This window comes from Xiphophorus hellerii, chromosome 1, assembly GCF_003331165.1.
Source record: "Xiphophorus hellerii strain 12219 chromosome 1, Xiphophorus_hellerii-4.1, whole genome shotgun sequence".
In the NCBI taxonomy this organism is placed as follows: Eukaryota; Metazoa; Chordata; class Actinopteri; order Cyprinodontiformes; family Poeciliidae; genus Xiphophorus; species Xiphophorus hellerii.
In genome coordinates, this window is record NC_045672.1 from 27,964,260 (window position 1) to 28,203,364 (window position 239,105).

The window sequence follows — 239,105 nt, forward strand, 5'->3', positions numbered from 1 at the left end:
ATGACCTTGTGTGAAAAAGTCATACCACATGAAAAACGTAGATTAATTTTGGCCCAGTCTTGTTTGTAGGACTGATTGAATTTAATCACACTGGAGGCATTTTGAGCACACACAAACCTTTAAAGGAAAGGTGATTGCATATTACCAGGACTTAAAAACGGACTTTAACTAGACCTTCGAAAGTGTTTGGGTTTTTTGGCTGACGCTTTTTTCTTTACACTACAAAAACACAACATTTTACAAAGTATTTTTGGTCTATTTACTACTGCAAATATCTGAGTACACTTGAACTTAGACAAAACTGACTTAGAGGGGGCTTTTCAGCAAGAAATATTTTTGCTATGACATAACAGACATAATGAAGTAATTCGAAACGCTTTTGCATAATTTCATTTAGAACAGTTTCTGGTCACAGATTTGTTTTTCTTTATCAACGGTTTTTTACTGACCTCTGCTGGCTAACAGCAGAATTGCAACTATTCAACTGTGCAGAACTGGTCAAAAGCTACTCCTGTCAACGAAGGTGAACAAAGGTTCGGACTTTCTGTTATCCATTAAGTCATTATGAACTTTATTAATACTGCGTAAACCGTTTTCTCCTTTGTAGTCCAAACATAGTTAGCAAACTGCTATGTTTTATGTCAGCAAGTTTGCTTAGGTAGAAAAGTGTTAGCTAGTTTGTTTGCTAATAATGGTTACCAATAGCCAGTTATGTTCAAATTGCTAATAACTGTTAAAAACTGACAGGGATTTGAGGCTACAGACTAAATAGCATTAATTAAATAGACTAAAGTTGCTGCAGTAGTTCGATTGACAATAATGAATCTCTGTGCTAACCGAAGCTAACTTCCTGTTTTGAAGGTGATATTGACTGGCTTAGTTTTGAATGTGATAGAGTAGTCGTTGGTGACATTTTATTTACACATATTTTTGAAAATTTAAAATACAGAAGTATAAATTTCAAATATGTGTCCATTCTTACAATTAATATGAAAAGCTCTGACATTTGGCTAAACGTTTTCTTCCTGTTTGTTTGTAGTATTCCTGAATATTCGCTAATGTTTATATTGTCATAGGAAAAATACATGATTTCCATAAAAAAAAAGCCCATGACTTTTTATCAACTGCATTGTTAAAACAAGATCTAAGTTGTTTTTCAACAATATAAGAGAAAAGTGGTTCTAAATGCCATTAAATCCAATTTTCACAAAGAACATTTTTGTTTAATACGTAATGACAGATTTTTATTTGTTGTTTGTTGTTGTACACTTGGATAATTTTAGGTTAGATTTAAATATATTAAGAACCTTGTTAATACCAGATAAATTAAATTATTTCCTGATGTGTAAACACTGAGTTTGGAAAAGAAAATGCTTTCTTTTTCCAGTGATTATATATGACTGCAAACTAAAAACTCTTGTTTGACTGGTATAGCAAAGGGTTGGTAGTTCATTCCCAGTAAACGTGGGTTTTGCTTAATTATTGAGTGTTTAAATGTTTATCTTTAAGCATATTTTCACATTTCGTCACATTATAAAGACAGGAAGGAGAATTTAGCTACTATATTTTTCTGAAATGTTGGAGAGTTAAACTGCAACATAAAAGTAAAAGGAACTACTTCAAAATAGAAATTAATTGAATAATTTTTGTCCCCATCTTTCTCCCAAAGTGGTCCTAAATGACTCAAATCCCAGGATGGAGTCGAATGGAAAACCTTCAGTGGCGGAGATGGTGGTTTTAGCCACCAGCTCTGCACTGACTGCCGTGTTTTATTCCATTTACAGAAGCAGAGCTAAAACAGCTACCCGTTTAAAGGTCAGACATGTTTTCTAGGCACAAAATGGGAAATATATTAATTTACTGCATGCAAGATTTGATCAATTTTTGTATTGTTTGTTTTTCTTAATGCAGGAAGCTAAAAAAGTCTCCATTGATCAGAATTTAAAAGCCATCCTGTCTGAAACCCCTGGGAGATGCGTCCCTTATGCCGTCATAGAAGGTTTGCAAAGCATTCTTTAAAGCCTGAAAACGATAAATAAGTCTCACCTCCCTGCTTTACTAAGAGTGGTTATGTGCCACAGGTTTGGTGAGATCAGTGAAGGACACTCTGAACAGCCAGTTTGTTGACGACTGCAAAGGAGTCATCGAGAGGCTGACACTGAAAGAGGAGAAGATGGTATGGAATCGCACCACTCACTTATGGTGAGTCGTTTGAAGATCATATCTACATTTTGCTTGTTTCCTGCTTTTCTGGCTTTTCCAGTCCAAGCACCATCATCAGAATTTGACATGCGAGCAGATGGAGAGAATGACTTCATACAACTATTCAAATCTTGCATAAGGTGGTAACGTCAGTGTAGTATCGTAATTAGAACAGATGGTGACACTGACGCAGATAGCAGCTTACCCCACAAGATTTACAGAGTCCACATTTTTGTGATGTACCTCATCAGACATTCATCGGGGAGAAGGGAAAAGGCACTCCTGGCATCAGTTTGTCGCTGGATTGCTTATTAGCTGCAACACATTGAACGGCATGTAAACAAATCTGCAAATGCCGCCATCCAAATGTCACAGATTGCTTCCTGTCTTATTTCTACTGGGGCCAGGGGGAAAAGAATGTTGTTTTTTTAAAATCTTTGATAAATTCATGTGGAAATAAACAAAACTGACCCAAAAAAATACAATTGAAAAATCAACTAACAAGAAGCTACTAAGCTACTTCTCTTTGTATAAAAATACTTATTCAGATGTGACATCATAATGGTGCTAGCAGCAGTTTTCCACTACTGTCGGCTTAGATTTAGTGTCTAATTAGTCAATGTTCAGCATCAGATATCAATAACAGCTGCTTTACCTGCACTGGTACTACTTATAAGTAAAATAATCTGCCAGTGGAAAGAGACATTTTAACATATAATATGGGACTAATGTCCTGTTCCACTGGCCAATTATTTCACTTGTAACTCATACTTTTTCCATCAATATTTAGGAATTATTTACTTTAAACAAGCTTTTTTCTTGCTGAAAAAAATTCTTTTTATGTAGTTTTGTCTTATTTCAAGGGTACTAACATATTGCTTATATATACTACTACTATAAAAATACTTGGGTTTTTTTTGCAGCGTAAACAATTAAGTTGACTTAATTTAAATCAAGTTGAAATGTTTAATGTTACAACCCCCAACAAGACCAATAAGGGTCAGGTCTGGCACTGGGTGTAACACAAAAAGAAGGCAACCTAAACAGTTGGTGTCAGTACCAAAAATATAGTTTAATTTACAGTTTAAGTAAAATGTCACTCACAGTAGACAAACACAGGGAAGCTTTAAACTTCAGGGTCTCCAAGGCTAAAACAACAAACATAACATCCCACTCTTAATTGTAAAATAGAAACACTTTCTAGAAAAGAACTGAAAAAGAAAGTACAATACCTGAACTCCCTGACTATGACATTTTACTTAAACTGTAAATTAAACTATATTTTTGGTACTGACACCAACTGTTTAGGTTGCCTTCTTTTTGTGTTACACCCATTGCCAGACCTGACCCTTATTGGTCTTGTTGGGGGTTGTAACATTTAACTATATTTCCAAACAGGAATAGCACAGAGAAAGTCATCCACCAGCGCACCAACACCGTCCCGTTCGTGCTCGGGTCTTACGACGAAAACATCTCCACCGCTGTGCGGGTTGTGCGCCCCTTAGACGCGGCAGAGCTGGACCTGGAGACCACCTACGAGAACTTTCACCCCACGAACCAGTCCCTGTTCAACTTCATCAGCCAATTCATCAGTGGAGAGCAGCCCAAAGGGATCCACGAAATGGAAGAAATGCTGCGCGTGGGCGACAGCTTGACGGGCGTGGGCGAGCTGGTCCTGGACAACGACCTGATTAAGCTGCAGCCGCCCAAGCAGGGCTTTTGTTACTTCCTCACCCGGCAGAACTACGAGTTCCTGCTGAGGAAACAGGTGAACGCCGGGAGGGTGTGGAGGATCCTGTCCTTTGTGTTCGGGCTCGCCGCCTGTTCCACGCTCCTCTACATGCTGTGGAAGTGGTACGTTCACTACCGGGGGAGTAGGAAGCGGCGGCGCGACATGGAGGAGTTCAAGGAGCAGCAGAAGAGGCTCGTGCATGAGCTCCAGATACAGGAGAGCAGCGTCCGCGCCACCAGCTGCGTCGTGTGTCTGAGCCGGGAACGCTCTTTCGTGTTTTTGGAGTGCGGTCACGTGTGTGCCTGCGCCCCCTGCTATAAGGCACTGCCAGAGCCAAAGAAATGCCCCATCTGCAGGGTGACTATCGACAGAGTGGTGCCTCTTTACAACAGCTAAATTTGCAGTTAGTTGGAATTTCTCAGGCTTGAAAAGGGCGCTTTACACGAGCAACGATGGTGACAAGTCACCTACGCTGAACTGGAGTCGAATGTTGAAATCAAATTTGTAAGCTAATTCATATTGATTAAAAAATTGTGTCATCTGGAGAGAGAAAATTGAATCACTTTGTGCTCCGGCTTACAAATATTGATCCGATTCTTGGCCCCACTTCCACAACAATCTGTTAAAAGCAGCATAGAGGACTTTACACTGGAGGGACTTCACTCTTGTAGTCATTAAAGCCTTACATTTGGTCAGCACCTCTCACTCTTTTACTCTCGTTAAAATTACTGTGATACTGACTATTTTGGCTGTCATCTTCATACATACAGGTGATCTAAAATGTGCACTAAACTCTTTTTAAGCTAGGAAAAAATACAGTTTGCGGGAAATGCAAAAATTAAAGTTGTAGGAACATGGTTCCTTCAACTAGTCCTGGTTGAAGTGCTTTAGTCTGGTAGGAGCCAATTAATTATTCTCAAATTTACCTACTCAATTGTGCAAATGTGTAACTATATATAACTAGTTACACGTTCAAACTGTAACTAGTTATGTATTGTTTATTTAAATGTCATTGTGCTTTATTTGTGCACAACGACATTAAAAGGAATTCTGATTCTGATAAAGCTGCAAATTTCCTGTCAAGTTCTGGGCTCAGTCTAACGCAGTGCTTCTCAATTCCAGTCCTCAGGCCCCCCTGCTCTGCATGTTTTAGATGTGCCTCTATTCCAGAACAGCTGATTCAAATGATTGCATGACCATCAAGTGCTGCAGAAACCTGTTGATCACCCATAGATTCAATCCAGGTGTGTAGCAGAAGGGAAACACCTAAAACATGCAGGGCAGGGGGGCCTGAGGACCGGAATTGAGAAACGCTGGTCTAACGTAATTCCAAAACTTGAATTTTTTTCCCAGTGATTAATTATTTTGATATCTGCTTGAACTCCAATCCTGGAGCTGTTTATAATTCTAACCACTTGGATTTAAAATCTACAGTTTTATCTGAAGAAAAATCACTCCCCAGCATAAGGCTGCCACCTCCATGTTTTACTGTGGGTATAGTGTAATGGTTAGCTTAATTAGACCGTAGCACATTCAGGGCTCCTACTCCTTTATCATGACAGAGAGAAAACATGGACATTTGATTTGACATGTTGAACAAAACTCTTCTTGCCCAGTTTCACTTTTACGATTTTAATAAAAAATTTTTTGCTTGCTTTCAATCGGAACTATTTTAGTCGTCCCTTATGCGAGCTGTGCAATGGAGTATTAGGGTCAGAATACAAGAATCTTTGTTTAATCATGAAAATATAGTCATGTTAGCAGAATAAAGACACAAGGATGTTTTAATGAGAAAAAAAGCTTGGAAAATTAATTTTATGTTATTCTTTGTGTTTGAGGTCTCAAAAATGACTACCTCATTTCCTAATATTCCAAATTTAGTTTGGCAATATTAAGGCATTAAACAACATAAAAATTAGAGTAGAGTAGAGATGACCTGAATTCAAAATCCAAATATATAAAAGCTATAAATAAATAAAAAAGTTTGTTAAACAAGATGGTGGCCTTGGGCGAGCTGACTTCACTATGAACTATGGAAACCCAAGGAGTTCATTGTTGAAAAGAAAAATCCAGATTTTCCGTAAACCAAAAATGTCTTTAATCGATAAGATTGATTTAACACCCAGCCCTAGTCACAGCTGTCTCATATTTTCTTCAAATACTATACCATACCACTTTTATTTATAGAGCACTTTAAATGTCTGTAAGACCAAAGTGCTGTACACAATTTGATCTACAACAGCCTCATTGTGCAATGATAAGCAATAAAATCAGAAAACAGTCTTTTTAAAAAATAAATACAACAGTTATACTATCAGCCAAGATAAAAACTAAATTAAATAATAAAAAAATAAAAGTAAAAGTCAACATCTCAGATGGTCTCAAACGCCAGGGAGAAGAGATTGGTTTTAAGGATTTAAAAACAGACAGCCTGTCCAAAAGGTCATTCCTTTATTTAGGAGATGCTGTATCAAAACCACGGCCTTCTCTAAGTTTACACGTCGTCTTGAGCACACTCAGACAGAACGGGAGGGTGTGTATTGATGTAGCAGCTCTGGCAGGTAGATTAGGTCAAGGTCATAGACAGTTTTAAAAGCACAAACATGTTTTAAAATTATGTAAAGAGGGTTTTAACAAGGCAGTAGTTGAACAGTTTGCCTTTTTGGGCAACCAGGTTGTTGCAGCTTTTTTATTGCCCCTGCCAATACATTTGTAAGTTGGACTTCTAAGGCTGGAAAGGACCATGTTAAGAAAAAAAAAAGAATTACAATAAATTCGTAATATTACAAATAACGTCATGATATGAGAATAAAGTTGCAATAATATGAGAATAAAATCATAATGTTGAGGATAAAATCATAGTATTTCAAGTACAAATTCAATATTCTTAATATTATGAGAATAAAGTGAAATTATTACTAAAATGTGATATTATGACTTATGTTATTTGATTTTATTTTCATACAACTTTATTCTTGCAATATTTTGACTTTATTCTTGTAATCTTTTATTTTCTTACCGTGGCCTTAATACCCCATCATGTTAAAGGTTAAAAAGAAATTGTGAAATTATTTATCATAGTGTACGTTTTATATTGTTTTATATCCACTCCATGTCACATCAATGACATCTATAACAAAGAAAATATGCTACATGGTTGGGTTAGTTTTGTCTATGGACAAAACTATGCAAATAAAAACGGCTTTATAACCAATCTTTGATATTCTCTTTTTTTGTTAATCTTTCAACAAATAAAACACAATGTTTCACAACTGAAACATCATTCCTACAGAAGTAGGAAATCTGACAGTTCCTCCTGCAGCATTATTGCTATTTTTCAGGATTCTATGATAATTTTACTGTTGAATGTTTTTGCTCTTATTTGCTTTTGAGAGAGAAGAGCCTCTTGACATTTGGTTTGGAAGTGCGACGGCTCAGGCCTTTCTGACCGACCAGCATTCACCTAACTTGCGCTCTTCCACTCATACTTGAGGTCGCGTTTTCTCCATCGCAGTGCAGAGGATGAAGAAATGAGATAGCGGTCATACCATGAAGATTTTTTGGAGGGGATAATTGTGAGTTACAATCTACAACTACTACAAAGATCTACAAAATCCACAAATCCTGACTATCATTCATCGACTTCAATTACAGGTTGTAAAAAAAACACATAAAAGCCTGAAATTAAACTGCATTGGCAACTGAAACATCATTAAAAGCAAGTCTGGTTTTTACTAGTGTTTGTCAAATGAGGAGACACTCGATTTTTACCAGGAGAGGGGGATGTTGGGCTTTAGTGAGAATTAATATTGAAGTTTTGGAGCATAAATGAACATAAAAATGCATTATTTAGGCAGCGGTTTTATCCCTAAACCAAAGATTTGTGATTTATCTTCATGTTTTTGTTCTAGTAGATAACTGAATTTTAAAGAGGCAGAAGAAAGACGATTTCAGTACAGAGTCAGACTTAAACCGACAGGGACTGCATTTTCTGCCTCATACTAGAGCATTTTCATTTATCTGACTTAAACAAATCAAGGTTTTCTTTTTGAAATCAGCATATTCACTCAAAAACGTAATTTTTTCAGCCCACGTCATGCTCTGAGACCTCCAGTGTATTATTTAAGCATTAAGTCAACCTTGCCATTAACACTTCATTAGTATTCAGCAGCTAGCCCCTCGGATATCTCTTTTACAGGAGCAAGTTGATGCCAGCTGGTCTCTAAAAGAACCTGAGCTAAAGGTCAGACATTTAGTGTAATCGAGCAGGAAGAAAAGGATTAGCTACAAGTTGGGTCCAACAAAAGCCCACTCTGGCTTTTGTTGCCAGTCAACATTAAGCTGACTTGTCTCAGCTTAATGTTTCTTCTTTTTTCCTTCAGTTTCCAATAAAAAATCTATTAGCTCAACTAAAATTTGTTCAAAACTTCCACTGAGGAGTCCTATTCAAACTGAAATAGTAAGTTTGTCCTGAAATTTGACTCAAACCTCCTTTAACTATTATCGTAATGCTTGAAAGTTAGTCTGTTGTGTTTGTATTCATGGATTATTTTTCTAATTATGAATTAATGAACTTTAATATGACACCAGTAAAGTGTGAGATGAGCATTTACTTAGGATGACCACACGACTCAGGGGCCCTCAAGCTACCATGATAAAATATATATTTTAAATAATATATACTAAATGCAATTACACATGAAAAAGCAATTTCTATACTATTTTAGTTGTTACACAAATAATAGATTAAATTAATATCTTCCTGCTGTTAGCTGCTGTCCTGTTGGAGAAATATAACTTAACTTGTTTACCATAAATTTACTGCTGACATTACTTACAAATAGTAAAAACAATATGGCACAGTTAAATACCACTCTACTTTTCAAAATCCAATTATTTTTTTATTTGCTACTCCTGCATGGTTAACATCAAGAGCCACAATAACACTAGTTTGATGGGAGCTAATTACAAGTGATGCTAATAATAGTAGATATGTTACATACTGTGATGGAGACCACGGGTTCCATCCCATGTTGATTATTGATATTATGTTGTTTTCAGTTCAAATGTGTTTGTATTAGTTCTTTGTTTAGTTATATTGTGACATTTGGTGAACATTCTTTGTGGGTGGGGAGACTGGCCATCTTTCCTGTTCGGAGAATGTGGGGGGGAGGAAATGTCAGTTTGTTTTGATTTAGATTAGTTCAATTTGAGTTAATTGAGTATTTGCCTTTCTGGGTGTGTCTCAGCAAGGTGGATCAGAGAGGGAGACGAATGCTCCTGGAGCATACCAACTTCCATTAAGAGGGGGAATACTCTGAGGATTTATATTTAGTTATATTTACTTTTGATTGACTTTAGATTAGTTTAATTTTAATAATTTGCATGCATGTAAATATTTGTTGGATCATTTATTGTTAGGTTTGTGTAAGTAGTGTTTGTTTGTCTTTTCTTTTTGGATCACCCCTTTACCTGGTGTAAGTGTTGGAACTTACCTCAGGTATAAATGTCAGCTTCTTTGTTTCACTAAAATAAAGGGTGCTGGTGTAATGAAGACTTGGAGCTCCCAAATAAATCCACCTCAAAGACATTTGTTGCCTCACTTCCTTCTTTAAACGCAGAGCCTCCGCCGGTCAAAGTGACACATACATAGAGTAGGTTAGGAGTGATAAATCATCTGGTTTTGACATGTTGATATGGGAGAGAGGACCCAAATGAAAATCTACTAGGGCCGGCCCTGCAGCAGAAACATTTATAGCGAGGGTTGGTGTTCTGCAACTTTTGGATTAATTCCTGGTGCAACACACCTGAATCAAATGGCCTGTTTACCAGATCCTGAAGAAGCCAGCAAGTTCTCCTGACTCCTGCTAATTACCTAATTATATGACTCGGGTGTGCCCTGCTGTAAAGACTGGGAAGGAGATCTTGTGTTTTCTGGAATTTCATCGCATTAAGTTTTGCTTGAGGAGAGTTTTCGGCAGGTCCTCTCCACTCTTATTAAGATTGGCAACTATTTTAAATGTTTCCTGTATTTGAATAATCATTTTTCACATAAATATAAGAACTTCAAATAGTTTAAGAATTGATTTACAACCTTTGATTGATCGATGGATGACGACAATTGGCTCTTTAGCATCATTGCCATTGTCTTTTTGCTGTGACTTGTGAGTCTTGCATATTTAGCTAAATTTGATGTCAAATTTTGAAATATTAGTCCCTCCCAATTTGAGGATAAAGTACAATGCAAAAGCACAATGTTTCAGAGTATTTTTGGTCTAATTTCCTATGTAAGTATCTCAGTACACTTGAAATAAGACAAAACTAACTTGCAATAACTCTTGTAAGTTAGTTTTTTCTTACTTCACTTGCACTAAGATAAATGTACTAGAAACTGGACAGCAAATGCCAGGTAGGATTTTGTGTTTTTCAATGTAGCATAGTGTTATTGAGGAACATATCACAAATTTTGTCAGTAGGGCTACCGGTTGTGTACCAAACATTTGACTCCAACTGTGGCCGCAAATCAGGCAATGAAATCCCATGACAGCACTTATTCGGTCAATAGAGGCGTGTTAACGAACCTATTTAGTGTACAGCAAACATGAAAGCAGCGGCGCAGATCCAACACCATGGAAACCCCCGCTGGTTTATTCCTGCAGTGCTTTTAGCAGAAGAAGCTGTCACCATTGTGAATGAGCCATAAAAGACATTCCTCCTTGTGTTCCTCTCTTTAGAGTTTAAAATCTGAATGCAGAGTGAATCTTTGGACAATTATTGTCCAGGAAGACGCACATTTAAAGATTTAGGTGAGATCCATACATGTGTCAGTTTCTCTGTAAATATAACGTTTTATTTCATATGTTGAAATTAATGAGCAGTTGTAAATTAAACGTATAGCTACTTTAATGCTTTACTGGAACAGCTTAGTAGTAGCTTCTTATATTGAGCCAGATTCTCAGTAATTCTCTCCGGTCAGGCACCATTTATTTAGTCTTAGTAGAGATCCATTCTGTTATTCATTTCTTTTATTTGAAAGAGGTACAAGTCAATATAGAGGATAATCTTTCTTTTATGCTGCCTGAAATGATACTACGGGTCCTTTGTAAACCACGTATTCAAGTGCTGCTGTTTTGAAAAAAATTGCTGCTAAAATTTTGAAGATTTTCTAACAGCTAATTACACCTCAACTCAAGTGAGACTTAATGATTATTTCCCACTGGGATGATATTCATTTCAGATCCTGTTTGTTCGGCTGAATTACACTTAACAGGAAACAAGGACTTTCTGTATGTTTGAATTGAATTTAACTAAATATCAAAATATTCCAAAATTAGTCACAATTGTTAATTTCTCAAATAATGCCATTGTTTTGTGATCCTAACACGTTTTTCTAATAATATATTACAATAAAGCAGATTAGACAAAATTTGCATCTCAGTGTTCAACAATACATCTCCAAAGCTTTAAAATATAGCAAATATTTAAATAAAGGTTAAAACTTTTACACAGACCGTTTTGTGAAAAACACAAGAGGTTGTCACAGCAACCAGTAATCATCTTCTTATAACTGTAGTCATTTATTGATGCCCACAACCCACTGCAGGCCTACCTTTCAGCCAGACAGTAAAATTACTCATGTTTTTTTCTTTCTTTTCTCCGTGTGCTATTTATGTGCAAATTTAACCTCCATAATATACTTGCCTTCGATTAAATTAGACATCGGCCTCCATTATGCAGGCAGAGGGCTGAAATGTAAACAGAATAATTGTCGTTGAGGTTTCACCGACCTCTCCAGATCCGGAGCCGTGTGGTAAAGCACATGATGACGGACATTAGTGAGCACAACTGAATTACCTGAATCTAAATGGATGTATTACTGCCCTCAGTGAAAAATCAGCTTTCAGTCAAGTCGATTTCAAATGCAGCTTCTTCTTGCCTCCGTGTAATAAAACAATTCTCTATATATGGCATTAAAAAAGAAAAGCTTGCTTTACATTGGTTCACACAACGCAATTTTAAATTTACAGTCAGTAGCTTAGCAACCGTAAAGTTGATGTAAGAAACTTTTTTTTGACCACTGCACGTCCTAATAAGCATCAGGTGGATTTTTCATGTGGGCACTGTTGACAGCAGCGCACTGTCAGGAGGTGTTCGAGCCCTGTTTGATCTCTGAAGCAGGGGTGAAGATGGTTATTTGCACCGCAGTAATGAGCTGTCGTTTTTCTTACTGTTCTAACGATTGTGACTCTTCCTGCTCTGCCTTTGTTCACCCAGGTCTCTCTCTTGCCGGACAAGCTGCTTCACCTTTTTAAAAAATGGAAGGAGCACATCTGAGTTAACGCCCCCACTCTGTTTTATTCTGAGGTGCCGTATTTATAGTAGCCTTTGTTGTTTAAGAGGTTCTGGTGTGTCGCTGAGTGAAAAAAAAAAGCAACTGATGTCAGCAGGGTAGTTTATCAAGCTGAAAAACCTACAGGTCACATAAATATTCACAGGAAGGAGAATGGTGTTTTCAAAGATGATAATCAAATAGACTTGATTCGATTGGCAACCAAACTTTGCAGCATTTGTTACATTTTCAGCTGATTTGGTGTGCGTTCACACTGCACTGTCAAACAAACCATAAACACTTCAAAATCCTGTTCACCCCTTAAGAAGTTTGCCCATTTTCCTTGTGTTTTTATTTCTAAAGTATTGCTAGATTAGTTCATACTTTAATTATGTTTAGTTTCTTAGTTTGTTTGGTTCTGTTTCCTGTATGTTTGTAATTATTTCCTTGAGATTATAGTCAGGTTTTGTACTTTTCAGCTTCTTCATGTTAGTCTCCTCCCTCAGATTTTTCTCTTTGCCTCAACTGTCACATGTTTCTCCCGATTAGTCCATCTGGTTCTCATGTTACTTTACCACTCTTCCTCAGTATTTAAGTTATATTTGTTCCTCTTTAAGGTAAAGAAGTGGATTCTTCCATTTATTTTCTGTTTCATGCCATTTTGTGTCTTTGTTTATTGTCCTTGTTCTGCACCTGGTTCAAAGTTTTATAAGATGTTTGTTAATATCTTCCTATTGTTATTTTGTTTCAAAAATTTGTCAATGCCATATCTCTAAATTTATATGAGACATTTAGGCTGTAATCTACAATTAGAATAAAAATTATTTCACCATGAACAAACCATGTCCAGGTGATCCTCGCAAAATTTCCAACAGAGTCAAAAGAGGAATCAGAAGAATTATCCAAGAGACAAAAAGCAGAAAGTTAAGATTTAGTAGGTTCAGTTTTTCCATGAAAATGATATCGTTTTCATATTACTTATGAAACTTTAATATCGTTTCATAACGATGTGACAGTGGATCTGTAATCCACTGTACAGATTTGCACTGCTTCAGACAAAGGATGTTAAGATTTGTTTCGGAACATTTGGATAAGCCAGTGAAATATCGGGAGAATAATGCTAGATGAGACAAAAGTTTGACTTCGGGTGTCTTTGCAGTTTTTGTCATGATTTGAGGTGGTGATGAGGAAACGCAGCGGACCCAGGTTATGGTTTAAGAGTGATGGATGATGAATTTAATGATAAACACTACAATCCAGAGTCCAGGCAGCACAGAGAGAGCGGAAGGCTAAGAGCTCATAGCTGGTAGCAACTGGTAGTACAATAGACATCTGACGACAGACTGACAGCAGACAAGACACAAAAACGAGACGAGGACCCGACAAACAACAAGGAACACAGGTGGGTTTAAATACACAGGGAGACAATCAGGGGAAAAAAAACGGGTGTAACTAATCAAAGGGTAGATGGGGCAAAACAGAGAATCCACAGAACACAGATCTAAATAAACACACAGAAACCCAAATCCCTACAGTTTTCATTCATCATGTTTGGAGGAAAAATGCAATTATATACCATCTCAAAATAACTTATTAGAGTGATGTTTGTAGGTGGGAAAAATATGGTCTGAATAATATTTTTAGCATGCAGTACTGTCAAATGTCATATTAATGAATGACAGATAAACTGGGAAAAATAGTTTTTTTTAAAAGATTGTGCAGATAAAACGAGGATCAGTTTTGTTTTTAAGAAGAAATTACCTCATAATAGACCCATGGAAGGAGATTTGGAAAATGCTAAAACTAAAGTTCCAGACTTTTAAGGTCTGACTACTGCAAGACAAAATCTTTTTACAAAAGCAGTTAGATTTTCACAAAGCAAACCTGCAGTAGGAAACATATTTATTGAAAATGTCAGCATTTTACTCTAGACCAGTGCTTCTCAATGCCAATTGAGAAGCATCTGCATGTTTTAGATGTGCCTCTATTTCAGAACAGGTGATCCAGATGATTGCATTACCTGTTCTGCAGGCATCATTTACTGCAGAAGCCTGTTAATCACCCATAGATTCAAGCCAGGTGTGTGGCAGCAGGGAAACACCTAAAACATGCAGTGCAGGGGGGCCTGAGGACCGGAATTGAGAAGCACTGCAGTCTAAACCCAACCTGAGTTTACCTTCCCAGTTCAATCCATTCTCTGAGAGTTCTTGCAACTGTGTGACCCAAAACTGTCATATTGCATACATACATGCATACATTTTGTTTGTAGTAATATTTATTTCATGCACCTGTAGAGTTTAATATAACATCAACAATCTGAAAGACACTACAGAAGCTTTCAATCGCCTCAAATGGTCAACAATCATTTATAAAGGCACAAACAGCAATTTGAAAGATAATACACTATACAATTGACCCAGTACATGAAAAATACAATTTATAACAGTTACAGCTGCACTTACTGTCGCAATTACAGCACAGATATATTACTTTATAATATCAAAATCATATTTTAAATTTCAGAAAGGAAAACGCCGCACCACTGGCTTCAATATGTAGGAATGATCAAAATTTGTGTTAAATGCTTATGTTCATGTAGGACTCATGCAACTCGGCCTGAGTAGAAATAAACATACCTGAGTAATGAAATACTATATGAATACCAAAAAAAAAAAAAAGTGTAATTATAAAAGAAGAATGCTGTTACTGCAGAGACAACTCTTTAAAAAGTTGTCTCGTTTTTTATTTTCTAAGTTCAGGAAAATGATTTGTCTGAAGTAATATTGGCGATTCCAACGTAAAAACAGCAAAGATTTGATATGGTAGCTAAAATTAACAAGCTGAGATGCACCAGGTGGGTTCTACTGGTTGCACAGAATCACTCATCTAATTCAGAAATCATTACTACTTCAAGTGATGCAAATTTTATTACCACTGACTAAAACATACTTTGGTCTATTTCACAAACAGAACAAAAAAAAGATTGTTTTTCAATATAAGTATCAGCAGAACTTAATGGTTGGTAACAAGCGTTTCATATGGCATTGTTGTCGATTTCAGTGTAAAATCCCATTAACTGGAATTAATAATAACTGCAAACAGATTCGGCTGTGCTGAAAAAATGGAACATGTATAAGTTAAGAGATATTTTCTGCTGACTTTGAACTCAGTTCAGGCACTTGTGGTGAATGAGTTTTGACATTGATAACTAATGTTGTCTTTCTCCTTTTGATTTCTATGAAAAGAGTCTTGATTGTTGCACGTGTTCTGGAGGATTGGACAGTACCTGCTGCTAATTAATGTCCATGTAATTGGGTTAGAAGTTCAAAAATTAGTTCCTATTCTTGCCTGATTCAGTGGTCTACAAAGACAGAATATGTAAGAAAACTGTTTCCTACTTAAATTGATCTTCAGCTAAGAAAAGATCAAAGATCTGATCATTTTTCAGACATTAAAAAATTCAGTATCATGAGCATCACATCTTTGGGATGCAATACATGCCATCTACAGGCATCACTTCTATAAACTTTGCAAAAATGCTGAACAGATTTCATAATAATGAACTAGTGGCATTTACCTCGGCATAGTAAATGCTTAAAATGACCGACATGGCAGGATAGTTGGGCTTATTTTCCTGTTGATCCAGCTAATAATTATTTCGATCACTAAGGGGCATTCATAGATTGTATAGACCATTGAACATTCAGCCCTAGATGGTTGATGTTGATTACTATGTACTGAAAAATGTGATGCATCAAAAACAACCTGGCCTATCGACATGCTTATAACACAAAATTTGGAACAGTTTGGCGCTACATATATATGTTGCAGAACAAAATGTGCTTAACATTTTGTGTATGTGAATCAGATCTATTTAATTAAATGTTTTATTTTTTTAACCGACTAATTAAATTGGTATTGAATAAAGCTGAATTGCTACCAGCCTGAAGAAAAGTTGTAGTTATTATGGACATTTCCAACACAACTTTTCTAAGCTACCACCAGGCTGACAAAGTGAAACCACAGAAAACACTAGGCTAATTAGAGTGAGTGGGAGTTCACCTCCTATCATAAAAAATGCCTCGCTCACCTCATCTGATCCATTCAATGGGATCAGAAGGAACATTACAGAATAGAAGAAATATTCTGCCTTGTGTACTACCGTTTATTTTGATTGTTTTGAATTCATCAAAGAGCTCCAACAATAATCTGTGTTCAAGTTAACATCGTAGGTCAATTAAGCATTTACCTTCTAGTCTTGAACATCATTTGATTGAGCTGCTCCATGAATTATTTTTTCTGTGTGCTATGAGAACTTCCTTTTCATGTTAAATGAGAGTGTAGAGTCTGTAGAGAATTTCAAATGAATGCTCACAATTTCCAGGTAATTGGAGAGCTACAGCAGAGAGTCAGAGTTTGTAACCTATACCTACCCACACATTTGACCCTTCCATCTGTGGAGGTGTGTAGCTGGTGGTGTGATGAGCAGAGCCTTTCCTTACATGCACTGGAAAGTCTCACATATAAATAACTACATTCCTCTCTGATGTTGGTGCTTTGATGTTTTGAGCCTGCTAAGCTCACTAACCAGAATCAGGACACTTACTCTGACAAGATTAACCCACGCAGCAGCAGCAGCATCATTTCGGGCTGCCCTAGATTATACCTGCATGGGCAGCTGCCAAGGTTTGTTGTTGATTACACTTTTAAACATTTTCTTTAGAAAAGTTTTTTCTTTCAGTTCATTTTAGAGCTCAAGACTCCCCATTATGCACATGACATGCAATGTCCGCAGGGGTTAGGAACCACAATTAAAATCCACAAATACTTAAAGGTGACCTAATATGCTTCCTTGAACAGGTTAGGATAGGTCTATGAGCTTTATTTTGAAAAAATTAAGCTTTTCACTTTAAATCCAAACAATCTACTGCTGGTCAGAACCCCCAACTCAAAGTTTACTATAATTCGTACATCTATAAAAAGCAGAAGAGACTCCTGCAGAACCAACAAGGATGCAGCAAGTGGTTTCTGGATGATAAGTCAACAACAAAACTCTTGTCTTTTCCAGCAGCCATTGTACAGCGCACACAGCAGTAAAACCAGCTGAGCAAATATGCTGGAGCTCAGCTTGGGTTGCTAGGTGACAAGCTGGGCTTCACTGGAGTTGCTAGGTGACAGCGCAGTGCATGCTGATTTGAGACGTTACATTTGGAAGGTTTTTGAAATGGCTCATTTTCCAGACACCATAAAACATTAACTTATTGCCAAAAGATGGCTGGGTGGTTTTTTTAAGTGCTTGGGCTGCTTTTAGAAGCAGTTGTTACCCAAATGGAAGTATTCAAACATGCAAAATGTGAATTTTGCATAGGTCTCCTTTAAGACTCCCTTTAAAAAGCCTTTTAACTGCCAATTTTAATAGTTCAAACACAAAATATGCCTTAATATTCATTAATATGCACAGAGAAAATAATCTTGGCATCATGGTGGAAGCTGACATCCATGGGCTTCCATATCTGTGCTGTCTTGAGGGATCAGATTTCCAAAATCAACCAATAGCAAGTGAAGCAGCTAGACATTTCAGCTTCAAAAACCGTATTTTCTTTTGAATACTTCATATATCATCCACTAAAAAAAAAAATCAGTGAAGGGATAAACAGAAGGCAAAGGTTGCCAAATGTTAATGGTATCGTGTCAAACATGCAGGCCTAGAGACACAGATAATGCAATAAAGAGTCCTCTGTCAGCAGCAAGTTATAACACCATTACAAGGAGATTTTTTTTGACAGACAGTAATAGGGGCACACACTTGTTAGCACACAGTGTTCAGCAGCTAGACATTTATGAGACAGATATGAGAAGATGAGCCGTTAACTTCTGTGTTTCAAAAATCCTGAAATCAACTTGATGGTTCAAAAAGCCATGTATTAATGGTGCATGTTCATGTTAATGTTAATTGGTTCAAGTATCTTCTGGTTCAGTTAGTAAAAGTGACAGTAAATTTGAATATACTAATAAGTAAAAATGTATTTGAAAAATTGCATTAAATTTTTTAAACTCAATTCCTAAAGTATCAGCTGTGACTAAACTTTCAATTCCTTAAACTGGACTAACCTTGAACTCACAGCCACACTACTCTTTTGAGCCAACACCAAAAATTATGTTTTCTTATAAAAAAAAGCACATGTGAATTAAAATCATTCAAATGAAAATAACCACAGTATTCACCTAAATAAGGCAACAAAAACATGCACATTCTTCCATTTATACCAGATCCATATATATATTTAGATGTCAACATACAGATTTAATATTTTCTTTAGCTGTTTGCATATTTTTCAGTCTCTGCTACACTTTAAACAAAAAACATAAGTAGTAATAACACTGTAATAGTAACAGACACAAGATAAAAGAGGAACAGTACCACTAGTGAGAACCCAAATGCTTCTTAGTAAAATAATCTCTGCTTTTACGACACAGCTAAGTCCAAAAATGCAGCAAATATGTATCAATAAATTAAATAATTTTTTTTCTCTTATTACTGTTTTGCAGCATTCCAGCCAGAACATCCATATGATGACAACAGTAGTGTTGCTCACATGTTGATGGGAGACCGGTCCAACATGCTAAAACGTTAACACTGATTCTCCACAAACTCATAAACACGGCTCTCGCTTACGGAGATCCAGTGGGTGAGCCTGGCACCGGCGAGGTTACATCTTAGAAAAAGTGTCTCTGACGAGCCTGTGATATGTCAGGAGGAACAGCACATACAAACAGAGCAAAACACACATTGTTCACCACTGCAACAGGAAAAGAAAAATCTGACTCCAGAGCACAAACTGCTCTGTAGACAGTGCTTTGCATCAATACCCCTTGGATTGTTTTTTTTTCTTTAACATTCGGACACATTACATCCACCAAGGTCAATATATATCTATAGGATTTCATGGAACAGACCGACACAAAGTAGCGTAATAGGAAAGAAAGTACATGATTAAAATATTTTTAGGAGCAAAAATCTGAAAGGCATGCCATACACTTCAATTCTGTTCCCTTAAATACAATTCATTACCATTGGAAGGCACCTGATTGGGGGATAAACAGCATTTGTCTTTAGTAGCCCTGAGTTAATACTTTTAAGAACCAGATTATAATACTGTTACTGCTGGAAAACCTTTGCAGGATAGCTCAGTTCAGTCAGATTGAACAGAGATCTACTGAACAACAATTTTCAACTTTTGGAACCGATTCTCAGTTTGATTTAGGTCTAGAAAAGGGTTCTGCATCACCCTTAAAAACTAGATATAGTTTATTTCATGGAACAATTTCATTTAGTTTCCAAAAACAAAATTACTTTTAAAACATTTTTTCTTGTCATTAAGTTGGTAAATATGTGGCTTTATTTACATACTTTCTGCAAACCTCAACATCCCATAGAAGACAATGAAATGTGTGCATCCTCTTTCTTGCAAAAGTGTTATGTTTTCTTTATTTGAAATTAATAAAATAAAGCAGATATTAAAAAAAATAACACTTTTCTTATAGTAGATATATACCAGAAATTATAGATTGCCTTTTTCATTTTTAATTACGTTTTATCTTGACTGAGGATAAAAACGGTTCTTTGGATTGTAGAGGTTGCAGAACCCTGGTCTGAACTTTGACTAGGCCATTCTGATCCATCCATTTGCTTTTATCTGAACATATCCATTGCAGTTTTGGGGATTATTAAGCATATTGTGGGTTGACTTTCAGCACACAGTATGCTGAAAGTCAGCCATAACTTTCAATTTTGGGCTCCTATTCTTTGTTTGCTGTGTTTAAATATTAATTATAGCTTTCTTTCAGAATTTACAACCTTCTTGCTATGTTTCCATAAAGGCCAGATTTGTGTAAGTCCTATCAGATGTTTCCCCCACCTGGATCTCTGCAACTCCTCCAGAGTTACCTCTGAGTAATTTTCCTCTTGCTACTCTCGTGACACCTGTGACATATTTTGGATTTTTACTGAAATTACACAAAGTTGGGCTGTATTTACTAATACTGTGTAATTTGTTGGATTGAATTTTACTTGGAAGTATCAGAGTAAGGGGGGCTGAACACTAACACATATTTGCCTTTTCAGATTTTTTTTGGTAACAAATTTGAAAATCATGTAATATTTTCCTTCCTCTTCAGAACAAAACAGTATTTTGTGTTGGTCTATCACGCAAGATGGCAAGATAAAACACTGAGGCTGTTGTGAAATGGAAAAAAAAAAAGTTTAAGGGATATGAATACTTTCGCAACGTCACTGTGATGGTACAGCCTTGGTTAGCATAGTATCATCTGGTATGGAGTCTGTTTAAGGCCTCAGACAGAGCTGGGGTTGTAGCAGAGCATGTTCAGCTGCAGGTTTTCATCCCAGTGTCTGAGGATGATGAAGAGCTGATTGGCAGCAGCCTTGATGGAGGCTAAATCTTTCCCCTCTGGGATGTCCTGCGCATTCAGCCACATGCTGGCTTTGGCCGCCACCAGCTCCCATTCTGTGAAATAACTGGCAGAGCTGTGCTCCAGCCAGGCCAGGGCGACGGCCGTTGCCCACACCATGTTCTCCGGATCCGGCATCCTCTTCATCGCGCTGCCAGGTGACGCCGTTTCTGAGCCCTCTGAGAAAAACTGGGGTTCAAATGCGGCGGACTGGCCCGCGTCCGGCCAGGCATTTCTGGATGGATAAGAGGGGCTGTTGATGCCAGCAGAGTGATCTGCTGCCGGCTGATAAGGGTCTGGCTCAAACGGCAATCTGGACCCGTCGTCGGTGCTGTCAGTGCGCCGGCTGCCGGAGTGAGACAGGTGTCCTAGGCTGGAGCGGTGGCTGGCGAAAGGCGACGTCCACTTCAGCTTGTCCATCGGCACGTTAATGGCTTCACAGAGAGCTGAGTCCAGGGGAAATGCGCCGCTCGCCAACTGCAACAACACCTGCACAGAGGGGAGTGGAAATTATTCTCTATTGTTAGTCCTTCTAGAGGGAAATTTCAAGTGGAGTATCGTATTTACACTACAAATCATCTCCCAATTATATTTGCTTTCAAACGTAGCTTCAATAACACAAGAGGAGAGGGTGCACCTGAGCTCCTGATTTGCATGCATGCTCCTCATCTGCACGGTTTTATACATTCCAATAACAATGGTCTGTTACAGCTCGAATCAGCCCCTTAAAGGCTTCGGGTTGTTAAGGAGGAAAAAGTTCTTTCTGCATATTTTTATTCCACGTATTTACTCTCAAAATGTGTTTTTTCTTTCCATTAAATTTGTATAGCAATGAATTGACTAGCAATAGCTAGGTCTCTGAGGGGTGCATGTAGAATGCATATAATATTAACAATGCCCACAATGCAACACTAAAAGCTAAATAATTTATATTTTCCGCAATGATTTAAATAAAGTCAAAAGGAAATTTATCAACAGTTGGAAACCAAACTCTAACCCCTACACCCTCTGTGCTGAGTCCCTCCAGGAAGTAGTGATGTTGCGATTGCAACTATTAGTCCAGCTTTTCCTCAAATCTGACCAATCACTTTAACGTTTTCTGTATGTCTTTCTTTTCTGACCAATCACTGCAACTTGTTGAATTTTGACCAATTCTCTGAGCCCCCTTCTAATTTAACTTCCTTTTTTTTACACATGATTTTAATTGATGGCTGATTAACAGGGTCTTTGTTGAATTGCAATCATCTGACTGGGGTGTGTTGAAGCAGGGGAACATCCAAAACATGCAGGTCAATGTGCGTTGAGGACCACAGTTGGGAAACAACTGTGAATTTTTTTTGTTTTTCAGATTGGCCATTCGGCCCATGTCAGAGTCTACATCAATAAGAAAGAGTAATTGTCGAAATTTAATAATGTTTCCTTTTACAGTTGATGCACATTGCAAACCAAAGACTGAATAGATTTGGAGAGATGCTGTCCACCTTATCATTCAACAACTGGTGTTTCTTGTTCACATTTTCTGCCATTAATTCATATCAGTGACATACAAACATGCATGTTGAAATAAACGGAATAGCTCTGGGGCTCACCAGGGGAATGTAGTCTTTGTTCTCATTTTCACTTTCTCCTATTGAATCACCAGACTTGCTGTGCGTTCGACACATGAATCCTTTTGCAGCTCGGGTCAGGAGGCGAGTCCTGCTGAGGGCCAGCCTGACGGAGGAGAGGTAAAGCGCAGCAAACACTGTGCGTGCATACAGATGCTTGCTCTGAATATTTCTCTGAGTTATCTATCTTTTTCATATAAGGACCAAGAGGAGAGGTAAACAAAAAAAATACAAAGATTGAACATATTTGTACAATAATAATGCAAGATATTTTTTAATATTTTTTTTTAAGAATTTATCTTTTATCATTCAAAGTTTCGCATTTAATTTTCTGCTGTATTTTTACTTGTACATAAATCATTCCTGCATAAAAAAAAGGAAAAATAAGTGTTTTAAAATAATTGGTATGCTCTTTGTTGTCATAGAAACTTGTCATAAAGTCACAATATTTCTTGCTATTTTTCTTCCTGAATCTACATTTGAGGAAAATAAGAAACCTGTACCATAACTCCACAGATCTTAACAGTATTTTATGCTAAATGGATGCATTTTATGTTTTTAACAAACAAGTACTGAACTTTCAGCTGATCAGACACCAGCTCTTTGGGAGCTGTTTCTCTCTGCAAACTGTTATATTTTTTGAAATCTCACAATAAATGCAACCAAATTGTGTTTTCTTTTTCTAACATTTTAAGGTATGTTTTATGTGTGGCTGAAAAAATCTGAAGAACTTTGAAGGAAATAGAGGACAGTACCACAGCTAGTGGTTTCATTATAGACTTGTTTTCTCCTTACCTGGAGAGCTGCACATCAAGTTTACTTTAAAAGATTAAAAAAATGTTTTTGTCTTGTCAGAAGTAAAATCTTGCAATGCAAAACTTTGTACCTCACTATCAAAGTGGCATTTCTTGCAGATAATCATGTTTTCTGAAATGTCTGAAAAAGCATTGCTGGAAGCAACAAAATGTCATATTTGTTGAATGATCGTAATAATTTTCTATTACATAGAACAACTGGTGATGGATAAAATATTTCCTGGATACTTTGAGAGCATATCTTACATGTCCGAATACCTATTTAGAGCATTTTCTGGTCTGTCCGTAGCTCCATTTCATCATAAATATGCTCAAAACTTTATCAATATTCCACAAATGTTGATAAAACACAATTTGAGACACTCCCATTAAATAAAAAACAACTAAAATCACAAGTGAATAAGTTTGTTCATGTGATAAGACATTAAAAAAAACATGCCGTGCCATTATCCTCCAACTACTTCCTGTCTTTGTGGTTTGCGCCTGTGGCAACATCTGGTTGTTGATCATGTGACTTGTGTGATGCAAAAAAATAAACCAATTTTGATACTGCCAGAAAACCACCTCATTCTTGCACCAAACCATTTTATCAAAATGTTAGTTTTTTTCAAAATTAATTAATTAATTTTTTTAAATGTCAAACTGCAGTTATATAATCACTGGTGTTCTTTGCTGAATGCAGCTACCATACATTTAAACACCAGCTGAACTCTAATCACATACCTGGCAGAAAAAAGACTCTCCACCGATTTCTGTGATTGGTCTGAGGTAACAGATGGACTCCTTTGTGGGGCGACTTGGAGACAAAGAGGCAGATGGAAAAGAAAAGAAGCAGAGGTCTACTTATCATCTTTCACCATCTGGTAATTAACAAAATATGGCACAGTGAGATGTAACAGTGAAAACAGAAAACATTCAACACACTCCAGCATCTCTGTCCTGTCCAGGTGAAACATGCCTTGTTTATATTTGTGCCTTCAGTGGATTCTCATGTTACAAATCGTCAGTTTGAGCCAAGATAAAAATTGCCGACCTCTGTTAACCTCTCCAAGAGTAGGAACTGTAATGTCAGTGATTTACAGTTTCACATTTGGTAGAAAATGTTGCTGTGTGAGGCTGGAAAAGGCAACATCCACTCAGACGTTGCATTTCAAAGGTCTTAGTGGGGGGAAATTGAGGAATTGCAACAAATTTGCTGATGTGCTTACCCTCTGTGAAGCTGCATTTGTCCCAGCCGGCGGAGGAAGGGGTGCTGCATGGAGAGACGCCGTCCTCTGCATCTGAAACAAGGATTAAAATCATTTTCTAAAGAACCATTACAGAAGAATACATTTTTTCTGTTGGTTTATTTACAAAAACTCCAGCATCAAATAAGCCCGTCACTTTGCTTGATATGGCCTTGGTTTGAAACCATTCACTCAGTTTGCTTGCTACTTAAACGAAAAATTGGAATTTCAAAGACAGGCAAGACAAAAAAATCTCATAAATGTCATGTCTTATTTAATTGTCAGCTTTCCAACATTTTGGTTTGAGTCATTAAAACCTTAAAGCTCCTCCATATCCAAGCCATCTGTACTATTTTTTTTTTAAACCAGCATATGCTTGAACATCTCTTGCCCACATTAGCTCGTGCTGTTGCTATGCCATCACTGAGGATCCTTTTAAAAATGTTGTGTCCTGCTGCTGAAGTTGTTATTTATAAAACAGCTCACAAAGTTCTCTGAGAAATCCACATATCTCACAGCTCTTTCCAGTTTTACATGAAAGCAGGTTTAAACTGACAAAAACAAATACAGTTGCTTTCAAACATATTCACATATACGTTACATTTTTACATGAAGGATGAAGAAAAATAGTCTATAATTCTGAAGTGGAAAGAAAATGATGCATGGTTTTAAAATTGTCACCATCCTAAGATAGTGGCCTAAATTATTTTTGTCAAAAGGGATTTTTTTTTTTTTACCAAAATCACTTTAGGCAAAAAATAAAATAAATCACTTATTAGGCATGCAATCCACCAATTTATTGTTAAAGCCATATGAAGTCATATTTCCATTTTACATGAGGCATGCAAGGACAGGAAGTTGCTCTTGTCAGATGAGCACAAAGGTGAAATTTTTGGCCTTCATACCAAATTCATAACAATAACATTAATAATAACATCACCAATGAAAATGTTCACTTGTATGCTGATGTTACAGTTATGTATAGATCGAGCCCTTACTCAGTTGAAACAGGTTTTTAATACTGCAGAGGCTAATTTTAGTGCTTTAAAATCCGTTTTAACTCAGAAAACAAAATGTTTGTTACACTCAAATTGGAAATTAATCAATCACTCCTTCTCAGGTATTTTATTGACAACTCCCTCTCCATCAAGTCTCACATTCAATTATTAGCCAAAAGACTACCTTTAAAATTGGTGTTATTTTTAGAATCTTGTCCTGCTTGACATTTCATACTAAAAAGGATTTGTTGAGGCCACTTTCATGCCTGTGCTTGATTATGGTGATGTGCATGCTTCATCACAAAGCCTTGAAAAATAAATAAAGCCACATACTGTAAGGCAGGAGGACATCTTCGGCTTCCTCTGACATGCCGCCGGACTGAGAACGACCGAGCCCGATGGAGTATCCTCTGTTCTTCCTGCTTCCTGAACAAGACCTGGAGCCCCTCTTCAGGCTTGCACCTTCAAGAAAAATGGAAGTCATTACAATCTTGCTTGGCTCTGCAGAGTGCAATCAACACAGCAGATCTATGTTTTTTTTCAAACTGATTTTCTCAGTTAAAACTCAGGAAAATATACAACTTAACCTCGATCAATCCCATATTTACAAAATCAAACTAATTTGGTGTAGATTGACTGTTCTGGAGCCGGGTTGATCTCTGGAAACCTTAAAATTATAGCGACACTAACGAAACTTTTGCTGCACAAACGCAGCACAAATGTTTGACACCAGCTTCATTTAATTTGAAGAAAGTGGGAGGGGGTGACTTCAGTCAGGAGAATTAGAGTCATGTAACTTACCCACATTAATGCATTCAACACTTGTTGGCAAATACTCATTGGTGTCCAGGTCAATGGGAACAAATGCTGTGTATTTGCTCAGTATATTGCAGGCTTTGCTAGTGTGAATAACGTAAACCTGGTACTTCCTGCCAGAACCTGGAAATAAAAAAAAGCATACAATAACTACAAAAACCGTGATATATCGAGTAATTTTATATTTCATGACGTTTTACTTCTTTAATGAATTGTACAAAATATACGTATCAAATTACAATATTAAATATGGTTAATAGAATTTGAAAACCTCATCCTTTGACATTTGAAATTGTTTTCCAGTTATGTCAGACAAGTTTCTAAGCTCACCTTGTTCTATCTCAGACTCTTTATCGGCCATGTGCTCAAAGTCGTGTATGATGGAGCTCCCGGCCAGGTGGTGAAACGTCTCGTTCCACAGCTCCTCGTGAACCTTTTCCTCACGTTCCCGGCCGCTTAAAAACGGCTCGATGTCAAAAACCACCTCCCACTTCATGGGTTTCCCACACAGCAATCCCGACACCACTGCTTTGCAGTCTCCTTTGTGATGGCTGGAGGTCCCCAGATGTGACATGTGGGTCTCTTGAGGGGTTTCTGCTTGACACATCTGGTGGCCATATCCATCTGAAATATCAGAGAAGTAACATTTTAATGCATGAAAGTGGATTTAGGGATAAACTACCTAAAATACTATATATATATACGTCACAAGAAATCCTGTGGTTTTGAAAGACGGCAAAAAAAATAAAAAATAAAAAACCAGTGGCCCAATGATAGAGCCCTGTGGTACACCTCATAGCAAAAGGGCAACAGAAGATGAAGTGGAACTCATTTTTATGCAACCATTTCAGTCAGAATAAATATAATTTTAATCACTGAAGAGACAATCCAGTGATTCTCACTCATTGTTGTAGTTCAGAGGTCAAAACTGCAATGGAAACATTGTTTTGCGTCACAAAGATCATATGATCAACAACCAAATGTTGCCACTGGCGCAAACCACAGAGAAGAAGACAACAGGAAGTAAGTGGAGGATCATGGGACAGCATGTTTTTAATAACTTATCGCATGACCAAAGTTATTTATGTGTGATTTTAATTGCGTTTCTTATTTACTGGAAATAACACAATTGCAAAATTCATTTTTTTCTATGCAAGTGGAATATTGACAAAGTTTACTCAACGTAGCTTTATTCAGGCATTGACGCAACAAGCCCCCTATTCTTGAGGCTATGTATATATGTCCCATTTATGGGAAATTTTAATCTGCAATTTTACAGAAGAGCTTTGGATTCAACACTTTTAAATAACTCAACTTTTGGTGAACTGTGAAAAATTCTTTTTTTTTTTTTCTTTCATCCTCTTCACATTCAAAGTTTCTTAAAGTTTTGTATAGCAACAACTGATACGTCTAGAGTACTAAATTTTGGGCTTTTAATAGAAATAAGTATAAATTCTGCCCTAAAATGACAGACTTAACAAGTGAACATGTTTTTGACACATTATCTGACATAAAGAAAACATTTCCCATTAAACCAGAAAGGCTGTCTTTGTGTTCTCACCTGTGTCTCCAATGCTGCCAACAGAGGGGCTGTCTGTGGACGATCTGGACCCATCATCCCCAGCAAGGTTGCGAGTCACAGGCACCCCGGTGCTGTCGCTTGGCTGAGGGCCACCCTGTAGCTGGGGTTGGGGATGAAGCTCAGAGTCATCCTCCTGCTGTGGAGGCGGCTTGTGACCGGTGCCAGGTCGCCCTCTGAAGGACGGGGCGCACAGACCAGCCAGCTGTGGCTAAAACCAAAAAACCCAGGTGGCATTAAAGCGAGATACAACATCAGCCCATTATTATTCTGATCATTTCTGTGAGCTCAAACAATCTCTTTTTTGATAGTGTCAAGGGATGTTTGAGAGGGAGACTCTGCTGGTAATTTTTAATTAAAGAAAAACAAATGCCCATAGCCTGAAGCCCAAGATTGGAAATTCACAGAGACTTGCTTAAGCATTCATATAATTTGAATTTTTCCAGTTTTTGTCCTGTTACAACCACAAACTTTAGTTTATAAAAACAATAAAAACTTATTTAAAATATAAATAATAAGATCTTAAGAACAAGACTATTTTCAGTACCTCGAAAATATGCACCAATTATTTTATTGTTTATCATATAAAGTCCAATAAAATACACCAAACGATGTGATTGCAACATGACAAAATGCAGAACGTGAATACTTTAGCACAGTATTTTCTTGATTTATCCGATTATCAAAAGACACACAGAGCAGAAGCTCGCTGTGTGCCAAAACACAAATTAGTCAGATAAATGGAGGCAGTCTGACAGACGGACTGTTTATCCTCTTGAGAAGTTCAAATGCCCCAAGGTTTCCATGTCTCATGACCTCCTTTAATTCAAATAAAGATTTACTATATCTATTCATTAAGTCCGATTAAGCAAGGATTCTTCAATGGGATTTACCTGGAGCAGACACGGCATCCTCCTGTTAATTCTGTTTAGTCATGGCAACTTGATTCCTGAGTTATTCTAACCTAATTGTGATTCATTAATTTTGCCCTTAATTACTGAGAAGGACACATTAGTCTCTTCTTGATTATACTCCAATCCAGACAGGGGTCAGGCAGCTCCCTTAGCTGCCAACTCTTTCTGAATCCAAATATCATTTTCTACTTGACAGTATGACGACTCTATCATTAGATAAAACCACAATCTGCTGCTTTCATTACATGCTAGTGCTTTATTTTGTGTGTAGGGACTTTAAGCAAGCAGCACACACTAATCAGATGTAGGGGAAATGGTTGACCTGATTTAGTGGTAACTTTCAACCAGGTCATACCTGGCAGTCGTTCTTCCAGTGCATTTCTTGCTCAGGGCTCATCTGGCCTGTCAGGTCCTGGACTTTGCTCCTCCGCAGGGGATTCTTGGGCACCACAGAGTTGGGGTCACTGGGAGTAAAGGATTTCTTTGCTGGGTTGTAGTCCATGAGCTGGTTTGTGCTGTATGCACGTCTCCTTGGTGATGTGTCATCTAAACGTTGTGTTCAAAAATTTACAGTCACTACATTAGAAACCAATGTTACACTTATGTACCAATAATAATTTAGTCCTCAGGGTATTAACGCAAATTTCAGCACATTAGTATATAGTCCCATACATAAGCAGGTATAAATTTATGCATGGTAGGGTCCCAAAGAAATTGACTATAAGTTCATACTTGAATATTATTTATAGTCATAAAAATATAAATATTTTTATCCTGTTGAGATATGAAGCAGGTAACTCATCCCGTTGAGTGGTTTTTGGCTTATTTGATTGATATTATATATATCAATACAACTCACTTAATTTGGATTTTATCAGAGTTGTATATAAAGAGTACATGTCTCATGTCTACTCAGTACTTTAGACATTTTACCAAATACTTTTTCGCTCTTGAGTAATTTCTTGGATGGCTACTTTTAACTTTTGGAGTAAAAATATGTTGAAGTAGTGCTACTTTTACTTGAGTGTGATTTTTGGGTACTCTGTCTACCTCTGACTACGAGTAGACTATTGATTAAAGTAAAAATTTCTGCACTTTGTGATAAAAACACACAGATTTAACAAACGAAAGGAAAACCGCTAGTGCAGTTCTTACCTGTGAGGTCTGGCTCTGTGATGACCAGGCCACTCTCTGTCATGGCGTCCTGGTAGGAGTCATGCAGCGTGCCGCAGGGTGCTTCCCAGTGGGACCCCTGACTGTCCGCTCCCGTCTTCCCCGCCTCCTCCTCTTGTGAGTGGTAAAACACCGAGCTGGCTGACTCAATGGAGCGCATCATGCTGTATCGCCTCCTTTTATCCTGTTGAGATGTGAAGCAGGTGACTCATCCTGTTGAGTGGTTTTTAGCTTATTTGATCAAGCAATTCACAAGGCTTTATTTATTTATTTTTCCATTCAGAAAATATTTGTCAAGGACTTCCACTCGGGATTTACCTTCAAACTGTTTTTGTACTAGTAGCAATTTTACAAGGCAGTTTGTAAAACAGAAAAGGTTGCTTTTCTGACCCACTGATAAATTAACCTAATTGTTACCCTTCAACAGGTGTCTTACAGATTTGGGGTTGTCGTGGTAACGGGTAGTGTCGCACACCACACTGTAGCCAATCAGACTGTCTCCTGGAAAGAGGAAGGTGTTGCCAACAGGGGAGAGCAGCACCTCTTTGGTTTCAGGAAAGAGCCATTCGATGGAAATGTCACTGAGTACCGGGGACATGGTTTTCTTCAGCGACTTTATCATCTGTGGAGTAAAGCCATAGAAATAACACAGCTTCCTTCTGATAGTTTCACAGAGGGGGTGGTGTCTCACATATGATGTCTTAATGGGTATCAGTAGCAGGCACTCGGTGTATTGAAATGGCTGCATAATGGCTCTCCGGTGGCCTTCAGAATAACTATAGATGTCATTATGAGTGACACTCCAGGCTGGAAATGAGTACCTTGGGCTGCAGCCTCTCTCCATCAGCCAGGAATTCAGCTGTTCCTTTGGAAACAGCCGCCAACCCCTGCACCAGCCTCCGGCATGCATTTTGTCCAATGCCGAATGTGAAACATCTGCACAGAAACATTAAAGGCAGCACCTTCAAGGACAGATCAGGAGATTTTTCAGCATAGCAACAGATGTGCTCACAGGATGGGTGCACATTTCCATCAAAAATCAAAGACACAATGCACACAGAGTCTTGGAAAAATAGCTCAGCTCTTGAAGTTTTTTAGATTTTGCCACATTACAACCAAAAACCTTGATGTTATATATGCAGTGGACCATAAAGGACAAAATACATAGTTCCCAAACTTCTCAACAAATAAAATTCCAAAATAGTCTCTACAAATACAGGTGGAAATTAGCCTGGTAAAAACCAGCCCCTTCTTCTGTTTATTTTGTACAGATTTTCAAGACTCTCGGAAATTGAGAAGTCATTGTTTCCTGGAGGCATGGACTCTGTTGAAGTTTTAAACTTTACCCTGACGCTAACATTTGTCTGTGACCAGGGGCGGAGCTTCAGGGGGGGCCAGAGGGAGTTAGGAAAATATGACTTCAGGTATCCAACCCTTTATCACGTCTGATGAGAGCTGGTGAAAGTGGGCGAGTATGTTGTATGTAGAATTATATAGAATGGTACCCCAGTAAATTATATGGTAGGCTGGCCCCAGTTGTTAATATTAATTCAGTATTTGGAAGCGACACAGACTGAACAAATTCGTTCACTTCCTCCATTGCCATTGCTAAAACTACAAACCAATTGCAATCATAAAACAACGCCGAAAAGTGATGTTCTCGATCACAACTTCTTCTTTTTGCAGATTAGTCTGGTAGAAAATCAATGCAGGCCAATGTGAGAAATTCCTTACAGACCAGTGAAGGGAGATGAGAATTGTCAGAGTAGATGTAAATGAATGCAAACTCCACTTTTTTTTTATTTATTAAAAAAGGAAAATAAATTATGTATTATTCTCACTTCCACTTGTGAATATGCCTAAGGAGTATGAATGCTCCTGCAAAGGTTTGGAGTTCAAAGCATAATTTCATCTTTCATGAGGACTAAAGTTCCTCCCAGTTCTTACAGTTGAGTGAAATATGTTTTTAGTTGCATAATACAGCCAGTATCTCAAAAATGGATGGGTCAGATAATTGTATTGCACCAATACTCTCTTGAATTTTTAATGACATAAAGCATTGATGATTAGAATGAGTGTGTCGCTTTCCATGCAGTTTAGATCCTGACTTTAGTCTTTTGGAGATTCATCCTTGTTTGATCTGGTCTCTGAGTGGCTGTGCTGATTTGTAAGCATAGAGTGATAATGACCCGGGAAGTGTTGATGAGTTGGCCGAGCTTTCCGCACATAATGCAATTATCCCGGGGCAGTCATCCATTAAAAGGGGAAGACAAAAGTCAATTATTTCCAGAAAACGACTCTGGACGGGGATTTCACAGCGTGAGTCTTAAATGCAAGCGGCAAAATAAAACGACTTCCTGGAACGCTGCAGATTTGTTGTGTCATGAGCGCTCCCTGCAAGTTGACAGATGGAGCTCACATGCTGGTTTCTTATTCTTTCATTCTAGCATTCGCGTAGCTTTGTTGTGGCTGAAAGCTGCACAGATGTTTCCTCCAGGACAGATTTGTGATGTTGGATGCTTAAAAGAGGTAAGACAGGCTCCATGTTCCCACATTTCATTTTAAAAGGATTACAGCTTTGTGGCCTGGTTTTCATTTCAACACCTAGATAAACCCACACTAGTGATTTTATTTTGTGAATAAGCTGTTGATTTGTCTTGTGGAGCATTAGAAGATGATGTCTTAATTAATTTAAATCTGCCTTAGCTCTACGTTTTTAAATAGCATTACAAAATCGAGGAGCTAATGTCTTGCAAAACTATTCACACCCCTTTAACTTATTCAGATTTTTATATTGATGTCTTACAACTAAGACGTCAATATAATTTATGTTGATATTAAGTAATAACACATAATGTTAAAGTATAAAGTAAACAACACATGGTTTTTGAAATGTTTTGACAATTAAAAAATTGGAAAAGTGTGTTTTTGTACTTTGCCCCATTTATCCTGAAACCTCTAAATAAAATCCCCTGCAATCAATTGCCTTCAGAAAGACTAAACAGGGCTTAATTTTTTAGTGCAAGTATTATTCTCGCTGACCTCAAAGGTTTTTCAGAGAACATTAGTGAACAAACTGCATTATAAAGAGTAAATAACAGCAAATGGAGATGTTTTAGTTTTAAAATTGTAATCCACGTTTTCACCATCTCAGAGAGTACTGTCCAATCCATCGTCTGAAAATTTAAAATGTATCATGTAAACAGAAACCCAACAAGACATTAAATGTTTGCATTCACAGTTTACTATTAGTCAGAAGGTGATAGAGCAAATATGTGGAAGAAAATCCTTTGATTAGATGTAAGCAAAACCCTGTGTGTGGCCAACAATTTAACTACAGTACTCAAAACTTGTACTCAAGTAAGAGTAGCACAATTTCTAATATTTTTACTCAAGTAAAAGTAAAAAGTATCTGTCCAAAATATCACTTAAGTAAGAGTAGAAAGGTATTTGGTAAAAAGGCTACTCAAGTACTGAGTACCTGATAAAAAAAAAATCAATCATTTAACATAAAAAAATTACATAATCAGACAGACCAAAATATAAAGCTATGTCAAAATGTTATTTTAAAGACCAAAATGAAAATTATTCATATACAAAACATAATTACAAAATAACAAAATCAGGCATAAGGAATATTTTTCCAAATCAGTTTCTTAAAAAAAAAATTATGAAACTAACAAAAACCACTGATATGTAGTTTTTGTTAAAGTGTCTGGGTATGCATCTGGTGTGAAGTTTTGATCAAAATAAGTTGTGATGTTTTATAGTCCATCTTTTATAGGACTGTTCTTCGTTCAGTCAAGTTACAGTGGGTAGAGAATCCAGAAATTTTCCTCAAGTAAGAGTACCAATACTTCATAATACAATAACCCAACTAAAAGTAAAAAGTACAGCTTAGTGAAAGTAGTCCTAAAAGTAATTTTTTTTTAAAGTTACTCAGATAAATTTAACTAGTTACTCCCCAATTCTGCAGCTAACAGCATTTCAAAAAAGTTAAACAAGGTAGTGGCAGCATCATGCTGTGGGTACCCTTAGATTTTGACATTTATCATTTTTCATTTTTCTTTCTTCTAATTATACAACTGCCCACTGCCTTGTGTTTTGTGCAAGATCCCAAAGGAAGGTTGAAGTTTGTAACTGTAATGTGAGAAAATGTGTGAAAGTACAAAGATGTGTGAAGGTGTGAAGCACATTTTTGATCAAACATCAAGGTTTTTACAGCCCAAGACAGCTTTAACAAGAAAGCCTGATGTTATACAATATTGATAACATTTCCAACAGCATAACGTATTGATCTGAGTCATACAAGAAGATGTGTTGACGGTGATACTTGCCTGATATAGCGTGCATGGCTGCGGACCAGCTCAATAACCTTGCCTGTGTTGCTGACGGCTCCGTCTGTGAGCAGAAAGAGCAGCCTGGGGTGACCGCTGAACGTGGGCTGCCTCACAATCCAGGTGAGCGGCGCCAGCATGTTGGTGCCCCCCATGTCAGCTCTCATCTTCCTGATGTAATCACAAGCCTGCGCCAGGGCCTCCTGGATCATGAGGATGAGTAGGAGTTAGTGAAACATAGAATCCTATTCTCACAAAGAAGACGAAACAGAAACACCTCTATTCCCTTAGATACAACCGAATGCACTTTTTCAATTAACTGAATTAAAAACACCAAATCATTAATGATTAAAAGTTATGAGCGTAAAACACATTAAAGTAGAACAGAGAAACTGATGTCATGAAGAAATAAACATGTTCATCTTTTATGTAACAGACCTGGCCCAGCTCCTGATGTTTTATACATTTTTTCCTCCTTTATTGTGAGGTAAACAAAACTAACAAGAATAGATAAACAGACGAAAAGAGATACAAAAATATTACATATTAACTATGCACAGTACGGTATGTGTGTTGCTTGATATAGTAATTAAAATAATGCAATCATCAGGAATAAATTAGAAATAAAATAAGTTGAAAAATGCTAAATAAAATAAAATAATGCTCTTAGATGCAGTAATAATAATGATTGTTATTGCTATCATTATGTTTGTTATTACTATCATTATTATCATTAAATTATTATTAATTGTAGCAGTAAAAGTAGTATAATTAATAAAATTTGATAAACCAAAATGTGGAATTGTACAGTGGTGCCCCCAAGAGGGGGGCAGGAGGTGCCATGCCCCCCTCTTGCAAAATGTTGGCCACAGTCTTTGCTTGGGTCACACAGGAGTACCAGTCATCCATCTTTTATAGGTAACAAGATTTTGAACACTGACAACAGTCCAGGAATGTCAGCATGTCAGTTTGCAAAAATAAATAGGCTGATTCATGGTTGCTATTACTAAAATAAAAACCAAGAGACTTAACTTGCTAACATAAATTTATCAACCTCTCAACACACATTTTATCAGAGAAATAAGCCATCAGCGCTACAACTCTAATTAAAAGGTGTTTATTTTGTATGAAAGAGTGCAAAATCACTTCTACATAAACTGCTGTCTCATTTGAGCTTCAGACCTGAGTCTAGCATTTCACCCATTGTAACAAAAACTATGCTAGCATACAGTCTTCCAAGCTAAAAGTTTGCACTTGTTGATTTAGATCTTAGCACTGATGTTAATGCCATTGATCTGCTCTCTTCTCTGCAGACTGGATTTGTGTCACTGGGATTAAAGAAACAAAAGTCTCCTCATTAAATTCATGTCGATAAAACAGATTGGAAGCAACTGACTCCAACTGTGTGCAAGACTTCTATTGAGAATGTACATCATGAAAATGTTTAACCTTCTTCTAAGTTATTTAATTTAGCCCCAAACTGTACTCTTCTTTAAATTCTCAGAAAAGACCGGTTGTCATTACGAAGGTTTTTATCTTTTAGGATTCATATCTCCTCTGTTATCATCCTGAATACATTTTAAAATATTCTAGCAAACTGTTTACACCTGAATTGTTGAACCACGACTTTGTTTCAGATAATTGAAGTACATGCCTGCATTGTATACTCTTACCTCCTCGTAGTTCTGGCTGGTTGTGAAGAGTGATTTGAACATGGATCCAAATCCAACGATGTTAAAAAGGCAGCCAGGCATCAAACTCTTCAGGATAACCACCATGGCGTCCTGGAAAAGAAAATCGAGAGCCAATTTGGATTTTAAAACCAAAAACTGTCACCACTCATCTGCGAATGTTGCACTGATAAGTGAGCAGCATCACACCTTGTCATTTCACCAATCACTGCCTCTTCACCAGCTCAAGGGCAGTTTCTGAAATAATACCACTTACCTCCACTTTCATTCAGGTGAGCAGCGTCAAGGCTGCATTGATTCAAACATGAATACGACTCAGAATTCAATTGCATTTAGAAAAGGAAAGAAAAAGAGCTTCAAAGAGGAAGGTTCCACTTTTTTATAAGTATCTTTTAAAAGATTTGTGGAAAATTGTCATTATATCTCTGTCAAACCCACTCAGACTGACCGTGAGCCCAGACAGTGTGATGTCTGACAGATCCAATAAAAGATCAAATGTGAGTTTGTTTAAAAAAAAAAGAAAGAAAAAAAACGGCTGCTGGCATCACCAGTCAAATAACATAAATGTTTAAAGAAAGCCACATAAATAAATAAAAGTTGCAGAATTCCTCGAGTCTGGTTGAGAATATTCATTAAACATGATGAAACCTAACAGAACCTGCTAACAAACTGGAGGGATGGAGGGAGGGATGGAAGGACGGACAGTATAATATCCATAGACCACAGTTTTACACACCTAAAATCCCCCCTTTAAGCCTAAAATTGGCCTTCAGTTAAGCTGCTTTTAAAAATAAATGAGGTGTTGATAACATAATTATATAAAATCAACCTTGATAAATCAGAGTCAGAGACACAGGAAGTATTTGTATGTAAATAACAGGAGCTAATAAAACAAGATGACATGTCAAGCTGAGGTAATAACACCTTCACACGGTGGATGTTGAGTCCGCTCATGCTGCCGCTTCTGTCAATAAGGAAGATGAATTCGCCGTGAACTTTCCTCAGGTCTGAGCAGATGGATTTGAGGTTGGGACAAAAGTTCAACATGACCACGGGGTTGTGGAGGATGTCCTTATGCAGCCGTCTGTGAATGACGTCTACCTGGATGAAGAAGAGGAGCAGAATGATAAATAAATTACTGGGGAGATAATGAACTTGAGAGGATTTGCAGAGAATTCAATACAAAATGCACAAGTGATCAGATTGACAAAACACATCAATTATTGAAAATGTGCAGGAAAAAAAATCAGGCAGAATGAGCCTCGCCTTTGGAGTGTTTCCATAGAAACCCATTTTTATGGCTAAGTGCTCTTCCCCTCCAGTTTAAGTCTGCTGGTCACTTAATAGTCTCATCATCAAAGCTTGATGTGAATGGCACCATGCAGAGATAATCGCAGAACTCAACCTAGACCCAGAGCAACAAGACTGTCTTTTATGATCAAAGAGCCTAGATGTACACAATACAGCAGAGATGTCAAAAGATTTCTTCACATTGACCAGAATTGTCAGGTCAGAATTATTACCAAAGAAAATTATGATTTCCAAACCAATTTACAATCCTAAATAAATTCTATTGTCTTTTTTTTTTACCTGCTTAGCAACAAACTAAGCACACAATTATTTAAATACACAAAGTAGTTAGATTTTTTTGCCAAAAAATAAATGGAGTGTATAAACCGTGTCACAAAATTTAAAAAGAAATTTGCATGTATGCTTTATTAAAAAGAAATTCAAGTTGCTAATTTTTGGAGGCTCAAAGTTAGCTATAAAACAAAATCACATTTTAGATTAAAATTTTGGTGTATTTAGGCACATTTAATAAATAAATTAAAAGCGGATTCTGGTTAAATCAGAGTATAGGTTGCAGAGTAGTTGTGTTCCTGTTTAGGGTAAAGGAAATTCAAAAAATTATTATCAATCAATCAATCATTTATTTATGTAGTGCTTTACATAACCAGACCAAAGTGCCTTACAGGATCCAAAAGAATATACAAGACATAGCAACAGGTAAATACAAAATACACAGCAAAGTGATGCAGAATGAGCAAAACAAAACCAGAAGTGTGACCACACATTTAAGTAGTCAAAAAAAACCCAGATTTATACTTTGTATTGCATCAAACATTTTCCATTATAAGAATATTTTAACTTGTTTGTAATAATTTTGTCCTAATTAAAAAGAAAACATCTGCAGTACAGTATGTTGATTAGCAGATGTGTAAGAGTTGGATATATGTATAGTAATAAATCGATGTAATGCCTGAAGAAATTAATAGCTTCTTATGTTACTGTAAATTAGAGCCACTCTTCTTGTCTGATTAACACTGGTTTCTGATTAACACCCTTCTTTAAAGGTCCTGTGTCTTTAAGGCTTCTTCCCTAAAGAGCCTTTCCCTCTGATTGAAGGAGCCTTGACAGCAACTAAGGCACTTCAGGAAGTGGAGGAGCGCTTTCCTGTGTGTTCTCCATCGATGGCACTGAGGTATACAAAGCTGTCAAAAAGGAATATCCCCATTACAGGGATTCTCCAGGTTTTGCTTTTTTGTTTTGTAAAATCTAAATGCTTCAGATCACCAAAAAATTTTATTTTTTCAGACAAAGATAACCTGACTAAACACAGAAAGCAGTTTTCAGATGATCATTTCACTTGCCAAGAAACTGGGTTTAACTACAACTAATCCCAGATACAACTTGAAAGGCAAACTTCGTGTTTCAAAATGGCTACTACTCCTATCAACAGTAGTATACAACAATGTAATAGGGCCAATGTAGATAGAAAAAAAAGAGTAAATTTCCACTAAACAAATTTGGAAATTTTCTACAAAAAACAAGGAAACTTCTGAGTTTGAAAAGTTGAACATTTACTAGAAAAAACTTTCTGAGTTCACAGAAACTATTTAAAAAAATTAATAAAGTCTAATTTCTTGACAAAATAAGTTATAACAGTTTAATTTGCATTTGCAGAGACATTTAAAGTTTAACAGTGAAGGGGAAAATTAATTATTGATAAAACATTTTTAAAGGCTCATTTGTATTCGACCTTTTGAATATGGAGGTCTCAGCAAATGTAAAATCAGTCAAATATTTTTAAGGCTCAGATCTAATTTGACAAAGACCTGAGATTATATAGACCAAGTCATAATTTGATTACCTCAGAAAAATATCATATTAACTTCAGGAAGGAGAAATGCAAAATCTTAACGGGAACTTTACGTAGATGATGAGGAGGATTACATTTATGAGACACTGAATGAACTGAATTATCTATATCGTTTTATTACAAACTTATAAAAATGTCTGCAGTTTTAGAAATATTCAGCTATACAAGCAACTCCCAGATGTTTCATGATTATATCAGAATTACAGTCTGCTGCAGACTATAATTAAAATAACATAAATGCATCTTTTAAAAAACATCTGTTGCAGTTCTTGGCTTTTATGTTGACGCCTTCTGAAAAGAAATGGGTATAATATTGTTGTCATCAGTTCAAGCAGAGAAAGCTAATGTTGGCGACACACTCACTTTCCTCTGATTGCTGGAGTCCTTCTTGGTTGCTTTGATGAAATCACTCCGACTGTGAAGAAACTCGTCGTACTCCTCCTGCGTCATGTCTCCATTCTCGACGAGAACGTGCGGCACATGGGGCTCTGATGTAGCACAGCGATGGAGAACATAGACATCAAGATGAAAACTGTCAGTTTCTGTGACTGAAAGCTTCACAGGGGAGTAAAAGAGGTAATCCAAAAGCACAGAATTACACCCACACTGATTGTAGAATTAATTGTATCACAGTGGGGCTAAAGAAAAGAAAACTAAATGAGAAAAAGGATTAAGTTTCTCTCTTTCTTGTTAAGGGAAAGGATGAAGATTTAGTGAGCGCTGCAGTCGACACACTCTTCCAAGTATAGGGTTTTACAAATCAGGATAAAATAAAATTTGGATCATTGCCAGGTTTTAAAATAATAACAATTTCACACTGTCACTCAGTTGAAGTTTAAACCAAAATAGAAAATTCACCAGCTTAAAGCAGACACTTTTCTGTAACTTTTTGTTTTTATTCTGTGTGACTTTATAAAGCTCCCGCATCATTTTGAATGAATTTTGGCCTACTATTTCCTTCAGTTCATTAAAGCCCAGCACCTCAATGGACAGTGGACCCCCTTTGACTGGTCCACGTAATATGAGACCTACACATCCTTTCTGGCTTTCTATCATAAAGACAATTAGGTCATTCAGTTGGGAGGAACATGTTTATGCATCCCAGTGCACCTTATGTTTCTGATTTTATGGTCAGAAACATAAAATCTTACCAAGTATTTTAATATTTTCTTGTGCAAAAAATCTTAGCACACTTGAAACAAGGCATAACTAATTTACAAGTAACTTTTCAGGAAGATATATAAGCTTGTTTTAAGTCAATAATTTCTTAATATTGTTGAAAACGTATAAGCTATTACTTATACTTTTTCACCAATATTGAGGAAGTATTAACTTAAAAGTAGCTCCTATTTCTTGCTGAAAAGTTACTTGTAAGTTAGATTTTTTATTTCAAGTCTACTAAGATAATGGCACAAGAAACTAGACTTAAAATACTTGGTAAGATTTTGTGGTTTTTCACTGTGTCGGTTTCCTAGACATTCACGCTTATATAATTTTTCTTCTGATTTGCTCCTTCTTTAACTATTTAAATCCTCTGTTCATCAACTCAAATATTAACGTTGATGCATTTAATTTAGCCTTGGTAAACATTGTGTTATGCATAGATGCCAGAATTTCTTGTGGAAGTAATTTTGCCACTCCTTTTCCATTTTTTCTTAATTTTAGGCTATTGAAAATTTAAATAAGTATCATGAGATTTACTAGAAATATGTGTAAACAGTAATGCCTTTTAAGGTCTTACTTTTCACATTGTATTGTTGGTAATCGAAACACAATGCTGTTGCTAAAAGCTATGTGTGAATGTTTGAAGCACAGCTCTGTCTCCTTCATCCTTTGGCTGAAGCTGAGCCTCCATGTTGTGGCAGAAGCAGCAGCACAAGTCTGCTGTGAATTAGATTGTTCCAGACTGACCGCAGGTCTGCTTGTGAACAAAGTGCTCATAAGATGCCCATCAGCTCAGTTTGTCCACGGCTCATTCTTGCCTCAGGGAGACAACCAGCCCACACATCCTGGAGATCAAGACGGCATTGAGGGACAAAAAAAGAGCAACACAGGAGGAAAAACCTTGGCAATGTACTCTTACATCATGGAGAGAAACTCTGCTGGCATGCAATTTTTTCTTTTTTCCTGGACAGGTACTCTAAGAAAGGTAGTGAGTCACCTCGCTGCTGATCTGATAACAGGCAACATATTGTGTAAAAGAAAAAAAAGCTAAGAGCCAATTTCAGAATGTTTTACTTGTAAATGAATAAAAGCCTAAGTGCAGAGCTGAGTTTTAATTTATAAACCTACCGCTGGGGTAGATGAGTATTTCGACAGGGCAGTCGTAAGTGTACTTGTCAGCCAGTGTGATGACGACGCTGGTTGCCGAGCGGGCCAGAGGGTCTGCATCAGCTCGAATGGCGTGAGAAGGGCTCTCCACTCCTACACAGAGCAAACAACAAGTGGCTCTAAAACACCGGCAATTACTCCAGTCGCTAACAGCATCCTGGGCACACATTTCCAGAGGATTCACAGCGATAACAATCAACAACTCAACAACTCAACAAACTTACCTGTGCAGTTTAAATAAAAAGCTGCAAATAAAGATTATTTTAGTAATTGATTAATCCATCGATTATTCTGACAATTAGCCAATTAAATCAGATAAAAATATTGGAAAATTCTGGTGATTTTAACTAAGCCTTTTCAGTATTAAAAATACATTAAAAGATACAAATAAATAATTCAGTTCCTTTTTAAAATAAGAAAATAAATGTTTTATTTTCTGAAATGCAATACAATGTTGCATTCCTTGATCATTTGTATCAAAGGAAAAAAAGAAAAGATAAAAAAATAATCCTAATAACATGCGAAAAGCTCAACCTTTTCTGTTCAATTTAATATCAGTACAGTGTTGGACTGATCTGTTTACTATTATTTTAATTAATTGATTAATAATCGATTAGCAAAATATGCCAAATTTTTTTCCACCATTTGAACTGGCGGAGCTAAAAGTATGCCACTTGGGGTGTTTGGAGCAAAAATGTTCCACTAGCAACATTTTTTTGCATCTTAACTGCAACATTTTGTACGATTTTAGCTTAATTAATGCTCTGAACAATATGTTGTTCTTTCAGCAAATGACCTCCTTTGAGTCTACATACTCCAGTTAATGATTAATTGATTACTGAAATAGTTTATTATTATCTCAATAACCGATTCAACACATTTAATAGTTTCAGCCTTAGATATAATCTAGCCCACTTTTGTATTAGAAGGGAGATGCATTGAAGCTCACAGACATTAAATAGGGTCACAAATTATGATATAAGATAATATGAGTGGCTGTGTGTGAGATTCATCCAGAAGCAAACACCATGAAAAATTGCAAATTTAATCTGGTTGGTGGGAGACTGAGAGAAGTTGTGACTTTTTCAGTTTGCAAGTCAGAGACTCAGTGATCAGCGCAGAAAAAACAACCTTGATTTTTGACTTTGCATGATTGTCTCTGACTACAGAAAAAGCATGTTTGGTTGTGAGCTGTATTTGTGCAGCTTCCCCTACATTTTCTTATGATTCAGATCAGCATATGAAATCACTGATGTCTTTTTCTCCAAATAAACTGATGGTGCAGAAACCTCCCAAGTATGTTGAGAAATTCAGGAAATATCGAGAAAAAATCCTGATACTCTCAACAGCGTATTTGTATTAGGATAGGTGCATGTATTTTATTTTATTTTATTTTTTGTGTTTTTATTATTGCATGACTGTTGGTGTTACTGGATATATGAATGTCTCTCTTTGGGGATAAAGTCTGTCTGTCTGAAGCAGAAAAGTGGCAAAAAACTGAAATCTTTTAAGTTACTGAGGATTCTTCTAAAATAAAATTGATCACTTTAGACAAAATATACAAGCATAGACATATGCAACACGGAAAGTGTCATTATGATGGAGGAGTTTTTATATTACAGATGTTAAGAGTCTCCAATAATTGCATGTAAAAAATAGAGATCAAACCTGCAAGAAGGTACGGAGCTCGAATCTCCAGCTGGAAGTTAAATTCATAGTCCATAGAGTTTATGGCCTCATCCTCCAGCAGCGTTGCCAGCCACAGCGGAGAGGAGTTTGGATTCTGATCGTGAGGACTTGAGGCACAAGTGGGTCTTTCACGACTAAAAATGTAGATATTATTTTTCAAGAACTTTAACATTCCACAACAGTCATGTTCAATATCTTACTTAAAATGTATGTATTTCAGTAAATTTATGCATTTCAGTAACTCAATCCACTAAGTGCATACACTGCAAAAACACAAAAGTATTTTTGGCCTAGTTTCTGGTGCTAACATATTAGCATGTGAAATAAGACTAAATTAACTTACAAGTAATTTTTTAGCAAGAAATATGAGCTTGTTTTAATTAAACAATTTTATAATTTTGGTTTTTTTTAAAGTACTGGTTCCACTAGCACATTATTTCACCTATAACAAGACATTTTTCCCACATTAGAAGTAAAATAATCTGCAGTCAGTGGAACTAACACATCAATATTAAGGAATTTTTTATTTAAAATAAGCTTCTATATTTTTGCTTGAATGTTACTTGTAAATCAGCTTAGTCAAATTTCAAGTGTTCTAAGAAATTTGGACTAGAAATTAGACAAAAAAAATGCTTGGTAAGATTTTGCATTTTTGTAGTGTGTTGCAATTAGTTGTACATATACTGATGTTTTTCTAGTTGTCAATGTGATATATTTCTTGCTTACAGTGAATGAAAACACAACATTCAAGATTAGAATATTAAGTGTTCATAAAACCAAAATGATTTAATGAAAAATAGGTTTAATGTCAGCTTAAAGATTGCTATTATCTAAAAGTACTTTTAATCTGAGTCTCACTATAATCAGACTTATTGAAAATAACTGTTAAAGCTACAGTTAAAACAGTATAGAATGTAATCTTAACACACATCGGTTTTTCATCTGGTTTTCGATCTCTTACGTTCGGGAGAAGTTTGGCGACAATCCCTGCTCCTCGTTGATGGTCCTTTGTACCCGAGGAGTACAAACTGGTGGGGATGAGACCCTGATACCTCCACTGGGCAAAGTGGTGAGCTCAGACGATGTGCTGACCAGGATATGTACCGTCTCCATTGGGGGGATAATTCCAAGGTTAACCACTAGCACAGTCCTCTCAAAGTCCTCATCCACCAGTATGTTCCCTGTAGCTCCAGTTTAGAAAAGATAAAATATTATTTAGTGTCAAAGAACAATGTAAATGTATTTTAAAGTAAACTTTAATAATATCTACATTTTAATAGTGGATTCTTTGGTTAATTGTTTTATTTTTGCTTTCAAACAACTTCCTTGTTACAGCACAGTTTTTTTGCAGACAGAAAAACTAATTGGTCTGCAAATGGATCTTTAAAGATATGTCTAATGATGGATTTAAAATAGTAGCTGGGTGAATTTTTAGAAACCCTTTTGGGCTGAATTATTAATGGTGCTTGCAGTCTCTGAAAATTAATCCAATATTTGCCATTTTTATTCTCTTTGAGTATGAAATGACAGAGCATATTAATATAATTACAGGCAGAAAAATAAGTATTGAGCATTTTTACATTTTCTCAGTAAACATATTTAGGACACTTATTCAGCAGATGTTGGTAACGTCCAAAAATATCCTCACATACAAGAAAATCATTGTCCATACATAAAGTATTTTATGTTATTGGCAATAAAGTGAGGGGCCAAAGGGAAAACCTATTGTATTTAAATAGTAGAAGACCCTATTTTGATGTTGATATTATATTATGTAGAAAATCCAAGCTGCTTTATTTTCTTTCTCTGAAACCAATTGAGCAGTTCCTTGGCTTTGCTTGAGGCAGTCTGTCACTCAGTAACAGACTGCTGCATCCTAAGAGCACAAAGGAGCATCATCATAGATTCCTCCTTCCAGCAGCTGTCAGACTCTATCCATCACTGCTCTCAATTATTTGCACAGTTATTTGGACATTTTTAGTCATTTTAAATAAAATTTCTCCTCACATTCTCACATCTCTGTTGTTGCACTGTTTTCATTGTCAGTTACTGTCATTGGTCTGTTTTTTTAATGCTCAAATACACATGCACATTTTTTTGCACATTCCTTTGGAACAAAGTAGGTTATTTTTAATAACTGCACAATGTTTATTTAGTAATTTTGTCCTTATTGCACAATATGGTATTCTATATTCTGTTTATATATATTCCTTGTTTCATCCTCGGAATTATGGTAGATTGTAACAGATTCACATTATTAATAATATCTCAGTAAATTCACTGTGACATGATTTTCACACCACCAAATGTTAGTGTTGCTCCAGCAAACTTTAAATGAGTGTGTGTTTTCTCTTCAGCAGTGGAGTCTGGTGCAGAAAGGTGACATTGAAGCTGAGTGTGTTACTTAACAGGATTTTTTTCTCGATATTTGCTGAATTTCTCAACATACGTGGGAGGTTTCTGCAACATCAGTTTATTTGGAGAAAAAGACATCAGTGATTTCATATGCTGATCTGAATCATAAGAAAATGTAGGGGAAGGTGTTTGCAGACAATCATGCAAAGTCCAAAATCAAGGGGTTTTTTTCTGAGCTGATCACTGAGTCTCTGACTTGCAAACTGAACAACAGTACAAATTAAGTGCAGGTTCTTCTACAACTCTCTACAATAGGTCCTTGGCTCCTTACCAACTCTTATTATTATTCTCTTGACTCCACTGCTGCTAATATTGTGAAAATAATTTTTTGGCCCACTTCTGGAATATTCAGAAGTTTATAAATATATATTTGACAAATGTCATCAGTATTTTTAGCAAAACTGAGGTTGTGAAGGTCTTGGGAGAGCTTTTTTCCTCATGTCACCATGAAATACATCTGTGTTACCATGTAAAAGAGGAATGTCTTTACAGGCTATTAATGAAAAATAAAGCACCTGACATTAATTTCTGCTCAAACAGGTAGAATTGCTTTCTAAATACTCATTGGTTTGCCTTTCTTCATTTCTTTTTATGTAATTTCCCCCAACTTTTCTTCATGTTTCTAAATCTTCTCATTATATTGTACATGTGGATGACTAATCTGTTGTAAATGTCATGTCAAAAGCCTCAACAGAAATATATTTACCGAGAAGGATTTTGAAGTGCAAAATTCATTTTCCTGCATATGCCTAATGCATTCATTAGGAATACAGCATGAGTATGAATAATACCCATGTCTCTCAGTAGCTTCATTGATTATGACTTGCCTGCTGCAAAAACACTGAACCAGACAGTACAGAGGAGGATCTAGGATCAACATTAACACTTTACAGAGCTGCAAAAGATCCTCAGACTTTGATTGTGCTGTTCTGCGCTTTCATCACAGCAAACCCCCTATACGCCGCACAAATAGAGGCCTTTGGACTGAGCTCAAATAGCAATATTGATCTGAGTCACTTCAGCCTTACCAGTGCCGCTCTGGAGAGCCCCGTTAGCGGTGTGGCAGGTGTCCTGATAACAATCATCAAGTTTTGCCTTGCCTTTTATTTGCAGGGTTATAATTTGACTGGATATCATAGCCTCAAACCCAACAACAATGGAATTTTCTTCCAGTGGATATATGAAGATACCTTCAGGGAAGAAAGAAGAAAAGACTGATGCTCAGAGGTTTGAATTGCCTCAATATGGCTGTGGAATGCAGTCGTCTCGCTTACCCTCAATTGCATGATCCTCAATATTCTCGTAGGTCATAGAGGCCGTCAGAGCCAGAGTATAACCCCTGACGCAGCAGGTGATGTCAGACACACTGAGGGGCAGAGCACACTGGCTCTCCTTGTTAATGAGTCCAGGCATCCTGCTGGCTTTAGGATTCTGCTTTGAAAAGCAAACAGAACCAAATCAGTACATTTGATTAAATAAAATAGAAAAATTGTTGGATTTTTAAAAGATTATTTTTACTTCACACAGTGAGAACAAAAGAAAGGTTCTCCTTTACTCTTTACATAGGATTTGTGATGGAAAGCAGTAGTCAGGTGCTTTTAATCCCCAGTTAAAATTCCATGCTAAATCTTCCAAAACCTTGTGAGAAAATTGTTGTATTTTTCTGATAGAGCCAAACATTGACTAAAACAAGAGCTACATTTTTCAGATGAAGCTGAGGTTTTTGTCAAAGTTGATCAAATTATAACCAGTTCCAAATACCAGCCAGCTTAGAGCTAAAACACTCAAATAAATTAATATATTTCATTTTCATCATCACACTGACACCAAGCACACAACCAAATCAACAAAAAAATTAATTTATCAAGTTAAAACTGAAAATGCCAGCACATTCTTTCCAACAGAAAATCTGCAAGGCCACATAAGGAGAGCTGTGCACATGATATGTTCTCACCTCCTGGTAAATTTAGAAAACTTTTCCAAGGCAACGTGGGCAAATAAAACAAAGTGGAGATGTGGGAAGCTGACAGGTGCCTGACAAAGAAGACTGGCTGCCGAAATCACAAGATGCTTCAACAAAACACCAGCTGAAGGCTGTGTACACTTACACTTTTTTTATTTATTTAATGTAACAGATTTTTATGTCATTATGTCGTGTTTGCATATTAAAAGTGAAGTTATATGTGGAAGAAGTTCTAAAAAAATTGTTGTGATCTCATTTTACATAACCAAAACTTGGCATTTTAACAGTCAGGCTGATTGTTTGATTAACCGATCAACTTCTACAAAAGCAGGGATTTTTAAATAATGTGCCAGTGTATGTGTGTCAACACAATGCCAAGATAGAAAGACATCAGCATCGAATTTAACTGAAAAAAAAATCAGCCTGTTGCCAACTTTTTCCAAGAATAACATCCATGTGTAACAGCAATGCTCACATATGACAAAATACATATTTTTCCATCATCTACCTGTCATCCTCTCTCTCAGGTTAAATATTAAAGTTTGCAAAGCTGCAACTGAATGATGAGGCTGCTGCATAATGCACAGTTACATGTTATGGAGTTTTTCCTGAATGTCGCAACTAATCGCATAACAACTTCAAGTATTTTTTTTATAACCAATAATTAGTTGTGCCAGTTAGAATTTACTGCAATTTTTGTCTAATCTATACTTGAAGTTTGCCAACATCTAATAACTTCTGGTTCTTATGAGTCAAATACAAGTGTTAGCATCACTCGTATTTGCAATACGCCACATAGTAGGAAAGTAAAATTTAAAAAAAAACACTATATGCAAGTATATACAATTCTGATTAGGACAAATGTGGATAAAGGAAAATCTATAAAAATCCAAACTTGTGCACCCAATTCTTTTTCTTAAAAAAAATCTCCAAGCATGTTGAATATATTCACTCAGTTTGGCAGTGAAAGCAGGAAAGTATTTTTTTTTTTTTTTAGAAAAAAAGGATGCAGATATTTGCTCTTCTCAGGTTCACAACTTTTTGTATCTTTCTGCATAACATGGGGCCTTCGCAGATGAGCAAGATGATCATTTCACAAGCACAATTTGAAGTTCTAATAATGAAAACAGATGCTAGCTTTCAAACTGTGCTTCAATAACAAGCTGAACAACATCTCTTTCTTTGTTCAGAGAACACGTTTCATTTCAAAGGGAATTTGACAATTTATTCTGTTCACCACTGAAGTTTGTTTTCGTCAGCCTTGATATTTCTGATAGGCTCTTCTTTTACATTAACCTGTTTCAAACTAAGGTAGTGAGCAGTGAAAACTTCCATTCATTGTGCTTCTACTGTCTTTTTCTGTAAAAATATGTTTTTCTTTATGTTTTGCACACTTTCACCTCCAATAATTCAAAACTCTACCTCAATATCTTCCCAATATTATTTATGAGCTCCAAATTTCCATTCAAATTGAGCACTCTGCACAGAAAGTGATCTTATTTCTTGTTTTTATTACTTTTGATGGCCAGCATCAATAAGATTAAACACACACCAGGGACACATTACAGATTCAAACACTACAGCTAAAGCTGTCAGTGGAGCATTCTTTATTGGTTCTCTAGCCTCAGTAATCCTCCTCAGTGTGATGTAAAACTAAGAGGTCTGGGGTAAGGTGACACCCGTGTTAAAATCATTCAAGATAAAAGTCGTGGCAATAAAAACAAAGATTTTAAGGTGACATTGCCATTGCTGTCCAGAAAGAAATTTGCAGGTAAAATACAGATCTCAGAGATCTATTGATAAAACTAACATGTTCAGATACATTAAAGAGATAAGAAGCGCAATTATTCTGTTTAATAAATGCAGTATTCTTCTTACTTCTTGGAATCCTTGGTAATGATTTGTGATAATCCTTATAATATGTTTTTATTAATTTTTGCAACAGCATAAGCTCAAAAAAATTTGGGGAAAATACAACCTTTAATTTGAGTACATTTATTCACGAGGGGAAAATACTCAGGCAATTTTTTATTTACTGGTAGAGTGGGTAATATGCCTAAGAAGTAAAATATCTGATTTTTTTTCATACCATAGCCAATATTTTTTTTTTTAATCTATTTTTAGCTTTTTTTCCCTCCTTTTCTTTAAAAGAAATGTTACGTAAGAACAAATACGTTCAAAAACCTTTATTTCAATAATCTGTTCTGGGAGTGAGCATGAATTCAAAATGAAATACAATCTGTAAAACAAGATGGTCACTGAAATACAGACGCCCAAGCATTGCACAATCCAGATTTTTCCAAAAATGTAATCTTTCTTAACTGCCAATTTGATTAATCGATAAAATCAATCAATTGCCCAACGCTACCAAACAGAATCTTAAACTGCAATGTCCAACATGCAGCCCAGCAAGTTCCCAGGGACTCACAATAACGCCACAATACTCTGTCATATTTAATACTTGGCAAGAGATTATTTTCCATATTAATCCTTTGCTTTATGCCATACCCAAAAGATCAGCTTTTGCCTCATCTGGTCAAAGAAAAATCCTACAAATTTTAACAAACTTCAAAGATGTATGCATTGTGATGGCATAAAAGACTTTTTCATGGCATGTCTCTCAAATCTGGTCTTAATGGTTTTTAAATGTTTGAACTTGAGATGTAACACTTTGCAGCTGAAGTAAAAGATTTTGTTTTGATCTTCCTTATCATGGAGCTCATTGTTTTAGCAAGACAAGGTTGTCACTCAGGCTTGTTCGTCTCATTTTCAGTTATTTAAATTATTTAAATCTGATTTGAACAGATTTAGGTGAGCAAGTATTTTTGTGCAGCAATTTGATAAATTTTAATAATGTTCAACATGTTGTGATTGCCTTGAGTGCAATGTTCTCTTATCTTTCCTGTTTTGAAGAACCGCAAGCTAAAATGATCCTGTCTGTCAGATTGTATAAGTAAGGGTTTTAAAAAAATACAAAATAAATATGCGAGTAAGATTTTTCTTACTTGAATTGTTAACAGTGTCAACAATAGTGTAAAAATCAATTATTTCTTTAAACGGAATTTCAATTGGTTTTGTTTTTCTATTGTTTTTTGTAGTCTGAGATTACGCTACTGTAATAAAAGATTAATTCATTTTAAGGTTCTCCAATTTTGCTAAAACAAAATTAGTTGCTGCAATACGGCTCCGGTTTATTGTTTGTGCCTTCTCCTGCACAAGTAATCTTGCTGTCATGGGGTCTGCATCTGCTGCACAACCAGAGTCCCTCTGCACGAGCTAGATGGGAAGTGTAATGACGAAAGCAATATCCATAGAGACAGCTCTGCTCGCCTGCTTACCTGCATACTGACCAGCAGCATCACCAAACTGCATTTAATCTGACAGTGAGACTAATCACACTTTATCTCACACCACAGGTGATTTCCTCTCACAAAAAAAGAAAAAACACTTAAAAAATAAAAAAAACTTCAGGCTGTAATGTCAGGTCTCATATTCACAGACATAGACAATAGCAATAAACTCATTAATTTTATGATAATATCATTCTCAAGTGCTTTTTCACTGTGAGGAACATACATTTTAATGCACTTACAGATTTCTGTCATCTCAATACTGCCATCATGTGTCCAATCAGCCACATACTGAGAACCAGACAAGGAAAGCTTTATCTGGACATAATCAAGTCTTGTATAAATTAAGCAAACAAGCACAACTGGACTTGATTATATCCACACATGTGCAAAGGGTGTTTTATTTTTTGCAAAAGTTTTGTTTTGAACTGCTTTAAATCAGTGATATTAGTTCTTTTATATCTTCCAGTTTTAGTTTAGTCAAAAGTGGGCTCTCTCCTGATGGGCTCACCCTACCAACCTCTGGATTTTACTAAAAACACAGTGAAGGCATCAACCCTGAACTCAGACAACATCCTTCATTTGGGTCAGAACAGACAGCTGCATGCTGTGTCACCACCTGTTGAGGCACAGTGTACCTGTTTACATCCGCTGACAGATTCAACCATTGACCCTTTTCCTCCTTCAGTTAAAACTACTGACAGTGATGTCTAAAGCAGGAATCGCCAGACGGAAGCAAACCAGCATTAAAATGCATTAGTGTTTCCCATTGTCTTACCTTTCATTTGTGTCAAGTGCACCGTGGATCTCTCTCTATCAGAAGTCCACTTATCATGAAAGATATCCTCTCCTCGTCCAGACTCTCCTTTGCTCTCCTCTCCAATTGCTGTTTTTTTTTTGTTCGCTTTTGGTGGCGTAGAGGGAATAGGAGTGCTGCCACAGGTGGCAGGAACTACACATGCAGACGCACAATGCAAGGAGGGGAGAGGGTAGATGCTGCTGCAGCAGCCAGTCCTGGTTTAGTCAAACCCAGCAACATGTGGTTGCAGAAACTGTTTCATTTATTTCTTCCTCTGCCTCCTCCTCTTCATCCTCCTCCTCCTTGAGAGGAGGATGCAGGAGTTTGAGGTTCAAAGAGAGAGAGAGAATCCAAAGCAACCTCCCCACCTAACCCTATTCAAAGCACCATCCCCACCCACTCGTTGTAAGCTCTTGTTGACACTATCATCAATTCAGATATCCTTTTTAATAACATGCATGTCATGCAGTGTAACAGCAGCGGCAGATGGGTGGAAGACAGCGCACGTCGTCTGTCATGCAACCTCAACAGGCAGGCGGTTGCACAGGAGCGTTTTAAATCTAAAGTGGGCGTTTGTCTGTCTCAGGGTTTCGTGATCACTTTGTTTGATACATCTGGGGGGAGGGGCTTTGCTCTGCAACCGTTTCCATGACAATTAATGTGTGTTTGAAAAATCATTTTGGTGCTGTTGTAAATGTGGAGATGGTCTCTCTGCATGTGTGTGTGTGTGTGTGTGTGCGTGCGTGTGGAGGGGGGCGGGTACGCGTGTAGGCGTGTGTGTTGGTGGGTAGCTGGGACTCAACATCCGCCTCTAAATTGGATTAACCTGCAGCCAATGGAACTCACCCCTTTGTCCTCCCCCTCTTTCTTCCCTCAGTACCGCTCTCGTTTCCTCGCTGTCTCTTTTTTTCACAACCTAAGGAACAACAGAGGGGAATATAGTCAATTTGTTGCCAGTATCTCTAAAGTTATTCACATAATGTATAAGATGTGAATATAACAAAAGTGAAATCATCATCTGTAGGAGCCAAAATAAAGAAAGTGCAAGTTTTGGCTTGAAAGAATTTATGGCACTCCATAAATTGTAAGCTTTTCTTACTTCCTTTAGAGCCTTGCCATGCTGCACAGTCTTTATTTTGAAATGTTGCCCTTACTGTACGGTATTGTTGTCTTTATACTGTTTTTATATGTTTTACATTCTATCTTTGTGTGAACCTGTTGTTTTGATTTCCTATCTCTTCATTTGCTGTTGTTGCACTGGAATTTCCGCATTGTTGGAAAATGTAAGAATTTAGATTAAATTCTATTTTACAATTTAATAAAATTGTAAAATGTTATTAAATTGTAACATTTAATAATTTTACAATTATTATTTGTAAAATTATTGATAATTATTTTATTATTTTATTATTAAAATATTAATAACAATCTTGATTTGAAAAAGTCGAGATTCAGCTTCAACTGTACTATTCCATTTTGTTTAGTTTATTGACAAAGATGCTCAGGAATGGAGGAGCTTGGTGGAAAATAAAAAAGAAAACTGAATAAATTATGTCTAATTGCAACTGGCATTGTTATTATTGTTGGAACATACAGTACAGCCAAGAAGGCAACGTCCAAACTTTTGGTCTGTACTGAATACAGACCAAAAGTTTGGACACACAGTTGTGTCCAAACTTTTGGTCTGTACTGTATATTTACAGTTATTGACAGGGAAATATACTTAATGTGGAATGTACCAACTTAATTCATGAAAAATATATTTTGCCTAAATGCAAATTCAGTATTAATTTGATGCAGACTTTTCTACTGATGTCAGGAATGGGAAATTTCCTAATCAATGCCAGTCTTGATAGGAATTTTTAATTACGAGGAAAATTGTTATGTCCTCCAGGCACCACTAGGGGGAGACTGCATCTTTCTCAGCCTAATTTTCCCCGTCGTAATAATTCGCTGAGCAAAACTTGGAAACAAAAAATGTTGTGATGCCTTCAGGTTATTCCAAGTAAAGTGAGTAAATATGTCTTTATACAACCATTTCGGGCGTTCCAATCTTAATCTAAAAAAAGCAAATGAATTAGAAGTATTTTTTTAATGAATACAAAAATGTTGAAAAGATATTTAAATCAAGTCATTCAGAGGAAAAGTAGAAAATAACTGAACGAGTTAAACAATTTATATAAAAAAAAACTTTTCTCAGAAAGATATATATTAATTTCACCTCTGTATAATCTCGTAAATAATTGTTATTTGTAAATAATTTATTTGGAGTCTATTTAACACTTTTATTGAACGTCCATTTTTATCGGAGCTTAAAATTACTATAATGATAATGGTTGTGAAGGCAACAGTAACCGTTGAGTCTATTCAAAAGAAGGCAACGTGAACACAAACTTTTGTGAAAGGTTCGGTTCGCTTCTTAAAATGGCTGAAGACTCTTGGGCGTTAGCAGTGGACGTTCAAGAGGCGACAACGCCATCATTTCAGGTTAGTTAAATGTCTCATTATATAACACCTGTTCGTTGCTCGTTAGCAGATTAGCATACGGTGTTAGCTATCTGATGCTAATTGCCTTGGGTCATGTCTGACAGTTTCAGTTCTCCAAAAAGATCAACAGAATACGAGGTCCATTAAACGTGAAGGAAGACGTAAATGGTAATTTAATATTTTTGTCTTCATTAAATTCTAGCTATTTAAGAGAGCTAAATTTCCGCGGTGGTCTCTGTTTCCACCTGCAGCCAACGTGGTGCAGAACAAGATCCAAAATGAAGGGGGTGAAGGAGATGGCGACAAAGTTGACCTGGCCGAACAGTCTTTGCTTAATAAATTGATCCGCCACTCTCTGGTGAAGAACCGGAACCAAGTTGAGGTCCAGCAGGCGGATCCCAGCTCTCCTCTGTTCTCCGTGAAGAGTTTTCAGGAGCTCAGACTGTGAGCTCTTTGGCGAAAGCCATTTTTTCATACGGTTTACTGCTTATTTAATTATTTTTGTGAAACCTAACCCCGAGGGCCTTCAATGTTAGGAAACCTGAATTGTTGCAAGGTGTCTTCAGCATGGGATTCAACAGACCGTCCAGGATCCAGGAGAATGCCTTGCCTCTGATGATGGCGGAACCGTGAGTTGATATTTGTACTTAGGAAGTATTGGGGGGGGGGGGAATTAGTTTTTTTTAATATGTACTATCTCCAGTTGAAGTCCAATTTGGTTGACTTAACAAAAATGACATCTACTGTTTTGTAAAGGAATTATATGTTGTCAAGGTTCACCAAAGCTTTTCTGACATTCCCATTCATCATAGAAAGGAATGCCTTTCTATGGCTTGTCCCTACTATGGTACGCTCAGTCAATCCGTAATGTTATGAACATCAACCCCTGAATATTTAAATCTGGATTTCCTAAGTCCAGTATTCGAGAGGTACCATCCTGCAACTTTTAGATGGGTTTCTTCTCCAACACACCTGGATCAAATGAATGGCTTGTTATGCCTCTGCAGAGCTGAGTTACTGCTAGAGAGGGTAGTCAGCCTTTTCACTCTGGTGTGTTGAGTCAGAGATGTATGTAAAAGTTGCACGTTGGTAGGGTTGGGGACCATTGGGTTAAGGTATCTTTGTTTCTGTTAAAATGTTGACGTTTTTGTGTAAATGTATTTAGTTCTGCCTCACCTGGTCTCAGTGCTGCCCTCCTTAGGTTGAACAGTGGCTAGTTGAACAGTTGAATTTTCCTATTGATTAAAACTGTACAACTTAGGACAACCATGTCAGGGAGACCTGTGTTCAGGTATAAAACTATCTCACTCAGACACAGTTTTGAGTCGGTTGTGAGCATTATAGTCGTTTTATTTACTTGCCTGTAAATTGGTACTATTTGTTTATGGGGACCAAATGGTAAAATGTGGAAGCAGACAGATGAATTGACCAGAGCCAGTGGGTAAGCAAAAGGTCTGAGTGCCCTGGCTTTTTTTTTTTCTTTTTTTTTTTTTTTTACCCCTCCAGGGGTCTTTTGTGGGCTCTAGTGTCCCTTATATGATAGTAGGCTGACAGGAAACGGGGAAGGAGAGGGGGGAAGACATGCAGCAAATGTCGTCGGGTCCGGGAGTCGAACCTGCGACGGCCGCGTCGAGGACTCAAGGCCTCCAAATACGGGTCGCGCTAACCCCTACGCCACCACGGCACGCCCTTTTTTAACTTATTTTTTGTCATTTTAGTTAAATGCATATATTGACAAAGCATTAAGGAGCTCTGTTCATTAATCCAGGCTATTAAGTTTGGTGTAACATCAGCTTGGCTTTAAGTGAATACTTGTTCTGTTATTGGTGTTTCTCATTAAAAATGTAAAACATTTCTTCTTCCCATGCATGTTCTCGTTCTGTCTAGACATCAGAACCTGATTGCTCAGTCGCAGTCTGGCACTGGTAAGACTGCAGCTTTCTCTCTGGCCATGCTGAGTCATGTGAACCCTGACAATACCTGGACTCAGGTGAGCAGAACACCTTCAGAGCATCCAACGCCTCCAGTGCCAGGCGTCTTTAACGAAGACTGAAAATCTCTCTTTTAGTGTCTTTGCGTTGCGCCAACGTACGAGCTCGCGTTGCAGATCGGCCAAGTGATCGAACAAATGGGCAAATTTTGTCCAAATGTGAAACTGGCCTACGCCATTCGAGGAAACAGAAGTAAGATCCTGAAATGGCCTTTTTGTTTTTGGTTGATAGGATAGTCTGTGTTTACCTACTATATTTACATAAGTATCACAAAACTTTCAAGAAATCAATTACATCTGTCTAAGGAATTAAATCCTTTATCTAAACAGGGAGGAGCTGCTTTATCACATCATTTATAGCAGAAAAGAGGAAATTTTGCTTATCGTCACTTTCCAAAAATAAAGTCATTTTTTGGCAAAAGAAAAAAAATCTTTCCAACACCCACTACCCCTGCCCTCCAACTTTTGGCTAAAAAAATTATTTGGGCCATTAATTTAGGAAGGTGATGATATATAGAATAACATTTGTATACATTCTTAATTACATTTAAGTAGGGACTGAATTACAAACTAATTACTTAGGCCTGCTAAAATGAAAACTATTTGAAGAGAAACATGTATTGTTAAAGGGTGAAGGAAGTTGAGTATGTTAGGTTTCTAATGCACTCAAGTTTGCTGTTCTTTATCATCACCACTGATGTTTTATCAGTGGTGATATAAAACATCAATGGTAATGTTTTATATCTGCATGACACTTTGTGTTTTCCAGTGGAGCGACATGTCAAGTTGCAAGAGCAGATTGTCATTGGAACCCCAGGCACCATCCTTGACTGGTGCACCAAGTACAAGCTTATTGACCCACAGAAGATCACAATGTTTGTGTTGGATGAAGCTGATGTGATGATCGCCATGCAGGGTCATCGGGACCAGAGCATCCGGATCCACAGGTGGTTTTCTTCCTGAAAAACCCAATGTTGAATTAAAAAAAAAAAAAGCATATCTGATAACTGCGTTCCGTTTTAAGGCTGCTCAACAAAGACTGTCAGATGCTGCTGTTCTCTGCAACGTTTGAGGACTCTGTAATGAAGTTTGCCGAGCGAGTGATTCCCGATCCTAATATAATCCGACTGAAACGAGAAGAGGAGACGCTGGACACAATCAAGCAGTTCTATGTGCTCTGCAGGGAGAAGGAGGACAAGTTCACAGCGCTCTGTAACCTGTATGGGTGTCTGACTATTGCACAGGCAATGATCTTCTGCCACGTAAGTTGAAAGTTATTTTTCAAATAAGCTTTAGAAATTATTTTTTAGTATGTGAAATAAGTTTGTTTTGTTTTTTTTGCGAAGGAATGCTACCTGTTCCAGTTTTTTTTCATTATTATTATTCTAGTTTGTTTGCCTAAAAAGTTCAGTTTGGGAAGATGTGAATGCGCAATCGAACTGTTACGTGGACCAAAAAAACAACAAACTCTGGTCCTTTCAACTGCTAAAATATTGATGCTGCTCAATTTTTATTAACATTTTATGAGAAAGGTAGTTGTGCACAGTGTCTTCAGAGGTTTTCATGCCGTTTTCTTCAGTACTTCATGGTGTAGCTCCACCACGGGTGAAGGGGGGGGGACTGAGTTTTTATTTATTTTTATTTTTTTAAAGGGTTTGGTTTGTTTAATACTGCAGTGTGAAACCAAACTGCACAAACTTAAAATGTAATAAATATTGAAATGTTAACTCCCTCTTAACAATATCTGGAAAACTATCACTAATGAGAATCTATCTACTTAATAGATTCTCATTAGTGAATCTATTAACAAAGTGACACCACTTTGTTTCAAAGTGTTGGGAGTTTCCTTGATCATGCTCAATTTGCTTGTCAGACTCGGAAGATGGCTGCCTGGCTGGCCTCTAGCCTGATAAAGGAGGGCCACCAGGTGGCGCTGCTGAGCGGGGAAATGGCAGTGGAACAGAGAGCCGCTGTCATCGAACGCTTCAAAAACGGCAAAGAGAAAGTGCTTGTGACCACCAATGTGTGTTCCAGAGGCAAGTAGATCTGCAATTAAAACTTAATGATGCTAAGGGTGTTTATAATATCCCTCACACATATTTCTATCTGTTTGCAGGTATTGATGTGGAGCAGGTGTCCCTTGTGGTGAATTTTGACCTCCCGGTGGATTTGGAAGGGAACGCCGACAACGAGACCTACCTGCACAGGATCGGCCGCACAGGACGCTTTGGCAGAAGAGGCTTTGCTGTCAACATGGTGGACAGCATAAACAGCATGGAAATCATTAAGCAAATTGAAATGCATTTCAGTGAGATTTCTTTGTTTTGATAAATTTTTCTGATAATGACATCATCAGATCCTAATTTGTTTTTCCTTTTGTCCCAGACAGGAAAATTACAAAACTCGACACCAGCAACCTTGAGGAAATGGAGAAGATGACAATTTAATGTTCTGCTGCTTTCCAGTAGTTGACACTGTTTACATTGTGTCACATAGTTTGTTTTCTGCTAGTTTGCTATAAGACACTGTTTCTGGTACTTTTGTTTGTTTTTTGTTCAGATTTTTTGAGCTTCTTCAACACTGAGGTTGTACAGTCACCATAGGCTGCTAAAAGATGTGTGTTTGCAGTGTTATTGTTAAGTGAAATATCAGTGTTATATTATGTGACATGTATGTAGTGTATATATTTTTGCATGACATGTTTGCGGTTGTTTGAAAAATCTGTTGCAGCCCAGTGGGGACTTCAGTGTCAGTTTCATAATGCATTTCTGTGCAATATTGTTTTAAAAAAACAAACGTACAAAAAATCTTCTCTGCTGTTTCTGGCTTCCTGTGTTCAGTCGTGTTGAGCCTGTATTAAATACAAGAATCCATCTCTTTTTTTTTTTTTGCAATTTGTTTGAATAAATTTGTCAGAGTGACCAGCAATCATCCGAAGTTCAAATAGAACGAGTTTTATTTTCTCTCGTGGATGCAAAGCTTTTAAAGTTTCAATCATGTATGGCTCATTTTGTGCATCTTTTTAGTGAGATTAAATGTAAACACTTGATTTAACGCATGTTTGGTAGATAAAGTCAACCCACTTTGAGCTGATTGCTTTCTTTAATGATTTAATGCTTCATCAGCTCAATGTTTAAAAGCTTGGGTCTGATGAAATGATGGCATGCAGCATTCTGAAAAGACTAATTTCATAGTTAATTAGACATGGCATTGTTAAAAAAAACATTAGCTGATATGAAAAAATTAAAGAGTTGGAGAGAAACTTTCAAATCGAAAGAGGGTGTTGGTTTGTCAAAAATAAATGCTTAACTTTAAAATGCCTTGACATTTTAGATGTAGTAAAACTTATTTCAAGGATGATGCATTGTCATGTACAGTTGAAACCAAAAGTTTACGTGCACTGATGAGGACTATTTTTTTTTCTTTCCTGTCTGAATTGAAATCTGACCAAACGTCTCTCATTTTAGATCAGTCAGAATTACCAAAATTATTTTTTACAAACTGTTTTCAAAACAGTTGTAAAAAAACGTTTCGAAAACAGTTTTTTCAAAAAACTGATTTGATTAAAATCTTCACATTTTAATTCTTCAAATTAAAATTTGAAGAATTTTAATTTCTTCAAATTAAAATATGTACATATATTTGGTCAGTGTATCAAGACTGACTTACCATGACTTAGGTCAAACCTTTCTGGCTCTAACCCTTCCAAAAACCTCAGATTAATTAACACATTTTGTTGGTATAGCAAAATATACAAGATTGAATTAGAAAAGTCAATTGAGCCCAAAATAATTGTCACTTTATTTTAAGGCAAATCTGCAAAATGCTTTCAGTTTTTCTACAATATTTGACTGTTTAAAACACAGGTGTCATTATCCAGTCCTCAAGGGCTGGTATCCTGCAGTTTTTAGATGTGCCACAGGTACAAAACACTGGAATGAAATGGTTTAATTACCTCCTCCTTGTGTACATCAGTTCTCCAGAGCCTTGCTAATGACCTAATTATTCTATTCAGGTGGTGCAGCAGAGGCACATCTAAAAGTTGCAGGACACCGGCACTTGAGGACTGGAGTTTTACACCCCTTGTTTAAAATATTACATGCTTAATTTATTAAGCAGGTAAAAATCACAATATAATCTTTGTGACTTTAGTTTTATTTGGCCCACAAGTACTTTTGATTTATGATTTTGGCCAAAACAGCGGAAAATTTGGACACCTTGGCCTCTAGGTTGCGTGTTATGCAACTGGCGATCTGTTCAGAATTTACCTCCAGGAATAAGCAGGTATAGTTGATATTCTAATTTGAGGTGCAACAGTGTATTACTAAATTTTATTTAATTCTGTTATTGAACGTTGTTAAAGTTTATACCAAAAATGGTTGGCAGTTTAAAAAAGAAAAGTATTTGACCTGCTGGTCACCACACAATGAACAAAATCGACCTATTTATATTTCTGATTGGTGCGTTGTTTGTTGCTCAGAAACGTGGCTCATCCACCAGGTTAATTCAAATCCAAAACTACTTTATTGATTTGGCTCAATAAAGTGTGGTATTTCTGCATCAGCGGTTTGTTTAATAGTGCTGGAAATGGTAAGAGATGCACAGCACTGATCTGTTCAGGATGCCACACCGCTCCAGGGTCATGTCCATGTCTGTAAAGGTTCTGCGTGGCACATCCATGGTCTCGATGAAAGCCTTTCTGTAGGTGGCAGCAAACCGGGCCTCTGCGCTGGCTCTCACCGTCCGCAGGGTGTCTGTGGGGTCAAAGTACTGCTCAAACCTCCGACCGCACGGCGCTCTTATAGCCAGAAGCAAACTGCCTGAATTAGGTGTTCGTGCTGTTTCTGAGGGTTCACACCGGGCTCCCATACTGAGCTGTCCATCTTTTCTTTTGGTCACTTCTCCAGACAGATTGAGCTGTACCATCATTTCATCCAAGTTCTTCGGCGACCTCTCCTCGGACTGCCTGGTCGGTATGGATGGAAGGACTTGGTACTTGTTTAGAGATGCTTTAGGAAAAGCATCATGCTCCTGCGGTAGCAAGTGCAGAAGTTCCTCCCTGTTCCACCGCCGGGACTGCCGAAGCTCAGGCTCGGACAGGGAGCGGACGGTTCCGTCCGGCTTGCCCCTGAGATGATAGTTTGGGGCCTTCGGGTCGATGTGTGAACCACCTGGATGTAGCAAGCTGTCAACGGCGGGTCTGCTCCTCCCTTTCGAAGACTTTGGTCTCGCTAAATGCATTGATAACCTCCCTCAGCTGCTCCACTTGATGATTTACAAAGTGTCAAGAAAACGCTGTTAGTTTACACGACGACTCACACTGAGAGGCCTTTTAAGAATTAAAACCTACTGTAAACACAAGTAAATGTACTCACAAATGTATATGAAGCGTAACTGGGTCGTTTACCTTTCACGCAGTTGAAGGAGTTCCTTTCACTTTTTATCGGCGTCGGCAGGCGATCTGGTAACCATGGTAACCGGCTAAGCTCGATTGACACCTGGCGTTGGAAATGTGCAACTGCAGCTAACATTTCATCTCAAACTAATTTTGAAGGACTCTGTGCTGGTTCGGTAAAATCTCCCCGGACGAGCTTAGAAACATTAAGAACTAAATACACGGAGGACACTTTGTTTCTGCAAACAAAATAAAATGTCGTTGTGTTTTTAAAGCATTGCTCTCAAGGTTGAATAAATATTTAAGGTCTGAGCAGTCTAAATGTGTAAGATTTTATAGCAAAATATAGTACTAAATGCTATCCTTAAAAACCTGGTAGAGGTTACAAAATATTCGTCTTTCAGCAGGACACTGACAAAACATACAGTCAGCCAGAGCTACAAAGGATTGGTTCAAATCAAAGCATATTCATGTGTTAAAATTCATTAGTCAAAGTCCAGACCGAAATCCAATTAAAAATCCGTGTCAACACTTCAATTTTCTGACTGAGCCATTTACAAAAACAAAGATCTCCAGCTTTATGTACCAAGCAAATTGCAGCAAAAAGTGTTGAAACAACACTTTTTGTTTCAACAATTTGTTGAAACAAAATGTTGACCCAGTTACGATGAATGCAGAGGCGCCAGTCAGATAAAACATTATTCTGCACTGTTTATTTAAAAAAAAAAAAAAAAAAAAGGGTTACAGACAATGTAGTTTAAAATAACAATTTACATTCAATAAGTAACCCATCAGCGCTTTTGTGGATGTAAATTTCTATCAGCCCTAGGACAAATGTATTAACTCTTGATATGGGCTGGATATATAGCAATACAGTTTTTACCAATCAACAAAATGTTCAAGTATACAGACATTATTCAACAATGCCATTTGTATTATGCATTTTATTTACGAGATAAACTTCTGAAATATTTATACTACTTTTGCTGAAATTGATTTTAAATGGGAGTAGATTTTTTTGTTCAATTCTTTTCTGTTTTTACAATATGATTACATATAAAAGGAACATAAAGCAATTAAATTACTGGCATTGTTTTTCGCTTATATATGGTATCAAACTAGATTTAAATAGAACAACTGATAGGCTATCTACTGGTATTAGGTAATTTATCATTTTTAAGACTAATTATTTGGTTCATGAGTAATGTGTCCACAGTTATCAAATACCTCCTGCTTTTTAATTTAAAGAACACCTAAGAAACAGTAAAATGATCAATTTAAGTTACATGACAATGAGTCCAAGATAAACATGCACTATTTTACCTAAAATTGTAATGCACATAGGTACAATCAGTGTGAAGAATTACTCTTAGACATAGCACACATGCTGGGATAATCATACAGCAGCAGCAGTTTCCACAGCACTCCAGCAGGAATAATTTACAGACAGATAAAATCTAGCACTTGTTCCCTTTCTATGGTAAATCGTGCAGGCTGTGTTTCTGGTAAAGTTCCTCTGTGATCTGGTACACCTCACAAAGGAGAGGCACGGCCTTCCCCAGGACGTCCACGACCTGCTCAGGTGTGCCGACGTTCATCACTTCAAAGAAAGCCGGTCTTACAGGGAGGCTGTAGAAAGCCATGCCAGCTGACTTACGGATCAGCCACGGGTGGTGCTGGGCCAGGGACTCGTTGTAGGCGTCCCTGCACATGACTGAAGTCTTGTCGTCTTCCTTGCTGGTCCGCAGGCGTTCCAGGAAGAGCTGAAGCCACCTCAATGCACGGTGGAGCCTCAGCAGAGTGCGGCAACCCGACTCAGGATAGATGCCCTTCTTGTCCACATCCACCAGTTCATTGTCCAGCTCAAACTTGACCATGGACTGCACTGTGGCGTAGTGAGGGCCGTTCTCACTCTTCAGGTAGTTCATCAGGATCTGGGTCTTGCTGACAGCATCCTTAGAGATGAAACCGAAGAGGCTCCCCAAGCTGTTCAGAAGCCTATCGACAAGACAAACAGACACACCGTGTGAGCACTTTTATATTTTCTTACTGCAGTCAGTGTGCTTACAGGAGTCTAGCTCCGAAACATAATCAGATAAGAGTTGTAAGAATCTACCAGGCTTAACCTCCAGTGTTTCCTTTTCAAGGCCCATGTACATATGAATAATAAAATTAATCAGTGACAACTGATTGGGTCATAATCAGAACGCTAACATAAATATTGAAAAGCACTGTTAAGACTCAGATATTCCCTTATGCGAGACATATACTGTATATTTATTCTACACAAAGTTGTGTGCTTCATGCGCTTGTTTGCTAATTCTAATGAATATGGCATATAACTTATTAAAACCAAAGTTTTAGTTCCACAATCAAAATATTACATAACACTGCTAAAAAAATCAGAGATATGACATCTTTGCCATCCTCTGAAGGCTACAGTTATCCTTGCTACTTGTGCACCTTGTTTTACCACAGTTTTTCCTCCCACTTAACTTTCTTCTACAATGAGTGGATACAGCTTGTTGACAGGTTTTTTTGTAACTTTTTGTGTGTTACCCTCATAGTTAAGAACAACTTTCCAGTAAACACTTTTCCCTATGACAGTGTAGACCATAACATTTCTACGTTAAAAACCCTTTTAAGTTTACACCATTATATTTTACTGATCATAAACCAATATTATCAAAATGAATATCAGAAATATTACTTTGCTTGTGGAATGATATATTTTATGTATGAGATTCACATTTTTGATAAAATTAGAACAAAATAAATTAACTTTTCAATGCAGCGCTGGAAAGCTCCATCAGTAAAAGAAGTGGTGTCGTCAGCCATTACTCCTAGCATCTGTTAGGCAATTTCAATATGTTTTTACATTCCTGCTATTATTTGTACATCCCTGTTGTTTGCACTGTTATTTCAACTTCTCGTAGATTGTCTGCTGTTATTTTATGCACAAATATGCATACGGCCAAAAAAAAATCCAACTCAGTTGCACATTTCTCAAATCAGAGTATGCTGTTTTTTCTTATGCTGTAAATTACTCACTGTATGGTTCTGATTTTGGTTTCTTAGTTCTGATATTATATGTTTATTACTATGTTTATCTACATGCTTTGCCTTATCTACCTCTTTGCTGCTGGTACACCTGAATTTTCCCACTGAGGGGAAATAAAGGTTATTTCTGTTCTAAATTAATTTACTGAGATGCCCCTGTATTGTGCAGCTCTACTTCAAGCAGGGGTTCTAGTTTATTTTTCAAATAAGGAACTCAAATTACAAAGTACAAATGGATTAACTAGAAGTGACGTCGTCCTTGAAACAAATTCTCCTTGTGAAAAGCAGATAAACAGGAAACAAAGTACAAAACTTATGTGAAGAATATGGCTTCAAGCTCACCAGCAGTGAGTTTGAAGCTACAGTGTCTAAAGAAGCAGAAGGAGGCTGGCAGTGTCATGGCCACACGTTAGTGATCCAACCTGAACAACACGTTACCTCGAAAACCCAAGACCTGAAAGGTTGGTTTGGTCAGCTTTCAGGAATCCAGTCATTGTACTTTACCTAACCTGCTTTTTAATTTAGAATTTAATTAGCACAAGCCTTACTAAAAATGCATTTTCTTTAAAAAATATCCAGCTATTTTCAATTACTTTAATCTAACCCATTACTATGGAGGATTAAAACACGACAAAAATATTTAACAATCACTTACTTCACAAGACCTTTCCATCCAGAAACGTAGTGTTCAATGTAGATTTCTTTTTCTGGCGATAGACACGATTTAAAACTGTCCAGGACCTCCTGCAGACAGAATTTCTGGTTCTCCGAATCTGCCATTATGGGTTTTTCCACTATCAGGAAGCGAACTAAATAAATAAAATATAGCTGTTTAACAGCGACCGACTCTTGAAAGAGGAGTCAGGTGTAAAAGGAGAGAGTCAAATGTCGAACACATTACTGGTGAGAAAAGCTCAAAGGGATGGTAATAAAATTCGTCATTGCAGTTTTTCTGCAAGTTATTCCTGTTTTTAAGTCCATACCTACTGCGCAGACTCGAACCGGAAAAGTCCCGGAAATTAAAGAAATGCCTTCAAGATAAAAGTACGCGGAATGTTAAGTCAGACTGATTTACTTTTATAATTAAAAATTCGTCGACAAGCCAAACAACGCACATGTTCTAAATGTTATTTACACATTTATGTGCAAGGAATATGCAAGAATAATCACAATTACATTAATTTTGGTTTAACATTATCAATCAAAACTAAAAGTAAATTGTGCCATACTAACTTACAACGTTTTGCAGGAAGCCTCTTTTGTGGTATAAAGTTTTAAAGTATTCCTCGAATTGCGATTTTGGAGGATGCTGTGAGAAAAAGCTAGACTTTATTTTTGAAAGCCTTTATTTTGGAAGCGCTTACCGGAAGTTCAGTTGTAGCCCCCTAGCTTAATGCCTCTGTATGAAGCGCATGCACAAGTTTCAACAGCCATTTCTTTCTCATTTACTGTGTTTAGATAAATTATTACTAGAACTTTAGACGCATTACTCATTAGTCTACAGAATCCAGCAGCGGGCCGATGATATAAAATGCCTGAAATAAAAGTAACACCTTTAGGTGAGTAATGTTGCCTTATATCCCGAGGCTAAGCTAGTTCCGTCAACATTACATCTTTAACTTCAATTTAACAACTTTCAACCTGCGCGTGGCGTTTCACTCTCTTCCAGCAAAGCTTCGGGGTTTTTTGTGCATGTGTATCGATAATAAAATAATTGTTTTCAACATTTTCACTCACTTTTGTTAAGCAGAATTGTGTTTGTAGATTCTCAATTTCTGTATTCCCTATCCAAGGTGCTGGACAGGATGTCGGTCGCAGCTGCATCCTCGTGTCCATCGGAGGCAAAAACATCATGCTGGACTGTGGGATGCACATGGGATACAACGACGATGTAAGTGAATCAAAAAATATAAATACATGTGTGTATCTATTAAAAGTTCAGGCCTGTGCCGACACAAGGTCAACTTCATATGTTGATTTAAAACTTTCAAAACACTTATTGGTACGGTACCATTGTTAAAGGTGTGTAAAAATTTTTTGAACAAATTCATATTTTACTTTTATTCATAAAAGGTGCGTTGTGTAGCTTTTATAAATAGTTTTTGATGGTCAGTGATGTAAATAAAGTCATTTTGTATGTCAAAAGTTTTCCTTTTATCTTCTTTGAAGGGTGTTGTTTAGTCAAGTTAAATGTCCACATAGACATGAAGTACATGGTATATGGACAATGACTGTTTTTTTTTATTCCAGAGGCGTTTTCCAGACTTTTCCTACATAACACAGAACGGCCGTCTGACAGACTTCTTAGACTGCGTGATCATCAGGTTTGTTGTGTTTTTCTTCAATGCTCCATTCCTGAAACGTTCATACAACCAATCTTTGTGCTCACCTTGTTCCACCTGTTCTGATGCTCAGCCACTTTCACCTGGACCACTGCGGCGCCCTGCCTTACATGAGCGAGATGGTAGGCTACGACGGACCCATCTACATGACCCATCCCACCAAGGCTATTTGTCCCATTTTACTTGAAGATTTCCGGAAGATCACCGTTGACAAGAAGGGAGAAACCAACTTCTTCACCTCGCAAATGATCAAGGACTGTATGAAGAAAGTGATTCCTTTGAACCTCCACCAAACTGTCCAGGTGCCGTGCTGATGTCACACTTTCGGATGACTTTGTCTAATCCCATCTTGTTCTGTGCCAGATGCTCGCCCCGTTTGATGGCAAATCAAGCTGTTTCTGTTGTGCTCCTGGCAGGTGGATGATGAGCTGGAGATCAAGGCGTACTATGCAGGCCACGTTCTGGGAGCTGCTATGGTGCACATCAAAGTGGGATCAGAGTCTGTGGTCTACACTGTGAGTGTAAACAAGTTTGCACTATGTCACAGCAGGTGATTGTAATGACTGCAGCCTGAGATAAATTTCTCTATCTGTTTTAGGGAGACTATAACATGACGCCAGACAGGCATTTAGGGTAAGTTGCCTTTGCCATTTTTCACCGGTGGTTGTAAAATGTTGCTTTACTGCAATTCAGCGCAATTCTGCAGAAATAAAGCATGAAGCAGATATGAAGAGAGAGGTGAATGCCTTACTCGTGTCAAAGGGAGCTTTGCAAGCTTATTTTTAATTAAATTGTCTTATTTAGATGTAATTTTCTTATGTTTAAAAGAAATGTACCGTACTAATTTTACCCATTTGGATGCAAAATTCCTGGTTCAAATTGTAAAACTTCACATAGATTTAAAAGAACTGTTTTTGCAGAGAGACATCACCCTATTAAACACATAAAAAAACAAAATAAATGATGAAAACATTGGTTTCAGTCCATTTCTACCAACAATTTTACCTGTGTCTTTAATGACAACTCATTGTCTATTGCCCACATTTAATTCAAGCAAATTTAAGTGTTAATTTTCAGAAGCATTCTATGAACATTTCTTTCAGCTGAGATGTGAATTGGCCAAAGATCTGAACCACACAATTTTCCATAAAACAATTCTGAAAAAACTGTTAATTAAAATCATCAAAGTTGAGAACTCTCACTATTTCTTTTTCTCAAAAAGACATCTGCCAAATTCTGTTGACAGATGTCTTTGTATTTTATTTTAGTTTATTACTATCATAGAAAAATTAAACAATATTCTATGTTGCATGAATAGGCATATATTGTTACCTATTTTATTTTAAGGATTTTTTCGATACAATTTTTTTAAAATCAAAAGAGTCTAATTTTGTCAATCACGATTGACTTCGGCCCACATTAGTTACATTTGGGGTTAATACCCAGCCTCTGTTTATGACATCCCAAAGATGTGGCTTATCCTTATTAGATAGCTATGTTGAAATAGGGGGATATTTAAAATAAAATAAACTGTACTGCAGAGTCTTTAGTGTTAACATCGTATTTTTAGTTGAATGTGTGGATTTTTAAAGGTCACATTTTTTTCAAGCTGGTGTTCTCTTCACTGTTTTAAAACTGAACTTTAGGGCTATTCTGTGCAGATGTTTCTCTACCCCAGGAAAGTAATGTACTGGAACAAAATACTCTGCACTAACATTAGTCCCCATCTTTGTTTATCAGGGCATACTGTTCTTCATATTTTTTATGTATCATACTCCAACACACCGGATCCAAGTTCTTTAAGAAACCTATTATTGACCCATTTATTTAAATCTGGTGAAGGACAAAAATGGAACATCTGAAACAGGAGAGTGAGTCCTGAAACCTAAGGTTGGGTCCACTGCCTTTTTGGATAAAGTTTTTTTTGAGAGCCAGTTTTTCCTGTCAAACAGGTCAGAGAATCTCGTCAGACTCAACAAATGAAGGGCTTTTTTGTTGAGCATCAGACTGTCGCAATCAATGCAAAGGGAAACAAAAACTGAAGAGAAGAGAACTACTAGTGCAAGAAGAGTTTTAAAGTATTAAAATAAGCCTTAAATGATATCAACATTTCGTATATCAGTGTAAAAACATAAAGAAGGGAAAAAAATAAAAGTTGAATTTCTGTGAGAATTTATGACCCTCAAATTTTATTGGATTTTATGAGAAGTTATGATCAAAATTCACAAAGTATTGCTTAAGTTTAGCCTTTTTGGTGGTGGGAATAAATATCTTCCAAATTGACTTTATTCTGCCAAAAGGTCAAATTTGTTACTGCAGAATATGTTTTTACTGTTAAGAACTCAGACAGAATATTTTTCCTCTTGGTAATAAGGCAGAATATTATCTTTCTGATTACATATTTCTTATATGCTGGATTTTAGGCAAGTCCTGAAATGAACCATTTACAGTCTAAATATACTGAATTCATTTTTTTATAAAACAATTCATTGTGTTTTTAGCTATCAAACAGATGGTATACAAGTGGTAGATATTTGCCATTATGAAGTTGGGTACTTTGTATGCAAAATTAAGCATAATTTGCATAACCCACCGCTAGATGGCGGTGTGTTTTATATACAGTGTTTCCAGTGCATTCCTTGATTGATGCAGAATAGTCTATAAAGGGTCAAAATGTTGATTATTTCTCATTTTGTTAATGGAAAACATCAGCTAACAGACTGTAATTAAAAATAACATATTCTTCCTCAGAGAAAACCTTGTGCAATAACTAAAAACTGCTACATTGTTAACATGACTAAAAAAAATGTAATTCTGGGTATGTTTACATTATAAAGGTTGGATATTTGTAAAACTTTGACCCAGTTTACCACATACAAAACTGTATCAGCAGTGTAATCACCAATCAAATGACTGGAGCACAAATGGCAGCTGCAGGCTTGTTGATAGTAGCACGGCTAGACGCAGGGAAGGTAAATGAGGTTTTTATTCCTGGAAGAGAAACTGTTGTGATGCAAAATATGCAATCTGAAATTATGCATCTACACATTATCAGATCTGATATGTAGCTCAGGAAATACTTTTTAAAACGAAAGAAGAGGCTGCAGTTACAGTCAGATGCTAACAGTAAAAAGAAATAACGGATGTTGAAATTTATTATTAAAAATAACTTTGTTCTGTATTGAAAGTAGAAATAAAACATGCTAAAGCCTAGAGTGATTGTGCAGCCGCTACATTTTCAACATTGTTTGTGTTTTCTAGCGCTGCTTGGATTGATAAATGTCGTCCTGACATCCTAATCTCGGAATCAACGTACGCCACAACTATCCGTGATTCAAAAAGATGCAGAGAAAGAGACTTCCTGAAGAAAGTTCATGAAAGCATAGAAAGAGGAGGAAAGGTAAAAATTAAATCTATTCTAATTTAGTATTTTGTTACTGAATTAGAATGTTGTTTGATATTTCTGCTTTAAAATTCCCCAGGTCCTTATTCCAGTTTTTGCTCTGGGACGTGCACAAGAGCTCTGCATCCTGCTGGAAACATTTTGGTAAAGTTTACTTTCAAACGAAACATCAGAATCAAAGCTTGAAGCATTTTTACACATTTATGTCAAAGGGAGAAAATAAGAAAGCAAAGGCAGTGATGTGTGGAGATAATTGCAACCTGTTCCCTGATATCAGATGCAAAGCTTTTTTCTGTCAAATGATTGTTGACATTCCAGTTAAATAAAATAAAACCTCTCAGCATGAAGCAATTACTTCCTGACTGCAACACAAAAAGCAAGGCTTCTATCTCGACAGCTCATTATATAAGATGCATTCATTTTATTAGGCCTGAAAGAATAATTGCATGATATTAACATTTTTTGTTCAATAACTGGGCTGTCTTTAATTCCCTCTTTGCACACAGGGAGAGAATGAACCTAAAAGCCCCAATCTACTTTTCCACTGGGCTAACAGAGAAAGCCAATCATTACTACAAGCTTTTCATAACATGGACCAACCAGAAGATCCGAAAAACCTTTGTACAGAGAAACATGTTTGAATTTAAACACATCAAGGCCTTCGATCGCTCCTATGCAGATAATCCTGGGCCAATGGTGAGCTGGCTTTTCTACCTAGATGTTAAAGTTTCAAACTGCTGCAAAGTTTTTAAGATAAGCCTGTTCTTTCAGGTGGTGTTCGCCACACCGGGTATGCTGCATGCTGGCCAGTCTTTGCAGATATTCAAGAAATGGGCTGGCAATGACAAGAACATGGTGAGTCTTTTATGCAAAGGAAATCTTTTTATATTCCTAAAGTCCTTATTCCAAATTTTGTACAAAGTTTACTTCATTCACACATTTTATGAACCCTTGTTTGGAAACTTTCTCCTTAAGAAGAAAAAGTAGCAAACAACAAGCACACCTCTCTCATCCAACGTCACACAGGACACAAATAATACATTTTCTGCAGTTAAATTATTTTTTTTAATGTAGCATTCATGTAATTAATTTACAGTTTAAAATTAACTTGTCATTTATTGATATATATACAAAGGTTTAGCATGAAGAGAAGTGGTTTGGAAGAAAAAATCTTTGAAATGATACAGCACTCTACTTCATTATACTTTGACAGCTTATATTTTATTACAAAATTGAGCTATTGCCTTTCGTTTCTTCAGACAGGATTTGTTCTGTAAACAGAAAATGTTCCATTTGTTTTGTTCTGATTTTTGGTGTTTATAAACTGTTTGATCATCTCAAATTATAAATGCTATTTCTTTACGTATTTTGAATATAACTTGCAGAATCTAGTAGTCCACCAAATCATGAAATTGCATACATTTTATGTTGTAAAACACTAAGATTGGTTAAAAGCACATTTTAAGCACATCGATTTATGTAATGATGTTCTAAAACAGGACAGCAGTACGGTCGTCTGTTTCCTAATCACACCAAAAAATGAACATTTTCCCATTGTTTTGATCATGGTGGGAGCGACCTGTTCTCAGTCCATCAGTTTGAAATGATCTGTTTTGAAAAAAATGAAAAGACCTTATTTTTATTTGTATATGGTAGCACTGGGAAGTTTTCTATCCTCCTTAACTGACACTACTGAATGATAATTAAAGAAAAAAATTCTCTTTTAAGGTGATCATGCCCGGGTATTGTGTGCAAGGGACTATTGGTCATAAGATCCTTAATGGGCAACGAAAACTGGAGATGGAAGGAAGATCAACGGTAAGATTTTTCTTTTCTTTTCAGATAACTAACATATTGGGTCAGATTATTATAATGCATCTTTCTTACAACTCATCTTTCCTAATAGCAACACTTTTTAGGCTTAAAGTGGAGCATAAGATCCTTCTCAAAGCAAAAGCAAATTTTAAAAAAGGACACAAACTTGATTATTTTGAGTAGCATAAAGGATTTTATTTTAAGAAGAGCTAAAGAACGATTTGTAGTTTTTGCTTCACGTAATTCAAATTCAGTTAAAAAAATAAATAAATAAATAAAATAAGCACATTTTAATACCAATTATTATTTGGTTAATAAAAAAAATAAGTTAAATGATCAAACATACACTAAAGGAATGCTATAGTATTGCATTTTAGGCAATAAATAGATTTTCTTTTTCTTATTTAAAAAGAAACTGAATTATTTGATTTACTTTTTTATGTATTTCTAATATTTCAGCAAGTAGGTGTAAGTGGTTAAATGAAAAATATGCAGAATATTTTTTTATCCGATTAATCGCTCAATTGTCAGAATAATTTATTACTAAATTAATCATAAGATGCAGCCCTAAATAAATAAGCTTGTTAATTTTTTTGTCCGTTTTTCCTGCATCCACATCTGTCTGCGATCGCTGCAGTTGGATGTGAAGCTCCAGGTGGAGTACATGTCCTTCAGTGCACACGCTGATGCAAAGGGCATCATGCAGCTGATTCGCATGGCAGAGCCTCGCAACATGCTGCTGGTGCATGGTGAGGCTGCAAAAATGGAGTTTCTCAAGGGGAAGATTGAACAGGAGTTCAGTAAGTGCTGCTGAAGACACAGCCTCAAACATCTGCAGTTGATTTATTGTTTTGTTGTTTTGGAAGATGTTTTGCATCTGGGGGCAGAAGGGATTTCCAGCCTGGTTATTTCTGAACTCTTTAAATGGCAGGTATAGACTGCTACATGCCAGCCAACGGGGAGACGACGGCCGTGACGACAAACCCCAGCGTTCCTGTGGACATATCGCTCAACCTGCTCAAGAGGGAGATGGTTCTTGGAGGTTAAGTGTTATCTAGTGGTTTTTGTTCATCCGGCTTTTTGTCATACTTTACGCTTCTTGCCGCCTTCGTACAGTAACTTGACCCAGATCAGTTGGAATGATAAGGTCGACTAAGTAAATCCAAAACGGCTTAATTACTGAATGCATAAATGGTTTTCCTGATGTCATTTTATTATTGTGGTTGGGTAATTCTTTGATTAGAAATTTTAATAAAGCCAAAAATTTGCTTAATTATTTACATGATATATATGATCAAATCAAATCAATATGTGTCCTCCATTTATTCATAATCATCACCCTTATTAAAGACACTAGTAGGTCCATAAAAAATAGAAGTTATTAATTAAAAATTATCAATAGTATTAGTGAGGATTGTTATGTAATAAATACTTATCTTATACAGCAGTAGCATATTTTCACTCTGAAAATGTAGAAAATGCATTAATTTAAGTATTTTTCAGTGTGTTATACCCCGCAATAAGAAACTATAGTTTTTCTTTTAGGTATGAGAATTTTGAAAGCTATGGAATAATGTTCTGTTTTGTTTGGTGTAGAGCTGCAGCCAACGAGTATACTTTAAAAAATGTTTTCTAGTTTATTTGTTAAACTGTATTGTATATTTATATACATATATATATATTTCTTTTTTTAAAGGCCCTCTACCTGATCCTAAAAAACCCCGCACCATGCATGGAACCCTCATCATGAAAGAAAATGTAAGTTTTCATAGTTTTGGGTCACATGGTTTGTCAGGAATATCTTACCACTAAAACACACCAGAACTGCAGTAAAACCTGCTTTCTTATGAGTTACTAAAGACATTCAGTTTGCACTTTAATGCTTTTCTAAAATGTATTTATTTTAATTGTCAAACACAGTGATATTAGCCTAAATAAAATCTCTGTTGTTGAGTGTCTTGGAGAAGAGAGATGATATTGTATTAAGACATACAATAGTGATGGATTTCAAAAAATGTAATAATAGACCACCTTGTGTTGTTTTTGTAGTATTACAGTTTTTAATGAAATATACAAAGTATAAAAGGTTCAGGTGAGTGTGTTCTCTCAGTTTAGCGACATTTTATTGTCGCTAAAATGAATTTTTTCAGTTTCCTTGAAAGTTGGAATTTTTCAGAAAGATTTAAAGTCACAGCCTGTCCTCCAGAGTTTTTTTTCCCATAAATTTGCTTAAGCTTTGTATCTTAATGATTTCAGCTGTGTTTACATTTAAAATGTCAGCTGTCATCAGGATGCAGATGCAAATTGTATCCAGCTGTAATTAAAAGACTGTCAGTTTCTCTTGCCTATTAAACCGACATCTGAGTGCATCTGTTGTTGCTCTCCTTATGACATTCTGTTGCATTCATCTCATTACTGTGTTTTTTTTGTAAATTTTGTTTTCTGGTGTCTTTTTGCTGCAGAGCTTGAAGCTGGTGTCATCAGAGCAGGCCCTGAAAGAGCTGGGCCTCAACGAACATCAGTTACGCTTCACCTGCCGCGTGCAACTCCAGGACCCGCACAGTGACTCTGACACGCTCCACAGAATCTACACACACCTCAAGAGGTCAGAGCAGTCCTCACCTTACTACCTCCAACTCATTCTGCTTTATGTTGCATTTCATCCTCATCTTGAATGTTTTGTTTTTGGTGTTAGTGTGCTAAAAGATTACACCATCCAGCACCTTCCTGATGGAACAGTCATGGTGGAATCTATCGTTATAAAAGTCTCCTCTTCGGCCGAAGATGCCAACGCCAAAGTCCTGCTGCTGTCTTGGAGTTATCAGGTACAGCTGCGCCATTTTAATTGTCATTCCTATATCAGACCAATTAAAAGCTATTGTTAATATACAGAAATGGAGAGTTAATGAAAAATCTGTCTAATAACTGCTTAAAGAAAAGGTTTTAATCCGACCAATGAAGCTCATCAAAATTCATATTCTAATTTATTGAATATGACTGTACAAGAGAGCAGGGTTTGTTTGGATGTTTGACATTCTTGAAAATCTTTGAATTTCAATTAGGTGGTCTCAAGGTTGGGCAGTGCTTAATTTCAGTACAAATTCCTTGAAAGTGCTTGATATTCAAACTGTGCAGTTTTCAAAATGTAATTTTTGATTAAAAGCCTAAATTCATCAAATTTAGGCTTTTAATTTATTTACAATTTACAATTAAAACCAGATATTTAATATTAATATATACTGTATGTTAATATTATCATATATTAACATATATATTTTTTATTCCCACGCTCTGAAGTTAAATCAGACCAGATTCTTTTGTTTAAGGTTAGTTAGAATTATCAAAATGTTTTATATTTGCTAGCTGCCAGAAAACTTAAGAAAATTCTTGAAAAGTGCTTGAATTTTACTGTGGAGAAAAGTGTATGAACCCTGAGAGAAATCTTTTGCAGTCTCCCCTCCAGCAGTTGGCACCCTGGGCCATCACCTATACGGCCAATGCCAACAGAGCCCTAATATAGCAACAGTGCATGGATCATTGAAGTGCACAACAAAGACAAAGTTGCAAGGGTACACAGTCAGCAGGCAATCGCTCTGATTTGCATGTGCCTTAACCTTCCTACACAATTTATAATTGGGACAGTCATAGAAAAAACTATATTCAGATGACTTTGGTGTTTCACTTTGCGGTTTTATTTTTCCAAAATGTTGCAGTTCTCAAGAGAAAATATGGTTTTTTTGCAAGAATAACGACCTTGTTGTTGGTGTTTGAGAAGTATACAGAACAAATACAAAATGATCAAATTGAAGCCCTCACTGTCATTTTGGTTTAAAGAAGAAATCAAGGTCCTCTTTTCAGTTCTTCAAGGTTAGTTCCTGTTATTGTCATGAATCAAATGTATATAGTGATGAATTCGCCTTGCTAATCAAAACTGAGGCACATATAGCTCAGAGGAATGAAATGTTAGCTTTAGGAAGGAGAGGCTGAGATTTGCCCAAGACTCTGAACATTCAAAGAAAGCAATATAGTCATGAAAGCAGCAGCAGTAGGCAGACAATCTTATTAGTCTTTTCAGAGCTTAAGATTAAGAGTCAAACACATGAACAGAGTTTCTTTTTTGCCATGTGCAGTCTTGAGTTTACTCTGTGACCATAATGCAGAAAGAGAATGACAGTCTTGTGGAAACATGGTACTGGCGATGATGGGTTTAACTGTATGGAGTGAAAGTAGCTGTGTGGGTGGACAGAATGAGACAGGGGGCTTTGTGAGTAACAAAAAATAAACAATGAAACCAGAAGGTGGAGTTTCCGTGGTCTCCTGCGTTCCGCGCACAATGCAAATAAATGGCAAGGGGAAAAAAGAGAAACCTGATGTTTTCTACCTTATGTATGTAGGTATCGGCTATGAAGATGGTTCCTTGAATATTTTTTATTAAATGTGAAAAGTACATCAGGAAAAAGTTTACTTCTTGGATTTTTTATTTGTGCTTCAAATAAAAGTTTGTCTTATTTTAGTTTTAAAAGTTAGTCATATATGAATGATTTAGATACACTAACAAATATTTCCAGCGTATTTCTGTAAATTTAGATATTTAAGGCTTACAGACTATGACTGCTAACAAACTGAATACTAATAGAAATTGAGATTAACCTTTATGATGTCCATTTTAAGAGACTATACATTCTTAAAGGTGTATAACATTAAAATCTCTTTTTGTTGTTTGCCTGTTTTGTTTCCAGGATGAAGACCTGGGGAGCTACCTATCATCTTTGCTCAAGAAGGGCCTTCCAACTTGACTGTTTTCATCTTGATTACTTTTTTAGTTGTTTTTGTTTTTGTTTGTTTTAGAGCAATGTAACTTGGGAAGATTTGACTCTTAATGGAAAGTTTTCATCACCTGCTCTTCAGTGCGGAAAATGTCAGTTCGTTGTCTTGTCAACGTAAATACTGAAGCTAGAGCTGCTTCCTTTTTGTTAGCAGAGACACTTAACAACTACAAAGGCTCCATTCCCGTTGATCAAATGACTGACGCTTCCAGAGAAATTCAGATTTTGATTATTTTATTTTGAAATTTGCCACCATTATATACAGTTTTACAGAAAGAGCTTCATCTCTTAATATTGTACCTATTTATCCAGTGTTTGAGTTGTGTATTTACATCGACACTAGTTGTAAAATGTGTGCACACCCCTGTTTAAAAGAGACCTTAATGCATTTACATACTTTCACTTTCAATGTGATATGTTGTATGCTATACAACATATCACAATTCCTGTACAATTCAGCTGAAAAACAAACCCATTAGTTGTAAAATATAAAAAAATAAAGCTGAAGTTCTGCGTTTCATAAGTTTGCACATTTGTGTTGAATTTATTTCAGCTGTCAGGTTGAATAAATTTACACTTGCCTTCAATGTTAAGCAATCTCTTTAACCTTGTAGAAGGGATAATGAATAAATGCAAAAATACATTACAAGAATTGGATGTCTTTCTAAAATTGACCAAAAGAGAAAATAGAAGCAGGTCAGGGAGGTAGACAAACATCTGTAGCATATAGCAACAAAGAAGGAGTTGCAGAATTTTTAGCAACTACTTGTTGTTTTACTTGTGACAGAAAACATCTAGGCTCAAGATGAAGAAGGGTAGAACTGAACCTGAAAGGAAATCTGTGGATAAGAGATCTCTTCACAATCTGACTGATTTGCAGAATTTATTATGCAATAGGTTACTGTTGACTGTTTTTCAGTTCAAAGAATTCATTAAAGTTAAAAGGCTTTAGAATGTATTCACACCAGCCATGTTTATTTAGTCCTATTTAATGATACTCTAGTTCTTTGCCTCAAAGGCTTGGTTCATCAGATGTGTGAATGCACAATCGAACTCTGATGCGGGCAAATAAAGCAAACTCTGGTCTGTCTATAAACCTAGGTTTGGGTTTGGTTGAAAGTGAACTGTGGTGCTGCTGAAATGTGAATGCTAAGTGGACCGGAGACCACTCCAAAAATAGTGCTAGAATATTGCATGTGTCTAGAAATGGCTCATGGTTTATTACCAAAGACAAAATAGAAAGCCCGATAGCCTAAAATCTATTCCATTTTTGTTTGCATTTTACAAATAAGGGAGTTGCAGTCGTGTCTTCAGAGGTTTTTGTGTTATTACCTTCAGTGGTTCTTGGTGCAGCAACACCACAGACGAGGAGCTAAACAGGTTTTTCCTAATAGTTTGGTTCATTTCTCAGTGCAGGATGAAAGTAAACCGCACCAGCTGAAAATGTAACAATTGTTGCTACTTTGGTCTCCAATCGAACTAAGTCTACTAATCTATTAGGTGTGAAAACCTTTCAATTTTTATATCACAAAGTCTTTGCATTTTACAGGGTTCTCTGTACAGGCGTTATTATCTCCTTCAGGTCACTTGAGATGGTGTAAACGCCCCTTCTCCTGCTCACTATGCCCCAAAGCCACGACCTTTTTAGGTGCTCCCATCTGAAATGGCTGGTGGTTATGTAGTAGAGCACAGGGTCCAGGCATGTATTGAGGGTGATGAGCGCCATGGTAACTCGTCTGGCGTTGTAGATGGAAGTCCGGACGGAGCAGTTCTGGATGACCTCCAGGCGCTGAAGAAGGTGCAGGAGGTAAACCACATGGTGTGGCAGGAAGCAGAACAGTGTGATGGCCAGGATGGTGTAGATGACCCTCACAGCCTTCTGAGCAGTTTTGGTGCCGATCGTGGAAATGCGTTTGGCTGCCAGCGGGTAGCACACCAGGATGATAACAGAGGGCATCAGGGAGCCAAAAATCAGACTGACTATACTGTAAGTCCTCAATCGGTCGTTCCACTCTCTGGTAGCGAAGTTTTCAAAACAGCTGTGGTCATCCCCTCTCTCCAGTGGACCCATGAGGATGAAGACCAGTATAGCCACTCCACCAAAACACCACAGAGCCACACTTACCAGCAGAGACCATTTTGGGTTCCGCATTCTCAGGTAGGCATGTGGATGCACCGTGGCCATGTAGCGGTCCACGCAGATGCAGGTCATGAAGCAGATGCTCATGTAGATGTTGGCATAGTACAGAATCCCAGTGAGTTGACAGGCGAAGTCTCCAAACTCCCATTCGTTCTCATGGAGGTGGTAGTGGATCCGCAAGGGCAGCATGCAGAGGATGATGATGTCCGCCGCGGCCAGGTTGCTGATGTAGACACTGAAAGCCGTTCGAGGGCTGATCCGGATGGTGAAGACATACAGCGCCACCAGATTTCCCGGAAGGCCTATAATTAAAGCCAGGATGTAGACCGTTGGGAAGAGATAGTACTGGAATTCTGCTTTAGGGTCGGTGCAGTTTGTGTGGTTCATCATGGGAGATTGTGATGGATGCCTTTGTTTATGTTCAGATCAGTTTTTTAAAGAAAAAATACTGTAGGTTGATTTTCAGAAACCAACGTCACCTGTAAGTGAAACGAGAGATTTATTTCCATTCAGTTTTTCCATTATTGCTTTCACACAACTAAACCAACCCATTGAAAAAATATAAACTACTGATTATTTACTCTTAGGTCATCTTACATGGACTCCACATATACAGTCAAGGTTAAATTTATTCAAACAAAAACAAGGATGTGATTGTATTTTCAGGTCCATTTGAGGACTTGTAGTAGCGGCAAAGAATGAAGCGAAACGAGGCTGGAAAGCACCAGCCACAGGTGTAAAAGACAGAATGTTATTCCTAAATAACGCTAATTATTTTAGATATATGTTGAAATACTTTTAAAGTTTTGCACAAACTTTAACCCAAAGTTAATTGACTTTATCTGATTCATCACGTTGTCACGTATTTAGCAAACATCTCTATTTGTTTGAGGTGACATTTAAAACATCAAAAAAATGGAGTCATAAAGTTACTTACTCAGATTTTTAAGGCTGCCAGATCCATAAAGCTCGACCGTACCTTTAAAAAACGTGATAAGACCTGCTGCTTCTCTAAGCGCAGTGTGAAAATAAGCTGCTGCTTTCTTTTTTGGTGCAGCTTCCTGTTTCAATGTGTAGATGTACTGTGATGAGTGGGAAATTATAGTGCCTGAAGAGGCGGTCAGCCACCCACAGCAACTTAACGTCATGTGTTTTGTTTCTAATTTTATTTATAGCATTACTGTGTTCTAAAAGTGACCAGAGGACATCTCAGTTCATATTTAATGAGAATCCAAGATAATTTTGAGAGAAAACATTGATAGGAAAATTATTGTCTATATTGTTTTGTAACCTCTATATTTTATCTTATAAAATGTATATTCTTCTTTTGCTCGCGGGTAAAGGAAAATATTCATTTTTAATACTTTGTGGTTAAATTAAACATGGTAAAGCAATTATGAAGTTATTTAATTCAGAAGTTCATGGTAAAAAAAAAAACAAATGCACCATCTTCACAGCATCTCACAGGGACAAATCATACAATTGGAGAGCTCTGTTATTTTCACATCATAAAAAAATAAATGATTTCCATTTTACTACACAAAGTAAGTATTTAATGCAATTAAAAAACAGAACTTAATATTTGGTACAGAAACCTTGTTTAAACAGATCTTCTCCGACAGGTCTCTGAGCTGTCATTGGGTAACTTTGAGTTTCAGCCCTTTCCAAAGTTTTTCTATTCGGTTCAAGTTTGAAAACTTGCCACTCCAGGACCTTAAAATGCTTCTTATTAGGCCACTCTTTAGTTGGCCTGGCAGTGTGGTCATTGTCATTCTGGTAAGCCCAGCATCTTCAATGGTTTTACTGGTGGAAGGGGCTTGTGTGGCCCAGTGTTTTTTCTCTCTTCAATATGGTGCAGTCATCTGGTCCCCTATGCAGAAAAGAACCTCCCAAAGCATAATGTTTCCACCTTTTTTTTTTTTTTTAAATGAAACAACTTTGCTTTAAAACTTGCATTCTTTCTTTTGGGTATCTCTTATTTTCATTCATCATTAGTGTGGAGATATTTATGCATCTTTTGAAAGTATATTGATTTTTTAAATAGGATTGCCAGGAACTTTAACATTTTGACTGGAGGGATCTGAGGTATAACATACAACTTTTTTTTCCTTTTTTTTCTGCAGTTTCACTAACTTCACTAAGAGTTTGGCTTTGGGATGAATTTGTAGACAGATGTTTTGCCTTTTTCTTTTTACTAATTTAAATAAAAATAATCTCATAAAGATCTCTGTTCAATTGAAAATATTTGGGAAGGAAAAACAAAAGTCTAGATATTCAAAGTGGGCACAGACAACACTCCAAAACATTTGCAGTTTTAACAGCAATCATACCAAGTACTTTCTCAGGTTGGACTATTTTTTCATTTTTATTTTAAGTTGGAAATATTTATCCTTTTCCTTTTACTCCCACAAAATTTGCAGACTTTTAATTGTTGGTAACATAGAGAAAGCTAATGGATGCATGTGTTTATGTTTTGGTGCTAGTTTATGTTTTATTTTAGAACCATATATCCTTTATTATTCCACTTGCACAATTTTTTTATTCTTTTTGGGATTTAAAATATCCTTTATGCATTTATTTGTATTTTGATACTATTTTATGTTATTTTGTTTTAGAATTCAAAACCCATGTATTCTTTTGATCTGCCACTTTCAGAAGTTTGGCTACTTTTTTTTTTTTTTAGATTTGACATGTACTAATTTTATGGTACTATTTTATTCTATTATTTTATCTTTGTTTTATTGAATTTTATTTTGAAAATTCTCTTACTCTGAAAATCAAAATCAACAATGAAACCGGAAGTTTTCAACAGTGCAGCGGCAGATGCTTTATTTACATCGTCTCGTTCTCGTGTTGGTTATAGTTGGTCAGTTTTTCCGTTATTATAAAATCGTCAACTATATATAAGTGGATTATATTTAAAATGTGCTCTATGAGTACAATAACATTAAGATAAAAGTTGAAAACATCTTATGATTTTATTGCATTACCTAACTTTATAGCTACACACTAGTGCTACTTTGCCATTAGCATCATAACAAAACACAAAATCGTATTTTGTTGTAATTCTCGAACACTCCTACTAATTTATTGAAGTCATGTATTAAGGACTTAATACCTTGAGTAAAATATAACTTCTGTTTCGTCACCAGTTACTTCGTTTGAAGTAACTATTATGGATAAACTCGTCGCTTTAATCTCAGCTGATGGAGACGCAATAGCGGATAAATGCTACATCTGCCTTTGTCCATTTGAGAAGCAAACGGTGGGCTCATTGGATCAATGCCCTCACTTTTTTTGTTTTCAGTGCATCCACCAGTGGTCTCAGGTAAATACTAATAATCATTGTTCACAGATTTCTATGTGTTTATACGCTTGTCTAGATTTGTCCAGCTGGTATTTGCAACACTGTTGTGTTTTTGTATACGAGTGTCCATCTCGCTGTAACAACTTCTTTAAAACAATCGTTGGCGACATCTGGATTTCCAGCACGAGAGAACACCATGTCAAAATGAATAACAACCTGGTAAAGAGGTCATTAAAGCTATGGACCAAAGAAACACCACAGTTCTAGACTCTGTGTTTTAAAAATCTCATCAAATTGTCCAGTCACTAAGGACGATTCACATTTGATGTCTTTGAGAATGAAAGCTATTTGAAACTTAAAAATATAGCTCTGTCACGTGTAGCCGAGGTGCTGAACATTAGGTAAAATAATTATTTGCTGTTTTGTTTTTCCATTTAAGACAGCCAACACATGCCCTGTAGATCGGAGCAGCTTTGCTTTTATCCACCAGAGACGGTGTCCTGGAGGGGACATTCAGAAAAAGGTGCGTTTAAGAAAGTATTTCTTTTAATAAGCTTAGAAGTCTCAAAAGGGTTAAAAAATAACACTTTTGTGTTAATAAAGAAATTTATTGAGAAAGTAAATAAAAATATGTACAGAATGGTCTCAGTGACCATTCTGTACATGGTCACTGTCACAATAAATGCAAATTACATTTATTTGCTACTTTTGCAATAATTTCAACATTTTATTTTTGAAATATTTTAATTACTTTGCCAATTTCTTTTTCAGTCTATGTATTTACAATTGTGTTTGAATTTGAAGTCTAAATCTTTATTGAACAAATTTTATTTTTGGATTTTGACTTTTTTTTCTCCCTTTGTATGCGTACAGTTAAAAGTGACGCCACGCAGAAATGAGTCTGAAGAGGACTGGAGAAACATAGTAATCTGCGAGGAATGTGGGCGCAGCGGCCGCACTGACCGACTGCTGGTTTGCAGACTCTGTGACTCTGGGTAACTCTTTACATTAATTACCTCCATAGTTTTTTCTTATCTTTGTATTTGCATAAATAAAAAGCTAATTTGCCATGATAATACAGGTATCACAAGGACTGCTTAACGCCGCCTCTAGATAGGGTCCCTGAAGGAGACTGGATGTGCCCCGAGTGTGTGATCACTTCTAAGAACACAGGTATTTATTTGATGAGTAAGATGATCGGCAGTTTACTATTGTTGCTTTTATTTACTCATATTACATTTCATAATGTGTGTTATAATGGAATAATAGGAGGTTAAAGTGATTCAGTTGGGACCAATTGTGCTTTCGCTATTAAAGCATTTTGATATGCTTCAATAGTGGTAATAAATTGATAATAAAACACACGATTAGTCTGCATATTATTTTGGTAGATGTTACATCCATAAATATAAACAATATCAAGGTTTCAAAGGCAATTTTACGTTGTCAGCAGCAGCTATCCAAGTACACAAACCTAAAAAAAAAAACTGATTTGGTGAAATGTCTCTGTTCAGAGAGCTTTTTGGCAGAGGAGGAAGACATCAGTGACGGAGAAGTCACAGACCTCCTTGCTGACATGGACCAATCTCCGTCTACAAGTAGTCGCCTCCGGGCATCAACTGTGAATCGTCCTAGCAACGTCACAGAAAGACGGTGGAGTGTGAGGCTCCAGAGCAGAGGAGAAAGCACCAGTCTATATCGACGCCCCGAAACCTCATGGGTGAGTTTAACATTAAAATGTAGAGTATCTGATTCTTTTTTAAAAAGGAGAGTTGTGTGGCATCTTTTTACATCATAGGGAATTACTACACTCCTCTAAACCAGGGCAGATGTGGATACATGGGATTACGTGTTTGATTGCAGTAGCATAAATCTCTTGCCTACACCAACTGGATGGAACAATGTACTTGCTTTGGCTTTTTCATGCACCATGCTTCCAAGATAAATTTCTCCTATGGGAGACTAATAAAAGGATCTTATCTTAAAATAAGTACTGAGAACTTATATTAGTAAATATATTTAAAACATTTTTAAAGATATAATCCAAATTATCCACACAAACAAAGACATAAAAAATGTGGTCTGTTAAGCTCTGTTTAATGAAGTGGACAAATGCATAGAAAAGTAGAATAGAAGGTGCAAAAAGACATCTAAAGCCAAGAAACCAGCTGAAATCTGTCAGTATTTTAAAAACAATCGTGGTCCCAACAGTGTGAATTATTGTCAGCTGGTTAGTTTTAACTAACAAAGTAAAGTTTTGTATGGAGAAAGGAAAAGACTTAGAACTCTAAGGCTTAGAGTTTTATAATCCTTATTTTTCTAAAACACACTTCATACATTAGTTACAGATGAATTCCTACATTTCTGAGTGTTCTAGTTGTTGGGACCATAATATAGATTCCAAACAACTAGAAAAATTAAAGGTATCTATATACGATGGTGGAAAGTATTAATGTCTTGGTTACTCTGTCATGGCTTTTTACTCGAGCGCTAAAAACATGAATGACTACAGTAAAAGTGTTGGTGGGCTTTTGCTGTTCGTCGCCGACGCATCAGTGACGCATTACTTTATTACTATCAGTGTTCATCAATAACTACCCATCATACTGTGTGGCATTCTGTGGTTTCCTTAAATACAGAATATTGATGGGGAAATTTCTAAGAGGTGGTTCAGACTCAGATCTAAACTTCATTTAAGCAGCTAATCAGCATCTTGTTCGTGCAGCTGTCAAGAGACTCAAGTCCAGCATCACATGACAGTTGATGCTGGAAAAATCTTTATATGGAATTTTTAATACACACACATATCTTTCTAGAGTTTTTTCTCTATAAGTTGCAAAAGTTCTTCTTCCAGATGTGCACATCTGTCATATTTGCTTGCCTATTAGCTTTGTTAAACGTCTTGGAGCAACGGGAGTCAAACCAGTCAGACAGAAACACAGAGAGGTCGTCCTCTGTGCTCATCCACTTTATGCACAGCTTATCTGCGACTGTAAAAGCAGCTGCATGGTGCTTACCCACACTTCCTGTGAAGCTTCATGTGTCGCACAGTTACCCATGGTTGTGGTAAATTTTGTGGAAATAACTTCTTGTTTTTCTGCTGCAGCTTCCCTGAGACTCATTTCTGCTCACAGTATCTTTCAAAAGTACTTATACCTCTTGAACTTTTCCACATTTTTTACACTATCACCACCAATTTTTCATGTATTTTGTTTTGTTGAGGGAGAGTGCCTCATTGTGAAAAGGAACAAAAAAATTGCAAGATTTTTTAAATTTTATATAATATATATTTTTTTTACAAATAAATTTTTTTAAAATTTTTACCATTTGTTTAGTATTCAACCCAGTTCATTCTGATACCTATAAATAAAATGTAAATGCAAAATAAAGTGAAAACTGTTGTGACAAAATGAAAATATTAAGTTTTATTTAGCAAACAAAATTAAAAAGTAATGCATACATATATTGACAGAGAAAAGCAAAACAAAAACATTGCGGGCTGTTCAAGGGTAGTAAGATTAAGTAAATATTCCTATTCCGCTAGGAGCCATGCTTAATACACCAAATTTGACTATATTTTATTGAAATATATGTGTTGCATTAAAATGTGTATATTATTCAACTGCATATTTTGTTAGCTATATTGGATTTTAAGTTTCTTTTTCATTGATGTAATGTATTGGCTTTAATTTCCTCATTTAGGTTATTCCTTAAGTTAACGCCACACGTTGTAATACAAATTTGTTTCATTGATCTGTTAACTTTTATCTCACTATTCATGTTCTTTATTATTGCTAGAACATAGATAACACATGACTATAGAAAGAAATTACTAAACTGGGTTGCTCATTGAGTTAAAAAAAGATTAAACTTTTAAGACAAAAATGTGAGCAAATTTATCAACAAATTTAAATCTGATTTATTGCACATTTCTGATGAATCTTAGTGTTGTGGTTAAAACTAAATGTGCTGTTAAATAGGGATGTCAATTTGTGGATTGTTTATAAAATTGTTAAAACATGCCATCTTTTCCTAAAATATATAACTGTAAAACTGCTTTAAAAATGTTTTTATTTTTCAGCATGTTCCTAAATACCTGATACGTGCATCAAAACCTCCAGTAACAACTGAAAGATCCGAAAATCTTCAAGGTGTCAATACGACTTCAGACAGTAAGTAATCCACCAAACTAACTAACTCCCTCCTGTGGCAAGATACTCACTTACATGAAATGAAGGTAATAAAATACTTTGTCTTTGGTTCATAGAAAAGAAAAAGAAAAGAAGGAAGACTGTAGCTTGAAGAACCAACAAGCAGAGGAGGTTTTTCAACATTTAGTGCCTGGAAAGACTTACCTTGTACCCAGAAATGGTACCAGCATATGTGGCCACAAGATGGGAGCATTGTGTCAAGATGTTAAAAAGTCTGAACCTGAATGAGCCTTTTTGTTTAGTTTTAATACATTTGTTAAATCTGTTGCTTGACATTTTAATTTTTTTTACTTTTCCCTCTTGTTTTTTGTGCAGTTTAATACTATTAATAGACTCATCAACACTCATCCTAGTATGGTCTAGGATGAGTGTTTACACCTCAATTAGTGCCTTTTTTGCTTTTGCTCTAAAGTCAAAAAAAATATTTTGACAAAACAAAACATCATCAGACTATTCAGATCCAATTTAAATATTTGTGTTTTAAGCTTTGTGCTCTGTGACTTTTAAAACTACAAAAGAGAAGAGGACTAGTACACTATTCGTGTTTCTATAAGCCGGCAAAATGCAAAGTTTATGAATTTAAGGAGGATGCCAGTTCCTGCCATCAGGAAAGGGATATCCCTTTACAAATACTTTGAATACATAACAGAGAACCTCAGAAATTATGCTAAGAGCTAAATATCTGGGCAGCAGAGATGATATTCCACAATAACATGTCCTGGATGATACCATCAGTTGTTGGCAACCACTGCTAATCTGCTTCATTTGCTTTTATCGCTCAGTTTTAAAACTCTGTCTGGCCATATGGTTAGAAAACTGGACCGAAAGATGTTGGAGTAGGGGATATAATCTTTGTCAATTATGATTGATGGAAGAGATGGTTTGATCTTCCTCCTTAGCCCTCTACTACTGGATCCACAATCATGAATCCTTGTTTTCAGCTTCTGTGGAAGTTTTTAGCCAATTACCCCCAGAGCCCACGTGTTAGTTAATAGAGTCCATTTGTGTACAGTTTGATCTAAAAAATTTGGCAAGACATTGAATGAACAGTGAAGGGCCTGATATTCAGCCACATGAATTTTAAGGTGCAGTAAAGCCACTGTGGCATAGATATCAGATCCCTAAGGTTGTGGGGAGTCATCAGACTCCAATACCAAGCAAGCCCTGTGATCTTCCTTCATCTCATTGCCTAGCAACGCTAGCCTCTGTGCTCGCCCATAATCTCCTCGAGACATGCTCACATCTCCTTTGATCTTAAATCCGACCCATGAAGTCCTCAAAGTATCATTTGATGAATAAATCAACTGCACATCAAGTGGTTAGCAAGGAAAATGTCTTGTGAGGTAAATAAAAATTACAGAAAACCTTGTGATGATAATATGGTGAAATCATTGAAGCTCTGATGTAGTTGTGTTCACGTGGGTGGCGTGTGTGTGTCTGTTTTGTTTTAGGAGATGGGAACTCAACGAGCCTGTAGCTCTTCCTGCTCTACTTTCTCTCAAAATAACATCTGCTGAAAAAACAACTGCGGTTAACTTTCTTTGGCCAGTTTAGCAGAACTGAATGAATAAGATGTACTGGACAAATCATAAAGCAAGATGTTCCGTCATCTGAACTGATACATAAAATTTCCCTCTTATCTTAGTATTTTGTACACTGTAATATATAAAACAGACAGGAACTCCTCAAGCTGTCGTGAGACTGTAATTTGTTCTTTTAACACCACAGAAACATTTGAAAAAACAACTACAAATTTTTAATTTGTAATATGTTAGAAGAACCACTATCAAACTGGTCAAGCTGTGTGAATTCATTCATTCATCCAGGTGCCTGTGCATTAATAAAACAAAAGCAGTAAGTTGGCCTTAAATACATTAATTATAGCTCATTATTGGCAGGACTATCCCGTATATTCTATATATATATGTTTTTCTAACAGGATTTTTTGTCAGATAAAAGTTTGAGTTGGACTCAGACATTTTCATTGCGTTCTGTAACTCTAGTTGGTTGAAGCTATTGCTAACTAGCTGCTAATATACCCTTGATAGCTAGCAAGGTAGCTAGCTAACGTTTTTGTGTCTATCATGGGTAATTTATCGTCAGTTGACTTCACCAATTTCTTATCTCCACATTTCAGTGGAGATACAGGCCTTAAGTTCTATTCATAAACATCTTAAACCCTTCAATTGGGTTTCTGCAGTTGCCTGTTTTATACAGTAAAAAATAATAAAAAATTTAAATATGTATTGTGGATATTGTGCCCCGCTACTGAGTAGTTCAATAAGTTATTTTAGCAGCTTATTGTCTGAATAAATTGTAGTAAAGTATAATTTACTTGACTTGGTGTGTTTTCTATTTTTCAAATAATTTAGAGCGTTGTTAATAGTAGAAAGTGTTGTGTTCTGGTCATTTATAAACAATCCTTTCTTCTTTAGAGCATTTTATGTTACTGGAGAGGTCAGCCTTCCTGCTGGTAGGATTTTGACTCTGAGTCGACCTTCATGACTGGATGACCTGCTTTCTGGGGCCGGTTTGGTTTTATTGTGCTGATGAAGCATAAGAGGCTTCCTGAGGAATATTTTCTTTTGTTTATTCTTCCATGTCGTCCTTTTTGACATCCTGACAAAATCTCGGATTACCAACAGATAAAGTCAAATGCAGAGCATTAGGAGGTTTGAATTGATTTGTATTGTAAAGTCTCAGACTGTTTTAACAAGTTAGTTTTTGATTTGTTTTTTTATAGTTAATAACATACTAACTTCTTAGCCTTTAATTTTTCATGATAGAGTAACACAAACCTCTTCTTTAACCTATTCTGCAAGCTACTTCTTTTTCTGCTAATGTGTGGAGATTTTTCTGTTTCCTTCAAATGACCTTCACTGTAAATGCTCACTTTGATGTGAACCATGTTAAGAAAGTGAGCTTAATTCAAGTTGAGGCTTATAAATGTTGAATGACAATTACTTTCCTGAAGTACTTCTGCTTAGAGAAAAGGGGCAATGTCAGAGGAGATTAATTTGAGTGCTTTGAATGTACTGACGCTAATAGATCTAAAAGGAAAAGGTTTGAAGCATTTACTATGAAGGATAAAGCTATATTCTTTTATATAGATGAAATGTAAACATGTCAAAATTATATAGCATGTTAACAAGCGAATACAATTTAAGGTGATAAATTTAAACAAAAAAGCCTATGGCACTGCAGAGGAAGAGCTGTAGAGGTGAATGGTAATAGCTCTGTTGTGTTGCATCTGGAATGTCTTGGGCTGTAGTTTATAGCTGAACTTAATTAAAAAATGAGAGACTGGTTTTAAAAAGGAGCTACTCTTGCTAATGCACTTGGGCAGGAATGCTAAATAAGTCAGTAGTGATCTTACATTGAGTGCAAACAGCTTTGGGCAATGTCAGTCTCAGACTCAGAAAAGGTCATGTGTCAACTGCCTTCGGGGTGTGACCCAGTATGCAGAATGTATCTTATTTAAATAAGTAATATCAAGACATTAGACCGGAGTTGTTGTGCTCGTTTAGTGGTTAATGAGGTCTCTTGCCTTAAAAGGGTACTTCATTCATTCTTCATGGGTTTGGTGCATTTTTTTCAGATGTAAAATGAAAAATCCCCCTGTTATACAAGACCAGAGGAATTACGGAAAGTGTGGAGATGTTTTCTATTTGTCTTCAAAGTCAAAAAATGGGATCTGGAAAAGTTTGTTAAATCTAAATTAACAGAGCTCCAGTTGCAAGTCAGACAACATGTGGGTTGTTCATTAAAAGAGGCTGTATAGAACAATGTGTGACCGATTTAAAGTGTAAAAACATGTATTACTGTTACTTTGTCAGTAAGGTTTCAAAAATAAACTTTATATGCAGTTATGAAATCAGTCAAAAGCAGAACTGCACAACTTGTAACTACATTCCCTTCATATCGGAATGCTTGAAAAACAGAGCTGTATTTTTTTTTCTTATAGTAATTAGCCTGCCTGCAGATCATAGGGAAATGACTGAATCAAGACCAGACAGTCACATATTTGCTATGCGACTGTTTTTATATTTACTGTTTGATTTACACACAAGACAACTGCGATCGTTTTTCCTTCCTGTCCAACTGATTAGTCTTTCCAACCAGCATCACACAAAAGCTGATGGGAACACCATGGCGAGAGATCAACATAAATTTTTAAGACTATTTCAGGTATGTTGTTTTAAAAGGGAGAGGGAATGCATGCATAATGCATACTACTTATCTGTCGCTTGTACAAGCTTAATTTGTGGCTTGTACTGTCTTGCACCTTCAGTCAGAAGGGATAACATTACATGCTGCACACCCAGCAGCTTGACTTGCAGCTCTCTCCAGCAGACTAAAGAAGGGAACAAAAGTAGGTCACCATCCAAGAGCCCATGTTTTTCTCAGTGATTCAGTGCTGCAGTGGTGCTTGGGATGGCTATAGGAGGCAGGATTCTGATGGAAGCATATTTGACATCCAAAGGCTTTCTTCTTCATGCACTAAGGCACACGGCACATTTCCAATAGTGGTGGACACCAATAGTACCACAGATATAATCTTAGGGGTTTTTCACACCTGATAGTCCATAGACTCGGTTTGATTGGGGACCATAGTTGCAACATTTGTTACATTTTCAATTAGTGCGATTCGCTTTCACACTGCATTGTCAACCAATACAAACTAATAAGAAAACCTGTTTCTCCCCTCGGCTGTGGAGGCGCTGCACCAAGAACCACAGAAGGATACGATAAGAAAACCTCAGAAGAAGACATTAGTGAAGGTTCCTTCTTCACAAAATGTAAACAAAAATGTATAGTAGCATCACATTTTAGTGGTTATAGGAGTTCTCTTTTGTCTTTGGTAAAAGACAATGAGCAATATCTCAAGCTAGCGCTAGACTTGCATTTATTGTACTTACCCAGAATGCCCTGCACTGTAGTCCGCTTTTTGCTATTGGAGAGCTGTCCGGTCCGCTCTGCATTCACATATGCGTTCTAACTGTGCCAGAGTTCACTTCAACCAAATGGAGACCTGATGTTTAGATGGACCAGAGTTCTATTACACATTCACACCTCCTCAAACAAACTATTAAAGTGGTGAAAGATCGAATTTGTACAACCCACTGGACTCATCCAGTTACTTAAAATGGATCTGAAATTAGATAAATATTTACTTTGACGCCAAAATCACTTGAGCACATCCTCAAAACATGTCCTATATTTTGGGACAAAGGAAAACTTTTAAAGGAAAACTGTTCCTTTTGTTGTCAGTAGTTTGAATCGTGGCAATTTATACATAGACTCTGTTGCAATACTTTTCTGTAACATCACAGAGTTCCTGTGTGTTACATCCATAGATCATGTACTGTGTTAATAAAATCCATAACAGAATTGATTAAATGCTTACAACCAACTTTGCCACTAAGTTTATTTTTTCTGCTGCAGCTTGCACTTTAGCGTCAGCCAACTGCTGACTCAACAGATTTCTAAAGAGGCTTTGATCTCAGATTTGTAAAAGTAGCTGAGGGTAGTTAAAAGGAAGTATAACGGTTTAACAGTTGAATTAACTAAAGAACTACAAACATAATATATGTGACAAAATAGATTTGTAGTAAAGGAAATATTATAAGTATTTTAAAAATTATTTTATGATTGAAATATACCAGTTTTCTGAGCTCTTTTTTTTATCTTTTCAAAATGAAAAAATACAATATGGATAGCTTAGATTCTTATTTTGTTTATTTAGTTCTGGATGGATTCATTTGACTAATTTGTAATTAGTGTACAAATAATCTCAGGAAGGTTTTTGCAAAAAGAAACCCAACTGTTCTTCTTCTTTTGTCTTTTAAGAAACTAGCACAGGCCACTAATGTCTAAGAAGACATCTATTGTGATGTTTGGCACAGAAGGGAAATCCTTGTACATGACTGTATGACAAGTGGGTCACTTAAAATAGCTTAAATAACTGTGGAGACAATATACAATAGTTTCATGTACAATTTCAAACACCAAAAAAGAATCTGAGAATTGCAATACTGTATTCCTTTCCAAGAGAACAAAAAAAAAATCCTGTTTTTTTTTTTATTAATGCCAAAAGATTTGTTTCAGGATCCATCAAAAGGTTTAAGCAATATAATTGAATTCATAATAATAATTTGTAGTTTGAACAAAACATCATTGCCTATGAAAGTCATGTTATTTGTCATAAACATGGTTGTGCAAGTGGAGACATTGGTCATGATAAATCTGTCTGAAAGTCAATGAAATCTTTTCCCTTCATGACCTCCAAACAGGCGCAGGAAGGAAAAATGACGCCAGCGACCCATTCCGTAAAATCCCAAGCTCCTGCACTTCCTCTTGGCTGTCCTCCTTCCTGTTAAATAAAGGTAATCTTTCCAGGGAAAATGATTCACTGTAACAGGTCTGCACAGCTGCATGGGAAAGTACAGAGGGAAAGAAAGTTCATATGAAGTGCTCTTTGACCTGCCAGTGAGTGAAAGAAAAGATTTCTCAGGCAGTAAAAAAGGACATGAGCCCAAATTCTTTGTTTATTGGAGATGTTGAACTGCCAAAGCATAAATTTACTGTCTGATTTAAAAAAAATATAATAATAATAACAAAAAGAAGAAGAAGAGGTGTGGAAAATCAAAACTGTTATTATTCAAATGAGTTTGACGTCAGTGTTCTAAAATGTTGCTTTCAAATGCAATCCGAAACCTTATTTCTAACATAATATGTTAGAACATTGCAATTTTACTAAATCAGTTTTATTTTAAGACAAAACTAGAGCAAGATTTTGAAAATCTCATAGTCTACGTATATGCAACCTTGAATTTAGTCAAATCGGATATCTGTATACCGACAGTCTGATAATTTATATTTATTTTATTTATTATTTCATATTTTACTTTTATTTGTAATATTTTTAAATAAGTTGGTATTTGTATCAACTGACATTATTTCCTCTACAACTTTAATTTAGCAATATATATACAGAAAAAATATATTGCCAATATATATATATATATATATATATATATATATATATATATATATATATATATATATATATATATATATATATATATATATATATATATATATATATATATATGTCGTGGTTTAAGATTGGAGTTATAAAATACGAGTTTATCATGAACGCAGCAGAGTGTCCTGTACTGAGTGGAGTCGCTTCGGATCATCAGAGTGGCGCTCAGTGAGTAAACCGCCGCTGCAGGGGTAGGAGGATCGCTCTCTGTCGGATACTTACCATCTGTGTACTTCAACCCACTCGGGAGATGCAATCCGTGTTTTAAATCGTGTGGAAACTCCTCACCAAATCCAAGATGACGGTTGATTTTGAAGACTGCATCAAGGATTCTCCCCGATTTAGGTAAGAATGGAGGGGTAAAACCCGCGCCAGACCGATTGTGTTTTGTGGTTTGAACTGTTGAACGCCTCAGTCTGCTTGGTCTGGATGACATTATTCTCCTCGGAGCTGTGAGCGACCGGAACTGGGACACATGGCTCGATCGGGGATCGGGAACACAATGTGAATTTAGTGGAGCAGGAAAGTTTGGATTGGAGGATCATCAGTCACATTTTAGTCGCGGCTCTTGTCTCCTAACAGTTCACTCTGCGTTATTGATGAGCAGTCACATGGACAAAACACATGACACTAATTCATCCAAACCTGTATGAGTTCAGTTATTTATGCAGATAATGACTTCATCTCTTTAAACTCTCTGATTTCTGTTTTATTTCTGATCAAACCCATTGAAAATATAAGCTTTCAAGCTGCTAAAGCTTTCACAAATAGAAGAGAAATTTTCTACACCCATTCATCCCATTATGAACCTGTTTGTACAGGATCTTTTAATTCTGTACAGTTTGCTTGAAGGAGGAGGGAAAATCTGTCAAATCTGCAATTTTACTGCAGGGGTGTCCAGACTTTCTTCTTTTTATACCAGATCTGATTTCCAATTTTTCTAAAAAAAAAAAAAAAAAATCATATAAAGATGCAGATAAAGATGCAATTTTACCAGAAAAAAACATATTAAAATTAAAAGAAAAACATTGTTTTAATGAGGGGAAAAAGAACTTCTGTAGTTATATAGTTATATAGTGATCGTTTTTGGAATAGACTCAGTTGTTTCAAAGTCCTACTACTGAAAATAATTTGATGCTGATGTGTTGAAATATTAAGTATTTCTATTAAGTATTAAGTAATCTGTCAAAGTTATACCAAAGCTTAACTTGACAAGATGGTCAGCATTCCTCATTTTATTTTTTCATTTTTTGTGTTAGAGATCTCATAAAATTACTACTTATTTCTCCAAATATTGCGACAGTATTCCTGTAATATTATCACTTATAACTTCTATTTAAAAAAATAAAAAATTAATAATCTGGCCCAAATATTCAATCTTAGAGTTGACTTAACATTAAAGTTTACAGTAACAGAGGCTGTAAAATATGCCTGTCAAACAAAATGTTAATCCTTGGGTGTGGTGACATCACTCTGAACTTTGGAAAGCAAAGGTGAAAAATAATCCAGATTTTCCAAAAATGAAATCTTTAAAAATGACCGATTATTAAATTTAGACACGTGTTATTCCTACGACTAAACTTGTTCTCGCTAAATAAATAAAAAATAAAAGCATAAAAAATATAAACAAAATGAATCCCCAGTTTTGATGAAAAACTGAGGATTCAACATCAAACGAACAAGTTCAATTAGTCTTATGTACAAGAATTAAGATTTTAGTTCAATTTTTTGAAGGTGATCAATGATCCACTGGTTCATCTATGTTTCGGCCCTCACCTACAGTCATGAGATGTGGATCGAGACCAAAAGCATGTGAACCTTGATATGAGAGGCCAAAATAACCTAATTATGTTGGGTGATTGGGTTAATCTACAGAGATAAGCTGAAGAGTTTGGAGCATCTTATCAGGATGCTTCCTCTGCGCCTCATGTTTTTCTGGGCATATCGTTCTACAAGGAAGACCTGTGACCCGCTCATTTCATCTCAAAAAGACTTAAGATGATAGATTGATAGATGGATTGCCTCGATTTAAAAAGTCAGGCTATTAGGTACTCTTTGAAACGTTTTTTGAAAGAAAAAATAGAAATATGTTAGCACAGATTTTCCTCTTGATCTCTCAGGTGATCATCATGAAGGTAGAGAAAATTAACAGTATGAATTCATCCACTGTTAACGTGATTAAAGACGATATTAATGAAGGTTTCCACTTAGAGCCAATAGAAAAGTATAGGCAAATAAAAGTAAGCTTTCAGAATAAAATTAAGATCTTATTAATTAATTGAATTAAATTAAATTCTTTGATTAATTTGTTATAATTCAGCAACAAGGGTCAAATACCGGTGTGGGGTTGTTTTTCACTTTTTCACTGTTCTTTCTGGGCACTCTTGGTTAATTTCTCTCTTTAAGTTGTAGGGCTGCAACTAACAATTAATTTAGTAATCAATTAATCTATCAGTCATTCAGACGATTAATTGAATTAAAAAATTGGTACATTTGGCAGATTTTTCATTTAACCAATTAAGCCTTTTTTATATACACTATTAGAAACACGATAAAAGATGCAAGTAAACACATTTTTAATAAGACAATGAACATTTTATTACCTAAAATGCAATAAAAAGCATTTCTATAGTGAAGACTTTATCATTTGTTGCAAAGGATGGATATACAGTTAAAAAACACTGTATATTCATGTCAGCCCTTCATATGTCAAGGCTGACATAAAGTTCAGCCCTTTTTGCTTGACTTAATTTCAATACAGTGTAAGGCTGATTTATTGACTTTTTAAAAAATTAAATCAATTAATAATTGGATAGCAAAACAAGCTAGATAGAAGTTTTTTTTTAAAACACAATCTTAACCAGGTGAAACTAAAACTCTGCCACATGATGAGTTGCAGCTCAACATTTTCTAACCAAAAAGATTTGTTTTTCATCTTGATGAAAAATGTATATGTTTTTGCACAGTTTTGGCTTAATTACTGTCGTAAGTGTGTTGTTCATTCAGCAAATAGCCTTTTTTGAGTCCGAATACTTAACTATTAATCGATTACTAAATTACCTAATAATTATTTCAACAATCAATTCAACATGATTAATCATTTCAGCCCTATGCAAAATGGAAACCTTTAAATCTCAGCAACTGCAGTGACTAAAAATGTAACATTTGTGAAACAATGAGGTTCTGAAAGTTCAGAGTTGTGGATCATTTCTTTGCTTTCCAACGGAGCACATGTTTCCTCCTGCAGATAAAGTCTGCTTGAAAATCAAAGACTTCCACACTTGGCAGCAGCACCTTAATCACAGCCATCTGCAGTTGGAGAGAGGCTCATAACCCCAACCGACTCTTTCATTGTCTCACATGTTCAGCAGAGCAGCAAAGGGCGTTCATGCTCAGGAGACGCCTAACTCATTATTTAAAGCGCTGAGATCCTTCTTCGTGTCATCAGAGAATGGATGGCGTTGTCTTATCTTTCTCCTTAGATGTTGCATACGTTTTTCATAATACCCCGCCTGTCAGAGAGATATGCTGTCATGCTTGAACTTTATCCTTCTGCTAATACAAAGTTGAGAGGTTTTTTTTATCTAAGAGAAGCTGAAAGAGACGGCTGCAACTAATGATTATTGTAACATCAGAAATACATTAAAAGATGCAAACAACTAAATAATTTGATTGCTTTTACAAGTAAGAAAATAAAAATGTTATTGGAAAAATGTTAAGTGCAATTACATAGCATTCCTTTAGTGAACACATGATCATTTGTAGCAAAGGATGCATCGGGAGCTAAAAAATACTGTCTAGTAATCTTTTGATTATTTTTTGGAATAATTAATTATTAATTACATAAATGGATAACAAAAGGTGCTCAAGAGGTTCTTTTTTTTTTTTTTTTTTTTTACAGAATTTGAACCAGTTGAAGCTAAAAATAAATGCCCAGGAGTTCTGGGTACAATATATTTACAGACTATTAATGTTTTTTCGTCTTAAATGCGAAATGTGTATATTTTTTGTACAGTTTTGACTTATTTACTTCTCTAAGTATGTTGTTTTTTCAGCAAATTGCCATTTTCAGAGTCTGTATACTCCAGGTAATGATTAATTGAGTCCTAGATTAGTTAGTAATTATTTCTATAATCAATTAGTTACTATTAATCCGATAAAATAAACAGGCATCCAAGCCTGTAACACGGCTTCTTATGGAGCTAAATGCACTCCTGCAGCAGGCTGTGTAAGGAGGTGGAAGGCTAGAAGGAAGCAGGTTGAAAAAAAAAATCTGGTTTATTTAGCCGTTGGGATTGACACACCACCATTTCCCACGCATGTTGGGAATCAGGTCTGAGCAGTTGTGTCTGGTGCTATTTAGTTTCCAGCTGGAGCATAAAGCACTTAATGCTGGAGCAGAACAGCAGGGTTTTGTTTTCTTTAGCTGCTCCTGATTATATTGATTATATTTTAACAGGTAGCATGTCAGGTAAACCTGCAAAGGGACAAGTTTCATAAAAGACTGTATCTGGAATTATTATAGTTCAAATATAAAAATGTTTCCAACATTGCATTGTGTATTGGTCATGATGCACAACCAATAACTACTACTTTGATGTGTTTTTAAGAGGGCATTTTTATGTGATAGACCAACACTATGGAGTGCATATTTATTATGAGGCTCTGAACCCTCTTTCTCTGGGATTACACCAATATTGAAGCTAATTCTGGTTTAAAAAATAGTTCAAGCTCAATCAGGTTGGATGGAAAGTCTATGAACATAGATTTCCAAGTCTTGTGACAAATTCCTAATTGGATTTAGGTCTGGACTTTGACTGGGGACATTTGCAACACACGTTTTACAAACGGCTCAGATTTGATCTGAACAAGTGGTTTGCAATCTTTACAATTCAAAGAGCCAATTTTACCTTCAGTCCAGCTGAATAAAACCAGTTTAGAGCCTCAAATGTTACATGATCTTTTTGACAAAAAGATCAGGCATAATTTTTGATAAGTATCTACTCTAGGAAATGTGTTTTATTTTGAAAGAACTACTGTTTTATTGATATTTAAGGTTATTTTTCATTTGCGTGTTGTGAAAAATGTAAAAAAAAAATCTAAAAAACATTCTTTTTTTTTTTCATCCATGTGTGGAAATTTTCCAGCCCATTGTCAAAAAAATAGATCTAAAAATATATTACTGGTACTTTTAGCATTATTCTGTTTAAATTTAAGGACATTATCTCATGAAAAGACTAAAAAAGCAATGAGCAGAAAAATTAAACATATATTACACTTCTGAATATTTTGCATTCTTTTATTTCATTGTTGAGATTATTCCACTTCTGACACACATCCTACTTTAACATTTCTCCTCACTGGAAGCTTTTTGAATATAATTTGTCCTGAAAGGTTGTACATATTCTCTCTTATTTATTTATTTTTGTAAAGTAAATATTACATTAAAGTTCTTTTACGCCCTCACAGAACAGCAGGATATTGGATTAAATCACATGAAAGTGGACTCTTTGTACTGATTAGGTGATTTCTGAGGGTATTTGTTTGAGTAAAAGCTGAACACAAACATTTATCACACTTCTCTAGTTTTATCTGTTAAAAAAACTTGAAATCCATTTCTCCCACTCCTTTAATTTCATGTGGGGATTATTAAATCCCAATAAAATACACTGATGTTTTTCTGGTTCTGTGAAAAAATGTATAAAGGTTCAATAGATATGTTTACAACTCTCCAGTATCTGTTCCATGTACGTGTTTCTTTTTGCAACCGTTTTGGTTCTCAGCCAGCTTCAACAGAGTTTCTTTAAGTCATTTTTACTTTCACTTTTGGCTCAGGACTAGTTGGACATGTGTCAGCCGTGTTTCTGCTTGATGTTACCTCAGGAAAGTTTCTCCACCGTTTGTCTCTCTGTGTTTTTATTTTATTTGGAAAAAGATATTTGTTGTCGTTTTGGGGATTAGACAGAACATATTTTCTTACTTAACCTGCTTTCTAGAAGAGCTGTTGGTTTACAGTAAAACCGACAGAAGTGTTACCTGCGTGACGAGTGAGCTTCACCGAGTTCCCCAGGCAGGAAAGTGAAAGAAGTTCGATTGTGAAACTGCTGAACACGAGTTTTCAAATGATGAGGTAGTTTTATGAGATTTGATTGTATCCCCCTTGTTTTGTGAAGGCGATTCTCATTGCCTACTTCTGTTTCTGTTGATTAGATCTTAGAAACTTACACACAATCACATAAACACTACAGAAACTTCAACCTACTGATCGACAGTGGACCACAACTTCCCACTAAAAGCTGAGACCTCCTCTAAAAATGCGTACAAATGCCTATTTTAATAGTCCAAACACAAAATATAGCAGCTTGAACGATCAACTGATATGTTTTATTGAGAAAACAGTTTCCTTGTAAATGGCGTCTTCTAATTTTAATTTTGAACGCTGCGGATGATAAAAATGTCTGATTTGAGTCAACTTCCTTCAGTAACACCATCACACACACTGCCTTTGATTAGTGTTAAGGCAGTAATCAGATACTGAAATATCTGAATCGAAGCTGTATTTTATGACTTTCATTGTTCAGTGTGGCACATTGACCCAACTCATCAAAGCCAGATGTGTCACTGGAACCAATAGGGCTCATCTGTGCTGAACAGACTCCTGGGTTTGTGTTTAATGTGGCACAACACTGAGAACAGGCAGTTGTTTTCTCTGTGCAAACATGCTAATTAGAGGTCACACTCTGAGGAAGATAAAAACAAAGAGACATAAACAACATTAGGTTATGTTCACATGTTCTGCTTCTTCTAATCAGAACTTCTCCCAATTTCTCCATATGGTGAGCTACTTCATTCTGGCGGGAGTTTCAGCTCCATTCCCACTGAGCTTCCCAGCCTCCAGCTGAATATAAGTATTGTCCGGTGAGTTTGTAACTTCCGCTGGGAGACACTCCAGTCTCTGTGTGAATAGCCCAGGGCAGGGAGTCCTCCCATGTGGGGGCAGCAGAGATGATGCCGTCATGACGAAGGGCCACACAATGAGTCACGGAGCAGAGCCGAATCCGAGGCCAGTGACCTGTGGCGCTTACTGCCTTTGATTTCTCATTCTCTGAGAGAAAAACGGCTGGACACATAAATTCTTGACCCAAATTCAGATTAAAGGCTGAAGGAAGGTTGCATATTTTAGATGGTTGGACTAATGAGCATGCTTAGTAATTGATCCATTGTTCAAGGAGAAATGAGATTGAGGCCAAATATGTAATCTGGGCTTTTCACTTATCAGAATTAAATAATGAAAAAGGAAATCTGGGCTCTACCAGGTTCAAACATGATTTAACTCTAAACAGAGTCATCTCTGTCTTCCCTAGTTGTTCTGGGCTTAACTAGGACACCCCAATAAAGTGAACCCCCATCTTTTCATGGCTCAGTGTTTGTGGTGTGAATTCACCTATTCACACATTTTTCTGTGGAACATCAAAATTATTTGCAGAAAATCTGCATATTTGTGGATTTTTTCTTAGAGCATTTCTTAAACATCTGAAAGAAAAGCTGTAATACCTGAACGAAACGCCACACACTATTGACTGGTGTTTGAGAAGCAGCCAATCCAGTAGCGCCATTAATTTTCTTTGGGGCTGATTGGATGTAAGACGATAAGGTAGACTGTCGATATTAACGTCTGCGGCAGTGCGAAGACAGTTTCCAGTTTGTATATTAATGCATATTAAAGTATTTTTGGTCTTTCGCGGAGGATCTGCCTCTCCAGCTGCAGGAGGCTGGAAGGGATTTTAACTATGAGATCTTGTTGTTTCTGCTCTAGTTCAGACTGACCTCCTTCTAACTTGAATCTGTGTCAGTGGGCCTTCTGTTCGGTCAAGGGTGCTTTACCCACGACTGTGACTCCATCACTATCATTATTCATCATTATTACATCTGATAAAATAAGTTGCCTCTGACGCTTTTATTCACAAATCAGTATAATGCTTCACATTGAGATGTTTACCATTAATCTAGATGAACAATAAATACCCGAGTAATTATCTTGGCTTTCCTTCTGCAGCAGAGAAAACAATTTATTCTGTTGTCACAAATCAGATTTTATCCAGCACACTTGCATCTGTCTCCTTGGAAATTTGGTTAAAAAAAAAAGAAAAAAGCAGCCAAGTCCAAAGCTTTTGAGGAGAAAGATAAAACTCGCCATCTGGAACTGATTAGTGATCACTGAGCTATTCTTTGGTTTTGCTTTGTTCAGTAAGGATCAGAGGAGCTTTTTAATGACGGAATGGAGATCAAGAGTGACAACTTTCACTTTTAATCTTTTCCTGCTTAAACAGGGTTTTTGTGAGGGACTTAAAAAGTTTTAGGGCTAATGGTAATAGCTTATTCTATTGATTATTTTGATGATTAATCCGATTTAAAAAAAAAGACACATTCTACAGAGACTTCATTTAACCACTTAAGCCTTTTTATACAATATTAGCAATACATTGAAATATGCAAATAAACAATTCAACTCCTCTTTTAAATAAGAAAATAAATGCTATGCGATAACATAGCATTCCTTTACTAAATCTTGACCGAGTGAAGCTAAAACTATGCCTCTCAAGAAGTTCTAAGTAGAACATATTTACAGTCAAAGCTGTTTTTATGTTAGAAACAACATGTATATATATGTTGTACAGATTTGGCTTAATTGCTGCTCTGAATATGCTTTTCTTTTTTCAGCAAAGGGCCTTTTTTGAAACTTTATACTCCAATTAACAATTAATCGATAACTAAATTAGTTGATTATTTTAAGCGATTAAGCCAATGAATTGCTTCAGGTATAATTTAGTTACATCTCTAAGTGTTATGTTTATGCAAAAGAGTAAAAAGAGTGATGCAGTAAAACTACTCCCAGAAGTGCATGTATTTCCAAAAGTTACTCATGTAAATGTAATTAAATGCCACTTACCTCTGGGTGTAGAACTGCCAGAGAAATGTGAGTGTTACAAAGTGACAAAGCACATGATGGAAGCTAATAACCCCGTCCAAAGAACTTTATTACAGAACATTCTGCCTTTCAGTGAAGAGTTCAGCTGGCAAAGACTATTTTAATAGTTGTTTTTAACCAGTTGGGCTCATAGCAGACATGACTCTGACAGCTTACCAATTGTGGCATTAAATTCAGTTGCTTTATTTTATCCAAATGTAAATAAAATGTTGTCATAACTCATAATATTCAAGTTTCTCCTGTATTAAATGAGATTTACTGAAGTTTTAATACCCAGTACTGTAGAGCCTAAAGTTAAAATCATAGTGGTCATGAAATAGGATCTTAAAAAATGTTTTAATGGCCTGTAATTTGCACCTCTAGTGGGTGTCATTGTTGTGTTCAGGTTAAATGTTCACTAAGAGTGAAAGAACATTCTGCTCTTTTAGCTTTTTCCTGCTTGGTTGATTTAATGTCGGTGGAAGCTCAGTGAACTTATTGTTGAGCTTTTCCAGAATGTCTTTTTTTTAAAGGACTTGGGTGAACTCATTGAACTGCAGGTAATGAAAGTGACGGTATTAAGCACAGTGCATGTGAGCGGCGACGTGTTTTAATCAGGGATTGGCCTACATTAGCTCTCTCAGTCCTGTGCACGATAAAGTGCACCACCTGGAGGGTGAACATCTCGTTGTCATACTAATCTATTGATCCCCAAAACAATGGCTTCTTGATTACAGTGTTTCTGCTCTATTGGCATGCAACAAATACAAGATCAGTAACTTAATACCAGCTTAGATGAAGGGCTTTTTCCTATTCGCAGCATATGAGCTCAGTATAGGCTGCAAAGCAATTGGGCTCAACTCTAATACAATCTGTGATTTTTCCAAAATTACGTACAACGCAACATTTCATCTGCTTGAAACACAGAACACAACTCTTTTCCTTAACTCAAGATGTACTTCTTTGATCTTATGAGTCATAACATTTTATTTAGGAAGTTACCAAACATGGCAGCAGATCTTTTTTCTTCTTAAAGAAAAAAGTTTTAAAGTCCCTACACTGGCTTCCTGTGGCTCAAAGAATATACTTTAAAATACTGTTGTTAGTTTATAAATCACTGAATGGCTTATCACCACAATACATTAAAGATCTGCTGTTGTTGTATCAACCTTCCAGACCCCTCAGGTCTTCTGGTTCTGGTCTGCTCTGCATCCCCAGAACCAGAACCAAACGTGGAGAAGCAGCATTCAGCTTCTATGCACCACAAATCTGGAAGAAACTTCCAGAAAACTGTAAAACAGCTGAAACACTGACATTCTTTTAATCTTGAATAAAAATCCCACCTGTTTAGAGTTCTATTTGAAACTTAATCAATTCCGAATTTAATGATGGCACTTGACTTAATGTAATGTTTTGATTGTTGATTCTATGTTGCATGACTTTGTGTTTTTGTGTTTGTTATGATGTAAAGCACTTTGAAATGCCTTGATGCTGAAATGTGCTATACAAATAAAATTTAATTGATTGATTAAAGGTAATGAAAGAAAACAAAAAATATCTCAATTATTCACCTCTGATTGGGAAGTAATGCCTTATAGAACAGGTGCTGTAAGATTGGATTTTATTGCTGAAGAAGATATATATCTTCTTTATAAAACCGGTAATAGCTGCTTAATCATTTTTAGAAATTTAAACATTCACAAAAAATGCTCTATTACATAGTAAGTTTTATTTACTCTATAAAACAGCAGTTTTGTAAATCAAAAGGATTAATTACATTACACAACAGAATAATGAGCAAAATGGGCATGAATTATAATGATCAAAATAAATGTAAAAACTTTATATGATTAAAATGTAGCATAAACATTAGATTTGTAACAAAATTAAAAAAAAATAAAATAACATTATATAAAACATGAAACAATAGAAAAGCAGAGTTTATGTCAAGCAGATTATAAAAGTAAATTAAAAGAATAAAATTTATAGTTAGAGTTAATAAAAATAAATATAAGTATAAAAAGTTGAAAAATACAGAATAATTACAGTATAGATTTTTTAAGCCAGCCTTGTCACAGATGGTGGAATATAAAGTTATATACTTGAATTTTAGATCATTAGAATATTGTTTATGCTGAATAGTCAGTGCGTCTGTAATCATACTTTTCTAAACTGTTCAAAAAATTACTGATCAGGAATTAGACCCACATAACTTTATATAGTTTTTTTGTTATTTTTTAGCCTTTATTTATTTGCAGTATTCAGTTGGCAGTGAGAAAAGGGGTTAAGAGATGCAGAGGAGATCCAATTTGGAAATCGATCCCCGGACGCCCCATAATTTTATGTAGAGTTTTTAAACTTCTCCAGTTGTTCAGGTAAATTTGTGACCCTAAGGTGACCACATCGCTATTTAACTTATCTGTACTGTGTAAAAATAAAGTAGGTCTATTTATTCATCCTGTCTGCTGCTAAGTCTGCTGCTAAAAAAACTTTGGGTTCAGAGATGATGTCACCCTTTTGTGTTGTTTTTGTGTAAAAGGAGGCGATTCCCTGCTGGGGCTCTGGCTGTCCCGATCCTTTCACATTCACAAATAGGAAGACGTTTTCCAGACGGGATACACAAAGATCCATGAAAAAACTTGGCTCTACAGTCTTGGACCTCTTAAGGGGTTGGAGCTGCTTTCAGTGCGATGTTCAGAATATTGAATATATTAGTTTCTGTTAGCAAAACTTTACAGTTTCTATTCATTCAAGTGTCTTTCTGTCGATTGCTATTACCGGAGTTTGAGTTTGCAGATCTGAATCAGCTCTGTAGCAACATCTTAATGCCTAAATGATGAAAATGTTGGAGCAAATTTAAATTAGTATTCCTTCCAATGGCCATTGTGAAAGAAAACGGCAGTGACTTTTGTGAGGAGCGCACACGTTCTTTGAGTTCCTTTCTCTTTTTCCAACCTTTGGTCTCTTTTCAAAGAAAATTCCTCCCAGCTTGGTTTTAGTTTTTCCTTCCAGATTAAATTACGGTAATGGAAGCTGAACATATGATTTCAATTTTTTCCCCTAGAAATCAAATGTCTTACGCTGTTCAAAGATGGAAATCAACTTTTCTTGTAATGCGTGGCAGGATGCTCGCAATTAGCTCAGGACATGTTGCATTATGTGTTTGTCAAAAAGAGCAACAAGTGCAGGTTTTTGTAAGTATAAAGAAGCTGCTAAATCTCCTTTTTATAAATCCAGAATGTAATTTTTTTATTGATTGCATCCTCAAAACATAGAAATAAACAGAAAATAAAATAATCAACCTTTAATTTAGTAAACTTCGATTATGGCCAACACAATATTTAACTTTTTTTGTATTTGCATGGATATACGGCTTGATTGTTTGTTGATTTTATTGTAAAATGTTCCTTTTTATATGTTCAAATGTGATTTTGGTTAGGTTTCTGTTTCCAATCTCTGATTTTGTGAAGGTTTGATTTGCCAATTCTGGTTTCTTTTTTTAGGATCCACAGTGGAGTCCCACCAATTCGTGGTTTAGTATTTGTGCATAATCTATTCACAGATATTTTTAAACTTGTACTATGAATAGCCAGCATTGAACATATTTTCTTTTGTAAAAACAGAAGATTGTTTTCTGTTAGCCCTGTAGGACATCTCCTTCAGTTTCCAACTGGCCTGTCAACAGTATCTAATTTTTATTTCAGTTTTCTCACATCTTTTTCACTACATCACATCTGAATTGTGACTCATCTTTTAGTAATATCTTTCAACCAAACTGTATTATTTTTCAAATGCTATCCCTCGTGTGTAAAACAGCATACATGTGAGGTGTCGTTTTCTTGGCTTGGCTCTGTGTCATTTGTCTTCAGAGTCACGTTAACCTGTGTTTGCACTCACACTTTGAATAAGCTTTGCAGCATACAGTATCTGACTAATAGTAAGTTATGACTACCAGATTTCTTTGTTTAGCGTCATATCTGGGAAATGACTTCTCTGAAGAACGAGCTGCCTGGAAAGCCTCTGCCTTTAAGGGAATATGGTTGGGTATTCCACTGCTGTGGCACTTTGGATCAAGAAATGGGGTAAAAAGTTGTGGATCGGCGTTGAGATTTCATCTCCTCAGCTGTGGCCCTTTGTGGCCACCTGGGGAATAAAGAATGACTTTAAGTCCAGCCACCGAGTCTCCTTCTCTGCTGAGATTTGAAATGCTGAATCACACGTGGTTGAGCATCTGTTTTTGATTACTTCCATCCCTCTCTCCCCAGCCTCACACTCTCTCTGTCTCTTCTCCTTTTTCCCTTTCCTTACGTTCCTCTGGATGTGCGGGGGCAGATTTCTGGTCGTGGTTCCGCTAGAAACGAGTCTAGGGATGGGCCAGGAAATGCGTCACTTTGCTCCAGTATTGAAAGCAGATTCAGACTAAAGAGCTCACATGTCGCTGGGAGACGACGGAAGTGGCTGACTCTCCTGTTGTAACACCCAGCTCTGAGTCACAAGATCAATCCTGGTGACCTCTTCAAGCACTGATAACATTTAGACAACAGACCACCTCTACACACAATCTACGTTTCATTAGTTGTTTTTTTCCCAATTAGTTCATTTTTGTGTGTTTTTTTTTTAACTTGTTGAGCCATTTTTAACCTTCTGTTGATCCATGCATCCATCATCTTCCTTACAGTCTGATGTTTCTGCAGTTTCCATGTTCTTCACAGACTAATTACTTTAGAAATAATGTGAATATAAAATGTCTATACACACATCAATTAAAATGCAAGGTGTTTGTGATGTCAAAAATCAGATAAATCATGTCAGAACTGTTTTCACCTTTAATTAGACCTACGCATATCCTGCACATGTCAAATACACACTGAAATACTTTAGGGACAAAAAGCTCCCAAATATAAACTAATAAGTTGTTGAAGCACCTGTTGTTTTCATATCTGCTCTCAGTGCTTACCTTTGTAAAAACACCTTCTTCACATCACATTTCAGAGTTTTAGTCATATTCAGGTACGGGCTCTGACTGGGCAACTCCCAAACCTGGTGAAACAGTTCTTTATCTGTAGTGTATCAGAAAAAGGTTTGGTGCCAAGAAGTCCATCAAATACTTTAGGCAGACATCAAATCTGTTTTTGCAAAAACAGATTTCCACCTGGAAGATTGAGGTCTTTGACCAAAACCTGGTTCACCTCCTGTTGTTTTCCTTGTGAAACCAGATTTTTTTGCTTTCTTCTGAGGCTGTAATTCTCTAGACGACCATTTTCCTGCTCTGGTGACTGACACCAAGCAGTTATCTCACGGCATGCTTGACCCCACTTTGCCAGTTTAAGCATCTAAAGCTGCAGGCTGTGTTTGGAACACTTTTTTGTTGTGCTTTCCTGCTGGTTGTGTCGCGATACGGTCAGGCCTTTGCTGGTTCACGGTATGAAGGGAGAGGATTAGAGGTCATGGAGAGGAATCGGAAGTGATATGACAACCACGGGGAATGCTGCGAACCTCAGATCAGAGGAAACACTTGGAGGAAGTGACCACACCTCCATTGTCTGTTACTGAGTTGATCAGACATGATGACACTCATGTGATGGCCTACTGTTTAACACAATTTGGGACCTTTGGGCTAAAAAACAAACGATGCGATACCATCCAGTTAAGGTTATCTAAAAGTTGCGTAAAAGCTGCACATTGCTTACACTTCTGTTTCTGAAGCTCTTGTTTTTCCAAAGCTGCGAGACAGGAAGGAGCTGAATGCTTCACAGGTCTGGTATGTCTTTTTAGTGCAAGCCAAGCTGCATGTTTAACCCACAAAAATGCCGGGAAGACTCCCAGCTCTCGCCGCTGCAACACATCATGCCTGCTCAGGGATTTTCAGTGGGGGGAATTCAACTACTTCACCAAAATGTCAGTATTTCACCGTAGGATTGGCTTACTTTAGCTATTCTGTGCTGCTTTCTTCCACAGTCAGCCCTGGTGTTGTTCCCAGAAATAAGGCAATAAGACGCTCCATGTCTGTGCGCTTTATTGTCTTGCTCCCTTCAATGGAACATTGTGCAGGCTGGTTCTCACAGTCCAGGCCTCCTCTTGTGTGTTCTTTCTTTCGTCTCCATCGCACCGGGCGTCTTCTTCGGCATTTTTGTGCATTGCAGTCATCTCAGAGTTGGACCACCCTGTCTTAATATAAACCGTCACCGCCAGCAAAGACCCCTAATACTCTGACCTGTCGTTGCCCTGTCAGCCTGGTGATCAACAGTGGGGCCTCCTCCGCACCCAAGCCTACAGTGGCTGTTGAGACGTCGCCTACATCCTATGCAATAACAAACACACGGACTGACGCTGTAGTTCAGTCTGCTTCCTTTGCAAAGGAAACTCTAACCCATCTCATGGTATAAATAATACACGTCAGTTGTGTTGAAAGGGTTAATCTATGTCACACTTCCTCTATATGACCCTTTTGTTATTGTTCACCCACTGCCTGTGGTGACCTAATTGTGCAAGCAACCCCCCTCTTGAATTACTGGAACTGTAACTGCCATTTGTAATGTGTTAAACTCATTACAGACACGATTTAAAGGGAACCTATTGTGCAAAATTCACATTTTACTATTTTTTTTTTTTTACTTCCACTTGGGTCTCGACTGCTTCTAAAAACAATACAAGCACTTAAGAAAGCCGCCCATCTGTGGCCGCCCATCTGTTTTGTCAATAATGTGTTGACTTACCATTCAGAAATCACTTGCTGAATTGTGCAGGAGGCTCTGCTTCTGCTTTTCAAAGATGTATGGTTGTATAATTGCGCATCTATTTGCAGCCATTTTCATGTGTGGGTGTAAACGTTGAATTGGGGGGCGTGGTATGTTCACTGATTGGAAAAATATAACATTTTTTAGTTTTGTTCGGGCCAAAGTCAGATTACTTACAAGTAGATTTTTAAGCCCTTCATTGTCATATGTTCTACTGGAAACCTTATGCTGAATTGATCTGACATGTATTTAGAATTATTTAGCTTAGTAAAATTTTGTTGGTTTAATCTATGTTAGATGTTTTCATATTGCATTGTTGACACTGTGTATATATACTGCTCAAAAAAATAAAGGGAACACTTTAAGTGTTAAACACCTGTGTAAGTGTTCCCTTTATTTTTTTGAGCAGTGTATATCAATAAATTATATCATCACATACTTTATAAACAAAAAAAAAATATTCCTGATGTCTCATGTTTTACCCTAAAGAATTTAATTGCACTACTGTATGTTTAGTAGCTGTCAGCTTGCTTTTTTTGCTTATGTCTGGTATTACCAAACCGCTGCTCACCACAGAAGACAGTAGTGTGGTTAGAACAATATTTACAGCATGAAATTTGTCCAAATGTAGTTACAGGCTGTTGCATCAGTGGTTCTGCTCTCCTTGTTAATCGCTTTGCTCCACTGGCTTGCACACTGATCTTTCATCAAGCAAACGGTGATGAGACTTAGAGTGAGAGCTGGATGTTTGTGTCCTGCTGTTTTCGAGATGCCCTAAAGGACTTCACCGCTGACCCACAACATCTCAAGGTCTCTCAGGACTTGCTGACCAAGTTCCCTTTCATTGTCTTTTTGCATTTGTTTCTCCAAAGTGCAGCAGTGTCAGCAGGAAGTTTAGGCATGTCTTTCACTAAATTCAGTCCAGACACTAAATCCTGAAAATGTAATTTATGAACTGGTCTCATGGGATCCTTTTGAGTCTGTCTTCTATGTTAAAGCAAATTGAGCTGTTCTGTTATCTGTGCTGTTATTCGTCGTGCTCTTGCAAGAGAAAAAATTGTCTTCTTAATACTCTGAGTATGGAAAAATGTAAGAAGGAACACATAAGAAGACTAATGTCCAATGGGAGCGTCGGGCTGTTTATACAATTTAATTTAATCTCCATCGCAGCTCTTTTGGAAAAAGGGCATTTTACATATTTTTATTTAACTATAATTAAATTTACAAAGAACAAACCAAGACTGTTTTACAGCTCTAAAATAGTTTTAGCAGAACATATATTTGATATGTGCAGTCAACTCCCGCCTTTTAGTTCAGTATTCGCAGATTTTTCAGTGAAACATACAGAGCTCCAAAATATTCATGTTTGTATTTCCATAGAGCATATTTAAGAAAGAAATTACAGCTTGGAAAGCTGAATACCTGCTCAGAATGTTACCTGACATGCTTTTTGCTTGTGTTTGCAAAGCAGCCAATACAGGAGCGACGCTCATTTTGCTTGACACTGATTGGCTGTACTCCCCAAGAGTTTAGATAAGGACTTCTGTGATGGTGCTAAGATGCTTTCTGCTGTGCGTATTAATGTTATGCTTGCTGACTCTTTGAACTATTAAAATAGACTGTTAGAAGCTTTCTTTAGAGGAGGAAAATAGCGGCAGGCTTGCTATTTCAAGCGATTGTGGTAGTCCCGTATTGTTTTTTTGAAGCTGGGAAGTTAAAGCTCTTGTTTTTACCCATATCCATGTGGCATCCAAATAAAGGTTAGCTGCCATATTTGCCAAATTTGCATACCATATATTTAAAAGAGCTGCTTTATCCTCTTGTGATTATTCTTCTGACCCTGCTTGACACATGTGTAGCTAATTATTTTCTGTAGTCCACATGATTTGAATGATGTCTGTGTAAGCAATGCTTTGAATTTGAATTGACTTTGAGAATTACATTAGAGCTGACAATTTCACTATAACATATGTTAAATTAAGTCAAATGAAGTCAACATTCTTCAAGTAACATCACTATCAAAGTATGTACAGAAAACAGCTTTCGGTTATTAAGACTTAATGAGTAGGCTAATATCTAAATATATAAAAATGTCTCCTCCTCCCCCTCCAGTGTGATGATTAGCTCCTATTTTAAATGAGAAGTAAAGACAAAGATCTAGACCAATTAGTTTTATTCATAAGTGTGATTGTTTTCCACTATGTGAGCACTATGGAAAGAAAAATGTGAGCAGTCGTGTGTTTTCTTCATCAATACTGAAGGACATATGTCAAACCTATGCCAAAAAGGACATTTTCTTTATCGAAAATGACATATTTTGGACATATTCTGTCAGTTTTGGACGCAAGCTCCAAAACTGACAGATTTCCCTCAGTTTCCTCGCATATATCAGAGAAAGTTCTTGGCAGGAACAACTGTTGGACTAAACTTGGCTGTAAGGTTTTGGTTTGATTTACAATGTTTCTGCTTGAAAATGTCTCTGTTCCAGTTTGCTTTGTTTGCATGTTGAGTGAATTGGACTCATCTTCTCATTCTAAGTGGGAATGTTATCCTCAGCTCGGGGACTGACTGACTGACTGGCTGCCCGCTGGCCGGTATGCTTACTTTACCACATGTGAAACGCTTGTATGATGGACAGCAGCACAACTAATGTCTCGCAGAGGGAAATTCAGAAAATATGTGCACATGTTGCTCAAGGCCCGGCATGATACAGCCTGATCCTGCAGTGGGAGAAAGCATAAAATTCCAATTTTGGCACACTTAGTGTGGGAAGTTGTTGAACTTTTTCTCCAGGGAAGTTTTGAAAACAACCATAAGTGTTTCTTTTCATTTTTCTCCCTCTCAGTTGGGAAAATCAAATGTTTTTTTGAACTATAACATCTCAGGATTGCAGTTTGTGTTTGTACTTAAAGGATACTTCAAAATTACTTTAGCATTCGTGCAGGTAGCTTAGAAACACGTCTTCACTTTAAATCTGAAGTTTCCAGGAAGTTGCCCAACATTTCCAAATCCAGCATGTTTCATAACAAACAGAAGTTGAGAACAGAAAGGATAAAACTGAGAAACTTACCTGCTCCCTGTTCTCTCTCATTTTGTTGCAGCTTGAATGAACTGCAGACATGCCTCAACATGTTAGATATCTATTTTTTCTTTTTTAAATAGTATATTTCATCTCAATTTTGAAAATAAGAGACACTGACTTTTCTTCCCTCAGTAACGGTGTCCGTTAAAGATGGTGTTGACATGGCATGGTTACATTTAGAATGATGCATTCTTCTACAAAAATAATGTTTTTGAGTTTCAGTACTAGCCAAACATAAATTGTCAAGTATTTGTGTTGAAAGATCAACTGGATTTCCCATTTGATTTACTAATTTCATTTTAAAATGAAATCCGTAGTATTTTCATCCAAGTTATTGCCACAAAATTATTACATTTTTCTATTTTTATGTAGTAACTTGTAACAATCACTGAAGTTTGTTTTTCAGCCTATATTTGGTTAATTTGTTTTTGTTCTTGATAATAATATAGGGTGCTGAGCCATCTGTTCTTCTGGTAAAAATATAAATCATCTAATCCCGACCAAATTTAAACCAGATTTTAAGCTGAAACTCAATGAAACATATTTGTTTCTTAATTATTAGGTTTTTTTTGCTTAATTAAACTGTAATTTACTAAGTTTAGAGTAAATAATTCTCAGAGAGCTTGAACTTTTAAAGATGACACACATCCTGATGTTAATCAATCTCTTACAGTCGGCATTTAAGCAATTCATATGTTCTATAACTTTTAATGTTAATTTGAGGTTTTAAATTCTGCTACAAGATTATTGATGCACTTCCTAAAATATTATTTAGATGCCCAGGCTCCTTCTTTCCTTTGTGGTTTATGAGCTGTGGTCTGTGGCTTTTTAAGAGATTCACCACACAGCTAACATATAAGATAATTAAAGGGATAAGTGGCAGGGGTGTGGCAGCATGTGAGAAGGAAGAAGTGATAGCGGTGTAGAGAGCAGACGGGCAAAAGTTCATCCTCAGCAGGCAGGCAGGCCATCCGAGGCACAGCACTTAACACGCTGACAAACCAGATATGCACTTCATACTTCCAAAAAAAAAAAAATCCAGTGTTGATTTTGGAAAAGCTCTGTGGAATCACAAGAGACGAATATTTACTGTCAGCCAACTCCGGTTTACCTTTCTCCTCTACTTTCCCGTTTCCCGCAGAAGAACAGAGGTTGTTTTCAGGATGGATGGCAGACGGAGTGATTGAGCAACTTTTTCTTTTTGGCTCGTTAGTTTCCTGTTCTGCTCTGACAGTGAAGAAGTTGGAAATCACAAGCAGCTCAGTTCACTAGTCGCTGACATGATGAAATTTGGTTATTGGAACAGCAAGAAGTGTTTAACACTGATGTACATAATCACAAAATTAAAAAAAGACACACCTGAATATGAAGTATATCGTCATTGTATATTGTCATGAATAGAAATGCATCCATGACTGTTTTTTCTGACAGTGGAGGCTTCTTGTAGAAAATCCTGTGGTGGTCTCTGTATTTAACCCACTGGAAGAGTGTGTGGGCTTGTAGAAACGAAACTTGCCAGTCAGCTGTTCGGCCACACACACAGCAAACTGGCAGAGCAGACTTCCATTGGCGGGCTTTTTATCTAACCCAGGGATCTGCAACCTTTCCATTTTTGCACTTAGTTCAGCTAAATAAAACAGGTTTAGAAGCCACAAATACTACTTGACATTTTGAAAAAAAATCCATCTTATAATTTTTGATAAATATCTTTTACAGGAAATCTCTTATCTTTAAAGAACAACAATTGTACCCCTATTTTTAGGGGGGGAAATAGTTTAACAAAAAATCAAGATTTTTTTTTTTAAATGGCTGGTATGTTTATATTTGCACATAGTTTCCAGGCTTACAACAAGAAAAATAGATCTAAATAAAAAAAGATTGAATGATTTCCTACTTTGTTTTTTTTCTCTCACTTTTTTATTTTTAAAAAAGCGAGTTTATAGGAAATTACAAATGACAGAGAATACTTGTAAAGTCCAAATGAATATTAGCTATAAAACACGTTTCTCAAACGAGAAAGTAGACTTTGGGCGTGCTGACGTCAATCTGCACTATGATGAATGGATTGGTGAAAAACTAAATCTTCAAAAACATAACATTTAATTCATGAAAAAAATGTATTTATTGCCCATCCTTAATTGGCAATGCCATTCTGTTGTGGGGAAAAATGCAATTGTTTAACAAAAAAATTAAGATAAGTATAGTCTGCCTTTGTATATATCTATTTTTAAAACTTCAACTGTTTATAATTTGTAGTCAAAGTTTTTACGAGCCATTGTGGAAGGTCCCAAGAGGTGCAGGTTGCAGATCCCTGGTCTATCATCTTCTCCTCTAGAAAAGCTTATCTGAATAAAGTTATTTTGTTTTACATGGACTTAGACATGCCCTGCGACAGACTGGCGACCTGTCCAGGGTGTACCCCACCTCTCGCCTGGAACGTAGCTAGAGATAGGCACCAGCAACCCTCCCGACCCCATTAGGGACAAAAGGGTGAACAGAAAATGGATGGATGGATGGATGGATGGACTTAGACATGTGTGATAACACAGTGATGCTTTTCTGCAATTTTCCAAACAAAGAATGCATATTTTTGTCTTCAAGATGAATTTTTATCATTTTGCAAAGCTATTAATAATGCAGATGTTGCTTCATGTTGGACTTAGTCGGAACCAGAAATATGAGATTTCCATTCCCAGACAGAAATCCAAAGCAGTTTTATTATGAAGGGCATGTTTGAGCTTTCGAGCTGAAATAAAAGCTCAGGAACAATAGTAAGAGGGTGTCGAGGAAATTTAAAACCCATCCATCTTAAATGTATTATGATTGGGTTAGTTCAAAGTAGAGTGCAGGGTGAGTGCACAGTATTACAAGGTGAGGTAATGTGACGCCAACTGCTTGAGTGCATAGATTTCTTTTAAGGTCATTAGTTTAAGGCTAGCAATATTATTTGGTAATAATAATGTGGTAGTAATGTATAAGATTCAAGAAAACCAGGGGGAATTGCAATGGCAGCATGAAGTAAAATACACCTACTGCTTGATTTGCCAAGAAGTTACTGATGGAATAACTTTCACAAATGACCTGAAGGAAAATATTTAGTGCAGAGTTAGTCCTCTATGTAGTCCTGTTTAATCTCTGTCTGTCTAGTGCTCTACATGGAGAAAACGAGCATGAAGAGGGTCAGAAGTCATTAGCAAACAGCAGACTAAGAATAACTCAAGCCTCAAGGTGAATATTGAGTTCTTCCACCCACCTGCTCCAGTGAGCCATCCAGCTCTCTATTCCACTCTCATTTAAGGTACAAAAACATCAGATATCCCTCTCAACATTCTCCAGCCCCTAATGGATCCCAAAGTGTTTATATTTGGTCCCTCATGGAGGTTGTTGGTCCTCCCTGGGGTCTAACTCCTATAGATAAGAGTGCCACCTATATGCCAAGCTTTATTATACCCTAATGGCTGAAAAGCCAAATTCATCCCCTTATTTTAACGGGTCATAGTTAGGGATGCACTAGTCCATTTATTTCACTTCCGATACCGATATCTGAGATTTAGTATCAGCCGATAACGATCCAATACAGAAAAACAGCTCTAAATTGAATGAAATTTTTATTTTTTTCAAACACAGACATGAATGTAATAAATTACAAATTTATTTCATAACTCTGCACCAATACCACACACTTAAATATACCAATAGCTTCACAAACTTGGTCAAACATGTAAAACCCGTAACTGGGCCTTTCAAACTGCTGTGAAAGAGTTGGATATGGTCTGGTGTCGCATACAGGCAAAAAAATGCATTTGCTTGCTGATTGAATGTAGCCCAACAGAAATACATCATCTGCAAAAAAAAGTAAGACAGTTTATTCAATTTATTCACTCACACGATGAGCTTACAACATACTGTTTTACCAGATAATACAGATCACAGATTAACAGATCATAACTCGTGTTGACAGACTCGTGAAGTTCCGAAGCAGACGCTTGAGATTCTGTCGATGAACACCACAAACAGGACCTGGCACCAGGATTGGCACTGGTGGAGTCCAACCCACATTGGGAACAAACTTGACTTGAATTCAAAAAACAAATCATGTTTTGATTGCACAAGGACTGTCAAAACATCCCCTGCACCACATACTCACTCGGCAACCCATGTTAACCTCCGCTTACCAGTAAACGGTCGTAAGACATTCCTGGATCCACAAACCGCATGTAGACAACAACAGAACTTGTTCAACCTTTTTTGTATTCATTATATTATGTTTTTCCTCCTTCTTTATACAGGGAAAAAGGGGGGAAAAGCAGAATGATGATGAAATTCTGGAATTGTTAAACTTTTAACCCATTACGGCTTTAACCCATTACGACCCATTAAGGCTTTATTTTCCATCCTTACTGTTATCCTGGCCTACCCTGCAGCATCTCTCATCTGTTGCTAATTTGATTTGAATGGCAGCTTACAGCTATAGAAATCTACAGAATGTTTTTGGGGTCTTAATTTTTTTTTGGAGGCACATCCTGGACCTGGTGTCTGCTTGCTGCTCAGAATCCCATCACCAAATCACCAGACAGACAGATTTGCTAAGACATCTGCTTCACACACAGCATGAACTCATGCAAAAACTTTAGAGTTTTAGCTTCTTTTTAAAAACAGTTCTTTCTGTTTCTACTCCAATATCTGTATTTTCTGCTGGTTGCTGCAAAGAAATGCTCCTGTTGTTTACTTAAGGTATCGCAGATCAGAAGATTTGAGGACTCCAGGCTTTTCTTTGGATTCCCAGTCAGCATGTCGCCGGCCAGAAACCACCAGAGCTGCCGCTTGCTCAGCAAATCTATTTTTATTATGCTGTTAATGCGCTGCCTAACTTCGCTGCTTTCACACATGCAGGCCTGTTTGGCCACTTCTGCTTTTAATGCCATCTGTTAAGTCCTAATCATCCATTAAGGACAGGGTGTGCAGGAGTAGATGTGTGAAACACAGGAGGATGTACAGCAGTGTAACAGGCTTTAACTAGCCACCTGCCACAGGAGCCCTGTTGATCGTCGTGTCGTTGCCTGTGCAGTTTGTGTGAACGGGGTTCAGCTCGCTTGCACGGCTGGGAGATCTCCGTCCCACTTAGGAGGCGGTTGCCATAGCTACGGGCCCAGGGCAGCATGTGCATCCATTATGGGAGGCGTGTGCAGTGAGACAGAGGACACAGCCTGAGGGCAGCAGCTGTCCTGTGAGTCAGAGAGCACACATCTGCTGCACCGCTCCGGCCGAACCGAGTGTCGTCCACTGAACGCCCCGACAGCTAACAGGTGGGATCCTTGTTTGCCACTGCTGGAAAAACTAATGCTGTCCACAGTCTTGTTCTTTTTCTTGTACAGTATAAAATGATAATCTGATGATATAAAATGATAAGATTGTCTTGCAAAAGAGAAAAGTATGAAGAGGATTAGAGCCACTTAAAAGAAGAGAATTTGGACTTTAATCTAAGATCTCAGATTTTTTTGTCAGAATTTTGACTACAATCTTCTGAAAAAGTAAAAGATCTGAGATTAAAGTCATAATTCTAAGAAAAAAAGTCCAAATTATTTTTTTTCCCAGCAGCCCTAATCTTCTTCCGTAGAAAAGAGACTCCTTGTTTTCAAAGTTTTTGTTTTTTTCTTACAAAATAAGATGTAAGCATATTACTCACCCCCTAACTCTTATAGCCCATAAATAACACCTTTCTTTAAAGAACATCAGTTAACAAAGAAAATCATGATGACCAAAGCAGGGTTGGGCTTTATAACAAGATTCCCAAGTTTTACACAAATATTACGGAGCACTTTTCAATCAATTCTCTGAAAATTGAAAGAGTTGGGTTGCCACTGCAAACCTACGAAATCCGGACAAGTCGGCTTTGCAAATACCAGCTTGTTAGCTGGTCAACTAGCATTGCGCCTAGATAGTTCAACTTCCCAAGCTACCTATTCTTTTGAACAGATTAGTTGTACTTTCCAAAAAAAAGAGCAAATTGACAAGTAAGCAAAGAAAACTTTGTGACTCCACAAATTGGCAGATGTCCATGCTTGTAGACGTCTGTCTGACAAAGGCAGAAACAACTTCTTGTGACTTTAAGAACCTTTTTCAGTGTAAATCTTGAGATGAAGTCAAAAGATTCTCACAACCCTTCTTAAAAAGATCTACTATATCTGAAAATAATATGCCTTCTGATTAAATACAGGAGTTTTTCATGCATAATTGAACTTCAACTACTGGATGATATGGCTACTGAGAGGCAATATTAAGCAGCCTCTGACAAACCGCTGATCATCTGAAAATAGTAAAGCTTCTGAAAGCCAGTGTTGACATTTGGAAAATAAAATCTGACATTTCAGAATCAGCTGGCAGCAGCTGAGAGGCATGAGGACAACGGGTCCAAAGAAAAGCCAGTGGCTGCTGAGCTTTCCATTATCACATAAAAGCAGTAGTTTCACAAAAAAAATAGCTTCAGCAGTGAAAACGGCTTTACACACTGTGACCGTACCCAAAGCTGTGGTTGGTTCAAAGCTGTTCAGTGGGGATCAGTCCAGTTTATAATAACAAGCATCCACATGTGGAATAATATGGGATTGGTTATTTAAGTAATGCATATCTCCAGTCTTTTTGAGTTACGACTTTTGACATGGATTTCCTCTCTGGACGATTCCTCCTTCCTCTCTCTCGGTTCATGTAAAAGGAGATGGAGGGCGGTGGAAGCTGTGGGGGTGGACAACACGTGCCAGCCTTTGTCCCCTGAGCCGGCCTGAGTGGGCTAATCCAGCCGGAGAGGGAAGAGATGAGGTCCAAGTTATGTCTGGTGCCAGCCGTGGCCGAAATACGCCACAAATGCTCTCATCAGGAGACTGCTACATGATTCGCAGCATAACCTCAGGATCAAATGAAGTCAAGTGTGTGAAGGAGTGCAGCTGAAGGAGTTGCCAGAAATAGTCACCCTTTTCCTTCCAGATGAAGGTTTAGGAAGAATTTCTGAATCAGTTAATCAGGAATTAGGTAATTAATTATTGCTCTGTTGATCTCCATAAACATTTATGCAGGTGTCAGCAGATTCCTGCCCCGATCGCAGATTTAGCCCACGCAGCTGACCATCACTTTAGTCTGGGCTTAAAGTTGGTGCAAAAAAATGGAAAGATAAGAATGAACGCAATGACAGGTGTATTTAGAATGGGGCTGGAACTAACAATTATTTTAGTTATTGACAATTAATCAATTAATCAGATTTTAAAATTGGTCACATTCTGCATATTTTTCATTTCAGACTCTTTTATGCAACATTGGAAATACATTAAAAGATTAAAATAAATAATTCAATTCCTTTTTAAAGAAGAAAATAAACATTGTATTGCCTAAGAGGCAGTAACAAGGCATGCTTGATCATTTGCAGCAAAAAAATAAATAAATAATTCTTCTGTCGGTAAGTGCATATTGAGTTCTTTCTGCTTTTACTTACTATCAGTACGGAGGGCTGATATGTTGATAATTTCTTGGATTAACCCATTAATAACTGGACAGCAAAAAAATGCTTAAGAGATTTTGTTTTTACAGAATTTGAACCGGGTGAAACTTGAGAAGTTCTGAACATCTTCACAGAATAAAGCTTTGACTTAATTACTGCTCTTAGTGTGTGTTTTCTTCAGCAAAATGTTTTTTTTTTTTAATCTGTATGGTCCTGTTAGCAATTAATCGATTACTAAATTAGTTGATGATTATTTAAATGATTGATTAACTGACTAATCACGATTAATTTGATTAATCATTTCAGAGGTTATTCTCAATATTGTAAAAGTGAATCCATATGGTTTCTCTGCACGTCAGCTGCTAGTTCCCCCACTCTGACGTCAGCAGTGTTTTTGTAAGGGCTGCATCATGGAGCAGCATGTGTTCATAAATCACATCTTTCTCTCTCTCAGGGGCTGGGGTGGGTTCTCCAGATGCAGTTGGGCGTGGATTCGGTGGTGGCGGTGGTTTCAGCAGTGTGTAGGTGGTTTGTGTCATGAAACCGCCGTAGACATGTTTCACCTCGCTGTCCGGAGACCACGTCTGTCACTGTGTTTTGACAGATCCTCGCTGCTCCCCAAACGGCGTCTCGCCCCAACTCTCTCAGCGGGTGCAGCTCAAACACGTCTGGCTGCTGCTCCACAAAAAGCCGATCTGTCACTGGCAGATTTATGGAGTGTCGCAGAACTCTGTGAGAATGTGGGAAAACACTAAACTGACTGGAAAACGGCTGTTTTACTTTGAGATGAATGACCTTCGTGGAGTTGTGCGGTAAAACATTGCTTTTCAGGCACTGAGTGATTCACGTCTCTGTTTCCTTTTCAGGGCAAATATTGATGAAGTGGAGACAGAAGTTGTGGAGATCGAAGCAAAACTAGATAAGGTAAAAAAAAACCCACTGTCATTACTGCTAAATCACTTCATTAAACAAAAAAAAAAGGAAATGTGAGATGTGCTTTTGTTTTCAACATTTGTTACATTTTCAGATGCTGCAGTTCACTTTTACAATGCAATATATCAAACAAACCAAAGTCTTTGAAAAACTTGCTCCTTTACCCCTCACCTGTGGTGATGCTGCACCAAGAACCACTGAAGGAAATGACACAAAAGTTGCTGAAAAGTACACTCAGCGCAACTTCTTTTTTTAAAATTAGTAAGCAAAAAATGGAGTAGCATCATAATTTCATGGTTGTAGGATTTCTCTGTTGGTTTTGGTAAAAAAAGCACAAGCCATTTCTCCCGCTATCACTAGACTCTCATGTTTGTTTTGGTTGTATTTACCCAGAATGCCCTGTGCTATGGTCCACTGACTGTTTTGGAGTGGCAGAATTCATCTCAACCAAACCGAGACTGCTGTTTTTAGGCAGTCCAGAGATCACCTTTTCAGTCCACATCAGAGTTTGATTACACATTCACACCACCCCAAACGGACTGGATTTCCAGGAAAACAAATCAGAGTTCAATTAAAGCTGTCTAAACAGGGCTGGTGTGAATGCACCCTTGGAGAACATTAGTGAACACACGTCTTGGCACATACACCAGCCGCAAGCCACAAGGGAAGTTATGATGAACTGACTAGCATGACGTCTGTGTTAACATAACTTGTGTTGTGGCTTTTGTTGTTTTGTTGTGGCTCCTATTACTATTTGTTCTTGGGACATTTTGTTGTGTTAAGGTTTTAGTTGTTAGGACTTTTTGTTGTTGTTTTTGTTTGTCTTATTTCATTTCCCTTTGGGATTAATAAATCTCTATTAATTGAATTGTTGCAGTTTGCAAAGGCAGCTTTTACATTTTGTTGACCCGTCAGGATCCACATAAAAACACTTTTATACAGGAGCCAAAAAGTTACAAACAGTTGAAGCAGCAGCCTCAAATCTGCTGTTTACAACGTTAGGTGATCAGGGCTGCTGCATCAATCAGATTAAAATAATTCTCTTTCAGTCTTGGCTTCATTTGCTGTATACAAAAGAGCATCCAAATTCTATACACATGATTGATTTCACATGCTCTGAAGGTTGCATGTAGCCCTCTGTCCCTTTTTATGGAAAGGGAATAATTCCTGCAACATACAGACTTTGTGTTTTGTTGGGGTTTTTTTTTTTACAATGTTGCATTGATCAGAAGTAAAGCAGCATGGTAGTAATCAAGAATACCAAAAAGGGAGAAAAAGGTAGAAGAAGGAGAAAAAAGCAATTTTTTTCATGCTACAGCATGTTGCAGCATACATCAGACACAGTGATCCTGTTAGACTCAGAACTTCCATCCAAGAAGTACCTAATCCCTTACGCCTAACATTAATCAGTTACGCCGCTGGCTGCCTTGTTTCTGCTTAATTGACATCAAATGTCACTCTGTCCTTTTAAACAGTTCAGTGAGAGGTCATCAAATTGTGTCTTGGCTTTCAGAGCCTCCAGTTGCCCTTTAATGAGGAAGCCAGATGCTTTTCCTGCAATGCTTGTGTCAGGAGTCCATCTGGTCCTGTCCTGACCCTGACCTTGACTTTGAATCACAGTATGTCGGATGGAGACTGGATTAGTCAGGCTGGCCTTTTAATGCCATCAATACTGGAAACCTCTGTGATTTTTATCTTCTAATCTTCCATCCATCATTTCCAGTCTTCAAACCCAGTAACAGCTTTACATGTAAAATAACTTAAACCTCTGGGGATATATTGTAGAAGGAAAACCGGTCCATGTGTTTGCTACTACTTCATTTTTTGCTATTAGGATCTCCCAAATTCGTAGCTCTGTAAAAGTCCTTCAGCTGATCCCAAATGCTGCAGCAATATTAAAATTAAAAGGAGAGATCATCCATCCATCATCTATGCCTGCTTATCCATTCGGGGTCGCAGGTCAGCTGCTGCGGTCTCTTGCAGTCATCAGGCGAAAGGCTTGTTATACCCTGGAGAGATCAGCAGTTCATCAGAGGGCAGAATTCATATTTCTTCATTTTTAGCTTCTATTCATTAGCTATCATGATCATTTTTACATGTGAAGCTCTGAATGACCCAGTTCTATCCTGTTTTATATCCTATTTATACATACAACAGAGAACTGCTATTGGACTGTATGAGTGAATTATATTGGATTGAACTGGATCTCAACAGGATTTTATATAATTGGATGTGAATTGAAGATTTTTTTTCTAAAAGTAGAATTTGAAGCTGATCTTTTATTCATTTGGCTCCTTTCCTGTGGAACCATCTGCTAGTTTCTTTCCATAAAGTCTGCTCCCTGTTTTCTTTTGAGACCATACACTGTAAAACATTTGGAAAGTGGTTTAACTTGAAAATGAAGGTTCACATTCTGCCTTGAGAATGCAAGTAAAGTCAATAACAACATCATTTTGGATTTAAGAAAGTTGATTTAACAGCCAGAGACAAGTTTCTAAACATTGTTTTTTTAGATTCTAATTTCTGTGAGACATTTAGACTTTATAGTGTAGTTTAAACCAAATATTTTTTTCACAAAATGCAAGAAAACTGCAGTCACCAAGTTGAACAAGCACACATTTCTGTATTATTTTCATTCACATTTTCAAGTTAAAATAGCTACTTATTTTAAGTTAGAAGAACTTAAATTGCGCAAAATATCTGACCTGGATTGGGAGAAATGACTTGTGGGCTTTTACCAATGACAAAAGAGAAATGCTACAACTAGCAAAATCTGACGCCGCTCTATTTTTGTTTACAATTTGTGAAAAGGGAAGTTGCGCTCATTGTCTTCTTCAGCGGTTTTTGTGTAATTTCCTTCAGTGGTTCCTGGTGCAGCGCCACCACAGCTGAAGGAGGGAACTGGTTTTTCAAAGGGTTTGGCTCATTTGAAAGGGAACCACACCAGCTGAAAACGTAACAAATGTTACAACCTTGTTCCTCAGTTGAACCAAGTCTGCTGGACAATGAGGTGACGGTAAAAAACTTCCTTAGCTTCTTCTGTAGAAAGTACTCCAGGTCGACTGTTTCTACGTGTATATGTTTCTACCTTCTGCCCTTTCCACACCCAGCTGGTTGCAGTACAGGGACGGAATGATCTGAAGCTGATTTTGGAATATATTTGGGCAAAATCAGTTTCATTTGGACTTAAATAGATTTGAATTCGGCCTCTTCTTGTTGTAGGATTCCCCCTTATGATGACATTTACTTGCAAAGTATTCCAGGCTCAAAGCAACAAAAACTGAATCATCAAAAATACGACTTTGTTTGGACTCCATGAATTATTCATTTGTCGTTTGATTGAACCATCTGGGTGACTTTTCTTCCCCCTCCAGCTGGTGAAGCTATGCAGCGGGATGATCGAGGCTGGGAAGGCGTACATCAGTGCCAACAAACTGTTTGTCAACGGCATCCGGGATCTGTCTCAGCAGTGCAAAAAGGATGAGATGATCTCGGTGAGGTTCTGACAAGTTCACTTCCATTCCACCTGCAACATACAAAACTGTGTCTTTTATTTAGTACTTGATCTTTAAAGTGTTGTCAGGGAAAGAGAAATCCCCTAATGTTTTGGGTGTTGGCCTTGTAGCTCTGTATTTATGTGAACAAATGTTATTACTAACAGATTAGTCAGTGAGAATCAGATCAGACCTGGAAAATGTGGCTGGACTTTCAGATCGTTTTAATGGTTGAAGACAAAAGCTCTAAGAAAAGTCTCCATGGCTTCTGCCTTGTGATTAATTGTTATTTTCCTATTAAATTCTTGTTCTTGTTTTCACTTTCCATAATAAAGTAAGGAATGATTCAGGAAAAGACGTGAATCAGCTTCAGTAATAGCTATTTCCAGTAGGTTGTTAAAAAACACTTCTGTTACATTCCTCCGCTGTGACGTCCAGATCACTTTCCTACAGCTGGAAGTCAAATAAATAATGTTTTTTTGTGACAGCTTTTATTTGCGTATTTATTTCTCAAAAGGTTAATAATGGTAGAAGCAAGAAAATTTTTTGTGTGCAATTTATATTTTTTATTTATTTTTTGCAGGAGTGCCTGGAAAAGTGCGGGGAAAGCCTGCAAGAGATCATAAACTACCACATGGTAAGTTTATAATGGACTGCTGATACAGTACAGCAACACAATGCGAATACTATCTGGTGCTCACAGCAAGCATGTTTTCCAATTAGTGCAATGTGATGGCCACATTTTAACTAACTCCACTCACTATCAGTATCATATTCCACACAACAAACATTTAATTTTTTCATAAAAACATACCAGTTTAATAAGAGCAAATACTGTAAGTATGTTACTTTATAAATTAATAAAAACAAATGTAATCAATGAAAGATTGTGATGGACTCTCATCTGCTTTTCCAAATAATAAAAAATAGTCAAACCATAATTTTTATGTTGAATATTATTATTGTGTAATTTGTTCCCTTTTTGGCTTTTCATACATCTAGTTCTCACTCTGTACTGCTGTAAATTACTGGTAACTAAAACATTTTTACAATGCTGATTTTAAAAAAACAACAATCTGGTCTTGAAACTCATGTGCATCAATATCCCAGTCACTTGTGCATTGTTTTGGCATGGAGTGCTTTATGTAGAATCTTTCAGTAATTTTTTTTGTTTGCATTCCTTAAAATGTAGTATGCCATATCACAAGATGTTCATCCAATATAAATAACAGTGTCGGGAGGACACAATTTCTGATTTACTGTTATGTGTTGATTTGCAAATCATCAAGTTATTTACTTTAACTGTAGAGGAGGCTGTTGTGAGTGATCCAAAGTGGACGTCACGCTGTGAACTTTACACAGCTTGGCAGATAAGGAGGATTTGTGTAATATTTCTAAGCAAAAGCAATTTGGTGACAGATAGGCTTTGCATCTTATATTTGTGGTTATTCAGTAAAATATTTAGACTATAGTGTCAGTAAGTTAATGTTTTTTGGTGTCTGGGAAATGAGCCATTTCAAAAACCTTCCAAATGTAATACAACAAATCTGCAAGCACTGCCCTTCTAGTAGCAAACCCAGCAAAGCGCAGCCTGTTACCTAGCAACCCATGCTGAGTGCCAGGACATTTGGTGAGCTGGTTTCACTGTTGCAAGCGCTTTACAACGGCTGCTGGAAAAGACAACTGTTTTGTTATTGATTTACCATCCAAAAACTTGCTACATTCTTGCTAGTTATGCAGGAATCTCTACTTATACTTTTCAAAGATGTACAGTTGTATAATTGTGCACCTGTTTGCAGCCGTTTTCATGTGTGAGCATAAACGTTGAGTTGGGAGGCGTGGCCAGCAGCAGCTTATTTGGATTTAAAGTGACATGAGGCCCTAAAACAGCTCATTCTGAAAGAAGTTCAAAATAGACAGAACTGAGCAGACTAAAATCTCATAATGTAAGAACGATTTTGTGCAAAAAATGAATTGAACATGTTTTGTATTGCCCATAGACCTATCCTACGCTGTTTATTTTTAACAGTGAGATTTTACAGAATCAACCATGATTTATGGCAGACAAAATTGAACTCTTTTAAAAGATGTAACTGAGCAGCTTTGTTGTCGTGCATTTAGCTTCCTGCTCTCTGCTGAAGTCTCATGACCAGTTTGAAAATAGCAGCATGAAGGAACAACAAATTTGAGTTTGTGCACGCAAACAAGAAAATTGACTTCAGTTCGACTTTACTCTCCATAAAGACATTTTAAATATTAACTTAGAGGAAGTGAATTTGAAATAGATGTTAATTTTTTTCTAGAAGCTTCTTACTGTGCTGTCAGTGCAACCTGGTAGTGTTTAGATATAATGTAGTTACTGCTAAAATAAATAAATAAATAAAAAATAAGAACACACACACACTAAAGATTGTGATTTCAGACTGACCAATCACTGACAAAGGCTGTGTCAAATTCTGGTCAACTCATTTTTTAGTGTTTGGTTGCAGAAAATTTACTTTTTACAGGTTTTTACATTATTTACTTGTTTTTAAAGATATTTTAATATTTATATGTTTAAACATTGTTCTAGATTTTGCATCAGCTGGTATAGCTGCTTTAATCTGATAGTTTAAGTTAACCAAGGAAAGCATCTCTAAAAATGTAGCTTTTGAGCTACGTTAAAGCTGTATATTTTTCAATTCTGTTTTAATTTTAACTTTGCTTCAGTGTTTGTTCAAAAGAAATGCTAAATGTGGAGTCTTCTTATTTCTGGCTTTTGTGTTTTATTTTTACACAAAACAGAGCATGTTCTTCACTGCTGTGTTGTTCTCCCTCCTCACTTTTAAGGCTCCTGACCTCCTTCACCTCTGTGGGTCTCTGTGGTCCTTCAAAGTCCTCCTTGCTTGTGTGTACAGTCTCTGACATTCCTCTCTGAAACTGCAACGATTGGGAGTCCAAATCAGCTACTCCTTTCTTTCCTTTTGCTCCCAATCTATTGATGTGGAGAGAGGCCAGACTTTTGAACAGCAATTGGAGCTTTAATTGTTCAGGTCATGTTGGGAGGCATAGATTAGATTTAGCTGCTGAATAATAGTAACCTTGCACAACTTTGACATTTTGCAGACTGCATTACAAAAACTGCATGTATGGATGTTGTAGGGACCCCATGAGCTCCTCTGTGGGTTCAAGTTTCTGCTTTAAAAGATCTACGGGGCTTTGGAAAGTATTTTAAAGACTTCAGTTTCATTTCAAATTTTCCTTGGCTGCTGCATGACAGTAAAGTCAGTCATAAAATGTTCCTGAATGAGACTGCAGATTGTTATAACCTTGTACACTAGACTTTGGACACTATCCCTAGTTCAGAATTGTGGATTTATTAGTTTTTTTGGGGTTCAAGTCTCACCAATTCAATGTTTTTTATTGTCATGAAATGTAATGTAACTGTAATGAATATAATTCTGGAAACAAGTTGTTGCCACTTATAGATTTCCCCCATTTTCACTTTTTTTATTACTCTTAAATGTTTAAATTCTCCGAACTTTAGAAAAAGATACAAAAAGCTAAATTTCAAACTATGATTATATTTATTAAGAAACAAAAAACTATTCAAACCAAGCAGTTTGCACGGTTTCAATCTCTGCTGCAAATGAGGAAATTGGAGCAACTTGCCAAGAAAAAGTCTTACAGACAAGCTCCTGTAAAAACACAAACTGGTGTGAACGTTTAGGCGGAGAAGAGATTTTTTAGGGGAGGAGGGTGGAAAATGCATGGTCAGCAGTGAGTGGATGTTACAGTGGAGAATGGTTTGACAGAGGTACTGTTTCTCTGCGACACTGGTGATATTTCTTCTTTTTAAACACGGTGACCACAAGAACTTTTGCGTCTGAACCAGTAAAAATATTCATCAAACTGGTGCAAAAGTCTTTCTAGCATGCCAAAAATATAAATGGTGATGTCGAATTTGCATGCACAGCCCTCAAAATCTAATATTTTTACAAAAATTACATCCCAGGAGTTCTTCTCTCAATAATATTGCATTAACGATTGAGGTTTGGCACAATATGAGGCTCTACAAAACCATCCTGGTACCCTTGAAATAAATCTTAACTTAAGAGAAAGAAGGGATGAGTTGGGCTTGGGCCACATGGGTGGTCTTATTATTGAGATAATTGAACAACAATTATTATTTTCAAATCATTTGTGTGAGCTTTGTAACCACAAACAAGAGTTTTATGCCACTGCTGTGATGACCACTACATAAAATGTGCTTTTATATACCAGTTCTTAACCTATTTTTTTCCCAGAACCTTTTTATCCACCAAAGTTGTTTCGTTTTCCAAAACCAGGCTTTTTACATAGATTAAGTACTCAGACTGTGAGCAGTGAAGGAGTGTTGCATTGAACTAGGAACACAGATTTCCACCAACCACTACAGCGGAGTCCAGAATACCATTCAAATCTGTAAGATCCAGTCAAAACAGCCAAAGTGCAGTTATGGTTTGAAAGCCACAAAGTTCAATACCAAAGCTGTGTGGAAAATAACTAGATTGAATTATAATTGAACTGCACTGAGACAACTCCTGACTATTTATGGGAGAGAGAAGAGGACAGCGGAGCTCAGATCAGGAAAATAAACTCGCTATAAAAAGATATCATTTAGGAAACTTACGTCGTGGTTAAGCACTGAAGCTGAATTAAAATCACTTGTAGCTCAGAAGAGAGCCAAGATGTGGCTTTTAGGAAAATAAGCCACACACGCAGACACAAATGATGACTTTGAAGAACTAAAGCAAAAATCCACCACAGAAAATTAAATAATTTGTTAAACACTGACAAAATCACTGTCTCATTTCACATTTCAACCAAAAGTCATACAAATGACACCATATACCACTTTCTGTTGGTCAGGTATTGTTCTGTTGTTGTGGCTGATACATGAACGGCGGCACTTCCTAACATTTCCTGACAATAGCATGATCTCTACATCCTTGTCATATTCTGAACTGATAAAACATTAATACTGCTCATTTATCTTGGTCAAGGGAAGCCATTATTCTTTTCTGTTTACTTCTTAACTTGTGTTCCCTATGATACACTGTCCCTCCTTTTAATTAACTTTTTCACGCATTCTGTTGATTTTGTATTTGTTTTCTCGTCTTTTTTTCCCCTTCAAAGAAAAACAAATCCAAATTAAAAATAAATAAAGAGATCGTGCAAATGCCTGTTAGAACAGTATCGCGTCCAGCAGGGATTTAAAGAATGACAGCGTGTCAGAGAGTCCTTTGAGTGGGATTGTGGACGTTTATTCTAAATAATAGAATCATGTGCATAAGTTGTACATTTACTGAATAGAGATGCTTTCTGTCCATAAAGGCACATTCACAAAGCGGGCGGCTCGACTGCAGCTGGACCGGTATCGGTACCGCACGGCTCCTTCTTTAAGTTTTGCTTGGAGCTCCAGGATGATCAGTCCAGGCCATCTAAACTCGAATAAACCATCATCAACATTTGTCTGCGTGTCATGTTATTGTCTGAGGATAAATGCGGTTCAGTTTACCTTTAAACAATAAAATATTAAAACCATGAAAAAAACATAGGGTTTGATGCTACTTGGTCTAAATAACAATGAATATAGTCAGATTGCAGTGTTTTTGTTTTCACGCTTTGTAGTTTGATATTGTCCACAGAAAAAGTTTGCGTATATTTACTCAAAGTAAATTTTTATACATGCCAACTTGTGCGTAAAATATGCGCCGCACATTTTTTGTGCGCACGCACGCTTTACGCATGAGGCCCCAGAACGACTGTGGCAGTTACTATGCTGTCTAAAAAAATAATAAAGTCAGGTTTTCAAAAAAAATAGAGATAAGAGAGAGAAAAAGACATGAGTGTCAATTTGTAGCACAATTTTTCTCCAAGAGAGGTGGGTAGACTCTTTGTGACTATCAACCATTTAGCATAGTTAGCTTAGCTACAGACTATTGTTTGCCTCCATTTCACTAGCATTTAATGAACGAAGGAATAGAAATACCAAGATATTCATATATTGAACTTGTCGCTGTACCTTTTACCACTCTTAACAACAGGTGAGTCGGTCAGCAGCAGCTCTAACCCCAACATAACCTTTAACCCCTGTCCCAGTAAAAAAAAGGTGAGCAACACTGTGTTCAATGACAAGCTAGTTAGCTTCACTCCAGGGAATCTATAGGGATTTCTCTCTGTCTTTGCTCTTTTTACAATTACACAACAAAAGCAATATTTTTATTACTGACAGAAATTCAAACAATCTTTATAAAATGATTATAAAAAAACAGCCTCCTCTCTGGACTGCAGCCAGTCCACACAGTTTTACCTTGGATTGCGTCTAAATTACAGATATCTGTTGCCACGTCCCTCCTGACCCGCTTTCTACTAAGTGAAATTAAAGCTACAGTATGTAATTTTTATAAGAAAATATTTTTTTTACATATTTGTGGAAACTGTCATTATGTTGTGAAAGTATGGCATAAGAGAAAATATGTGAAAAATGTACTTCCTCTGCCTTCTCCCAGTGCTATCTAGAAACAACCAATCAGAGGCAGGAGGTGGGGTTTAGCGCTGTCAATCACAATCTCATGTGGCTGCTCATCCTCCCTGCTGCTCACTCTGTGCTGTGCTGCAACTGTTGTGAATGCTCAGTTTCGTTAGCATAACTACCACTGAAAGCAGATAAACAGTTTTCCAGTAACAATAAGTTGTTTCTCCACCATTAGCACATTTAGCAGGGAGTGAATGAGGTTGACTGACAGCGCTAAGACCTTCCTCCTGCTTCTGATTGGTTGCTTTTGGTCAGAACGTTGTGTTACTTTAGCTAGCAGCAGTAGTTCAGGGAGGAGGTGGAGGAGATTGATTTTTTTTTCACAGATTATCTGTTTCATAGGAAACTGTCACAACATGGTGACAACTTTAACAAACACGGAGAAATTTATTTTTTTTAATTAAAGCTAGATACTGCAATAAAATGCAACTATATGGCATTTTTTGACTGGTCTGGTTTGCTTCATGTATATTTTTTGCACATTGTCTGTGACTGTTGCAAGTGGGGAGAGACCTTTCAGTAAGCTAAAGCTAATAATAAAAAATGTAAGCAACCTATTCGCTGTATTGTATGCTGACTGTTGCATGTAATAATCACGAGCAGTAAATATTGTGCTACTATCAGTATTGGACCAAAGAAAGCAAGGCAGTTGCATGCCTTTAAAATTGTGAATCAATGACAAGCTAGTTAGCATCATTCCAGGGAATCTATGGCCGAGAAGCGCAGGGACCACGAGGCTGGAATACTCCATCTTGGCCTCCACCGACGGGTACCAGACAGGTGTCCACAGGATCCAATACATGGAATGGGCAGGAAAGGCGAGGCACCAGCCGCACATGCTGAACGAGGCCAAGAAACTGCACCATAAAGCAGCCTTTAATCGTACTAGCCGAACGCTGAGCTTTCCACGGCGGTGGGCTGGCTTCCGTCGGAAAGTTAGAGTGCAGAAACAACACAGATGAGCTGGAATGCCCAACAGAAGGGTCGAGGTTTTGTCTGTAGTATAAGTGCTAACATATTTGAAGTCAAGGCTCCAATATCCAGCAATGTTTATCAATCATACACAATCAGAGAGTTTATACTTATAATAAAATTAAAAGCACGAAGCAGACAAAAACAAAACAGGAAGAACGTCAGATGGAAAGCCTCAAACACTGGCGCCACCACCCCTCTTGAAAAGCCAATAAAATGCTCCCCATGACCAAAAAAGAGCCACATGGCCCAATTTGACCCCAAGTATCCTGCAGGATAGTAGCTGCCCTTTAGGGGGGGGTAGTGTCAGGATCTGTTCCTTCTCTGTGTTTACTTTGAGTTTCTGTGTCTCTGAGTCTCTGTGTTGTCCTGTCTCCCCTTGATTGTTCCCAGGTATTTCTTGTCTCCTTGATTACTTGTTGTCACATTTTGAGAGCATTTGCATCCGCTCTTTGTGCTGTCTGGACTTTTGTGTTGTTGGATTTTTCTAGATTACTTTCATCCTTAAATTCATCATCATTTCATTCTACCTGGGTCTCAGCGTCTGCCTCCACCACCACTCACCGCAACTCATGACAAATCCACCCATATGGCCCAATGTGTCCCTATATGTCTTGCAGGAACCCCCCAAACACAGAGGGTTGACCACCCCTCTTGAAAAGTCAATAAAATGCTCCCCCTATCAAAAATCCACCCATATGGCCAAATGTGTCCGTGAAAGAGCTGTATGGAGCCTTGTGCCAGAACCCCATTAAAATGCTGTCTACATCGTTTTAAACTGTGTGATTGTGAGCGTGAGTTTGAATAAAAATAGCAATAGGTATTTTGTTCCATTTAACACAGTAGGAGTGTAACAGGTAAACCTTCTATGGATTCAAACTCGACTAAAAACCCACCTGTTTAGGATTGTATTTGAAACGTAATCAATTACAAATTTATTGATGGAACCTGACTTAATGTCGAGTTTTGATTGTTGATTCTATGTTGCGTTGTGTTTCTGTGTTTGATATGATGTAAAGCACTTTGAAATGCCTTGCTGCTGAAATGTGCAGCAAGGCAACAAGTAAAATTTGATTGATTGATTGATATGTCCTGCAGGACCCCCCCTCCCCCAACTAATGAGCGTTGACCACCTCCCCCTGTCAAAAATCCACCCACAAAACCTGATTTGTCCCCACATGTCCTGCAGAACGTCACAGGCCACCACTGCATCAGCTGATGGGGGAATGTAAACAGCGATCAAAACGGCGGACGTAAACTCCCTCGGTAAATAATACGGCCGCATTCCCACAGCCAGAAGTTCAATGTCCGGGCTACAAATCTGTTCCTTCACGTTAACATGACCGGGATTACACCACGTCTCACTCACATAAAGTGCAATCCCGCCGCCCTTCTTCTTCCGACTCTCGGAAAAGTCCCTGTCCCCCCCCCCCCGCACCAAGGAAAATCCAGGGACCTCCACGCTGTAGTCCGGAATAAGCGAGTGCAGCCAGGTTTCCGTGAAGCAGAAGATACTGCACTCCCTGTACTCCTTCTGGGTCCTAACCAGCGCCGTGAGTTCGTCCGTCTTATTCCCCAAAGACCTCACGTTCCCCACAATAATCGCAGGTACCGCTGGTTTGTGCCGTCTCCTCTTCTCCCTCCGTTTAACTCCAGACCTGCAGCCCCGTCGTCTCCTTCATAACTCCTCTGGGACCACAGGCCTGTCTCCGGGCAGCAGCAGAGGCTTACACAGCGCAATCAGCTGTTCACGTGCGTAAACAATGCCGCTACTCCGTTCGGCGAGGTTCTCCGTAACAAAGAGTAGAAAAAGTAGCAGAAGAACGCGGAGAACAGCGACAAAACCACATCCAGCCATTGTGGAAAGCTTAACTGATGATCTATGGGTTCTTTAAGCACGGATCTTTAATCGGTTACAGCAAATATACACAGATTAACACACACGACGGGAGCTGCGTCTGCAAGCAGCCAGCTGTGCCGGCATTTTTTAAACTGTGTGATTGTGAGCGTGAGTTTGAATAAAAATAGCAATAGGTATTTTGTTCCATTTAACACAGTAGGAGTGTAAAAGGTAAACCTTCTATGGATTCAAACTCGACAAAAAACCCACCTGTTTAGGATTGTATTTGAAACGTAATCAATTACAAATTTATTGATGGAACCTGACTTAATGTCGTGTTTTGATTGTTGATTCTATGTTGCGTTGTTTCTGTGTTTAATATGATGTAAAGCACTTTGAAATGCCTTGCTGCTGAAATGTGCTATACAAATATAATGAGAGTTGACCACCCCTCTTGAAAAGTCAATAAAATGTTCCCCCTGACCAAAATCCACCCATATGGCCAAATGTGTCCCTATATGTCCTCCAGGACCCCCCCCCCCCCCCCCCCCCCCTACCCAAATAATGAGAGTTGACCACCCCTCTTGAAAAGTCAATAAAATGCTCCCCCTAGGCCTGTCACGATAGCAAATTTTGCTGAACGATTAATTGTCTCAAAAATTATTGCGATAAACGATAATATTGTTTGAAGACCTTTTTACACTGAAAATGATGTAATAATGCATGCAATTTCCTGCCAAAGTTAGATACACTTTATTTTCAAAAGAACACTTAACACTGGAGCTGATAAACAAAATAAACAAAACAACCAAAAACAAAAATAAAATGGATTCTCAGTCTCCATTAACAAAAAAATGTACTTGAAAAGAAACTAAACAACATAAAGCCAAAGTGGAAATAAATACTGCATTCAACCAAAAGAGTGCAGATTATGAAGTCTGTATATTATATTGCCCTTCAGTAATAATTAGATTTAAATAGAGAAGATGGGCACATCCACTACCTGATGCAATAGTTCACACTACACGATTTTTTGCGGCTATTTTTCCCCTTACAACAATCTTAAAACGTTGGTCTTTCTAAGATTGTGTGGTGTGTTATGGTAGATCGTCGTTGCCCTCCGATCTAAATCAGGGGTTTTCCCCGACTGGGATCTTTAATGCAGCCTATTGAATGTGACAGGTAGCCAATCAGAAAGCGCGGATTCTCCTCCGTGTTTTCTGAGGGGAAATTACAGAGAGGAATCCCAAACAGCTGACACGACGCAACCCGAAGTCCAGCAGACTTTGGAGATGATATGTAGAAACAACATTAATGTTTATTCAACATGCAAAGAATATAGAAATGACACGGGGAGGAGTTGGAGCGAAATTGCTACCGCAGTTGATAAACCCGGTAACTTTTCAGCTGTTCTTCGTTAACGTGACGTAAATAGGTTATAATGATTTTCATTCAGTCAGGACTTTACGCTGACACTAGTTACATGCATTGCAGGTAGATTGTAGTAAAGCATTGATTAATGCCTGGTTTTAAAATTAGTTAACTGGACTTGTAGCCATTATTTTGTGCCCATTGTTGGACACCACACGGCCTGACCGAACCCGATCGAACCGTTATACCTAGGATTTCTGTCGGCTAATGTGTGGACTGTCAGGTTTTGAAAATGGGCCGACAATCGGCCTCGTGTCGTGTGCGCTGGGCTTTACACTAAGGAAATGAGGAAGGGAGGAGTCAGCGGAGAGCACCGGAGTTGAGCCTTTTTTCATTTAGTGTCATTAACAAAGAGAAAAAGGCCGAAGAGACGATAATGCCGATAATTAAAATGACGTCGATAGTTTTAATTTATCGTACGATTAATTGATTTATCGTTTATCGTGACAGGCCTAGCTCCCCCTGACCAAAATCCACCCATATGGCCAAATGTGTCCCTATATGTCCCCCAGGACCCCCCCCCCCCCCCCCCAAATAATGAGAGTTGACCACCCCTCTTGAAAAGTCAATAAAATGCTCCCCCTGACCAAAATCCACCCATATGGCCAAATGTGTCCCTATATGTCCTCCAGGACCCCCCCCCCCAAATAATGAGAGTCGACCACCTCTCTTGAAAAGTCAATAAAATGCTCCCCCTAAAATCCACCCATATGGCCAAATGTGTCCCTATATGTCCACCAGGACCCCCCCCCCCCCCCCCCCCCCCCAAATAATGAGAGTTGACCACCTCTCTTGAAAAGTCAATAAAATCACCCATATGGCAAAATTTGTCTCCACATGTTCTCCACGACCTTCCCCCAAATACTGAGGTCCTGCCTACGTCTTTCTCAGATGCTATCATTCCATCAGTCAAACATAAACAACCACATCCTTTTACTTTTTTGCTTTTCCATATGGAGTGATTAGAATTGGCGGAAGACAAAGTTTTCTGCGTTTCATCATACACTTTGTGTCTGTGTCCTCGGATTTCAGTTCGATATTTTTCGACTGAATTGGCGGAAGTTTATCTTTCTTTGAAAATGAGATCTCTACAATCTTATTTTTCAACTCTTCATTGGTGACATTTTGGATTTTTATTTTTGTTAGATATGTATTTATCTCTGCTTCTTGGGCTTTTATCTGTCTTCTGAGAGCTCTAACTTTGCTCTGACTCACCTGCACTTTAAGCAATGCATCTTCCGGCACATAGTCTAACTTAGACTTGAGATTTTTCACCACATGCTGCAGATTCTCTTCCTGAACCTTGAGATTCTCAATTTCTATGTCTTTCTCTTCCAGTGTTTTGGACATTCTGCGGTTCTCAGCGCGAAGCATTTTGAGTTTTTCCGTTTTCCTGTCGGTGTCTGGGAGAAGTATAATATCTCCATTCTCATCATCTAACCCTAACCTTTGCACCTTAGAATAAGTTGCTCTAACCATTTTAAATTTCTGAGCATTCTCATGGTGTCGCAGAACTTCCTTAGATAGTTCTGTAATCTTACATTCCTGTTCGCGAATTATATCAGCCTGTATTCCAATTTTTCTCTCATTACAGCGTAGTCCTTCTGTGGCTCTTTTGGTTTTTGTCAGCGCTTCTTCTCTCTCCATTTTCAGTTTCATATAATCCTCGTGTGTACTCAGGAGGCTTTTTTCAAATTTGATCTTACTTTCCTTGGAGCTCTGAATCGCTTCAGCCAGCTTTATCTTGACCTGCTCCACTTGATTCTTAAGAAACTGATTCTCATGCTGGGACTTTTCTAGGAGTGTCTGGGTTTCAACAACCTCTTTCTCAAGATTTGCTGTAGAAATTTCCAGTGTGTGTTTTTTTTTCTCCAGGATTGCTTTGTCTGTATAAGCATGTTTACATTTCTCCTGGAGGATTTGGTATCGTGAATCTAGTTTTGACAACTTCATCTCAAAATCATACAAAGACCTGTGTAGTGACGTGACTTCCTTTCGTAGGCTCAAATTTTCCTCATCTTTGCGCTTTAATCGCTTCATTGATGTTTCTTCATTCTGGCGATTTCTTTTCACTTCCAGCTCTGTCTCTTGTGCAGCTTTGCGTTGTCTCTTAATCTCCTCTTTCTGAGCATCGATTATATTTTGTTTTGCATGCAATACGTTCCTAAAATTGTCAATTGTGTTCTCTCTAGTTTTCACGAGATCTGACTGCTTTTTAAGCTCGACTTTAAGGGTCTCTGATTCATTTCGAAATGTTTTTGCTTTTAGGTGAGACGCGTCTAACTGTAATTTCAATTTTTGGTTGTCATCCGTAAGCTCTTTTACCTGTTTTTCTGCGTCCAGCGCTCGTTCTTTGTACACCTTCAGTCCTGAAACTTTGTCAGTCAGGTCCCGCCTCCGTGCGGTTTCAGCCATGAGAGAATATGTCTTATCTGCAATAGTTTGTTCCATGTTTTTTAACTGACCTTCTAGTTCCTGAATTCTAGTTTCACTTTCCTGAAGTTTAGTCGAAATCCCTTTAAATGTGTTAGTAAGTTTAAAATTTTTAACTTCTAGCAGTTTCATTTGCTTCTTCTGCACATATGCGATCTGTAGTTGCTTCCGTAACTCTTTTTCAGTTTGTTGTAGTCTCTCCTTGGACACAGAATTTTCTGTTCGGTTGTCCTCTTGCTGTCTTGTTGTGTCTCTAGCTCTTTCACCCCCATTTCTTGTGAGTTTTTTATGTGACTGGGGATCACTGTCAGTTAATTGATCCGAGCTGGCCTTGGTCTGCGAATCTTGTGTTGAACGCTTCATTTTCTTCTTGTTTTTGGATAGCAATCGTTTTGCTTCTCTAAATCACAGAAAGTAATCTTACCTTGGAACTCTTGGAACTCAATGACTTTGACATAGTCGGGGTCATTGACTATATCAAAGTCATTGTCTATGTCATCACTATGTCATGAGTGATGTCATGATCTTTGTCCCCATGACATCACTGCTCCTGCAGCAGTACACTAAACAATGAGGGTCAATCTCACTTGAAAAGTCAATTAAAAAAATTCCCCCTGACCAAAATACACTGCAAAATATTAAAATTACTTCCAGAAAAATAGAAACCTATTTGTAAAATTTTAAAATTGCTTTAAACTCATAAATCCGCCAGGAGTATTAATATTTTTTGGCTTAGCGGTGGTCAGATTCAAATCCAATTACATACAATTCAATTCAGTTCATTTGTAGTAATATACAGTTCAGTTGATCATTTTAATATTAAAACGATGTCAGTGTAAGGAAGCCAAGCCAATGACATCTCTTCATTACAGTAATCCCTCCATCTGAGTATGTTTTAACTTTGGAAATCAAACTTCAAGTATGTGCAATAAGCTAACTATGCTTTCCAAAATGAGTTCCTAATGTTTTAACATAGGAGAAATCAACAGTGATAAAATAAACTCGAGGAGATAACGTCCCATAAAACAGCTGGGTTAAAGTAAACCCCTTCAGGTTGTTGTTCCACCCACTGCTGGATATTATATCAACCAGAGTAGCTCAGGGTCATTTAACACAACGGGGTTGGGTTACAAGTTTGACACCGCATGCTGTGTTAGGTTTTGAGCTAACATGTAATTTTAACGCAAGCTAGGATTGAATTCAGCAGAAATCCAACAGATCCAACAAGCATTTCTAAATAAGTCATGTATGGGTTGAAAAGAATGATTCATCTTCTGTATAAGCTTTCACTACAGGGTGAAAAACATCTAGAGGCCATTTAAAGTGGAGAATTCACTAGTTCCTGTAGTTTTACTAGTTATTGTGATCAAGTGGAGAAAATGCAAAGTTCATGTCAGCTGATACAACTGTTTTCTGACTTTATTAAATTCAGGTAAAGTTAGGAATGTAGCAATAAAGGGGGGAGAACCATCCATAAAAAGATAATCATCATTTCTTTCTATGAAGTGCTTTAAAGTTTTTCTTGAGGCTATCTGGTGTCTTGTTGTATTGAACAAGTAGAAGTGTCTTTTGATTTCCTAGCACTCTGTAAGTTTATTATATGAGGGCTTTGAAACTTTAATGTTAAAAAAATGCTTCTTTTTTTTGTTTTCACCGCTTCCCACCTCGTATGAATTGTAAATGTTTGGTCTCCATCCGTCTGTCAGTGACTCTGTCAGGCCGACAGATCTTCTGTTTTGTCTGGTTCGGTGTGTGCGGCTTGGCCTGGGATCAGCTGGCGTCCTCCACCGTTGGCTCAGCTGGGCTTTCAGCCTCTCGTTTTTCCCTCTTCTTCCCCTCAAATCTATCAGAGCTGACAGTCTTAGTGGACAATAATATAATTCATCAAAGGTTTTCTTTGTTTCTCTGATGTAAAGTAGAACAGGGAGGGTGCATGCGAGTGCAGCAGGACGAGGGGATTCCCTCGAGACGAATCAGCGATGTGGAGGAACATTTTTGCCCTCTTCTTCATGCTCGTTTTTCAGTCAGAAAGCGCAGCATCCGTATTTAACTGTGTTGCACTCCAGCCGCGCCTCAATGAATAAGAAATGATGATGGTTATATTTGCCATCGGAGAAGGATTTCCCTCTTTGTGCACGCTCTGCTGCCCTTTTGCAGCACACTCTCAAGAATATTAAATGGCAGTGTGCGCATGGGAGCTTTCAGTGCCAGCCATGCTTGTCGCACCCACGCTTAAATGGCTCTAAAATCCTGGGAAGACAAACAAAAAGCGCATCTGGTTGAGCATAAACGTGCAAAGACATCAGCACTGATCTATGAGAAGTGCTAAAGAGTCTTGGCCCATGCTTGCCTCAATTTCCTGGTGGCTTTTGCCAGTCCAGCACTACGCTCCAGGACAAACACGCTCTGTTGGTGTGTTGGTAGAGAGAAAGCCAAGTCTAGCTCCTTCCTCCTCCAGAGATTTTTTCGTTCGCATGGACAGAAGAGACGGTGTGACCTGAGCAACAGTCAAGGTTCCTACACAGTTAATGACTTGATTTACAGCCACATTGTCTATATGATAAATAACTGAATTTTATTAAATATGTTTTTCAGTACTGATTTTTAGATAAAAGAGGCACGTAGTAGTTTTATTGTCAGGACTACCTAACACAAGAGTCAAAACTAAGACCTCCAGTGGGTCAAGAGATTTTCAAGACCTAAAGTATAACACATGATTCAAGATTAAAGTGGCTGCAAAGGTTCAAACACCCATTTAATTAAAATATACATCTTCTCACCTTTGGTATGTTGGGACACAACCAAGAAAATCCTTCCTTCCCTCCATCCATCTTTGTTCACAATTTAAGCAGGTGCCATGTTTAAAGTTGCAGTATGTAACTTTTATAAACAATATGTTATTTTAACATATTGTGACACTAGTATGAGAGCTAATCTGTGAACAAATTAGGCTTCTAAACCTCCACCAAGTGCTACTATTGCTGTCTGAACAATTGCAACACTCCGGGTCAGAAACAACTAATAAGAGCCAGGAGAAAGCGTAGCGATGTCAGTCATGCTCGTGTATGCACTTTTGAATGTCCTGATAGTGGGAAAACAACTTAGCATTACAGGAAAACTATTTGCACAGTGTTGATGGTGGGCGTGCTAATTAGCCTGAGCATTCACTGCAGGGTTTGATGTGGAATGCTAGCTGTAGCCTAGCAGAGAGCAAGGGGGAGGGTTTGAGCAGCGCATACACAATCTGGTTGGTTGTTTCTGATCTAGTGGTGTTTTTCTGCAGATGGTAGTAGAACCACAGGGAGAAGGCAGAGCAGCTAAATTTTTCCCAGATTATTTGCCTCTTGTCACAACATAGTCACAGTTTTAACAAATGTTACTTTAAAAAACATTGTTTATAAAAGTTACATACTGCGGCTTTAAAGCCTAAGCTCTATAATTGTCGGAGATCTCTGGAAATATTTTGTAACTTTTTTTTCATTAATTTTAGCTTACTTTGAGTTTGATTAATTATAGATTTATGTTTGACTCTTTCACATGCATTAGTAATGAGGGAGACTGACTCTAATATTCAAATAAAGACTTCCATATGAGCCGTCATCACTTATTCTTGAAAAGCATGGATGTGCAAAGAAAATCCTCATCATTCATTCTTGAATTTCCTTTTAAAAACAATCTTATCTTTTGCTAACAATGTAATTGTTGATAAGACATATATCATAATAACTGGGCTTTTCAATCTATAAAGTCCATCATGGCTCCACAGTACTTTTCCTTGATCTGAGGACTTTTCTACTCATGTCCCATATTTTTCTTGTATTTTTCTTCTAAACCATTATCTGAGAGCAAAGATATGATTATCTTATTTGTTGACAAAACAGTTTGATGGATAAAAAAACATTTCTCTAAACTTGCCAGAGTTTAACATAACTTGACAGGCAGGGTGTCTGCCCATCCTTAAAAAGTCTTAAATTCGTGTATCTAAAATTAAGGCCTTAAAATTTCCTAAATTAATTTTTAAAAGTAAGTCGGCCTTAAATAATCACAAGTCTTAAATGTTGTCTTACCATGAGTATTGTATGTTTTTTTGTTGTTGTTTGTGTTTGCTTCATCTTGACCTAAGATAGTGGAGGCTATTGGTAACTAGATTCTAATATATCTTTGCTAGCTAGCTAGCTATCTAGATTTTTGTGTCCATCATAAGCCATTTCAAATTTACCGACAATTGGCTGGACGACAGTCATACATTTCTGTGGAGACCCAGATATTAAAGTCCATTCATAATGGTCTTCAAAAGTCTTAAGTTTGAGTTGGTGAAACCTACAGAAATCCTGTAAAGCACAGGTGTCAAACTCCAGTCCTGGAGGGCCACTACCCTGCAACCTTTAGATGTGCCTCTGCTGCACCACCTGAATAGAATAATTACTTCATTAGCAAGGCTCTGGAGAACTGATCTACACAAGAAAGAGATAATTAAGCCATTTCATTCCAGTGTTTTGTTCCTGTGGCACATCTAAAAACTGTAGGACACCAGCTCTTGAGGACTGAAGTTTGACACCCCTGCAGTAAAGGCAACCTGTTTTCTCTCCATTCTGTGAAACTTTGGTGACAGTTGCCACAAAGCAGTCTAAGAATGCAACGAGCTGCAAATTTAGCATATCCAAGAAGTCTTTTAACACACAAACACCATAGACTGTGGAATGCTGGGTTAGCCGACAGCTCTTAGTGTGTGGTTAACATAGTGCCACCATCTACATCAGACCCACCACCTCCGTGCTCAAACTAACCTGATGCTGTGCTGTGCTGTTCATTACTGCTGTGCTGCTTGTTTTGCTTTCAGTCACCATGCATTGGGTGGCTTGCATCAGCACCTCAAAGCCATATTTCTTTTTAAAGAGTCTGTTAAACCTCATTTTCGGTAAGAGGCCCATTCTAGTGCTAAGGAATGTAGTTGGAATCTACAATCTCAATGCTGAATACTTATTTTAATCCAGTTGTTTTACAGGGCAGTACAAGCCAAAATCATCACAAAAATGACACCCTTGGTGGTTTCTGGGAATCTACTAAAACTCACCACTTCCATATTATATATAGAGTTTAAATCTGTCCTGTAGATTGAGGCTGGAGCAGTATGGCGTGCTCATGTGTGGATGACAACATGTAGGTTTGGGCTGGATCTTCTGTTCTGCATTGGATGTGACTGCTGAGCGACATTGAACCAAAAGCCTCTCCTCCTCTCCTCCCTCTCTGCCCGAATGACCTATTTAACAGCAGCAGCAGACGATGCGTTAAAGGGGCGCAGGAGACGTTGAAAGGGGCCTGAACTTAAATCCGAAAGCAGCCTGTTATTGTATTAGAGTAGATATGTTTAAATTAGAGAAGCATTCCCCCATTCACTGGTTTCTTCAGGCAGTCTTGATCAATTATGAATCACTTGTATGCATCATGTCGAACCAAACACAAATTATGTTCTTTGGCGCCCCCTATTGGAGAAAACATACAGAAGTGGTCTCCCTTCAAAGTGACTAAATTAGAAATACTTTTGTGCTTTGCTCTTCAGATAGATTTAAGATAAACTAATTTAACAATCCTTTAGTTTCGTTTGATGCAAATTGTAATCAGTCTATTTTTTTTCCTCCACAATTCTTTAACAAGTGATTAAAACGAATTGTGTTTTTTTTCCTTTCAGATACTGTTTGATCAAGCCCAGCGTTCTGTGAAGCAGCAGCTGCACAACTTTGTGAAAGAGTGAGAAAATCAGCAAACATTTTAAAACTTAGCCTAATTTTTCTTTCACTTCACATTAATGCACTACTATTGGTTGTTTTAAAATATAAAATCGCAATAAAATGTGTCAAAATTTGTATTTTTAGCTTGATAAAATATAAAGAAGTTTAAGGATATAAATACTTTTTCAAGGCACATGTCTTTTTTACTCTGCAACTGATTTTATTGTGCTCAAAATACTAATCTGGGAACAACTTATGCATCAGAAACATCTGAAATGATCAGCAATGACTTAATATACCCAGAATTTAGAATTTTAGGATAAAGTTTAGTCTGAAGGAATTGTCTGGTTTTATCTATATTTTTTTGTGTCTACTTTTGACAGGGATGTTCGGAAATTCAAGGAGACCAAGAAGCACTTCGACCGGGTGCGGGAGGATATGGAAATAGCGCAGGTAAAGAACGCTCAGGCGCCCAGGAACAAGCCGCACGAGGTTGAAGAAGCCACCAGCGCGCTCAGCATCACCCGAAAGTGCTTCCGACACCTTGCTCTGGACTACGTCCTGCAGGTTAGAAAAATGAGCAGTGCAGATCCTCAGACACTTGGATGAAAATTGACCAGTTACATCAACAAAAAATATGGTTTAGTCTGTTTGAAAGCAACAACAACTGTACTTCCCTTCAGTTGTTTGTTTCATTTTATTTTAACCCCAGAAATGACAGCCGGCGGGGCATAATGGAGACAGATTCAGAGTGGTCCCACGGGTTGTTCTGCTCATGTTTTTCTGCTTCAGTTTGTCTCCTGGCATCCTTCTCATGCAGCTCTTAGACATCTGACCCTTTTGAGCCCCTCATTTAATGTGTCTCTATGCAGAGAAGGTCAAAGCTGCAGGGCATTTCACTGAACATCTAAGTGACAGATTAAATGTAGCACAAAATATATTTTAGGTTTGCATCGGTACGACATGCAGTGTAAAGCTTTTAACTCTGGAAATCCCCCTGGGGCTGTGTTCGCCACCGCAGTGTGAAGGGAAAAAAGTCAATGTGGACATGTGCAAGAGGGCTCGTTGAGGATTGTCTTTGTCAAAGTTAACTCCAGTCAGGCTTTATGGTGTTCCTGCACTTTTTGAAAAGGGAAACAAAGGGCTTCCGCTAGAGGGAGTCATCTCAGTAGCTGGATTTCACTAATGTATTTTGTTTTACTCTGCAGATTAACGTCCTTCAGGCAAAGAAGAAGTTTGAGATCTTAGATGCGGTACGTCAGAAGAAATTTGCAGACACACATACTTATGATTTGAGACTTCAAGAAGACCTCTAATGTTTTTCCATGCAGATGCTGTCCTTCATGAACGCCCAGTTCTCATTGTTCCAGCAGGGCTATAACCTCCTTGATGAGCTAGACCCGTACATGAAGAAACTTGCTGCTGAGGTGAGCAAAGTTAATGCGAGTCCCAACCCTCAGCCTTCACAGATGCCAACAGGGGGCATAATGTTATGTTCTCCAAACATAACATTTATAGCATTTAAAGTTAGATTTAGGTTTCTTCACTGCAAATAATTTTGTTCAAGAGCTTTTGATGTTTGTTTCTGTGCTCTTTGGTTTAGTCATAGCTTTATCTGGGGAATCAACCATGGAGCCCGTATTTCTTAAAGTGTCCCCATTTGTAAATCTTGTACAACTGGATTAAAAGCTGTATCAAGATACAGCTTCACCACTTTTTTCTTGGTCCAGTTGGCCAGCTGAATTTATTAGGCTTAAATTAAACATGATTCCTTATTTTCCACTTCTTCATTAGAGTTTGAAGAACTTTTAATTGGATTTAATAATTCCTTTTTTTTTACATCAATACCTGTGTATATAAACTTTTAAGGACAACTGTTTAAGCAGCATAAATATAGGATGTACTTTGTGTTCACATATGCCATTTTGAACTGACTTTCAGCTCGATCAGCTGGTCATTGATTCTGCCATGGAAAAGAGGGAAATGGAACATAAACATGCAACTATTCAGCAAAGGGTGAGTTCCTGTTTCATCCTGTTTTCCTCTTGAATATTTGAATAAGTCTGTGTTGAAAATAATAAATTGCCTTTAGTTAATTGTCCTTATCAACTGCCTACAGAATTTCATGCTATGCTGATGATGGTAGCCTGTTTGTACCCAGTATTTTAATCTTTGCATGTCTTCTGTATGTTGTGATGTTTCTGCCACAGGTTTGTATCTTTAAATAGGTGGACAGGTTGCTGCTGAGCTCCTCCTTTTGAGTTTCAGTTGTGACTTGTTCCTTAGCATCTGTTGTGACCGGGAAGGGATTAGACCTGTGCAGCTGGGAGGTGTTTAATTAATCTGCCAAACAAAGTACGCCGCATTGATTTAAGCTTCAAATCAGGTGGAACTAAGTGTTTTACGATGTTTTAATCCTACTGTTGTCGTCTGTAGATGGTTGGCAACTGTCAGCACATATGTGTGCCGATCCATAAGCCAGAGCTTAAAAGCAATTTTAGTCTTGTAAGCTACTGACTGCAAAGTTTATTTGTATTTTGATAAAGGTGACCCTATCATAGCACTGACAAACCCAGATTGGGTTGAATTAGAAATGACATTAACTTGGTGGTAATTACAAATTGTTTAAATTTTTCATGGACCATTTCTGCGGTATGATTTAGGAAGATAATTAGTTTTCAGTGCTGGTGTTGCTGTGGATGTTGTTTTTTTTTTGATAGTGCCAATTAATAGCCACCAGAATAATAGGGACACAGAGTTACATCTTGCCAATTGGTGCACCATTTATGATGTTGTCAGGTCTCAGGAAGACATTGTCAGACATCAGACTAAGCAGCTTTCAATATCAAACTGAATACCTACTACAGACTTTGAACTCCATCAGTCCAAACCCCATCAGACCGAACTCCATCAAGCCAAACCATCTTAAACCAAACCCATTAAGTCTGACCCTCGCAAGTCCAAATCCCACTCGTCTGAACCTCATAAATCCAAACCCTTTCAGTCCATCCCCAACAGACCAAACTTCTTCAGACCAAACCACCTCAAACCAAACCTCAACAATCCAAACCTCATCAGTCCGAACCTTACAAGTCTAAGCCTCATCAGTTCAACCTGCCTCAGACCAAACATCAGACCTGAGAAGGTACTATATTGTGTCTAATGCTGACCAGACTCCTTTGGGCCAAATATCCTCAGGTAAAAGGCCATCAAAACAAACACCAAACCCAAGGAAATGTCTCCTATAGCAAAGCCATGAAAGTTGAAAGCAGTTCCAATGTTTTATGTTGTATGTTATAATATAAAGTGTAAAATATCGATGCCATTGCGTCGAAAATACTGCACTTGACCTTCCACTACGATGCCCTTATTGGTTGAGGTTTAATGACATTCATGTTGACACTATTTTAGCTACAGCACTTATTTTGCATTATAGCAGAGACCAATGTATTGAATAAGATATTGAATAAGGATGTAAATACCAGTAGTTTATTTAGCAATACCAAAACCAGGTGGTTTCAGGAAAGTTTCTAGCACAAATTAATTGAATCCACAAAGGAGGTCCTCATTGTCTGGCATCTCCATCTTAAATAATGTGCAAAGTGTTATTTTCGGCAGGCCGATGTGTGTTGGATGTACACCCAGGATCAGTGGCCATCTGGCAGACAGCTCTGCTATGTTCCCCCTCCAGGCGTTGTAGTCTCTGATATGGACAGACCCAGTGGGAAGGGTTGGGGTTCAGATGTTTAGCCAGTTATTGATGCATTTCTGTCTGAGCTGTTAGGCACCTCACCAGCACCCTTCACATGGAGACATGTGGACATGTGAAATAGGTAAACTTTGAATGACGATGTTATTGAGTCTGATGGGTGATGTTTTCTGCTGCTGAAGCGTGATTGAAGCTCGGTAATGAGGATAATAAGCAGTGTGCTGAACCTGAAAGATTATCCCTTTATCCCAGTTTAAACCATTCTTCTGCTGCTGGACTCTAATTCTCTGTTATCTTTTCTGTCTCTTCCATCTCCCTAATGGCACCATGTTCATCACCTCAGACCCTCATGCAGGTGAGTAGGCCTCCTTTTGTTTTTCTATCTGGATTTTGCTGGGTTTTCACTGGAAACTTTGGTTTAGCTCATGCAGACTTTTGTCTTAACTTGAAGTCTGCAAACATTTACTGCTTACTCTGCTTTATCAAGCTGTATTTGAACTTTAGAAGATTTGAGGGCAGGCTAAAGTGGGTCCTGAATAATTTACAATGCACAATCAGAAACCAAACTTAGTTTGAGTGGCCTACATAGAGTCAGAAAGTTAGATCTGCCAATTCAAAGAGCAAATATAACCAAGGAGGAACTCAAAATGAATTATTCTTATATGGATGTTCATTTAGTGACAGACAGAAATAGTTCTTAAAAGGACTTTTTTCCCCTGTTTTTATACTTTCATCCCCTTCAGCCATGCACAGTAAAACCTAAGTAAACCTACAAAGGAGAAAGAGCATTAAGAAATAAGGAAAGCAGAAAGTAAGATTAGCTCTAAAACAAAAGATTGTTACTGCTGCTGGGTAGGCACGCAGAGAAGCAAAAGGTCCCAAATGTCAGAACCATTTATTTTTAATCTGTGCTTTAATGGAGAAGTCATGTTGGAGAGTGTCTTTGCTTCTGCTACCTGCTGCTCCTGCGCAACCTGGGTTTATTTTTACTGCCTGAAGCTGCATGCTGATGTTGGGATGAAATAACGACAGAATATTTTAGCTTTTATGTTGTGCCCTTTGTTTTATTTATTCATTACCTAGGACAACTTAGTTCTAGTATTGAGTACAAAACTGTCACCGATGATGTAAAAAGGTGAAACGGAAATGTGGCAACTTTGAAAATCTTCTAAATGATCAGATTTTTTATGTTTGTGTTTAATTGCCTTTAAAATTTGGTTTGAATGAAAATGGAGGAAATGGGGATACTTTTATCGGCCACGTTCATATATTATGACCAGGTGCCCTTCACAAGATCCCGAGGCATTTGCGAATTTCACATTAAATGTTGCATTCATCCATTTAAACATCCAAACATTTATCCATTTCAATCTCTTTCCCCTGTGTCTCCTGTAAATTTGTGGAGAACTCATATATTTAAACTTTTAAAATATGTCAAAATTTGATTGAAGACTCTTGAAATATGAGCCTGGATGAGTAAAAATGATAGATCCTTTATTGTCCCTCAATGGGAAATTTCTGTACAACAGCAGCAAAGTGACAGCCAATCAAAGCAAGAAGACTCACACAAATCAATCAATCAATCAAATTTTATTTGTATAGCACATTTCAGCAGCAAGGCATTTCAAAGTGCTTTACATCATTACAAACACAGAAACACAATGCAATATAGAATCAATCATTAAGTCAAGTTCCATCAATAAATTTGTAATTGATTACATTTCAAATACAATTCTAAACAGGTGGGTTTTTAGTTGAGATTTAAAAGAAGTCAGTGTTTCAGCTGTTTTACAGTTTTCTGGAAGTTTGTTCCAAATTTGTGGTGCATAGATGCTGAAAGCTGCTTCTCCTCGTTTGGTTCTGGTTCTGGGGATGCAGAGCAGACCAGAACCGGAAGACCTGAGAGGTCTGGAAGGTTGATACAACAACAGCAGGTCTTTAATGTATTGTGGTTCTAAGCCGTTCAGTGATTTGTAAACTAACAACAGTATTTTAAAGTCTATTCTTTGAGCTACAGGGAGCCAGTGTAGGGACTTTAAAACTGGTGTTATGTGCTCTATCTTCCTGGTTTTAGTGAGATAATGCACAATATAAACTAAATCAAAACATAACATTAAACAAAATAAATTTTTTACTGTTTGATTTAGTCATGGGCTGCACAGTGGTGCAGTTGGTAGCACTGTTGCCTTGCACAAGAAGGTCCTGGGTTTGGTTCCCAGCCCGGGGTCTTTCTGCACGGAGTTTGCATGTTCTCCCTGTGCATGCATGGGTACTCTCTGGGTACTCTGGCTTCTGTGTTGCCCTGCAACAGACTGGCGACCTGTCCAGGGTGATCCCGCCTCTCGCCCGGAACGTTAGCTGGTGATAGGCACCAGCACCTCCCAACCCAACTAGGGAAAAGGGTGTAAGAAAATAAATGGATGATCTAGTCATGAGAAACAATTTTCAAATCGTAATTAATGATGCTTAGAATGGGGTGCTGTGGTGGCGTAGGGGTTAAGCACCATTCACATAAGGAGACCATAGTCCTTGACACGGTTGTCGCAGGTTCATTTCCCGGCCTGGTGACATTTGTCGCATGTCTTCCATCTTTCTCATTACCCACCTTCCTGTCTGAGCACTTTCAAATAAAGGCCACTAGAGCCAACAAAACCTTGAAAAAACAATTCTTGGAATAATTGTTGTATTTTGGTGATCATTTAGCCTAATTTACTTGGAAAGCCATATAAGGTAGCTGTCAGGTTTGGTTAAGTTTTGATAAATTCTTTGATTACCTTTAAATTACACGACAGATATATAAATTAAGTACATAAGCAAAAGCAGAGTATCCGTTATCTCAACTCGGAACAACTCCAAAAACAGTTGTGTGAAAGATGAGGGAAAATAGAGAGCTGAAACTATTCCCAGTAGAATGTGGGAATCAATGAATTCCTAAATCTGAAGCTTTAAATCCAGGGAAATGTGTTCTGATGAAAGTTGTGATTGCTCTTTAGGCACGTAAAGGAGATGCCAGTAATCCATTTACGTCTAAGGGCTTTCATACAATCTCATTTTCCAATTTAAGTATTAACCTAAGCTTGATGATTTTGACTTACTTTTGCATCATGATTTGAAGGTTGTGGATGCTTATATGATCAATATGGGATCTGATATTGCATATTTTAGTTGAGGAGCAGATGTCACAGTGACACATGAAATCTGCAGTGATAATGAGGTCCAGGGTGATCCTGCAGGTGATTCACACATGTTGCCAACTGGGCAGCATGAGGTGTTCCAGGCATGGTCTGTAGGCTGGCAGGAGCAGCAGGTGGATGACGCATCGCAGCGCATTTCACTGCATCTTTCCATGTTCCTGCTTGTTCCCGCCTGCTGCTCAACAATTTTACGTGTTTTGCCCATAACGTTCAGAAGTCTCCTGCTTGTTTAATAATTCACTCGTGCTCTTTTTGGTCTGTGTGACGTTGGGCCGTTAAAAATAGATGATCTTTGTTGTAGAAGTAGAGAGTTTTCAGAGCAGCACAGCAGTGCGTTTTCTGTTTCTGATGTCCTGCTCTTCATTTAAGACAGTGAAGGTAAGTTGTTTGTTTTTTACGTGATCTGTTGGAGTCTGAAGCAAGCAGAGTTTCTGTAGATGTTAAATGTAGCTTGCTGAGGTTTTTGTTTGGTAGTCTTGGCTGCCGTCCAGGGTGGATTCCTGCTGGGTCACCATGGGGTTGAACATCTAACCTTCAGCAAGAGAGGCACACTGAAACAGCTGCAACTAATGCAAACCAAGCAGATCTGCTACTAGTTTCTGGGTCAAGAGCAGCTGAAGTGTTGCGGTGTAAATTAAAATATTTGCGGTCATGGATACGGTGGCAGCTGTATGGTAATTAGCTGTAATCCCAAGGCTCAGGCTGCAGTGCGCAGGGGTCAGAGCGTGAGTGTTGGAAATACTCTCCAGAGTCCGGTAGCTTAGAGGTCCTGCAGTTAGAAAGTGGGGAAAGACATGATCCTACTCTCAGACTTTGGCTCCACAGACTCTGGTTTATAGTTGTGGAGGTTTTTGAAGATTTTTCCATGTTGCTGAAACATATCCAGTGTTTAAAAATGAAGATATTTTGTCGGTGGAATCGCAGCTTGGTAGGTTGACTTGTATTTCTAAACATTTTCATGTTTCTAGAAGACATCTGATAGTATTCTTGCCTTTTTTTCATCCATATTTATTTGATTCCCTGCTGTTAGTTCAGATTAAACTTTATTTTTTCACTGAAATATTGTTCTTGATTTCTTTTTCAACTTCTGTACAAAAATATTTTGCTGGAAATAAACAGGAGGTCGTGGGAAATAAAAACAAGAGGACTCTGAGCCAGATAGACATAATACGGTGCTTTGCGTGAGAGGTTTATACTTCTTTAACTTTATCTCATTGCCACATCAAGCCATTAACATCACTGTTTTGTTTAGGATTTTATGTATGACAGACCAGCTCTAATTAGTGCATTACCATGAACCAGGAAGTTTTTAAATTTCTTGATAAGTACAGATCTGAAAAGTGTACCCACACTTTGGAGAAAAATAAAAAAATAAACAAGTCACTTTCTTTTTGTAGATGTTCTTGTCAAAAGTCACAATTTGCATATATAAAAAATTTTGCTACTGCATATCTGCCTTTTATGACTTTACAACCATAATTTAGATTTCTGAAACTTTTTAGGACTTCGCATATCCCTCATAGCATTTTGCTAAGTCTATAGCTGTGTTGTGGTGCTTGCAGAGGAAATGGGCAATTTTTACAGCAATCTGGAATCAGATAGTCAGGATCAAGCCTACTCATCTGCTAAGTTATATCATGCCACCTGTATGAACAAAGAAAAAAAAAACATCTTTCTTTTTACACATGATTACAAAGTTTAAAATTATTCAGTTTGTCTAATGTGTATAATGCTCAGCAAACAGAGGTCTGCTAGGAATCCACCTGCAGCCTCTTTGCAGGGTTTTCTGTCCTTTGTTGAGTGTTTAACATCCAGAATTAAAATCCTTTCCCTTCTGCAGGATTTTTCATATGACGACTCGAAGGTGGAGTTCAACGTGGATGCCCCTAGTGGCGTGGTGATGGAGGGCTACTTGTTCAAAAGGGCTAGTAATGCCTTCAAGACCTGGAACAGGTAACCGCCATGGCGAATCATTTATTCAGCAAGTCAAATATTTACAATCATTCAAATCAGAGAGCTTTCCCTCTCTGTTTCTGTTACAGACGGTGGTTCTCCATTCAGAACAATCAGCTAGTCTATCAGAAGAAGTTGAAGGCAAGTCCATTTATCTTTAAACCATCAGCTTAAGATAAAAGCAGTAATATATTTTGATGTTGCAGTGATCTTTTCTGAAATCTGTGTGTTTGAATTCGAGGAGATAAGTGAAAAATATTTCTGCAGAAAGATTTGAGATACTAGCAGATATCTGTTGACACTTTGCTGGTGGGGATTTGTGGATCCCAGTAGAGCTGTTTGTTCTCTCTTATAACTCATTTCAATGGATGGAGAACTCGTAGAGATTTCCTTTTGCAGGAAGCATATCAAGGATAGAAAAGCTGTTCTTCTCTGCTATTACTGTTCCATGTTAAGAAATATAACGAGTCATTTTGTGTGAACAGGATGTTCTGACGGTGGTAGTGGAAGACCTCCGATTGTGTTCTGTTAAACCATATGAAGACATCGAGAGGAGGTTCTGCTTCGAGGTCGTCTCCCCGTTCAAGTAAGGAATACTTGAAAGGGGTATGCTTGGATTTGCTTTGGGGAAGGACCATCAAGAAAAAAAATTCCCTAGATAATGGTTCAGGGTGACTTTTCTGCAAACATATATTTTTGCCTTTTCTTGACCTGTTTCTTTCTGGGAAAATCCTTACAATAAAAATAAATTAAGACCTTCAAATGTCTTAAATTCATTTTAAAAAATTTAAGTTGACCTTAAATTTGTTAACAACAGGTCTTAAATTTTGTCATGGTAGTACCACTTAATTAAGTTTTTTTCTCGTGAGTCTTTTTGAATCACACCCAAACATCTTCATTGTATTCTGTGATTAAATGCGATTGAAGCTCCCAGCAACTAGCTGTTAGCATATTCTTGCAATCTAGCTTTCATGCCTCTATCATGGGATTGTAATGCAGCAAGTTCCCCCAACCATCCCATATATTTCTAGTTTTTTTGGCCTTAAATTTAATTCAAGTTGGTTTTAAGAACTTGGTCAAGGTTTTAAATTTGACTTGCTGAAACCTGCAAATACTTTCTCTTAGCCGTCTAAGAGAACATCTAACAACCCAACCAACAATGAAATCATCCAGCAAAATCAAACAGACCAACCATCTAAGAATCCAACCACCCAAGCTATCTAGTGATAGCTGTTCACTAGATTAACCCATGAACAGCTATCTATTCAATATATCTAACTAAATAAACATCCAAAAGACCAACCAACCACATATTGCTCCTACAATCCACTCAACTAACCATATAGCACCTAACAGAAAAGCCAATATATCAACTAGCCATCTAACAATCCAACCAGCCAACAAATAGTCCAAATAGTCCTCAGACCAAACTCCCATCAAACGGTCCATCCCCCTCACTATCTAATTGAAATCATCATATCAATAATCTAATACTCTTGCAACCCAACCAACCATCAAATTTCAACACACCAACCTATACACATTCAAAACAGAACAATCAATTTCTGTTGCAGGAGCTGCATGCTTCAAGCTGAGTCTGAGAAGCTAAGACAGGCTTGGATTCAGGCAGTTCAAGCCAGCATTGCTTCAGCGTACAGAGAGAGCCCAGACACTTTCTACATAGAGGTGAGTCATCACTTGGTCATGAATAACTTGAGGGCAACGTTTACAGGTTGTTTATGAGATTCACCACATGTTTGTTTTTCAGGGCTGTTAAACACATGACTCTAATTATTGTAATTGGATACAGTTTTACTCAGATTTTCCTTTTTGTTCTGTTTTAAATGTAACGATTTTCGGGTCACTTTTGGGGTACATCTGAGACATATTTTGCCGCCCTAATGGATTTTCATGTCTAATTTCAGCATCTGGACAGAACTGCCTCTCCGTCCACCAGCAGCATCGATTCAGCCAGCGAGCCGCGGGAGCGCAGCGCCCGGGGTGAGACCATCCTGCAGCGCATCCAGAGCCTGCCAGGGAACGAGCAGTGCTGCGACTGCGGTCAGGGCGACCCGCGCTGGGCCTCCATCAACCTGGGCGTCCTGCTGTGCATCGAGTGCTCCGGCATCCACAGGTGGGAAACAGAGGAACATGCAAGCAGTAGCTAACTCAAACTGTCTTATTAGAACAAAAACAAAACAAAAAAACATCCTGAGGTTGACTAATGCTGAAAATATTCACTTAGTCATAGACCTGCTGAAGGAAGTTTTCCAGTGTTTTTCTGGAAAATAAAGCAATTCGATTTTAGGGGGGTTTATTAGGTTTGGATGATTTATAAGATTGAAAGAAAAAAGTTAGAGAATCCATCGAACTGTTCATCCATCCATCCATCCATCTATCCATCCATCCATCCAATGTTGGATTTGTACTTCGAAAGTATGAGAACTTTCGGATTTGTGTCTGAAAAATGTAAATTCAAATAAAATTTTTTAGGAATCCTATCCTAAAGAAAGTATAAATATAATTTCAAAGTGATTACCTTCAATACAGCCTAAAAATAAAAAAGACAAAAAATAATAATCCTCATAAAATTTGAAATGCAACATTTTTTGTTCACCAGACTAGAAAAATATATAAAACAGTATGTTTCCAATTGTAGGCAATTAGAAACATAGTTAGGGTTCAGGAAACATAATAAAAGATATACAAGTATTTAGAAAAACCAAGGTTATTATATCACAGGATTACCCTGAAAGCATATCCTCATGTGCTGATTTTAACAGAGTAGCATGGCTGCAAAAAGCTAATTTATGCTCCCTAAATCAGCTTGTTTTGTTTTTTTTACAAAGAGAAGAGACCTTTTGTTACATTAATTCAGTGTCAGAATTAAAAAAAAACAAAAACAATCTGCAGGATTTGCATGTTTTCCTTTGAAGTAAACCCATTTTCTTTTTACTCCCACCTGTTGAATATGCATGCTCCCTCTCCAAGCTCGTCCTCTCACAGTTGGGATCAGACGTGCTCTTTTGTCACAATACAGTTTTCTTTCTAACATGCCACTGTTGCCCATATACTAGACAGTAATTTGCATCACATTAGGCGTCTGGAATAACAGAATATGTGACTGATCTGTTTACCTTCCTTCCTCCACATCCGCACAAAAGAGGAATAACGGCTGCATTTCTTTTCTTGAATCAACGACCATCTCCTGCTTCAACTTATGTATGACGTTGAAATGTTTTTATTCCAGGAGTCTTGGGGTCCACTGTTCAAAAGTGCGTTCCTTGACGCTTGACTCATGGGAACCAGAGTTATTAAAGGTATGGTTAATTCTTTGAATACTTTGACATTTTGTGTTCTTACAGATTATCAATAATATTTATTTTATTTCCTTGCAGCTGATGTGTGAGCTTGGAAACAGCGCCATCAACCACATATATGAAGGCTCATACCAAGAACAGGGTCTGAAGAAACCATTACCATCCAGCTCAAGGTAAATATGTGTAAAAATGCAGCAAGCTTATATTTGAAGTATTATTTCTGAGGCAGTAAAATTAATTGAAACCTGTTTTGGTGCAGGCAGGAAAAAGAGGCATGGATTAGAGCGAAGTATGTGGAGAAGAAATTCCTGAAGAAGCTGGGCTCCACTGAGGCCCTCGTCAATGGGGAGAGGAAGTCGGAGAGGCACTGGAGTGTGAAGAAATGCCGCAGGCACAACAGCGCCACTACTGTTCCCAAAACACAGAGAAGATACAGACAAGAGCCTGGCAGCACGTCCCCTTCTGCTCTCTCAATTGGCAAGTCCAATAATCCAGTTGTTTTTATTTGTAATCATTACAGAATTTAGAAACATTGAAAAAAGAACGTTTTTTTTTTTTACAAGTCATAAAAAACATAAAAATATATTTGAAAGTAGGGCTGAAACAATTAATCAGATTAATTGTGAACTCCTCAAGTGTCATAGTTTTGGCTTCATCTGGTTCAAATTCTGTAAAAGAAAAAATCTCCTATTAAACACTTTTTCTATCCAACAATTAGTCAAAAAAAATCAATTGATCAACTTAACATCTATATTGATGTTAAGTTGAGCAAAAAGGGCCGAGCTTTTAACATGTTGATGTTAAGAAAAAGTTGAACATTTTAAAACTCAGACAATTTAAAACTCAGAAAATTTCCAAAAGTCCAAAAGTTGTTTTCTAGTAAATTTTAGACTTTTCAAACTCAGAAAGTTTTTTCTATTAAAATTTTGAGATTAATTTCAGAACTTCTGAGTTTTTTTCGCAGAAATGTACTGCATTGTGCACATGCCTTGAATTGCGAGTCAGATATCTTTATTTCTAATAATTGCACAATATTTTCTGTGTCATCATTACTATTATTGTTGTTATTGTTAATCTTTATACACTTTAAGACTGATTATTGTATGAACCTTTATACCTGATGCTGCTGAATTTCCACCATTGCGGTGAAGTCAAAGATGTTTGTATTCTAAAAGAGGGTGTACTTTGTTTTTACTGTATTGTGGAGAATGGACCACAGACTCATCGGGATGTATAACACTTAACTTGCGTTGTTCATTTGTCTCTATCACAGCAGCGGCCAAATTCAGACGAGAATCTTTGTTTTGTCCTGATGAGCTGGATTCTCTCTTCTCTTACTTTGATAATGGATCTGGTCCTCGAAGTGAGTTTGTTGCTTTTTATACTCCAACATTCAATCATAGACCCACATGGGAACATTGTGAGAATAACCAGAAATCTTGAGAAAGCGGATGCATTAAATTAACTTTGTTTCTGCAGGTTTGAGTAGCGACAGTGGCTTGGGAGGCAGCACAGACGGAAGTACGGACATCCTGGTGTTTGGCTCGGTGGTGGACAGCGTCACAGAGGAGGGTAGGTCTTGTTTGAGAAGGTTGATGTAACAGCTACGGGGTTTGGTGAGCAGCTCCACATACTTATATGATCTGCAGAGTGCGAAGTGTCTGAAGAGTCAAGCGGTGAGACTGAGGCTGAGACTTCAGACCCGGAGGACACGAGGGAGATGGATCCTGGAACGCTGCTCTATAAAGCCTCTAAAGCTCGCAACCTGCCCGTCATGGCGGAAGCTCTAGCCCATGGCGCCGACGTTAATTTGGTTAACGATGAGGATGAAGGAAAGACGCCTCTTATACAAGCTGTTACTGGGGTGAGTTAGTCTAGACAAACTGTTCCTATAATCAACTCTTAATGGTGACTGAAATTATCCCTAACTGTAAATATGTTCTTCTATTTTTGCTCTATTGTCTTTAGCAATAAATTTCTTAACTTCTAACTTTGTTTTAGGGTTCTCTGGTGGCCTGCGAGTTCCTGCTGCAGAACGCTGCTGATGTGAACCAAAGAGATGCAAGAGGGAGGGGGCCCTTGTACCACGCTACTTATCTGGGTCACACAGGGTGAGTCAAAATAAACCATTTCCCATCTCTGCTCTAAAATGTGTGTGGACACATTTTAGAGACTGTTGGGCTACTTTGTATAAATTACCAATAAGCTTCTAAATTAAGAAAAATCACATATGGGGTTCCCCTAGGCTCCCTTGTCAGGATACTTTTAAATACTATCTGCATGTTCTACATAACTTCGATTTGGGAGTTTTTACTTAATCTCTTACAATATCTCTTACATCTTTTACAGACACTGTTCGCTCATTTAATGTTAGCTCTTGTCTGTGTAAGGTGCTTATAATCACCTTGTGTATGAACGGTGCTATACAAATAAGCCGAATTTGCCTTAGAAAAATTTTAAGTTTCACCAAAACTAAATATCTAGTCTTCTTCGCTCAGTTATTGTTTGCTGTTTTTGACTCCAGTTTTTTGTGTATTTCCAGGCAGGTTTGTTTGTTCCTCAAAAGAGGAGCTGCACAGAATGATGGAGATGAAGACGGCCAGGACCCTTTGAGCATAGCCGTGCAGCAAGCCAATGCAGATATAGTCACGCTGTATGTTAATGGACTAAAACACTTCAGATCCAGTTTTGGTGTAAAATTCAGAGTCGGCTCATCCTGTTGTTTTTTTGTTTTTTTCAGGCTGCGACTGGCAAGGATGAACGATGAAATGCGGGAGTCAGAGGGGCCCTTCGGACAGCCAGGTCAATACCCGATCAGCAGCCCCACCGAGCAGCAGTATAAGAAGTGCATTCAGGAGTTTATCTGCATCCATATAGCAGACTGCTAATCAGGTTCAGTCAGGGTCATTTGGCATTTAGGGTTTTCTGTACTCATCTGAATATCCTTGCCATGCTGTGTCTGAGGGATTTCTATACCTTAAACCGTTCTGCAGTCATTTCCTCTCTCACACTTCAGCTGGAACTTAGTGTTGATCTCCAACAATGAAGTCAGTCTTGACCAACTAATTGAAAAAATAAAAATTTCAACGCAGATGATTTTTGAGCACAAATAGATTCTGTTCAAGTTCTCAGATTTAAGTCCTTAAGTTGCCGCAGAAATTCACTAATGCTTTTAATCAGTCAACAAATGTCAGGTTCATTCAACCAATCTCAGGCTGAATGAACCTCCCTGAAGTTGTGAAGTTCATGTGAAGATCTTAGTTTTTCCTTTCATGCTGTCTTTAAGTAAAGCTTTGTCATCCCTGCAGTGAGAAGACCTGTAAAACCTGATCCTAACTGTGACCAAATGATTCTCAGAGTTGTTTCTATGTATTGATCAGCAAACTGATCAAGTGAAGCTTTTATGATGCACTTTTGTGACAAACGGGGATTTCATTTTCTCTAATTTTATTCTTGTCAAAACGTTCTGAGCAATGGTGCAATAACTTTTTTAGTACTTTTTGTATTGTTAAATAATGTGTCAGGGGAAAGTATTTTCTTTTTTTTTACACAGGGTAGATTTTGTTAGATGAGCACTTACACACACAGTATTCTGTTTTCATTAGAAAATTTAATTTATTCACTTGTTGGTGGATTTATTTTGCTTATTAAGCTGCACTGGAAGATGGGATTTTTAAAACAATAAATGGATTTTGGAGAAAATCCACTGTATAAAAGTTAATCTGTAAAATGTTTGTTTAGATGCTTTATTACAACTATACAACAAGTGAAGTTGTATTTATTTCCAATGCATGAGAAGATGTTGACTCTATCCTCCAAATTCTCATTGCTTCTCAGTTTATGCATTTAGTATTGCTAAATAATGTTGGTATTTACATTATTTTTGCCAAAATATAGTGGAGCATGTTTTAAATATTTGTTCCATATAGGATTCTTTTTCCTGCTATTACTGCCTGGATAGTAAATTATTTGGGTTTAGTTTTGACCAAAGAAAAAGAAAAGCCAGCAGTTTTTAAACACCTTTTTCTTATTTCTAGTAAGACATGAATGTGTTTTTTTTAACTGTACAGAAATTGGATGGGGGCTACAATTTGGAGTTATGCTACATTTATTGATTCCATGTTTCATGACACATTGGTACAATCATAACTGAGGTGCAAAATTTGCACATATGGAAACTGAAATGCATGTTTTGGTTTTGCTATTATAAAACAGATCACTGGAACTTTAAGATGGAACTGCATTGTTGCTTTATATTGGATTACCAATTGTCTCTGTTTTAAGTTTCACATCAAAAATGAACACTAACGTTGTTTCATCAGCTTTAGAGATAATATCCTGCCCTTAGTCCGTCGCATTGTACAATGATCATATAATGTTTGCCATTTTGTTTAAAGTTAAATAGTTTACCAGCCGAAATCTTGCTAATAGTTAGCTAGGTTTCTAGTTTTCCAGTTACAGCTTCTTACCATTGGAGAAATTAAAAATATTAAGAGTTTCATCAAATGAAATATTTGGCCAATCATCTCATATATAATTTTTTATTATATATGAACTTTATTGTGGCCATCTAATGTATAGAAAAACCAAAAGAAAATAGCTTTGTGCTGCACAATTAACAGTAGTGATGTTGCTTTTGGATGCTCCAGCTCTAATTTAGCCCCCAAAAAAACAAATTTTAAAGATTTCATAGCTAACGGGAATTAATAAATAATTACACTAACATGAACTGATTTTTAGTTTTCGAATTGTATTTTTCATAAACTGAGCTGTTACAACAGCAAATCTGTTAACCAATCTCAAAGGTAGTTAGGATAATCAGGCTAATGCTAATATGTTTATGTTAACATACAAAGCTCACAAGTCTGCTGATTTTCACCTTTTAGTTTTAAAGACAATTTATTTTTTCCAGTGAGCTTCACTTTTTTTTTTGTGCACATTAGAAAAATGCCATTTTCTTATGAGAAGAGTCAACCTAGATCCGCAAAGCTCCCATAGCTAGTCTTTCAGTCTTGGTTTACATAGTTTGCTAGCTGTCAAAAGTAAAGTTCAAAACTGTGAAAAATTGAGGAAAGATCTACCTTTTATTCGACTGACATTTCTTATTACTTTCTGTTCAAGATGGGGAATATATATTTTTGTAAATCACATCCATATTTTTTTGCACAGTCGCTAGTTTGTATTTACCACCACTAAATATTTTTGCAGGCGTTTGTGGTGACGAGAGGAGCAGCCCACTCATTTTCTCTTCTTTCTCGTTATTGATAGACCAGAAGCACTTTTTCATGCAGCCTTTTTCTAATTTGTTGGCAGTATCTCACAACAAAATTCATAGTTTTCAAGTGAAAAATGTTGTGACTAACAGTCATTTCCATTAAGCCAATGAACGATTATGTGTTGTATACATTGTGGTGTGTGTACAGTGACTGTAGTGAATACTAAATCCTATTAACACATCCTTCTTTTGGCATCTCTATTTCTAACTTCCTTATAGATTTTTTTTACTTTCTGTCTGTTATCTGTAAAACTTATTTCAATAGTGCAAGAAATGTTTCTCTAAATATTCTGTACTTGTGCTTATTAACACTATATATGTATTCCTTCTGTTTCCTTTGAAATGATACTGGAAATAAACAATGTGTGTCTAAACACTAACCTCTTTGTGTTGTGGCTAACCTTATTACTATTTCTTTGCTAAAAGTTGAAGAACTATCTTCAAGTGCATGACATAGTTACTATGCACATTTAACATAAAACCTATCTGTCAAAGCCTCCACGAGAAAGTTTTGATAAAGTACTAATTTTCCTTGTAGTTTTCCACATATTGCCATCTTAATTAAAACTACAAACATGTATTTTATTGTGATTTATGTGACAGATCATCAGAAAGCATCAGCGTCCCTGTTTCTGCAGGAAAAATCAGACCCACGATATGATGCCTTAACACAATGATTAGTGGCACTGGATTTTATTTAGAGACATCAGATCAAGGAACAACTGTATGCCACACTTTTCAGATTTCATTCGCAAATATAAGTTGAAAACCATGTCACATCTTCCTGCCATTTTACAAAAGTGCTCTGCTCTTTTTCTCAATCACAAGAAAGTTCTAATAAAATAGTTTGAAGTTTGTGAATGTCTTGTAGGAAAATATGAAAAAGTTCCAGGGTAGAAGAATATTGACTCTGTGTCATTTCAGCTTAATTCAAGTTCTTTATATTGCACCATTTTACAAGTGTTTCAAAACCAGCATACTTAGTTACAGCAATCCTGTAACAAACTGTGATATAGGCAAACATCATATAAACTTTTTATTACAAGCTTGTAGCTTTTAATATACTTTCTGCAATCCAAACGGGAACCTAAAACAATAACTTAGTATGGAAAAAGCATTAATTATACAACTTTGATCAGCTTTGAATAAAGTTAAATCAAACACCTGCTATTTTTTTTGGAGTTTAAGATAAAAGTTTGACTAAAAATAACAAAGAAATGGGTAGAAGAGTGAAGCCTTGAGTAGCTGAGGTCAAGCATCCAAAATGAGGGAAAATTTAAAAGAAACGGATAATGTGTGTTAAAAATAGGGAGCGGTAAATAAGTAGTAATAGTAAAATCGCAAATACGTTCCTTCTGAGCACCAAGTTTGAAACTTGATAAAAGTTTAAAGTTTGTTTCCCTTTCACATTACAACTCCTGGAAGCTTTTCCAGACACAGACACGGCTGCTTTTGTTGTGTGTGTATATATATTCAATGGTTACCGTAGCAACGAGAGGCATGAATGCCAGGTATTTGGGAAGCTGAATGAGGGGAAGCTTCAGGGTGCCTCAAAGCCTTCTTTTCTGTGTTTTCCCTTCATTTTCCCCTTGTATTTTATTTTGTGGCCATTCAAAGATAAAAAAAGAAAGATCCTGGTCTCATGAGATGATTTTTCATTGATGTTTCTTTGTTGTTTGTATCCTACTAGGAGACACAACATACATTGACATCTTCAGGGAGTTTTCCCATATGGCCTCCCACAACCCGGAGAAGCTGAAGCGTAGGAGTTTGCACTTCCGACACTCCTTCAGGTAGTCCTCTGAATATCTGGAGAGGAAGGCTGCCTCCCCTTCATACTTGAGATTCAATAACAAGTGACCTGGAGGAAGAATCTGAAGTTATTCATCATTCATCCTAGGGTGCCACTTCCTGTCCCGCCTTAAAAATGTGCTTAATGTAGATAGATTATGTCTAAGAAAAGACTTTATTTTGGTAGGACAATGTTTTTTTTTTTGAGGATTTGCTGGTCTTCTCCTTTTCAATATGACTATAAAAACATTATTATTTCTTCAAAAGGTTGGATATTTACTTCTTTTGTCTGTAGTATATATTTACCAATTTATTCTGTCTGGATCATTGAAGGAATCTCATTATTACCTTATTTTTCTACATGCATGCATTACATTTCATACTTAAACTTTCAAACACATCTAGGAAGTGTTACATTAGCCATCATCATCATCATATTCTTGCAGTGTTATTTAATGTGCCGTCTATTTTGATGAGAAATATCTTCTATTTTGCATCGACTACGCTGGTCTAGTCCTTGTAAAATTTTGGTTTGAATGTAACTTGCTTTACCACTATGAGATGAGGTCTTTTTTTGTCCTGTAAGCATGCTGGAGAAGCAAAATAAAACGTTAATATATCTTGAATGAGAGACGAGTGCAAATAAAAGCTTTTCTTTTACATTCTTGTGCGTTTCCTTATTTGGTGAACAGCAGCGCCCCTCAGTGGTCATATTGGTCATTCCTACAACACAGATTCAACAGATTTTGAAGTATTGTTTCAAGAACACCCCGCCTCTCGCCCGAAACGTTCGCTGGAGATAGGCTCCAGCACCTGTCCCAACTCCACTATGGACAAGGGTGTACAGAAAATGGATGGATGGGTTTCAAGAACATTTTACAGATGTCATTAAACAATAACCATCTGAACCTGTTGTGTGTCTGTGTGTCAATGTCAAGATGGAAATACATTAATAATGAACTTCAAGAACAAATTAATGGTGTCAGATGGTTTAAACTTTACATGATTATTTCTGGTAAATCCGAAGTCTATCATTCCACAGTGTGAAAGGCTATATGCGCGGTTCAAAAAAGTAGAAGGTTATTTTTTGTCACTCGTTTCAGAAAGTGAAACTGATGTTATTTAGTTTCACTAATTATTTTGATGATTAAGGGTTACACATTTTGAAAAGAAACCCAAAATTCAGTATGCATGTATACTTCGCTCTCTCGCTTATTTCCTGCTGCTTTATTGCATAATAAGGCCAGTAGATCCCATAAAAACAATCTCAAAATAAATAAATAAAACAAAACAAACTTTGTTACGTTTGTTAAATCAATTAGATAATTCAAATGAAACTTAAAATGTATCAATTCTGTAATAATTTCTTATATTTAAATTAATTAATAAATTGTTTAATAAACTGGAACAAAAAGAGGTGCCAGGCGTTTACGTTACATTCCTAAAAAGTCTTAAAAGAGATAGAATTTGGTTTGATTATTTTCCAAGTCTCCAGAAAAATAGGCGAATAATGACATACAAAAAATATTTGAATTTCCATATTTCAGAAATTATTAATTCAAGCAAAATGTTGAATTTTTGTTTGAAATAATGAGTTGGACAAATCCTTGTGAAGATTACAACACTTTCGCCTAAATGATTACGACGGATAGGCCAAACTAAGAAAAATAAAATAAAATTACGAGAATCATACGCGAACAATATTAGACTGTATGTTTGATTTGACTGAAGAGACGAGGAAGATGTATGGCTCCAATAGACGATCTTTGGCAGTTTTACTCCCTTCACTTTGCAATGAAGTTCGAGCGCTAAGAAGTGACTGATTTGGCTGAAATAGACAATCTTTGGTTACTTCCAGTGCGACTTGCAGTTGGTTTCGTCCACAAGACAGGAAGCAGGCCGACGATTTGTGAAGATGGTGCTCGGTCCAGGCTCCGCTGCTTATCGTAAAAATATGTGACATCTTCACTGTCACCGTGGAGGTTTTGCTCGCTGGATGCACGATGCGCCTGTGGACTCGGGTCAGGTATGACTCGTAGCCGGCTGTTATTAGCTTAGCTAGTCGCTGCTTCGCTCGCTGCGCAGGGCTCAGCTGATTCGCTGCAGCGGCGCAGACTCCGGCTGAAAGATGTTGAGGCCTTAGATGTCAGATTGGCGACGGTGTGCTCATTCAACAAACCCAGGTAATGTCATCCACTGTTGGTGCTTTATTTTATTCTGGTTCAGTAGACACTGGAGGCGGAAATGTGTGTAGGTTCATGTGATATTGGTTGAACTTGACACAATGTTTTGGTGTGCATCTCTTTTCTTTGTAAGTACCTTTTACATTTGCTTTGAGCACAGCAACATTTATTTATTTTTTATATTTATTTGTGTGCATTACTGTTGAATAGCAATAACATAAGTAATTTACTATTTTTGGTTTGTCTCTTGTGGGTTACTGAGGCAAAAATGCAGAGGGTTGCAGAGCATGACTCTTGTGTCTTTTGACATAAATGGCTTATAGCTTATTAAAACATGCACTCAGGAAGTTAGCATGCCAATATAAAAAAAACTGGAGATTCCCTGCATGATAAAGTCTAAAAGGGATACTGTGGGCTACTTCATTTTATGTGTACAAACACAAACACACAGTAACAGCATACTAAAATGGAAACGTTAACCAGTTAACCAGAACGTGGAAATTAGATCTGCAGTAGTAAATCAAAGTTTTTTTCTGGTTAGTTCACAACTATTAACAGAAAAAAGTCACCGTAACCTGATCTTGCTGTTAGGAGAGGAATGATTTACATAAACACCAATTGAAAGATGGGGGGGGAAGTGAGACAATTTGGTCATTGTATACATTTCATTGAAGAAACATTATGTTCAACACCTTAGAAAACCAAAAGGTAGTAAAACGATAATATATAGTATTTTAGAAGGATGTATTTCTAATTTTAACTCCGTGGGCCTCAGCTCAGATCTTTTCATCAACCACACCACCTCAAAAGATTTCAGCAGTAATATTTCAACAGGTATTCTGTGCAGACATTTGCAAAATCTACAACAGTCATTTGTTTCTATTACAAATACTACTACACCTCTAGATTTGATTGAACTTGGGTGACAAAACACTTTATATATTGTTCAGTATGGCACTAGAGGTATTCAAAGTTTAATGTAATATGAAAATAAGTTTGAAATGTTAACTTTACAATGTAAGCATATTAGATAATAGTACCTAACACTGTCTGCAATGCTGAAAGTCTAAATTATTTAGACTAATATGTGTATGTCAGCATTTTAGCTCTCAATAATGGGCATCACATGCAATTTTAAATATTCCGATGCTAGTACTAGTTGATGTGATTTTAATTGCATATCATTATTTTATTTAACAGTAACTAACAATATCTGCTATGTAACCAGCAGCTTATTGTCCTTTATACATTTTTTAATTGTTAGAACTCACTCAGGTTTAGAGATTTCTTCTTGCAAGTCAGGTAACAGTGGAGTTTGGTATTTGTTTTGGTGCTTCATGCTATTGGCAACAACAATATTATTCTTTCCAATTGATATTTACAGTACTACTATGTGCATGAGAAAGAAACCCTCAGAAGTCCAGATAAATAGTTTACGTCTGCAACCCGTGCTACATTCTGTGGATATGGCTGGCAGCCATATTGGATACAAAACTCAGGGCTGTTCAGGGGTATTCTAAAGTTAGCTTTGGCTACTACAATGCTATCAATAGCTAAAGTGCTACTAATAGGAATTATAACTCCATTTAATAGTATTTATTACACTAACAATAATAATTGGAAACTATATGCTATAAGCAGTTCCTTCTCTCATTCACTTAAATTCTAAAATGCTAACATAAGAATAGTTGCTTTCAATAGTGAACAGTAAGTATTATGCTAGCATTAGCATAAAACTAGTATAATACTTAAAACTTAAAATTTTGTAATATTTTTGTTTTTCCTTGTCCCTACTACGTAAAATAATATAACAATATATTAACGGTAATAAATTATGTCATATAATAGTGAATTGAAACTGTCTCCTTTAGTTCATTTGTATTGGTTTTTTCTCCAAAGTGTGCTGCTGGAAACATTTGATAAAATGCTGCAAGTACTTGAATTTTACTGTGTGAAAATATACAAACTCTGGGCAAACTCCTAAGCCCCGGTGCCACTAGCTATCTTGTAGCTAGCTGTATTTTCGATGTACTTGTAGTTCATTAAAAATACAATAATTCTGGCCTTTTTCTGACATTTAAACTGAGTTTTTTCAAAAGTATCCACTTTGTCTCAATTCCATCTGCAGATATGTCCTCGCAGCTCCAGGTGTTCTCCTCCCCCTCTGTTTCCTCCAGTGCCTACTCTCGGCCAAAGAGGCTCAAAGTGGAGAACCCCACTTGGGATGTCTCCAACCGGTTGGCGGACAGCGGCTACTATCAGCAGAGCCCTTCGCAGGCAGCTGCCCCCTCTACTTCTGGCTCTAACCTTGACCTGGTGTACAACTCCAATCAGGTCCATCCCCCTACAGCCGGCTCCAGGGAGCAGACGGTGGTGCGAGCTGCAGACAGCACAGGAAGCGTTCGTGGACCTGCTTCCTCCTCCTCCTCTTCCTCTTCCACCTCTTCCAGCCGGCACATTAAGGATGCAGGGTCCTCCTCCCAACACTGCGAGCTTTACCAAAAGCAGTACAGCTTGAAGAGGAAGAGCGAGGAGGTGGACAGCAGCGACAGCGTACAGATACTAGAGGAGCTTTCGGCGCCTGTGGCATCGAACCGCGCCGGCGGCGGAGGGGGAACCACCACTGCTCAGTCCATAGCTCACTCCACCTCCACCACCAAAAGTAGCAACTCCCACAGCGAGGGCGATTACCAGTTGGTCCAGCATGAGATCCTGTGCTCCATGTCCAACAGCTATGAGGTGCTTGAGTTTCTGGGGCGGGGCACCTTTGGGCAGGTGGCAAAATGCTGGAAGCGGGGGACCAATGAGATAGTGGCCATTAAAATACTGAAGAACCACCCGTCTTATGCACGACAGGGGCAAATAGAGGTGAGTTTGTTGTGCTGAATATCTCAAATTTAGCAGTGTTGATAGATCGCTTGATCAAATATTTGGTTTTTGAAGATTTAATTTTTGGAAAATTTAGATTTTTCCACCACTGCCATCATTCGATTTTCATAGTTTAGAATGATGTCAGCCCTAAGGGCAGCATTTAAACATCACAAGCACCTTTTAAAGCTTCTATTTATTTGGACGTTTAATTCAGGTCAACTCTATATTAAGTACAGGCTATGATTTTTTTAAATTTTAGTTATGAGAATAAAGTAATAGAAAATAATCTAAATAATGCAAGGAGTAGTAATTTTATGAGAACTACGACATGGAATATAGCAAGTAATTTAAATGAGGATTGTTGCGCATTGTTCTTTGGTATAAGTTTTACAGATAATACTTAATAGAAATACTTAGTCTTTTACACATTGACATGGAAATTATGGAAATAATTTGAACAATCTGACAGTACTTTTATAACTGATAATAAATAGAAACAGAAAATTTCCATTTTGTAGAAAGAACCACACTGACTGAGCTGCTTTTGTCAGATCTTGACATGAGCTTTTTCTTATTAAAACAACTTTTTTCTCTTGATCTTTAGACTTTTTAAGCTAATAACATGACTATATTCTCATAATTAAACTAAACTTCTCGCAGCCTGGTCCTAGTAATTATTTTGTAGTCAAGACCTTCTATGAATCTCTTATCCCCATCTTTCCTCCACCGACAGGTGAGCATCCTCAGCAGACTGAGCACAGAGAACGCAGACGAGTTCAACTTTGTCCGCTCGTACGAGTGTTTCCAACACAAGAACCACACGTGCCTGGTGTTCGAGATGCTGGAGCAGAACCTTTACGACTTCCTGAAGCACAGCAAGTTCAGCCCTCTGATGCTGAAGTGCATTAGGCCCATCCTGCAGCAGGTCGCCACAGCGCTGATGAAGCTGAAGAGCCTGGGGCTGATCCATGCTGACCTTAAACCAGAGAACATCATGCTGGTTGACCCTCTGAGGCAGCCGTACAGGGTGAAGGTGATCGATTTCGGCTCTGCCAGCCATGTTTCCAAAGCAGTGTGCTCCACCTACCTCCAGTCCAGATATTACAGGTCAGGAATCTGATCCACACCAAAGGTTTCTTTAAGTTCTGAGTTAATTCAGTCTGTGTGTGAATAACTTGGTGTAATTGTGTATATGCAGAGCTCCAGAGATTATTCTAGGTCTCCCTTTCTGTGAAGCGATCGACATGTGGTCTTTGGGGTGCGTCATTGCTGAGCTGTTTCTGGGATGGCCCCTTTATCCCGGTGCATCAGAGTACGACCAGGTCGTCTGCACCACCTGCACATGCTATGCACTGTAAAGGAGTTTTCATGCGATCCTGACCCATTCAGATCATTCAGGTTACATATTCTTACAGACTGAGGAAGATTGGGGCAAATCAATTTGTAATCAACAGAAAAAAATTGATGTTTTTTTGTTGACAGAGGGAATTGTATTAAAGATGACCTATTATGCTTCCTTGAACAGGTTAAGTTGACTCTGTTTTAGGATCTCTTGTCACTTTGAATCCAAATAAGTTCCCCTGCAAACAGAGGCACAATTGTACAAATTTGCATCTTTGAAAAGCAGAAGTAGAGCTTCCTACACAACCAACAAGAATGCAGCAAGTGGTTTCTGGATGATAAATCATCAATAAAACACTCGTCTTTTCCATGACATACAGTGGATAAACTAGCTGACCACATGTCCTGGAGCTCAGCTTGGGTTGCTAAGTAACGGTGCAGTGCCCGTCTATTGTGACCTAAGAATTGGGAGGTTTTTGAAAGGGCTTGTTTTCCAGACACAAAAAAAAAACACACCAAAAAATTGATTGGTCTGTTTTTAGAAGGAGTTGAGACCCAACTAGAAGTATAACATGCAAAATGTGAATTTTGCATAATAAGTCTCCTTTAAACCTGTGGGTTGAGCTTTACTGTTTGTTCTGCAGATCTGAATGGGTCAGTTGCACAGTGTAAAAATGTACTATGCCTGGAAATATTTCCACCCTGGAAAGTTTTCCACATTTTATGTACTTGGGGTGGTTTTGCATGACAAACAAACACAAAGCAGAGCATAATTGATGTGGGGGAAAAACTTGTAATGTGTTTCTAAAATCATTTTGTTGCATGCATTTGTATTTAATGCCCCTGAGGAATGGAATAGTACTGCCCTTGACTATGCTAGCGTATTGTTTTATGCTGTTAACCAACTTTAACCGTATTCTTCACTTTTTCTTAGTCATTATTATGCTGTTTTTCAGTAAGATTCGTTAACAAATCTTACTAACAAAACAGCTGTTTTTGTGCTGAGATTGAATTACACCTTGTTGATTTCGGCTTACTAGTAGTTACGTGACTTTTGAAGACAGATTGTTTCCCAGGATATCAGAGTAAAGGGGCACGCCACACTTTTCAGACATTTGGCAATTAATAGGTGTAACTTGACATTTCACATTTAAAGTTTGTGGTTGTAATGCAACAAAATGTGAAAAACTTCAATGGGCACAAATATTTTCACAGGGCATTTAGACTTTTCACACAAGCATCTTCTACATTTTTAAAAAATCTTCCTATGTCACCTCAGTTGTTTTACATTTTGTTTCTCCATAGTATAATATTTGACAAATTAACTTAAAAGTACATTGTAAAAACACAAACTCTTAAATAATAAGAAAAAAATAACTTGCGTGTAACTTTTCAGCAAGAAATATGAGCTTGTTTTAAGTGAATAATTTCTTAAAATTGATTTTAGTTCCACTGGCAGATTTTTTGTCACTTATTGCAAGAATTATTTCTCATGTTATAAGAGAAAAAATTTGCAACTAAAACTATTAATGTACTAAGATATTAGCACTTGAAATTAGACCAAAAATACCTTGTAAGTCTTTGTGTTTTTGCAGTGTGAGCAGCTTTTAATGTAAAAAATGAGACTGCATGTGTGTAAAGCTTCCTTGCACTGCTCTCTCCCCAGATCCGGTATATTTCCCAGACTCAGGGTCTCCCAGCAGAGTATCTGCTGAGTGCAGGAACCAAGACGAGCCGTTTTTTCAACCGAGGCCCCGATGCAAGCTACCCTCTCTGGAGACTCAAAGTCAGTGCTTCCACTGAGTTTTTTTGGCACAGTTTAGATTTGTCTACAATATTTAGGAGTTCTTCTTCTTCCCCTGCAGACACCTGCTGAGCATGAGGTAGAGATGGGCATCAAGTCTAAGGAGGCAAGGAAATACATTTTCAATTGCCTGGATGATATGATGCAGGTATAAATGTAAATATATGATGTGGTCATTGAGTTTTGGGTTGCCAGGATTGCTGTGGGATATTTTACAAATATCGACTTTCCTGCAGGTGAACATGACCAGCCTGGAGGGCACGGACATCCTGGCGGAGAAGGCCGACAGACGGGAGTTCATTGACCTGCTGAAAAAGATGCTTACTCTCGACGCAGACAAGAGGATCACACCCATGAAGACGCTGAACCATCCTTTTGTTACTATGACTCATCTGCTGCACTTTCCCCACAGCTCACAGTAAAGAGATATATCAATTTGGATATATTATAAACTTGTTTTGCTTGCGGATTTATACAACTTTATTTTTCCTTTTCATTTACCAGTGTGAAGTCTTGTTTCCAAAACATGGACATATGCAAACGCAGATGCAGCGCATTTGAGAACGGGAAGAACATGTTTGCCAGCAGCAGCACTCCGAGCGCAGCCGCCAACCTAACTGTCACATTCAGCAGTCAGCTTAACCAACACAATCAGGTGGGAACGTCCAAGCTTTTAATCTGCATCATGTTCTCACACAATAACACAAGATTTTGTTCCCACAATCTTAGAAGTACAGCTAAAGACAACTTGTTTAGAGTTGGAAATGTTACATGACCTTTTAAATAAAGACAATTTATCATTTCTGATCAATATCTACTATAGGAAATTTGTCATTTTTAATCAACCAATTTTTTAAATTCATATTTTTATATTTTAAAATAAAGAAATATATGATTTTCTTCAATGGGATGTTGATATGTCTGAATATTAGTTTCCAACCTAATGACAAGAGAAGTACATATGTAGCAGTTTAATTATGCTGTGGAAATTAAATACAATTATTTCATTTAAAAATGGAACATCTACTAAAACCAGCTATTGTTATTATATCTTTATTTAAAAACATTAGTTGTTTTTTTTTATTTTAAGAACAACAGATTGTAGAACTCTTGCTCATTCACAGGGAAAGCATCCCCATAGCATCATGCTGCCACCACCATCTTGCAGTGTTGATGGGATTATTTATATTATGTTTAAACATTTAATTTGAGCAGGAAGACCATTTACCTAAACATAAACCAACTTGATGAATATTTATTATTATTTTGCAAGGCGCTATATATTTTGTCCTCATCCATCTATGCAGTAATATTTATTTCTCTGTGTTGCTGTGCAGTGCCAGCTGATGTTTGAGAACATTTTTCTGTCGTGTCTTTCAGATGGCGTCCACAGGGGGACAGTCTCTGTCCCTCAGCAGCAACGTCCCGCTGCTCAACTATCAGCCGGGTCTCTACCAGCAGGCCACCATCAACATCCCGGGCCTGACCCAGCAGAGCGTTCCTCTGCAGACCCGACCCACGCAGCTCTGCGCCCAGACAGAACCGTTCCAGCAGACACTCATCGTCTGCCCTCCAACCATCCAGGGTGGGAGAATTTTTGGATTTTGAAGATTAAAATATTTTTCTTCACCATTGCGCTCTAGTTCAGAAATAATTTGTTTAGCAAATTATTTTTATTAAAAGTGAAAACACAGTTTATATTCCTCTGACAATTATTCTACACCTGAAAAACTGAAGTACAATTGTTTGTAATATTCATCCTAACATTTAGTTTTATAAACAACAATATATCTTTATTCATAGTTTGTTTCTTTAACTTTTGAATCACTTCTGTATGCACTTTGGAACTCTAGAAGCTTTTTTTTCACAATTTGAAGATGTTCTCCTTTTAAAATTTGTTCCTATATTCTGCTATTTTTATAACTATATTCTTGTAATTACTCAAACATTCTAGTAGCCTGACTAATACTCCTTCGTACAACTCAGAAAGGGTGACTGAAAAGCCACTTTTTGAAAGTATTTTAGGTCATTTGTAATTTCTTTTTTAGAAAAGAAAGTGAGAAATGCTGGGATATACTTGTTTTCTCCACCTAGGTCTCCAAACCACCAGTAAGCCTTCTGGTTACCCAGTAAGAATGGACAGCTCTGTACCATTGGTCGCTCAGAACCAGTCCTCCCAGTCTCTCCACCTCCAGCCCAGCATGCTGACACAGGTAAGTCACCCTGCCTTTCAGAACCGATGTGAACTTCTGTGTTTAACTAAATGTTTTTTTTGTTTTTTTTTATGTGAATGAACAGCAGGGCTGGCCGGCAGGAACGCAGCAGATCCTCATCCCTTCTACCTGGCAGCAGATGCCTGGCATGTCCATCCACAACCCAGGCCAGGCCGTGGTGCCCGACTCGCCCGTAGGCGCTCCGGTGCCTGAAGGCCAACAGGCTGCTGGGTGGAGGTAGGTTCAGCTAAAGACTCTGCGATGTACGAGCACTTATAGACACGTTGCAATGTGACGTCACGTGCACAAAGTTCCGCAAAAAAACTTGTCGCCGACAATGACTGTCAACATAACATGCTAAATCTTAAATGCATGCGTGATATAGAAAAGAAAAAGGGATGCAGTGCTTTGCTTCTAACTGCAATACTTACATCTACACTTTTCTTTTTGTTAATGTTCTACTGCGGTAGTGCAGTAGTAAAATAGTAAAATGGAAAGTGAAATAATCGTCTTTTAGCCTTCCAGCGTTGTACGCATGTGGCAAATTTTCCAGATCTAAACAATAATTTGCAACTTGTCTATAAAAAAAGTTGTTTATACATGGGTTTTTTTTCTTTTCTCCCCCAGGGGTCGTCATGGTAACCAGTACGACGGCGTCAGCCAGCAGGACTCTGGCGTCAACCGTCATGCCGGCGTGCAGAACCACAGCTCAGGGGCTGCTCACGCCAGATCTCAGCAGGGCAAGAGGTCAAAGGGCCGACATGCAGAAAACAGAGCCAGGTGTCTGAGTAGAATGAGAATATTATTGGATTTAAACTCACAAATATAAACAAATCTTACCAATAAATCAGAATAGTATTGATCAGTAGATATAGATTAATTACACACAGATGGATGTTTTCAATCCTTAATTATGAAGATTTTCTGTTTACAGATAAAAAAAACATTCAAGAATATTACATGAGACCAATAGTGGTGGTTTAAGATGTGGGCTTAAAGTTTTATCACCATATTTTGTGCTGCTATTGTCATGACGATAACAGCTACAATACGATCTCTTTGTTACCTGGTTGTGGCTGCGTGAAACAGCAATCATACACAAGTCTCCTAAAGAAGTTTGACTTAAATTACTAAACTGCACTTTATTCCTTTTGGAATAAAGTATTTTTAAAAATTAAATTTTACTAAATAATTTGGGGCACATTTGCAACTAAATATTCATGTTTTCAATCACGATTTATGTAAAATCGGTAGAAGTGTGCTTTATCCATTAATTTAGTGCTTTAAAGTGCTTTTTTCCAAATATTTTTGATGCTTTAAGATTTTATGGCTCCCACAGTCCGAAAGCATAATTTTTTAGAACGTATACAGGCAATGTTTATACTCTATACAACTGATTTTTCAAGAAAATATCAAAGAGGTCCAAGGGACGGAACAACTGCATTGTGGGTAACAAGAACAGCTTTAGTCCTTGTTTCTGAAAAGTTTTCTTGTTGACAACGCGTCACTCTCTTTATCCTCCCCTTCAGGCTGCATTCAGCTTCCACAGTCGTCCACAGCGCTTCTTTCCCCGGTGACCAGTCTCAGCCCATTGTCATCTCTGACACGCCGAGTCCCGCCGTTAGCATCATCACCATCCACAGCGACTCGGAGGACGAGGGCGAGACGAAGGTCATGGCTGCCTGGTGAGCTGAACTTGAGATGTAACCTTCACAAATGTGCTTTTCAAGATCCATGTTTTACATGAACCCTCAAATATCCAGAGACAGTTTTGTTTATTTTGAGTTTAGGACTCCAAAGCCAAATGATGTGAAAAGTAAATGCAGGGAATTGGAAAGTGTTATTTACGATTGAAACCGGGTATTATCATACATCTACATACATTTCTGGCAAAAAAACTTTGAGATTTTTCCTAGTTTTTTTTTTTTCTAGAAATTTCAAGCTCAGAAATTTCCTTGTTTTATTTCTAGAAAATTTCTGAGATTAATTTCAAAATTTCAGTTTTTTGCCAGAAATGTACTTCTACTTTTGTTTTTTTTTCTTACAAACGATGACCCAAATACACTTCAAAATGTTTGAAAAGTGCTTGAATTCTCCTGTGAGAAAAATATACGAATCCTGTAAATGGTGCTTCACTCTTGCAGCTCTGGACCGAGCCAGAGAACAAACGTGATCAGCTGTGTGACGGTGCACGACTCCCACGACTCCGACTCTTCCAGCACCAGCAGCCCTCTGAGCCCTGAGACCAACTCCCAGCCCTCCAAGTCTCTGGCCGTCGTCATGCCCTCTGTGAAGCCTCAGCCTGCTGAGAGCGCAACCACCAAGCCAGCAGCAGCCTCAGGTCCAGTTCACCCTCATATTTCTGTTATTTATTAAGAATACACCCTTTATTTTAAATCTTCTAGCTACAGCTGGCACCAGCTTAGGGATGGGTGACAAATAGATTTGATCAATTAATCAAATTTTTTGATTTTTGGAAAATCTGGATTTCTTTTTTCTCATCTTTTTGCACATACTTTTTTTTTTTGACGAGCATGTTTTACGGCTTCTATTAATTTTTATTTTGAATTTAGGTCAACTCCATGACAAAGTATTAGATTTATTTAATTCAAATACGAGGATAAAGTTGTAATATTTGGAAAATATAGAAAGTCATTTTTTGTTTACAACACAAAAAAATAAAAAAATAAAATGTTATTCTGGTATACGTTTTACAGATAATACTTAATATTTTAAAACACTAACATCAAATTATTATCTGTTGAAGGACTTTGAAATGATTATGCAAACAACTGAGTCTATTTCACACAAACTGCTGTAGTCACGTCAGATCCTGATAACTAAGCTTTTTCTCATTTATAATGTTTTCCCAGATAAAATTCTGCCATTTTCTGCTAATATTGTGTCTACATTGTCATAGATAAACAACCTCATCTCTGTACTCTATCTTACAACTCACACAAAGGATGATTGAAATGAAAGACAATTTTGAAAATATTTTTGATTTAAGAAAATTGATTAAATCGGATCTGGTATAAAAAAGATTTTATTTTTAAGCCATATTGCCCAGCCTCTCAGTTTCCTCTCTGGCTCTGCACCAACAGATCCTGCAGTCGGAGCCTCCGCTAAGTCCAAGAAGGCGTCGGCTCAGTCGTCATGCCGAACAGGAGATTCCAGCACCGATCGGCATCAGCGCGCAGCATCCAGCAGAGCTCAACCTCTTAACCTCAGTCAGGTACCAGCAATTACAATACCATCATCACAATTACAAAAATATACACAACCCTCAAGCTTTGTCATGTTAAGTAAATTATTTTGGGAAGATTTTATCTGATCCACAACACAAGGTAGTCCATAATCTTAAAAAGGAAAAAATGCCATCCATTTGTACTTTAAAACCCCTAAATAAAATTGAATTAGGCTAATTAAGAAATAGGCCTGTCATAATAACAAATTTTGGTGGATGATAAATTGTCCCAGAAGTTATTGCTATAAACATCATGCTTGTTTTAAGACCATTTTCAAGATGTGCAATGATAACGCAAGCACAACCTCTCAAAGAGCAAAAAACTTTCATTTCGAAAGAAATTTTAACACCGTAACTGGAAGACATTTTAAATACCCCAAATAAATAAAACAACAGATGCAACAAGTAAAATGGATTATGAAGTCGCTGTAAACAAAATTGTCTTAAAAAATTTGAAACCAAAGCACCAGTCAAAAGGCTTTATTTGTGTAGCACTTTTCAGCCACAAGGCAGTTCAAAGTGCTTTACATCATAAAAAGCACATTGAAAATAAAAACAATATAGTCACCGCTTGAGAAACCAGTAACAAACATTAAATTTGTCATCTACTTCTTGGTAGAAAGAGCTAAAGAAAAAAATTAACAATAAATCACACAAGTAAATCATACAATTGTAAATTATTGAGCTTGTTTTTAATTTATGTATTGCGTATTGTGACAGGCCTACTGAGAGAAGCAGCTTCCCATCTAAATCACTTCGTTATGAATTTCAGGTGCAGCAGTCCGTGATGCCGTCTTCCCACAGTCACACAGGAAGCGGTGGCTCCCTACGCCATCAGCCCACATACCCGCCGCCCGTTTCCTCTCACTCCTCCTACCGCCTTCAAGACGCCGCCCTTTTCAGCTCCACACCGAACCTGTACACCTACCCGGCCTCAGCCGCCCTGGCCTCCGTGTCCCAGGCCGTAGACCAAATGCAGGGCGGCCGGCCGAGCGGCGCCTACTCCTCCCTGGCTCTACTGCAAAAGAACGTGGGTTTGGCGCTCAGTGGGTCTGCAGCCGGACAGTACAGCAACCCTCAACCCCAGCCTTTCCACCGTTCCAGTGCTGCTTACCAGAGAAAGCTCAACCAGTTCCCCCCGTACATGTGATGGCTGCAGCAGCACTCTCCCATAATCAAACTGGGGCTGGAGATGAGCACAGACCTCGTTTCTGTGCTCTTAGTTTAAACATGGCTCCATTTTTATTTTAATCTGCTCCACTTTATTTCTGCTGCATCACTGTGACAAGCGGCGCAGCCCAACCGAAAGTTATCCAACATCCTGAGTTGCAACATTTCATTGAGTAAGAGGTGTATGTTGTAGAGAAACTGATGCTGCCTTTTTTTTTTTTTACAGTATTTTATTCACAAACTCAGCTGCCTTATAAGGGCAGCTTCCCTTTTTTTTAAAAAAAAAAGTAACGTCTGCACATTGTGGTAAGTTGGATTAAGATGTTCCAGTAATGAATGTAGTATGTATGTATTTTAACTTTTAATCAAAAACAAAAAAAGTTAACATACTGTGCTGTGTACTGATGTGTCAGTGTTTTATATGTGACTGAATACAACCCTTGGGGTCAAAGGTTAATTGTATTGAAAGATGCTGTGTGTTATGGATGAATTCAGGACTTAAACATCCCGTAGAGGCCACATTATGGGAGTAGATCTCAACAGAAATTTGTAACCTGTTCTTCAGTTAGATTTGAAATTTATATAACACAAGTGTTCATTTTTTTGGAAAAATGTTCGTTTTGTTTTGTGAAGTGGTGTCTGTGAAGTAAACTGTCCAAACGTCTTAATTGGGTAGAAGTCTGTGGGGGAAAAAAATTACTGCATTTGATTTGACGCAAACCTGACGATGACAATTAGCTAAAAGATAAATTAATGTTCAGATGTTGCTGTTTCAAAGTGAAGCATCAGTTTGTTAACGTGATGGCTGTCTGTACATTAATGTGCAACATTAGAGAGAAACACAGTGATCCTGGACCTGTATGTATGCAATAAAATCTCAAAAATATAAATCTGCCTCTGTGATTTTATACTTAAAGGAACAGTTCAACATTTTTTTCTTATAGTTAGGTTCTGCAGTAAATATCTTACCTGTGGCTGTCATCTAAGTCAGATATATATGCTGCAGCTCTGCACTGGTGTATTTTTCTAAACATTTCTTTAAAGTTTAACACGTTGAAAATTTTTTCTCTGTAATTGGTAATTCATTTCCATACTGAATTGAAGACTGGGAAGTTTGTGCATTTTATTTCTACAAAGAATTTTACGTGATTGTGGAGTAAGTATGAATCTGTACAATGGCATATTAGGGGCATTGAATATTTTTTTTAAAAAGTAAATTTCCTCCAAAAATAGAAGTTTTGAGCTTAGATGTTCCTAGAAAAAAACTTGGAAATTTCTGAGTTTGAACAGAAACTTTTGGCAAAAATCAACAGTGATTTCAAAAGTGCATTAATGAAAGTGTGTAAAAATAAGTATTGAACAAATACAATAAAGCCTCACTTAAAAAAACTAATACATTTAACAGAGTGAGTTTACAAATATGGTTTCACTGATTTTCAATTTAAATTGTTGCAATTGTTTTTGGGAGAAGTCAGTTAATGGTAGAAAAAAAAACAATACATTTAAACTTGTATTTAATACACAGTGTATCAGTGTATAGACAGTAAATCTAGAATGTTGTCAGTTTTATAATGGAATAAAAGATTCAGATTTCATAAAAAAATGCACTAATTTTTAACTTAACATGTTAACTACAGGATCAATGCAGATTTCTAAAGCTTCATTTAGCAGTTTGCTTCTTTACACAAAGAAAACAAAGCCATTACAAATATTCAGTTGTGTTTTGGTTGATAAACGTTTATTTGTTGTACATTTTAAAAAGCCGAAACATTCTGTTATTATAAATCTTATTTTACAATCGAATCGAGGACAGCACAACCAGCAGCAGGATCCCAAACGCTCCATGTGGACTTTTTTTTTTTCTTCATGCTTTTAAAAATAATAATAATTAAAAAAAAATACCCAGAGAATTTCACAGAAACCTGAATAATTATGAGGAACCAACACAAGGACACCCAAAGTAAATAAGTGCAAGGCATTAAAACATTCAGAATTAAACGGGTCAATAAATAAAATCCATCTTCATCCACATGAATAAAAGTATAAAGAAGTTAAGCTGCTGTTAGAAAAGTCAGAGCTTTAATCATTATGAAAGAAAATAGACATGTTGCATTCAGATGCAATTTATTTTTCTGTTCATCAAAGTAACAACCACTGGTAATATATTAATTTCTTTCTTAATTCTTTTTGTAATTAGCTACTTTGAATGAAGAGCTATGTGATATATATATCTATTTGCATATATATATATTTTACTGATGCAGCTTTTAGGAACATTAACAGGTTTTCAATCAATCCAATTATTCCTACTGTGACACTTAGAGAAGAGCATCAGAAATCAATTTTAGACAAAAACTCAAAGCAATGACTTATTAATGAGACTAACTGTCTATATTACATCCAAGTAGCTCTGTTCTCTCCAACAAGCATATGACTATGCAACAAATGTCAATATTTACACTGTATACAGACATGCTGGTGAAATGACTGCACCAGCCAACACAAACAGTACCTTCTGGGCTAAAATACATCATATACACACATTTCACAATTTAAGAAATTTATTCGGAAAAGACAAAATCCCCAAATTACCGTTTGATGTTGCACAGAAAGTACATCGTGTTAACTTTCAATGTTTGGGGGAAAAAAGCCAGTGATGGGATAAAACAAACAACAGATCCAGACTTGTCCCTGAATCAGATTTAGGAGGTGTGTGTAGGCGTGTGCGGGTGCACGTGTGTGTGTGTGTGTGTGTGTGTGGAGGTGGGAAGGCGTCTGTAAGCTCTGTGCTCAGAATTCCTCGTGCACGTTTCTGGCGTAATCCATGAGCTTGCTGCCAGTGAAGTATTCGCTGTACCTCAGGATTTCTTCCAGCTCTAAGCGGTGGTTCTGGTTCTCGTCTGCAACTGCAATCATCTGCTTGGCCTCATTCAGAGCGTTGTGCTCATTCATCGGGTCCATGTACTCCTGGGAGACAGAGACGGGAACATTTAGAACACCATTTTTAAATTTTGAGCTATTTGAGCAAAATTATAGAAAAGGAATTTTGAAAACATTATCTGTGGTGACCACCATGGCCTAAAATTATAGTTATGCTAACCCTGAAACATTAGTGATAAACATTAATTGCACCAATACTAAAGTGCTATAGCAACATAGTAATCAGTGGTAGATAAAGTTAAAGCGCTAGTGTGAGTTACTGCAGATAAAAGCATTTTATCTGCAGCACAGGACTCACCTCCAGCTCATTCATGGTTACGATGCCGTCACGGTCCGAGTCGATGACTTCCTCAAACTCCTTCTTTCTCTCTTTGACCCAATCGTCGTCGATGTCCTGCCCCTGCTGGTTCTCCACGGTGCCCACGGGTAAAGAGATGAACTCCGACAGGGTCAGCTTCCAGTCTCTGTCCTGGTCTGCAGGGGAAACACAGGACACCTTTAAATTACACTCAGCATAGCTTAAATCAGGGATGCACTGATTCACTTGGTTCACTTCTGATGCCAATATCTAAGGCTTAGTATCGGCCGATACCGATCCGATACAGAAAAAAAAGCTGAATTGACAAAAACAAAAACAATAGATTGACTACCTTGGTCAAACAAGTAAAAATAAATTGCAACAAACCTTTCAAATGGTTCAGAAAGTGCAAATAGGAATTCTAAATATAATCTAAAATATCTAATAAAACACAACATCGCTCAGAGCATAATTCATAGAATTAGCCTGAATACTTCTGCACATTGTCACTGACATCTGAGCTAGATTTTTTTCCAATATTGGGACCGATACAGATATTAGTATCAGATTGGTGCATCTCTAGCTTAAATTATCCTTCGTTATACAGTAATTATTAAAACCAGAGCGCATTTCAACATCTAATATTTTAACTTAATTTATTTATAAGAACTGAACCAGTCAGTCCTTTACTAGTGGTTCGAGGTTTGAGCCAATCAGCACTTAAAGTAAAAAATAAAACATCTAAAAACATTAAAAATGAGAATTTTTAAAGATTGCACAAGTCTGGTTCCTTGATACCAAAACAAAACAGCCTTTTACATTTAATTTCCCCATCAGTGTTAGCTCCAATGATGACTTACAGCAAGTTTATGTAACAAAGATTTAGAAAATGTTAATATACCCAAGTCTCGCACTATTTCCTTCACCATGTATCTGAGCATGCCTTTGCTGTGCTCAGGGTGGAGGAAGGAGAGGAACTCCTCTTCATCCAGCCGCTGGTCAGCAGGAGGATTATCGGCTTGAAACCAGCGGTCCTTTAGGCTCTCCAACACCTCCTGAGCTGCAGGGATAAAAAGAAGAAAAACAGTTTATAACAAAGATTTAAAGCCTTTCATCATTTAACACCAAAGCATTAAATCTACTTACTTTCCTCGTCCAGTTTCAGCTCTTCTTTCTTCTTTATTTTATCAGTAACCTCTGTTTCATTAAAACCTTTGCTGGCGAGAAACTTGACTTTGTACTCATTCCATGTTACGTAACCTAAAAATAGCAAAAACAAACAACTATTTAGCTCATGAATACATTTTAAATATTTATCAATCTGAGACTCTCACCGTCCCCATCTGGATCAACGGCCCGGAAACTGTTCTTGTTCTCCTCCATGGCCTCCTTGAAGTGCTCCTTCGTCTTCTCCACGATCCAGTGCTGCATCTCCTTGGCACTCACACTCCGATCCTTGTTGACGTCGACTCTGGAACGAGAGAATTCACAAAAGAAAAATCTTAAGTCTTAACTTTTTCTCAAGCTTGTAAAACAAAAATAGCAACAATGGGAACAAAAAATGCCCTTCCTGGTTCAGAGGTATAAGAGTTTCATATCAGTCTGTATCGATAATATCTGAAATACTGCCAAACTGGTGGCATGACCTTTGCTATTTTATCCACAGTTTTCACTCCACACTGTTTATTTTTAAGCAGCTATGAGGCACAGTGGCGAAACCTGAAACTGCTGCTGTGCCAGTTACTCAAAAGATTGTTACTAAGTAACCAAATAGTGAGTGAGTTGTTAGGTAACCAAAGAATGAGTAAGTGAGTTAGTTAATGTCACTAACTTAGCCATTAGAGGTTGAGCTATTAAAGTTTTCCTCTGCCCACATCTCCCAGAATGCCATGTGGCTTTGGATCAGAGTTCAGTGAATATTCTATTGACATCATCATATGTCTATATCAATATATATTGTTATTGATTTATTATCCAGTCGTAGTCAGATGAATAAAACTTTGCAGGGTTTGTATACTTTAATCATCAGAATAAAATCGAATTAGTTGCCGCCCTCGCTTGATTGCACCTTTTTGCATCACCATCATTACTGCAATTTGTCGCTGTTTCTTGCCATGCTGGTCATTTTACTACCTCAAATGTTTGACGTTAATGTGGACGCTCCACTGTCAGCAATTAACTGTGTTTGCCTGCTTGTATAAACCTGTTTAGTCTGTTGAAATGGCCAACATAAAAATTTAAAGTATAGGACATGAAAAATAAGCAAGACAGAGGAGCAGTGCCTATCTATTTTATATCTCTTCTTTCTGTTGGTCGTTCCACCGTCTTCCCTGTTTAAGACACTCTTAAATTCACTAAAAGTTCTCCTCACAACTCCAAACATTTTGTCATATTAGGATTTCTCTTAAAGCCTAAGATGCTTTGTGAATAAATTTTATCTTACCGAGGTAAAACTCCAAGAAAATTTGTCAAGTTTAATTGTTCAGCACATTTAATCAACAAGACAGTTCAAAGTGCTTTACATGATAAAAACATAACACAAGCAATTATGAGACACACAACATCGCATTTTGTCAAATGCCATCATCAAAATCCCTATGAATAGTTAAATTTAGATTATTACAATTTGGAAAATTCAAATAACTGTCCTTAAAAGAGGCCAGTAGAAGCTACTTTTAGTATTTTTGAGAATACAGGTCCTAAACTAAAGTTTCTTTGGTTCAAGATTTCATCACTTAACTGTGTTATAACTGTCAGTTTTGTAGGAGGTGTAACACACTAAGAAAGCAAGACAACTCACACTGTAGAGGTTCGAAATGCTAGTAGTTATTAGAAGTGAAACATTACTGTGTTTGTTTGCTCTGCAGGTCATTCTTGGACTCCAACAAAACAATTCTTTCTTCTGAAAAAATGCACAAATCTCATTTAATGGCGTCATCTGTTAGAAATCCATGGAATCCATTTAGGTTCGAGATCTCATCACGTTTCAAAAATGTGTCTTTTTTTCTATCTTTGCTAGACTGATTTCAGCTGAATTTAAGAGAAAGTTACAAAATTTTTTTGTTTCTAAGTTGCCACGTTAATTAAAGATGAACCAACACAGCAGGTTTACCTGGAATGCAGACTTATGTGTGTGGTTACTGAGCTTGCTCTTTAAATTTTTCTCCACCATCATCTTCTGTGCAACATAAAGGAGGCCTGAAGCGAGCAGAACTGTGACTCTGCATTTACAAAACCACAGTATTTCTGCAGAATTCCAATATTGCAACACACCCTTAACTAGATTCCTTGCAGCATTTTTGGCTGTATTACAGTTATTATGTTGTATAACTGACCTTTCTGCTGTTTTTATCTTATTGGTTATCTTTCAGCTTCCATTGCTGATTACCGCCATGAGGGACAGTAAAGGATACTCTTTTGTTTCAGTGTTGAAATATTTAGCAATTTCAGCCTTGACCTTCAGCGTTACAGCAAACTGATCTTATCATGTCTAGCTCAGGAATGCAGAGACTCCAAGCTGACTAGAGAGTGCCAGAAATACATTTCTTACTTGGTAAAAATCTCAATGAGCTTCTTCCTGTTCCGCTTTGGCTCTGAATCCTCTTCAAAGTCGTCCATCTCTTTCCCCAGGAACACTTCCTGGTGGAAGTCCTTGTTAAGGTGGCCATCCATTTCCATCTTTAACCCATTCAGGTGGTCCGGTGGAAGGATCTCGTTCTCGTCCTTAGTGGCCGGAGACTTATCCTTGGAGGATGACATGTTGGCGGGACGCGCGTGTACATCCAAAGTTAGCAGGAAGTAGAAGAGCAGAGAGAGAGCCAGGAGGTTCCTGGACCACAGATCTCGGCAAAGAGCCATGATCGCTTCTGGAAAAACATGAAGGCAAAAGCTTAACCAGATCAGCTTTGAGAAATTGAACAAAAAATATATACAGTTTTTAGAAAAAATATAGAATCATCTCTAGACATGTCTCAGAAATTTAAATAAACTATGGGTAAGACAGAATAAGTGTGATTAATCAATTACTGAAATAATTGTCAACTAATTTTGTAAATTGGAGCTTACAGACTTAAAAAGGGCCATTTGCTGAAAGAACATCATACTCAGAGCGGCAGTTAGGCCAAAACTGGACAAAAATATAAAGATTTGCTGCTTTTACCAGGAAAAAATCTAGATATGTTCTAACTAGAACTCCTAAAGTGGACTGGTTTTAGGTTCACCACATTCAAATGCTGTAAAAAGAAAACAAACCAACAAAAAAAAAATCTTAACAATAATTAATATTTGCCACCCAATTATTAATCCAAAAATAGTCAACAGATCAGCCTTGAACTCTATTATTAAGGCAAGCAAAAAAAGGGGCTTATATTTTCACGTTAGAAGTATATATATATATATATATATATATATATATATATATATATATATTTTTGCTATAGATGTATCCTTCGTTACAAAAGATACATCTGTAAAGGGTACAACTGTAAAGTAAAGCTGTTATTGCGTTTTAGGCAATAAAATGTTTATTTTCTTATTTAAAAACAGTTTAATTATTTGTTTATTTGCATGTTTTGTGTATTTCAAACACTGGAAGGATCCACATCTGCATTTATCTGGTTAATTGTCAGAATAATCAATAACTAAACTAATCGTTAGTAGCAGCAGTAAAATAAATATCCCTTTTATTCCAGATCAATATTTGAAAAAAAAAATAAAATAAAAAAAATAATAATTTGCTTTTATTTCAAAACCTCTCCTCCTGTGAGTTGATGTGAATTCAGAGTGCAAGTAAATTGTAAAGCTAGATGGTAGACTCTAGGCGGGCTGACATCACTCTTAACTGCGGAGACCAATTTTTCCAAAATTTAATCATCAAACAGCTAAATCAATAAATTTTCAGTCATTGACAACAAATAAGAGTTCAGGAATACGGGTAGGGCAGGTTATTATTTCTAAAATGTCTCTGTCTAGTTGCAGATAGACATTGAAATTGTATTAATTCAATTTCTCCAAAGTTTTTAGTTTTTATTAATTATTATTATTTTCCCTCAGAAAGCTGGAAAATAATTCATATCTAATTCAATTCAAAATCTACGGCTGTAAAACTGAAAGTGCTTCAATACATTCAAAAAGCTATAGGTGCAAAAAAAAAAAAAAAGTATTTAAGTTTTCTTTTTGGTTCCCTTAAATCTTTTAGTCATTTATGTTGTTCATGACAGCAATATATTATTATTACTATTCTTATGGTGTTTTACACAGTTAGTGTTCAGCTTTTCATAAAATAGTTACTTATATAATTTCATTTTTGTAGATTGTACATTCATCATTGATCAAACTGTTGCCTCAACTTTAATGCCGCATTCACGTCTGTTCGGAGTTTTCTGTACCTCAACACGCCCACAGGAAAATCCCACTTGTGAACCCTTATTCAGACTGTCTTAGAGACAGGAAAAAACTTAAACAAACAAACAAAAAAAGCAAAAAAACAACAACAACCGTGAAAATAAATTTTAAAACCTAAATACTCTGACCGTATAGGTTTTAACTAAGTAAAGACGCCTTTAATGTCTTGTTTGTGGTCTAATTTACAATCAATAATTGATTTTGAACATTAGAGATGTGACGGGTTTTCAGCCCAATTCACAAGGTCAAAACTTAAACTGGTCCTCCTACTGTTTATATAGTACTACAGTAATAAACAAGCACAAACAGAAAAAAAAAATTGTAGCACGCAGTTCGAATTACTTTCACCCGTAAGTGAAGTACAATCGTGGTCACTAGCTACTACATTAGCGTCTTCTCTGCCAGCAAATAGTCTCAAATATCCACCTGGCACTAAAATGCCATTTGCAATGATAGTAAAAGTGACTTTCAACGACTCTACGGAAGACTGGAAACACATCAGCAGCTAGCTAGCGTTAATGTTTGATAGTTCCACAGACCTGCGGTAAGTCAGTCAAGATGTCACTCTGCGATCCCGGAGTTAATTGATCCTCCGACCCAAACCCTCTAAAAAGTGTGGTGCCGTTCTGTCCACGTCAACAGAAAAGACACACAAGAGGAAGCGTGAAAAATGGTGTCGATTTCCCGATAATTTCCCAGGTCACTCAGTTGAACTGGTTAGCCGCTAACACTGTTCTAATGAATTATGTAACCACTCGCATTCTGAGCTACCACTTCCGGAACAGCATTTCAAAACAAAATAATGGTAAATTTGAGTTCAGCAATTTGTAAATGGTAGTATAAATGTTAATATGATGAAAACTAACTATGTGCCATTGAAAAAAGATTGCGAGACATCCTTTACGTAAGAATTTGATGATAGTTTTAGCTCACATGGTTGTTTACGGGCCCAGGAGGCAAAGATCTCAGACAACTGTCACCTGGCCTCAAGTTACGGTGGGTATTTATCGTTTTCAGTTTTGTCGAGTAGTAAGAATTTTGATTTGTCGTTCTCATGACAAATTAAAATTATTGAGGTTTTAAAAAAGACAAAACAAACTGGCAGCATTGTTGGAGTTATTCTATTTTCTTACATGAAAGCATCAATAAATATTAATAAATTCAAAAATATGGTTAAATACAGTTAGTTTGTGCACTTTAGTGATACAATTCTCACTTATTTATGTGACTGGTGCAACTGATGTTGTTTTTCATTATTTTTATCATAAATAGTCCAACAAAATATTGTCATATCGTCCAACCCTACTTCAAATTTTTTAAAATAATAAAAATAATATTCATTGTTAATGAATCATAAAATGAATGAAAATAAGTATCAAATTTAAACATCTTTGAAATCAACATTTTCGTTCTCTGGTCCTCTGTAGAAAATGCACTTTGTCCAATTCATGTTTCTTTTTTTCAGTAAAAGAAGTGAAAGACTGCATTTTTTAGTACTCTTATTTTATAATATAAAACTACTTCCGGTTTTCTGTTGCATAGGCGAAACTTGAAATTGTACTTCGTACAGCTTCCTACTACGTTTACCCAGCTGTGCCAGCGAATACAGGAAGAGATGACGCAAAGTGTGACCGGACTGTACTTCCATTGGCTTCCTCTAGATGTCACTATTTTCAAATTTAATGCCATAGGAGCAAACAGACAAGCTGTCTGAAATTACAAGTTAGAAAGTGAAAACCAATACACAAATTATTCCAGAAGCATTTCATTTACGCAAAAATAAAAGATTATTGTATCTGAAAAACACACATAATTTCCTAAGATTAGAATTATATTCAGGGAAATTTATAAACTGTGTGTATTTTCTAGAGAAAGGTCAATGAGCACCGTTAGGGAATTAAAAATAAGGGCTCAGGATGGAATATGCTCCCATGTGGATCTCTTTGGAAGTTTTTCTGAACTTGTGGTCATTTAAAACTTTATGTTTGTTTCTATTTCCATCCCAGATCTAAACACAAGAGTTTGAAAGAGTAAGCTAATACTGAGCCAAAATGACAGATACAATAATTCATACAAGCAACACACATAACTTTATTGTCTGCCAAAGAGCCTTCTCAACTCGACCATTTCATCTATGAGATAAAGCAGAGCAGAATAAGCTTATATGGTTGCCAGCAGAGAGAGGCAAAGCAAAAAGAGAGAGAGAGCGAGAGAGACTAGGGCAGGGGGTGGGAGGGAGAAAGGGAGATGATAAAACGCCACAGTGAGCCCTCCTGCAGGCTCAGAGCAAAGGAGCGACTTAGACCAGACTGAAAAAAAGGGCAGAGAGTGCAGTGGAGCAGGCAGAAAGCAGCCGGGCAGACTCTGAGGCAGACTCTCTGCACATTGACTAGTTGGAGCAGTGAGCAGCACCTGAGCGGCGTCAGGCATCTGCTACCTGTTGAGTTTATTGTGGAAGCAGACAGGAGTGACTAATTCTTCAAGGAGAAGTATCAAAAGAGCAGTTCTGGACCTTAGACTAATTGATTTAAGTGCTGTCCCCGCAGCTTTTTGAAACATTTTTTTTAAGGAAACTGATTTCTTTGGATCTTGCACCACTTTGTTGCATCCTGGAACTTCGTCTCAGTGTAAAAACCAGCAGGAGGGAAAAAAAGAGAACTTAACTATCCATCTCCAGCGGCTCTCACAGCCCACCCTCTCGGCTTTGGACACCCCTCCTCTCTCTTTCTCTTTCTCTTTCTCACTTTCTTCTCCTCTTTTGCCCCCTGTGCCCTCCCTCAATCACCTCACCTCCCCCCCAACAGAGCAGAAAGCGTGAAAAATCTCACTAATGGCTTTATTTGCTGTCAGTTCTGTGCCTCTCTGTCATTCCCCTGGACCATTCTGCTTCACACATTTCATAGTTGAGTAAGCCTCCTCGACTGTCTGGCTAGACTTAGCAGTGCCCCTGCAAAGGCTGGCTTGGAGCTCATCAAGAGGGGAGGAAACACAGCAGCACCACTCAGTCTGAGAACTTTGTGGACAAGGACATTCAGAAACTTAATTCCTCACGTGTTTTTTTTTTTAGCCTTTAGCATCTTTAGCATCACCAGGCACCTTGGTGCTGATTTGAAGTGTGAAGATGAGGTGTGGATGTGGCCCTCTGGCAGTGGTGGCTGCCGTGTTTTGGACTCAGTGCATTCTTCTGGATGGGGTGGAAGCCAGGAAGGAGCGAAAGAGGCCAAAGGAGGCTGCGCCGCAACACACAGAGTCGTACAATGTGACTCTGTCCAACAGTGAGGAGGTCGGCGGAGGCATCAAGGTAGGGAGCAGAGTTTCACACTGCTAGTCTTAAATCTACACACTGTAAAACGTTTTATTTGGATGGTACACTGCAAAACACAAAATCTCAAGTATTTTTGGTCTAGTTTCTGGTGCAAATATCTTAGTGGACTTAAAATAATTCAAAACTGACATACAAGTGAATTTTCAACAAGATATGGTTTGTTTTAAGTCAATACTTTTTTAATGTGGTTAAAAAAGTCAACACTTTTTTAACCACATTATTTGACTTTTTTTCAAAAGTACAAACTTTTGAAAAACGTTTTCCCTTGTTTCACGTGCAACAAGGGAAAAATATCTGCCAATGGAATTAGTACTTTTTCATCAATATTAAGAAATGATTGACTCAAAATGAGATCATGTTTCTTGCTGAAAAGATCCTTGTAATTTAGTTTTGTTTTATTTCAAGTCTACCAAGATATTTGCACTAGAAACTAGTTCAAAACTACTTGGTATGATTTTGTGTTTTTGCAGTGTATTTGATTCACCAAGAAAGTTGCAGATATTTGTGATGTGAAACAGAAAAACCCATGTTTACAATTTTTTTCCTTTTTTTTTTACTAAGAACCTACGAAAAGTTTGGGTTGTACTTGAATTCAGTCCCTGCTCCTGAATAAAATCTCCTCGGACACCCCTGCTCTAATTCAAACGAGAGTCTAAGGTTAATCCACAGATGTGAAGGTCTGGTTAGAGGAAGTAAAGTGCGACAAAAGGCTGAAGCATCACAGGACAGGTGTGCCCCTACAGGTCAAGCTTCAGGATGTGTGACAGATGAAAAAAACGTGTGAATCCCTGAATGGATGACTACCGTAGGCATGCTAGGAATGTGGACATCCAAAGGCTGATCTGTGCATCAATTAGTACACGCTGTGGGTGTCTTCATCCAATTTTCCAGCCCAAGTAAACAAATAAAGATGCTATTACTTGCAAGATAATTTATGCATTAGAATGAGGAATTGAAAATAGCTAATGTTTTCATTAGATACAGGAACTACCTAAGGTATTTACACCAGCGCTACAAACTATGTATTTCATTGGGATTTTATTTGATGGTTGACTGTCAAATAAAATTAACAAGTTTGTACTCAAACCCTCCTTTAATCTAGTCCCTGCAAAAATAAATTCCAGTGTCACCAAATGCCTTTAAAAAGTTCTCTAAGTAGAGTCTAGCTTTGTGTAATTTAATCTCAGTTTAAATCCAGCTCTTCTGTAAAGTCTCTGAGGTTTATTAGAGAACATTAGTGAACATACAGCATCGTGAAGACCGAGTAGCACAGGTGAGAGGTCAGGGGTAAAGTTGTGGAAAATATTAACGCACTGTTATTTTTAATAGAAACTATTAAAAAATTTACATATCTTAAGGAAATCTGTTGAGTCATCCAAAGATAGAAACAGAATGACATAGCTCCAAACATACTAAGACATGGATAAGTCTGGGTGAGCTGCAAAGATGTACAACTCAGGTGGGAGAATCTGTTGACTGGACAACTGTTCCAAACATAGAGGTGATGGCAGCATCAGGGTGTGGAAAAGCTTTTCTTCAAGAACTGGGAAGCCAATCAGACTAAAAGGGAAGGTGGATGGAGCTTAATGCAGCACAAGCCCAAAGACTGAAGACTGTGAAAGTTCAGAGACTTTGGCAGAAATTCACTTTCTAGCAACAAAATAACCCAGAAAATATATCTAGAAAATAATAGAGTGATTTAGGTCAAAGCATGTTTATAAACTTAAATGTAAGTTTGCAGGCACCTTCAAATGTGATTGAGCTTGAGCTATTTTCCAAAGCAAAGTAGGCAAGAATTAAAGAAGACCTTTCTTTAATTCATTTCTGAAATTACAAGACATTTCAGAAATGTCTTGTAATTGCTGCAGAAGGCAGAATATGAATGTACTCAGTACTTTCCAGATATTTAATTGTAAAGTAAAAGAAAACAGAAAACTGTTTTGTTTTACATTTTGTTGGTCTATTGCACAAAAAATCCATTAAAATACATTGAAGTTTGTGGTTGTAACTTGAGAGAAAAAATTAACTCGGCACTCACTTCAGTGAAAAAAGAGGAGCAATGGTTGCCCACCGACTTTATATTTTTGTTTTTCTTGTTGGTGTTGCATATTTCTGATGGTTTCCAACGTTTATTTATTTTGCTTTCAGCCCACCCATTATGTTGGCATTCTCATGTAGCTCTCACTGCCCTATATACCAGTCGTCACGTCTCGTGGTGACCCCTCCTCCCGTCCTGAAACCACACAGTCAGGTCTCCTTTGTATCTTTAAGAACACTTTGTAGGTGGCTGTGGCCTGCCCCTGTTTATTTGACTTGGTTAGCCCTGTAAAAGCAGCAGCTATGAAGGATGACCTTATGTCAGACCCTGCAGCCTGTTGAAGATTGAGCCTCCGCGATGTCTCACCTCTGTGCTACGTCCTGCACGGTGTCTTTGCAAACCCCCCTATCACCATGGTGCCTCACAGGATGTGGCAAGGCTAGGAAAAGCTAGGTGGAAAGATATTAAAAAGGACATTTTATTAAAAATTCACATTTTGAATGCTTTTGTACTTCCATTTGGGTCTCTGCTACTTCTAAAAACAGCCCAAGAACTTAAAAAACCCACCCAGTTGCTTTTTGTTACTAAGTTAATATTTTTGTGTCTGGAAAAAACCTTCCAAGTATAACATCACAAATCAACAGGCACTAACCCTCAACTAGCAACCCCAGCAAAGCCCAGCCCGTCACCTAGCAACCTACTCAAGCACAGTTAGCCAGTTGTGTTTTTTTATTTTTATTTTGAAACAAGCTTGTTCTTCATTTTGTGAAGTTAGAGTACCCAAAACTGTACTCAAGTAACAGTAGAACTACTTCAACATATTTTTACTCAAAAAAAAAAAAAGTAGTCATTCAAGATTACTCAAGTAAGAACAAAAAGGTATCATCACACAGACCAAAATCTAAAATGTTGCTATTTTGGTATTGGTATTTTATAGACCAAAATAAATAAAAAAATCATATTAATAACATAATTACAAAATAACAAAATAAGACAAAGGAAACATATTTCAAACTTCTGAAACTTTACTATGAAAGTGGTGAATGCTTGGTGAAAACAATGGTGTTCTTCATTCAGTGAAGATACTTAGTGGATGGAGTATCCAGAAATTTTACTCAAGGAAGAGTAGTGATGCTTCATAGTCAAATTATTCAAACAAAATTAAAATGTACAGCATAATAAATATACACCTAAAAGTACACTTTACCAAAATGTTATTCAAGTAAATGTAACAATAAATCTTACGACCAAACTCTGGGTCGTAAGAGTTGGGAGTTGCTGTACAATATTGTATGGCAATATTGTACTGCTGTACAATAGCTGCTGGAAAAGACAAGTGTTATGTTGATGACTTAGCATTCAGAAAGCTCTTGCTGCATTCTTGTTGGTTGTGCAGGAGGCTGTACTTCTGCTTTTCAAAGATGTATCATTGTATAATTGCACATCTGTTTGCAGGCATTTTCAAGTGTGCTGGGGGGCCTTGGCCAGCAGCAGTTTACTGAGTTTGAATTGAAAAGAAGCCCTTAAACAGCTTGTTCTGAAAGGCACTCAAAATAGGCAGAACTGAGCAAACTAAAATCTCATTAGCTTGATTTTGTGTAAAAATGTCATGAACATGTTTTGCATAACTCATAGACCTATCCTAACCTGTTCAAGGAAGCACAATAGGTCACCTTTAAGAGACCTAGAGCAATGTTGTTCTCAGCACATCGATTCTGTCATGCATGGACCCAGTCTGCCTCCACTGTGTCTGGGACATCCGATAGGAGCGGCATGGTCCTGAAAACTTGGGCAGCATGCCATGTAAGCCCCTCACAAAGCCCCGTAGAAAGGGCCCTGAAAGGGAACACCTGAGTGAGGATTAGGCCCGGGTGCCTCCCCCTTTTCTTTTCATCTCATTTTCCGCAATCAGACGTTAATGACATAATCACTCTTTGGGCAAACTGACAGCACCTTGAAATAGTTCTCAGACAATTTTTCATATTTTGCTGTTAGAGAACCTCTACCAGAATGTATTTTATCAGAATTTTATGAGACAGATCAAAACAAAGAGTAAATAACTGTGTAAAGGAAAGAAAATGATTTACTTTTAATTATTTACAAGTAAAAATCAAAAGTGCAGGGTTGTCCAAAGAGTGGCCCTTGGAACAATTTTGTGGGGCCCGACTCGACTGCTGTTCAAGAATGGCCCTCCAGTGAGCACTTCTGTTAATTTTTAGCATGAAAATTTGAATGACAAATTGAATTCTTCTTCCAGTTCAATTCAGTTCAGTTCAGGTTTATTTGAATCCCAATAATCTTACATCAAGAAATAAAGGAAAGACATAAAGTCATAAAAATAACCGACAAAACATAATCAGTACAACACTTTTCTTTCTTTAAAACATTATTCTTTTAATAAACATGTTTTTTTATTTGAATTTAATAGTAAATAGAACTATAAACATCCAGTTACTTTTTACTGAAAAGCAAAATAATATGAGCACATTAATTCTTCTATTAAACTTGGTTAATCCCTACTTTTCCCCAAAAAAGTAGGGAAAATGTCTGCTTTTTATTGAGACAAAAATAATTCTACTTTGATCCATTAAAATATTGCATGTTTGATTTATTGCTGAAACCTGAGTCACAACAAAATTATTTTGCATTTCAAGTTGGAAAAACAATGTGACTACTGAGTACTTTCAATTTGGGATTCTGGCCATTGTTGCAAACAGTTTGGACTCTGCTGATCAAAAGATTGACATGAATTCTTTGCAAAATTGCTAAGGATCAGTCAAATTAAACAGACAGCATCTCTGAACTCATATTTTAGAGCCTTAGCATAGATTCTCAACTGGATGTAGGTTTAAACTTTGACTGAGCCATTTTAAGAGTTAAATATTCTTTTGTTTAAGCTATTAGCTTGTTGCTTGGCTCTACAGACATTTGCTAATAACCCATTTGATTCATGTGTGCATGTGAGCATCTTTTCCCACATTTACAGTATCCAGTATAGCAAAATCAAACTTTAAATGCAGTAACTCTCCTGTCAGAATCTCCCACCAGAGATGTGGATCTCTGCAGCTCCTCCAGAGGAAGCATGTATTTACTTCCTCCCATTCACAATTACAGATCACTTTGTACCGGTCTGTCTTTTAAAATCCTACTAAACCAATATGAAACTTGTGGTTGTAAAGTGGCTGAATGTCAGCAAGGATGCATTGTTATTTGTGAAGGAATATAAAAAGTTAAGTACCATGCAATAGTATTATTTTGGTGAAATAAATTGTTGCACACATTATTAAAATATGACAAACTTTGTTTTAATGGTAGTTTGTACGTTTATTCTCTCACGCTTCTGTTAGGTCTCGGAGAAGAAGCTCATCCAGTTGTGGCTGTCTTGGCGTGTCGTGTTCTCTGACCAGCCAAACATTTACACCCGCATTTACATTTTTTCCCCTTTGTGGCCAGTGGAAGCCGTTCTAATGATGGCATGTCTATCTGACCACTCCTGTGTGTGGGCTGCTAGCAGCGTCCAGTTGGATCCAGCATTCTTCTGGAGATTTTCCGTCTGAAACGGGTCCCAGTAGTCGTCTTTGTAACAAGAGGGATTCTTTCGTGCAGAGAATGAACATTTTAGACAAGTCTGACCTCTGTAACCCGTCGTATTCTACAATTTTAGAGCACAATGTCAAATATTTAGGCCTTATAGAGATCCCTCCTTAAGATGAGTAGAATCTGTCACTGCTTCAGAGCAGCCAGGGATCTATGAGGGCTGTAATGGAGAGACTCAAGTCAAACATCACGCCTGGCGTGTTGAGTAATAGCAAGGTTTAGCCTGAAGCAAAGGTTTTTGTTTCCTTTCTCTCATCCCTGGTGATGATTAATGCCGCAGCATGTGGGACCTTCAGAATCAGCCCACACATAGGAGACAGGGCCAAGTCCCACAGGAAGCAAGACCACTGCGCGAGCACGTGCTGCTCTTATCCTAGGCCTAACAGGAACTGTCCCCAGTCTGCATGGCATTGTGTTGGCGTGTCAGAAAACAACAAAGGTGATGCTTATTTAACGCTGAGAAAATGACCCCATGAAGTCATCTGCAAAAGAAACAAGTCGTAAACAGTCTTTTTGTCACCACATCTGGGATTTGCAAGCAAAATAAACCAAAAGGTTTTGTCTTTCCCCTGCAGACACAGTGCAGTCGTTCTGTTTGGATTGATGTCAGATTTATGGAAATCTCTTAATCTTTCCTGATTCTGCTCATGCATCAGTCACTGCACCAAGATTTATTTTTTCATGGCTTTATAGATTAATAGATGTGCACATGTATCTGAAAAAAAGACAGAGCTACATTTCAACTTTATCCTGCAAGTACATTGAATGTGCATTTGGACATTTTGTTGTTCAGAAAATGTGCATTTGAGATTAAGTCAGGTATGTGGCATTGTAAAGATGAGAGTGTAATTTATGAGTAGTGGTTCCTAATCAAAAACTAATAATTGAGGAGGAATAGAGGAATGCATAAACAAAACTAGTAGATTTTGCATATGCATGGGAAAAATGGTGAGATTTTCAAAAATATTTTTCTGTGTTCTAAGTTATTGTTAGCAACATCGTTGATATAATATTAGAAGATTGGCCAGGATTGTTTCTGTAAGCAAAAATTTGTAAATTTAAAATGTAAAAATATTTTTGCATTCTGTAAATTTCACAGTAGATTTTATGATATCCAATTGGTTATGATATTCATTAAATTTTAAGCAAGAACGGCCTGCTTTAAAGTGGTACAGAAGAAAGACACATGTTGTTTATGGATATTTTATGGCACATACAGCAAGCAGCATAATTATCACAATTAAAATCTTTATTTTCCCAGTCCTAAATTAAAAACAAATCTTGAAAATTTTGCTCTGTATTTCTTGCCAATAGATCCCTTTTAGCGTTGCTTTGGGAAATTTAACGCCCTGCAGGCCCTGTTTGCATCCATCAAGCTCTTACGACTCAGCCCATCCATCAGAGAAAGCTGCAAAAAAGTGAAAAAGGAAAATGCTTTCAAACTCAAATCAGAGCCCCTGATGAGCTTAGATGGATGTTCTGCCTACAGTCAAATCACAGAGTAAACTCTGTTTCTGGGTTGGATCGGGATCCTACTGCGTTTCAACTTCTCATTTTACCTACCACAGGGAAAATGGGCACTCACTCCGGCAATAGAGCTGTAATTTGTACAGACAACAGATGTTAGCCTGCAATCATGTTTCTTTTAATCTTATATTGGCTTTTTTAGAAGGGTAAGGCCAAAGTTTTCTCTGGTGATCAGGCAAGCATACAGTGTCTTTCAATAGTATTCAGAGCCTTAAATTTTCACATTTTGTAATGTTACAACCATAAAATTCAATGAATTTTATTTGTTAATTTTTTTAAAATTCAACTTTAGCTGTAATTGCAGATGCAGGTCTTTGGGAATCTCTCTACTTTTACAGCCAGAAACAAAAGTTACTGCTCATTTTATTGAATGGAGATCATCAGAACATCAAAATGTTGGTTTTCACGTATTTCCACAGATTGGATTTAGAGCTGCACTCTGATGAGGCCATTTAAACAGATGAATGTGGTTTCCTCTAAATGATTCAACTGTAAGTCTGGCCGTATATTTAAGAACATTGTCTGTCTTGTTGGGGGGTACATTTTCCAAAGCAACCTCAATTTTTTTGCAAGAATCCATCTCTATATCATTTCTAACCACAGCATGATGCTGCCACCGTCGTGTTCAAGGAAAGTGAAAGTGTGTGATGTTATTCTTTTATGTTTTGCATATAGACCAGATCCTTCTGGCTTGTGGCAAACTTTAAGTAAGCAGTGGATTTCCTCTTGCTGTTTATTCATAAAGACAAAATTTATGCAGCTAAAGATTAATCTTGGATCTCTGCATTTTCTGTAGGATTATTATGAACTTCTCGAGTGCTTCTCTGATTAATGCGCTCCTTCCCTTTTAGATGGTCTGCCATGTCTTGGTAGTTTGTTGTGCCATACTCTTTCCTTTTTCGGATGACGATGAACAGAGCTCTGTGAGGTGTTTAAAGCCTTAAATTTTGTTTTACATCCAAACTCAGCTTTAGACATTACCATAGTTATTCCCTTGCTCTCTCTGCTGTGTTCCTTGGTCTCCATGATGATGTTTTCTCACTAAAGATGACTCTCTGATGCCTTCACAGAAGGCAAAAACTGAGATTAGATTCCACTCATGTGTAATTTAATTAGTAATTAAGGGACTTCTGAAGGCAATTGCATATACTATGTTCTTTTTAGAGGTCTCGCATTCAAGGGGTCCAAAATTATATGCAAAGATTTTCCAGTTATAATTTTAAAGGTATCATTTTCCTTGCACTTTGCAACTATTCAGTACTTTATTAGTTGGTTTTAAACATTAAACTTGTAAACAATACATTCACTACAAAAACACAAAATCTTAGCGTATATTTTTGGTCTAGTTTTTAATGCAAATATCTTAGTACATTTGAAATAAATCAAAACTAATCCACAAGTAAATTTTTAGCAAGATATGGGAACTTGTTTTATATGTTTTTTAAGTACGGCTAGCAGTCCATAAAATCTTAATACATAGAAGTTCAAAGTGCTAAAATGGAACGTGTTCATGGATTGTCTATAGTTTTGCAAGCTACTGTTTGTACATTTATTTAATCTCTCACCAACATTCTCAATAACACAGTCGGACCACATTTTGCCCAAACTTTCTAATGTGTTCCTGAAATGTTTATGAAGCCACTGACAGAAACTTTAGTGTGTGTCAGGGTGATTATGTTCTGCAGAGGATGTTTTCACATTGTGTAACAGAATAGTGAAAACAGCACAGAGTCAACATTGCATGCCTATCCTTATTTAGCTCTCCCGCAACAAATTCACAAGGTAATCTGTCTCTTTGAAGAGTAGCGATGGGGAACACGGAGGTGGATGTATGATGGCTGGGATGCACGCAGGTTAACAGGATAAACTCATGCCGGAAAGCCTGGGAATCCCTGCCTGCCGGGGCGGCATCGGCCCCACATTGGGCCCTTCCAACTCATGCATGGATGACTGCATAGAGAGCAGTGCAGCAATGTAAAAACAAGAGATTATAAAAGACTTTCCATCATCCCGCTCAGTCTTAAACCTCCGTGTGCAACATTCTTTATCAGCAGCTAAATGTTTCATGCCGTCTCGTGTGTACATACAGGTAGGAAAACACATAACGCTGACGTGAAAACAAGATAAGTTAAGCAGGAGGAATTCAGGAGCTGCCTGTAGAGGAGTAGAATTGCAGTATCTGGTTGCGGCCCCAGAGACATGTTTTAACAGTTGTGTTTGTGTTTTTGGTGGCACGCTGCCCCAGGGAAATATTTCCCGTTTTATTGCTTCAAATAAATTCTACCTAATTTTCTCCAAACTACATGAAAAACACATTAAAAGCAGTGAACACAGAAGAGCTCTTTTCCTCCGAGTAATAAAATCTCATGGCCCAGTGTGAACAATCTATCATGATAACAACTGTTTCACCAAATAATCCAAAACCTCCAAACCACCCGGCCAGAGAGAAGTATGAAAAATAAAACAATAAAAATATGTTTTATTGTCCGCTATGATTACCAGAACAGTCACTAGTGGAAAGACAAAGCATGCTTATGTGGAAACTTCAAGGATGCAGCATTGTTGCATTGTCTCTTGATTTATTTGACTGCCAGAAACATCTATGATTAAGATTTTACAGAAAAGATCCAAAAGTTCATGAAGTACAACAGTTGTTTTTTAACATTTTGCAGAGCATGGAGAAGAAAAGGAAAAGAAAAACACAGTTTTTGCAACAAATCTGTCAACATAAATTCAACCACAGACAATATGAATAAACTGAAGTCTAAATTTTGTTTGCAGAACTTGTTGTAATCGTTGGATAAATTCATTTGTTTCCCTTTGAAAGGCCCCAAAGCACAAAACAGAAAAATCCATGTTGTTTTCTGTGTTTAGAGAGTTCCCAGTAAACAAACTTAAAGCTTGATTCCCTTCCATGTTGGGGTCACAGCTTGATAACAAAAGTCTCAAAATTATGCAGTAAGATTATAATCAACAACCCTAGAAATTAATCCTGCAGAGTTAGGCTCAGATTTCACAACTAGCACTTCAGAAAAACCTGCTTAGTACATGCACTGTTGTAGGGATTTCTTTTGTTTTTGGTTTAATATAAATTTTAATGTCTAATGATGATTAACAGCAGTGCCACTTCCAGGAACCAGTGTGGCTTCCTGGGATGATTTTTCTACTCCCATCATTTGCAAGGTAGAAACCAGAGTCAAATCAGCGTATCATTAGAGAAATCTACTTAAGAAAACAGACACTGAACATTGTGGGTGTTTTTGCAATTAGCAGAATACCAAACAAATCTCATTGGTTGAATATTCTTAAACTTTTCTTCATTGCTTGTTTACACCTAACTTTAATATGGACAGCAGGAGTAATCTGTGTTTTCTATACAATTAAAACTTTTAAACCCAGTCGGTCATCTCAGTGTTTTAATTATGTTTATTCCAATACTGGAATAAACATAACTAACCTTAGTGTAAAATTGAGAAGAGAAATTAAATGCTTTCTCACAGATTCAGACTGATAATGTTACAATATTTCATGTTTGGATTCGGATAAAAAAAAATCCCAATCTCACTCTAGAATTGTGAATCATTTATCAGTTTCAAGTTTGAACGGATGTGACACATAAATGCTTAGCTAAACCAATGCATCTCACATGCTTTAGTTATTAAAAATCAGCTTTTTTCCCCTTTTTTTTAACCAGTTAGATGTGTTTTTATTTTAGCCTCATATTTTACTACAATGAAAAAAATCATGAAATTTCTTTAAAAGTTACAGAGCTCTCCTCTTGTTTCCTCAGTCTTGCTGTAAAGCAGACAGAGGAAACCACATCCCTGCATTTTATTCAACAGCACTGATTCATTTCCTCCACAGTATAACTGTCTTTTCAATAAATTTCATATTAAAACTGATTCATTTTTGGTTATTTACAATATTAAATTGAAATTCCTAAAAGTTTATTTGTAGTTCAAAATGTTTCAAGTACTTTCAGTCACTTTTGCCTTGTCAGTCCTGATATTTATTTCCATACTGTCTGGATCACACAGTGATGGCGTTATATAGCGACTTCTTTATGTTTTTAAATGCATTTTTGAACTATTGAATTGGGATTCAGTATCAACCCATCCTCAAATCAAAATGAAATGACTTAGACTCTTACTCAGGAGCAGAAAAACCTGATCAAGACATTGCTAATTTATTTTCCTTGCCACTGAATATTTACCCCCCTGAGAGTAAATATTAACTTCCGTGTTAGCACTAAGATGGTTTCAACTGTACATATTTTTTTCTTCAACCTTTATTTAATCAGAATAAAACTCCTTAAGATCGAAGCTCTCAAAGGTGTCTTGACAACAACATAGTTAAACAATTAGTCAATGCATTTTAAGGTATAGTTGGTGTTTGAATTTTTTGCTGTAAGCATTTCTAGAGGAGATAAAATGCATTTAGATTTTCTTAGATGTGGTGTTCATATTTAATCAAATAGATAGTTTTCTGTTCAAAGGCGATCCATTCCATTAGAGAAATTGAAATAATAAAATTCAGGATTGGTTAACTAATAACTTATTATGAAAAGACACTTTTTATACCGATTTTAAAATATTGTATATTTCCCGTTCACTTTTGTCAAGCTTCGTCTTCACCGTTTGCTAAATGCCTGCTGGATTTAACATTTTATCAAAAAAGATGAAAAGTGCCATCAAGGATCTTTCACCAGGGTTCCTTCTATAAAAGAGGATTACGGCAGAATTGTTGAACTCAGGCTTTTTGTGAGGTAAAAGTAAGATTACTGTCCCACCAGAGAACACAGTGCTCCCCATTCTTTAGCAACCCCCTCAACAAGGATAACAACTGTCTGGAGGACTTGACATTTCTCACCTTTACGCATGATAACGGACACATTCTCATGCACCGTGCTGGGAGGGCGTGCGCTTGAAACTGCTGATAGATGAGACAAGTTTAAGGCCCTCACACATCAACGGTGATCAAAGACAGAGCACCTCTGTTCTTCATCAACTCTGAGCTCTCATACCTGCGTTCGCTCCCTCACTTGTTAACGGCTTGCTCGAGCAGATGCAAAGAAATGTCGGGGAATCCGTGGTTCACTTCACACCCTAGTCAAAAGCAGCCAATGAGAAATGGAAAGCATCTGACAGCAAGCAGTAGAAAGTTTTTTTTTTTCTCCTTTTTTTTGGATCTGCATGTGCACACTCTTTGAAGTTCTTACTCCCACCTGCATACAATAAATCAGACTTTTTTTTTTTGGCATGCTGTATGTGTGATCCCAGCCATCACTACAGCTTATTGTTTCTTTGATAGTATGTAGAAACGAGACCAAAAAAAACAAAAACAAAAACGAGACAGGAACATGGTGTGTTTAATGGAAAAAACTGAGCATTCCTTCATTTGATGATTCAATTATTTATGCAGTGATTTGCTGTTATTCCATAGCTCAAAAATGAAGGTAATAATTACCTTAGTTATAGCCTTTCTTCTCTGAGCACAGAAAATCCCTGAGGGGAATAGTTTAATGGTTTAATTATAATGTTGTGTTTCATACATTTGAAGAGAATGACTGATATCTTGGCAAGGATTCTCCTTTTTTCTAATGTAGCACGTGTGGGGCAACTCTCAAAGTGTTGAAACTCAAAAGGAACAGAGTGCGATTTCACGGTGCTTCAATAAATAAAATGAGTAGATAAAGCTTTCTGGATGTCAAAAAGGCTATTTTTTTATTGAGAGTTAAAGAACTCTGTGGTAAATTATTATATGAATTGTTAATATAAGCTTTTTCAAGGCTCATTTCAGAGCCTTGAGATTGGCAGAAAAATGTTCACATATAATTTAGTCTGGGAGCTCTCGGTTTATTTTTAGTGTCTAGGGGCCGTTGCAAACACATGGTGACTGACTTGTCTGCTGACACAATTGGAAAAAGCAACAATCAGTCTAAGCATGCCATATTTTATTATAGGAGCAGAAGAAAATATCTAACAGGATTTGTTTCTTAAAGTGAACCTCATAGTGTTTTGCTGATTGAACCAATAGCCTTGAAATAGTTTTTATTGCAATATTATAGTAACATGGTAGTAAAATTCTAGAAACATTAAGAAATTATTGCATAGACTTCTGCTTTACTCTTTAATACACTTCAAAACAGGAATCATGTAATTTAACTGAGGCATATTGATCTTTTTAGCCAAGGAATGGTTCCAAAAAAGAACCGACTTATATTTGCTCATTTCTAAAATTGTAAGATTAAACTTTTCAACTAACATACTGCAAAACACCATATGGCAAATGTTGGGTAAGGTGAAGGATCTGTGATACTGTCGACCTGTTTCCCCTCCAAATGCCTTGGGAACCTTGTCAGAGTGTATGGCATCGTGAAAGAAATTTGATAAGTCGAGGCATATGAAAAGTCTTGCCTTTCCCTGGATCTATAACTTTGTAGCTCTATTAGCTTCATGACACCTCAGGTTCCATTAAGGAAACAGTTGAATTTGTTCGTTACACATGACAGAAAAAACATGCAAAGGGCTCAGAATGGTAAAAGAAATGTGAAAGCCACAACACAATCATAAATACCTCAACAGAAGTTATACTAAAACCCCAGTTTTAGCTTAACGCTAGAATGGAAGCTATGCTTAAAGACATCTTTGCTACAACTGAACGTTAGCTTATCGAAATTTATGCTAAAATGAAAGCTATGCTAAAATGGGAAGTTAGCTTAATGAAATTTGTGCTAAAACAGAAGTTGGCTTAGCTTTCATTGTGGGTTTTGGTGGATGCCACTTGGCACCTGACTAAGCAGGCACAACACATAGTTTTCAACCCAGCCGTCCTGAACCTGGGCCGTTTGTTGTGTGCTCTGTCTTAGCCTTCTCTTGTTGCCCTTCTTGCTACCAACCTACCATTGAATAGTAACAAGTGTCATAAAAAAACCTTTCAAAGATATAAAGAAAATTCTTAATTAATATGAAAATTGTATTTCTTAACATCTGATTTTTACAAACACTGAAAAACTAATTCAATGCTTGATTTTTCTAAACTTTAAAATTCATAGAGGCTTTCTGTCCAACTGTACCCCAATATTCAATTTTCTTGACACTTGATCACTTTTAGTTTTGATCTGTTTCCAAACCTGAAAATAACATCAAATAGCATATACAACAATTTGCCGGCAGCCGGCGCAGAATCTGTTTATTTTGTCTGCTGTCAGTGAGAGACAGGGAGCAAGTGCTGCAAATCCCAAAACATAAAAAAGGGAAGATTTTTCCTGCAGCATATTACAAAGACAAACAAGGAGTTACTTTGTTGCGGTGCAACAAGAGGCATGTCTTCAGCAGAGCAGAAGGGAGCATGTTGGTTTAGTAGATAAGTGATCCGTGTTCTGCTGCCAAACCTAAACAAATTCCATTTCAGACAGCTCACCTCCATGCCTCATCTGTATCTCCTCTTCTATCTCAACTGAAGGCTCCTGGATGTTCAGGGGAAAGTTGGGGTAACATTTGTGCTCCATTTAATTGGAATTCATTCAGCCTCTCATTTTACCCAAATGAAAACAAACCAGTTGCACCACTGGACATAAAAAATGTTGCTTCCAGAGGCCTTCGTGCTTCCTTATCTCTCCAACAGATCATAGTCTGTTTGCCGCTGTAATTCATAATAAATGAGGTATTCAAGAGTAATAAAAAACTGTTATCTTATCCATATATATCCACGTTCTGCATATATTTGCCATCTTTCTTGTTAGAGCGCAGTTATTTTCATAAGGCTTGAAATCAAGACTAAAAAAAGAAAACCACTGTTCTGACTCAGAGGAAGGAAAAAAACATTGAGAAATGTTTTTTCCTTATCATAAACTACAGTAACTGAAGTCTGTTGTGTACAGCATTGAGATCACATAGAGCAGCAGGGTGCTTATTGAAATTTTAATGTGGAAAAACTCCACAAACTTTACAATGTACAGTATTTTTACATTAATCCTCCTTGGCTATTTTGCGCATAAAGTCATTTTCCTTGACCTTTTCCAGGAGTTTTATGTGATAGAGAAAATGCCAAGTAGTGTTTAATTGTGAAGTGGAAGGAAAATGAAACGTTGTTTTGAACAATTTTTTAACAAATTGAAATCTGAAAAGGATTCCGTGCATTTTGATTTAGCATAACCTCTTCCCTGCAATTATCTATAGACATCTTCAGACTGACATATCTGTACATTTCTGTTTGTAAAACAGGTTAGATGGAGATCGGAGTGCAGTTTCCAAGTCTTGTAACAGATCTTATGCTGACATACTGTAGATCTAGACTGACTGAACAACTGAATGTGATTTCTTCCAAATAATTTTTTCTGCTTGTATGTTTAGTGTTACTGTCCTGCTTGAAGGTGAATAACCATCTCTAATTTGTTCATCTTAAATTACGTGAACTCTGAAGGATATTATTTGTGGGTATCGGAGAAAAGATGCCTGAAAACAAATGTCCAATAGACTATTCAAATTGCTATTTGCAATAAATTGAGAAGCTATTTTCATTTTACGTCACCGCTCTGCACAACTTTGTTTTTCATTTCTGGTAAAATACATTAAAGTTTGGGGTTACAGTGTGACAGAACATAAAAACGTTTGAGATGCAATCATATTTTCATGATTGGCAAAATAAAACGGGGCTCCTGTGTGAATTAATTAAGAAGAAAAAAAGCACATGAGGAGGACAGTGACTAATGCCAGTGTGAAAAGCCTTGATGCTGATGAGTTATGAGAGGAGGAGGTTTCCTTGTTTGACCATTCCCTGCTGTCTGGCACCATTTAATTGTGTCTTAGCATGAGCTTTTCCAAAAGTGGTTTTAAAAGAAACAATAATGACTTTGTACTAATCTTTATGGCTCTTCTGCATTACATCCCACTGGGCAGAATTACTTTACTGTAAAATGAATGATTAGTTTGTTGACAACATTTTTATATATTATTTTCTTTTAAAAACCAAACAACTTATTAGGCTTTAAAGAAAAAAAAGTTTAAAATACATTTGCATCACTGAGAAACATAAGGCAGAAGTTGCAGATGTTTTTCTTGATCGTGTTTTTGGAGCCTTATTATTTCCGTATTGAAGCACTATAGTTGCTTACTAGATAGTACTACTGCCTCATAAGAAGGCTCTGAATCAAATCCCAGTTCACATGGTTAACAAAATACCTAAGCCACAACATAACAACATAAAGCTACAGCAAAAATTAAGCTAACATTAGCTTTTGCATAGGTTTTGTGTTAGCATAACTCCGGTTTTAGCAATGGTGGGAAAATTGATGTTCAAAGAAGAGGGCCAGTCCTGAAACACTTTAATCATACTCTGTTGAGTGAACTTCGTCTCTTACTCATTAACAGGTTGTGAAAATCTCTCACAAAGATGTAAACAGAAGGAAGCATTTGTAGAAAATGGATGGATAAATCTAGCTAATCACTGACAGTCTTCTTCTTTGCTGCAGACTTCTGATCACCAACGGGTGGATCCACTAGGGTCATGGATGGATTTTGTCAAGCGACCAGTTGGAAACCTCCCCAGAAAGTGTCGCAAACGCAGACCAGCTCTGGTAAACCTAAGCTGTCTTTTCAGTCTCTCAAAAGAAATTTTACTGTCACTGATTATCTATACAAAACAATAACTGCATCATTCATTTCAAAGCATGACTGTTTTTCTCTTCCAATAGCCTGGACCACCAGGTCCTCCAGGTCCCCCGGGCCCTCAAGGACCTCCTGGCTTTCCAGGGGCTGAAGTGACCCAGGAAGTTCTTTTGCAGGAGTTCAAAGACATGATTAAAGGTAAGCACATTACTACACAGAAAACCCTGCATTCATAGGATTTAAGAGGAAAGGTAGCTGTCAGGTGCTGATCATCTTTATAAACTAGGATTTTTGTCAGTTTGCTAGCTTGTAGTACAAAATGTTAAAAGTACATATGATGGCCCAACAGAAACAATTATTGCTACACATCAATCTATGAAAAGTTATAAGTCTATTTTCAAACAATTGGTTCCTTCCCACGTCAGTCAGACATTTCCTCTGGAGGAATCCCAAGGCATTTCCAGGCCAGCCAAAAAGCATAGCCTCTCTAAGGCAGAGCCCACTGTATGGAGAAAACTCATTTTGGGCACTTTTATCTTCAATATCATTCTTTTATTATCTACCTAAAACTCGTGACCACAGGTAAGGGTAGGAAAGCTGATCGACCAGTAAATCAACTGATTTGCATAGCATCCACATCAAAACAGATGCAGCACCAATCCACCCATTGATCACCTGCTCCATTTATGAACTGCTCCATTTATGAACAAGATACTTAAGCTTCTCCAATCCAGAGAAGCCACTCTACCATTTTTTTTTGGCTCAAGACCATGGTCTCAGATTTGGAGGCACTGATCCTGATGAAGTCAGTAGGACAATATTATTTGCATAAACCGAAATGGATCCCATCAACACGCTGGCTGCACCTAGAAACTCAGTCCTTAAAGGTGATGCACATAATCAGTGACAACTTCAAGTTATTGCTGCTAAAAGTGGTTCTATGTGGATTGTGACTTAACAATTGAGAGTTTTTTGAAACTACTCATTGTCCAGACACCAAAAAACATGAACTTTTTGCCAAAAACCAACTGGGGGGGCTTTTAAAGAGCAGAACATCATGACAGAAAAGTTCAAGTTTTGCTGTGAGGTGACTTTGCAATGTAACAACCAGGCTGTATTCCTCTCAGAGGCTACAGAAAGGAGGGCAGCGGCACTTGACAGGCAAACAAGCCCCAGCCAGCAACCTACAGCCCTCCTGACACTGGAGGGAATGGCCTCCCACCGCCGAATACAAGAAGCTTTCCACTGCAAGCTCAAGGGACCGGTGGTGGTGGACAAGAAGACGCTGGTGGAGCTCCAGAACTTTCAGACAGTGAGTTTGTTTAAAACCAAGTAAATGTTTATGAATCAGTGGAGCTTTGCTCCCCTACTTGAAAAAGTAGAGTTGTGTCTAATCTTCCTCTGAACTGTTATTTGCTTTGTTTTTTTTGTCTTAGCTGTGAAAGAGTGAGTGTTTGGTAATTGTTGCTTACTTTGGATGTGGGAGAATTTTGAAAGGATCAGCCCTCACCTCCCCCCTCCCTGGTAAATGGCATTGGCAACACATGTTGTGCCATTCTGAGACTCAGACTGCCTTTTTGGTAAAAAATATCCCCTTTTTCAATCCTACACATCACTCCCTGGGCAGCACACAAAGGAGACTCTGTCTCAGACTTGGAATAATGTGTGGAGAGGACAGAAATAGAGACGGTTAGAAGAAGCATGCAGAAGAACTATGGGCTGTTAGGACGGGCTGACATACTGTGGCTTGAGGAGGGATGATTACATGCCAGTCTGTTTAATATAATAATAAGGCAACATGTTATAACAGCATTAGACAGTTATAGTTCAGGATTTTGCAGAGTCAAAAGAAGAAAGTTTAAAGAAAGCATTTGATCAAATTGTGCAGGGTCAGAATTAATCTTCTTTGGTAAAATATATAGTGAAAAGAGATTTTTCGCAAACTCCAGCTATCCTTCTGCAACTTTTAATAGCAGTTAACATAAGCAGAGTAGCAAATCTTTGCATGCCAGACTACTTATGATAGCAAATCCATTGACTTAAGTCTGAGATTTCTAAGTCTGCCAACTCTTTCAAGTCCAGGATGATTAAATGGATGAAACTAAGCGACTTCTTTGTGATCTCTTCAGCTCACCTGTTATCTGCTGAAGTCAGTTCCAGGTCATGTTCTCACTTTGACGAAGAGTCACCAAAGTGGGCATAAAATTGTTGACCTCCTGTGAGAGGGAGCTCCTAAAACTTGAAACAATTAGGCCAAAATTGCAAAAGTATGAAATGGTCAAAAAACAAAATGCCAATCCCACTCAGGCTTTACTTGCTTGCTCTAATTCAAATGAGGGTGTTAACGGCAAAAAAGCAAGAAAAAGGTGGCTTCATTAGCAGCCACAGAGAAATACTGTAGCATTTAAATGTTGTGATGCATGGAGGAGCACAGATAGAAATTAGGTGGTGCTAGAGCACCTGCACTTCTTCCTCTGGACAAAAACTGCCCTTCTGAAATCGTTGTTTTTTTTGTTTGTTTTTTACAGTGCAGTGTGGACTGTAAAATATCTCACACTACTAAGGCATCCAGCACTTCCAAGTGCCGCACAAGGTGCCATTTTTTAACATTTGAGAACCTGCAACCCAAAATGTCTGTGCACACCTCTGTTGTGAAAACTCTATGCCTTTCCAGGTTCCTGCAAAGCTTGGTGGCAGGAAAATGATTATTCAGCAATTGGATGAAGGTGTCAAGATCATGTCGTATCATGAATTCCAATGTCAGTCCAACTCATTAAACTCTCCTTACTTTTCAAATATTTTTGAGACAATATTTTAAATTGCTATGTGTAGGCAGTGTAACTGATTTACATTCCTCATCCCTGTTGCCAAAGTAATCTTCATAGACTCAGCTTTGACACATTTAAACAAGCAGTTTGTATTTTCTTTCCGAATTTATAAAGAAAGAATAGTCACCAGTGGGGCAGTTGTCCTACAGGGACCAGCATGTCACTATAATAAATCATCCAGATATCAGTTGAGTTGTTTTCTTTGCTTTCAGCCGCCTGCTAAGGGAGCTTTCCTCAGGGGAAAAGGAATGGACCAGTCAACAGGGAGGTTCACAGCCCAAATCACTGGGATATACCAGTTTTCTGCTAATGTCCACATCGGTAAGTCACAGTAACTTTCCTTAATGTAATTTATTACACAGTAAAGCCTTAAAGCCCCCTATACACCCATATACGTGTTCAGACTCTTGCAAGCAAATTATAAGGAGACAGCGGTTGTTTACATTGACCTCACCCTGGCACTTATGTGGATTCTGTTGAAAATGTTAAAACATCATCATCCTTATCCACACATGCTTAGAACAACCAAGCAATGGCTTTGATTTAGATTATGTTTACCTGTTCACATACAGAGGTAAAAAAGAGAGAAAATATACTTGTTTTACTTTTTATTTCTGATATGAATCTGTTACAAACTGTTGTAAAAAGCAGATTAGGTGACATGAGAACTATAACTCCAGTGGCATCTCCACTTTTTTGGATCCCAAGTGAAGATGTTTTAAAAGCTTTAAGATTTATTTCAGCACCATAAATGTTACAAAGTAAGGATTTATGAATCTTGAGGGTAAAACATTTTGTTTGGGAGGCATGCCAGGTAAAGGCTTCCATCGCAAAAGAAAAAAAATTGGAACAGGGTTATGGAAAAGGACGAATATGTGAAAAAGTATCTCTTTCTCACTGTTCTCCACACATGGATGACATTTGTGATAGGGCCTGAGAACCTATTTAAAGTGTAAGAGGACCTCTGTGAAAATGCCAGGACATTTAAAATGCAAATCCGGTGTAGTATTTGTGATGCTGTGGGCCTGTTTGTCTACCACCACCCCTGGGAACCTTGCTGGAATCTTAAGCATCACAATATGAAGGTTTGGAAATACTGAGACATTTTAACTAAAGATCTGGGGACTCATTTATGAAGCCTGAAACTTGCATACGTCACTTTCCATGCAAAGTTTGGGATCTATAAAACACACAGTTGATGGGAAAATGTGCGGTCCCTAACGCAAACTCTGACTCATGCGTACTACACATGCTTGTTTTGGAGACAGTGGCAAAATGTCGACACAAATAAAAAATAACTCAAATACCGTTTTGACAAATGGATGCACTGGGATGTGGAATTCAAAGGTGTGGTTATCCTCAATGTTGGTGCACCTTTTCCAACCACACTTTTTCCTTCCATTCAACTTTCCATGAATATGCTTGGATATAGTAATCTGTGAACAACCAGCTTCTTTAGAACTGATTTTTTATGACCTACCCTGTGGAGGGTGAAAGTCTGAACATCTGTTCAGTCAGCAGTTTTACCCATGACTGTGTAGCCTGCAAACCCAGATTGAAAAATCATATAGACCGTGCAGGGGTGCCCAAAGTTGGTCCTCGAGGGCCGGCATCCTGCATGTTTTGGTTCTCTCCCTGGTTTAAGACACCTGGATCAAATGATGGCTCATTAGAAGACCTAAGAAGAACATTGACATGCTGAAAAGGTTGTTGGTACTACCAGGGAGAGAACTAAAACGTGCAGGATTCCGGCCCTCGAGGACCGACTTTGGGGACCCTTTATATAGAGACTCAGAAAACCTTCACTGGTGTTTTCACTTAGTTAGCTGATTAAGGTGTGGCATCATGAGTTTCCAATATGTAGGCCTATTTATATTTTTCACAATAATCAAATTTTCTGAGTCATAAATCCATACATAAATCATCACAATTACAAGAAATTAAGACTCAAAATATTTCACTTTATAATGGATTTCTGCAACATATGAGTTTCACTTTATGAAATTAAACTTTTTCTTGGTATTCTAATTTTTTTTCAGATGTATCTGTATTCCATACAAAAGGAATTTGCACAACATTTTAGCAGTTGAGTGCTGTTGAAAGTAACACTTGTGGTTTTGTTAAAAACATTTAATTTCCTTACATGGAACTCTTTTTGCACTGTGAATACAAGTTAAGCTATAATTTTCTAAATTTCTATGCGGTTTGCTAATATTTGTCATTTATGATACAGCATTTATAGTTTTTATTTCTAATATTTCTGTAATTTATTTAAAATACAAGGATTTTACACATCTGGATCAGGTGTGCCAGTATATACAGAGGAGATGTTGGGAGTTTTAAAAGAAAATCTGTGTAAATAAGCTTCTATGATTGTATGATGGTAACTGTTTGCCTATTTGCAGATCACAATGAGATGAAGAGGAGCAAAAGTCAGCTTAAAGCCAGAGACAATGTCCGTGTGTTGATCTGCATCGAATCACTCTGCCACAGATACACGTAGGTGTCCTGGAAAGCATTTAATCTTATAAAGACTAATTTGATTAATCTGTGAATCTAAATCAAATTTGCAATGCCAGTGTAATTGTATTTTATTTCCATTTAGTATTTGATGGTAAGTAAAACCCAAAAGTTCATAATTTAATTTAACGAAACTTGCAAAACAATTGCACTTTGCATGCTTAACATTCTTGCTCAGACAGTTTGTTTACCTTTGCCTTAAAATGGTGAAATTTAAACAGAGTTTAATGCTGCCTCAACTTTCACTGGAATTTATGAGCTGTTAAAGGTGTGGTCTGTTACACTTTGCATGGGACCAGTGTGGCATTTCCTGCATAAAAGCAGCGCATGTCTTTAAGGGAAATGTCCCCTCATTTAGAAAAGTCGTCCCTGTCGCCAAACTAATCTTTATAGACTCACCTTTGACACTTTTAGGGAGCCTGTTACATACAACAGCTCTCATAGTGAAATGCCCTTATTTGGGATTTGGGAGTCAGAGAATGAAGAACAAAATACTGTTGGCTGGCGTGGACAAAAAAGCAGAGCAAGTCTTTGTTCTTTCACGTATTTCAAAATGTCTGTTTACACAAAGTCAGAGAAAAAGGTTGAAATGAATTACTCCCCAATGTCTCCCCAGAGCTCTACATCCACTCTTCTAGTGTGGTACAATAAGAGAAAAATATAAATAATACTATTATGATGGGTTGCTTAACCCAAAAGAGTACTTAACTTTTGCTTTTTGAGCCAAACTCCCAGTCTGTCTCCGGCTCCCACACATGAAAATGAGGAGAATGTGAAATGAGGTTCACTGGGATGGCAGTTGGAGCAAAGACTAATAAGATTGATTCGCAATAAAAATTTCACATTTTCCACTTAACACAAGCCAGTTCCTTCACTATGCAGTCAAAGACGGAGAATTACTTTCAACTATCTATGCAGGACAAAGCAAAGTAAGAAACTGGTTTATTTGATTTCTTGCTTCGAAGCTTATATACTTTAGCAGCTAGGTAACTTGCATTTCATTTTTTACATGCTGTAGATCTTTTTGGAAGAAGCCAGGAGAAGATTAACAAATCAACTTTTGTTATGTTATATTCTGCGGATAATACAAACAGACTGAAAGGCCACAGAAAGTGGATATTTTTGGAAGTTCATCCAATGGGAAGATATTTCAGCAGATTTATTTATAGTGATGATCAACAGACAGGAGAAACCAGACACAAAGTTATTCCCTGTTTGGGAATCTCTGTCAGAGAATGACATAGATTCCCAGATCTCTGAATTTCACCATAACCATGTCCATTTAAGCCTGCAAAGTATAGATGACCTTTTGCCTAGAGAAGATAAAGATTCATACAACAACTAAGTACACCAATTCACTTCTCTCACTGCCCTGCGTCAAAAAATCCAAACCAATTGAAAAACCTGTTCACCCCCTCTCCTGTTGTGGTGGTGCAACAAGAACCACTGCAGGAAATGACACAAAAACCTCTAAAAAAGACGCTGAGCAAACTTCCTTCTTCACAAAATGCAAACAAAGGGGAGTAGCATCAGATTTTGGTGGTTGTAGAATTTCTCTTTTGTCTTTGGCAAAAGACTATGAACCATTTCTTGTAGTACATGATATATTTGGGCTTACTTACAGAGTACATCTGAGGTACTTAGGGGTACCTTCTGGATTGAGTTCTTGGTAAATGGTAACTTAATTAAAGTTTGATTACAAGGTACAGAGCTTGGGACTTTTGGGGTTAAACTGTATTGATCGGGTACTCTGAAGGTACCACTGGTTAATTACAGGGGCACTTATAAGGCACTTAATGTTAGGTCATGTTTCAAATAACATTTTCCAGTATATGACCACATTTTAAACATACAATAGATAGAGTGATTTGTTCAACTTTAGCACCTTTTGAATTTACACTAATAATATAAATAAAAAATGTCCCTTCAGCATTAAAACTGTGATTTATTTAAATTGTTTTCTTCTTGCTATTTTCGTTACAGTTCACTTGAAATGATTGTTGGATTAGAAAGCAACAGCAAGATATTCACTGTGAGTGTTCAGGGTCTGCTGGAGCTACAGGTGAGCGAAAAGCCAAACAAGCACATAATAAACCAGCTCAGTCTTTCATTAATGCCAGTTTTTATGCGTTTCTTTGCAGGTTGGCCAATACACTTCCATATATGTGGATAACGCAGCTGGTGCTTCCATTACAATACAAAGCGGTTCGGATTTCATGGGCATACTGCTTGGTGAATAGCCTCACACTGGAAAAGGGCATCCCCAAGCCATCCACTGGTGTCTTATGGTTCTTTGTATCTTTGAATGAACTGCCTCTTAAAACCATGACACAAGACAAAAACCACAAGGGACTTTTGAAGGAAAGATGAATGGCTAATATTGACTTTACTGCCCATCAGATGGTGAAAGGACACTGTGAAGAACTTCAAAGCTGAGTTTGTTTTTCACAATGCACTGCCACTTCCATGGGGAACCTGGATGCATGCTGCCTCACGTATGAAATAACCTGAACATGAAATGGAGATTACGTTTGCATCAATATATTCTTAAGGCTTTTTAAGACCTTTGCAGTAAACCAAACATTATTCTTGTTCACTGTTGTTGGTGGAAAAGCTAAAGAACATGAAATATCACAGTCATCTGTTTAATATATATTAAAATGTAATTGTTTTGTCTACAGTATTTGTCATTTACACACTTGTGAGATGGTATTTTTTTGGATTTAAATTCACAATTTTATATAAATTTATGTATATTATATAGTGCATAGACTCTGTGAGTACACTGGATGATTAATGCTGGATAGGCCTCATAATTTGGCATCATACAGACATGAAAAAAACTAAGTACACCGATATAATTCAATAGCTTGCAGAACCCCATATTTCTTGTAATTGAAAAGCTAGTAGCAGCAATAATTCAGTTTTTTTTTCATGTATTGCCACTTTGTCCACTCTGCTTTATAACATTTCTTCAGTCTGTTGAGTTTTGTGGCCAATCATTTATTTCTGAAGGCCATGCAGTTTTGATGCCTAGATCACTTTCTTTTTCAGGTCTTCTGTAGTTGTGTTTGAGAGCGTGTTAATGTGTCAGAGAGATAGTTTTACATTTGGCTGCAAAATATTTTGGCATTGAGAAGAGTTCATGGTCAGAGGCTCCTAGTTCATGCAGAAAAAGCCCAAAACATCACACTCCCACTACCATGCTTAACAGTTTGAGTAGCCCAGACATTGGCCATTGCAACACATAGTAGCTAAAAAGTTTTCTTAGCAATTCATCAGTCTTTTCCACTTAGCTTAACATAGCCTTGTAGAAATAAATCCCAATATTTATTTCTTTAACAAGTTTTTCCCATGACAGTGGCTTTTTATACATTTTTTGCAATCACAGAAAATACTCAGAAACTACTGAAAGGATTATGAGGTTAGCCACCAGGCAACATTTTCTAAAAATTATTAGTTAGTACGTATACATATATTATGGCATTGTGCATAATATACCTCAGAAGACATGCTATTTAGTGAATAATGACTCATGCTAACATAATAAACGTTTACAGTGCTATTGTGTTAGCAAAATTGTGCTTTGCATTTTCATCTGGAAGTTAAAATTTCTGCGTTCCATGTCAGACTAATCAATAGGGTTATTGGTTTCATACTAATTATGAAAATCCATTCTGTGCATACAAAATAAATTATGGTTCCAACTGTACATCACCAAACTTCCTGTCCTCCACTCCAGCTGGACACACAGAACAGCAATAACTAGACACTGCTACTGAAATGGTGTCACGTTTTTTTATGGAACAGGTCTATGGGCTGCTGTGAACAGTTTGAATAAGACACAATTAAATGAGGTGAGGCGATTTACCAGTAATAATCCAAAATAGAGATGTTCAAACAAAGGAATTATCAAAAATAATTTGGTGGGTAATAATACTTTCTCCAATAGCTTATTGCTATGGTTACGAGCACTGGTATTCCTACGAAAAAGGCCATGGAGAAGTTTACGCGTGTGCTTATCAAATTCAGCTGACTTTCAGCTCGCAATGGCAAGTGTGGAAGACCAGCTATTTCAACAAAAGAGAAGGAGACGGTGGTGGTGTTTTTATGTGGGATTTTGGGGTAATTTGCTTTCATTCCAAAGATTAAAAAATAACTTTGCTGTTGTTTCCAGCCTTTTTTCTGCCTTGGTCTCCATTCTAACTTGCATTGTAAATGTCCATTGTCCAGTTTTTAGAATGAGAAGCCTTGGATGGTTTTTGTCCTTGCCATGTTCTGTAGATGTATTATTATGGCAATGTCCCCATAATTTTTGATTAAATGCCAATAACTTGAAGCAAAACTGAAATTTTGAAGACCAATCAGTAAAAGTTTCAACTAAAATCTTTTGATATCAAAATGCAGTGTTTGTTGATCCTTGTTTTATGTTGCGTTTTATGTTTCTGTGCAACAACAAATGTGTTCTGCTAATTATTTCCAACAAAAAAGCAGCAAAAACTTGCCAAAAATGTTATCGACATCAATTGCTGATGATAATATTCATTAAACCATCATTTTATATTCAACCTTTAAATTCTCTTGAATCTCAGTTGTTTCCTTTGCTCACATATACTGTGTCTTAATACACCCAAATTGCCAATAAAGCTGCTCTCATTCATCTACTATTTTTCTGATATTTGTTATTTGTAAAAAAGAATTCAATAATAATACAATCTTGATTTAGAAAGCTTAATCACACTATCACACTTGTGATGACAAAATAGAAAATGTACCCTGTGTATTTATTTAGTTTAGACTGAATTTCTGTTCAGAAAGTCAACAAATTCCCTTGAGACACTTTTTACAAGCTGCAGGAACTCAATAAAATTATCATTCTGTCGAGTCAGCAAAAGCCTGAGGAAAATTACAGCAGTAGTAGACCCCAATAACAATTAAATACAGAACCTGTAATTAACACATAAAACAAGTTCCTTTTTTAGTCAATTACAATTGTCAGAAAATATATTTTAGAAGTTCTCAAAAGTATACAAAAATCTGTTAAGATATGTTTTTGTAAACTTTGTCCACCTTTTATGTGAAATTCATTCACAACATAGCTAGATTTGTATGTTTTTCTTGAAATCCCCTCCTCCTTCAAAACTTTAAAGCTACCACCAAAATCTCTGCATGATGGCTGTTTTTGCAAACAAAAGCCCTGGGAGGACAATAATCCGTATTTAACTTCTTGTGCTACAACTGATCACAGCGAAGAAGCGTCAGCTTCTGAAACAACTAACAACGCTGCAGAGAGCAGATCAGGTAAAATTGAAGAAATTAGGGGTAATGTAATTGCATCCCTTAATGATCTGTAATGATTCAGACTGCATAATCTGTTGGTTTCCCTGACCGCATTCTCAGTTTACAGCAGAAAACTACCACTTAACCATAGTAAATACACAATTAATGTGTTCTCTGTAATTTAAAGCATGCAAAACACCAAATGAATTCTCAACTAAATTATATTTTTACCTCTGTTCTTGTCTGCTGAGTAATTATTTTCAGTTCACCAGCCTAATCTTTGAGAGACAGAGAGTGTTTTATGATGATACCATGATGTAATGTTGATGTCCCAACATATTTCTTCTGTTTTCTACAAGAGACTGTTTGCTTACATGTAAAAATTACAGATTACAAACTGGACATACTGATCAAAGATAACAAATCCCTCTGCTTGTCATCTGGATGAAATGTTATACTAATTAAATTAAAACTGGATGACTGCTGTCCCTCAGACCACACTGCAACCTTGGCCTGTATAGTTGCTCTTGTGGTTGCTAATAGCTACTAATATTGGTTCAGAGTTTCATGGGTGGTCTCAAAAAGCACTACAATGTTTTGACTCTATGGTTTGATCATTAGTACAGCCAGTAAAATAAGCTGTTAGCATCATTGCATGAATGCCTCTGCCGGCTTCTTTGGGAGGCATTACTCAGATGCCAAGTGTCACATACTGTACCAGAGGTCCGACCACAAGAACGTCACACCCACGTGCTATTTCAGCCACCTACTGTAGAGCATTTGTCTGGCAGGAATGGGCTGCTTGCTAAACGGTCCAGCCATAATTTGTAAAGAAAACATAACATTATTATTCATTATAAGCCAACTAACCAGTGTTTTTAAGGCGCCACTTAAACTATAGCTGTATTTTTCACTTATTTTCCACATAACCAAGCAGTAAAAAAAGTGACATGAACATATATAGATGCTAAAGTACATATTTAAAATCTACAGTGTGTTATTGGAGCAGGATTGTCGGAGCGTAGCCACTTTACATTTTTTCATAAGCTGAATCTTTCAACATCTTTAACTGAGCAGGGATGATAGATGATATAATATTTGCCTTTTTACTGCTCCAGGAGTAAGAAAGTGACACACACTTGTGTGTTTTGATTGTCTTAAGTTTTTTTCCCTAAATGTGTTTGATGACAGCTATGTGTGCATGCTGTAACACATTCGCTGCCCTGCAGTGGGACGTGGAGCCTGCCAAAGTGGTTGTGAAACCACCCTGCACCACTGACTCTGACAGGAATTTCCCATTGCCCTATTATCAGTATCAGACAAGCTGAGTGATTGCAATTACATCTGCCTGAATGTTAAGAGCGACTACTTTTTCCCTTTTTTGCCTTAGAGAAGTGAGGTATTATGAAAGGCCCCATTGTGAATCTTTGAGGTTCCTGTCTGCCCCGTAAACCAACATAGTTGGGCTGTATGGCTCTAATGAGGCTTTAATTATGAGATTCCTCCACCTTAGCGACTGCCTCATTGGGTGACGGCTTTACGCAAATCCTTCTGTGTGTAGTTTATGAAATCCAGTGGGACCCAATCCCACATATACCAAACAAAGACACAAGTGAAAACTCTGAAGAACCAACCAGTGTAAAAGTAAAAGTCATGGGTAAACGTTCACATATTTATTGAATGACCTCAATCTGTAAGTTGCTCTTTCATTTTTTAAGCTAGCCAACCTTTATGACTGACATTTCATGATTGGCTGTTTGATATCATAAGAACAGAGTAAAATTATGCATTAAGTGGGTGTGATTGAGATATTAACAGTTTAGAATAGTACTATGAGCTATACAAAACATGTTGATTAATTTGTTTTGAACAAAATTATTCTTAGATAATGAGATTTTAGTTTGCTCAAGTTTGCCCATTTAATCTTTCTGTTTTAGAGCCTCTTGTCACTTTAAATCCACTTTAAATCCTGCTGGCTATGCTCTCCAACTCATATGCTTACATTCACACATGAAAATGGATGCAAACCAATGTGAAAGTATACAACCGTACATATTTGAAAAGCAGAAGTAGAGCCTCCTGCACAACGAGCAAGAATGCAGAAAGTGGTTTCTGAATGGTAAGTCAACAACAATCACTTGTCTTCTCCGCTGTACAGCACACAGAGACAAAACCACCTGACCAAATGTGCTGGAACTCAACTTGGGAAGGTAGGTAACAGGCTGGGCTTTGCTAGATAATGCCGTAATGCCCGTTGAATGTGACTTAACAATCGGAAGGCTTTTGAAATGGCTCATTTTCCAGACACCAAAAAAAACATCACCTTGTTGCCAAAAATAACTGGTGTTGTTCTGAATGCTTGGGCTGTTTTTTGAAGCAGATCAGATGCAAAATGAAGTACAAAAATTTGCAAAATGTGAATTTTTTACAATAGCTACCCTTTATGAGATTTAATTCATTATTGCAATAATTAGTATTGATAAAAGGAGAATTATTAGTCACAAAGTCAGAAATTTTAATATAGACTAAGATATATACATACAGCTCTACAAATAGTTGCATAAATGCCCCTTTTTGCCTTTAGTCACCTCAACATGGCAGCCATCTTAAAGCTTCTGGCTTAACACTTGACCACCCCTTGTGGTAGAATTGCTAAAGTTAATTTAAATTAGCTGTTTCCCTTGGGAAGGCAGAAACTTTAAACACGGTCAACAGATTTTCAATAAGTTAAATGTGGAGCTGTTCCAGAAGCTCAACATGACCCTGTTTTTATCCATTCCAAAACAAGTTTGATTGTGTTCTTGGTCTCTCTGATTGTTGAGCATTGTTGCATGAAGGGTCACAGTCCGTTACGCTTCTGATTTAAAACATCTGGCCAAACGTCAGGAGCAAACTGAAACAAGACCAACTTTTTTAAGCCAAGAATTTATAGTGAAAGGACCAGTGTGTTTTTGTGTCAACTTTGAGGTGCTTATTTCTCACTAACGATGTCGACAGTTGTAGGGATTAAACCTATCACCACGATAAATGTGCGACATAACATCAATAGAGACCCTCTCACTTCTCTCATTTTATTTATTTATTTTTTACATCTAAGGCCTTCTCTCATTAGTTTGATCAGTTGGATTTTGAAATGTTTCTTTGGTGACTGTGTCTGCTTTCTTCTGCTCTTTTGCAAAACCAGCCAAATTCCTGCTTATATTGCTTGAGTTCGCAGTGCTGCTGATTAGACCGGATTGCTTTCACCTGCTGAGAAGTGCTGCAGAGTGACACACATGTTTCTGCACACCCATCTGTTACTAAAAGCAGATCTACGCAACATCGATGTTATTGAGCATCAAACTGTGTCAAAGTTTGAGCCACCTGAACCGAACCATGACCTTGAAATTGGAGAAATTAAGTCAGTGTGCCAAAGACCATTGCTGGAACCACCAAGACCTTTTGCAAACTGGAAGCTGCTCCAAAATTGATAACTTAAAGTTCAAATAAATTAGTTTTTGCTAAAAAATAGCGGTCAAATCACCAATATTATTATTATTATTATTGTTATTATTATATCTGCCAGGAACTTGTGAATGACAGCAGATAAAATATGGCTTCTCTGTCAGTTAATAAGAGACCTTTCTGTGTTTATAAGGAAAAAAACAACAATTCATTCAAATATTTGTGCTCACTTATCGAGTTTACATTTTTTCTACTTTGTTTTTCAATGATCATTGGATGTTGGTAGAAGAGTGGTGAGGATAGAGAAAGCATAAAGTAAAAAAATACATTCATGCACATATTAAATGTACAGACTTCTGACCAGAACTGTAGATCTTTCAGCTCACTAAAGTTTTTCTTTTTCTCCCTCATTTTCAGATTTTATAAAAACATCCTTCATGTAGGGTTTTCTGACAGGGAGTTTTCAGTAAACATAACGAGGACAGTTCTTCCCTGAACTCCATGGCCTCAACACAAAACTTTATATAGAGTCTAAAACCCAACCTAACAAGCTGCCGTGTGTTTTTTGGTTTTTTTATCCACATCATCCAATTGGAAACTTGGTGTCATAGCAACCGGTTTGTAATCATCAACCTTGGTATCAGCAGGGCTTGGGCTGCTGCACATTGCTTGGTGTATCTTGGGCTGCTGAGAAAAAATCCAAGGCATGCTAAAAACATAATACACAGGAGCCTGGCATCCTTAAGAGAGAGTCTCTGTGTCTGCGTCTCTCTGCAGGTAGCCATGTTTGGAAGTGCTGACAAACAGAGAAGAAAGACAGAAAGGATCGGGTTGGACATGTTGTTGTCTGCTAACCCGGGTGTCCTATCTGTTTCACATTTGGCCTCCAACAATTGTCATCCCGCTATTAAAAATAATCTAGAATGTCCTCAATAATTGCAGTTTTATGCTTCACAATCATTCTTTTCTGGAATAACAGTAGTTAAAACAAATCAGAAAACAAACCAAAATTGATGTCATTTCAGCCTGCGAAACTTCATGAAAACTTCTGCAACTTGAAAACGTCTTTCACATTTTGTTGATTTATATTTATCTCACACACTCAAATGTAATTTTTATTACACAAATCCCAGTTTCTATGACAAGATTCGGACATTTAGATGATCATGGATCACCAGATATTACGTATCCGCATCAGCAATAATGGAAAGAATTTGGTCCTTGAAATGCAGATGTCTGATGAACATTGAAAAAATTTTTGTAGTTTATTTAATGATCCCCATTAGTCTCTGAAGTAGTCCTTATTATAAATATTTGCACACTTAAAACCAAAAAGAGTTGCATTTTCCCTTTTTAAAATCCAGCATTTTTAGGAAGTTATTATGACATCAGAAAAAAACACACATCGTTTCTGAACAACTGGTTGGTCTGCCACTCTTTTCTTTAGGCCGTCTTGTTTTTTAAGATAGGCAAACATGTTTGATCTGCAGTGGAAGTTTAAAAAGCACAGATGCAGTTAAAAAATATACAGTTTTTAAAAGAATCTTGTGGCTTTTGTTTTGCTATTCTTGGTCATTTAATCACAAATGGGCAATGGATTGAAGAATTAGTCTTCTTCCTACAGGAATGTAGATTGACTACAGTATTAATTGTGTATGTAGTAGGTTGCTTCTGGAGAACCAAACAGAACATCAGTGTACTGATCTGTTATGATCTGGTACAATTATGAAAGGCTAGAAACATGAAACACTTTTCTGGAGCTCACTAATATACAGATGGAAGAAGCAAAGCAGAACAAAGATTTATAATCATTCTAAGCTCAGACTGATATAGATAGATAGATAGATAGATAGATAGATAGATAGATAGATAGATAGCATTTATTGTCATTGAACAGAATTCAACGAAATTTCCATTGCAGCTCCCGTGCAAAAGGTCAAATATATACAATAATAAAATAAGCAAACACACAATAATAATGTAGCCCCTGGTTAAAAACCATGCACTTAAGGCCTGTAATATTTACAAAATATTTACGAGGTTGGTTTTAAGTAAGAAAAAAAAAGATAAGTGGGAAATGTGTATTGTTTTTGTACATTTTTAATCTGAGTGATTATATACATGATGGAAAAAACAGAAAGCCAAAACTTTTCTGGAGGTGACTTGTGTATTTACATAAGTGTATTGTTTGATTAATCATCCCATTTGTTTAAAGACTATATTGAATATCCTACCTACGAAAGTAGTTTAGGTTAACGAGGGACAAGTGAACTCAACAGAGAGAAAAAAGAACTGAACAATGGGATTATGGGAAGAAGAAAGGAGAAGAGCGCGAGGGAGAGAAGAAGAAGAAGCTAATGGTGACCGCTGCTAATGTTTGCTGAAGGTTGAGATGGGAGAAGGAACTGGATTGTTAGGGTACGTTCTGCACAAATAATCCTGCACACGGGGTGTGGGATATCTGCGAAAGAATTCTGCAGTGAAAAGCACGGAGGAAAAACTGCGGCTGAATCAAGGAGAACTGCGGCTGATCCGAGGTGGCGAGAGGGACATGGCGACACTGATTTCAGCGCGACGGAGGAGTAGTCCTGCAACTCGGGTGGCGGAGTTTTAAAGGAAGTTGGACTCGCGAAGCATCCTTCACGGAGAGGACGTCGGCTGAGCGAGCAGGTCGGAGTTGGTTCGTTGTTTAAACGGAGAAGAGGATCGTCGAGGCGACATCGATCTCTAGCTTCACCAGGCCTGCAACGAAACCTTAAACCGGTACCGGACAGTGTGTGTGTGTGTGTGAGAGAGAGTATGGGCCCATGTGTGATATTGTGATTTTGAACTGTAAACTTTCTGTATATGTATGGAGTTCTATTGGTAACAAAAATTTAATTCTGGTTGTAGTAACGCAATAGTTAACAGTGAGGGGTTTTCTTAAAAATCACAAAGGTAAAGTGAGTAAAACATAAGGGACTGAAAGAAAAAGTGCCTTATCGACTTTATTTTGTTTTGGGAAACATTTGTTGTGAGGGAATTGATAACCTCATTCTATGTTTAAGTTTTTGATTGTTTTGGGGATTTGTAGAGCTAAGGTTTTATTTTTCTTAAGCTCTTATTAAAAAAACTGTTCAGGTAGCTGGTTGTCTGGAGTAGTTCATGTTACATCATAGGAGTGTATGATAATTGGAAGAGTAAGGGATTACTCAGTATTGGTAAACCTGCGTGGTATCTACCGGAACTATTCGAACCCAAATAGCCACCCCACCAGTTTAAGTTCTTGTCCCAGTTACCAGCGGACGGAGCAGTGGGGTGCTACATAAATAAAATGGAGGCACCGCTGGGATACTTTTGATTTTATTTGCATAAAAACAGTATCATACCCAGACAACTAGCTTCTAGATTAAAAGTAAGTCATTTTGGTTAAACACAGCAGAAGACGTATTTTCATTAGTGATTAGTCGTGTTTTAATTTGGTGAAAAGACAGAATGGCTCAGTTACTACATTGGTGTAAAGGAGAGGGAATTAATCCATTACATGCTGTTTTGGTTAAAGATATCCCTGAAGAAACCGAAGTTAGTGTGATAGAAGACACTTTGCAGACCATCAAAGCTCTTGGACGTGTTAGAGTTAGAGGGAGAATGTATGATCCAATGTCTCAAAGCCTGACAGCTCTTTGTGAGTGTAGGGAACCAGTAAGTGCTAAAGCCATTCCTGCTGAGGTAACACCACAAGGTAGTGATTCTCGTTGGAGGATCATTGGGCCATCAGGGGTGGAGGAAGAGAGTACAGCTCAAACGGGGACAGATTCTCTGCAAACACCAGAGCTAGAAATGAGTCAAAATTCACTTTTCCAAGCATCTAGTCCAGAGGCTATAATCAGAGCAGTTGGTGATGTCTTGCAGCTCACTTCAAGACCCACTAGTGACAATGGCAGCTACAGACGACTTCGAACCTTTTCCGGCGTGCTTCCCACACCTCAAGGGGAAGAACACTTGGAGAACTGGCTGGAGCAAGCTAGATTGATGATTGAGGAGTCTGACAAGCCGGACAGAGAAAAAAAGATGAGGATAATGGAGAGTGTAAAAGGTCCTGCCATGGAGATCCTTCAAGCTGTGAGATTTAACAACCCTGATGCTACGCCTACAGAATATCTAAACATTATTGAAAATACCTTTGGGACAACAGAGACTGGCGAAGAGCTCTACTTTGCTTTCAGAATGATGTCTCAACACCCAGCTGAGAAGCTATCAGAGTTTCTCAGGAGAATGGAAAGAGTTCTAAATAAAGTGGCCCAAAGGAGGGGTAAAGCAGGTCAAAGATGTACCAACCCTCGTTCTGAGTGGAAAAATGCTAATGTGAAGAGGAGCGCGGTGAGTCTGCAGGCCAGTAACCTGCCCAAAGGACTAGTAGGACCACCAGCGACTGCTCATGTTAAAGTAAATGGAACACCATGTACTGCTCTCTTGGACAGTGGCTCTCAGGTCACAATCATTTTTGACAGCTGGTATGTCGAACACTTATCACATGTTCCTTTACATCCAGTGTCAGGTTTAGCCATCTGGGGTTTAAGTGAGTCTGAGAGCAGTTACCCATATAAAGGCTACATTCAAGTAGACTTGGAGTTTTCAGAGAAGACATCACACAAAGGAAAATCAGTTCCCATTCTTGCTTTAGTGTGCCCAGACCCGCGATGCTCAGACACCATTCCAGTTCTAATTGGAACCAATGTCAGCAAAGTGTGGTCCCTTCCATTAAATCGTAAAGCAGCCATCTCACGCACTATTTATGCTGCACGAGTTGGTGTAACAGAGAGAGAACTCGCAGATTCTGTAGATCTGGACTTTAAAGAGACGAAGCACAGCAATGTTTCAGTGGCTGATGTTAAATGGGTAGGCCCAGGTCCACTAATGATCCCTGCTGGTGGTGAGCATATAGCCATCTGTAAAGTCATTGAAAAGAAGAGAGTGGGAGATAGCATTCTCATCTCTGAGCGTGCTGCTACACCTGCACTCCCACCAAGTCTGTTTGTGCAGCCCACAGTTTTATTCTCTAAGATGTTGGATAAAGACAAGTTTTTGGTGTTCATGCGAAATGAGTCTCTGAAAGACACTGCCCTACCCATCGGCACAGTAGTAGCTCATCTTCATGTAGCTGACACAGTGACTGAGATCCCAAACACCAAGACACAAAATCCTAAAAAACTTGATCCATCACAATTTAATTTTGATGACCCCTCTATCCCGACTGAGTGGAAAGAGAGACTGGGGAAAAAACTCTCAGAACGATCCCATGTATTCTCAACCGAGGAGTGGGATGTGGGATTAGCATCTGGAGTGGAACACCACATAAGGCTAACTGACAACACTCCTTTCAGAGAGCGATCACGGCGTATAGCACCTGCTGATGTAGAGGACCTTCGTCGCCATCTTCAGGGGTTAATAGCAGCTGGGATAATCAAAGAATCCAGAAGTCCTTATGCCTCACCTATTGTGCTGGCACGAAAGAAAAATGGAAACATTCGCATGTGTGTCGATTATCGTACATTGAACCGCAGAACCATTCCTGATCAGTACACAGTGCCACGCATCGATGATGCGCTGGACTGTTTGTCTGGAAGTAGATGGTTCTCAGTGTTAGATTTAAGAAGCGGATACTACCAGATTCCGATGGCTGAGGAGGATAAAGAAAAGACCGCTTTCATCTGTCCTCTGGGATTTTTCCAGTTCGAAAGGATGCCTCAGGGAATAACTGGTGCTCCTTCAACATTCCAGCGGCTCATGGAAAAGGCCGTTGGGGACATGCACATGCTGGAGGTTATTGTATATCTCGATGACCTGATTGTTTTTGGAAAAACTTTGGAGGAGCATGAGCAAAGGCTTCTCAAGGTCATCGACCGTTTAGGGGAAATAGGACTGAAATTGTCGCTTGATAAATGTCAGTTTTGTAGACCCCAAGTTACATATGTTGGACATGTAGTGTCTGAACGAGGCATTGCTACAGATCCAAGCAAGGTCGAGGCAGTTGCCCACTGGAAGGAACCCACTGATCTTCCATCCCTCCAGTCCTTTCTAGGATTCTGTGGATATTATCGGCGTTTCATCAAAAACTATTCAATTACTGTGAGACCATTAACCGAACTGTGCAAGGGATATCCACCAACTCAAAAGAAGTGGAAATCCGCAAAGTCTCCTGGGAGAACCTACTATAAAGTCAATGAACCTTTTGGAGAAAGATGGGATGAGAGTTGCACCGAGGCTTTCAAGCAGATTCTCAAATGCCTCACTCAGGCACCAGTGTTGGCATTTGCGGACCCATCTAAGCCCTACGTGCTGCACATAGATGCAAGTTTTCATGGCTTGGGGGCGGTGCTAAACCAAGAGCATCCCGAAGGACTGAGACCGGTCGCTTTTGCCAGCAGGAAGCTCAGTTCCTCTGAAAAGAACTATCCCGTGCATCAGCTAGAGTTCCTGGCACTTAAGTGGGCCGTGGTGGATAAATTTCACGATTACCTGTATGGCGCAGAGTTTGTTGTAAGGACAGATAACAACCCCCTTACATATATACTCACCACCGCAAAACTTAACGCCACTGGTCATCGCTGGCTCGCAGCTCTTTCCACCTATAACTTCACTCTGCAGTATCGGCCAGGCTCTAGTAACACAGATGCAGACGCGTTATCGCGGAACCCTGTTCCTGATGACAGAGATGAGTTCAGGAGTTTAACACCTGACAATGTTAAAGCACTCTGCAAGCAGGTATCCAGAGACCAGGCTGCTGAACCAGTTAGCTGCGCAGAATCTCTATGTGTCCCTCCCACTGCTATGCCAGAATGCTATGTTTTTCCAACCCGACTAGATCTTGGTTGTTTGACCCAGATCAGCCGAGCAGATCTGATTAAGGCACAAGACCACGACCCAACGATTTCACTGGTCAAAAAATCCTTAAATGGAGGACCAACATTCTCATCTGAGAGGTGTACTGACCATGGGGCCATCTTCCTGCAAAGAGAGGCGAGTAAGCTTGTGCTGGTGGATGGATTGCTCCACAGAAAGATTAATAAACCACCTAGCACAGAAATACTGCAGCTGGTTCTACCCAGAGAACATGTTCCCATGGTGCTCAAGTCGCTCCACGATGAATCAGGTCATCTTGGGGTGGAAAAGACGCTTGAACTGATTCGCAACAGATTCTACTGGCCTAAGATGGGGTCAGAAGTGGAGCAGTATGTGAAAACATGTGGTAGGTGCATTACCCGTAAAGCTCTGCCACAGCGAGCAGCTCCTTTAAATCAGATCACCAGCCAGGGACCACTAGATCTGGTCTGCATTGACTTTCTTTCTCTCGAGCCTGATTTGAGAGGATATGCTAATATCCTGGTGGTGACCGATCACTTTACAAGATACGCTCAGGCGTTTCCAGCTAAAGACCAACAAGCATCTACAGTGGCCAAGATCCTGTGTGAACAGTTCTTTGTTCACTATGGACTTCCTGCACGGATACATTCCGATCAGGGACGTGATTTCGAAAGCAAGCTTATCCAGGACTTGCTGAGAATGTTGGGGATCAGAAAGTCCAGGACATCGCCTTACCATCCTCAGGGAGATCCTCAACCTGAGAGATTTAACCGAACATTGTTGTCCATGCTCGGGACCTTGGATCCCACTCAGAGACAGAGATGGAGTCAGAATGTCAGTCAGTTGGTGCATGCCTATAATTGCACCCAGAATGAGGCAACTGGATATTCCCCCTATCTATTAATGTTCGGAAGGGAGGCTCGTCTTCCGGTGGACATTTGTTTCGGGGTATCAGACGAAACTGGGAAAAGCCCAACTTACCACCAATATGTTTCGAAACTAAGGAAAGATCTGGAACAAGCTTACCACCTTGCTGCAAAAGCCGCGGACAAAAATCATCAACGAAACAAGAAGGCACATGACAAACATGTGAAAGAACAGATCTTAGAAGAAGGAGACCGTGTGCTGCTGAGGAACTTTGGTGTCACCGGAAAACATAAGTTGAAAGAGAGATGGAGGACAGTGCCATACATTGTCTTGGAAAGAATGCCTAACCTGCCAGTCTACAAGGTGAAACCAGAAAGAGGACTTGGGGTTGAGAAAACAGTGCATCGCAACCACCTGTTACCCATTGGTCATCTGGTCCGACTTCCAGCTGGTGCTGAGACAGAACAAGTGCGGAAACCTGTCACTAGGAGCCAACAGAGACGGTCTGAATCTGCCATGCCTGTTGCTCAAACAGATGTTGCACTCTCTTCTGATTCTGAATATGAAGAGGTGAACACGGCAGTTCCATTACAAGTCAACTTGAGAGAACTTTTGAGGCAATCAAACATGAGAGCTACCAAACCTTCTACAGTCACAAGTGAAGTTCAGTTTACGTCTCCCCACAGGACTATTGATGATGCTGGATTAGGTCCCAACTCACCTAACATGCAAGACTCACTGCTCTGCTCTGATCTAGATTTAGAAGGGGGAGAGAAGGAAAGTGATGAGGTAGTAGGTGAGGGAGAACATATCCTTACAGAACGCTGTAGGCGAGTGAGGAAACCAGTCATAAGATTAAGCTATGATGAACTAGGACAGCCATCAGACCAGCCAGTAAGTGTTGTTAGTTGTGGAGTGCTACTTGGAAGTGGAACCTTTAAGGTACCAAGACAACCTTCTTGTTCTACTCTATGGTGTCACTCTATGGCTCTGTGTCCTAACTGTGTTAGTTCTAGCTTACCACAGTTCCCTACTTTTATTTGGGTTATGTAACTTTGATGTTTGATAGGGACATCAAACGGTTTAGAAGGGGGAGGGTGTAGCCCCTGGTTAAAAACCATGCACTTAAGGCCTGTAATATTTACAAAATATTTACGAGGTTGGTTTTAAGTAAGAAAAAAAAAGATAAGTGGGAAATGTGTATTGTTTTTGTACATTTTTAATCTGAGTGATTATATACATGATGGAAAAAACAGAAAGCCAAAACTTTTCTGGAGGTGACTTGTGTATTTACATAAGTGTATTGTTTGATTAATCATCCCATTTGTTTAAAGACTATATTGAATATCCTACCTACGAAAGTAGTTTAGGTTAACGAGGGACAAGTGAACTCAACAGAGAGAAAAAAGAACTGAACAATGGGATTATGGGAAGAAGAAAGGAGAAGAGCGCGAGGGAGAGAAGAAGAAGAAGCTAATGGTGACCGCTGCTAATGTTTGCTGAAGGTTGAGATGGGAGAAGGAACTGGATTGTTAGGGTACGTTCTGCACAAATAATCCTGCACACGGGGTGTGGGATATCTGCGAAAGAATTCTGCAGTGAAAAGCACGGAGGAAAAACTGCGGCTGAATCAAGGAGAACTGCGGCTGATCCGAGGTGGCGAGAGGGACATGGCGACACTGATTTCAGCGCGACGGAGGAGTAGTCCTGCAACTCGGGTGGCGGAGTTTTAAAGGAAGTTGGACTCGCGAAGCATCCTTCACGGAGAGGACGTCGGCTGAGCGAGCAGGTCGGAGTTGGTTCGTTGTTTAAACGGAGAAGAGGATCGTCGAGGCGACATCGATCTCTAGCTTCACCAGGCCTGCAACGAAACCTTAAACCGGTACCGGACAGTGTGTGTGTGTGTGTGAGAGAGAGTATGGGCCCATGTGTGATATTGTGATTTTGAACTGTAAACTTTCTGTATATGTATGGAGTTCTATTGGTAACAAAAATTTAATTCTGGTTGTAGTAACGCAATAGTTAACAGTGAGGGGTTTTCTTAAAAATCACAAAGGTAAAGTGAGTAAAACATAAGGGACTGAAAGAAAAAGTGCCTTATCGACTTTATTTTGTTTTGGGAAACATTTGTTGTGAGGGAATTGATAACCTCATTCTATGTTTAAGTTTTTGATTGTTTTGGGGATTTGTAGAGCTAAGGTTTTATTTTTCTTAAGCTCTTATTAAAAAAACTGTTCAGGTAGCTGGTTGTCTGGAGTAGTTCATGTTACATCATAGGAGTGTATGATAATTGGAAGAGTAAGGGATTACTCAGTATTGGTAAACCTGCGTGGTATCTACCGGAACTATTCGAACCCAAATAGCCACCCCACCAGTTTAAGTTCTTGTCCCAGTTACCAGCGGACGGAGCAGTGGGGTGCTACAATAATAATAACAATATATACAACTAAATTAACTAAAGGCACTCAACCACACCAAAGAAGTAGCAGCAGGTCCAATTATGGCAAAGTACAGATGATGTGACAGTGCAAAGTGCAGAACAATATGGCTGTGTGGGGGTGGGGGATATGTATGTGTGACTGCAAGGTTATGATATGTGTGGGAGGGGGGGGCGGCAGGGAGTAATGGCTCTGACGGCTGTGGGGAAGAAACTGTTTCTCAGTCTGTTTGTTGTAGTCCGTATATTCCTGTACCGCTTGCCTGATGGCAGCAGCACAAACAGTCTGTGGCCCGGGTGGCTGGAATCCATGGCTATGGATCCAGCTCTCTTCTTGACCCGGCCTGTGTAAATGGAGTCCAGGTCTGGGAGGGGGCATCCCACAATGCCTTGTGCTGTTCTCACCACCCGTGTCAGTTGTGTCCTCTCCAGTGCTGTGCAGCTACCATACCACACAGTCATGTTGAGGCAGAGGATGCTCTCGATCATCGCCCTGTAAAAGTTTACGAGCAGCCGTGAGGAAAGTCCAGCCCGTCTCAGTTTCCTGAGGAAGAAGAGCCTTTGTTGTGCTTTCTTCACCAGGTGGGAGGTGTTTGTGTTCCAGGAGAGGTCAGACATGATGTGGAGGCCCAGGAACTTGATGTTGTCCACACATTCCACCACTTCTCCATCTATGAGAAGGGGAGTGTGATCCGTCCTCCTGGACCTTCTGTAGTCCACAATGACCTCCTTGGTCTTCCCTGTGTTCAGCACCAAGTTGTTGTCCTGATAAAGGCACTCTGAAACTTTTAATGCTTCTTTCACAGGAGTGTAAATTGCTTTCACGGGCACTGACCTTTGGCTTTTTTGTTGATAACTATCTGGATGGTAATTTTCATCTATAACCTAGAGAACCTCATGTAGATTTTGTCCTACAGGAATCCATATTTGCCTGTTTGTAACATACAGTGCTGTGGAAGACAATTTGCAACCTTACACATTTCCTTCTGTTTTTTTCAAATTTTTGTCACACTTGCATATTTCAGATCATCAGATGATTTCAATATCAGAACAGGATAACCCGAGTAAAGACAAAATGCATTTTCTTAGTGATGATTTTATTAATTGAGGGAGAAAAAGATATCCAGACCAACACGACCCTATGTGAAATACATAAGTCCAGTTGTGTCACCATTGGGGGCAAAAACTTCCAGCAAATAATTTTCTTTAATCTTTTACAATTGAGTGTTAAAATTACAGGAATAAAGTCACAATAACATGACAATGAATTTGTACAAGAATAAAGTCTTAATAGCATGATAATAAAGTTGTAAAATGACTTTGTTCTTGTTATATGATTTTATCCACAATATACTATGACTTTAATCTTGTAATTTTATTCTTTTTATATTCTTAGCGTGGGCCTAATCCTCTGTTGTACTTATTTTTATATCACTTTGCATAAATTTTGTCATTTGTCAATAAATATCATCACATTTTGATATAAACTCTGATGGACTCTACTGAGAAGCTGAAAATGGATAATTATTGTGTTTCTCAGCAAGAAACACAATAATTGTGTTTCTTGCCAAAACATTTGACCAAATTATTAAAGTCACAGGACATAAAACCAAGCCTCTATGGAATATGAATCCTATAGAAAATATGTAGGTTGAGCCAATGAAAAGATTCATAAGAGAAGATCCAGAACTCTAGTAACCTAAGTACTGCAGGAAAGTATCATTATATACCTGTTTTAAATGCTTGTCGGAAAATTTTCTCTGCAATCCAGAGAATTTTCATGTTTTCCTTTTGCAATAATAACATTGTTGAGAATAGTCTAAATACCCGACCGTGACTATTTTCAGCAATTTATATCTTAAACCTCAGCTGTCATGTTCATTTGCTGTCATCCCTCAGTCCATGCATGGATCCTAATATAAAGAGTCATGTCTAAATCTTGTCTTTCTATGGGCATGCTTATCCTCAGGGGCCATTACACACAGAGCTACATGAGGACACAGCGTGCATTATAAACGCTGGTCCTGGTTGATTTTCACTCAGACAGTTACGCTTTACCACAAAAGCAGACAGCAGGAGAATAATCCGTTGTAGCTGGAATGGAGATGATGGAATCTAATGACACCAATAATTGTCTTCTGTCTGACATGAATCTGTCATTAGCGTTTATTGTTTGTTCTGACACCCACCTTCTGCACCATAAACGGGTGTGATTGCACGGTGGGGTTAGCAGACGGGTTGTTCGGATTCCCCTGAGCCGGGCAGGTTGTGTCCAGGAGCCCATGAGAGACCCAAACTGGAGCCACTGGTGAGATTGGTATCGTATTAATGACTCCACAGGCTCCAAGATACATAGCAGCAAAACCATAAGAGGCACTGGAATGTGGAGCTCCCTTGAATCATTGTCATAATTAGGGACAATTGCTCTACATACTCTGAACCCGTTGTTCTCATTTGGAAGATGTGTGCTCTGACTTTTCTCATGCCTCAGTATGCTGCTTGATTTTTTTTTAACTGTTGCTCAGATGCTACAAATGCAATCTTATTCTATTTTATTTGATAATCAGCTATTTTTTACAAATCTAAGTCTAAAGAGGTTTTTCTCTTCAGCGTCTCTAAGTGAATACTTTGTAGAGCCAACTTTCAGTGTAAATAGCTGCAGTTATTTGGGATGTGTCTCTACCAGCTTTACACCTCTGGAGACTGAGCTCTTTGCACATTATTTGTAAAATATTTTACATTATATGAGCTTTTCGTTGGTGGTTGTGGTCCACGTTAAATACCATTGGGTACACTGTGATGAGCTGTTAAAAATCAGATGAATAATTTGATGAATAATGCAGTCCGTCTCCTATAAACTGCAAGATGTTTTCAGGCCTTCTTGTGCAAAAGCAGCAAAAAGCTTAGATTTTACGAAACTCATGCCAGACCCATCTGTATAACACATAATTGGACCTTAATAGTACTATTGGCACTAATAAGGGCAAATATCCCTCATTATGTTTTTCCTGAGTGATAACAGTGATGGAGATGGAGGAAGACTTCAGCCGAGCTTCTGGTCTTATCCTGGACCAGTAGCTCATGTCTGAGGGTGTGGCCAGTCTGATAATGATAGAGAGGGACAAGTTGAATCTCTGCCCTGATAAGAGTGAGTCTGAAGACTGGTGAAGCAACTTGATGAAGGATGAGGCTCGTTGTGTGTAATTGCAGACCTACAAGTGACTGAACAGAGTTTCTTCAGTTACAAAGACAGTGCTGTTGGTCAAGAAATCACAGCATCACAGTTTCATTTTATGGTTCTGATGGTTTTATTTCCATATCTAGTGAAATGATAAATACCAACCTGTAGCACTATGACATAATCTATATTTGGAGTAGTGCAAACATAGATTGTACATTTAAATTATGGAAGGAAATATGTAAACACAGATATGTTTCAATTGCAAAGTAACACACTAAATATAAACAGCAATATTTTTGTTTATTTAGCTGGTCAGAGAAAAAAAGGGGTTTTCATATTGCAAAGTCATATTTTCACTCCTATATTTATAAATGTCATAGTTACAAACTAAATGTGCTTTGTTAATTAAAAGCAAATATTTATTTTCCAAAATATATGTCAGATAAATTATCGCTTGAGAATTTAACTGGAAAAAATTTATTTAGAGGAAGCTAAGTAGGCTAAACATTTTCAAAGTTAGCAAAAGCTCTAAGTGAAAAATTAGGTCCACTTTTGGCACATCAGAGGATTTGCAAAAATGTGCCCACCACACTAAGTAGTCATGACCTCAAACAGGTTGTTAGGAGACATTGTCATTAGAAATACACAATCATCTTTAAATAGAAAAGATCAAACATTCACAGAATTATAATGCAAAGAAAAAGTAATTTCATGAAAACCGATCTGAGATTGAAGGTTTTATGTACCTCCTGGGATTTCAAGTCACCTAAATCTTCTAAATCCCACTACATCACAATTTTGAGAAACTATATAATAAAACAGTAAGTGGGTTGAGGTTTTCGGCAGGATAAACAGCAAACATCAGCTAACTTTCACACAGCTCACAGTCTGCAAACTGTAATCTTCCAAATCCTGTCAAAATCCCATGGATGTATGTTTCACAAGTAATACACACTTGGGCTACATTCTTTTGTGTGTGATTACACCCACAGAAGCATTTGAATGAAGAAAAAAAAAACACCGTTTTGGCAGGCTGATAAACCTTTTTAAAAAGTAATATGTGTGCTCTTGGAAGTCTTCTTCCTTTAGACAAGTTTACTATCTGTACTGGCAGGATGAACTCCTGGAATAAACTTTCCAGACCAGGGGAGTGAAAACAACTCCCTCTCTTTTGTGAGGAAGACGAGGCTCAGCTCGATATTCATCAGTGGGGATAACCTCTGACCCCAGAATCATATGACGCTGAGTGCTGGAGATCCCGCTGCAGCCAGACAGTCTGTCTGAAATGCCATTGCTTTCTCCTCCTGACAGTTTTTCTCCCTCTTGACTTGTCTCCCATTCTTTCCCTTTTCTTTACCGCTCCAGCTGTCAGAAGGTCTGTATAATATGGTTTTGATTTGAGAGGATTGCCAAGCCTAAAGTTATATTTTAGGAACTCCCCAGAGTTATTCATATTCTTACTACACCAACCTTCACTGAGCAGGTCGATAGCACTGGACTAGTTCAAAATGTCAATGTCACCCATTAAATAAGTCCTTATGCTCAGGATTTTTCTCCTTATACAATAAATTAAACATTGCTTAGGAAAAGTATTCTTACCACTTCAACGTTTTACATTTTGTCATGCAACATCTGTTCAAAAATAATATATGATTTGAAATTATTTTAATAAAAGCAATCTGAACAGGGAAATCCAAATGGGAGTTCTATTATCTCTCTTGCACTTAAAGCTTTCTTCTTGCCACTCATACACTAAGACTGGATCTTACTATGTCCATTTTCAAATGAAGGTTTGAACAGCGTCTCCTTATTTTCAAAGCCAGCTTTAAACTTCTACACTTTTCCCTTGACAGTCTTTCCAGCATTTTTTTATGTGAAAACAATACAGAAACTAACATGACAGGATAAAAAAAGTTCAGCAGTTTTGCAAGATGATCTCATTGAAAGAGTTTCAGTATGAAATAATTAATAATAGTTAATTCGTATGGCAGTAATGTTCGGAGAACTGCGTAGGTCTAAGGAGCTGCATCATGTAAAGTATTTTAGAATCATTTCTAAATGGCTGCTCAATCCAAGATACCAACTTGAACAACCTGTCCAGATTATTTAAATGTGTTACTGCTTTGCCATTTTTCTAACACAAGATCCAAACTTTCACCCTCAAGAAAAAGAAAATTGATTAGAAGTTCAGAAGCAGCTCAGGTGTAAAAGGTGTAAAAATGTAGCATTATTATTGTTAAGCAGCGACGCCGATTTAGAATTGACATGGACTAAGATGGTGTTGACTCCTTTTGGAGAATGGTCAGACATGAATAATCTACCAACTTCCCAGCATGATGATGATGGTTTCATTACCAGTGAGCCCCACACCAGGACACCAACAGTTTAAATAAATCTTTGACTAATTCAGCCAAGAAGAGCAGTCAGATATCCAGCCAGAATTATGCCAGAATCAATTTGGTTTGTGTTTTTTCTGCAAATTAACCAAATATCAAAGAAAACTAAGTTCTTGTTTGTAAATTATTCAATACTATATTCATTCCAATATTGATAGCAAGTTAACTTCTGACCAGAACAATCCTACATACATACACCAGGCGAAGAGCATTACAGAAATGTTCTTCAACAGAGTTATTTCACGCACCATCAATACACCCATTCCATAAATCACACTGCATTTGCTTAACTACCACTGACGTTGTCTCGGCTGCTAACCCCTGAGATACCAGCCTGCAGACAGGACGGTTGGACTCGCTGCTCCAAACAATTATCATTAGTTAGGCAATGACAGAGCATTTCTTCACCAAGTGACAGCCTGAAACAGCTGCTGACAAGCCCACCTCTCCTGAGTCCCTCTCTGATCTGCTGGGATGCTCTGATTGTGACACAACTTCTCAAGGAGTTGCTCTGGAGACATTCCTCAAAGCCTGGAGAAAGAAAAATACCAAATGTTTCTACAAAAAGGTAAGCTTAGTAAAACACTGATTTTTTCTTTGTTTTGCAGTCATGCACTTTGACTTATCAGTATGATCACAGAATTATAAAGTAAAAATGTATGACTGTGGGGGCAGAATGAGCATTCACTCATCCAAACATAGTTATTGTAAATGTAATTTATTTTTGACAGACATATGTTTGTTTATCTGTGCTTTAAAAAATTTAGAAGCTGTGATTTTTGCATGATAACTGCCTGGATAGGGATTAATCAGTGTGGAAATGCATTTCACAAAGCCTATATAATTAAGTTGAGCAATTACTCTCACTGTGATCAACTGTTTTGGTCCCTCATTATCTTTTCTCTGTATGGTGTTTACAGTAATTTGAGTGTATGTCCTCATTATGGGTGGTTGCAAAACATTTCTTGATGGAAAATAGGCTTGCAGGTGTGCAACACCTTCATGCAGTATTACCATCCCTCTCCCCACATCACAGGAAAAGGCAACTAAACCCCATGCAAACTTGTTCACTTCAGAATTTGGCAGCGGTAATGTTTGAGGCATTTCACTCAGGTGAGTCATGGATCGAGTGGAGCACTTTGCCAAAGACATGTTGGGTTTGAGCGCTGTGGTCTTCACAATGGGCCGGGCAGCATGAGGTGACATGTTCTGCTGGTGTAGAGGTTCTGGGAGACACTCCCGTAATGAGTGCTTTGTAATAAAATGGTATGCAAACCCACCTCCTGCTATGTTTCCCCTTTCACCTGCAGAGGCAGAAACAGCAACAAGAACAATGCTGAAACATGTCATGTAGGAAAGCTCAGACAAAATGGGTGTGTAGGCAATATAATCTGATTTATAAATGGCACACTTCTATAAAGGGATAAACTGTGCATATTAAAACCCCAAATTCAAAGCAACTAAAAGCCAATTTTCAAAGGTCTCTCCAAATGTAACTTGTTTTTATGCGTCAGGCTCATGTAGTCCAGGTGACGCTGATTGTTATGATGAAGTCCATGCTGGAAGTTTGGTGATCCTGAATAAACTAATAACGATGATACAGTTTGACTCAGCGCACTCTTTTTAATAATACGACATCTTTCAAATTATTATTAATTAAAACACCTTCTTTTCTCTGCAAAAGAAATGCAGTGGTTTAGTTTATGTGATACACTCCTTACTTGTAACACTTAAATCTTGATTACGGAAAATTGTTACTCATGTTGTAAAACTTTAAGTTACACTTAATATTAATATTAATAAAAAAATATTACTGGTTTCTGGTTTCACCACAGCTCTCACAGCATCGCACAGTTAATAAAAAGTTGTGTGTCATTTGAACGTCTAGAATCCACAGTTCTTCTGTAAAGTCGCTGACTACAATTTCCCCAAAACTCTGCAAACGTAGCCAAGTATAAGGAATTTGTTGATCCAACACCTGAAAATGACACCGACGTCTCTGCTAATGACTGATAGATAAAGCGTGCTAGCCATGGCTGAAATATGAATATATCTCATGTGACTGTTTACATCTGTCGTTGCCTTGACTTTTAACGACTTATCCGATAAACAACCTTTTTCAGTATGTGATTTTAATTTCACTCCTTACTTAGCGGAAACACTGCAAGTGTGAAATTGTGTTTTTTCGACATTAGCAGAATATAGACAAAAACTGTAATGGAAACTCAGCTACTTTGCTAAATCTTTTCACTTCACAGGGATAGTGAACATGTTCGGTTTGTGGATGCTTCGCCACACAGCCGACAGCAGTGTCTAGACTGTGGAGCAGTATGGCTAACAGCTGTGTGCGTCTATACAGGGACAACTGCCAGTGACAGCATTTCCTTGGGTACTCTCTAACATACTGTGTCTTTATTTTCAGGGGTCAAGCTCCTACACAGCTTCAGCTACGGATAAATGCTGCTTTGTCAAATGTTTTTCCCCTCAGGGGCAGCTGTCCACAGCCCGTCAGGCACTTGTATGCTCAGCGACCAAAGCAAGTGCTCGCTGGCAGCCACAAATGTTTAAGTCGAGAGTCAGTTTATGTTCATAAATACTTCTTATTTTAGATTGTGCATTTTCAAAAAAGGCTCACATTGTCAGGAAGCAGCTCTGTGCACCAAATAAAAACCAGACACACCTGTGTTCTGTGAGTACTTGACTTGTGTACATAATGCATACCTCGCTGAAATCTGGCTTGGATACACCTCATACCTCAAACCATTTCACAATTCCTGGTAACTACATGACTCACTGATGCTCTGTGGACGTTCCCAAAGTTGGTTTGTAGTCGCACTAAGCCGCTAACTTTCCAAGATTACGGGGGCCAATAACACAAACAGAGATCTGGCACCACTGACAGAACCTTTATGGGAAATGGAAATTTTTCTTTCTTGAAGAAGAAAAGAAAAAGAAGCAGACATGATAGATCCAGGTGTGTTCAGCTAAACATTTTTTTGTTCCTTAGATACCTTCCACTGATCCACCTTCCATTGGTGCAGAGTTAGCAATATGTCTGTGCTGAGTGGAAACTGGGTGTTTAAATAATGAGGCAAGTTCTGATGTTATTCATTGGTGGGCGGAGGAATAAGATCAGCAGTATAATTTAAAATTACTAATATGGAAACAGTGAAGCCTGGAGGCTTATTTGTTTTCCTAATTAGAATGGGATCATCA

At 37.5% G+C, this 239,105-nt stretch overlaps 12 protein-coding genes and 2 long non-coding RNA genes across 20 annotated transcripts; 8 read left to right on the forward strand and 6 right to left on the reverse strand.

Annotated features, from left to right (window-relative positions):
* Positions 1-451: 451 nt before the first annotated feature.
* On the forward strand, positions 452-4,674 carry mul1 (mitochondrial E3 ubiquitin protein ligase 1). Its single transcript, XM_032558093.1, has 5 exons — positions 452-533; positions 1,670-1,815; positions 1,912-1,999; positions 2,082-2,202; positions 3,601-4,674. Exons 2-5 carry the CDS (start codon positions 1,696-1,698, stop codon positions 4,328-4,330), a joined length of 1,059 nt encoding a protein of 352 aa, XP_032413984.1. The 5' UTR covers positions 452-533; positions 1,670-1,695; the 3' UTR covers positions 4,331-4,674.
* A 9,847-nt stretch (positions 4,675-14,521) lies between these two features.
* Positions 14,522-51,868, reverse strand: vwa5b1 (von Willebrand factor A domain containing 5B1). Of its 3 annotated transcripts, none has more exons than XM_032558112.1 (22): positions 51,575-51,868; positions 46,758-46,914; positions 46,512-46,673; positions 44,030-44,255; positions 43,048-43,202; positions 41,341-41,472; positions 39,412-39,536; positions 36,813-36,989; positions 35,871-35,981; positions 34,198-34,400; positions 30,682-30,796; positions 30,297-30,482; positions 29,843-30,044; positions 29,043-29,233; positions 27,756-27,984; positions 26,525-26,818; positions 26,180-26,317; positions 25,712-25,840; positions 24,363-24,434; positions 23,878-23,950; positions 22,322-22,445; positions 14,522-21,221 (listed from the first exon to the last, which is right to left on the reverse strand). In XM_032558112.1, the coding sequence occupies exons 2-22, from the start codon at positions 46,894-46,896 to the stop codon at positions 20,616-20,618; spliced, it is 3,789 nt and encodes a 1,262-aa protein (XP_032414003.1). In that variant the 5' UTR covers positions 46,897-46,914; positions 51,575-51,868; the 3' UTR covers positions 14,522-20,615. The 3 variants fall into 3 exon arrangements, with proteins under 3 accessions (XP_032414003.1, XP_032414013.1, XP_032413996.1); XM_032558122.1 differs by having other exon boundaries at positions 44,030-44,249; positions 46,758-46,917; XM_032558105.1 differs by having other exon boundaries at positions 46,758-46,917.
* Positions 51,869-54,450: 2,582 nt separating this feature from the next.
* ddx19a (DEAD-box helicase 19a) lies at positions 54,451-59,016 on the forward strand. The gene is made up of 9 exons (XM_032568015.1): positions 54,451-54,526; positions 54,619-54,711; positions 55,970-56,072; positions 56,151-56,265; positions 56,842-57,019; positions 57,097-57,334; positions 57,946-58,108; positions 58,189-58,380; positions 58,458-59,016. Exons 2-9 carry the CDS (start codon positions 54,650-54,652, stop codon positions 58,517-58,519), a joined length of 1,113 nt encoding a protein of 370 aa, XP_032423906.1. The 5' UTR covers positions 54,451-54,526; positions 54,619-54,649; the 3' UTR covers positions 58,520-59,016.
* Positions 59,017-60,573: 1,557 nt separating this feature from the next.
* ubxn10 (UBX domain protein 10) lies at positions 60,574-61,734 on the reverse strand. The gene is made up of 2 exons (XM_032558153.1): positions 61,448-61,734; positions 60,574-61,337 (listed from the first exon to the last, which is right to left on the reverse strand). The coding sequence occupies exon 2, from the start codon at positions 61,311-61,313 to the stop codon at positions 60,645-60,647; it is 669 nt and encodes a 222-aa protein (XP_032414044.1). The 5' UTR covers positions 61,314-61,337; positions 61,448-61,734; the 3' UTR covers positions 60,574-60,644.
* A 52-nt stretch (positions 61,735-61,786) lies between these two features.
* Positions 61,787-65,540, reverse strand: cptp (ceramide-1-phosphate transfer protein). Its single transcript, XM_032558163.1, has 2 exons — positions 65,183-65,540; positions 61,787-63,465 (listed from the first exon to the last, which is right to left on the reverse strand). The coding sequence occupies exons 1-2, from the start codon at positions 65,305-65,307 to the stop codon at positions 62,943-62,945; spliced, it is 648 nt and encodes a 215-aa protein (XP_032414054.1). The 5' UTR covers positions 65,308-65,540; the 3' UTR covers positions 61,787-62,942.
* A 349-nt stretch (positions 65,541-65,889) lies between these two features.
* Positions 65,890-77,436, forward strand: ints11 (integrator complex subunit 11). The gene is made up of 17 exons (XM_032558128.1): positions 65,890-66,086; positions 66,321-66,418; positions 66,778-66,851; positions 66,943-67,171; positions 67,286-67,384; positions 67,468-67,502; positions 70,131-70,269; positions 70,352-70,416; positions 70,779-70,968; positions 71,044-71,127; positions 72,001-72,090; positions 72,725-72,887; positions 73,019-73,129; positions 73,784-73,845; positions 74,550-74,692; positions 74,783-74,912; positions 76,827-77,436. Exons 1-17 carry the CDS (start codon positions 66,059-66,061, stop codon positions 76,881-76,883), a joined length of 1,797 nt encoding a protein of 598 aa, XP_032414019.1. The 5' UTR covers positions 65,890-66,058; the 3' UTR covers positions 76,884-77,436.
* A 105-nt stretch (positions 77,437-77,541) lies between these two features.
* Positions 77,542-80,121, reverse strand: LOC116717064 (lysophosphatidic acid receptor 6). The gene is made up of 2 exons (XM_032558139.1): positions 79,991-80,121; positions 77,542-79,532 (listed from the first exon to the last, which is right to left on the reverse strand). Exon 2 carries the CDS (start codon positions 79,441-79,443, stop codon positions 78,457-78,459), a length of 987 nt encoding a protein of 328 aa, XP_032414030.1. The 5' UTR covers positions 79,444-79,532; positions 79,991-80,121; the 3' UTR covers positions 77,542-78,456.
* A 1,722-nt stretch (positions 80,122-81,843) lies between these two features.
* Positions 81,844-88,910, forward strand: LOC116717086 (PHD and RING finger domain-containing protein 1-like). Its single transcript, XM_032558176.1, has 8 exons — positions 81,844-81,919; positions 82,206-82,381; positions 82,800-82,883; positions 83,234-83,355; positions 83,442-83,533; positions 83,875-84,080; positions 86,442-86,532; positions 86,628-88,910. The coding sequence occupies exons 1-8, from the start codon at positions 81,877-81,879 to the stop codon at positions 86,660-86,662; spliced, it is 849 nt and encodes a 282-aa protein (XP_032414067.1). The 5' UTR covers positions 81,844-81,876; the 3' UTR covers positions 86,663-88,910.
* A 4,852-nt stretch (positions 88,911-93,762) lies between these two features.
* On the forward strand, positions 93,763-163,188 carry acap3a (ArfGAP with coiled-coil, ankyrin repeat and PH domains 3a). 4 transcript variants are annotated; one of them, XM_032558190.1, is made up of 25 exons: positions 93,763-93,964; positions 120,762-120,819; positions 124,203-124,322; positions 124,906-124,959; positions 143,247-143,305; positions 143,670-143,853; positions 144,495-144,539; positions 144,618-144,713; positions 145,228-145,302; positions 147,339-147,350; positions 152,027-152,142; positions 152,232-152,283; positions 152,628-152,728; positions 153,717-153,828; positions 154,068-154,276; positions 155,393-155,462; positions 155,541-155,635; positions 155,722-155,939; positions 156,736-156,825; positions 156,942-157,034; positions 157,112-157,326; positions 157,464-157,573; positions 158,005-158,115; positions 158,203-158,264; positions 162,428-163,188. In XM_032558190.1, exons 1-25 carry the CDS (start codon positions 93,918-93,920, stop codon positions 162,532-162,534), a joined length of 2,511 nt encoding a protein of 836 aa, XP_032414081.1. In that variant the 5' UTR covers positions 93,763-93,917; the 3' UTR covers positions 162,535-163,188. The 4 variants fall into 4 exon arrangements, with proteins under 4 accessions (XP_032414081.1, XP_032414090.1, XP_032414098.1 ...); XM_032558199.1 differs by having other exon boundaries at positions 152,030-152,142; XM_032558207.1 differs by having other exon boundaries at positions 147,339-147,345; positions 152,025-152,142.
* Positions 132,192-145,147, reverse strand: LOC116717112 (uncharacterized). The gene is made up of 3 exons (XR_004338692.1): positions 145,135-145,147; positions 135,677-135,680; positions 132,192-132,268 (listed from the first exon to the last, which is right to left on the reverse strand). It is a non-coding gene; the product is annotated as an uncharacterized LOC116717112 (long non-coding RNA).
* On the forward strand, positions 133,266-133,659 carry LOC116717111 (uncharacterized). The gene is made up of 2 exons (XR_004338691.1): positions 133,266-133,391; positions 133,462-133,659. It is a non-coding gene; the product is annotated as an uncharacterized LOC116717111 (long non-coding RNA).
* A 1,185-nt stretch (positions 163,189-164,373) lies between the features above and the next one.
* On the forward strand, positions 164,374-178,247 carry hipk1a (homeodomain interacting protein kinase 1a). 2 transcript variants are annotated; one of them, XM_032558253.1, is made up of 16 exons: positions 164,374-164,711; positions 166,840-167,579; positions 168,316-168,689; positions 168,781-168,904; positions 170,590-170,709; positions 170,789-170,875; positions 170,964-171,145; positions 171,232-171,382; positions 172,108-172,312; positions 172,822-172,940; positions 173,029-173,177; positions 173,568-173,720; positions 174,470-174,625; positions 175,085-175,281; positions 176,045-176,175; positions 176,960-178,247. In XM_032558253.1, the coding sequence occupies exons 1-16, from the start codon at positions 164,672-164,674 to the stop codon at positions 177,335-177,337; spliced, it is 3,306 nt and encodes a 1,101-aa protein (XP_032414144.1). In that variant the 5' UTR covers positions 164,374-164,671; the 3' UTR covers positions 177,338-178,247. The 2 variants fall into 2 exon arrangements, with proteins under 2 accessions (XP_032414144.1, XP_032414135.1); XM_032558244.1 differs by having other exon boundaries at positions 164,375-164,711; positions 173,026-173,177.
* Positions 178,248-179,068: 821 nt separating this feature from the next.
* On the reverse strand, positions 179,069-186,748 carry sdf4 (stromal cell derived factor 4). Its single transcript, XM_032558263.1, has 7 exons — positions 186,538-186,748; positions 184,146-184,461; positions 181,930-182,066; positions 181,742-181,855; positions 181,497-181,655; positions 180,596-180,771; positions 179,069-180,324 (listed from the first exon to the last, which is right to left on the reverse strand). Exons 2-7 carry the CDS (start codon positions 184,451-184,453, stop codon positions 180,148-180,150), a joined length of 1,071 nt encoding a protein of 356 aa, XP_032414154.1. The 5' UTR covers positions 184,454-184,461; positions 186,538-186,748; the 3' UTR covers positions 179,069-180,147.
* Positions 186,749-188,268: 1,520 nt separating this feature from the next.
* Positions 188,269-216,106, forward strand: c1qtnf12 (C1q and TNF related 12). Its single transcript, XM_032558276.1, has 8 exons — positions 188,269-189,299; positions 205,958-206,062; positions 206,180-206,291; positions 207,221-207,405; positions 209,134-209,242; positions 211,327-211,420; positions 213,425-213,503; positions 213,583-216,106. Exons 1-8 carry the CDS (start codon positions 189,120-189,122, stop codon positions 213,679-213,681), a joined length of 963 nt encoding a protein of 320 aa, XP_032414167.1. The 5' UTR covers positions 188,269-189,119; the 3' UTR covers positions 213,682-216,106.
* The last annotated feature ends 22,999 nt before the right edge of the window (positions 216,107-239,105 follow it).

What these genes read in the sequence shown, in the direction of transcription:
- mul1 (XM_032558093.1), top strand. Translation starts at nt 1,696, where the DNA reads ATGGAGTCGAATGGAAAACCTTCAGTGGCGGAGATGGTGGTTTTAGCC. An exon ending in CCCTTATGCCGTCATAGAAG is followed by an intron (nt 2,000 to 2,081) that starts GTTTGCAAAGCA and finishes TATGTGCCACAG; the next exon opens with GTTTGGTGAGATCAGTGAAG. An exon ending in AATCGCACCACTCACTTATG is followed by an intron (nt 2,203 to 3,600) that starts GTGAGTCGTTTG and finishes ATTTCCAAACAG; the next exon opens with GAATAGCACAGAGAAAGTCA.
- vwa5b1 (XM_032558112.1), bottom strand. Translation starts at nt 46,896, where the DNA reads ATGCCTGGACTCATTAACAAGGAGAGCCAGTGTGCTCTGCCCCTCAGT. An exon ending in ACTCCAGCAATCAGAGGAAA is followed by an intron (nt 36,990 to 39,411) that starts GTGAGTGTGTCG and finishes TTCTTCATCCAG; the next exon opens with GTAGACGTCATTCACAGACG. An exon ending in TGTTGAATGCATTAATGTGG is followed by an intron (nt 25,841 to 26,179) that starts GTAAGTTACATG and finishes TTTTTCTTGAAG; the next exon opens with GTGCAAGCCTGAAGAGGGGC.
- ddx19a (XM_032568015.1), top strand. Translation starts at nt 54,650, where the DNA reads ATGGGATTCAACAGACCGTCCAGGATCCAGGAGAATGCCTTGCCTCTG. An exon ending in CGCCATTCGAGGAAACAGAA is followed by an intron (nt 56,266 to 56,841) that starts GTAAGATCCTGA and finishes TGTGTTTTCCAG; the next exon opens with TGGAGCGACATGTCAAGTTG. An exon ending in CAGAGCATCCGGATCCACAG is followed by an intron (nt 57,020 to 57,096) that starts GTGGTTTTCTTC and finishes TTCCGTTTTAAG; the next exon opens with GCTGCTCAACAAAGACTGTC.
- ubxn10 (XM_032558153.1), bottom strand. Translation starts at nt 61,313, where the DNA reads ATGCATTTAGCGAGACCAAAGTCTTCGAAAGGGAGGAGCAGACCCGCC.
- cptp (XM_032558163.1), bottom strand. Translation starts at nt 65,307, where the DNA reads ATGGCAGATTCGGAGAACCAGAAATTCTGTCTGCAGGAGGTCCTGGAC. An exon ending in GGATGGAAAGGTCTTGTGAA is followed by an intron (nt 63,466 to 65,182) that starts GTAAGTGATTGT and finishes TCTTGTCGATAG; the next exon opens with GCTTCTGAACAGCTTGGGGA.
- ints11 (XM_032558128.1), top strand. Translation starts at nt 66,059, where the DNA reads ATGCCTGAAATAAAAGTAACACCTTTAG. An exon ending in ACCTCCACCAAACTGTCCAG is followed by an intron (nt 67,172 to 67,285) that starts GTGCCGTGCTGA and finishes TGCTCCTGGCAG; the next exon opens with GTGGATGATGAGCTGGAGAT. An exon ending in GAAGATTGAACAGGAGTTCA is followed by an intron (nt 72,888 to 73,018) that starts GTAAGTGCTGCT and finishes TTTAAATGGCAG; the next exon opens with GTATAGACTGCTACATGCCA.
- LOC116717064 (XM_032558139.1), bottom strand. Translation starts at nt 79,443, where the DNA reads ATGATGAACCACACAAACTGCACCGACCCTAAAGCAGAATTCCAGTAC.
- LOC116717086 (XM_032558176.1), top strand. Translation starts at nt 81,877, where the DNA reads ATGCTTTATTTACATCGTCTCGTTCTCGTGTTGGTTATAGTTG. An exon ending in GAGGGGACATTCAGAAAAAG is followed by an intron (nt 82,884 to 83,233) that starts GTGCGTTTAAGA and finishes GTATGCGTACAG; the next exon opens with TTAAAAGTGACGCCACGCAG. An exon ending in GACGCCCCGAAACCTCATGG is followed by an intron (nt 84,081 to 86,441) that starts GTGAGTTTAACA and finishes TTTATTTTTCAG; the next exon opens with CATGTTCCTAAATACCTGAT.
- acap3a (XM_032558190.1), top strand. Translation starts at nt 93,918, where the DNA reads ATGACGGTTGATTTTGAAGACTGCATCAAGGATTCTCCCCGATTTAG. An exon ending in AGTTTGAGATCTTAGATGCG is followed by an intron (nt 144,540 to 144,617) that starts GTACGTCAGAAG and finishes TTTTCCATGCAG; the next exon opens with ATGCTGTCCTTCATGAACGC. An exon ending in GAGGTCGTCTCCCCGTTCAA is followed by an intron (nt 152,729 to 153,716) that starts GTAAGGAATACT and finishes TTTCTGTTGCAG; the next exon opens with GAGCTGCATGCTTCAAGCTG.
- hipk1a (XM_032558244.1), top strand. Translation starts at nt 164,672, where the DNA reads ATGTCAGATTGGCGACGGTGTGCTCATTCAACAAACCCAG. An exon ending in CACTTTCCCCACAGCTCACA is followed by an intron (nt 171,146 to 171,231) that starts GTAAAGAGATAT and finishes TTCATTTACCAG; the next exon opens with TGTGAAGTCTTGTTTCCAAA. An exon ending in AGCCCAGCATGCTGACACAG is followed by an intron (nt 172,941 to 173,025) that starts GTAAGTCACCCT and finishes GTGAATGAACAG; the next exon opens with CAGGGCTGGCCGGCAGGAAC.
- sdf4 (XM_032558263.1), bottom strand. Translation starts at nt 184,453, where the DNA reads ATGGCTCTTTGCCGAGATCTGTGGTCCAGGAACCTCCTGGCTCTCTCT. An exon ending in CGTTGATCCAGATGGGGACG is followed by an intron (nt 181,856 to 181,929) that starts GTGAGAGTCTCA and finishes TGCTATTTTTAG; the next exon opens with GTTACGTAACATGGAATGAG. An exon ending in GCTGAAACTGGACGAGGAAA is followed by an intron (nt 181,656 to 181,741) that starts GTAAGTAGATTT and finishes TTATCCCTGCAG; the next exon opens with CTCAGGAGGTGTTGGAGAGC.
- c1qtnf12 (XM_032558276.1), top strand. Translation starts at nt 189,120, where the DNA reads ATGAGGTGTGGATGTGGCCCTCTGGCAGTGGTGGCTGCCGTGTTTTGG. An exon ending in AGGTCGGCGGAGGCATCAAG is followed by an intron (nt 189,300 to 205,957) that starts GTAGGGAGCAGA and finishes TCTTTGCTGCAG; the next exon opens with ACTTCTGATCACCAACGGGT. An exon ending in TTCTGCTAATGTCCACATCG is followed by an intron (nt 209,243 to 211,326) that starts GTAAGTCACAGT and finishes GCCTATTTGCAG; the next exon opens with ATCACAATGAGATGAAGAGG.